We start from the raw sequence: 278266 nt of genomic DNA on the forward strand, positions 1-278266 counted from the left end.
AGTTCTTCTCAACATCTTCCTGTCTACTCCACTCCCTCCTACTATGCTTCTTAATTCCTGTACCATCTCCCTACCTTTGCCCACTTCCTGCTCCCTGCTGACCTCACCCCAAAATGTTCCCCATACCTATAATTCTTTTCCCACTCTCCTTACCTACTTAGTTTGCCTTTATTTCTGTTCCCTAGCTTCTGTTGTTGTCTGTTGTGGTACAGTTTTCATTTTAATGTTCATAGTTTTGATCCTCTTTCTCTTAAACTAGTCCCTTTAACATTTCATAGAACAGTGGTTTGGATCTGATGAACTCCTTCAGTTTTACTTTGTCCTGGAAGCACTTTCTCTGACCTTCTACTCTGAATGACAGTTTTGCTGGATAGAGTAATCATGGCTGTAGGCTTTTGCTTTTCATTCCTTTGAATATTTCTTGCCAGTCCCTTCTTGCCTGCAGAGTTTCTTTTGAGAAATCAGCTGATAGTCTTATTGGGACCCCTTTGTATGTAATTCTCTTCTTCTCTCTTGCTGCTTTTAAGATTCTCTCTTGATACTTAATTTTTGACATTTTGATGATAATGTGTCTTGGTGTGGTTCTCCCTGGGTCCAGTTTTTTGAAACTCTCTGTGCTTCCTGGACCTATAAGTCTATTTCCTTACCCAAGTTAGGGAAGTTCTGCTTCATTATTTTTTCACATAATTTTTCAATTTCTAGTTCTTCTTCTTCACCTTCTAGCAACCCTATGATTAAGATGTTGGCCTGCTTATAGCTGTCTGATAAGTTTCTGAGCCTCTCCTCATTTTCCTCCCTTAATGTTTCCTCTTTCTGCACTGATTGACTGTTTGTTCCTTCCCTATGTTCCGATTTGTTGATTTGATCCTTGGTTTTCTTGCCCTCATCACTAGTTTCATATGTATTTTTGTTCATTTCAGCAGGACTAGCCTTCATTCCTTCCCCGTCTTAAGATCTGCTGTTAGGTCTGTAAGCATTTTTATAACCAAAGCTCTGGACTGTGCCTCAGAAAGATTTCCTATCTGCTGCTTCCTTAGATTAGATATTTGCTGTCTGGTCAGCTGCGTCACTGGGAACTCTTTCATGATCTGTGCCATCCTGACAGTTTTGTGTTTACCTTTGCTTCTTGGGCAGGGCTGTCACACCTCCTGTGCTACAGGGGGCGGAGCCTTGTGCACTCATCACAACTGGGCAGCACGTCTCACCACACTGTGGCGTTTTCTGCGGGGGTGGGGGTCCAAGATGGATTCTTGCTGTTCACTCTCTGCTGAGAGACCGGGAGCCTCCTCCTCCATTCCATCCCCTCTGGGCCTCACAGTCCAAGGCAATGGAAGTCTGCCTTCCCTGGCTTAGGAATCGCAAGCTGACAGGTCCAGTCTGCAGCCAGGGGTGCTCCCCAGGCACTTCTTGCCTCCCCTTAAATACATGTGTCTGTGCTTACCACTGTCCTGCCACCATCGCTGCTGCTGCCACAGACAGCACAGCTTGACCTCTTCTCCCCAGCTTCACCCCGCCTACCTGTCTGGTCGAGCACCACTTCTTTATAACTTCATACGTTGGACTTCCATTTATTTTCTGGAACTTCCGGTTATTTCTGGTCTTGTGGTAGTTGTATTCCTTCTTAGTTGTGGAGGGAGATGGAGCGTGTCAGTCTAGGCCTACATCTTGGCCGAAAGTCTCCTGTGTTTGTTTTGAATGTTTTACTTTTAATGTAACCACATTAAAATCTTCAAAATTACAAAAGAGAAAAAAATTAACTTATAATTCTACTCTCTAGTACAACCACTATAAATATCTTTTTTTTAATGAATGTTTCATGATAAAATATGAAATTATTAATGCTTTCATACCAAAGCCTTAGAAACAGCCTACAAAGGGCAGTCAGGATCATAGTTACAGTAACCTATTTAATTGTTCCTCTTAATTTTGAAAAGTATTGCACTTTCATCATGAAATTAGAGAGAGATTCTGGAATAGAAAAATAAAGATTAAAAACAACATGTTTCCATGTCTAAAATTTCCAGTACCAAAAGTTTTAAATAGAAATTACCTGTAAAAGAAAGTAGGAACAACAAATTCAGAGACCCTTACTTATTACAAGACAACAAGTGGAATTTAAAACTAAGTTATCTCAGCTCTTGTCAGGTAGCTCAGTTGGTTAGAGCATAGACCTGGTACACCAAGGCCACAGGTTGGATCCCCATTCAGGGCACATACAAGAATGAACCAATGAAAAATAAGTAAGTGGAACAACAAATTGATGTTTCTTTCCCTCTCCCTTCTTCTCTCTCTAAAACCTATAAATAAAATTTTAAAATTAAAACTAAGTTATCTCACTAAATAAAAACCCCTATTACATTATTTTAAAAGAGTTTATAGTAGGTAAATAAACAAAAATAATTAATGTTCATGGGTGAGCTTGACCTTACCACCATTTTGGGTTCTAAAAGTCTATAAGCTTAGAACTTATACAACTTGAACTCAAATATAATTTTCCATTGTAAAAATTTTCTACTTTATTTTCTGTTTCCTTGCATATACATCATTTCCCACTTGAAAGTATAAATTTTTTGAAATCAAGACCCATATCAAAGTTCTTATATTTCCTCATGGGATCTAGCCCACTTGGTTATAGACAGCACACATCAACTACAAAATAAATGAATATATAAATTAATTAACAAGCAAGCTAGCAAAAAAACTGATCATTGATAATGAACTGTCTAGGCCAGTCCTACTTCATTCTACAATTAAATTCAATAAATATTTATTAATCTACTCAGAGCCAGGCACTTTAACCTTATAAAAGTACAAGACCTACAACATAATACCAAATAATATAATCAGAATTCACTATGGGTTTATTTTCTTAATGCATTTGGAGTTCCCACATCTTGGATCAGAAAAATACCTTTGTTAATTCTTTATTTGATATTGATATTATCATAAAAGAAAGCAACCCTTCAGAAAACACACACATCTCTCTCTCCCTCTCTCTCTCTCACACACACACACCAAAAACTAAGGCAAAAATATGTCAAACAAAGGGCACCTATTGGTTAATCATACGTAAATTCAAAACTGATTAGCTTACTGCTCAGAGTTCCATTTATTTGTCCATAACCTCACACTCAATAAATAAAAGATAGTTTCCAATCATATTTTAAAATAGGAGAAAAAGCTCTTTCAAGGAACTTAATGCCCTCTTTCACCTATTTAAAAAAAAAAAACAGTTTATAATATCACGTATTTGTCAACCAAGTCAACCAGGAGCTGTAACTAGACCACAATACCACGTGGTCAGCCATCTGAAATGCTGTTGACAAATCTCCCATTAGAACAGGTTACAATGTCATCATTAACAAATCATCAGTCAATCTGCTGGAAGTCATTTTCTATTTAATTTCCTCTCTGAAGGCATGAGGGTCACATAGCACCATTGTGTTAAACAGCTCTGAGAAATCTGAAAAATATTTAAGATGGAGAGTATGACATGGTGTATAATTTCCCACTTGCAGTTTTATACTATCAGACTACCACACGTGGTATTCTCATCAATAACATCAGAAGTTCCATAGACGTATCGTAAGTAGTATAAGGTTCTATGGTTGCAATTTGCTTACAGTCACATCAAAAAGAAACTTCATGGTAGCTGCCTAGTTCCAGGAGTCATTTATTCTTATTAGAAAACCAAAGCCAGCAATGACATGAGCAGAGCTGACAATTACTGCTTGGGAGAAACTCAGAACCAAGATGTCATTTGGCTGACTGATGGTTGATAGTTGTGTGGAAATTAGCTTAGACCTGGCTTATCCAAGGCATCTTTTGAGTTTTTTCCAGCTAAAGTCTAATTTTTAAGGTGATATTTAGAAAAGAAACTCTTTACTCTCTCTAAAAGTTGAGGGATGTTTAAACACATGGTTGGTTGGTTTGTGTGGAATGACAAGACTTTTTAAAAACCTTCATTTGGTGTTGTAAGGATTTGAAATATTTTTCTTGGGTCTCTAGTTCTATAATCTGTTTCCTGTGAAGCTTACCATGGCCCACTTTCTTATGAGAAAAACTCAATTTCATGGTCTAACAAAGCCCCAGAATCAAACTGAAGTCCAAAGTAAGCAGTCATCGTTAAAAAAATATTAATAGATCCTTAATCGTTTCAAAATTATCACTGATACAATTTGCTGACCACTTTTATAATAGCCATCAGTTCACTAGTTGTATTCCTGTAAATATTAACACAATTTTTCACAAAGTTTTTAAGAACTATAAAAGTGATTTTTATGTTAAAATAAATTAAGTACAAAACAAATATTTAGCATTGTCATATCCTATGTAGGACTTCAAGATGGCTTTTAGAGTAGCAGTGCTACTGTTTTTCCTCTTTATAGATTGCTCTTTGTCAATGTCCTTTGTTGGTTTCTCCTCAACTTCTTGGTCTCTAAGCACTTAATTCAAGTATTGCAGCACTCCATCTTCAGACTTCTCTATATACATTGATCACTTCAACTTTCAATCAAGGCTTTAAACACCATCAAAATGCTGAGGATGTCCAAGTTTATATCACTAGGTTTAAACTCCAAACACATATATTCAACCACTTACTCAATATCTCCATTTGCTCATCTAATATACATCTCACGATTTACATGTCCAAAATTAGGTGTCTAATACCCTAACCTCCTCACCTCCTACCCTTTTCCCCTCATAGTTTTCCCTATCTCAGTTAATAGCAACTTCTAGTTGTTCAGGTCAAAAACCTTGGGGTCATCTTTGATTCTCCTCTTCCTCACACTCTACATTCAATTCATAAGAAGATTTTGTTGGCTTTACCATCAAAATATAGGCAATGGAGTATTACTTAGCAATGAAAAAGGGCACACATGCACAGGAATTAGTTTCAAAATATTACCTTAAGCCAGAGAAGTTATACACAAAGAGTATATAAAGTATAATTCCATTTATGTGATGTTCAAGAACAGACCAACCTAATTTATAATGATTGAGATTAGAATAATAATTACTTCTGGGAAGTTGCTGAGGGTATTGACTGAAAGGGCACAATGGACTGTTAGAAGAATTAAAGTGTTCTATAGTCTGACTTGGGTGGTGGTCATAAGGATGCATATATATGTGAAAATCCACCAAAATATTTACTTAATGTTTATGAATTTTATTGTATGCAAATCATACCTCAAATAAGTATTCATATGTGTGTAATATGTATTGCTAGTGTCCTGGAAGAGTCAAAAGGTTAGAGTATTCATTCACAAAAAAATACTTCTTAAAATATTAAACACATGACTCATAGACCCTCCTCTCCCTGCTATCTCAATAAAGCCAAAAACAGGGATGAGGTTATCTAGAAATTCTGTCTATGAATTTGACTATTCTAGGTACCTTATGTAAGTGGAATCATAAAATGTTTTTTTTTTTGTGACTGACTTATTTCACTTAGTATAATGTTCTCAAGCTTCATCCATATTACAGCATATTCCAGAATCTCCTTCATTTTAGGATGAATAATATTATTGTATGTATACACCACATTTTGTTTCTCCATTCAGCCATCAATGGACGCTTGGGTTGCTTCTACCTTTTAACTATTGTGAATAATGCTGCTATGAACATGGGTATACAAATATCTGTTCCAGTCTCTGCCTTTATTTCTTTTAGATATATACCCAAAATGGAATTGCTGAATCATATGGTAATTTTATGTTTACTTTTTCTGAGGACCTCTCATAGGGCAGCTCTATCATTTTACATCTCCACCTACAATGCACAATTTCTCCATATTCATACCAACATTTAATATTAATTTGTTCTTTTTTCCATAATAGCCATCTTAATGTGTAGTATCTTGTTGTGTTTTTTTTTTTTTTAATCCTCACCCCAAGGATATGTTCATTGATTTTAGAGAAAAAGGCAGGTGAGGAGAGAGAGAGAGAGAGAGAGAGAGAGAGAGAGAGAGAGAGAGAGAGAAACGTTGACATGAGAAACTTCTATCTATTGCCTCCCACAGGTGCCCTGAATGAGATCAAACCCTCAACTAAGGTATATGCCCTAAACAGGATCAAACCTGCAACTTTTTGGTGTACACACAACGTTCCAACCAACTGAGCCACCTGGCCAGGGCATCTTGTTATGGTTTTGATTTATATTTCTCTAATGATTAGTAATGTTGAACAGCTTTTCATGTGCTTTATTGGCCATTTCTATATCTTGTTTGGAGAAATATTTACTCAGGTCTTTTCCCCCTTTTTAAATTGGGTCGTTGTGTTGTGTTGTTGTTGAGTTGCAGGAGTTCTTCAAATATTCTGGATTATCAGTCCCTTACCAGATATATGATTTGCAAATATTTTTTTCCATTCCATGAATTGTCTTTCACTCTTTCAATAGTGTCTTTTGATGCACAAAAGTTTTTAATTTTAGTAAAGTCCCCTGTGCCTTTGATATCATATCCAAGAACTCATTGCCAAATTCCATATTCATGAGGCTTTTGCACTGTTTTCTTCTAAGAATTTTATATTCTTAGCAATTACATTTATGTCTTTGATCCATTTCAAATTAACTTTTACATGTTGTTCAAGGTAAGGGTCCAACTTCATTCTTTTGTATGTGGTTATCCAGTTTTCCCAACACCATTTGCTAAAAAAAAAAAAAACTGTCCTTTTCCCATTGAATGGTCTTGGAACTCTACTTAAGAGACTTTAATACACTTACTTTATAATAAATTTTGCTATAAGTATTATATAATAAAATTGCAAGTTATTACATGGAGTAATACACTTATTCTTTCTTTTGAATGAATGTAAGCAGTATACCTCTGTGAAGAGAGCAGAAAAATCACTATACTTGCTGCTTCATGCACTTACTTCTGAAATTATTTGCCTCCAAAAGGTACATCATGCTTCATTATATATAACCTATATCTAATAGATTTAGAAAACTTTTGAAGAACATAATGAACTAGAACAAATACTTAAAGAAATATCCTTAAATATAATACAGAAGAAATAAAATGTACCAAGAATAGGGAGAATAGAGAATATTAAAAGTCAATAGTTCTGGATTCCTAGATTAGTTAGACTCTTAGTTCCTCAAGATCATCCCAAGAATTATACTAATTTTGTGTTTTCCTTCTGAAGTTTCCCTTGCTCCATCATTCACCCTCATACTTTATTCTTGTTTTCCCCAGAGGTCTCATTAGCCCTATCAATCAAAATTCAATACATTTTAATCACTAAGTTATCTAAAGGGAAGTAGAGAGCCTTGTAGTGCTCATAAAAATAAAGATATGGTGATGAGAGATCCAAGATGGCGGAGGAGTAAGTGGAAGCTACACTAACCTCCTCCCAGGACCAGTCTGGATTTACAACTTAATTTTGGAGAAATCATCTGGAATAACCAACGGAACACTAGCTGGAAAGAAGTCTTATAACCACGGAGAGACAGAAAAGGCCGCTACATCACAACGTGACCGGTAGGGAGTGTGGAGACGCGGAAGGGCTGGCTGGGCTCACACGGGTGGCTGCTGAAGGGACTGAGAAACAGCTCAGCAGCCGGGGATTCCCCCTGAGAAGGGCAGGGTCTAAACCCCCAGCTGGGCTTCCCAGCCTACAGCGACAGAGTGGAAAGTAAAATAGTATCAGCTGTGAAAAGCGAAAAGCCACAGGCTTTCTTGCTAGCCGGAGAGAAACAGCAGGAGAAAAAGAGCTCTTAAGTGGATCACATACGAAAATATTTTGGCCACCACTTACCCTGGGCTCAAGCAGAGGGAAGGCAGAGAGGACTGGAGACACTTGGGGAGAATTTGGCACGGTGGCTTTGAGGGGAGAACTGGAGGAGCAGCTGACTGGGTCCCAGTGCTGACTCATCCCCAGTACTGCGGGTAGACCATTCCCCTCCAAGTGGCGTCAGCCTGAGGGGAAGCAAAAGCCCTGCCTACAGGAATTAAGCTGCCACACCCACAGTTCTTAAGCCTGACAGCTAATCACAGATTGAATAGATTAACAATCAAAGAAGACAGACAACAGCAGTAGATCCCTGGAAGTCTCCAACAGGCTGCCTAGGGCCAGACTGGTACATGATCTGACGCCACCAGAGGCAGATCCAGGAAGTGCAGATCATTCCAAGAAGCACCAACAAACAATAGGAGTCAAAAAAATGGGGAGACAGAGAAACAACCTCCCATCAAAAGGAAAGGTAGAATCCCCAGAAAGAGTGCTAAATGAAATAGAGGGGAGCGAACTATCAGATATGGAATTCAAAACATGGATTATGGAGAAGCTGAATGAGCTCAGCGGAAACTTCAAAGAACTCCAGAAAAACTACAAGGAACTCACAGAAAATTACGTGAGCATGAAAAAGGACATAGAAGCTATCAATAAGAGCCAGGAGGAAATGAAAAATACGATCTCTGAATTGAAGAACACAGTAGAAGGAATTAAAAGCAGGCTAGAGGAAGCAGAAGATCGGATCAGCGAGCTGGAGGACAACCTACACAAAAACTCCCAGACAATGCAACAAAATGAAAAAAGACTGAACAAGACTGAAGAGGTTCTAAGACAGCTGCAGGACAACATGAAACGTAATAATATCCGTATCATAGGAATTCCAGAAGGAGAAGAAGAAGAGCAAGGGATAGAAAACCTCTTTGAAAAACTAATGACAGAAAACTTTCCTAACATGACGAGAGAAAGAGTCACGCAAGTCCAGGAAGCACAGAGGGTCCCAATGAAGATGAACCCCAACAGGCCCACCTCAAGACACATCATAATTAAAATGGCAACATTCAAAGACAAAGAGAGGATCCTAAAAGCAGCAAGAGAAAAACAACTAATAACATACAAGGGTACTCCAATAAGGCTATCATCAGATTTCTCAGCAGAAACACTACAAGCCAGAAGGGAATGGCAAAAAGTATTCCAAGCAATGAAAAACAAAGGCCTACAACCTAGAATACTATACCCAGCAAAGCTCTCATTCAAAATGGAGGGTGAAATAAGGAGCTTCCAAGACAAAAGAAGGCTAAAAGAATACATCTCCACCAAACCAGCAATGCAAGAGATGCTAAAAGGTCTGCTCTAAGAAGATAAAGAAACAGAGAGAGACAGAGAAGAACACGAGTACAAAGGGGAAAAATGACAATGAATAAGTACTTATCGGTAATAACCTTAAATGTAAATGGATTAAATGCTCCAATTAAAAGACATAGGGCAGCTGAATGGATTAGAAAGAATGACCCACATATATGCTGTTTACAAGAGACCCACCTTAGAACAAAAGATCTACACAGACTGAAAGTAAAGGGATGGAAAAATGTATTCCAAGCAAATGGACATGAAAAAAAAGCTGGGGTAGCAATACTTATATCAGACAAAACAGATTTCACAGCAAAGTCCATAAAAAGAGACAAAGAAGGGCATTTCATAATACTTAAGGGAAAAATCCATCAAGAAGATATAACCCTTATAAATATATATGCACCAAACTTAGGAGCACCCAAATATGTAAGGAAACTTTTGAAAGACTCCAAGAAAGATATAGACAACAACACACTCATAGTAGGGGACTTTAACACCCCATTGTCAACAATGGACAGATCTTCGAAGCAAAGAAACACCAAAGATATGGAGGCACTGAACAACACTCTAGATCAAATGGACTTAGTCGATATATATAGAAGTTTTCACCCCAAAGAAGCAAAATATACATACTTATCAAGTGCACATGGAACATTTTCAAAGATAGACCACATGGTAGGACACAAAACAAGCCTTAACAAATTCAAGAAAATTGAAATTATATCAAGCATCTTCTCAGATCACAATGGCTTAAAATTGGAAATCAACCTCAAGGAAAAAACTCAAAAACATTCAAACTCATGGAGAATGAATAACATGCTATTAAATAATGAATGGGTTAACAATGACATCAAGGAAGAAATCAAAAAGTTTCTGGAAACTAATGATAATGAACACACAACAACCCAAAACCTATGGGATACAGCGAAAGCAGTCCTAAGAGGAAAGTTCATAGCAATACAGGCCTACCTAAAAAAGCTAGAGGAATATCTAATAAAAAATTTAACCCTACAGCTACAAGATCTAGAGGAAGAACAACAAGCAAAGCCCAGATCAAGTAGAAGGAAGGAAATCATCAAGATCAGAGCAGAATTAAATGACATAGAGTCTAAACTAACAATTCAAAAGATCAACAAAAGTAGGAGCTGGTTCTTTGAAAAAATAAACAAAATTGACAAGCCTTTAAGCAGGCTCATCAAGAAAAAAAGAGAGAGGACCCAAATAAATAAAATCAGAAATGAAAGAGGAGAAATCACAACTGATACCACAGAAATACAAAGGATTATAAGAAATTATTATGAACAACTGTATGGCAAGAAATTTGACAACCTAGAGGAAATGGACAGATTCCTGGAAACCTATAGTCTTCCCAAACTGAATCAAGAAGAAGCAGAAAGTCTGAATAGACCAATAACAGCTAGTGAAATTGAAGCAGTAATCAAAAAACTCCCAGCACACAAAAGCCCTGGACCGGATGGCTTCACAAGTGAATTCTACAAAACATTTAGGAAAGAACTAACTCCTATCCTTCTCAGACTATTCCAAAAGATACAAGAAGAGGGAAGACTGCCAAACTCATTTTATGAAGCCAGTATAACCCTAATTCCAAAACCAGGTCAAGACACAACAAAGAAAGAAAACTACAGGCCAATATCGCTGATGAACATAGATGCTAAAATCCTCAACAAAATATTGGCAAACCGGATCCAGCAACACATTAGAAAGATCATACACCACGATCAAGTAGGATTCATCCCAGGGATGCAAGGATGGTTTAACATTCGTAAATCAATAAACGTAATACACCACATAAACAAAATGAAAGACAAAAACCACATGATAATATCAATAGATGCAGAAAAAGCATTTGATAAAGTACAACACCCATTTATGATAAAAACTCTCAGCAAAATGGGAATAGAGGGAGCATACCTCAACATAATAAAGGCCATATATGAGAAACCTGAAGCCAACATCATACTCAATGGGCAAAAACTGAGAGCATTCCCCCTGAGATCAGGAACAAGACAAGGATGTCCGCTCTCCCCACTCCTATTCAACATAGTCTTGGAAGTTCTAGCCACCGCAATCAGACAAGAAAGAGAAATAAAAGGCATCCAAATTGGAAAAGAGGAAGTAAAACTGTCATTATTTGCAGATGACATGATAGTGTACATAGAAAACCCTATAGACTCCACAAAAAAACTACTCGACCTAATAAGTGAATTCGGCAAAATAGCAGGATACAAAGTCAATATTAAGAAATCAAAGGCATTTTTATACACCAACAATAAAAACTCAGAGATAGAAACTGAAAGAAAAATTCAATTTACCATAGCAACAAGAAAAATAAAATACCTAGGAATAAACTTAACCAAGGAGGTAAAAGACCTGTACTCAGAAAACTACATAACATTGAAGAAAGAAATTAAAGAAGATACAAATAAATGGAAGCATATACCATGCTCATGGATGGGAAGAATCAACATCATTAAAATGTCCATACTACCCAAAGCAATTTATAGATTCAATGCAATCCCTATTAAAATACCAGCAACATATTTCACAGACCTAGAACAAATACTTCAAAAATTTATATGGAACCAAAAAAGAGCCCGAATAGCCACAACAATTTTGAGGAAGAAGAACACAGTAGGAGGAATCACAATACCTGATATCAAACTATACTACAAGGCCACGGTAATCAAAACAGTCTGATACTGGCATAAAAACAGACATATAGATCAATGGAACAGAATAGAGAGCCCAGAAATAAACCCAGGTTCATATGGTCAACTAATATTTGACAAAGGGGGAAAGAACATCAAATGGAATGAAAACAGTCTCTTCAACAAATGGTGTTGGGAGAACTGGACAGGGACATGCAAAAAAATGAAACTAGACCACCAACTTACACCATACACCAGAATAAACTCAAAATGGATCAAAGACTTAAATGTAAGCCGTGATACCATAAAAGTCCTAGAGGAAAAAATAGGCAGGAAAATTTCAGATATCCCACGTAGCAACATTTTCACTGATATATCTCCTAAGGCAAGGGAAATAAAGGAAAGAATAAACAAATGGGACTACATCAAACTAAAAAGTTTCTGCTCAGCTAAAGAAAACATCAGCAAGATGAAAAGGAAACCAACCATATGGGAAAATATATTCGCCAATGACATCTCAGACAAGGGATTGATCTCCAAAATATATAAAGAACTCATACGACTCAACACCAAGAAGACAGACAACCCAATTAAAAAATGGGCAAAGGACCTGAACAAACACTTCTCCAAAGAAGACATACAGAGGGCCCATAGACATATGAAAATATGCTCAACATCACTAGCCATCAGAGAGATGCAAATAAAAACCACAATGAGATACCACCTCACACCAGTCAGAATGGCCATAATCAACAAATCAACAAACAACTTGTGCTGGAGAGGATGCGGAGAAACGGGAACCCTGGTGCATTGCTGGTGGGAATGCAGACTGGTGCAGCCACTATGGAAAACAGTTTGGAATTTCCTCAAAAAACTAAAAATGGAACTGCCTTTTGAACCAGCAATTCCATTACTGGGATTATATCCGAAAAATCCTGAAACACCAATTCAAAAGAACCTATGCACTCCAATGTTCATAGCAGCACTATTTACAATAGCCAAGTGCTGGAAACAACCTAAATGCCCATCTGTAGATGAGTGGATCAAAAAACTGTGGTACATTTACACAATGGAGTTCTATGTAGCAGAAAGAAAGAAGGAACTTCTACCATTTGCAACAACATGGATGGAACTAGAGAGAATTATGCTTAGCGAAATAAGCCAGGCAACGAAAGAAAAATACGTTATGCTGTCACCTATTACAGGAAACTAATGAACAACACAAACAAATGAGCAAAATTGAACCAGAGGTATGTAAACAAGGAGTAGACTAACAGTAACAAGGGGGGAGGGGGGAGGGAGAAAAGGGGGTAAGAAGGGGAAGTGTAAAATCAAAGAACATGTATAAATGACCCACAGACATGGGCAACTGAGTGGGGACTGAATGTGGGGGAAGGGAGGGGCAGGATACAGGGAAGCAAGAGGGGAAAAAAAAAAAGAGAGAGAGACAACTGTAATGGAAAAACAAACAAAAAAATTTTTTTTAGTGGGGGAAAATGAAAATATGAAGAATGGAAATGCCAGTTCAGTGAATATTAGGACAAAGATTTTCCTTCACGTTGTATATTTTTCTCCCTATTTGATCTCTCCAGAGTTTGGCATTCTAAACAAGTAAGTAATGACTTAAGTTTCTTTGCATAGACCTAATAAGACCAGTTGTTAATAGAGGTTCCTTTTTCTGAACAAGCCTTTGACTGGAATGTCAAGCCTAAAGGAGACATGCTTGGGCTCATGTTGTTACCAAAAAGCCCTAAGGAACTGGGAATGACTTTCAAAGGTAATAAAAGCCCGCGAAATAAAAGGCCTGCTGCCATGGTTGGTTGTGCGGTCCACAGCAATCTCTCCAGGGAAGGAACGAAGGTTGTTTTCCTGAAAGATGGCTAGAAGGGACCTTAAGGCACAATGGAAAACCAGAAAGACTTGGAAAGGACAGGTGTGTACAGGCAAGGATGAATGCCAGGTATGTGGCCCAGCTTCTGTGCACTGAAGAGCAGACTGAGGGCCACCCTAAATGTTCCTTGGGTAAGTTCCAGCAAAACAGAACTAAAGATCATAAGTGATCATTTGCTGCTCTTGTTATGCTTATGCAAATGAACAGGATAAATTAAAAATGGACTTAATGTAGTCCCTTTAAAGACAAGGAGAGTAATCTTAGGGAGAAAAATCAGTATTCAAGGAAAATCACAATGATCAGTGGCAGACTGTAAAGTAGGGCAGCTAACCGTCTTAAAAGTTTCTTCTCATTTAAAAAATGGTTTCACTTGAAAATTAAACCATATCTGTGATATCACCAAAGAGATTCAAGTTGCAGGCAAGTAGAATGTCAAGTGCCTTGCAACTGTATGTCTTCCCAATAAGACAGTCTTACAGATTTAGAGACTTTTTTGTTGGTTATGTTACATAAATTAACATGTGTTTTCTGTTTTCAAAGGGCATAAGCCTATGACCGCATTACCTGAGTGATTGTCTGTACGCATAAGCCTCACTTAATCCTCTCTGCAGCGCTGCCTCCGGAGACTCAACAGTTTGGCTGAACTAAATGGCTGAGTTGGTGAAGAATGGGGTGGTCTGTGGGCTTCACTTTAAAACTGAATTCTCTTTTCTATCCTAATGGCTTGGACAGAAAGGGCCCAGAGGTCTGAGAGGGGGGAAACATAAACTATTTCCCTCAGCCCAAACTAAATAAAATGGGCAAAAGGGTTTTGGACAGGAGAGATGTGCCTAGCACACCTTCCTCCAAAGAAGCCCTTTTTTTTTTTTTTTTTTTTTTTTTCTCCTAATGTGGAACATTGAAAAATTAATCCCTGCCTTTTGCCACCTAGTAGTTATGGATTGAATGATGCTTTTTAACCCTTTTTGCCAAATCTGTTGCCCCCAGAACACAACAAGGATGCCAGCCTGCTAAACCAAGCACGCCGTTGTCCGGAGACAGCCAACTGACCTGGAGTCTGCATGATCCTTCCCCATGTGGGAAGGCCACCCTCCCCTCCACACCCCCACTCTTATTAGGGATTTCTGGACCCAAGGGTAGGTAGGACGACGACCATGTCCAGCTTGAAGCAGCTAGAGGAGCGTGAGACCTTCGCCCATTGTCCTTTACAAGATTACAAAGGGTCTTTATATCTGAGAGGGAGGGATAGTTATTTTTTACGAACCATGGGTATGGACTTGGGGGGGGATGCTGGGGGAGGGAGATACTGGGTGGAGGGGAGTAAAGGGGAAAAAATTGGAACTACTGTAACAGCATAATCAATAAAATATATTTAAAAAAAAAAAGATATGGTGATGAAGCTAAACCCCTATAATTGGTAATTTTTAATTTCCACTCAATAAATCTATGTGATTGGCCAAAAATACAGATAAAAGTAACAGTAGCAATAAAAATACTAATAGAAATAGAGGAAACTAACATTCATCAAATGCTTATAATGTCCTAAGAACTTGATATTAAATTTTCTTCAGTCCTCAGTACCTGAGACAGGTACTGTTATTATCCCATTTTAGAGTTGAGAAGACTGAGCTGTAGAGGGGATTTTATGCCTACCCACCTCACGGACTAAACGGAAGAGACAATCTTTCTGTCTAAAGCCTGTGCTCTTACCAACTACATCAATATTTTAAAAGCTTTAATCAGCCAGGGACAACTTTCACATGTTTTGAGATATTTATATACAATCTGTATTTCTGTATTATTAATTACTTATATTTTTATTTAAAGTCAACTCTCCTTTTAAAAAGGAGGACTTTCTTTATAAAGTACAAAAAAAGAAAAAAAATGTATTTATGCTACATAAATACCTTCCAAGACTGAGTATGAGACCTGCTCCCCTCTTTAAAAGGAGAGATTCAAGGGTGTCAGAAAGATGTTACAAGTGCAATTCATACCAAACTAAGACTTTCCATCATACTAATCAGAAGATACGAAAGAAAGTTCAAAAGCAGAATTTACCCACTCTCTGATTTAATGCTCTTTAAAGCCTGTAATCATGTCAGACAGGCTGAGGAATCATTTACTGTCTCTTCATTGTACCTGCCCCTCAGCTAGGGAAACAACACATGACTCTATTGGGCCTGGGTGTGCTATTATTACACCATAGCATGTTAACTCTCCTACCAAACAAGTAGTAAGGTGTCTGCAACAGAAAGCTTCTTCTAACCCTCATGTTTACTATAAAAAATAGTTAATAAGAAAGTCTGTTGGAAGGAAGAGACAAAAAGACTTGCAAAATCAATAAGAGATGGCAAAAAATTATAGAGGTAATAAAAGGTTCAAGCCCCTTTAAAAGCAAATGACATTAAAAATAAAGGTATAATAATGTTTTATTTAATGAAATAATTTAAAAGAAAAACATATAAAATGTACTGTAATAGGTTTCTATAGATTTCATAAATTATAAAAATATAAAATAATCTAGACTTTTCACAAATGTTCCAATTATTAACTTCACAGACACCATATCCTTAAGCACTCTAAATATAAAGCTATGACAAAAATATTAACAAAAGAAAGTAATCTATTTTCATTTTAGCTGGGACTTCTGGCCAAGATGGAAGTGTAGAGAGATACGCTGCATCTCCCTCCACAACTAAGAAGAAATACAACTACCTCAAAACTAGAAACAATCAGAAGTTTCAGAAAATCAAATTGCATGGAAGTCCAGCAAACAAAGATATAAAGAAGAAATACTCATCCACGCAGGTAAGAGGGGTGGAGCCAGGGTAGAGAGGACACAGTGTGGTGGGTGGCAGCAGCGGTGGCAGCGGCAGGCCAGTGGAAAGCACAGTTACATGTTTTAAAAGGTCAGGAGAGACACCTGGGGAGTATTCCCAGCTCTTCACCAGACCACGCAGCTCATGGTCCCAGCACCAGGGAAAATCGAGCCTCATTGCTTCTGACCGTGGAAACCAGTGGGGGTTGGGACGGAGGGAGAAACTGCCAGTCTCTCAGCAGAGTCCACTTGTTTAAAGTACCCCCACAGTCCTAGAACACCCGCAGACCCAACCATTCTGGAAACGACAGCCAGGCAAACAGCTAGAGAGATACCAGTCCCATACAGAAGTGGGAGAAGTGCCTGGAAAAAGGGCAAGTGAGTGCTGGGCAAGTGGCATTGTTCCTTATCAGACCCCTCCCCCACATACAGTGCCACAATATGGTGAAACAGATCCTTCTGTACTGATGAATCCCTAAGGCTCCGCCCCTTACAACATAACAGGAGAGACAGCTCTATCTAAGACATAGGCAAACACACATAGGAGACTTCCAGAAAAGATGGAAGCCTAGATTGACATGCTCCATCTCCCTCCACAACTAAGAAGGAATACATCTACCGCAAAACCAGAAATAACAAGAAGTTCCAGAAAATAAATGGAAGTCCAATATATGAAGTTATAAAGAAGTGGTACTCATCTGGGTGGGTAGGAGGGCAAAGCCAAGGCAGAGAGGTCAAGCTGTGTTGGTGGTGGCGGCAGCAGCAGCGACAGTGGTGGGATGGCAGTAAGCACAGACACCTGTATTTAAGGGGAGGTGAGAAGTGCCTGGGGAGCACCCTTGGCTGCAGACGAGACCAGTCAGCTTGTAATTCCAATGCTCGCAAGGCAGACTTCCATTGCCTTGGACTGTGAGGCCCAGAGGGGGTGGGAATGGAGGAGGAGGCTCTTGGTTTCCCAGTGGAGAGTGAACGGCAAGAATACATCTTGGACCTCCACCCCCACAGAAAATGCCACAGCATGGTGAAAAGGTCACCGGGTTGTGACGAGTGCATGGGGCTCCATCCCCTATAGTGTAGAAGGTGTGACAGCCCCGCACAGGAACCAAAGGTAAACACAAAACAGTCAGGATGGCACAAATCATGATAGAGATCCTGGTGACACAGCTGACCAGACAGCAAATATCTAATCCAACGAAGCAGCAGATAGGAAATCTTTCTGAGGCACAGTTCAGAGCTTTGGTTATATCAATGCTTATAGACCTTGCAGCAGATCTTAAACAAGACAGGGAAGAAATGAAGGCTAGTCCTGCTGAAATGAATGAAAGAACATACAAAACAAGTGGTAAGGAAAAGAAACCCAGGGATCAAATCAACATATCGGAACATAGGGAAGTTGACTATTTAGTCAACCAGTGCAGAAAGAGGAAACGAAAAGTGAGGAAAATGAGGAGAGGCTCAGAAACCTATGGGACAGCTATAAGCGGGCCAACATCCAAATCATAGGGTTGCCAGAAGGTGAAGAAGAAGAACTAGAAATTCAAAAATTATGTGAAAAAATAATGAAGCAGAACCTCCCTAACTTGGGGAAGGAAATAGACTTACAGGTCCACGAAGCACAGAGAGTTCCAAAAAAAATGGACCCAGGGAGAACCATACCAAGACACATTATCATCAAAATGTCAAAAATTAAGGATCAAGAGAGAATCTTAAAAGCAGCAAGAGAGAAGAAGAGAATTACATACAAAGGGGTCCCAATAAGACTATCAGCTGATTTCTCAAAAGAAACTCTGCAGGCAAGAAGGGACTGGCAAGAAATATTCAAAGGAATGAAAAGCAAAAACCTACAACCACGATTACTCCATCCAGTGAAGCTGTCATTCAGAATAGAAGGGCAGAGAAAGTGCTTCCAGGACAAAGTAAAACTGAAGAAGTTCATTAGATCCAAACCACTACTCTATGAAATGTTAAAGGGACTTGTTTAGGAGAAAGAGGATCAAAACTATGACCATTAAAATGAAACTGTATCACAACAGCCAACAACAGAAGCTAGAGAACCAAATAAAGGGAAACTAAGTAGGCAAGGAGAGTGGGAAAAGAATTATAGGTATGGGGAACGTTATGGGGAGAGGTCAGCAGGGAGGGGGAAGGGAGCAAGATGGTACAGTAATTAAGAAGTATAGTAGGAGGGAGTGAAGTAGACAGGAAGATGTTGAGAAGAACTATATGCATAACCAATGGACATGGACTGGGGGGGGGCAACTGGAGGGAATGGGGTCACTGGGTGGAGGGGAACAAAGGGAAAAGAAATGGGACAACTGTAATAGCATAATGAATAAAGTATATATATTTTAAAAAGTAATCTATTTTAAAAACTTAGTTTAGACCTGAGAATAATCTTCCTCCAGTCTGATCCACTTGCAAGGCTGAAATAAAGCATGATTGCTCCCCATCCTGCCCTCGGGCACCTCACATCTCCACCCACAAAGTGTACCAAACTCTACTGTCACTCTGCCTTTTTCTACCCAGTGAATACAAGTATATTCCTGAACCTATAAATGGAATCAAGTCTGTTATCCAGAAAACTCTGTAAATTTTGTCTATAATTTGTCTTATTGAACTTCAACTATGAATAGTAATCAATTTCAGCACCCATATGTGTTGGGGATTTTGTAAAAAAAAATATTTAAAGATCCATTTTTAGAAATGTTCCTAATATCAACATGGACAAACCTAGACTTGTAAAGGGGGGATGGGAGGACAAAAAGCAAACACTAGCCAATCCTAGAATTTTTCCTAATAAGTTTAATCATTACAATTACTCAATAGCAGGATCTGAAGAATGAATGAAAATAATTCAGTTTAACTAAATTTAGGATATAGGCAGTTACATGAAACAGATGAGCCAATGGGGAGTTGGGTACATTTAGCCAAATTAGAAAGTATATATAGTGCATTATCCACAGGATAGGAACCTTGAGTGAGAAGGGTAAGGTCCTCAGGGGCTAAGGAAGCCCATGCAGGGAGTGTCCCTGAGACAAAAGTAGAACCCCAACATAGCTACTAAGAGCTTTAGCCGTAGTCAGGAGACCTCCTTTCTAAGGCCATAGAACATGGTACTGCCTAGTGAAGTCGCTTTGTTCTGAAGGATGTAGTCTGAGAAGTGTCCTGTGTCCAGAAGCTCTCACTGCATGTACAAAACAGAAATTTTTCTCAGTTCACAAGATCTAAGATCAGTTTTCTTTTACCATAGTCTGATACTTGGGAGTCAACCTGGTGATTATTATTTTTCAACTTTCCACATGGTTTTTCCCCTTAATCTTTTTTATTGAGGTATAATTGACATATAACATTATATTAGTTTCAGGCATAGAATGTAATGATTTGATGTATGAACTGCAAAATAATCACCCCAATTAAGTCTAGTTAACATCCATTTTTCACTTAATTTTGATATCAGTAGACAAAGCAAACTGTGTAATTGAGAGCATCTGATTAAGCAACCAGAGGAAGCGACAGGACAACTAGAGAGTATGGTTTGGGGTCAGACAGCCTAAGAAAGTAAAACCTTGCATGTCACTTACTAGCTCTGTGACCGTGAACAAGTGAATTAACCTTTCTGCTTCTTGGCTGACACATCTATAAAGTAGAGATAATAACTTCATTACCTCATAGGATAATCATAACAATCCTATGGAGTAATAAATATTTAAGTATTATTAACTAAATCTGGAGCTACCTTAACTCAAAATCTTTTTCTTATGTTATAATACATTTTCCTCATTTTTAAAACCATTTTCAGGGTGCACCTTGCACTCTTAGTTGGTACAGTGGGGGGTATCTAATACTCAGTGTGCCTGAGTCCTAGTCCAGAACCTTTTAAATACATAATTCATTTCGTTTTTCTCAATTCGTTAAAATCGACACAAATTATACTCCAAAGGAGAGGGAGCAGAGGAACCAACTGCTTCTTCAACGTGTTTTCCAATTGTGACTACAATTAACCACTTTTAGAAGACAAGTAATGGATTAACATGAAATTACAATAAAAAGATATTGGAAGAACCAATGTGAAAGCAAAAAATCAGTCAGTTCCATACATGTTTGAAGCATCATTGATCAGATCCTGAGATACAGAAAAATAGACATGTGGAGGAATGGTTTTAACATGCTTACTCGCTAACCAACCAATGATACTACCCCTACTTACCTCCCTTCCTTCAGTCCAGTCCATTGGTTAGGATCACTAGTCCCTTTACTAGTTCTTTAGTTAGAACCTGGCTGTCACTCTGTCTTCCACCCAATTTACATCTTACTATCTTCTGGAGTCTAGGGAGTGAGATACAGAAAGATGATCTTTACATTTGCTCTTGTGAAGGTCATTGATGAATTCCATGTTGACAAGTCTGTGGTTAGTTCTAGGTCCTCAAGACGTCTTACAGGCATTCACCATGGTTGACCGACCATCCTCTTCTTAAAACAGCTTCTTACACTGGGCTTTCATGACTGCAATATCCTGGTTTTCCTTTTACCTTTCTGGTCTTCCCTGCCTATTCTTTTTCCTCCTCCTGATCTCTAAACACTGGAATGCCTCAGGACTCAGTTCTCAGACTGCTTCTCCTTGTTATACTCCTCTAGGGGATCTTGTCAAATATCACCTACATTAATTGATGTCCTTCTAGGAGTCACCACCTCAAGAATGTCCAACACAGGCATAAAATAGTCATGTTCAGAATCAGTTCTGTATAAGAGATATGATGCAAATGTCTTTTTAAACACAACATATGTTGAAGTGTGGAGTAATGAAAAATGTAATTTATTCACCACTCCTCTTTTGGAACTGTTTATTTAATGTTGTTATTTGATATAGAAAAGATAACTGGAAATTACTGAGCCCTTACTTGTACCAGATACCTGACATAGTTTCCTTTCATTTCATTTATTCTTACAGCAACTCAGTAAGCTAGGTATTATCACTGACATTTTGTAACTGGGAAAACAGGCTTAGAGATATCAAGAGGCCTGCCTTCCAAGCCTCCATATCTCCATATCTCCATATCTCCATATCTCTCTGTAAATATCAGTTAATCAAACAAAAAAAAAACCTAAGTATCATCCCTGAAATTTACACATGTCTTTATCTCAACTACACACACCTACCTGTCAAAATAACCATCATCTCTTACCTGGATACTGCAAAAGTCTCCTAACCATCTCCCTGTATCCACACTAACTCACTCCATACTCCAACCCAGCCAAAGTGATCTTCGTAAAATATATGGTAAAACAAATTGGCTTAAAAACCTCAATCACTCCTCACTGTACTTAAAATATAATCAAAATTATTTTGCCTTGCAGACAAATCCCTGGATGATCTGCTAAGAACTCTGACCTCAAGCTCTTCTCTCCTTTTTCTCTAACCATAAGGACCTATTTCTATTCCTGGAACACTCTGAACTGTTCCTACTTTAGGGCTCTTGTTCTGGAACTCTTCACTCAGATCTTCACATGGTAAATTCATTGTCATCCAGGTCTCCGCTGGAATGTCATCTCCTCAGATGGATCTTTTATCATGACAATGGAAAGCATCCCACTCACATCTCCTTATCCACTACCAAGTTTTATTTTACAACAGTATTAATTACTACTTGCTATTTTCTTTTTTCTTTTTCATTCATCATTGTTTTCACATCTTCCAATCTTCTTCCATTAAAACACAATCAGATACCCTGCTTGTTACATTTAACATTGTAACTCCAGAACCTAAAACAGTGTCTGAGACATTTTAAGTACTCAATAACTGTTAGTTGAGCACTGTCCAAACTTACTGTTACTTTCAGAGCAAAGATTAACATTCAGGTGTCCATCCACAAATTCTTTTTACTACATTCTGACTTTTACATGAGTTTATCTTGGATTACAATATTTTTTATAATTTACTACTTACTTTACATACACTGACCCCTATCTACCAAATCTTTTAAAATAAAATTAAAGATATATATATATATATATATATATATATATATATATATATCTTTCAAGGCTTGTCTTACTTACCCCATGATGCTTTTTTTCATCCTTAATCAAATCTAATCACTCCTTTATCAGTATTTGTATAACATCTTTATTACATTTCATTTTTGAAAATTATCTTACCTTGTTTTTCATTTGACTCTCCACCTAGACTCTGAGTTGTCTGAAGGTAGGGATCATGTCTAATTTTTTTCTCTTTTCTCTCAATGCCTATCAGACTGCCTTGAACATATAATTTTTTCAATAAATTCTTGTTGAATTAAGTTATTTTCTTTTCATACAAAGATTGTGTTGATTTCCAGAGATTTAGGGCAGTTATAATACAATAAAAATCACTCAAGGAGGCAGAACAATCTGTTTATTGACAATAATGATACCTCCAGGAAATATATTGGAATGACTAAAGTTCAAGGCAATATTCCACACAATCTAGAATGAATTCCATTAAGGAATAAATTACATCTCATTGACTCAGAACCTATAAATATTTTTCAAGTAATATCTACACAGAATGTTGAATTCCAAACAACTTTTGAAAACCACTAATCACTTACATTCTTCCCCAAATGTCACACAGTGTAAAACTGATGGATCTTTTGTGATCTGATGACATTTGTCTCCATTCCTGAAGGCATTATAATGGAAATGTGGTCTCCTATCATCCTGCTACAGTTGGTATAAATCCACTAGATACTTTTAAAAAATATTTTGGGAACACACAGTCATCCAAACCAATATCTGTCTGTCCCAGCAGGGGATAGTAAAAGACTTTACAAACACCAGATGGGATTTAGCAGCTTTAGTAAAACATAAAATGCTCCAAGAGTGCTAAGTCACTTCATGAACAACACAAAGCAAATATATTTGATTTCCATTACACATATTTTTCTTTCTTAAAAAGTTTTAAAATTTTCCAGTGAAAGTTTTATCACAGTCCTCTGATATTTAATCTCTCTTAAAATTAAGTTATAATTATTTACCCTGTGGATATCATGCATATTATTTGTGGACATATTAAAATTTTTCTAATTTACCACAATGACTAGAACATATGGAGTACTAATAAGCATTCCCCTGATTTCAACGTGTTAAATGCCTGCTTCACTGGGAGTCTGAACAGTCCAATGTGACCTTTTATTTTTATCATTTCTAACTTTTATTTTGTAAGTATGCAGGTGTTGATATTCTGATAAGTATTTTATAAAATAGTAATTGCTAATCATTTCATAAAATATGACCTAGAAACACATTATTGTCTAATTTTATTTTAAAACATTATTTTTTTGGACTCTTCAGGAAATATGATTGTGACCATAAAATACAGTAAATTTTCTATTCAAAGTGAGCAGAAACACCAAATAAACCGTCCCCCCCTAAAAAAATATCACTTATACAATTGGATTTAATATAACAGGCAGCCAGGTTGGGAGTATGAAGAGCCAGGCTGTCTACAAAGTTTCTTTAACTATTGTTTTACTTAGGTTAACGATGAAAATGGTTTGTTTTGCTTAACCGATTCTCAGCAAATTGTTGCAATCCTGAAGAAAGTAGTTGAAAGTCAACCCAAGATTTAATTTCAGCTGCATTTAATGTGTTAAGTATATAATCCACAAACAATAGGCAACTCAAGAATAAAAAGTAGTCATGTGTCCCACGCCAGGAGCCACAGCCCTGGGAGAGGAGACGTTCCTTTCCATCCTCGGAACCACCCCACCTACCTCAGATAAGAAAACAATTCAGAGAAATAAGAGGCTACAACAGAAATCAAAGCAGCAGGAGTCAAATACCTGTTAGCTCACTTGATGACAGTCTCTGTACCAAAAAGGTCAAGGTCATGAATTTGCTCAAATGTGTGTTCAAGAAAGTGTCTTGTTCACAGATAGTATCTTTAATCTCAGAGAGCAAATGTCAAAACAAGCAAATCTGATCCTGTCCCTCTCATACTAAAAACTCTTCAATGGCTCCCCTCTGACCTAAGGAGAAAGTTCAGGCTTCCTGAATGCCATCCAAAGCCCCTTTGGAGACCAGGCTTGCTTTCTTCTCCAGCATGTCTCTCAACATTCCCCCTCCCTGCCTCACCGTGAGCAATAGCACAATTCTCCAAAAACATGCTGATCCTTCATTCTGACACACCCTCCCCTTACTTTCTCGTGGCTTGTTCCATCCATACCCCAGGCCTCTATGAGAGGCAGTTCCCCCAGGAAGCCCTGCATCCCCAAAGTCCTGGGAGGGCAGGAAATCTCCTAGGAGCTGCCTCCATCCACATCCTCTTCATCTCACTGAATTCACACTGCAGGTTGTTCATCTCTGCTGATGGCCTGTATTGTGTAGACTTCACAAAAAACAAATGAGGCCTTTTTGCGCCTTCTTACCAAGAAACCAAGACTCAGAGATAACTTAAAGTCAATTAATTAGGTAGAAGAACTAAAACCCAGCACCTTCCCTTAATCATCACACCTTGTAGCCATCCAGGGTGGAAGCATTAATCCAAACATTATGGGATGTTATTACATTAAATGAGATCACACACAGCAAATATACAGCATAGGGCCTGTAATACATACTATATGTTCAATAAATATTAGCCATCATCATTATTATTAGCATTAGCATTAGCATTAGCATTAGCATTATTACTGTTTGGTCAGAGTTCTTCTCTTTCAAAGCAAAACTCCAGGAATCCTGCCAAATCCAGGATCCTTCCAAACAATGAGATCAATCGTAGGTAATAGTTTTCTCAAACTACTTCCCCTCCTTTCTTTCCTCAGAAATCTTTAAGGCCATCTCATGTTATGCTTCCAAAACAGTCAAAATGGGATTGCTCTCAAACACAATTCGTTTTCCGTCCACCCACCAGCATTATCCCTTGGTTACTGAGGGCTACATTCAAGCATCTAAAAAAGGATGTGTCTCACATCTTCAGTGTAGTTATTCTATCACTGTTTTAGCATGATATTCATCTTGATCCTTTTTGGCTTGACTTCGGTCCATTATATGTGAGGCCAGGGTAGAGTGAATTTTTACAAAACTCTTTATTTCTTTAGGGATGTGAAACTGAACCTTGTTCCAATGGCAGCAGCATTTATTTAAAGACAATCTGATTTTGTAGAAACTTAGAAGGAAAACAATGAAAACAGGAACTGTCTGCTATTAAATATGTTTCCTGTAACTCAAGCTCAGTAAATTGAGTCTCTTAGTTTTGCTGTTGTTGCTCCACCTCTGGGAGCCCTGTTTAATTCAAAAGGGTTTTGTGAGCACAGATCAATGGCAGGATTTTTGGTTTTACAGAGAAACAAAGCTTTCTGGGAGAAGGAATCAGCCAGTGCACAGCAAGGACAGTGTCTTAATTACAAATACATTTCAGAGCTCTGAAGAATTGCATTAGTTCATTGAATCTGAGATTCATTCCTCCACATTGAAAACTAAGTACACAAGTTAACGTATTTGGTTGTTGTTGTTTTTTTGTTTTTTTTTTTAAGGGCAATCCACACTTTGAAATGCCTCTTGCATTACACGTTCAAAGAGTTCTCATAAAAGAAATAAAATAAAATCTTTAGTTATCATCTTATTCGCAGTAGCAAATTAGAGTTGCATTTTAAAACTTTCCATTTCCTGAGAATAAATTTAACATATTAACTTGTAAGCTGTATAATTTTGTCAACCATTGTCACTCCAACTGATTCAATAAAAAGGAAAAAATAATAAATTTAACGTATTTAGTCATAAAAAAATTCCAACTTATAAATGGCTACACAACGTTTTCAATCAGCTTCCATAATGGAGATTCGGCTTCTTGATTTAGAATTCGCAGTTTCATTTAAAGTTATGGGTAAAAGAGTGAAGATCTACAACTTGGCCACATCTCTGGAGAACAACACTAGACAGTGACTCCCACCAGAACTCCTAGGAATAGGGACGGTAGGTTTCACATCATATATGCAGGGATGGGACTTTGGGGAGGCAGGAAGCAAGCAGAGAAGAATTAAGCAGGTAATAGCATGGTAACCAGAGAGAAGAGAGGAACAAAGGGGAAATCTGGAGGTATCATCCTCATCTGAGAACATCTATGTAAAAATTAAAAAGTGCCTTCATCCCATATATAATCTCAACATTGTATTGCACATTCTAGAGATAAAGTAGGAACTCCTCAGGCAATAAGGAATGAAGCTCAAAGCACTAGGAGACACTCCACCCCCTCCGTCTTCACTGTCTCTGAGAATCTGACAGAGCTCCAAGATCTGGGAGAAGATTTTGGACTATGCACAGATCCTAAGGCTTCTGGAAGCCTCCCCTGAGCGTTGCCTCCCATATCCATTCCAGAATGGGGAAAAGGCCATTGCCTTCACTGTTCTATTCCTCTAGCTTCCATGTACAGAACGCTCAAGGCTTTCATAAACACAGGCCTGGCATCATCACAGTGCAGCTCAAGAATCTTTACATACTTGGGAGCCTTGCGTTGTTTTCTCAGTATCATTTTCTTTTTGTCTCTGTAGCCAAGAACTTAAGAGTCATGCTATCCTTTCCTAAAATCCATGCGTATAATCTTTTTTTTATTTTTATTTTTTGAACTGGGAGGGGAAAAATGAATTACCCATTTTAATAGTTCAAGCACAGTGATTAACATGCACTTTTCTGAGTTTTCTGAAAATGAGAGTAAAAATATTTTACCTAAGAACAAAGAATTTCAGAATGCCTAAAGGGGGACTACACAAATAAATAATCCTTCATGCCTTGTGCAGCACTTATTAACATGGACTTCTACAGCCCTCAGTGCATCAGTGCGTAACTGCTCTGAAAGTTTATGCAAATTGTGGGCGTATCAACATAAGAACATTTTATGCAGACAGAGCCCATGGCTTTTATGAGATTTTAAATATGGTAAATGGCCTCCACAAAAGTTTTAGGAGAGTTTAATTAATAAGACGTTCAAAATATTTATTTTATTCTATTTTTCAGCCCTTTCATGGCACAAAATTTTTGCCAAGGTCAAGCACTTGACCTCTGAAGCTAGAGATATTGATCGAAGATTATGCATGTGTGGATCTCAGTACAATCTTTTCCTCTTCTTGATTTACAAAGGAGCCCTGTTTAATGAAGTACCCATCCTCTTCCAGGAGCTATCGCTATACCTACAGACCTATTTACAGTTCCACTGCCATGTGCTATTTACTGAGCACTCCATACATATGTACCTGACACTGTGTGAAGCACTTGTCTCATTTCATCTCCATAACAACCCCATTAGATTAGTACTATTAGTATTCCCATTTTATACATGAGGTAGAAAATTATGTCCTTGTCCAAAGTTATAAAATGAAAATGTGGTAGACCAAGGATCTAAACCCAGACACTCTGACTCCAGTCAGCAGCACTCCAAGTCCTTGTGATATACTTCTCTAGAAGGAATTTTACAGCAATGTCATTGAGGAAACTAACGAACAGGACAGCCCTTTGGTTTTTGTCATTTTGATCTAATATTATCTCATCACCTTTACATGGGTGTAAACTAGAGAGATTTCAGAGCAGTACTGGAGAAGGAGTGACAGATTGAAGAACGATTAAAAAGTAAATGGACACAATGTAAAAGTACTGAAGTAAAATTGAAGAATAAGTATAAGGACTCATTAAATTTAAGTTCTTTTTCTCTTAAGTACTACTTTTTAAGTCTATCCAAAAGAACATGTGTATAAGAATGTAAAATGGTACACTGACTTTGGAAAACAATTTGGCAATTCCTCAAAATGTTAAACATAGATATGACCCAGCAAATCCAATCTCAAGTATATACCCAAGATAACTGAAAACACATGTTCACATAAAAACTTATACACTAAGGTTTGTAGTGGGATTATTCATAATGCAAAAAAAAAAAAAAGAAAGAAAGAAAGAAAGAAAGAAAGAAAGAAAGAAAGAAAGAAAGAAAGAAACAACAACCCAGATAGCCATCAATTAATAAATAGAAAAACAAGATGTGGTGTGTCTATAAAAAATGGGATATTATTCACCAGTAAAAAGCCACGAAATATTGACACATGGGTGGAGCTCAAATTCAGGATGCTGTCACATCTGACCACATATTGTATGATCCCAATTATACAAAATTTCCAAAATAGGAAAATCTATACAGACAGGAAGGTTAGTGGGTTCCAGGGGCTGGGGCAAGGGAGAGTGAAGTGAGGAGTGAGGAATGATAACTAATGGATGGAAGGTTTCTTTTGTGGGATGCTGAAAATGTTCTAAAATTAGATTGTGATAATGGTTGTGCAACTCTATAACTATACTAAAAACTATTGAATTGTAAGTTTTAAACGGGTGAGCTTTATGGCATGTAAATTATATCTCAATATAGCTGTTAAAAGTCGTTTACTAAAAAGCGTGTGCTTCACACGCTTCCCACCTTTTACCACAGGGAATGGGTATAAATGGTCAACATGTTTATTTCATGCATCTTTTAGCAATACAACTCTCATCTGTCTTCTACTAAAAAGCATCATTCACCACCAGCAGAGGGAGCTCAAACGACAGCTTTACCCACTGGCTGCACTCAGTAAGGGCAGGAAAAAAAACACACACAAAAAGACTATCTTCAAAAAAAGAATATTTCTTTAGAGAAAATAAAGGATAATTGAGTTTTATCCTTACTTCTCGCTACCAAAAGGATTGGAAAGTTGACATAACTATTCATCTCTTTAAAACAAACCCACACTGATCTGCTCATACATCCTAGCTGCTCAGTTTTGTGACAACGACACACGCTCTGGGCCCCTCTCACTGCAGGCACCAGAATCTGTGTTCACTCCAGTTCTCCAACAGCAACCCTAGCTACATCCTCACAAGAAGGATCAACAACTACCAAAAGCATAACCAAGCCAACAGTAATGCTGCTTGTCCTTCTCTGGGATTATGTAGAGCCAATCTTAATATATTTTTTTTAAAAATCCATCAACCCACTGAGATGTTTCCCAGAGAAAACATGTCTAATTAAAAAAATGTATACGTGCTTCCTAAAATTGCAGGCCCCTGTTGCACCAGCTGTCAGAATTACAATGGTGCATCAAATGAGGGTAATCGATTTTACACAGATGAAGGAAGATATAATATTTCAAACTGAGTTTTGGAATTAACTAAATTTATGGGCATGTTTTAGTGAAAAGAGCATGGAATGTAATTTCAAAGGATGAGGGGCCAATCCTTACTCTATCATTTATAAGCTCTCTGACTTTGACCACTTTACTCAACTTCTCCAAACCTCTGGTTTCCCGTGTGTAAAATGTAGATGATAATAATGCCCACCTCGCGGAGAGGTTTTAAACATGACGTGATGTGTTCGATGCTCAATGGCTTCTCATATGGTTATTTTAAGAATGTACTTCCAAAAATTTAATCAAGCTCCTCAAAATAAACTTCTGTGAAAGAGACAGAAATCATTCTAGAAAATAACATTCTCTTTAATTACATTGTAACAAGATTGACCATGGTAATCTATGCAATGAGTTGAAATATTTTGGGTAATGGTCCACTACCAAAAAAAAGCAAAGAATTATTGAAGCAACTGGTTATAAAGTTTCGATATTGTAGAAGTGCTAGGTATTGGGGGGGGGGAAGACACATGACAGAGATGAAATGAACAAAATGAAATGATACTTAGTTTCTAAAGAAGAGAGACTATTAATTTCCAAAAGCACTAGCTCTACAGACCTTGGAAACAAAATAATTGTTCAGTTTAAGACTATTACCAAAATGCTTCCAACATCACTTACTCTCTACTTGACTTTAGAAAAGCCCCCAGAGGTTTGCAAACTTCAATTTCATCACTTATAAAATGAAGATAACAGCACCTAATTCATAATTTGTTGTGAAAGCCAGATAAGATCAAGCATATAAAACACTTGTGCCAGGTGCCCGGCACAAGCAGTTGCTGAATACGTGACAGTTGGGTTGTTGTTGCTGTTGCTCTTGTTTTGTCTCAATAGCTGAAAGCGTATTTTAAGTCTTTGCACAGAGAATGTTTTTGAGTGCTTTATCTCCAACATTTTCAAATAGATTAAATTATTTCTATGCTATTTCAAACAGATTGATTAAATTCATTCCAAGTATACTCTATTCCCATCACTGCATCAAAAGTGTTCTTGATGATATTAATAATGACCTGCATGAGGTTAAGCCCCATAGACTGTTCTTCCTCTACACCTTACGTCTACTTAGAAGCATATTTTATTGCTGATCACTCAGTCTTACTTGAAACATTTTCCTCCCATGGCTTCCAGAACAACACTCTCCTGATTTTCCTCCTGCCTCACTGGCCACTCCTTCCTAAACTTTGCTACAAATGTTTCCATGCCCCACCCTCTACAGCAGTGATTTTCAACAGGTGTGCCCCAAATAACTGTTAAAACATGCAATAGCTGACTATGTACTCAGAGGCACTAACCTCTTTTCCCTTAGATTGCCAAGTTTTTTAATGACAACCATCAACACAACAATAGCCATCCACTGTGAATGAATCAATTACACCTATTTTTTGTCAGATTGGCAAAAAAATGTGTTTTTTTGGTGTGCTGCAGAATGTTAATAATTAGTTTATGTGTGTCAAAATTAACACGTCCATTTCCAACCTTTTTCTCTTTTCCGCCAAACATTTTCTTCCCACAGTCTGTCCATCTCAATTAATGGCAGCTTCAATACTTTCAGCTGCTCAGGTCAGAAAACTTGAATTCTTCCTTGATTGCTCCCTCCTTCTCACAAACCCCACACCCAATCCATCAGCAAACTCTGTCAGCCTTATTTTCAGAACATATCCAGAATCCAACCCTAATCCAGCCACTTGTCATCCCTCCCATTACCACCCTAGCCAAGCCATTGTTTGGATTACAATGGCCTTACCTTTTCACTTAGCCCATAATTCATCTCTTCCCCACCTAGCAGGCGCAGTCATTCTTTTAACTGAACATTAGACCAAGTTGCTCCTCTGCTCAACACCTCCAGCGGCTGCCCGTCTCACTCAAAGTAAAATCTGAAGTCCTTGAGGTCCTCTTTCCCTCCTCGGAGCACACAAGCTGCCCTGGCCTCCTTGCTGTCCCTTGAACACAGCAGGACTGCTCCTGCACACCCAAGGGCCTTTGCACTGGCTATTTCTTCTGCCTGGAAAACTCCTTTCTGCAGGTGCCCACATGGCCCACTCTGCTGCCTCCTTCAGGTCTTCGCTCTGATGTCTCCTCTCAGTGAACCCTCCCCAGGACAGTCTACTCAAAACTGCATTCACCCTCCTTGCCCTCACACTCCTGACCTTCTCATTTCAGCTTTATTTTAGCTAATTACCACATGAGACTCTATGTATTTTAATTATCTTTGTTAATTGTCTGCTACTCTAGAATGTAAACTCTTTCGGGAATATAAAGGGAAAGAATTTTTGTCTGTTTTGTTTACCTGCTGTGTCTCCAGAACAGCATCTTGCCCCAGCAGGCACTCAATAACTATCTGTTGAGTAAGTGAAAAGGATGAAGGGATAGTTTTCCTAGGCCAAGAACAGATGTTAATTAACCTCCAAAATTAATTAAAGCCTTAAGGCTTTTGGCACTTAATAGATCAATTTTAAATTTTAAAAACTTGCTTATCAAACAAAATCTATTATAACACACATAATCGTTAGTCCACTAGCACCCAATACTCTCTCTGTGTGTATGTATGCACATATACATACATAAATATATATAACCAACTAGGCAAACACATTCCTTTTATAGTGCCTCACTAAGTTTAGTTTATACATCAAACTAAAATTTAAACGAAAGCAATATGTTGCTCTTTTCTTTCAAGGATTTCCATTCTTGCCTCTCTTTGGGGATATGTGTGACATGCATTATGCAAAGCAGCGCTTTTTTGGAATTATAGTTAATATATATAAGAATTTAAATTAGAAATCAGGGAACAGCTTCCACCCTTTCATAATTTTGCAATATAATGAAATAACTTTTAATAAGATGAAAACAATCTATTTCTTTATCCTAGAACATACAACCTTGGCGAAGTAGCCAATAGTGAAATAAATTACAGAAAATGCAAAATTTCATTTAAAAAATTTTTTAAATTTGTTTGTTTATTTATTTATTTATTTATTTTTAGAGAGAGGGGAAAGGAGAAAGAGAGGGAGAGAAACATCACTGTGTGGTTGCCTCTCACTCATGTCCCCAATTGGCAACCTAATGTGCAACCTAGTCATGTGCCCTGACTGGGAATCGAACCAGTGACATTTGGTTCGCAGGCTGATGCTCAATCCACTGAGCCACAGCAGCCAGTGGTTCATAAAAAATTTTATTAACCACATTTTTTTTATTTTAGTGTTTGGTTTTTGTTTCTACTATCCTCTGGTACTTTAAGAAATTTGATTTTTGTGAAAAGCCATCCTGTAGCTCTGGTCAGTAAGTTGGCATAAGAACTATATTCTAGCCAGAGACAGTAGCTAAGTATTATTATCACAATAAATGTTTTCTTTTACTATTATTAATTTACCACCTAATTAACTACCCTTTTTAATACTCATCTGCCATAGACTTTTGTTTGACATTTTTTTGTTTCTTTTGTCTTACCCACATTATGTAAAACAAACAAAAATTTTACATTTTTAATCGTTTTAGTGGGGAAAAATGTTGCCTATCTCAACAGTTTCTAAGGAAAACAAGTTAATTTTAGAAAGTATTTTATATATGTTTTCCATTTACAGCTCAGAATAAACTAAGTTGTTTATTTTTCTTTGCAAAAATGTCTCTCCTTTTACATTTTTCTCCATTTTGAAAGTGTATGATATTCACTCATTCTTTCTATGTAACTAATACACCTTTTCCTCTGAAAAGACTTGCCAGATTTTTGCCACATGTTCTGTCCTAGGCTATGAGCATGGGCTCTCTTTGCGAAGGTTGAAAAGCATTTGGAAATAAAATAAAAAGCAAGTTGTCAAATGTTTTCAATTTCATGGAAAAACACAACCTCTTCTGATGTTTCATCTATAGACAAATCCACAGTACAAACCAACATTAGAAGTCAACTCTAGCATGGATTAACAATTTGACTGTCCACAGTGACTTGGTGCTGGAGTGATCACTCAAGAGATTTTTTTCTAACAGTATAGAAAACATTGAATTTGCTCTTGAAATATTTCAACTTAATCATTATCTAAAAGAAGTTCCTCTACTTTGTATGTCCACCTAACCCCATGATGGAGATTGCACACACACCATTTACAACCCTTGTCAGCCTTGAAATTAAGGTGTTAAACCCTTACTTGTTAATACAATTCATTGCTCTATTTTCTTTTTCTGCTTGAATAATCCTGCAGTCAACAAGGCACCATCACAGTTATACAGCGTCAAGTGCAAAGGAAAGAGAGAGGGGAAGGGGGACTAAAGAAAAAAGACAAATGGAAAGTAAAACTGTAGTCCCATTAATTTGAAGAACAATAATTTTATTATTGTTTATATATGAAAAAAGAGAGTGCTAAACAAATTAATGGTATAAAAACCATTCTAAGAAATCTACCTTATTTTTGCATGCCATTTTTATTTTATTCTCTCATTGGTAAATCTTGCCCAAAAAATCATTCATGGCACTCAGATCAGTTTATAAAAAAAGAAGAAAAAAATATATGTAAATATATATGTAAAAATATTTATAAATACATATCCATGTGTGTGTGTGTGTGTGTCTGTCTGTCTGTGTGTGAGTGTTTAATCAGTGTCTGTCACTCCCACTAGACCAGAAGATCCAGGAGGTGAGGGATCATTTCCATTTTACACACCATCATATCCTCAGTGCTAAACACAGTGCCAGCCCAGAATAAGTTCTCAAATATTTATTCAACAAATAAGTAAATGTCTCTTTCATAGCATGCTCTGTGCCTAGCATATAGATTTACTAAAAGAGTGGTCAATGAATTTTTATTAAATTGCATTAAGAGGATAGTCTTGAGGGAAGTGGTTTTGGAATTACAAATTTATTCATTAAACCACTGAAATAATAATGGTAAGATCTTTTTAACTATTCTTTCAGGCATGTGCTTAATTTGACACAATTTTGTGAAACCCAATTACAGTTGTGGTTTTCTTTTTTGTTCATACTCTGAATTAGCAAACATATTTCTTTTCAGAAAAAAGTATGTGAGTCAGATTTTTCTTTCCCTCAAATAAAGTATTCCCCCAGCTATTCCAAATTATTAGAGGGTGTTCTTATATCAAATTTCTATTGATTGGTGATTAGTCTTGGTGCTGAAAAACTAAGAATATTTAAGTATATAATAGATACAGACTATTATTAACCACCCAGGCATTAGTTTCTTAATAACTATGTTTCTCCTGAATATTCTTCCTAGCTACATAACTAAACAAAACCTTGTTTCAAATCATGTAGATGCAGCCTTGATGTTCCAGTGGCACCTGCTTCATACAACAATGGTGTACCTTTCAACAAACATAAAATGCCTATAGTATTTGACACTGACTACCTACCCTCTAATGCCCTTCCCAACTGTTTTTTTTTGTTTGTTTGTTTGTTTGTTTGTTTGTTTCTGCTAACTCCAATCCCTGATTTCTCCTCTAAGTGTTGCTATTTCTCAGATTTGTCTCCTCTCTCTCTCTCTCTCCACCCCCCCCCCCTCTCTTTTGTCTGAAAAGCAGCATAAAGTAGAGCCTAACAGCATAAGTTTAGAGTCAGCTGGCTTGAGGTCAAATCCCAGATCTGACACTAGGTCTAACACTTTCTAGCTGTGTGATCTTGGACCTCACTTTCTTCACTTACAAAATGGGGATACTGTATCTATAAACTAGGGGTGTCAGTAGTACCTATTGCATAGGATTGTTGTAAGGATGAAATGATAATGCCTATAAAATGCTTAGAACAGTGCTTGATGAGTAGTTAGTGCTCAATAAATGCAAGATATTTATCTACAATCTTTCTCCAGAATTGTGTCAATTTCTACACTTATATTCGCCACCTCTCAATGTCAATATCAACCATGACCACCTCATCAACCAAATTTCCAGTCGTAAGGGTATCTATCACTGCCTCCTCTCTGAAGCACCTACCTGAAAACCCACCTGAGTCCTGGGCCGCTCACTCTCAGCACATTCAAATCTGGACTCTTCTGTCCCAAAACTGTTCATTTTCAGCACCACCTTCCTCCCCACCAGACAGATTAGAAACTATCTGTTGTATTCTAGCTCGCGTGCCCTGCACATCATAGTGCTCAGTAAGTATACCCTGAATCAGACCTTTCTGCCACCTTTTCCCTTCAATCAGCCCAGTTCTGCTGCCAGGGTGAGCTTCTTATGACTTCATTCCTTTTCTACTCATCCATCCACAAAGCTTCTGAACTTATTCCTTCTCCTAATCTTCATCTTTATACCTTTATCCCTCACCAGAGCATCCCAAAAGCCCAAAAGTCAACCAAGTTGAATTAATAGCAATTTCCCAACTAGCTTCTCCGCTCTTCTGCCGTCATCTCTTTGCTCATACTGTCCCCTGCTCTTAAATGCCTTTCTCTGGTGTCAAAATACTGTCAATTGTTTAAGACCCATCTCACATACAACCTGCTCCATAAAACCTTTTGTCATTCCACCAGCAAGACCTTTTCCCTCCTGCCTCGGAACTCCTACAGCCCTTTGAACTTCTCCTAAACAACTTCCCATATGCTACATTCTAGTATTGTCATTTATTTAAACTGTGAATCTTCCTTGCCAAATTGAGAGGCCACATAATGGTAAAACAGAATCAAATTTATTACATATTTAGGGAAGTTTTTCAAGTTCTCTAAACCTCAATTTCCTCATCTGTAGGATGAGGGATATAAACTATCATGAAGACATTAAACCTGGTGTTCACAAAGATGTTTAATGATAAGGGATACTGTTTTCTCATAAGTGGAAAATTATCACAATTTGGTAAAAATATGTACACCCTAAAAAGACTGAAAGGAAATAGATAAGATGTTAGTAGCTCTTATCGTCAAGTGGTATGCATGTTTTTTGTTTTGTTCTGTATTTGTTTATTTTCCAATGTTTCCACAACTAGCTTGTATTCTTCTGGTACCTGACTCATAAAACAAACATTTATAGACTGCCTCCAGAAACTATGTTGTGCACTGATGATACAAAATATATTGAGAAAAAATAGTTTATGAAAGGAAATGTTTTTTAAATCACTATGGTAATAATACATAAAGCTCAGTACCATCAAAAAAAAAGTGGGAAGAGACAGTTGTGTCTTCAAATTGCATCATATTTCAGTCATAACGTAACTGCAAAAGGATCAAGGAAAATAAAGAACCTTAGAAATCACTTTCCAAAAAGTATTTGCTATCATAATTGGTTAGGAAACTGGCTCAACTTCTGAGTTTGGGGTTTTGAGAGCCCTGCACCTTGGCCTAACTTTGGGAGAGAGCAACACAAAGAGGCCATCGCATCCAGCCCGTGATAAAAAATTTATGTCTGGCTCAAACCTAAGAATCCATATCAAAAAAGATCGACGCTCCAAAAATACATATTATAGTCAGCAACCTTCATGATTTTGGAAACCTCTCAGCTGCAAACACAACATGTCCAATGTTAAATTTACTATCAATTTTTTAAACCCTGTTCCCTTTTCAGGGCTTAAAATTAAGCATGGCCTTGAGGACCAGTAGATCACGTATTCAATGTCAGCTTTGCCAATAAGTGGAAAAGTGGGCTTTGGGAATGTTACTTACTTTTTCTGAGCTTTAATTTCTTTATTTATAAAAAGAATATACTTATATTGCCCTACAGGTTGATGATAGGACTAATTTTTTTAATATGTTTAAGTCACCCAGCACAGCACCTGGCACAAATAATGACTTAAAAATGGTAACAATTTTTTTGTAGTTAGATAATCACCATCTACCTAGTATGCGAAGCCAGAAGTAACATAGACATTATAGCCACTCTGTCCATAGGAGATACCACAGTAACCAAGTTCTGCCAATTTTGCCCCCAGGAATATCTCAGTAATCTAACATTCTCCCCCCAACCCCCCAGCCCACGTCTACTGCTGCTCACTGATCGTAGTCTTTTCCCCCTCTTACTCAGATCTGCATACTCAAATTAGTGGTAACTCCTGACTCCTGCTCTTACCACTCATCTCTGACTTCTCCACCCGGGCCCCATGCTGACACTCGAGTTCTCTCTCCTCAAGGATAAAAGGTGACAATGTCATTCCTCTGCATTAAGATGCCCTGGCCCCTGTTGCACCCAGGATCAAGCCCAAACTTAATAACATAGCATACACTACCACTTTCACAATCGCTCTGCCTTAGCGCTATCTCTCCAGCCCACACATGTTCACCCTAAGCTAGAGCCATACTAATCATTGTCTACAAATCATATTTTGTCCCCATCTAACTCCTAAAGATGTCCTTCCAGTCCTCTTCACTAAACTCCTTCTTAGTCTTCAAGAACTTGCTCCAAACATCAGTTTTTCTAGGAAGCCTTTCTCTGAAGCAATGAGTTGCTCTTTCCTTTTTATCCTCAGCATTTTTTTCGTCTCCGTGTTTTAAATACTGTATTTTTATTATTTGCTTCCCGTGTCTATCTTCTCAACTCAACAGTGAATTACTTGAAAGCAGGTGCCATATTATAACCTGACCTATACATGTAGCCTAGCAGGTAGAGTAGCATAGGTTAACCACTGTTTAGAGTTCCTAACTTTGTCTTGATTAACCTGTAAGTCCACTTAGATCACTCTAAAATTTATAAGGTTTGTGTAATACTATCTTGTACTTTGCTGAAAGTATCACAGAAAGACCAAGACCTGGTCAGATGTTTATCTCTCTCTACACAATCCTTGATGTTGATGACTGGGACTATTTTTCAGGAACAAGCCCAGGATGTTTTGCAGAACCAGGGCTGAACCCGCTGAAATCTCCTGAGGGCTGAAACTGCCTGAGACAAGCTGGAACAACCTGAAGGACCCTCCAGGGACTTCCTTGAGAACTTTCCCCATTATACTCTCATTATAATACTAGAATCTCCACCCAGGAGCAGAGATTTTCTGCCATTTTTGAACATGCGATGTATGTATAACCAGATTTTCTGACTACCCCTGACGAGCTGGAATGTCCCCACTTATACATGCAATGAGGGAGGTCTACCTCAATGTTTATGCATGATTTCCCCTGAAAAAAGATATTCAGTAGATTAGATGCTTCCCTCCAGGACACACTGGCTTACCATAAAGTTCCTTCTTGGAGTTGTCTTTTGGATGGCGACTACTGGGCATTAGGGCTGGGTCGGTAACAATATGTATTTATCACCACATTCCTAGTGCTTGGCTTCGATTGGATGTGCAGTAGATGCCTTGGAATAAATACATTCTAACTAAACCTGGGAACTGAGGCTTTTCTAAAACTGGAAACTGAGGCCTGCTAAATGTACCTCAGACTGCTTCACTAGCAAATGTTTCCAACCAAAGGGATCTCAAACTTTTATGACACATTCTACTTTCATGTGAAACCACAGTAAATGTTCAAAGTACCCATGTCATTAGCAAATGAAAAACAAAAGAAGCATTGCCTGTTCCAGTTCTCCTGTCTATATAGAGTCAAATAGACTTTTTAAGGAAAAAACTCTTTTAAAAATAATGGAATATCCCTTATTGTTACAAAAAAAAAAAAAAAAGAAGAAGAAGAAGAAAAAGACGAAGAAGGAAGAAGTGCTTACTGCAAAAACCCTGGAACAATTAGTTCTCCTAACATTTCTGTAAACTTAGTACAATTATCTCACCTTGCAAAGGAAAAAAGTAGGCCTTGGAGATGAAGTTGCTACAAGTTCCACAGCTTGTAAATGACAGAGCAGAGATTCGAACCCTGGTCTGTGAGAACCCAAAACCGTACTATACTGCTATGCCATGTTGCCCTTCTCATACGTGACCAGCCACCCCTATGCCATTGCACCCACTCGCAGCCACTCTGATGGGAATCTGGGGAGAAAATGGAAGTGGGAAAAACAGAGAGAATGTGAAAAAAGAAGAGTGAAGGCTGATAAGGAAATGAAGGGGATTGTCTCTTAGAAAATGTATTTAGATTATATTTTTTTGAAGGTGCAATGAGATTTCTTTCTGCCGAATACCAACCCAAAATCTATACAAAGCAAAATATCTATGAAACTTCAAATCAAAATGTTAGTTCTTGTTAAAGAAAAATTAAAACAAACAAGTTCCTTTTATTAATCCACAAACCTAACAACGCTCAACAAAAGGTTTCTGTAAATTTTAATTGCAGCAATCTGGACAATGTTTTATTATGACTCATTGACTTGAGCCACAATGTTTACACAATGTATTTTTCCCTGCTTTATGAGATTGTAATTGCAATGAAATGCTACTATGCATACCCAAGTAAAATGCACCAGACTTACCAAAATAAAGTATTTTGAGAAATAGTGTGCTCTGTTTTTTTTTTATAAATCTTGTATATCCAAGGAATAAAATCCATAAATTTGTTTTTCTAGGTGAGCTGTACCATTCCTTCTCCTTACTTTTACTATTTCTGCTCAATACCCCTGGCTTTTCTTTTCTGAAAAATGTTTTCAATTGTTATTTATTATCTAGTGTTGGATACAGCTAACTCCTAACACACAGACTGTTTTCTACTAGCCATTTCACAAATATGTGGCCAGAATAAGAGTCAGGAAGTTCTGCCCTGTACTCTGCAAAGGGGAACATGTCCAGTGATAGCCTCTCACACACCTGAGCCTGACCACTGCTTTTCTCCTCTCCCTGGGTTTGGCTCTTAATGGTACTTCCAATTTTTCCTCAACCAATGAGTACTAACAGTCCTTTTTTCTTTCTTTTTCTGCTGAATATTGTTCATAAGATAAATATTCCAAGGTCTGTTGATGTTTATCAATCATAATCCCTTTGCCAAAAACACAGTGTCACAGATGTTGCAGAATGAAAAACTTTGAAGAATTTTTAAAATAGAACATATTGAGAGTGCTATGTACCATATACAATACAAAACCCCTCATGGAGATGGCGTGAGCACCTTACAACCAAACACATTGATACTTCTGCATCAAATTGAATGAATATAGACATGAAGTGAGAGAAAGACTATACATAGAAACATATTCATTCGGGTCTGGTTGTACCACCAAATTTGTTTCAGAAAACCTTTCCTTTCTCAGAGCTCTTAGCATTTCTGAATTGCAGATGAGGGATCATGGGTCTGTATACACACTAGAGACAGGCCTGCAGGAAGCAGCTCTGCAAACAAGAACCTGTTATCCCCTCACCATTTTAGAGCAAGGCTCGTGCTCTATCTAAGCCTTGACACTTCAAATATGAGCATGTGGACATGGTAGATGATTAAAAATTATAAAAGTGTATTTCTAAAGGGACCAGAAAAAGACCCATCACAATGAGGAAATGGAAGAATTTGTCTGGATACTAAAGCGATATTTGGCAGAATTAAATAAAGCATATAAATAAGCAGAAAGATCATTTAATTTCACACTCTTTTTTCTCATTAAGTTTATTCCTAGTTTTAAAAGAAAACCTACCCATGGTTTACATGTGAGTGTGATTGGACACATGTTCTCAGGAAGCAAACTGCATACCAGTAGAACCATGTTCATTATCATACATGAAATAAGACAAGGGGATCAAAATGAACTGAAGAATTGATAATATTATATACCATTATCCTTTCTTTTAGCATGTTTTGAACATATGGATATACTTAAAGTTTTCCTTTATGTTGGATGATATCAAAGACAGAGCCAATTGATTCTATATAATAGGTTATTTCAAAGCAATGAATTAGCTGAACTAATGCTTTCTTGCAAAATAAATAATTCTGAAAGAAAATAGATCTCTACTCTTAAATCCTCCTCCCTTCTCAATTAATTCAATTTTGTTGGTGAAAGGAAGTTAAGAAATTCAGTATAAGTCTGATTATATCATGAATGTAAAATGAGCAGGGCAAATAATGGGCTCTATACTCTTTTAAACAAGTTAAATAAGTCCATAATAGCCCACCAGTTGTGTAAACACTATTTCACTACACTTGTAAAAGAAATATTGACTTACCTGTTAACTAAAATTATCCTGGCATGCTTTGACTAAGCTTATTAGTAATTCTTGTGGTGTACATGAATGTTTTTAGATTTGGACTTTTATCAAAGATTAAAGAATTAGGAAATCATCTGTTTAGCAACCCCAGAAAGTAGACACATACCAGACTGCCCTTTACCAGAATTGATTTTAGGAACTTGGAAACTGAGAGTCTAAGAAGTAAAAAGTGATTTAAATCCTGGCATGAGATATTCCATTACACAACAGCTCATTAACACTGAGATACCTTCCAAAATCATAAATAAGAATATCTCAGCCAGACAAAATCTAAATGAATCTACTTTAGCCTATTAACCTTATTATCACATGTAAGGAGTTTTTCTCTGACATGTCAGTATATATTCTTGTGAGTAATTGGTTGCTTAAAGAAACTAGAAATGTGTATAATTAAGGGAGAAAAACATTCAATATATTTATACTTGTCCCTATTGTTCATATTTTTAAAAATTGTCATTCTTTCCCTCAACTGGTTCCACTACAGTCCAAAAACACCACACTTTTCTTTACTCCAAAAAAGTATGTGAATTTCTCAATAAAATGATAGCAGACTTAAGACCCTATTCAGTTAAGTCTATATGTGACTAGAATTCCCAAGAAATTTGGAAAAGGGTAAAGAACTTAAAGTCACAGACTCGTGTTAGAGTATTAGTTCCATCACTGACTTGCTAGTCACCATTAGGAAAACCACTTGCATTTTTGTCCTTAAACTTGGGGGCAAGAATAATAGCTACCTCTTAATATTGTTACAAGGATCCAGTAAGAGAATGTGAATGTGTGAAGGCCTGAACCAATGTTGGTCATTATTATGCAATTTGAGAAAATGAGCTTTTTCTATTAAATGGCATCTGCCACGAAACAGAGAGATCACTACTTAGTGGCCTTACTAGAACTTTCGTGTGTGTGTGTGTGTGTGTGTGTGTGTGTGTAAGAAATCAAGTTGCTGTTTTCCTCTCTGTCAGCTATGATAAAGTGATTAACATACATGCATTCAAGTAATAAAATCACTATTAGTTGAACCATTCTTATTTTCAACCCTTATGATTTTCTATGTTAAGGTCCACAAGACCTTGAGCATTCATGGTTTGTCCAATTAGGTGGTAATAGAGTACAAATGGCTTTAGCTCCAGGTTTTTAAAAGATGACCTTAAGATTGTGTTTCACTCATTCATGTCCATTATCTGGTGAACTTTCTCCACATGGCAGAATGGCAAGCCTCCTAAGCTTCAAATTTCCTTGCCCTTAGAGCTCATGAAGCCAGAGAAGACCCTGTCATCCCAGGGTGCATGACAATCCCCCAAACAGATTTAGATTTCTCTACTTAGGTCATATAGGTACCTACCAAGAGGTAGGGAGGCGAGGCCACAGCAGTGATATAACCCTACCAGAATCACCTAAGGTTTCAGAGGTAGTTTCTCCAAGGAAAAATGTAGAGTGCTTTTTCCAAAAGGAGGGAAGAGAAATGCTGGGCATGCAAAAAAAAAAAGGTAACATGTTCATTTCACCTGGCTTCCCTCATTTAAGTGAATCGGAAATCCCTCTGCTCTACATGAATTTATTACCAAGCTTCAATTCCTGAAAAGAAAGGCACCAGCACAGGTTGAAAATCTACTCTGCTATAGTCCAAGTTTCAGACATTTTAAAATGTAGAACTACATAGGTGACTAATATCCTCCATTTACAAGGAAGGTAACTGAGACTTAGGTTCATTCTGTGCCTCTGATCACATAGCCTGAAACTGGCAGAACCTAGATTCAGAGCTAGTTCTGCACGATGTATTCCACAACCAAAGTCCTACACTCTTCTTAGCAACCTGAAGTCAAAGAAAGGATTGCCAAATATCCTTAGATAGTAGACACAATCATATTTGGATGTCTGTGTTGGTAAATCAATCAGTCAGTAAACATTTGTTAATTCCCCACTACCATGAGCTCATAGTGTGAGTCCTACAAGTAAAGACAACTAACTGGCCTAGTCCCTGCCTCCAAAATCACCAATAAAGTTGGCAAATGAAACAAATATGCCATCAAGAAAACTTTAGAGCTAAACTATGATATGTGGTACTTTTAACATAACCTTCAGTGAATTCAGAATAAGTGTGGAAGAAATGGCTGCAAGAAGCAAGAATAATGTGAGAGTAAGCAGAAGAATGGGAGTGGATGTAGTGTGCATAGCGACAAGCAAAGGAACAGCCTAACATTGGGCACTGCAATGATATCCAGAAACCAAGGTTAACTCACAGTTTTCAGCAGCTACTGTCAATTTTTCCAAAACCTCTGGGCCAGAGTTCCTTTATTTGCAAAATGAGGAGGATGGAGTCTATAAATCTTAGCTACTCTCTCCCTCCATCTAATCCAAAGAATCAAAAAGTTGCCTGCTAATTATGGGATTCACCCAAGAAAAGATCATCTTTGGAATACTAATTCAGGTCCAGGAAGCTATATATTTTTTACACACATGATCAGCCAGGTTTGAGGATCACTTCTTAAATGAAGGAGGGTAAATATACCTCACACAAAAAGAGCAGGGCAGAATCTTCCCAACTATAAAATCCAGAAGTTCATATGGGAAAGTCATCAGAACAGGCTAACTGGAAGAAGATTAAGAGAGACCTTGAAAGCCAAAAGGTTCTCTGCTTTCATGAAGCAAGGAGGCATTGTGCCCCAGAGTGAAAACTGTGTATTTTTGTGAGTTGATGTGGCAGGCTTGGGCCGTCACCTCTTTCAGCCACTCACTCAGGTCTGAAGACACTAAAGTGTTCTTCACTGAGGCCTTCTCTCCAAGAAAGCCCTGAGTCCCTTTCCTCCTTTCTCCTGCAGGTTCAATGTAGGATACTGAAGTGTGTAAAATCGTGCATTTTGCAGTGGCCCTGGGAGGTGATTCTCAAAGCCCAGTGCCTCTCTAGGTGGGACTGCACTTATTTAGTGAACCTTGAGACACAGGACGAAAGGGCCTCAAACAAAAAAGCAAACAGCCATCTGTCCGGCTGTCTGTCCCGCATCATTTTACTAGAGGTGACTTTCAGAGGAGCCTAAAATGCTGAAAACGCAATCACTTCGACTTCTCACCAATGAATTAGGAAGGCAGCATTGGAGAGCTTGCTGCTCACGAGCTGCATTTATGTAGCCAGTAACCCAGCACTTTGATGTTAGGGTAAAAGTGAGGCTGACAGTGAGGCTTGAGGTAAGGATGAAAACGACCACCCATCATCCGCCCGGGGACGTTTTTCTCCTTCTGGATTGGACTTTAGTCTTTTTTCTTTCTTTCCTTTAAAGCGCTTCGTGTATTTCATCCATTATTTCAAGTAGGCTTGGAGGAGGCTTGACGCATCCTTTGATCCCCGCGCACCCATCTGTGCCGCTGTGAGGCAGGTCTCTTTTGGCTCACGGATCTGGGTCGCCAGGACGCGGGCAGGAGTGAGGGTGAGGGTCCTCTGCGCCTCACACCCTGCTATGCGCGGAAATCCGCAGCCCGGAGGCAAAGCTGGAGGGCCGAGAACTCGCCTGCACCTCGCACCGCCGGCAGCCTCCCAGCCTCGGACTCCAGAAAGGAGGGAGGGGGCGGGAGGAGGGAAAGTGGGGCTGGGCGGAGGGTGCCTGGGAATCAGGACTGCGCTGACGTCACTGGGCGCGCAATTCGGGCTGGAGAGCTTTAAAAAAGGAGCGTGCGAGCGGAGATGCTGCTCCACACCGAGCAGGCCTCCTGCAGCAGCAACGCTCACCGCCCCTGCAGCGGCTGCAGCCAGGGGGGCCGCTCCCGAGGTCCGCGGAGATTCTCCTCGGCGCCCTGCGCGGGGGCAGGAACGCTGCGCCCCGCGCTGCAGACGCCCACTGAGCAGCTGAAGCCTGCGGAGTCGCGTCCGGCGCGGCACGGTCCACAGCACCCCGGACGCTGCCCTGTGACCACGTCCCGCTCGCGGCCCCCTGCTCGGGCACCATGGACACCTCCTCGGTCCGCGTGCTCCTGTCCTTGCCGGTCCTGCTGCAGCTGGCGGCTGGGGGCGGCTCGCCGAGACCCGGCACGCTGCTGCGGGGCTGCCCCCCGCGCTGTCAGTGCGAGCCAGACGGCAGGATGCTGCTCAGGGTCGACTGCTCGGACCTGGGGCTCTCGGAGCTGCCCTCCAACCTCAGCGTCTTCACCTCCTACCTGTAAGTGCGCCCCACTCCACTCTGCGATGGGGGTCGGGGGGGGGGGAGGCAGGCTAGTCCAAGACCAGGGTGGGGGCTCCACGCTCCCGCCTGCTCCGAAAGGGGGCGGGCGCGTTTGCCAAGGTCGTCTTGGCCTGCAGTGTTTGGGCCCCAGGGACGTGCACGTGTGTCAGCCGGTAGCAGGACCGCACTTTCCGGGCCGCAGACAAACAGCTTCAAGTGCAACCCCGGGAAAGCGCTGGTGCGCCTCGGCTTCTCGGCCCGGTTCTAGTCAGATCGTAGAGCGAATTCCTCCGGGCGTGGGCATTTGCCTGCAGTGTGGTGGGCATTTGTGCCCGTGAGCCTGAAACCCGCAGTCTGGCCTCCCGGCTGGTCCCTGCCCCAGGCTCCCCTCCCCTCCGTGTCCTGTCGCGTTCCAAGAAGAGATGGACTGTAAAAAGTTTTCCCCGAGAACTCCAACTTGCCCAGTTACAAAGGAACTTATTCTGCATCCCTTGCACCGTCGCATAATGTAACATTTTTTCTTCCTTTCATGCTTTTTTTAATGAAGTGATTAAAATGTGGCAACCACAAACCCTGATTAGAGCTGCCAGAATGTTATCTTTACCTTTGGCTGCCCGAGCCGCCCTTTGAAGTGCCGACCGCCACGGTGTAATCTTTAACCATCTCCTCCTCCTGCCGCGGAGGAAAAGGGAAGTGGGCTGAAGGCGGCGGGCCGGTCAACAGTGGCGCCGAAACCCTAGAGGAGACCTGAAGCTTTCCGTCGTCCTCCTTCGGAGATCCTCACGCGCTTTCTTCCCCCAGCACAACCTCAAAAGAAAGCCCCAGCCGTGGAGATGAGGCGGCGGTTCATTTCGTAATACAGTATTGTCTCTGGAAAACCTACCCCTGGAGGGTAACAGGTGGTTGGGTGGATAAGACAACTACTCTCCCTCCCCCTACGGAGAATCTGGGGCTTGGTTCCTTCGGGCAGAGAGACCAGGGTCCAGGCCACTCGGGAAAAGGGCACCGGTGACTTAAAGGTGACACGTTTAGGTTTTAGGTTGAGCCCACCCCAGGCTCACACAACCTCCGTTTCGGCTTCTCTAAAGTACCTTGGCAGGAGCTAGGTGGGATGTTTGTGAACTCGTTCTTTTCTCTGTTTAGTTTTTTCCGGAGGGAAGAAACATGAAAAGGCTTGCACAATGCCTTCCGCTAAATAGTGATTCTTTTCCTGGAGACAGACCGAGGAAGGAAAAAAAATGCAGTGTTGTTTTTTTTTTTTACTTGTTTAATATGCATTCAAAGAGGTGGACCATCCTGCTAAAATTTTGGTATTAGTAGGTGGCAATCCCCTCCTCATCTACCATAAAACTATTTTAACTGCTTTTCTTTACCTGAAAGCATTATAAAATTATGTTTCCCCACCAGGTTTCCCTTCAATCACACTCATTGACTGTGGCAGTGTTTTGTTCTGTTTTGGGTTGTTGTTTTTTTCACAATGATAGAAATCTATTCTCCTAAGTGATTGTTCTCTAAGAATTCACATTTCCTCCCCCTAAACAGCTGTTTGTACTACAGAGTGAAGTGCTCATCCTGAAATGTCTCTGCTTTAACTGAACTCAGTGTTTCAAGAGTCATGTGTCCTCCTGTGTAGTGAGTTTCTGAGAGCAGTGCGGCAATTGCACCTAAAAACCTGGCACTATTTTTCGCCATTACACTAAAGAAATGGACTCTTGTTACAAGAGAAGTGTGTGGTCCTCCCCAAGCACTTACCTGTTAGAATCATACGCTCATTTGAAAACATGTTTAAGAACACAGAAAATAAATTTATGAATAGCATCGGGATGCTTTTTTCCCCACATGAAAGAACGAACAATTGTTAGGCTTCTGTTACTAGAATTTGGCATGAAATGCTGTTTCAGATCATTTCCCACATACCGCAAATGCATTTAACTGCATCCTCCATGTGCTCAGGAAATCTTTCTGCCACTGTTCGCTATCTATCGTTATAGATAACTTCTTGGAGTTTAAACACCATTAGGAAATTGTCATCTTCTCATAATGTTTGATGACAGTCTGTACCCTGGCCTAAGGGGAAATTTTCTCCGTGCCCTATAAAATATTAAACTCAGGGTTTCTGTGAAAAGTGTCACAGTGAATGTTAAATACTTGCTTCTAATGATTAACATTTTGAGGAGTATGAGTGCAAAATGTAGAAATCAGTCCTGAAGTAAGTAACTAAGCTGATGTTCTTCCTAATAAGTGTTTTCAGAATTTGTTCTCCGTATAGAGCACAAAATGACAGGGCCCATGGGATGCCCTTCCTTCATGGGTTGAGGGGTTTGGGGTTTTTTGTTTTTTATTTTTACAACCATGGAAAATCTGTGCAGACATTAAGGGTAGATGGTGCCCTCTTTTGGTTACACCTAGAATTATCTAACCATGTCTGCCTTCACGTGTACACTCATAACCTAAAAGAAGAATTTTTATTTACTCATATTCAAATAAATAAGTATGTATCTTACTGGTTTTCTTATCTTAAGATATAGCTTCCCTTTGCTCTTGAAAGGGAACACTAAGTTACAGCCCCATGCTGCTGGGGCCCAGCGATCATTAAGCTCTGATGAGAAAGATGCTGTGTGTGAGGACTCATGGGTAAAAGACCAGACTGCTATCTTTTTTTGTTTGTAATAGGTTATCACCATTTATTTGAGTCAAAGTGTTATCTCTTAATCTTCCTTCCTTCCCCACGAAAGAACAAGCATTTCATTTTCTTCAAACAGATTGATGATGGCAAGTTCCAGCTGTACACATTTGGCAAATAGATTTTACCACAATCTGAGAGCTGGCTAGTCAGACTCCTAGGTAAAGAAAGTTTCCTAACTCTCTTCATAGAAGGCTAAAGCTATTTATGTGCAGTTTTATAGTCTTTCTTCCCCAGAAAAGCTAAATCGTAAGCCAACATTAATATTAACTCTCTTTTCTTTCTGAACTGCATTGCCCAGCTGATCTGTCATTGGGCTACAGAACATGGTGGAAACACTGGAAAATCTCCATCTTAATTCTCTCTCTGTCTCTCTCTCTGTCTCTCTGTCTCTCTCTCTGTCTCTCTCTCTCTCTCTCTCTCTCTGTCTCTGTCTCTCTGTCTCTCTCTCTCTCTCTCTTTTCCCTGTAGTTATGGGCTCTGATTTTATAAAAGAGTCTAATAAAGCTTACTCGGGAGAAAATAAAGAAAACACCAAGGTTGAAACAGAAAAGCAGACAATAATTGTTGACAATGTTTAATACATCTCAATTTACCAGTAACAATTTATCAGAAGTAGCTCTAGCTTCTAATCATATTATAGGTGAGTTATTTTAATGTACCAAATGTGAACATTTTGAAAATATATTCAAATAAAAGTTCTGGAAAATAAGCTACCCTCTGCCACTTTGATGTGTGATTCATCCAGTTAGTATGGCATCCAAATAGAAAACTAAATTCTGTTGAACATCCTAATATAGTAAATATATTTTTATTTATTGATCTAGAACAGCCATTTTACTTTTAAATGAAAGCAGAGTTTTTTCTTGCTGTTGCTTAACGACATGAATATTTCATCCACAAGCAAATTTATGCCACATGAACCAAAGAAACTGAAGAAAGATTTGTTTTTTAATTTAATGTATGTAGTTTGGTTACTTTTCCATATGTAACTTTGGAACAAAATTGCATTTTACACGTAATTAGTAAAACTGGTATTAATAAGAACCTATCAAAAACCTCACTTGGTTAAATTAAGTACAGCCCTGGTGTCATACATGTGTTTTAAGCATTTAAAATGCAGTTTCAATATTTAAAAACATTTTTTAAGTCATTGAAAAATGGTTTCACATAATTCTGCTTCCCTTCAAGGAAAGGAAAGTATTTCAAATAAAGGAAAATGTTTGTACTTTAGCAATGGTTACAAAACCTTAGCTGTTATAATAGTCTTAAAATTTATACCAATTCCAAAATTATAGTTTGCTCTACAACCTACTTTTAAAATTCATTTAAAATATATTGATGCCAATGACTTTTCTGTATTTTAATCAAATTCTTTCTTTTCTCCAGGATTCACAGTTTGTTTGTTTGTTTTCTTTTTACTGGTGTTTTTATTATGTGGGCAGTAATTGAAACTAATTGACAAAGTAGTCTGAGTGATTATTTTTAAGTAGTGGCTCTGATTCAAACATATAGCATAGATTCAAAATATTTTACTGAATATGTCTAACATATGCATTCAGAGTTTGTGTGATAAGAATAAATTTTTACATATAATTAAACATAATCTTCAATCTTTTTCCTTCTTACTCTTTACCTTCTTCAAACTAAAGGAATTCTGATCATCAACAGAAGGTAGCAATCACAAATAAGTTAGAAGATTATAATAAAAAAATAACCTTTGTAGTTAAATAAAGCTATTTTTTGATAATGGAACCATTCTCACTTGGATGTATTTAAAGTTCAGAAACACAGACTGGTCTATAATTTGTCACAGTTAACTTATTAATCTGTAGTATTTGATAGTTTATCATTTCTAAAACATAACTGTCAAAAACATAGGAATGATAACCAAGTAAATAACCCAGTAAAGCTATGATTTAAAATTAAAGACATTACAGAATATTTATGCTTTTATAACTGATACTTAATATGTACCTACCATGGTAAAGCAATTTTAAATTTCTTCTATTAAATTCATACATTTAAGTCATTTTAGCTCTAAGTTTAATTATGTTTCCAATTAATCCAAATCACATGCCATAAGATAGAAATGAAAAACAGCAGTGAACTCTCTATGAGCAATTTTGTGAAGGAATTTTTTGGTGGTGTTTGGTTATTTATATAAATTTAGAATAATACTAAATGGTACTTTTACTTGTAAAATCCCCACAAGTGGATGTTTCCAGTAAGCTGAATTTTTCATGAGAATGCAAATTTCTTTGAGATTCAACCTCCTCACTCTTGTTGTAATGTTTTCCTTTATGGAATCTCATCATAGAGGCATCAGACTGGCATCAGAGCCACCACTGATATACTACATACCAAAGAAAACAAGTTGATTATCTAGTTATGTTGTTATTTTTGTTGTATCTTAGTAAAATTTTATTTGTTAAATCTGCTTATGAATCCAAACCTGCTAGAACTCTTATTCCCAGATCTGTCAGCACCAATCCACATTTTTATTCAGTCATTGTAGATATTAACCACATGCTTAATTTCACCGGTGGACTTCATTGTCTATGGCAAAGGAGACATTTCACAGGCTATAAGGTAGAACTTTTCATAAAATTTTTCATAATTTAAAATTAATTTTGTTCTTCATAGGTTACATGGTAGGAAACAGGCCCATTCTTGAAATCCCTGGCATTTTCTCCTACTCTTTCCAGTTAATATTTTTTGTTCCATTGATTGAGCCCAATGGATATGCCTTATTGAAAGTGGCAGGTAGAACATTAGCCATTTGATTTCAAGAAGTCACCTAGTGATAATGCTAAAAGACTGTCAACAGTGTGTTAGCATTAGTAGGGGAACTGTTTAAAAGTTGCTTCATAAGCAGAAGTCCTTCCTCATTCCCTCATCTATTACCCCTGTTTTCAGTGCTTAAATCTGGGATTGGAGAAGCTGAAATTTACTTTAAGAGTATGCAAAGGAACCAGCCCATGTCCATGAAATCATCTTTCGTCAAGTCAGATGGAATAACACTCTAGGTGTGATGATGGGCTCTCTTTCCTTCAGGGTTTATCCTCCTCCCTAGGCTGTGAGCTCTTCCATGGTAGGAAATTTTCACTTTTATCCCATTGCCCACATCAGTGTCTGACACTTGAGATATTTAGTAAATATTTGTCATGCCAAGTTGAATAGAATTGGCTGAACTGGCTGTTGAAATCCCAGTGGCTAAAAGACATCAGAGAAAGATAGAGAACTGCTTATCTGTGAAGTAACAGAACATCACAGGCTACTGGGATCCCCCAATTATGACCCAGCCCCATTTGACATACAGTTATATTGTGTTCAGCTTAAATGATGCAACAAGTCGTTTGTTTCAACAAACACACAAGAATGTGCTAGGTAATTCTTTTGTTATTTTAATAACAATAACAATAAAAACAGCTGACATTTATATTGTTCTTCTTGAGTTCCAGGTATTATGCTAAGTACTTTACTCAATCATATACCCCACAACAACCTTATAACACAGGTACTATTTTCAGTCTTAACTTGGGGGCCTATAAAACTTATTCCAAGGCTATTTCCCTTGCTCAAAATATTTTGGACTTCTTTGAAGTTATCTTCAGGACAAGTTTACCAGAAACACAAGAAAACCAGCCTTCTAATTTATGGTTATGCCTCAAAGTAAATGTAATTGGTGCTGAAATATTTCAGCACATTTTTCTTTTCAGGAACACAATTTATGAAGCTCTGAGAAATGTGGTTTTTAAGTTTTCAATAAAATGAGAATTATAGGCCAAGCTTTTAAGTTCAGTAAATACCTTTTCACCTTTTCTTGTCTCCAAGTCAGAGATAAGTTGTGGTAGCTGCCTGGGTATTATAAAGAGTGATCGATTGACTGATAACCTCCAAGTCAAGAATAAAACTATTTTTTTTTCTATGATCGGATCTATGTATCAAGGAAAGTAGTTACATTCTTTGGAATTACTACTTTCAGAGAGACATGAACGTTCTTAGCAGTCCAATGTTATTTGAGTTTGTATTCACCTTTATAACTGATGAGATTAAATGAATTGATGTTATGAAGATCTTCTCCATACTGGCATATATTTGATTTGAAATGGAGAATTATCTCAAAGTTTATATATAGAATATAGTTTACATATTATATATGTGTATATATGCTAACCTTACATGCATGCCTTCCTTTCCAAAGTCTACACTAAGACAAACGCATAAGAATTTATATTATATGTGTGTGTGTGTGTGTGTGTGTGCGTGTGTATGTATGTATGTATATTGCATAGTTTAACAATTATGGCACTGATACAGATTTCTTTGTAATTTATTAAACAGAAATCTAGGTAAGTCAGAAAAGCTTTCCTTAACTATTCATTTAATCTTTTCAGTCCTTCAATTCATGTGCTGCTGTAAACCTAACATGTGCTGAACACTTATTATATTACAAAGTTACCGTGAAAAACAAATAGGTGGCCAGTTACTTACAAAGCATCTTCAGTATAAATAGCCCTGCACCAAGCACGTACTGATGTTTAGAAAATTTAGGAAATATTGAAATATAATCTCTAAAATTTCTTAAAATAGTGCTCTCAAATATTATTTTCTATTGACTAATCATTAATAATTTTGAATTGTCCAGCAATTCCTAATTTTCAAGTGTCTCATTTTCTAATGTATGCACATGACTTGCATATTCTGTCTTCCTGGCCTTCAGAACGAGTTTTGTTACATCTTCTAACATGGATTGTGGTGGGTAAGGAAGAGGAAATCGATCTCATGCACACTAAACACACACCAACACCTCAGTAAGAAACAATTTCTTTCGTGCCACGTCCTCAATGGAAATGATACATAACGTTGACATGGCTTGACAGTGGTGAGACAACCCTTTGGAGGAAAGAAACTGAGCTGGCTGTGTGAAGGCACCTTCTGTTCGGTTCAGAAGCTGAAATGCAGAAGACAATTGTCCTGGCAAAGGGAGCCCAGCCCCAGCTGAGAACGAGTGCACCGAGCTGACCTTCCTCAACAGCCTGCCAGCTGAGATTAAGGTTTCCTTTTTCCTCAAGTGGTCCCTTGTTAGCCCAGCCTCTTCCCCAGTGTCGCTCATCTTTCACAACTGGAAGCCAAATGTTTTAAACTGTTACTCAGTTTTATAGCCGAATTCCTTTACTTCCTCCTTCCACCTCCTTTTCTCTCTCCCTCACACACACACAGTGATGGCTAACCTATATACCTTCCTTCTCAAAGTCTACACTAGAAGAGAACCTAAACATTTTTATGTTTTACTAAAACACTAGTAAATATTTTTGTGCTTCTTATATTTTTGTGCTTCTTTTATTCTTGAAAACTTGATTAAGTACAACAGGAACTTCTACAAAAGATACCTGTTTGCAAAAATAACCTGCCTTTGGTCCGAAGGCACAAAAGTGTAGTTCTCAAGAAAATAGAAAACCACACATGATCTCAAGTGGAAAAAATATAAAGAATTTGCTGAATTTTTAACCTTTAGCACATAACAAAAGATATTATTTTTAACTTGGTTGGTTAATGTGGGCTGTGTTAGAACTTTCATTGTGTTATGTTTGGGTTTACCCAGTGTTATTTTAATGAGTTTATTGGTTCAACACAAAAAACACCACATGGCACTTGAAGATCTTAGGTTATAAATTTTCTTGTAAGGCACTTACTTGAAGGAACTCAGTTACATAATCAATTGGTCTTTTAAATTTATCAGCACAAAAATAAGCTTTTGCTTTTTATATGCATATACAGTGAGAATTATTTGATTATAAAAAAAACAAATAAAAATTCCCGTGGAAGAAGTTACATTCCTTAATCATTTATTTAATATATATATTGAGGCTTTTACAATAAACACTTATTTCACCATGAATCTATAGAATGAGCGTGAAGTCTTCTAGTAATTACTGAGGTAAGAAGTCTTCCTCTTTATTCTCTCTTCACCCTTCCTGTTCCAGTGGGACCCTTCCCAGACATGCCTGCATTTGGCAGCAGGTCTGCTCTTAACTGTTACAGTGTTAACTGCCCAACAGAGTAAAGCCCAGCCAAAAACAAAAAATGGCAAGAGAGGTGGTAAGGCTAACTGAGGGAATCTGCTACCCAAGGAACAGTGCAGGCAGAACTGAGAGACTGAGACTTCACTGGGCACCCTGTCCCCAGATGGTTCACTTCTCCTGTGTCTCTCTTAATCCTTTTCCATCCCTTGCTTCTAGAGAACATCAGAGGAGGACTAGAAGGACACATTTTTCTTATTTCAAGACACTTTCTCCCCAGGGCTTCAAACTACAAAATGAAGGGAGGTTAGAATAGTCTTTTGAGATTAAAGTATCAACTCCAAGTGCACCAAAATTGGGGTCTTTGACTTTAACTTGGGGAAGCCATGTTTCTATCCTTGTGGTGGAAGACTTGAACTCACCACAGTCACATTCTCTGGGACTCAGGGCAACAGAACACAGGAGGAAGTTCAAGATCTTTTTTTAGTGAGTTTTCAAGCTCGGGTAGCAAAAGGAAATCCTAGTTAAACCAGATTCTCCCAGGGTGTAAGCATATCTCATTTGAAGAGCTCAAAAATTTTAGCGACATGATTAACTGACAGCAAATATCCACCTTCCACCTTACAGCTGCCGGCCTTCCAGCTTAAGTTCCACTTCCTTGGGCTCTTATAATCATGAGAAGTGTTGGGTGGATATGAACTGATCCCAAATGACTGTTAACATAGGAATTTGAAGCTCCCTTTGCCTCAGCTGTAGAAACTCCTCAGAACATAGTTAATTGTATACTTGGAAGGAAATGCTAATTTTGGTAGATTTACATTAATTATAATAAAACCAATTCAGAGTTTGAACTAATAGCTAACTACAGTTAGAGTAAGTTCTATCATAAAGAACTCAAGGATAATCTTTTATCCACAAATTACCAGAATGACTAAGCTGTATACCTAAGGTCACATTACACAGTGCAAGACTGAAATTTAATCATGATTGCTAGAGCATTGCCCTATTTGCCCAAATAAACGGAATTAAAATCATTTAGATGTATTACAGAGGTTTTGAATGATTCAAACACAATGTCTACCCATGCATGGGGCTTAGAATGGAAAAGACTTTGGAAGTCACCTAATCCAACACCTTATTTCATAGATTATGAAAATCATGCTCATAAGACGTAAATGATGTCCTCAAAATCATGTAGCTGGCAAAAACGGAATTAGAACCCAAGTGTCCTAAAAACCCTAGTCTAGTGCTCCTTCCTCTCAACTTTTTGCTGCAATGCCAGATACTCAAATGAATTACTCTGTTACTTTTCTAGATGTTTCCCAGTTTTTTATTTGTGACCTTAATTTGCCTAAATTTAGGTCTCATAAATGTCTCTTGTATCTGTTCCCATTCTCCTCCAGCACTAAAACTGCATTTGTTCAGGCTCTCCTCACTCTTCTCCTGGATAACTGTGACAGTCTCCTGTCTTGGTTTGCACAGACCCCCCCACCCCCCAACACCAAGACACACACTCCCTGCCACCCACTAGTTTGTCCAAGATGCAACTCTGCTCATGTCTCTCTTATGGTCAATCCCTCAGTGGATTCCTATCTCTTTCATGATACGATTGAACTCAGTTTAACCCACAGAGCCAACTTCTCTTGCATCACCCCCAGCTGCAAACTCTGCTGCCAGTTCCCTCTGCCCAGCCCCCCATGCACTCCTCCAGCGACATCTAACTACCTCCTGCAGTTTCCATGTTTCATGCCTCCTGGTATTCACACGTGTGGGTCTCTGCTTGAAATGCCTTTATTCTTTTTCATTTTGTTGAGGTCTGTGTGTCTTTTCTGCTCTCAATTCAGACGTCACAGAACACTTTCTGTGACCCACCATGTTAGAAAACTGTCTTTGATGCTCCCGCATCATGCTGGCCTTACTCGTCACAGCATTCACCACACTCGGTCACTGTACCTGGTTTAGTCTTCTGTTTCTACTTCTGGACCATATATCCTTTGAAGTATCAATTTTCTTAAACCAAAGAAGAAAAGAGTGGCCCTTGAATTTGGATCAGAACACAGAATCCCTGTGTATTAATCATGTCTTTTGTTTTCTTTGTTGTTTGTTTGTTTTTGTATTTTATGATGCTTTTCTTTCTTGGGGCCTTGCTGACCTGGGAGAGACTGCCACTCCCAGCAATAGCTCATTCCTAGAGATAGCAGTGACTCCTCTGCAGGCACACCTTCCATATGCAAACCCACCAACCATGTCCATACCCCTATCCCCCTTCTTTATCAGGCTCTTGCAGGGCGCTACATTCTAGGTCAATATTCCCTGTTCTAGTCTCTCCAAGGCCAGGTATCACACAACTGGAGACAGCTCCTACACCCCACAGCCTGCTGAAATGATTCAGACTAGCCCATTCTAAGCCTGCTTACCCTGTCCATTTCTTCCCACGGAGACAGCAATAAAGGCTCTTGTCCCTTCTTTCTCCCACTCCTGCCTCCTGATAGACCCAGGTGTTTCCCCACATGGCCCTGCAAACTGATGCTCTCCCTGCTTTTGGGAACATAACAAACTACCTTTTCAATAACAGTTTCCTCTTGATCTACTGGCCATACCTACACTTTAAAACACTCTGTGCCCACACACCTGTGCCAAAACAGTTTCAAAAGGGGATATGGCCAAGGCATATTTGAGGGATAATCAGCACCATTTTCTCTCTCTAGAAGGCACATATATTTCCCTAAACTCTCCATAAGACTCGTACTTTGTCCACACCTAAGATATAAGGTGCCATTTTTCTGGCCACCAAATGTGTAACAGAGTAGATGAGCTGATATTATCTCCAGTATAATCTTATAATCTGGTGATAAAGAGGTTCTTCCCTCTAAATTTGGCAGTTTATAGACTCTCATGACACAAAAATTCAAATAGTGCTTTTAACACTTTCACCCCCACTTTCTCATTTGATCTTCAAAACAAACAGTAAAATAGTTCTTGCTATCCCCACTTTGGGGATAAGAATATCCCTTAACAAAATTCGCAGCCCTATCTTGAGTGACCTTGGGAAGTACTCTGTGCCTTGGTTTACTCATCTGTAAAATGGCAATAATGATAACATCTACCTCACTGGGTCGTCGTGAGGACTGGTAGGATAATGCACATAAAGCACTTTGCTCATGACCTCATTTGTGGAGCAAGCATTAAATGTTAAGTCCTATTGTGTTTTTTGGTGACGGTGTTACAGTTGCTTCAACACCAAACCCTCACTTCAAATACACAGTATTGGCTCTTATTGTTATTTCCCAAAATATTTAAATTACCCTGAAATTTTACAAGTGTAAACATAATTTTCATTAAGCAAGCTTTTTTAACATTAAAAACAAGTCAGAGAACTGCAGAGAGGTGCCTAGTTGACAAAAGGATAAAGGAAGCAAGTAGGGGCAGCTTCAAATGCATAGGGCATCACTCAGCCTCTGTCTAGGTACAAATATTCTAACTTTCATCTGTGATCCTTGGTATCAGATAGATAAAAGAGTCTGCGAATTGAATAAAGCTTTCAGTTTCATCTTGGTGTACAACACTGTGTAGACACCGCCCAGATCTCCAGGGTGGCTGACCACTGAGTGAACGCTGTGTTACAGATTGTGGGCTGGTGGCCCAATGTTAGCCATTCCTTAGACATGATTTAATTGAATGGCCCACAGTTTGTGGTCCTAGATTTCAATTGTTTTCATTCTCTCACTTTTCATCTCACCCATCCCCACGATTTTTCCTGTGTATATAGGAAAAATTCAGTTTGGTAACCTTCGAGGCTCTTAGAAGCTCCAGGCTCAGCAGCTGACTTGTTACACACAGCAGCAGGCAAGAGATGATGGATTTAGGGGACCGAGAAAAGATTGGCAATCCAACCTTTCCTCAGAGCCAAAGACACACTCAAGAAAAACCAAGTTTTTAATGTAAAAAAAAGTTCAGTTTTTTTTTTTTTTAATATTAAGTTTAAAAAAGTAATTCTACTCTAAGGAAAAAACTAATTTAAAGACTAGGCTTATATCTCTCTGAAAATACATTCAAAAGAGTTGAATTTTCATGAGGAATTTCTTTGTAGCTGTTTTTGATAAAGAAGCAGTTGATTCAACACAGTTACAGAAAGAATCTTAGCAGTCAGTGATGACAACAAGGCCAAAATTATTTCCTGGAAAATAATAGGTACCAGTGACTTGAATCTATGAGGGGAGGGAACTCAAAGTACATAGGGGAGTCAACATACTACTTGGGCTTGTATTTGAGCAAGGGCCCTCTGGAATTAGGCCCAGTGATCCTCAGCAGAGAGGAGAGATGGATAGGTGGTTGTTGGACTGGACAGTGTTTTAATCCTGCCAGATACACCCTGTGCCACCACTTCCATGGCCCCTCCACACCCCTCCGCAGCAGAGGCCAGCTGTACGCCTCTCACCAATGAAAGCAAGAGAGCAGGTCTGAAAAGGATGAGGGAAATCTCCCCTGTAGCAACACTTTTGTGTCTTACTATATAAATACATGTGAAAATATGATTCCAGAATTCTCAAGTGCCTACTGGATTACTAAAGTAGGAAGCTGATTTATTTTACAGCCCTAACACAAAAACTGAAGAATTTGCAGGGAGACATCTATTCTGTGTTATCCAGCAGCACAGACTGGAGAAGTGGAATCTATCAGCCCAACTTTATTAAATAGTTTAAATAATCACTAAATCAAGAAAGACCAGAAGACAACAAAAGTTGAATGATTTCAAATTAAGAGTCAGAAGGTCCTCTCTCAGGCAAAGCAGATTCTCCAAGTGGAGAGGAGCTAAGAGGACAGTGGCAGCCCAGAGGAGACTGTGGCAAATAAGAAAAGAATTAGGAAGAGTCCAGAGGAACTCAAAGGAGAGGTGAACCCCAGGACAGAGAGTGAGGCAAGAGGACATGCTGCTGATGTGGCACAGTCCCTGACTACTATCTACCCAGTGGGTAGAGTTCAGTCCTTCAGGTCTACACACACGCACGTGTGTGCGCAGGCACATTTCTGCATCTACACATGGAAGAAAAGGAAACTCATTTTGGAAACAACCTCAAAATCTCAAAATACAGCTCTGGCCAGGTAGCTCCATTGGTTAGAGTGTCGTTCCAGTATGCCAAGGTTTCCAGTTAGATCTCTGATCAGGGCATGTATAAGAATGATGCATCAAATTCATCGGTAGGTAGAAAAACAAATTGATGTGTGTCCCCCCACTATAAGTAATAAAAAAAAAAATTTCATCTCAAAATACATATATTTACCTACACTAACCATAGGATGATAAGGCAGCTGTCACACTCTTAGGAACTGGGAAGGAATTAACACTATGGTGCAGGAAAACAAAACAAAACATTCAGAGGAGAGGTGTGCTAGAAGTCTAGGTTCATGGTTCTCAAACTTGTCTGCACATCAGCTCCAACTAGAACCTAATGTTAGCCATCTAGAGGCCCCTATTACACACCAAACCAACTAAATCAGAATCTCCAGTGAAAGAAAGTAGGCATCTGATTTTTCTTTTTAATTGTTCAAAGCAAATTCAAATGTGCAGTCAAATTCTGAGAACCTCTAAGCAAGATCTAGTGACCCCACCAGTCCGCCATAGAATTCCTGTCAAAATGCATAACCTCCCCGCCTCAGTTTTTGCACCTGTAAAATGAGAGGTGGGCACATGCTCTGAGGCCTCCTCTAATTCTATCATTCTATGAATCTATCAGCTTGATGTTTGCAGGTATTATAATAGGGCAGATGTAGCAAAAAAAGCAGTTTATACACACCCAAACCGTTTTGTTCCACCAATTGGAAGCATTGTTTTCTGTCCCGCAGTAAGCATTACTTAAAATGACTATTTGTTTTACAGTTTAGAGGGCCTCTGCAGGTAGCCTCAGGATCCCATTCATTTCATTAGCGTTAAATCAACAAGCAGACCTTCTTTCCACCTCTCTTGAGCAGGATTAATGGATTTTGGCATGATTTGTGCATCTAGCAGCAAAACCTCGTGCTGAGAAAGCTAGTAGGCTTGACTAATTCCCAGCAGTGCTAACTTCATAAACTTAGTTTAAGCTTTTAACTTTGACTGAAGATTAAAGATAATGACCTCACGCTGTTATGTTTGAATGCATGATACTCGAGATGTATAAAAAACTATGAAAATGACACAGTATTTGATAAATTAACACTATATATACATGTCTGTGTGTGTGTGTATATCTGATTTTATACTTACGAAAACATTCCATTCTGTGTATCTAAAGAAGGATCTTCTAAAACACTGAGAGATTTATGTAATAAATAATCATTACACTAAATAGAGTATTGACAGCTGCATATGTAAAGTGTAAGCATGAGAACCTATGGTTGGAATGTCGTATGTATGCTAATAGAAGGCTCAGTTTTGTGTGAAGCTGTAATATGATGGACTATTGGATATAAATAATTTCCTAAGAAGCAAAATGATTCTATTCTATGAGACCAGTTATCACCTATAAAGAATCCTACATATAACTATACTTGTACTTTCTTCTTCCTGACAGTCTTAATACAAAATTCAGAGGAGTCTGCATGAAGAAGGGAAAGAAAAGGGAAAAATACAATATTTCCAGCCCATCTGACAAGACTACATAAAAGCTTTTGATCAAAGAGTCTTAAGTACACTTTACTGGTGTGACAAACAACATTTTTATCCCTTTATTAGATTTATTTTTCTTCTGAAAACTGCACTGACCGGGGTATGGTTCGTGAAAGAAAGCTGGCAGGGTTGTGTTCTTTGATTCCTAATTAACACCTTCAGTCTCAAAAGAGAACCAACAGAAATACCATAAAATGTTGCAGCTGCATTGTGATTCCGCTTGGTTGGTTTGTTAAAAGTCGGCTGGGCATTGGCAGCTGCAATAAAGGGAGCACTCAATGGATGTTTTGTATTGTGCCCACTGAAGTGAAAGAAGGCAACCATTTTATTTTTCAAATGGGCAGCTGCAGAGGGAGGTTTAAATGGAGCTAAATACAAGATTTACTGTTAATTTATAGTAAATATATAACAAAAATAAAACCTAACTCTTAAGTTTTTACAGTCACATTACAGAAATTTCAGCAAGAAATTACGAAGGACAATAATTTTGGAGCTCTTTAGCAGCTGACTCGGGGAATTTGGCAGCAACGAATAGCATTCATTATTAAAATCAAAATAGCCTTTTTGAAAGAGCTGAGTAAGCCAAAGCTTTATAAACTGACATTTCCACTTTGAAAGGTAAAGGTATATCTTGCCTGTCTGTGGTAATGGAGCACCGTCCTCCCACTTTATTCAAACCTTAAAATTTGTTCAGCTTGGAATTGAGTAAGATTCCATACACTGCTACCTCACTGTTTTTTAAAGAGCATGGAGTTGAATTTTGCCTCGGGTAAGGGAATAAAGGAGGCATTTAACTCTGGTCAGATAAATCTCACTCACATTCAAAAACGCAATTAAGGAAATATGTAAATCTAGATGTTTCATCAAATGCTAGCTACGGGGTTACTAGTTCTTTTCTAACACAATGACTGAACTAAAGAACTTTAGTGTCTGTGTAAGAACCATTGTCCGGGCTGCAGTCCCTGTTGGAAACAGAGTCTGGCCTGGCCGTGGGAAATACCTACATATTTGACACAGGCCAAGGGGATGGAAAAGAAAGTATGGCGATTTTACTGTTGCATTCTAATCAGCTATGATCTGCCTAATTTGCTTTGATCAGGAAGATAAACTAATTTTTCTATGGGCTGGATAAAAGTAATTAGCAAGCCAAAGCTTTCATGTTATTTCAAAAGAGCTAAAGTAAAGAGGATCAGAAATTGTAATGGTGGGAGTTAAATACATCTTTTCGGCTCATCTGAGAGCATTGTTAGTTCAAAATAGGATACTGACACAGAGGAGGAACTCGGGTTAAAGATAGTTTCATGGGCTGCATAGCCATTGTCAGTTCTGGGACCCACAATGCTATGGTACTAAACAGAATTACCACAGGGTGGTTTATAATTGGTGTCTGCGCCATGCAGCCCTGTTCTGTTGTGGGAATACCTTTGCTTTCATGTGAAAAGGTACGATTATCACCTAGCTTTAGAGTATCATTGGTTTTCCCAGAAGCTCTGCATTTAAGTTGTTATATTTTAGTTTTGGGGGTAGTTGGATGTGTGTACTTGAACCCTCAGCCACTGCTCCCCGAAAGCCCAAAGACACACAGTTTGGGATTCTACAATCCTGGATATACTAGAGTACGATCTGAGATCAAACTGAAAAAGCTAATCAGGAATCTAACTCCACAGACGCTTAAATTTCACAGCCTGGTTCACTGGTTTTTGTGCCAGTTACCAACTTCAATAATGCCGCGTCCTCCTGTCTTGTTTTTTTCTAAACACCCAAACACATGTAGTTATTAGATGAGAAGGACAGATTTCGGAATATGGGATTTTGTTTCTTCAAAAAAAAAAATCTATTCGGTATTAACTTTTTTTTTGTTGATATGACCTTTGCATTACTTCCTTTTTCAAGCTGTTGTACTAGATATAGTATCTGTAACCCTACTGTAAACTTAATTGCTTTTTTGGCTACTAATCTCCTTTGCTGGATTCTTAGATACCAAAGTGTGCATTTCACATCAGACTCAATGTGTCTTTAAAATAAGTGGATCTTTTAGCCCTGGCTGGCGTGGCTCAGTGGATTGAATGTTGGCCTGTGAACCAAAAGGTCGCCAGTTTGATTCCCAGTCAGGGCACATGCCTGGGTTGCAGGCCAGGTCTCTAGTTAGGGGTGTTCGAGAAGGAACCACTCAATGTTTCTCTCACACATCGATGTTTCTCTCCCTCTTTGTCTCCCTCCCTTCCCCTCTCTCTAAAATTAAATAAATAAAATCTTTGAAAAAAATAAGTGAATATTTAAAGGCTCTCTCTGTGAGGATGGTGCTCATTAAGCTTCAAGGTTATTTGGAAACTATTAGTGTAGACTAATTCCAAAAGAAACTAGAAAATATGAATTTAAGACCACTATCCTATCTTTTATAAAAATTATTTAAAATAATCTGATTTACCTTTTCTCATATCTTTCTCCTCTTTTGAGGAGGCTGCAGTCAATAAGCATTTTAACTCATGTAATTGTTTGAAAAGTTCTTAGTAATAGCAGCGTCCGAACTTGCAAATAAGTCTGTTTTCATTTTGTTGTTAACTGTCAAAGGTCTAGAAAAAATGGCAACTACTAGTACTAAGAATTCAATCTATGGATATGGAAGAGATCTCTCATAGTGTCAACTTCATGTTCCTGCATATTTATTCATTCAGATAATTAATGTTTATGGATTGCCTACTTTGTGCTAGATGCTGAGAATATAGCACTGCACAAGGTGGACAAAATCCCTGTCTTTGCAGGGAAGACAGATATTAAGCAAATGCTTATATAAATTTATATTATTAAGATTATAAAAGGGCTCTGAAGGAGAATGGGAGTACAGTAAAAGTGGAGCTGCCTGGTCTTGGTGGTCAGGGAAGACTTCCTTTAGGAAGTGACATTTAATCTAAAACTTGGAGGGGAGTTGTAGTTGACCAGAAAAAAGGAGAGGGAAAGAGGCTTCTACAGAGACTTTCCTGTTTAAGTCTGAGCAGTGGTTAGATTCTCCTCTGCATTCTGCCACTGTAACATACAGGGCGGTGCTGAGGAAGGTGGATCTTAACACAGTTATGCCTAGCGGGCAGGATCTCTGAGATCTGACCTATCCTTACTAAGAGCTTTCTTAAAGGTCTGTATGGCAAGGGGCTCTGCAGTTTCTGGTCTCAAAAGCATACCACCTGCTTTACTAGCTTATAGTTTTACTGGGCATACCAAATTCATTTTCAGTCCTTCTGAAACATAATTAGGAACTTATTTATTTGCATCTGTAAATAATAACCTGAAAAGAAGAGATGGTAATGGTGTTTCCCCTGGATTACATAGGGAGCCAAGAAGTAGAAGGCAAGATTTTCCATTTGTCCTCTCCTTTACAGTAGACTCTTCCCAAGTTGGTTCACAAGGAGAAGTTGGTCAGACATAAGGGTGCACATTGATTCATTCTTTTAATTATACTTCATTTTTACTTGGTACTTACTGTCAGCCAGGTTCTAGACTAAGCCCAAGGAACAAAGATGAATCAAGGAATGGCCTCTGCTGTCTGATGTTCACAATCTAGTTGAGGAAGAGAGATAAGTCAACCAAAGCAGTTTCATGACTAAGAGCCTCATTCTAGGGTCAGACACTTTGTTGGAATCTGGGTGTTGCCACTTGTTACCTTGGGCAAAGACTTTAACTCCTCTGTGACTTGAGTTTCCTCATCTGTAAAACAGAAGATTTCTTGTGGAGTTGTTCATGGGGGTTGTTACTGGAGAGCACTTAGAACAGTGCCTGGCAGGTAGGAAATACAAGGCAATGTTACCTATTTATTATTGATAGAGGTTGGTATAAAGTTGTAGGGAAGCATGGAGAAAGAAACTATTCACTCCACCTGGAGCTGAAAGTACTTCTCAGGGAGGGTCGTGTTTGCTCTTAGATGTTGGGGAAGATCTCCTCATGTCCTTCAGAGTGCAGAAGCCACAACGCAGCAGAGGCATGGGAATGTGAACATATGAGGCAGGAAATGGTCAGATTTGCTGAATGTGAGCTACCAACCAGAAGTGAGAGAGCTATGAAGAAAGAGAATTCAAAAAGCATCTGAATGACCACAAGAACTCATGAGAAGAGACTGAGAGTTTCATGTGGAGAAATTTGTTAAAGTGCAGCTCAAATCTGGACTGACACATGCCTAATAAAGTCTCAGGACTTTATTTGGGTTTTCCATTAAATGACAGTAGACCAAGGCTCTGAAGCCCAGGGTTTTCATCTTGCCTTGCAATTGATGAATTATATGACTCAAGAATAATCATTTACCCTTTCTGATCTGTTTTGTCATCTGCTAAATGAAAGAGTTCATCTACTGTCCATTTTGGAGTAAATATTACCCTGGATTAACTTTATATACAGCAAGGAATGCTTAGCATGCAAATTAATGCCTCCAGCCATGATTAATGTACAGGCATTACATATCCATAAACAAGTGGAAAAGGGGAAGTGGGATAAGAGTCTTTCCTCAGGAGTCAGCCAGCTCCAATTATCCCTGACACAGTGGCTTCCATTTCAACTTGCCTTAGACTTCACTTCCATTTCCAATAACAGAACAAGATTAATTTTCTTCTTTCTCCACATTCTTTTCTGTCCCCCAGAATAAGAATAAGTGAATGAATGGTTCCTGGATGGTACTGTCAACTCTGCTGTATCTTGAAACTCAATCCCACTCAGTTGTGAGAGCTTTCGGTGATCATTGACTCTGCTGAAAACAGAACTATGACAGGTCTTCCCAGGAATGACTTTGTATCCATTCTCATTGTCAGAGTCTCTCCCATTTGGGGTGATAATCTCCACTCTTGCACTTTTCTGGTCATAAGCACTGCAGCTGGAATCCACAGTTTAACTTTATTTAGACCTCCAGACTCCCAGTGACCTGTGAGTCCTCCCCACTCCCCCACCCCTTCCCTCATGTCTCAGAAGGGACACGTCCTGTCTATTTCCCATTTGGGATTGCCCTTTCATGTCCTGGGACCCATGGTTTATTCATTTAGCCACCTTTTACTCAGAGTGTGCTATGCAAGGTACCATGGGAAGATACAAAGATGAAGACAATATATAGTTCATTTTCTTCTAAAAGCTTGAAATCTAAAAGGTTGGTATCATTCCATACTGTATTAAATTTGGTAACTGGTATGTTACCCAATAAAGAGATTTCTAGTTAAAGATAGTTATAATCATAGCATCCTCTAGTTATCCCTCTTTAGTCCATTTATAATCATGTTCCCCACTACCTGGCACATATAACTAGTATATCAATGTCTTCTGTGAGTGGAATGAGGATTCCTCCCCACTGTTCTGCCATTTCTTTAAACTCTTTCTCTTCATTCTCCTCCCTTTCACTGCCAAAATTCCTGAAAGAGAAGGCTATATTTACTGCCACAATTTCATTACCACCCACTCACTCTTTCATTCCTTTTGAAATCAGCCTCCCACCCCCACCACTCAACTAAAATCGCTCTCTCTTAAACACCACCCATGACCTCCTACTGCCAAATCCAAATGGCCTGTTCTCAGCCCTATGTCATCCCAGACCCCTCTGCTGCCTGAGACTCTGCCAACCATCCCCTCCTCCCACCATAAGCAGAGTGAGTGCTCCTCAGCTCCGGCCTCCAAATACACCCGCTTTGGAATCTGCTAGACCTGGATTTGGCCACAGTCCAAAGCTCAGTTTCCTTATCTATGAAATGGGGCTAATAAAGCCTATTATCTATGTCTGGCACACACACGGTCAGCCTCCTAATAGCTCTCCTTACCTCACTCTCACCTCACACCTGAGCTGCTGCCAAATTAATCTTTCTAAACTTCCTAATGATCATGTCACTTTCCTGTTCAGAAAGCTTCAGTGACACCCAGGGGCTGGAGAGCTCCAAACCTATTGTCCTGTACACGATGTCTCCACAGCCAGCTCAAGTCATGCCCAGCTGTGCCCCAGCAATAGCAATCCTGCAGGGCTGAGAGTCTAGAGACAGCTTCCTCGAATCAGCTGGGCCTCTGGCTAGTTGTCATTTAAGATCTCTTTATCTCTAGCAAATTGAAGTAGTAGATTAATTTAAAGCTGAAGCTCCTCTTAGCTCTAAAATTCTATGATTTTACCTTTTGGACTTATTTTCCCATAGCTTCCCTTTACGTTTCTTATTCTTCAGGCAAATTGGACTGGACCTCATTTCCCTAACTTGCTCCTTGCTTTCCTGCTTCTGTACCTCTGCTCTTACCAGTCCCTCTTTCCTGTCTGCATGTGTAAGAGTCCTTCCTCAGGCTCTCTCAAGCGCCATCATTTCTTCCATGGCCAAGAGGAATTGTTTCACCCAATGGATGCCAATAGTCCTCTGGAATGGTACATTCACATTAGATAAGGCCTGTTAGGGCAACTGCAACTTTCTCATATTTCCCCCGTTGCACTTGCTTACCTGTAAACGTTGGCCAATTCTGTCTTCCAATTGCTAGCTTTGGCTTTGTGCCTCTTTCTTAAAGATCCACCGCATCTTAACATAGTCCGGTGCCTCATATCCAACATCTTCACCCAAGGCTTCAAAACCCTTCACCAGCCCTGGCTGGTAGCTCAGCTGGTTGTGGGTTCGATTCCTGGTCAGAGCACATACCTAGGTTATGGGTCTGATCCTTGGTCAGGATGTGTATAGGAGGTAACCAATGAATGTTTCTCTCACATTGCTCTCTCTCTCTGTCTCTCTGTCTCTCTGTCTCTCTGTCTCTCTGTCTCTCTGTCTCTCTCTCTCTCTCCTCTCTTTAAAGCAGCACTGGCCAACCTTTTGGCACCAGGGACCGTTTTCGTGGAAGATAGTTTTTCCACAGACACGGGCGGCAGGGGGGTGTTGGAGATGGTTTCAGGATGACTCAGGCGAGTTATATTCAAGCTCACCTCCTGCTATGTGGCCCAGTTCCTAACAGGCCTGTACCCATACTGCTCCGTGGCCCAGAGGTTGGGGACCCCTGCTTTAAAATCAATATGTATCCTTGGGTGACAGTGTTTTAGAAAAACCTTTCACCAAATGTCCCAGATAATTTTAGTTCTCTCATCTGTCATCCACTTTTCAGGGCAAACATAAGCTAATGTAGCTGAGCTCATACATAGGGGACAATGGGCTGTAAGAGCCTTGAATTTTTAATATTAATTATGTTGTGGACTAGGATAATGCATTTATAAGTTAACACAAAATCAGCAAAGAAGCAAACGTGTACTTTTAAAAACTTCAACTATTATATGTTATATTTTTTTTTATTTAAAATCTGGTTATAGTGTGATGGTTGTAGCACATTTAGCCACTTAACCATAGATTAGGTAAAATTCCATAAATATTTGAATGTATGTATACTCTAATTAAGTAGTTCATAACTGGAACAAAAATCAGAATCACTTGTGGAGATCTTTTTTTTTTAAGTCCCCATGCCTGAGTATCATCCCAAAGATTCTGATTTGGTAGATCTGGAAATGAACCTGGGCATCTGTGTTTGAACAGTGCCACGGGCTTTCAAGACCACTGGCTCACACAGCTCTAGAAATTGTGAAGTGCATAGCTGTACAGCTGTACAGCTCTGAGGAGTACCCTAGAGTAAATTCTGATTGTGTATGCTCTTTACCCAGACTTTAGCATCAAAAACACTGGGGTTAGGACCTTAGCTTTGTCACTTATTAGGTATGTGACTGAGCATCTGTAAAATGGGACAATGATAATACTCACTATAGAGGAAGATAAAATTAGATCGAGTCTACAAAATGCTCAGGACAGCACCTTACATGTACCAAGTAATCAATACATTTCAACTACGATGATGATAATGATGATTATTTAAGTCCCTCTCTTCAAATCTCTAATTGACCAAGTAGCTTGAAGACCAAATTTCATAGTACTAAAGGAAATAATTAACACAAGTTAGATCGCTCTCCTTTTAAAGATTAGTATCTCTTGTATTTCTTATTACTTTTTGTAGGTGATTATAATAAATTTTAGCACATGTGAATTATAATGATTTGTATATGTAATGTACACATATGTGTGTGTGTGTCTCTGTGTGTGTGTGATCTTCAGTACATCAAGTGATCATATAAAACTTCTTGACATTATCAGGCTTTTAAGCCAAGTGTTTGGAGGACTTATTGACATAGGTAATGGCAGTGTTTCAGAGGTAACTTGATATGTCAATCTTTGGCCAAGGTCATTTAGCAGCCCCTGCCAGAATATATTATTATATAGTGGACTTAAATGCTAGTTTAAAAAAGATTATTTAAATTATGTTGATTGTATCAAAATACATGATTTTTCTTTATAACACAATTATAATTAATTATTTGCATTATGATCAGTTTTGTGTCTGTTTCTGTGACAAGTATCTCAATGAAAGACTCTAAAAGAAAGGAACTAAGCCTGTATTGTTTACTGTATTGTTTACTTGAGCCTAGCACAGTGCCTGCCACATATTAAGTGTCAAGTAAATATTTGTTGAGTGAGAGGAAGAAAGAAAGACAGGAAAAGGGGAAAACCAGGAACTGTGCACAGAATAAACTTTGAACTACATGTGAAGTATAAAAAAGACAACCTCAATCCACCAAATTTTACAATCTGGTTAGGGGTGTGTGACATATTCAGAAATGCCATTCATACATTCAGTAATTATCATAGAGAGGGTGACTGTCCAGAGAGGTTAACATAAATAGAGGAGAGGTAACACTCAAGACTGACCCGGAAGATGGAGTGAAAGAGACATAAAAATGAGCAACCAAGTTAAGAAAAATCAGAATTATATCACAGAAGCTACAATTGTAGCCCTGGAAAATAGTCCTAAGTCCTTATTAGAGTAAGTTTCAACAGGCTAGATAGTATGAGAATATGTTGCTTAAATAATTACATTCAATATTATAATTACTTTGATTTATTCTAGTAGTGATACTTAATTTGAAATACTTTGAACATTAAAAATTGGCATGAGGTTTTTATGTTCAGAAAGTAGACTAGGAAAGAAAAGTTTTCCCGGGAAGAAGGCTCAGTGTTGGAGATTTGAATACAGTAGCCCCACCTTATCTGTGGAAGTTACAAGGGGGCACCCAAAAACAACCAGAATTATCTTCTGGAGAGCAGGATCCTTGTAGTACAGGCTTCCCCCACCAGGTGAGTGTTCTAGGAACCGATCTGTATCAGTGTACCAGCTGGCCTTGTTGTGAGAGCCTGCGTTCGGCTTCAGTGAACTTTTTTTGAAGACTCTTTCAACGTGTTTGCCCATTTCATGATGGCTGATATACAAGCGCACCTGCCCACACTGTGGAGTGTTCAGCAGTTTTTGACCAAAAATGGCATGATCTCCATGCCCCACCCTCCCTATTTACCAAATCTTGCCCTGAATACTTTTTTTGTTGTTTCCCCTGATGAAAAAAGTCCTCAAAGGAAAATGTTTTGTAGACGTGGAAGAGGTGAAACAAAAACAGCAGAAGCACTAAAAGGCATCAGAATCGACAAGTTCAAAAACTGTTCTGAGCAGTGGAAAAAAGTCTCGATAGGCACATTGCATCACATGGAGAGTACTTTGAAGGTGACTGAAATTTAAACATGTAAGAATAAATACAATTTTTTATAAATAAATACTTGGTTTTTGGGGTTCCTCCTCATATGTCCCAAGATCCCCAATGAATACCTGAAACCACGGTTAGTGCCAAACCCTATATATTGCTTTTTCCTATACATATGTACCTATGACAGAGTTGAATCTATAAAGTTGTCAATTTTATGGATAATTTGTTTTTACCATAGATGGTAGCAACCACAGCAAACAATTTTTCTTCCCTTAAGTCAAGAACTTTTACCTTTTCGGTGAAGGAAACACCTTTCAGGTTCTCTTTGGTCTCTCCAAATTGCCAGCATTATTACTTTTGGACTTCGACACCATTATTAAGTAAAATAAGGATTACTTGAATGCAAACACTATGAGACCATGACAGCGGATTGGACAACCTACATGACTACAGAGTGACTAAGGGTGGAGGGATTAAACAGAGTAGTGACACTGGACAAAGGGATGATTTGCATTCCCAGACTGCGAGATTTCATCACACACATCAGAATGGTGAACAAACTGAAAACTTATGAATTGTTTATTTTTGGAATTTTCCTTGTTGTATTTTTGAACCTCAGTTAACTGTGAGTAACTGAATACACAGATAAGGGGATACTTCTCTACAGAAAGTTTCTTGGGGCATGTCCTCAGGACCAAACGTGTAGGGAGAGAGGGGAGTAAAGGAGGCAGGACTGGGCAGAGGGAGTAAAGGAGGCAGGACTGGGCAGAGGGAGAAGTTGAACTGAGATGAGGTTACAACAAATCCTCAGCAAATCACATAGGGAACTCTGACATTGGGGTGGCCCTTCGGAAGTGTCCCTTCCCTCACACTGGCCAGTTATTGGATGTAGGTCTCCTCTTTTCAACCCTTTTTCCCTCAGAGTGTGACCTTGAGCAAGGAGGGTCACTTTAATTGCTTAGCACAGCAACTCAGCTGGAGTCCCATCCAGCTGTGTGGATGAGCAATTCAGTCCTAAAGTGGGACATGTGGGCAGCATACCATAATATCTCCTACAATGTAATCTGGGAGAGGGAGGAACAGGCAAAGCTGCCATGCTTCTTAGGAAACTAATCAGAGCTGACTTGCCAAAATGAGACAGTGCTACTCTGAGAATGAGCAACCATCAATAGGGTCCTGAAAATTATTTCAGACTTGAATCCTCCTCCTCTTCCACCTTCTTTCTCTTCTGTTCAATAGTCTCCTTTAACTTTCTAGCCAGTTCGTTTTCTATCTTAATCACATGTATATATGTTTGTGCATTTCTACTCTCCCCAGGAATGTTTATGCTCTTTGGCTTTTCTCCACCTGTCTTTTAAACAAAACTCTGTCTCCTAGGATTCCTCAGGGAGTTACAGAAAAGCCTCAGAATACTGCCATACTAGCTCAACTTCATCTCCCAACCAGCTGCATAAACTTCCTCTCTTCCTATATTTATATTCTCCTGGTCCATTGGGTAAGCCTCCCACCATGTAACACCTGGCAAAAGTATGTTTCTCAATCCTCTATTAGAAACTTACTTCAAAACTCACTTTTCAGGTAACATAAACTGATTAACTGGAAATGAGAAAACAAGCAGTCTCTGGTAATCCACAGCACAAAAGTTATCAATTGGCTACTTCCTAACCACTCAGAAAAATCTAAATAAAAATAAGGCAGTGAAACAACAGCAGCAAAGATGTTTTGTTGGTCTTTAACTATGAACTCTTGAAAGGCAGTAACTGCACCTGTTCTGTGCTCCTTCCCATTGCACAATGTCTAGCACACTGTTAGAACTCAATAGAATGAGATAATTTTTTATCCAGCCCTGCACCTGGGAAGACTGGCAGGCTGCCACTAACTAGATGGCTGGTATACTTGAGTGATTCCTGCACCTTCACGTAGAAGTAGAAAGTCATGAATTAAAGCATCTAGACAGACTGCTATGAGGATTATCCATTGAATAGAACAGCGTTTTGTTTGTATTTTTTTTTTTAACAAGGACAAAATATAGTGGTATAATCCTTCTTTATGAATCAAGAAGAGAATTGAAGGAGCAAAAAGAATTATGAAATTATGTTACTTCTGTATCATCAATGTTGAAAGAGCTTAACATTCCTTCATTTCATTTTAGCAATTATATTTTATTAAACAGAATTTAAAATTTCTTATTTGCTCTTACTAAGCTTGTAGTAATTAGGGACTTCTTGCTTGGTAAAATGTTACATGGTGTGAAAATGAAGGTATCATGCAGAGAAAAATCATCTCACATTGACACCTTTAAATTGAATGGGAAGATAATGAAATGCAAAGTAAATATAGCAAATTAAATAAAAATTATCCATTTATTTTGGAGATACAAGAAGATGTTCTGCATCTGATCCTTCATGATGGTATTCTTTTGCATCTGGGTTTCCTGCCTCCAAAAAACCAAAATGAATGCTACACATTATTAATATTTTCCTCTGTCTGCTCTGGCCTTTTATGAGTTGTATCTAAGGATGATCTGGCAAATTATAAGGAATAAAAATTGAAAGTCTTCTTGGGTATCTAGGTCTGATTGTCATTCTCAGATTTTCCAAATTAAGGAAACTGAGAAGATAGGAACATAACTATGGCTCTTCAGGGAGCTGTTATTTAGTGAAATTGGCAGCATGGTCTCCTTAAAAATAAGGAGAATGCAACTGATTTTAACATTGAAGTGAATCTTCAGTGTTAATGAGAGTTACCAAAATAGTTATTTGAGGCAACATCTGAATACTTGGAGTATGATGAAGACAGTAAGGAAAATAATGTAGACCAGATTTTGTTGCCTTTTTTTAAAAAACAAAAATAGCCACTATTTATAATATGCTACTTCACATACATTATCTTACTTATCCCTGATATCAAACCAGTGAGATTTGTTATTTCTATTCTATAAATAAAGAATATCAGGTAACTCAGTTGGTTAGAATGTTGTCCTGATATGCCAAGATTTCAGGTTTAATCCGTGGTCAGGGCACATGCAAGAATCAACCAATTAATGCATAAATATATAAAACAACAAATGGATGTATCTCACTCAAATCCATAAATAATTTTTTAATTGTATTTGAAAAAAAATATCAGAAAAGTTAAGGAATTGTCCAAGGTCACAAACCTAATAAATCATAGAGAGGAGATTTGGAAAAAAGTCTGTCTGCTTCCAAAGTCTATGCTTTCCCTAGGACTCCAGGAAGAATTTCCAAATGTGAAAGTTACTTGAATATCAGCTGTGATGACTATTATAAGTTGCTTTCAGAAGTGTGAAGATTTAATTAATAAGAAGTTACTTTAAGATATGGTGAAAGTAATTGTACATTTGCAAGAGGATTGTTCAATATTTCATTGGTTTGGAAGTACCCTTGCAGTGAATTTGGCCTGCAGAACTGGAAGCACAATAAATGCCAGGGGACTCAATACTGAAGACACTGGACAGTCCATTTGCTTTCATTTTTAACATCTGCATCAGGAATAGCTGGCTGTCATTTTAACTGTGTCTCTAATTACCATGATCTCACTTGGCAGTAATCAAAGTGGTTTTGTTTGTTTGTTTGCCAGTTAATAGTGCTGCTTCCTAAGGAGGGAGTGCATGTAACCTCAGTGATAATTAGTAACAACAAAAAATATCTTGGAATGATGGTAGAGGTCAAAGCTGATATTTTCTGTTGGACCTAAAGCACTAGCATAATTGAAGCCAATTTGGCAGGTTGCATGAAAATGACATGGACAGTAATTTTAGTTGCCATAATTCTGAATATTGTGCCTAGAAACTACTTGTTCTGTTCATGTCATTTCCACGAAAATGCTGTAAGAACTGGAAATGAACTTAGGTGAAATCCCTAAGTAGGTGTATTTGAGCCTCATGAAAATCCGAAGAATTTTATTATTTAAGTTTGTACAGGATCACTACTTCCAAAGATTTCTCAAGAGCCTTATCTAAAGTTGTATTAATTCTCACAGTATTTCTATGAAGTTGAGATAAATACTTTTTAAAGTATTTGACAGACCAAGGAACATTACATAATATTAATGTGAAATAAGCAGATTAATTTCATTATATATCATGAAAGTTAAAAATCACAATCACATACTTTTTAATGCTTCAGCCTTCATCTGTTTTGTTTCTATGTTTGAGTGGCAGAAGCTGTATTGTAAATAATGAACTGGTAAGGAAGATAGCACCCAAGACAGGTACATGTAATTTGAGCAGGACTACCTGTACACTTGGAAAAATAAAATAAAATCTCTCTTTTAAACAGTAATAATTGTAAGGTAGTCAGTGGAAGGCACAGGCACTTGATTATACTTGATTTAAAAAAATAACAAGTTGTGACAAATAGAAAGGCAAGACTTCAGTAATTTACTAAAGAATGTCTCTACTCAAAACTTTGTGGCAAAAAAAATGTCTTGTTTGGTCACAATTGCAGAGTTGAAATAACAGCCCATGAATACCTGGAGAAATGACTATGTACCCAAGGTGAATGCTAAAGCTTTCCCTCTTGAATGAGCCTTTTAATCAAGGCATTCTCTAGGCTCTGAAAAAATTCTTCAGTGGCCCCACCTAAAGATTAATGGGAAAAGCCGAAACTGAGTTGGCCTATTTGCAGAAACAATTTTAAAGATTTACTGAGGGTTGACAAACGCCATTTAAGCTTTCAAAGCCAGCCATATGCTTTTGAACCGGATTTAAAGGAAATCCTCCCACTAAAGAAGACAACTTTGAAGGATCTCGGTGGTAGCCTCTGGGTTTTAGGTATGTGGATGTGTTGTTGGGTTTTCTCTTTCGAGCCCCATCTCCTCCCCCCATATCTTTGCTGAATTTCTAAAACATGTGGCTCAGAAAAAGACTGTAAGCCTTCCTCTGATAGATTTCTATGTTCAGAAGGTACCTGTCTACTTTTGCTTGTCAGTGAGAATTAAACCAACTCTTGTGAGACAATTGTACATATAGAATATCTTTCTCAGTTACCTTTCTATTAATATAAGGGCTGTAAAAGTTTAGTGTAACATTGTTCAAATATACAATTATTGCTTTATGAAGGTGTTTGGATTTTTAGTTTTATGTTGATATGTAGATTATTTTAGACAACCACAGATACATTATAAATCAGATTTTAATGAATACATGTACGAGCATCATTTTCCTTCCACATTCATTTTTCTGTGCATCTTGCCAATGGTTTTTGGCCCAGGTAAATTTTATTCAGCCTGAAGAGTAACACATTTCCAAAGAGATTACCCTTCAAAACACTTCTTCACAGAGTAAAAATCCAAATGCAACTTAAAAATATTATCTAGTCACAATGGGGATTAGAATTGGCCCCACTTCATACTTTGTCATCCTTCCACTCACGTCAGTAAAAGCCTGGGATGGTTTCATAAACAAGAGGACTCCTCTTATCTTCCTGATCCCCTGAGAGCTGGATGAGTCACTCTGTGCTGGGAGTGGCCTGTCATGTCCGAGCTGCCCCCTTGCCATCCAGGGCTCCCGGGCAGACCCGGGGCTATCGCGGGGGTCAGGAGCTGCATGCTCTGGCCTTGCTTGCCCATTTCCCTGGGTCCCTGACAGTGATCTGACAGAAAGTGACACTAACACAAAGCCGCTGAGAGGGGCAGGAGAAGGGGGTGAGGTCAAAGCAGAGAAACTGAGAAAATCCAGTGAAGTGGATGCTGAGAGGATAAACGCATGAAGGCTTAGGGCTCGTTCATTCCTCTGCTCGCTTCGGTCAGCCGTACCCCTCCCCCAAGTCCAGGAAGAAATGCTGCCACTTCACTGCCTTGGTAACAATTAAAGGCCAGGAAGGAAGGGTTTAGACACGTGAACCTCAAATCCCTCTCCGCAGCAGCTGGAAGGCCAAATATAAGTCATTTCCCTGCTTTTTCATTGAAAAGTTAGAACCTAATGAAAACTCACCCATAGCCAGTGTAGCATTGCACGGCACACATACCTGCAAAGATGGCCCACTTCGGTTCCTCCTTTCTCACCCAGATTGTTGGCATGGCCCCCCTTCAGCTGACTGCCTTCCAGCTCATTATCCAGGTTGTCACTGGGGTGATCTTTCTCGAAATTTCCTTCTAGTAAAATACCATACATGTTTCTGCTAAAAAACCTCAGCAGTAGCTGAGTCACAGAATCTAAAACATCTCATCATATGGTGGCAAAGTTACTCCCTTTCAACTTTTCCAGCTTCATCAATGAAATGAGAAAGTCTCAACTTTGTCTTCAAAATCTCTCTTATATGTACCACAAAACTCCCTTTTTATCAAAGGGCAAACAAGCTTCACGCTCAGTTGGACCTGGCCAATCTAACTAGGAATCTAACTAGAATTTAATAACTAGAATTTAATAACATCTTTTTATTTATGACAGATGATAAACTGGTTTTCTACTTATACAGGTAATGAGAGAAAATTTCCATTTTGATTAAACTTAGCTCAGTAATTTGAATTAATTAGTATATAGTAGTCCCTCTCTATATCAGGGTTCACTTGTCGCAGCCTCCCTGTATCACTGGATTTTTAAAAATATTATATTTAATTATTTATAGCAGATTTTTTGCTATATCGCAGGATTTTGTGGTACTGTATACGTAGATTGTTAAAGTTACGTAGGTTTAAGAGTGCAGAATATGTTTAAGAACATAAGTAGTGTTTATAAAAATGTGAAAAAGGTTAATAAGGGAGTGGGAAAGGTTAATAAGGGACTGGGAATGGTTTATAAGTGTGTGGGAAGGGTTTATAAAGCCTTAAAATATATATAAATATTAAAATAAATGTAAGGTTTCTACTTCGTGGATTTTTACCTATCGCGGGGCGGTCTAGAACGTAATACCCGCGATAAGTGAGGGAATACTGTGTATCTAAAGGTAATCTACATATATACACACATATACATGTATATATGCCGATATATAAAAGAATATAAAATAATAGTTCAGTTACTGTCCTTATATGGTGAAATAAGAAGTGAATAGTTTGGGAAACATGGAACTTTGAAATAAAATCTAAACTCCTACATGGCCTATAAAACCCATTATAATGTTTCTTCCACTCCTATCTCCAGGCAGGTTCAACTCCCTCCACTCCTTAACATACACCTTGCATAGCCATGCATGCGTAGCACATGTTGGACTCCCCTGGAGAGCATGTGCTGTCCCTATTACCTATATTGTCTTCCTCAGTCTTCTCATCTATATCATTCTTATTTATCTCTCAAGTTTCAGCCCTAGGCCACCCTTCAGGGAAGCCCTTCTGAACCATAATTTTACCCACTCAGTCCCATTCTCCCCTTGGCTGAATTAAGGTCCCTCCACTGATGTCTCAAGCATCTTGACTACATCTTTATTAGAGTGCTTATCACTTCTGTACCTCTTCAATTGTTTATCTCTCTTCCTAGGCCATAAACCCCAGGAGGACAGGAATTTTGTTTAGGCTGTGACATACCTGTCTGGAATACAGTATTTGTTCAATAAATGTTTGATGAATTAACACATTCTTCTTACCGAGAAGGCAAACAAGCAGGATAGCTAATAACCAAAACCTTAAAAATAGCACAGTAAATGATATATAAATAATTCAGTCTACATTGATTGATAAGACCAAGGGCTCTACCAAAATATCAAAATAACCCAAATGTCTATTTGGGTAAATACAATGTGGTATATCCACACAATGGAATATTATTTGTCAATAAAAAGTGATGCAGTACTGATACATAATACAACACAAGTAAGCCTTGTATATGAAATGTCTACACGAGGCAAACCTAGAGACAGAAGTAGATTAATGGTTGCTTAGGGTTAAATGGGTGGGAAGGTATTGGCTAGTGACTGCTAATGGGCACAGGGTTTCTTTTGCAGGAGATAAAAATGTTCTAAAATTAAATTTTGGTGATAGTTGCACAACTCTGTGGGTGTACAAAAATTGTACACTTTAAATGGATGAATTGTATGTGAATTATATATCAATAGCTGTGTTATTTTTGTATACTTTAAATGGGTGAATAGTACACTTTAAATAGGTGAATTGTATGTAAATTATATATCCATAGCTGGTTTTTTTTTTTTTAAGAGTGAAATGCCCTGGCCAGGTGGCTCAGTTGGTTGCAGTGATTTCCAAAAAGATTGTGGGTTCAGTCCCCAGTCAGGGTACATACCTAGGTTGCAAGTTCGATCCCCAGTCAGAGCATGTACACGAAGCAACTGATTGATGTTTTTCTGACATCGATATTTCTCTTTCACTCCCATTATTGCTAAAACATTACAGAGTATATTCTGAATCATGAGGAAAAATGTTACCTATTTTAATGTACTTCTAATATTACCTGTCTTAGTTATTTCACAAATGGTGACATGCCTATACCATGTGTAATACTTTTGGTTAATAAGCCATCCTGTATATACTATGGAAAATCTATAATAAAATGCATGGATATACACACATTATGTTGCAATTTAACTCTCAGTACAACTCTATAGCTATTAGTATCCCCATTTTATAGACAAAAATGAGTACAGAGTGAGTAACTTGCCTTAGCGGTGGCAGAGTGGAAGGTTTCTGACCCCTCAGTCGGGGCCCTTGTGAGTACACCAGGCTCTCCTACGTGCAGTGTCCACATAAGAACTGTCTGAGTAGAGATGATGGGCCCCACATTGCTTTCCTATTTAAACACATCTCTCACGTCAAACTGTCACAACAAGCCCTCCTGTCTTGTCTGAGACTTTACAATAAGAAATATCCTTTTGAAATGGAAAAGAGGCAGAGCCTTTGTCTCAAGAATGCTGTTAAATAAATATAACCTAAGAAAGGATAGGCCTGGGGGGTCTGTACCACAAGGGTGTGATCCCTGTCTCTCAACACCAGCATTACAATACTATTAAGAATACTGGCTAAACGAGTGCTTATAACATCTGACTTCAATCATTGTAGTCAGTAGCAAAATATGTGTTACACATGGCATATGCATACCACAGCACAAGTTGATTGTATGAGGCACATCCTATGATCAAAAAGGACAATGCAAAACTAATCCTAAGTGGATAGCATAATTCACTTGGAACATCTGGGTATAAATGTCATGGTTTCAGGTTAAACTTTCTCTCCTACTAGAGTATTCAATGAATCCATAGGTTGGAGCTTCAGCCCACATATACTATATTATAAATAATTCATATGTGAGCATGATCAAAATATTTGAGCATTTAATTCTCACTAAATCTCTGCCTTCAAAGAGATTACAATCTAATCTGAAAGATTTTAACAATGTCCATATTGGATTTTTCATTTCTGGTACTTTTCATGGGTCTGGACCATAGAAAGTTCTCAATAAATGTTGGTTGAGTCAATACATGAGTGAATAAGTGTGTGATTTGAGGGAAAATTACATTACATGGTTATAAATTAACATTCAACTTTTTAAAAATGTTCATTATTAATTTGTTGAATGATGAAGAATGAATGGCCTTTAAATGAGTCAATATGACAAGCTGAATTTTCAGAAAGAGACTGAAAAATGAATAAGGTTTTTTTATTAATTTCCATTGCCTTATCTGTTTAATTCATTTTAAAATGTTTTTAAGATTTGGTTAAAAAAGAAGGGTAAATTTGGGCTGATAACCTAAGTCATCCTTAATTTTCAGAATATGGTTATTCAGTCAAACAGATTACTGGTGTTATCTGAAACTAATGAAATTATAAAACAGTTATATATAGATCTTCGGACCGTGAAGCGATGCACTCTGTGTCCATCTACACCCATTAAAGAGTCGGTGTCATATCCAGCAGATGAGCAACACTTCACTTTTGCTGGAGTCAGTCTTCTGGCCACCTCAACCTCTTAAAACAGAGCCAAGAAATGTAATGGGACTCTGAGTGTCAGATATTACTGTACAAAATCCCATATACCAAAGCCTATTTAAAGAGAAGCCTTTGACTCTCTTCCACACCCTCTTTCTTTTCTTTTCCATATAATCTTGAATGCACATTGAATATAAATTGCAGTTGTGTAAAAGCTTCACACCAAGAAGTCTTTTACTTTTCATTGATAACTGCCAAATTTATGAACTAAGGAGAGAGAATTCCCAAATTAGACCCCCCCCCCCCCAAATAGAACAAATCTATCTGCGTTCATCTGGTTTGCAGACAAGGAGTCCTACAGATGACATTCAGTAGTTTCAGAAGATGTCCTAGTGCATGTACTGGTGTTGTTACAATGGTATTTTTATATTGGTTTGGGGATTGCCTAAGAGAGAAGGGGTGAGCCGGGGGGAGGGGGACAAAGGGGGAAAAATTTGGACAACTGTAATAGCAAAAACAATAAAATATTTAAATTTTAAAAATCATTGAAACTTGAGAAAAATAAATGTCTCAGTGCAGGTACTGGTGTTTTCATAATGGCAGCCACAAATAACTAAGGAAAATTTAAATTATTTTTTTTAAGGCACTGAAGTAGAGAATAAAGGTATTTTTAAAGATTTCTGTATGAAATTTTAACATTGAAAAAATTGAGGCAATTTAAAGATAAGATTGAATTTAGATGGGAAATCTTTTCTAAAGTAAATCCAGTAAGTGGGGGAAAAATTGTTTTTGTAGTTAAGATATGTAAATGAGTGGTTTACTTCCAAAAATTTTTTAAACCATAGATTAGCAAAAATATTACAAAGCAACATGTGTTACTAGACCCTAGATTATGTCCTTGTTTATGCTCAGTTTTCACATGACAGTATGTGGAAAAATCAATTTACTTTAACCTTGTAAGGTTTATTTTAGATGATGCTAAAAACTATAAACAATGTGGCAACTGCCCATCTACAAGAATGAGGCTGATAAAAAGTGAATTATGTAATGGTTGAACTTGGAAAAGGAGGAAAAATACATCATAGCATAGCATTACTCTAAAGCTTTAATGTTGGCCAAGGGAGATTAAATTGCCTTTGGGGTGTGCAGATGCAGAAGATTCCGTTGGTGTGCTTTTCAAAGCAAAGACAGATGATATTAGGAAATAAAGCAGGAGGGCTTCTGCTTTAATCTGTCCACATTATTGTTTTGATCTATGACTAATTGGAATTGCAAGAGGGTACAAGAAGATTCTTATAGCCAGTCTGAGGCTAGCAGACATGTGGGTCTCCTAAGAATGCATCTAGGAAGATTGCTTGACCAAAAAGGAAAGAACGTGTGAAGAATTGTTCTAATTTAAGCCTATCAGTGTCTAATTCAAAATCAATATGGATGTGCACAAATGACAAAAAAAAAAAAAATGCTTTCTACCAAGAAAGAGAGAAAATGAACTAAAATATACCACACAATCACCAAAAGTAATCACTCCCTTTTTAATGTCTTTAAATAAAAGAAAAAGAACTAATACCCAAGATATTTGCTAAATCCAAAGATGATGTCATATCTCTGCTAAAAATCCTGCGGTGGCACTCAAAGCCTCCAGGAGAGTCTGAGCTTCTCAACATGACATAAGAGGCCTGCTTGGTCTGGTTCTTGGTCTGCTTTTCCGGCCTTGTGTTGGGTCATGTTGCAACACAAGCAATTCTCATTCAACTATGCCAACCTATTTGTAGTTTCTGGAGAAATGCTCTTCCCCCTTTCATCCCCTCCTTTGTCTTAGCCAACACATCTCTATAAGGCTTACTTTAAGTGGTAGATGCCTCCTAGGACACTGTGATAGTAGAAATATTGTGATTAACTATTTAATATAAGTAAAAAAGACATTCTTTGTAAGTTTGGTGGAGAAAGAGATTAATTCCCAACCAGCTAAGATCTGGGAGGGATTTTTATGGGAAGATTGGTCTTATACTGGATCTGATAGAACTAAGAAATGTTTGCCTTTTTTTTTTTCTTAGTTTGAAGGAAATTGAAGACTGTTATTCTGTACATCTCATTTATTTCTTTGTCATTTTAGTCCCACCTTGGGTCATTGAGAGTTAGCTTAGAGACACTAATAGAATAGAAAAATCATCAACATGTTCACAATTAAAACACAGGGTTCCTCTGCTTAGGAAAAGTGTTCTCTTTGAGCAGCAGGTTAGATGGGACTCACATATTAATGAGGGAATAACAGGACATTGTCACCAGCCAGATCAGTAGGTGGAGAGCAAAGTTACCCAAATCACCAGTTGGAACTCCCAACCACTCCCTCTGAACACCCACCATACTGTACTATTCTTCTTTTGACACTAGTAAAATACCTCCTTCAAGACACCCTCCCCAAGTAATGGAAAATGTGTTCACATCTTCCTGGACATGCAGTACTTAAAGACATGCTCTTTGGAGGCATACAGACTTATAAATAAGATTGCTCTGGGTAAATTACTTAACTTGCACCCAAGCTGTCTCTACTCTGGGATTCAAGCATGACTGAAGAAGGGTTTATTTACATGGAAGACCCAAAACCCTCCTAAGAACCATCTAAAGTGCCCAGCTACAAAACTGGGGCCAAGAACAGTGGCATTGCTAATGATGGCGGCATTGGTGATGGTGGCACCAACAGAGCATTGGATACTTTTTAGTCTCATGTGGAAAATGCCTGGGTTGAGTATCTGGAGCACTGTTGACTGATCATTGATAGCATCTTAGCACATCACCACAATTCAAGGCAACAGCAGGAAGAAGAGGTCAACAGCAGATACCACACTATGATCAAAAGAACTAGATCTCGGCATACAGATAAGTCACCCCAGCCATGGCTAAAACTTCCAGAATAATTTGGGAAGGAAATTTATTGGAGACTAAAATTCCTCAATGTGACAAGAAACAATGCCATGCAAACAAATCATAGCTATTTTTAATCAGGCTGGTATGGATTGGAAAAATAAAGCATTATACCTATAACAAGTAGATATTTGAATAATTGGTATTATAACTTTAGCTTAAGAAAAATATCAGACACACATAACAGATTAAATGTGTCTATCTCGAGTAGCAGGAAAGTAACTTAAATACCAGAAACCTACAAAGACAAAGAGAACATGAGAGAGAATTATAGTAGACAGAATGTGTTAATAAATTTGTGAAATGACTTAGCAGGGGGGAAAATACAATAAAGATTAAATCTTTTTTAAAAAGAAATGACTTAGCAGAGAAATGACATGGGGTAAGTCAAGAAGCAAGCCAATTCCTATGCAAAATCCTAGAAAGGGGTACTTTTGAAGGTCCAAGTACTGTTGAAAATAGGGAGAGTCACTGAAAGTCTTAATAATAAGAAAACTGCTAAGAGCTCTAAAAAAAAAAAAAAATAATAAGCAGTTAACCATGTCCATTCACTCACAAAGCCAGACAACTGTCTCCTCACCATCCAAACTCCCACCACAAATAATAACCATGGTAGAAGACAAGAAAGTTACAGTCTAAAGAAAATGATCCCTGGACTTCCGGCCAAGATGGAGGCATAGACAGGCACACTGTGTCTCCCTCCACAGCTAAGAAGGAATACAACTACCTCAAAACTAGAAACAACCAGAAGTTCCAGAGGATCAGACTGCATGGAAGTCCAACAAACAAAGATATAAAGAAGAAATACTCATCCAGACAGGTAGGAGGGGCGGAGCTGAGGTGGAGAGGACTCGGTGTGGTGGTGGTGGCAGCAGCAACAGCGGCGGCGGCAGTGGCGGCAGCAGCAGGCCAGTGGAAAGTGCAGTTACGTGTTTTAAAAAGTCAGAAGAGACACCTGGGGAGCGTTCCCAGCTCCTCACCAGACCACACAGATCACGGTTCCAGCACCGGGGAAAATCAAGCCTCATTGCTTCTGACTGTGCAAACCAGTGGGGTTGGGGTGGAGGCAGAAACTGCCAGTCTCTCAGCAGAGTCTGCTTGTTTAAAGGACCCCCACAGTCCTAGAACATCCACAGACCCACCCACTATGGGAACGAGCGCCAGGGCAACAGCTAGAGAGGCACCAGTCCCATACAAAGTGGGAGAAGTGCCTGGAAAAGGGGTGAGTGCTGAGCAAGCGGCATTGTTCCCTCTCAGACCCCTCCCCCGCATACAGTGCCACAATGTGGTGAAACAGGTTACCCTGTACTGATGAATCCCTAAGGCTCCGCCCCTTACAACCTAACAGGAGCAACAGCTCTACCTAAGACACAGAAGCAAACAAACACAGGGGCCTTTCAAGATGAGGAGACAGAGAATTATGGCCCAAAAGGGGGAACAGATCAAGGTTCCAGTGGGAGAACTAAGAGACAAGGAGATAGCCAACCTAAGAGACTCAGAATTCCAAACACTGTTGATAAAGATGCTCACCGGCTTGACAGATAATGCTTGAGTACGACAAATGCATAAGAGAAGAAGTGAAGGCTATGCTAAGTGAAACGAAGGAAAAATCCACACAAAACCAATGGTGAAGGGAAGAAAACCAGGGTTCAAACCAATGATTTGGAACATAAAGAAGAAAAAAACAGTCAACCAGTACAGAAAAAAAATGAGGAGAGGCTTAGGAACCTCAGGGACAACTTTAAACGTGCCAATATCCAAATCATGGGGGTGCCAGAAGGAGAAGAGGAAGAGGAAGAAATTGAAAACTTATGTGAAAAAATAATGAAGGAAAACTTCCCAAATTTTGCGAATGAAATAGACATAGAAGTCCAGGAAGCACAGAGAGTCCCGAGCGAGCTGGACCCAGAGGGGACCACACCAAGATACGTCATGACTAAAATGCCAAAGGTGAAAGATAAGGAGAGAATCCTAAAAGCAGCAAGAGAGAAACAGAAAGTTGCCTACAAAGGGGTGCCTATAAGACTATAAGCTGATTTCTCAAAAGACACTTTGCAGGCAAGATGGGACTGGCAAGCAATATTCAATGTGATGAAAAGCAAGGACCTACAACCAAGATTACTCTATCCAGCAAAGCTATCATTTGCAATGGAAGGGTAGATGAAGTGCTTCCCAGACAAGGTAAAGCTAAAGGAGTTCATCATCACCAAGCCATTATTATATGAAATGTCAAAGGGACTTACTTAAGAAAAAGATCAAAACTATGAACACTAGAATGACAATAAATTCACAACTATCAACAACTGAATCTAAAAAATAAAAACAAAATCCAACTAAACAAACTGTTACAGAACCCCTGGGCTGCTCCAATTGAAAACAAACCCACAGGCTCTTTAGTTAGGGGTCCAATTGCCTGCTGCCAGAATTACGACTCTTAATACTTCAGTTGAGTGAAAAGAAAATTGTTTATTTAACAGTTACACATATCCTTGCCTCCCCCCTACCAAATGTAGCCAGTTTTAGGAAGGTCAGAAACACCGTCTCCCTACTTCCCACACACAGTTCAGCTTTACCAGCGGCTGCCCATCATTCACTCTGATTGGGGAGGTCCTTTCTGTGCTGTGGCGCCCTTCAGCTCTCAATACAAAACCGCCAGGATTCTCAGCCTCCTTGCAAACTGTCTTCTTTCTGTAAACCGCGTGGGTCTCCTCTCCTCCTCCAGAACACCCCTGCGAACACCCGCCAGAGAGGGAGACAGTCCCAGAGCGCACCGCCCCTAAAGTGTTCGCAGCTGCCTATATATCCCTGACTGGGTCCTCTGACGCAGTGGGTGTTGCCAACAGTTCTGACCATTCACAGAACCCCACGTAGGCTCTGTGTGCGTTCCATACCGTTCCCTGGTTCAAGACTCCTCCCATCCACCTGAGGCCTTGGAAGCATCCAAGCAATTTTGCATAATGAAAGACAACAGCCATCAGCCTCAGGCGTGTGGAGGCATTCTGAAAGCTGCTTCCTTCCCCGATCCCCCAGCCGCAAACTCAGGGGATTTTTGGACTCCCCTGTTTCTGTAACAAAACCAGAATAGGAACAGAATCCTAGGTATGGGGATCACTTGGAGGGTTATCAGCTGTGAGGGGGAAGGGGGAGAAATGGGGAAATGGTCCAGGAATTAAGAAGCATAAATAGTTGGTACAAAATAGACAGGGGGAAGTTAAGAATAATATAGGAAAGGGAGAAGCCAAAGAACTTATATGCACGACCCATGGACATGAACTAAGTGGGGGGGGATTGCTGGAGGGAAGGGTGGTATTGGGCAGAGAGGAACAAATGGGTAAAAAACTGGAACTACTGTAACAACATAATCAATAAAATATAGTTTAAAAAATACATAAGTAAATAAATAAATAAGAAATAATAATGAAATTTTTTTTAAAAAAGGAAGTGGTCCCTGAGAGACTCTGGACCAGTGATTTTCAACCAATGTGCTGGAAGAATTTTTTTTTTAAGTATATTTTATTGATTATATGGTTACAATAGTTCCATGGAAGAATTTTTAAGACACACACTACCTGACTATTTATCAGGGACACTGACCTCTTTTCCCTTAGAATGTCGAGTAAAAAAAAAAATGACAACATTCAACCAACAATACCATACCCTCACTGCGAATAAATCAAAATTAAACCTATTTTTGTCAGATGGTCAAAAATATATATTTTGATGTGCCTTAGAATTTTAGTAATTAGTTTATGTGTGTCATGAGATGGAAAAGATTGAAAATTGCTGCTCTGGACTAAGGTGCAAATGGTTGCCTCTGGGAAGTAGGAGTCAGACATGGAAGGGGTGGGACACAGGCCTGGTGACTTTGTTTTGTTTTGTTTTTTTTAAGGTGGAATTCTTCATCTCGCACACAGGCCATGCTAATCTTCTCTGTATCGTTCCAGTTTTAGTCTATGTACTGCCAAAGAGAGAACTTGTTTTTGTTTTTGTATTTGTTTTTCATTATAAAGCCTATAAGCTTTATAATGACTATAATCATTTAAACTATATATATTATCTATTATATGTATATAAGTACAAATGTAAATATATGTTATATATGTATATATACATATATAATCACTTTGAGTTAAAATAAGTTCATTATAATTTTATAAAGTAAAATAAAAGAATAAAAAGTTTCTAGTCATGAAAACACATTTAAAACTACACATTATTGCATTAGTGGATAAATTCTTCCCTTATCACAGATAATTAATTCAACTAGCTTTCCTGAGAATTTTTTTTTTCCTAATAACAGCCTCCTTTCATGACAATAAACTGCCAAGAATGTAGTGAGTAGGACTGCCACATTATATAGCTACACAAGCTATGAATGCTCAACTCCAAGGCAGCTAGAATTGGGAATGTGACCACTAAAGTTTCCATGAGTGTTAGAGCTCTATAAGAGTCTATAAGAGTCTAGAGCTCTTACTGTTTAATTTGTAGTAAGATTTGTAAACTCACTTCCTCATGGCTGGTATAACTCTTTGCCTTACCCTTTCAGCTTCTTCATCAATATGCACTTGTCCAGTCCCCACACATGACTCAGTTCCTTAAATAAGATTCATTGTAAACATACAAGCATGGGCTTTCCCTTTTGGATGTTTCCCCCTTTTTTTCTCTTCTATCCTTCTCAGTTAATAATTATACATTTCATATAGTTTACACCGACATTTTGAATTTCTTATTCTATACATTGTCAGACTTGGTTTAAGACTCTAAATGCTATAATTTTTTGCATTTCCTTAAGCTTTGTAACTCATTAACCAATAACAATGAATGATTACTTCTCTGGTTGTTTTTAAAAGTTCATCAGTGACTTATTGGCTCTTGAGGCACTTATAATTGTATAAATGAATGTTTCCTAGCAGATGTTAAGGAAATGCAGACAATTGCCTTTATGACAGCAATAATTTGGAAGACAAATAGATAAGCCATGTTATTGGCACTAAAATTATGTTTTTCCCAGATCAATTTAGCATTTGCTCTTTTCACTGTTGAACATCTGAGTTTTTAAAATCTCTCTTTTAATTGTTGACTGCTCCCTCTACTGGAATTTTGGTTAAATTGAATGGAAAAAGTTTATCTGAAATTGAATAGTGTCTCTTTAAAGTTTATCTATGAGCCCCAGACTGAAATGAAGAGAAACATTAAGTTGGAAAATTGTATCCATGGCATAATTAAAAAGAGCTACTGCAACATGGAGAAACTTTGTGTCTCTCATCTTTCCAATGCAAGCCAGTGTTCATGGCATTATCTTAGTTTAAAGAAAAGGATGTTTAAATCAAACGCTTGGGTAATTGAACTCAACTCAAGGTCCATCTTGTAGCATTTTGTTCTTTTGGATAATTACATTTCTGGTTTTACTACTGTGTTTTGAGTTTAAAATGCTTAAAAGCATTGCAAAAATAACAAGAACTCATTAAGTACATTGTAGGCACTTCAAAGGACCTCCAAATATGCTTTATAAATATTGCATTCATATTCCCCATACCGTTGACTTAAGACCTGTAAAGATTCTCCCATTTAAAGAGAGAGAAAAAAAGTTGATTTAGGGAAAAGTTTACTTATCTAGCAGGCTCATATACTATTCAATAGCAACATAGAAATAGAGTCCCTGCCCTTCTATTTAATTTAAAATACAATCATGTTTCTACATCTTCCATATTCAAATAGAAACTAACTCAAAAATTAGTCAATGAGATTTTCGGTTACTTTTTATATTTTTTCTATCCATTAATATCTTTTTGATAGATTAGCATTTATAGTCTTTTTTTTTTAAGATTTTATTTATTTATTTTTAGACAGAGGGGAGGAGAGGGAGAAAGAGAAGGAGAGAAATATCCATGTGTGGTTGCATTTCTTGTGCCCCCAGCTGGGGACCTGGCCTGCAACCCAAGCATGTGCCCTGACTGGGAATCAAACCAGTGACACTTTGGTTCACAGGCCAGCACTCAGTCCACTAAGGCACACCAGCCAGGACTATAGTAATTTTTAAAGGTACATTTTAGCCAACTGTTTAAAGGAAACATAAAGAAGACACAGTACTCTTTAATCTGTTTTCTACACTATCATCTAAGACCCTCAAAAATATACTTAGTAAAAGTAATCCTCCTAGAAACAAGAAAGGAAGTGAATAATGGCAGAGGATGCAGCATTCATTCAGTGGGCGGTAACTCCACAAAAGCACGTATTGATGGTCAACCTTGTGCCAGATGCTGCACTGAAAGCTGGTGATCTTGCACACTCCTGCCCTCATGGCATTCAAGGAAGGAAGGTGGGACAGTAAATGAAGATGTGACCGCAAATTGTCCTAAGTAAAATGAATGGTGGTGGGAAGTTGGGGTAGGGAGTGTGGAGGGAACAGAGCAGGAGGGGGCAGGGAAAGGTGGGAAAGACTATTCTGCATTGGAAATTCAAGAGGACTTAGCTAGCAAAGTGATATTTAAGAATAAAGAGGAACCCTGACTGGGTTGCTCAGTTGACTGGAGTGTTGCCCTGTGCACCAAAAGGTTGCAGGTTCCACGCCCGGTCAGGGCACATACGTAGGTTGTGGGTTCAATCCCCAGTCGGGCGCCTATGGAAGGCAACCTATTGATATTTCACTCTCACATCAATGTTTCTCTTTCTCTCCCTTATCTCTCTAAAATCAATAAACATATCCTCGAGTGATAATTTAAAAGAAAAAAGAGAAGCCAGCCTTTGGAAGGGAGGGTAAGGTGCAGTGCAGTGCTGTGGGTGTGGGTAAATAGCACAGAAAAGGTCCAAGTAGGGAAAGCACTTGGGGCCTATGAAGAACTTCACAGCGGCAGGTATCACCTGTGAGCAAGGGGACAGTGTCTCTGGGTGAGGATGAAGGGTTAGGCAGGAGCCAGATCATTCTGGGCCTGCCAGTGATGCTAAGGCATTTGGATTTCATCTAGGAGCAAAGAGGAATCCATTGAAGGATCTCAAACAGTGCTGGGGAATTATCTAATTCTGTTTTGAAAAGCTACGTTTGGTTGCCATGTGGAGCACGGATGGAGGGGGCCAGGAGTGGAAGCAGGAAGTGGGAGAACACTTTGGAATGAGGAATGAGTGGGATCTAGGCAGGCAGATGTGACTAGGAGCAGATGATGACTGCTTCCTCTGGACGAGGCCTGGTGCCAGGCCCTTGACATGCAGCTTCACTAGTCTGCACAGCTCTAGCAAGGCCTGGGAGCAGGAAACCACAGCACAAGTCTCCTCCACATCCCTCCCCTTCAACTGCAAGTTCATTGGAAATATACTTCTTGTGTCAGTCTCAAAGGCAAAACTTTAGGACACATTGGGAGAATCAAAGGCAGTTTGGTGAGCCTGGAATACAGACTATTTGGAAAGATTTAGAGAGAGCTGAACCCAATCATGTGAATTAGGACTGGACCATGAGAGCTTCAGCCAACGACCCATGAGGCCCTTTCCAGTGTCAGACACTGCGCCATGGGCATGCACCTACATTCTCTCATTTAATCCTCATCGTGGCGCCATGAAATAGTGTTACAATACAACCTTAGGAAGTTCAGGCCACAAAAGCATAAAAGGGAAAAGTTCTAACAGCAACACAGTCACAGAACCATTGTTTGAGACCCCATCCCCTTTTCCAAATCTATAACCAACTTTTCTTTCCTCATTCTACAGCTAGATAACATCTAAGCTCCATTCTGCAGATGTTGGGCCACCAACAAAGGCCTTTTGAACCCATGGTATAGGGGTAGGATGATGGATCAGACTCACCATTTTTGATAATAACTCCGTGCCCTTACATGGGCTTCAGGATATTAGATGGAATTTGGATGGGAGGCAAAGATGTCAACCTGTTGGCATGAAAGGGTCCCATAGTCACACCATGTTAACTATAAGATATTTCAGCATCTTGCTTATTGCACAGGGCAGGGAAAACAATGCAAATTTCTGCCTGAGTGAAACAAAATAGGTCTAGTTCCTTTAATGAAACCTTTTGGAAGATTTTCTTTAAAATATTGCCTTGGACATCTTTTCTGGCTAATTATCGTGGAACCATTAAGTGCAGCTACAGGCCCAGAATTACTTAAGAGACCCAATGACCCAGTTCCAGAGGCACTCCCTGGGTTATAGAAGCACTATATCATAGAGCTTTTTGCTCTGCCTTTTATTTTGTATTTTTATTGTCCAATAATAAAGAAGTGAAATTATCTGCTAAAAGGTATTTATTGTGTGAAAGAGGAGTGTGGAGTGAAGGCCCTTTTTAATTCCTTCTCTTGAAGGAAAAAAAAAAAATCATTGGAAACTTTTTCTGTCATCACAAAAGGCAAAGTTAATAGTTTCCTGCATGTAATTTGTGGGCATTAGTTCAGTGATTCTCAACCAGGGGCGATTTGACCTTAGGGGACACTTATTTGGCAATGTCTGTGCATTGGTTTGCTAGAACCGCCATAACAAAGCACCACAGATTGGGTGGCTTGAACAACAGCCATTTATCACAGTTCTGGGAGCTAGCCTTCCAAGATAAAGATATCAGCATAGTTGGCTTTTTCTGAACCTTTCTCTTAGGTTTATAGAGGATTGTCTTCTTCCTGTCTTCACATGGTCTTCCCTCTGTCCTCGTCTATGTGCAAAAAATTCCTCTTCTTTTAAGAATGCCAGTCATATCAGAATAGGCTCCACTCTGATTAACTCATTTTAATTTAATTACCTCTTTAAAGATCTTGTCTCCAAATACAGTCACATTCTGAGTTATTATGGGTTAGGACTTCAACATACAATTTTGGGGAGGAGTGAGGGATACAGTTGAGCCCATAACAGTCAAGAAAGATTCTTGGTTGTCACAACTGGGTGGGTAGAGGGGCTACTGGCATCTAGTGAGGAAAGCCAAGGATTCTGCCCAACACCCTACAATCCACAGGATAACCACCACAACAAAGAATCATCCGACCCAGTGTATCAATAGGTTCAAGGTTGAGAACTCCTATTCTAGTTCCAAAGCCAGTTGTTTTGTTTTTAAGCATAAAGAGATGCAGAGTATGTTACTCAAGTGGATGGTAGTATTGTGAATTATAGCAGTCTTAGTTAAGACTCTGGAAATATCCATGTTCAGATTTCTCACACAGAGAAGAAAATGTTTCAGTAGGTTTTGAAACAACTTTTTAGAAATATAGTTTAAGTTATATTATGAAACTTCTGCATTTCTAAGAAAAATTGGGGAGCATTTGTGGGTGTGAAACAGCTTTGTAAACTATAAAGTTCTAGACAAAAACAAATAAATAAAATTAAACAAAAAAAGTAAGCACAATATAAAATATTAGTTCTCTTATCCTTTAGGGAAAAAAATAAGATAACTTGAGATGGACTGGGAAAAGGGAAAGAATGAAGGTAGAGAGGACCATTAAGAACTGATTGCAATTGCTTGATCTCACCTCTGAGCTAAGTGGGAAGCCCTGGGTTTCAACTGGAATTCTGGAATCCAGGGCTAGGGGAGAGATGGACCAGGGGTTGTACACCATGAAGCTAAGCAGGACCCAAAGGAGTGAGTCCAAATGTGAAATGGAAGTAGAGTAGATGGTCCAAAGAGGTGGTCTGAATGGGCTCACTCCAGCGGGGACTGCCCAAGAGGTAAGAGCAGCTCCTCCTTACATGCATGGATGGCACTTAGGAGTGAAAAGGTCAAATAAATATTAAGACCTAAAGTTAAGATATGGAAACAAAAACTGGAAATTAAAGCATGGATTTCAGTGTACAATGTAGCTGCAAAGGGGCTGATCCCATTAACTGTGGAGTCAGGCAGACATTTTTCAAACCCTGGCTCTGCCATTTCCTGCCAGTGTCGCCCTGGGAAAACTGGAGTTTTATGTGCCTCTGTTTCTTCATCTATAAAATGGATCGTTACCTGAAGATTTATTAGATTGTATGGGGGGGATGTCATATAAATGTTAGTTATTATTATTCCAGAAACATTTCAGGGATCTAATCAATAGGACTAATGACCATTTAGAGGAAAGTAAAGATGAATGATTGGATAATGTAAAAATAAATAAATAAATAACCCCTTGGTTTCTGGCTTGGGTGCTTGAAAGAATGGTAATGCATTAAACAAGATGAGGAAATACAAAGGGAAAACCTGGTTTGGGGAACAGAGAAAATAATAAGTTCAGTTTGAAATGTATTGCATTTTAGGCGGCTGGTCAATTAACCACATGGAGAAACCTTTTAAAAAGCTAATAGAAATGCAGATTTGTAGCACAGGTGCAAAGTCATGGCTAGAAATTGTTCATAGAACATAGAGGAAGGCAGAAGAGATAGACCCTTATGTTATTCCTAGATACTTAAATTTTATGATGATTTTTGGTGATTGGATAGTCCTCTGGAATGTATAAGGTGTTACACTATTTTGGGGGGGAACTGTTTCCAAACTGATTGAAAGCTTTCAAAATATCTATTACTGTTACACTAAATGATCAAAGACCTATATATTTTATGATATTACTATTATTGTTAATTGTTATTGCCGTTCTTATATCTGCATTCTCACATCGTTACCAGCCTTGTCGAGTCTGCCTCCCACTGGTAACTTGTTGCTATGAATTTCAAAACAAAACAACAAAAAACTCACCAAGACTGCCCAAATAAAAAACACTTCCTTTCTGATTGGGACCTTTTCCTCTGAGGAAAGTGTACAAACATTCATGACTAACTTTGTGGGCTTTTGATTCTGACTATCCAATTTGCTGTAGTTATTTTTTGGTTTTGGTTTTGTTTTGTTGTCTGCTTGCTTATTTTTCTATTTTGGGGTGTCTTGTAAACACGTGTGATTTTTAGGTCCGTGGTCTCCCCTTAAGTAACTACCTTATGTCTTCTTTTGTTATTGATATAATTTAAATAAAGCAGATGAATGCCCAGTCACATTAACTATTTCTACCTATGAAATGAGAGTGATAATGCAGTTTTTTTGTTTTTTGTTTTTTTTTAATGAGCCTTGCTTTGAGTCTCTGTCTTTACAAAGCTTCCATTAAAAAATTATTAACAGGGGATGGGTTGAGGGGCCTGGGAGACGTGACTCTGAGCAAGACTTAACCCATTCATATGTTGTAACGAGGAAAAAAAATTATTAACAAAGCAAAAGGACCAATAAAACATAAGCCAGCTGTCTCTAAACGATTTTTAAATTATCCTATAATTTTAAAAAGATTTTCAAGTTAACCATAAGCATCAATTAGCTACCATTTCTCTACTCTTGTTATGTCTGTACAGGTAAAGTTTCAATTTGTAAAACATTAAGAGATTCAATTATAATAATGATGATAGCAAAATATGTAGTGCTTATACTACGCCAAGTACTATTTTAAGTACTTTATTTCACACAACAACTCTACACAGATACTATTATTATCATCCTCATTTTATAGATTAGGTAACTGAGACACAGAAATGTAAATAACTGGCTGAAGGTTATTCAGCTCAGAAAGAGCAAAACCAGAACTCAGACTGAGGCTGAACAGCTCCAAAATACATGCTCTTAACTATTTATTACATTATCAGCTATTTCAAAGAATACCTTTGAAACCTCAGGAAGAATAATAATATGAGAATAAGAATGAGAGGATTATTAGCCTGTCCCTTATATATCAATATATAGTTCCACTTGTTACAAGTAAACTTTACTTTTAATATGAAGGTCATCAAATAATACAAAATATTCTGCTTTACACTTTGTAATAAAGGGTATCCTGATGGCCAAAGATCATTTGAAAAGATACTCAACTGTCTTAGACACAAGGGAAATGCAAATTAAAACCATAATGAGATACCACTGTAATTTAGCTAAAAGTGACTAAAATGTAAAAGAAAAATAGTACCTGTTTTGGTTATAACAAATGGAAACAAGTGGATGTCAAACCATTGTAATTCTCTTATTGTACTGTGGGAGTATGAATCAATCTAACCACTGTAGAAAACTATTTGGTAGGATCTAATAGTAAAGTTTAACATATATGCAATAAGACCCAGCAATTCCACTCCAAGATATATATCCAACAGATAAGCACATATATAATACGTGCAACAAAAGACATACTTAAGAATGTTTATAACAACACTATTTATAATAGCCACAAAGTGAAAAGAACCCAAATATTCAACCCAACAGTCAAGTGGATAAATAAATTATAGTGTAATAATAAAATGAGATACTATATTGCTTTGAGAAGACATAAACTATTGCTACATATGGACTACTCATGGATAAATCTCATAAACATAAAGAGCTAGAAAAAAAAAAAAAACTAAGTGAAAAAATCCAATCTGAAAAAGCCACACACGGTGTGATTCCAAATATATGACATTCTGGAAAAGGCAAAACTACGGAGACAATAAAAAGTTCAGTGAGGAGGGAGGGATGAACATACAGAACATACAGGATTTTTCAGGTAGTGAAAATACGCCGAATGATGCTATAATAGTGGATACATGTCATTTGCCCAAATCCATAGAATGCATAACACCAAGAGTAAATTCTAATTAAACTACAGACTTTGGGTGATTATAATACGTTAATGAGTCCATCAGTTGTAACAAATGTACCATCTGGTGGGCCAGGTTAATAATGGGGGAAGCTATGCATGTGTAGGAAAGGGAGTATATGGGAAATCTTATAATGTCCTGTCAATTTTCCTGTGAACCTAAAACTTCTCTAAAAATAAAATCTTAAAAAAAAAATATGCCTTGCATGATTCCATTTATGGTAAGATCAAAGCCAAGCAAAACCTAACATAATGTATTAGAAGTGAGCAGACTGCTTCCCTCTGGAGGGAGTAGAGAGTAGAAGGGAACATGAGGGAGCTTCTGAGGTGACGGCCATGTTATATTTCGTGAGTACCAGGGTGTGTTCACACTGAAAATTCGTTAGGCTGGACAGTTAAGATTCATCCATTTTGCCATATATTTTACACTTCAGTAAAAAATAATATTCAAAGGTACATTGCTTTGGAGTTAAAAATAATAACATGAGAAAAGCACCTGGAAATAACATTATTCATATTATCACAAAATGCTACTCAAGCCTGCACCTTTCCTTTTGAAGTTCACGGCTTATCTTCAGAAACATATTTGAAAAGTGATCAATTAAAAAATGCTGGAATGGCTCCAGTCTGGATCCATTGTTAACAAAGGTGTCTGGCAGAAAGCTAAATGCTACTGGATCTCCCAAGACAAGCGTTAAGTGATTGTACTTAGAAGAAATAAGAATTTCACTGTGCTGCTAAAGAAGAAAATATTTGTCTTCAACTGTGACAGAGATTAAAGAACTATTTTTGTTGTTTTCTTAGTTTGTTTAATAGTCACAGTATAAGAAACAGCCTCTTTGTTCACTGATTCATATACCAAGTCTTAAAGACAGTAGGGCTGCACTTTAAAATGGTGGACCAAGTACCTACTGCAGTCATCCCTCCCACAGCAAATCCATAGAAATGGCAGAAGATATTTTAGCAGGAGAAGGAGGAGAAAAGGAAACATAGAAGGAAAGAAGGGGCAAGAAGAGGAGGAAGCAAAAGGAGGAGGAGGAGGAAGAGGAAGGAGAGAAGGACGAGAGGGGAAAGCAGTAGCAGCAGCATAGACATGCTTGAACATGGGGGTAGGAGGGGAGCTTTCAAGGACTGATGTCTTTGAGGAATCCCTAGGACAGAAAGCAAATAGGATCAATTAAAAAGAGAAACTACAACTCAAATGGTGACCAAAAATCATTGTGGAAGGTGGACACAACACAGAGTGGGGCTTGTTTCCAAAACTCTTTTACACTGGAAGGGGTTATATATTGCACACAGAGGAGCAGTGTAGTTAGGTGATGAGAAATATGATTTTTTAAAAAATGGCTACAATCATTTGCTCACTCCCAGCAAGGATGCAGTAAAAGAGGATTCAATTCAACGTTCACTGAGTAAGTATCTTCTACATGGCAAGACTTAGGTAAATACTAGAAATACTGACATTAACAGAAAACAAAAACAAAAAACTGGCTATTGGTCATGAGTACAGCCTACTGTGGGAGACTGACACATAAACATATCATTTCAATATGATGTTAAATGTGTGCAGTGTTACAGGAGGACAAAGCGAATCACTTACACTAACCTTAAAGGTCAGAGAAAGTTTCCTGGAAGAGGTGACACCTTAGGTCAGAGCTTGAAGGATGAATTAGAATTGATATGCCAGGGTGCAGAAGGGTTGGTGTGCTACACAATGGAGCGCATATGTAATACTAACAAATGTGGATTTCATGGAAAGATTTTAAGTAGGATGGTGATTTGAAAATTTTTGACATTTTCTATAGATTGTTCTCATTGCCATTTGGAAGGTGGCCTACTGGGATAAGACTGGTAGCAGCCAGTCACAGAATTTGGAGGCAATTTCAGGTGACTGGGTCAGAGGTGGGGAGGACCTGCACCAGGACAGAGTTGGGAGACAGAGAAGGGGAGAGGCAGAAATTATGAAAAAAGGAAGGAAGTCTTGACAGTATCCAAGATTTGGGCTTCTTTGACTGGGAGATGGTTATAGCATTAACTAGAAACTAGCTCTTCAAAAAAACAAAAAAAAACAAGTTTGGAACAGAAAAGAATTATTTCCATTTTTGGCATGGGGCATTCCTGTAAGATTACTAAGTGGACACCTCCAGAAGGAAATTAGTTGTATGGTTCTGAAACTTAGAAGAGAGATTAATACTAGGAATATGGATTTAGAAGATTATAGGCATTTAAGTGACACTTAAACCTATGAGAGCAAGTAAGAGACTCCAAGAATAAAGGGTAGAGATTGAAGAGCAGTAGGCCAAGGGCACAACTCCAAAGAACACTGACATGTAAGGGGTAGATACAAGAAAATTCCACAAAGGAGTCTATAAAGCAGAAGGGTTGGAAAAATATGAAAAGAATCCTGAGAGAATGATGACTTGGAAACAATGGAGTGTAGAGTTTCCAGAAAGAGCGCATCTAATGCAGGAGAGAAGCCCAGTAAGGCATGCATTCATTAGATTTGACAGTATGGAGGTCTCTGTTTCTTTGGCAAGAGCAATTTTATTGGAGCGTAGGGATGGAAGCTTGTGTGTTGTGGTTGGAAAGGGAATGGGAAGTGGAGACACAATTGTAAACCAGAAACGACCCCAAAGGGAATGAGAAAGATTGGGTAACAGGTAAAGGAAGACATGGCATTGAAAGATCCTGTTTTCCTTTTGTTTTAATCATGGAAAAAGACTTAACTATGTTTATGCATTGAAATGGAAGATGAAGAGCTTTTAAAAATATAGGAAATCAAAGGAATTATTCATGGAGTAACATGCTATAGCATCCTAGAGGGGATGGGACCCAGGAGCAAGTCTGAGCAAGGAGAAAAGTAGGGGTAGAGTAAGCAGGCCATAAAACAGAACAAGAATTTGGCCTATTACATGTTTGCTGGTCTAAAGAATTCCATTTATTTTCATGAAGTAAGAGGGAAGGAGTCCCATAATGGGAGTGGTTGTTGATTAAGAGGTTTGAGGCAAGTGGTAAAAGTTGGCAACAGTCCCTGCGTGAGTCAAGTGAGCAATAACAAGTAACAGGATCATGCAATGGTATTGAGAACCCACAAAGACCATGCATTTATAGTCACTAATCTACACACTTGTGAGTTTTTATTTTCTAGTATCACTCAATACCTTGGGATAGTAGCAGAGAAGAATTGGGGTGTTTTTCCAGAGCTGGGCCTTTGCCAGGAGAGTGAACCAGAAGATGGGGACTAGGGAGCTGAGGGTGTTGGTGAGATAATGATCCAGGTGATCATTGCATCATCTAAGCTAGACTCTTAGGCTAAAACAAGGCTCTGATACTAGAAGTATCAAAGGACTAGGAGTTGAAGCAGAGAACAACTAAACTGGAAAGATAAGAGGTTGTGTCAGAAACACAAGGGTATGTTAAGCTAGATCTTAAATATGGGGAGGAAAGCAGGGGAGCACAGGAGTAGTCATCTGGAAATAGAGAGACAAATGCATTCTACAGAAAGAGAATCACAGGTGTAAAGACAGACAGATGCAAAGGGGAACAGCAAGAATTTCAGTGTAACTGGAGCACACAATGCATAGAGAAAAGTGGCATCAAATCAAGGTGGGAACAAATATTAGGCCAGATCGTGAAAAGCCTAAGAAGTTTGGGCATTAGTTCCTCTAAGAGGCCTGGAGCCAGCAGAAGTTCTTAGACAGGGGAGTCCCATATGGCTACAGCTAAGCAGGGGCTCCTCCATGGGGGCTGAACTCCAGGCTGAACTCTGCTTGCCAAGGCACTCACCCCACTGTGCAGCCACTTCAGTGGGAGAGAGAGATTTCCTGTAACTTACACATGCCTCCAGAGGAGCCCTTTTCCAAATCATCTGCCTACAGAGGAGATGATGTCTTTCCTATTGGCTAACAGTGGCCCTTAGCAGAGTGACAATCAGATGGACTTTTCAGGGCCACCTCTGACCGTGGTGTAGCAGATAACCTAGAATAAGGAGACACAAGAAGCAGTTTTAAGTATAACAAGGACCGAGAGGCCAGATCCAGAAGCAAGCCCAGTAGTAGAATGAACACTGGGCATCTTATAGACATAGGGACAGGGAAAAGTAGATGACTTGGATTCATTCTCCACTGTGTTCCTAGGCCTGCCCACAATTAATGCTCAGTTAATATTTGTCAAATGAAGAAAAAATAATAGCACTGCAAGCAACAAAATCATTTTCAAGAGGAAGATACTATCTGCTTGAATGGAGCCCTTTAGTCATAGGAAACAGAACCTTCAATCATCTTAAGTCTCCTAAATTTTGAGTGAGTTGTAGAGCTCAGAGCACTCACCTAGAATTTTACAGTTGCTCCCATGCAGTAGTTCCCAGCCTTGGTTGAACTTTCAAATTACCTGAGAAGTCTTTAAAAACCCCAGGGCCCATACTGGACAAATTAACTCAGAAACTCTGGGGGTGGTACCCCAGCATTAATATCTTTTAAAGCTCCTGAGGTGATTCCAATATCTAGTCAACATCTCACATAGAACGTTGCAACCCCTGTTCTATATTACTCAAAGTGGTCATTAATGAATGGATAAAAGTAGAGTAAGACAGGGCAGAATAGTTTAACATGTTTTCCCATCTTGGCATAATGAATCATCCATTTTTTTTCTGAGATCTTTTTACCTAGTGACCAGTTCTTCAAAATTAATTCCAATATCTTGGCAAAAAAATGAGAAAATTAAAGAAATCCATTCCATTGCCTCACTGATCTTAGGAAACTGTATCGTGGGCAAAATGTGGTGCAAAATAGAGCCACTTTTTAAAATAATAGTTTAAGAAGTAAATAAGGTTGGAAATGATTTTAAAACCCCTTCATTTGCTGCTAAGGTTATATCACTGTACCCCAATAACATCTGCACTCTTCCTGTTGCTCTACCATAGAAAGTGCTCCCGGCGGAACCCTGAGAGGGGATGCTTATATGTAATCTTCACTTCCAGGTACCTGAAATCCAGTAATAAATATTAAAATAATGTAGAGTGCTTATGAATCCCTTTAATATGTCAATTTCCTCGTTCTAGTTAGAGCTTTCTGTGCATAGACAAGATTGATGTCCCAAACTGATTTGCACATCACACAGAAACAGAGGAGAGCAGTCAGTGCTCCCGTGCCAGCTGTCTCGATGTTGAGACCGGTTTGATCTAGGTTACCAATAAACATGCTCCAAAAGCAAACCACCTTGATCCTTTTTAGGAAATAGTGGGGTATCAATTAAAAAATAAATGAATATCCCTGAGAAACATTAAGTCCTTGCAGAAATTACGTAGATACGGTGAGGAATCCAGACTCTGCATTGATTAATTTAATCCATGTCTGTTCAGTGAACTAAACTTTGTTACTTCAGAGAAATATCTGCACAAAAAAATTGAAAATACTAGGGGGGAGGAGATAGGGGAGAAGGGAAATAAGTGAGGGAAGGATCTAGTCAAAGAACGTGTATAAATGACTCATGGACATGGACAACGGGGTGGGATATGACTGTGGGAGCGGGGTGGGCTGGATGGGGGAGAGCAATGGGGGAAAAATGGGACAACTGTAATTGAAAAACAATAATAAAAAAACTGAAACTACTAATCAGTTATTTGGCTCTCTTATCTAGACAGTGCCAGAAAAATCCAGATTTTTTTAAAAATGTGAACAATAGAAATTTTTTTTAGTCTGTATTTTTGCATTGTTTAGTTTTAGCTTGAGAATAGTCTTTAACTCAACTATATTATGGTTCACCAACATTAAAATTAATAATTCTGCTTTTTTACCACATTCTTAAACATTTAACAAATATTTTTATCTTCCTTGTACATACTAGTGGTTTTTTGTTTTTTGTTTTAAATAAGAGTTTATTTGAGCCAAACCTGAGGACAGTTGCCAGTAAGCAATATCTAAAATGCTCCCACTAGTGGCTTTTTAAAGACAAAAAGTGAATGGTTCCTCAATTCTTAGCCTCACTGATTAAAAGTTAATATTTGTTTAAGGAACTAAGCTATCAATACTGAAATCAGTGGGTTAGGTGCAATGGATGTGGCCACTTCAATAACAGGAAGGGAAAAGCTTATGGGTGAAATGGGTGACGGTAGTAAGAAGAAACAAACTTCCAGTTATAAGATAAATAAATCCTAGGAATGTAATGTACAGCATGGTTACTCTAGTTAAAAATGCTGTGTTGTGTATTTGAAACTCACTATGGAGTTAATATTAAAAGTTCTCACCCTGGCTGATGTGGCTCAGTGGATTGAGTGCCGGCCTATAAACCAAAGAGTTGCTGGTTCGATTCCCAGTCAGGGTACATGCCTGGGTTACAAGCCAGGTCCTTAGTTGGAGGCATGTGAGAGGCAACCACGTATTGATGTTTCTGTCCCTTTTTTTTTCCCTCCCTTCCCCTCTCTCTAAAAATAAATGAATAACTCTAAAAAAAAGTTCTCATAAAAAAAAATTTTTGTGACGATGTGTTCTGATGTATGCTAAACTTTTGTGGTAATTATTTCAGAATATATACATGTATCAAATTATGTTATATACCTAATACAATGTTATATGACAATTAAATCAATAAAAAAAGAATAAATATGAAGCTCATTGTGTTATCTCAAGATAAAGTTTAAGTATGTAAACCTGGTCTGAGATTATAAAGGCATTAGTTCTGAATCTTCAGTTTTGAGTAACGAGTCTTTTTTTAAGTCAACCTTGAGCTGACCGTTACATAAAGTCTTAGCTGGTCTTGATTAGAATCTGTATAGCAGTCAGGCCTTGGGGAATTGAGATACAGATGGCATATACCAGTGATGCTGTAGAATTATGTGGGACACAGTAAACAAAAAAACAAACAAAAAAAACCCCAACAAAAAAAAACAAAAGTCAAAACAAAATAAAATCTAATTACATAAAGTTTCGCTTAAGACAAAAATTGATTGAGTTCTGCCTAAAGTGGCTTGTTGTTTCCTCTGCCAGGAACTACTGTGCAGGCCCAGCAGGAAGTGTGCTAGGGAGCAGGATCACATTACACCCTTGTTTTATGGTTCATTTCACGTATTTAATGCAATCCGAGAACCTGCAAAAGGAACATGTTAGAAGGAGGGAATCGGCTTTTTGTCTTGTTTTGTTTTGTTTTTTTAAGTTTCTTTGAGTCAAGACATTTGTTTTTACAAGGTGCTCGTGGTACCAGAGAAACAGGACTTCCAGGGTTGCATAGTGAAGACATTTCTTTTTGTCACAAAATTTAAAGCAAGACACAAAGTTGAGTTATGTTTAGCACTGAGTTATGGCCTATTCACATAGTTTTAACATGAAGAATTACAACCATGCCAATGAATGGTCTAAATCATTTTGAATCTATATAATCTCCTCCTAGCTCTCTAACTTCATAGAGAGTCCATGGTGGCAGGGGGCGGGGGGGGTGGGTAGGATGGGAATATGTTTAAGATGCAAAATAGCGATTCATTTGTCAGGTGAAAGAATGACTTCATTTGGCTCTACTGCTTGAAAATGTGTGAACTGAACAGCTGGCTTTCCTTGTGAGGGCATCCGCCACTCCTCACACACTGTCTCTTTTCCTCTCCAGAGACCTCAGTATGAACAACATCAGTCAGCTGCCCCCGAGTCCTCTGCACAGTCTCCGCTTCCTGGAGGAGCTGTAAGTATCACTGTAGTCATGATGCATCCAGTCAACGCTGGACACATTCTTGTGTTTGTCTCTCATACTTACTGTGGGAACCAGATAAAACAAGGCAGAAAAGCTGTCAGCACCAACAATTTTGGCACATGAGGAAGCACTTAGTTGGGAGGGGGAAATAAATGAATTGCTTATGATTCTGGAAATCAACTTATAAAAGAGTTTACCATGAGGCTACAGCCTTCTAAGGTGAGACTGGGCCAAACAAATTAAAATTTTAAAACAAAGGCTGTTTAAAAGAGCTGGATGGCTCTTTGGAAATAGTTAAGCAGCAGGATATTAAAAGTTTGAATACTAGTTCATGTTTATTAAAATAGTAAGTAAAGCTATAATCAAAACCAAAAACTACTGCTTGGTTCAGCTTGTGACAAGGAGTCCAGAATTCATAGCACCAAAGCTTTTTGTCCTGATCACTTTTAATTACTATTTTCCTACTTTTAAATTTAGCTTCCCTCGAGGCTTGAACAGAAAAACATGAATCCACAGAGAACTGAAAACTGGGCCCTCCCAAACTCACTGTGAAAAAAAAATTTAATTAAAAGGGAGGAAGCTAAATTGGCTAATGATACACAGAAAAATCTTGATTAAGTCTAGTAATCAGTTTCCAGAAGATGAAAAAGAACTGTCTAAACCAGAAATCTGCATTTAAAAATTCATTTGATCTTCTTACCCTTTTGAGTAATGGGTACTAAGGAAGTGATGTGCCGTGGTTGTCTTCATGAAGAAAGTTTGGCACCGTCGGTTGAGTAAATCCTCTGACTTTTGATTAAAGGAATTGTTTAGGCAATGACCTCTTTTCAAAATACTTTTTTTTAATAAACCCTAAAGTCAGGTCCAATTTGGGAGTAATTTAAATTGTTGATGCACCACATGATCCACCATGGGAGGTGGAAAGAACGTTTCATCGCAACCAAATTACACTACATCAATCTTTTCTTTCCCAAAAGGACAGTATTCTCAAATTTCCCCCCTTTAGTTTATCTATATTTCGATGGCATTATATTTTTAGCAAAAGCTATTGTTTTAATACTTAAATCAGTTGATTATGCCCAGATTGTTATGGAGGAGTTTGTTGGGGAGACTTAGATTTACTAGACTGTATAGCAAGTTTTAATCACTCAATGAATGAATTTTCACACTGGGTTGTCCAGGAGCCTTTTTTTTTTCCTTGTCTTTTCTCTCCGTCCATTCTTGTGACTACAATTTAACATTCATTAAGGCTGGGATCATGTCTGTCTTCATCACAGCTGGTATGTAATATGTAATAAATAATAACTTCTTGACGAATGAAAGAATGAACCAATAAGAAAGCAAAACATGTGAAAGGAGCTTCTTATACAAGTTAGCAGCCTTAGAATAAAGTAACAGACTTAGTTGGCATATGCCAATATTTTTAAAGATTAATTTTAGTAAATTTCAAACATCAGGGTTATTTTTTATTATTTATATGCTTCTCATCCTCCCACCCCCACGACAATTATCCCCATATTTTTAAAGCATGCATTTTCTATCCTTTTCTCTTTAATTTCTTTATGTAATAGCTAAAGGACACCTCAACTTTATACCATCAACTGAATCAATAAATAATTCACTTCCCTAAGGACTTTATTTAATAGAGTTCTTCCTTTAGTAACTCAACTTATTTAAAATAACTCTTCTTTCTTCATGAGGTATATGTTAATTCAGTTCCAAGGCCAGTTTTTCAAAAGATAATTGAGAAAAATCAGGGAACAAAAAGGGAGGGAACTACCATTTGAAAATGCTGTTTTTCTGAATTGTCTTTTTTTTATGTCTGGAAACTCCATCAACTATCTTGACAATGGAATCAGAATTTCAGAAATAGAGGACACCTTTTAAAGACTGTTCATTCCATTTTCTCATTCTGTTCTTGAATTCCCTCTGCTGGGTTGGCCAACTTGCTGAATTTAAAAATGAGACCACTTTCCCGTACATAATTCTATGTTGCATCTAACTGATGTTCTGAAGACCTCGTTATTTATTTAGTGGCAAAAATATTTATAGTATTTATAGAACCTAGAAAAATGATCAACTCTGCTTGGTTTATTTTTTTCCCAAAGCTAAATTTATGGGTTGCCTTTATTATGTTGCTAATTGTTTCTATTATACTTAGCCATGTTTAAGTCTATGTTCTCTTAGAGAATAGAAATTCTTCAAAATAATATAATTCTAATGACAATGATAGCTTACACTATGCAAAATGTTTTACCCATATTATCCAACTGAATCCTCTTAACAACCCCATAAAATTAGATATTATTTCCAGTTCACAGATTTATATTTTTTAAGAAAAAACTAAAATGTAGGGAAATTAGGAACCTACCCAAGTAAATGGAATCAGAACATGTCAGAGCTAAGATTCAAACTCACTTGCAAAGCCAGATTCAGAAAGTAGAAAGAAGGCTTCATCTGTGCTTTTCTTTTCCTCAACAGTACCTAGTAAAGTGGTTTGTACAGTGGAACACTTTAAAGCCTTTAAACTGAGTTTTGTAAAGATAGTGTGTATATGTGTGTCTGTGTATGTGTGTATGTGGAGGAACGAAAAACAGGGAGTGAGACAGAAAACAACAAAGAGCCATCTACCTAGCCGGTAAAGATTGGATATCCAGGTTATTCATTCACTAGTATCATATATTGCCCAAGGAAAGTATCATCAGGATTTTCAGGTGTAGAATTTCACCAATGTAGCATTGCTCAAAAAGTACAAAATCTTAATTAATGTTTTTACATGTTACATGCAAATAATTAAGCAGCATGGTTTATATAGTATTCCAGTTGAACTAACAAATAACCAACCGTACAGCTAGATAGACATTTAGATACTTGTCATTTTGTGTATGTGTTTATCTTATATTATGACAGTTAAGACATTGTTCTGAAAGTATTCTTTCATTCAACTGATTCAGCTCATCTCTATGCCTTATCTCTTTATCCATTAAGTACAAAACTACTACTGACACTGGCAATAAAATTAATAAAACTCCCACCTCAAAACTCAATTTTTTAAATTCATTGTTAATAAACCCAAGTTACCAGTCTTTTCCTTCACACTAATTACCCAATACATGTTGGGACAAAAGTAAGTTTACAGTTGTTTGTATGAGAAATAATACAATAATTAGTAAATAATAATACAGGAATGAACTATGTTTTGCGTAATCACAGCTATAAACCTCCTTTTGCCCTGCCCTGCATATCATTTTCCTAGTTAATTCATTTAACTATGTTTTAAACCCTGTAGACAGCCATGATTCATTCCTTATCCATCACTGGAGCTTATCACCGGTGCCCTTGTTTAAAACCCTCTAAGAATCTATAAAGCCCTCAAGGTATTACCTGACTTAATGTTTTTAAAAAATACATTGTAACCCTGGAGAAAGTGACTATCTGGAACAAATATCTAAGGAGAAGAATAAAAGCCATCATAGTTAATGGTCTCTTTCTCCCTGACCTGACATTCTAACACTTACTTACTGCCTGTGACACATGTTTTGGCACATCCAGGTTTCATTTGTTATTTATTTTTTTTTATAAATCTACAAGGTGACCAGACATACACAGGCCAAATGTCCTGCTGGTGCAACGTGATAGCACAGGAGGAGAGCTTTTTTCTTTCCGGGGGTGGGGCAGGGGGTAGGATGAGGGAGCCATATCTGATCTGAGTGTGGTGAGGCTGCACTGTGTAGAGGCAGAAGCCCAGGACTCCTGTCCTGTCCTGACTCTGCCACTTACTAGCTAATCATCCACTTGACCTCCCTGAGCCTCAGGAGATAATGGTGAAAGCTGTCCTGCCTGTGTTTTGAGATGTTTCTGAAGATCAGATGAAGTGGTGATGAAAACACTTTGGTAAACTAATTTATATATTGAGTTGTATTAGTAAAATAAAAATACTTTCAAGAAGCTTGTAACTTCCTTTCTTTCCTATTTCATAATCTTAATTTTGCAGTAATCCCAGGGATCCAGGGCTTGTGAAGGAAAAGCTATTTCCAACTAGTAGCTTTAATAGATATAAACAACCAATGCAGATAGTCCTTTACCAAATTTTAATATCCTGACCAATAATTGCATTTCTCTCCACCAGTATCTCCACCAGTTTTAGTTATTGAGTTCTACTAGGGACATCATGTGAATGTTTGCTATTTGGACACATCAAATGTCCTACACTTGGTCCATTAGAGTATGGTTCAGATGATAGGAGCTAACTTTGCCTAATGCTGCCATCTCCCAGTTCCATTAAACTTATGCTAGTAGTGTGATTAAGCCAGAGGGAGATGGATCATTACCATTTTAAACAGTCTAAGTTCTTTATTTCCAAGTAGTATTTACACTGTTCCCATATTCTAAAGCTATTGGAATCAAGTACCCCATTTAAGAAGGGAACATGAGAAACCCTAGGGAGGTCTGTTTCTAAGTTACTATTGTTCTCTGGCCCTGTTGTCTCATATTATAGTTGGCCTTGAAGAATCTTTATATAAATAGTAGGTATCTTTTATTGCATATGAAATGTATAATGAGAGATAGCACCAAACTTCCTGAAAGCACAATCCATACTTGTGACTTCAACTTCCTCATTATGTTGCTGAAAATGGTGAGAGCCGTCCTGCCTGTCTTTTGAGATTTTTTTTCTTCCTGAAGATCAAATGAAATGATGATGAAAGAACTTTGGTAAACCGTAATTTACATATTGGGTTGTGTTAGTAAAATGAAAACACCTTCATGTCCAGGAATAATCTTCCTGCCCGTCGGCTGTCACATGCTTAATTTCTTGTCTTTATAGTTCTGACAATTGATTATAAATGCTGCTTCTTTGAAACTTTTTTTTTTTCTCTAGCGTTATTTCATGAAAGTTATTTTGCTTCCCTTCCAAATGCCTATCCACACAGGAGGCAGGCATTTAGAAATTTGTCCCTGTTCATGTGTATGTGCATGAATATGAGTGTATTTATGTATATATGTGTGTGTATATATATATATTTATAATACATATACATTTTTGTTATGATAATTAGGGTACTGTTCTGCCTCTCTTTCTTTTTCCCTTTCGCATTCTATTCCAACTCCTATAAAATGTAGATATTCCGCAAATTTCCACATTTAGTGTTACTGTACCCTTTCTCAGTACTTTTCAAATTAGTTCATTCAACATGTATTTTTTGAGTCACTGGGAACACAAGGGTGAATAGGACTTGCGATGGTTCATTTATTCATTCATTCAAGGAATGCCCACCCTGGGGGGGTTTACAGTCTAGTGGGGGAGATAGATAATAAGCAAAGAAACATGCACATATGGTGTTTGATTGTGACAATAGTGATGAAGAACACAAACATGGCTAGGTAGAGAATAATTGGCAAGGATGACAGGAGAGAAAGTCTCTCTAAGAAGGTGACATCTAAACTGAGATGAGGAGGATGAGGAGTTGGTGGTCCTAAGAGCTGGGGTAGAGTGGTTCTGTCAGGGAAGAAATGTGAGCAGAGTCCCTGAAATTGGAAAGAAAGTGACATGTTTGTGGATCTGAAAGAAGATCAGTGGCTTGAGCAGAGTGAGAGGGAAGGGCAGTGACATGGGATGGGGTTGGAGAAGAGGCCCTGATCAAGCAAAATGATTCAGATAATGTATAGAATTAAACTAAGTTGTGTACAACTTATTGAAAAAATAGGATTTGTGATTTTTAAAAACCTCTCTGATTTCTGTATGCAAAATGTATTGGGGAATTATTGTGGAAGCAAAGAGACACATTAGGAGGCTGTAGATCAGTTAAGAGATAACTGCAGTTGTCTGGGCAGGAAACCCCAAATTTGAACTATTTCTGCTATATAGATGACCCCCAAACCAATATTTCTAGTTTAGATCTCTTCTCTTTCACTGCTAAGACGGACAAGTGATTCTCAAAGAATGGTCACCACCTGTTAGCTTGTTACAAATGCAAATTCTATGCCCTGCCCCAACCTAATGAATCAGAATCTCAGGATTGGGCCCAGGAAACGCTCTCAAAAAGATCTTCAGGTGATGTTGATGCATGATAAAGTTTTAGGACCACTATTTTAGAACAGTGATTCTCAAATTCTAACCAGCTCTGAGAACTACCTGGAGTGCTTGTGAAACCACACCTTACTGGGCCCCACCAGAGTTTTTAAGCAGCTTGGGGTGGGAGGGGAGGCTGTCAAGAATTTGCATTTATAGCAAATGCTCATGGGATGCCTGTACTGCTGGTCTAGGGAACACACTTGGAGAATCATCAGCTACCTAAGTGACACCTCTACCTACTCCACAATACTTTAAAACTTAACAGCAAGGGACCAAATTCATTGGCGCCTCCCCCTCAAAAGCTTTCCGCCCTGCCTTTCCTGTTTGTCATCAGCATTCTGATTACCCAGTGATTACTGTGTCTGTCTTCTTGGTCTTCCTCCTGCTATATCAGCCAATTCCCAAGTCCTCAAGCTCATCATTGTCTTTCCATTACTCTATTTTTATCACCATCTAGTTAAGGTCCTCATTGTCTCTTCCGGATAACTGTTAAAATCCATTAACTAATCACCTCTCCCAATTCTTGCAACAATTGAGTAAATCATTATCTCTGGGGATGGAAACCATAAACGTCTCTAGGTTAATTTATCAACATTAGACTGTGAGAACTACATATTTCCAAGTTTCCCACCTTGAATATGTGTTAGAATCACCTGGAGCATTTTAAGAATTACTAATTACCAGGGCTTATTCCCAGAGATTCTGATTTAATGGGTCTCAGTGGGAACCCAGACATCATTCTTTAAAGTCTATGGAGTGGTGGGGCTGAGACCCACTGGGATATATGGAAGCATCACAGTAGAGGAAGACAGTCAGGGACTCGTCAATTGATTGAAATGCAGAATGTCAGCACGGAAAAGGAGCTCTGAAGGTGAGAGATGACTCTGAGTAAGGTTTTGTGTTCAGGTGCCAGGAGACTGATGAGGCAGTCAATAGAAATAGGATTTTCAAGGGAACAACTGGTATTTTGAAGGCAAGAGGTTCCAGGAGGACAACCAACTGCAAATTTCAATAACACAGTGAGAATGGGGGTCTGGAGCATGATGAGCCTGTTCTAGAGATAATGATGGAATCGTTAAGAAAGAGGGGATTGTGGATGGTGCTGCGGTAGATGAGGACCTCAAGAGAGGGTATAACTCTATGTTTCCCAGTGTGTTTCTCTTCCCCTATTAAAATCACCTGGACTGCTTATTTAAAATGCAGTTTCCTGATTCTTTCCTCCAAGAGAGTGATTCACTAAATTGGAGTTGAGGCCAGAAGTTCTGACTTTTGTATGGCTCCTAAGGCAATGGCAATACACACTAAAGTTTGAGCACCACTAGACAAAGAAAAAAGGTGTGAGCACAGAGACTTGAGGGTCATCTATATATGGAGGGTGAGAATTTAAGAGGGCTAGCAATTAGAAAACCTCGATCTAGTCAAGATGGCAGCATAGGCAGGCATGGCTCACCTCTTCACACAACCACATCAAAATTACAACTAAAATATAGAACAGCCATTAGCCAGAACTGTCAGAAATTGAGTTGAATGGACATCAAACAACTAGGGAATTAAAGAAACCATATCCATTGAGATGGGTAGGGAGCTGCAGATGCGGAATGGGCTGGTCTCTCACCCACGTGTGGTAGATAAAAATTCCAGAGGGATATCTCAGGAGCTAGGAGTCCCAGCTCTATTCCAGACCCAGCCCAGGATTCCAGTGCCAGGAAGATAAGTTCCCACAACTTCTGGGTGCAAAAACAAGTGGGGATTGAATCAATAGAAGAGACAGCTGAAGCCTCAAGCAGTCCATCTTAAAGAACTCACACAAGGACTCACCTACTCAGACTCACTCCCTCTGAGCTCCAGCAGCTTGAAAGGCATCAGTGGTATACAGACAGAAACTGAAGTGTCTGGTATCAAGATGAGCAGAGGCCATTGTCTCTTTTCTAAACCCTCAGCCCACAGAGCTGGAAAGCTGATGCCATATCTGAGACTCCATCAGCCTAGCTAACTTAACGCTGTTTGACCTGTCTTGGAGATCCCCAGAGATTCTGCCCCACCCAATTTACGGGCCCACCCAAGCTGCTTTTTCATATGAATGGCTTGTCTTGGCTCATGCTTCACAACTTCCAAAACCCTATCAAACAAGCAACAGCTGGCCTCAGTGGGCTCCAGGCACTAACAGCAGTCAGCTTAGATTCATAGCTTGGCTTCTCCTTGAAATCTCCAGCCCAGCACAAGTAGCAACCTTCTCAGATTGCTATATAGCTCAGGCAGGATGCCCCAGGCAAAACACAGGTCCTCAATCTGCACCACCCAGGATACCCCAGGGCCAGTAGACCCAGTGGACAGCTACAGACCACTTTGAAGTACCACCACCTTGCCCATACACAGCTGATCCTCCGTGGAGGGCACAGGTTGGTGATCAGTGGTCACAGCCAGTGCTTGCAGCTGACTGGCCTGGTTAAATCCCTCCCATTGACCTGCCAACAACAACCAATGCTCAACTACAAGAGGAGGGTGTACTCAGCCCACACGAAGGGAAGGGCGCACCTCAAGTACCCAGCTTGGGTAATAGGGGAGGCTGTGCCGCTGGACCCTACAGGACACCTACTACATTAGGCCATGCTACCACAACACAGAGTCAAACCAGCACTATCCACTACACAGAAACAAACACAGGGAAGTTGCAAAATTGAGGAGGCAAAGAAGTATGGCCCAGATGAAAGAACAGAACAAAACCCCAGAAAAAGAACTAAATGAAATGGAGATAGCCAACCTATCAGATGCAGAGTTCAAAACACTGGTGGTCAGGATGCTCACAGAAATGATTGAGTACGGCCACAAAATAAAGAAGTGAGGGTTATACAAAGTGAAATAAAGAAAATACACAGGGAACCAATAGTGATGGGAAGGAAGCTGGGATTCAAATCAGTGATTTGGAACAAAAGGGAGAAATAAACATTCATACAAAACAGAAAGAAGAAACAAGAATTGAAAAAAATGAGGAGAGGAGTAGGAACCTCTGGGACAACTTTAAATGTACCAACTTCTAAATCATAGGGGTGCCAGAACGAGAAGAAGAGGAGCAAGAAATTGAAAATTTATTTGAAAAGTAATAAAAGAAAACTTCCCTGATTTGGTGAAGGAAATAGACATACGAGTCCAGGAAGCACAGAGAGACCTAAACAAGACAGACCCATAGAGAACCACACCAAGACACATCGTAATTAAAATGCCGAAAACGTCACTGGTTCAATGTCTGGGTTGCGGGTTCCATCCCAGGTTGGGTGTTTATGGGAGGCAACTAATTGATATTTCTCTCCCTGCCTTTCTTCCTCCCCTCCCCTCCTTCTAAACATAAAAATAAATAAAATCTTTAAAAAGAAAAAAAAAAGAAAAGAATCATGGATAGTAAATGATTCAGTCATTTGTGTCCTTGTGTTATTCCTGTTTTAGACCAATGTAAGCTCCAAACCAACCTACTTTTAACCAAAGTTATGCTTAAAAACCCAAATTTTAGAAACAAAATGCTATATTGAACTAAATTCTTATGTGTAAACTTTTCTTCGTAAGCATGAGCAAATAACTTGACCTCTCTTAGGCTTACTTTCCCATCTATAAGAAAGGAATAATCATATCACTTGTTTAATATGGTTACAATAATTAAATATTACAGTGTATATAAAGTATTTAACATTGTACATGGGACTTATGACTTGTTTAATAAAAGGTAGGTCCTATTTGTAGGCTAAAAGCATTGTGCATGCCATATTGAAAGTGCTCAAAGAAACTGATGAATTTAAATTTGATAAGTAAGGAAGAAGGAGTATTCTTCATCTGTTTTCTGATCTGGTCATTTAACAATCTGGGAGCCATCCTGGAATAGCTACACCAGACCTGAAGCAACTGTAGCTCTATGGCCAACTGTCTTTGGAAACAAGAGCAAATGATCAATCAATAAATACTGATTCGGCTTCTTGCTCTGGGCAGGAAGTTAAGATTCTTGATATTAGAAGGCTATAATTGAATTGGGTAGACTACATACAAAAGACTATAAAATTAACTTTTATAGATAGCATTGTATGCAATACATCCTACAGGAAAGTTGACTGTGGACTAAGGTAATTAAAGAAGACTTAAAAAGGAAGTTGAGGGTCCAGGGGGAAAAAAAAAAAAAGGAAGCTGAAAATTGAACTTAGTCTGTGGTTAAAAATACTATTGGGCCATATGCCCACGAAAGGGGCCCCCTATTGTCCTCAACAGTTCTTTTATTTAGTCCAGTGGTCTTAGCCCTTGAATCTTGATATCTGACATTTTTTAACCTATCTAATGACAACAAAACAGACAACTCAAGAATACACTTTTAAAAAAGAAAGATTTTTTTCCACCTCTTGGTCGTAGTGTCAGTGGCCCGCGCAGAACCTTCAGGACCAGTCCCGGCAGGCAGCCCTCTCTCCCAGGGCGGGGCAGGTGGTGGGGCGAGCGTGCTTGCGCCCTGGGCAGCCTTTTCCAAGTTCACGTGTCCAGTCTTTCCTTGCTACCTCAGTGCAAGAGCATGGTAAGACAGGCGTTTAGAAAGTTTCTTTCCTTCTTTGACCAAGTATTAGTTGAAAAGGATGTTGCGGAAACTGTAATCAAAGGAGGCATTATGCTTCCAGAAAAATCTCCAGGAAAAGTATTGCAAGCAACTGCAATAGCTATTGGCTTGGGCTCCAAAGGAAAGAGTGGAGAGATTCAACCAGTTAAGAATAGAAGTTGAAAATAAAGTTCTTCCAGAATATGGAGGCATCCAAGTAGTTCTAGATGGCAAGGATTATTCTTACTTAGACTAACTAGATGGTGTCATTCTTGGAAAGTATGTAGACTGAAATATGTCAATATGAAATGGCATCCCCGTGAAGCTGCCCATTCCAGTGAAGTTCAGAAATCTTTCATGTAAATAATTTCCATGTCTCTTTTATAGTAAACTAATGATATTTTTTTAAAAGATTTTTGGCTGGATTTCCCCAGTTAAATATGCTTAACTCATTGGGGCTGGGGAGGGAAGATACCACAGTTTTGAAAATTGCAACTTTTTTAGGCAAATTAGGAAAGCCACTTGTTCTTCAATGGGAAGAAAAACAGTTGGTAGAGTGTCGTAATCTTTGTATCCAAGGTTGCTGAGTTCATTACAAAAATGAACTTCAGAGGGTTAAACTTTAGTATCGAGCCTTTCTAACTAGCATGGGAATCTTATCAAAGAAACCCTACCACACATGGGCGTGGTTGATTACAACAATGGTGCATTACTTACAGTAGAGGCAAGATGAGTAGATTACAGCTGACTTTGTGTTTCATCCTTCCTGTGCCTAACTCTTTGATGACCCAGACACTTGGCTTCTGTATGGATAAACCCAAAGCCAAACCTGTGAATGTGGTGCCGCCGCCCCCCCCCCCCCCCGCCCTCCAAAAAGCAAGAGCACTTAATCAATTAAATAGAATCATGAATAGTCTATCTTAATTGACTATTTGGTTGGTTTTTTTTTAATTATTATTATTGTTTTTTGAAAGTCCCTAATTACAATATTACTATGGGATATTTTTTATGGTTTTGGCTAACTTTATTTTAGGAGAACCTTCTTTTCAAATAGGAATATTTTGACACCAGAAGAGAATAAGAAACAGTAGAAATTTTATGTTTAGGTGGTAGTTTACAGTTATTAGGGGAATTATAACACAGAAGAGTGAAAGAAAATTCAGAAATAGTAATGGAGTCACTGAAATTAATATTGGAAAATCACAGAGAAGGAAAATAGTACCAGAAAGCTGGAAATAAGCAAGGGTCATCCTGATGTTAGCCCTCACCAAATTTCTAGAACATATTAATTTAGCATATCTAGAATTTGCATCCTCTCTGTCTCATGTGCTTTGTAAAAGTTAGAAAATAAAGCAGTAATTTCTAGGAGCCAGCATGAATTTGCTAGGTAATCTGAAATGTCTTCTTTTACATCATAAGGATATTATATTTAAGTTCATTCTGCTGATTATTTAAGTATCACTGTTGTTACATAGTTTCCATGCTCTACAAGAAAAGAGTAGATTACATTTAAATGCAATTGGAAAACAAGAGTATTTTTTGTTTTACATAAAACCTTTCTGAGCTTTGGTATCTTTATCAACAAAGAGTGGATAATAATAATCTCTGATCATAAAGTATGGCAAAGTGCTTTTAAAATGTTAGTGACATGCAATAAAGAAATATTACAATGAACAAGGAGGAAAAAGCAGGGTGGATGAGAGAAAAGAATAAGGGTAAGCAGGAAATACATATGTAACATAAAAACAGTTTTAGGTCAGAAAAAAAGGCCTCTTTTTTTTTTTTAATAAGTGAAGTGAGATTCAAGAAAGTAAAATTACTTGTGTTAAGTTTCATAGCAACTTCATGGTGAGAAGAAAGAAAACCAAAAAGGGGAAAGAAAAAAAAAACACAGCTAAGAGAAGTCAAGAGAGTTCTTTTAAGAACTGACACAGGAGAGCTGGTAGAATTGACCTGGCCCTCTCGCTTAGCTCTGAAAATGTTCTTCTGCTTTTGGACCTTGGCCAAGGCTACCCATGTTGGACCAATGTTCCTTGCACAGTAATTTTTCCAAGGATGCCAATCAGAAAGCAGAGTCAAACACTCCCTTTTGCTATAAGTGCTCACCCCATTTCACCCACACATACCTTTCTCTCTCCGGGCCAATGTTCAAGAGGAGGAATCCGGGCCCACATCTGATTCCTTTGCTCTTGTCCCCTCACTTTACAAAATGAAGCTACAAAAAATAAATAAATAAATAACACCTTAGATTACTTTAGAGATCCAAATTACTGTAGAGATTCAAAAGACATATATTCTCAAAAGTATTTGTTAGTTGTTACAGCACTAAAGCATCTAATTATTTGATTTATTTGGAAAGGAATGTATCTAATAATTTTTTTTCTTTGTAACGGCAGTTATGTTAGTAAAACCAGTAATGGTGGCACAATATGGCTCCTATAGATGGAGCAGGATCTTTTTTACATGATATAAAAAGTTTTTCTTATAAAGTTGTATCTTATTGTAGAAATGAAAATGATGAAAGAGATATCCCCATAAAATAATTTTAGAAACAGAGAGAAGAAGAAAATTAAAAAAACCTCTCAGCCAAATAGTGTGTAGGTCTCTAGGGTCAGAACACATTTGCCCAGAGATTTTTTAGTTCAAATTGTCACAAGAAAGATTTGTGGGCAGTCCTCACTATTTGTGTACTCATTTGAAAGTCTTTTCTTCCTATAGTTTAAAAATTATTAAAACCATCCAACATGGCAAAGAAATAAGAAGGGAGGAGGCAATCATTTCCTTAAATTGTTGTTTTTGTCCATAAGATAGATCTTCCATCAACCTAGCAAATAGCCAATAGTACATCATAAATTCCTTTGCTTTAAGACAAACTCCCCTGATAATACAGGTCAGCAGTTTCCCGAATTAGTTGTGAACACAGACACAGAGGCTCTCAAAGTCCTTGCCCAGAAAAGAAAAACAATTTGTGTGATGTGAGTTATGTTTCAGGAAATGTAACAGAAAGGTATTTACCCTAACAGTAATTTAAACTAATGAAGTAAATAAATAAATAAAATTTACTCCCTCCTTTTCATTTCCAAAGTCAATGTCTCAGAACCCATCAAGCTCCTTGATACTGTAACAACAATAAGAATGAAGTCCCCAATTCAAGGTGATATTCTAGAATTCAAAAATACACTGTTGAAGTCAAGGCTGTCCACAGGATAGTTCGAGACATTTTGGCTGTCCCTAAACAGTTGCTAGTCACGTCAGTCCGATCAGTTAAGCCAGCTGTGATCATCAAACAAGTCTGAGTCTTTCTTAATTCAATAAGCAGCTCTTTTATGTCACAGTCATACACAATTCATTACTTTAGTATTGTGTATAGAACTTGGGATAACTAATTGAATGCATGTGAGTTATAAGTAATGTAACCATAAGTATAAAATGTTAGTCTTTTTTGGCAGCCTACATTTCCCCTTGAGCCCAGTGGTTTGTGGGGTTGGAATTTTCCTTCTTCTGCACCAAATCCCCTACTCCTTGCCGCCTCCGCCATGGCTGCACTGCACCAGCATCTCGCGTTTTAAGTCTAGTTGTTAATGTGCTTCCACTCTTGCCTCTATTCTCCCCTCTACAAAAGCTCCCATCTTAGTAAACTGTGTGATTGTCTAACCCCTATGCTGAGCACCCGAAACTAACACAGAATATTGACTGTAAACTGTAATTGAACTTTTTCTTTTTTTAATAAAGAAGAAAAAAGGCCCCATCAGAAGGACCCCTTTAAAACACAGATCTGCTCGCATCACTCCCCTTCTCCAAGTCTTCTTCCAGCCCCCAAGCCCCGCGTGGACGGGGCACCTCCCCAACTCCACCTCCTGTCGTTCTCCGCCTCGGTCACTCCACTCCAGCCACGCTGGCCTCCTCGCAGTTTCTGGACCCCACCAGGCACACCCCCACCTCCGGGCTTTTGAGATGCTGTTCCCTTCCCATAGATGCCTGCTTGGCTCAAGCCTCAGCAGAGGTTTTACCCACCATCTTCTCTGTAATAATAGCCCTTCGCCCTGCCACCACCGCCCGTTGCTCCCTATCCCCTTGCCTCGCTTTTGTATAAAAAACTGTGTGTAAACTAGTAAATGATTTCTGTAAAAGAGGTAATTTATTATGTATCTTCTTAGGCACTTTTTTTGCCAGCTTTTTGATTAGAAATTTACAGAAATTTTTCACAAGCTATAACAAAACAAGGTTTTTTAGAGTTGTGTTTGGCATTTGTGGTTTGAACATAATTGTATTGTGTTTTTTTAACGACTAAATGAATTCCACATGAAGAGAACTATGCTCACTTTCTCTCCTCTCCCTTAAAACCCACAGACGTCTTGCTGGAAATGCTTTGACATACATTCCCGAGGGAGCATTTGCTGGTCTTTACAGTCTAAAAGTTCTGTAAGTAAACTGGGTGTTATTTGTTATATTTCTGACGTTAGTGGCGAGTGGATGCTAATTAACTTGTAAAGGCTGAGCTCCTCTAATAAGTTATTTGGAGACATGGGATAATTCATCTGAATTCAAGTCTACCTTCATTGGTACCCTAAGAGCAATATTATACCTTACTGGATTTGTGTGAAAAAAAATCATCTCTTCTTTTCTTACTTTAATATCTAAAATTGATTACTGTAAATAACCAACTCATCAACTGAAACTTTTAAAATAATATTTCCATTGTGTGTGTGTGTGTGTGTGTTATGGAGTTGGGGAGAGTTTTCTGAATCATTTTGATCACCAAGTGACTAAATCACCATGTTAACACAATGAGATCATATCTTCAAGCCATTTGCAAAGTTTGTTTCCTTTAGAATAAGGGTTAGCTAAAAAAAATATCAAGTTTATGTTACAACTGTGAAAAATGTGAAAAAGCCTAGTGATTGTAGATACACTGAGTAATTGTTTGAGAAACGTTAATTCGTTGAGACCTATAAACATGGATTTTCTTATTATTTAATGTCCAACTTCCCAATCTGTTTATCAGAAAACCCATAATTATTGATAACCTCTTTCATCTAGTACCCACTGCTTAATTTTCTTTCTGTTTATTCTGTGTAAGAAAAAAAGAGGCATCTAGGTAGAGAAAGTAAGTAACACCAGTTGAAAGTCATAACAGGAAAATTTTATTTCAGAGAAAATATCCCAATTTTAATTCTTCTCTTTGAGATAAAAGTTATAAACTCTAAAAATGCATTTGATATATTTTGCTTAATGGAAATTACATTTTATTTGCCTCAGGCATACACAGACTAAGTTTAATATTTGTTCAATGTTAAATTTGTTAAAGGTCAAATTCAACATCAGAACCATTTTTGGTCTGCTTAGGTCCTCTCAGCCTTGAATTATTTTTGCTATTAGGCAGAAATATTTTTAAATTTGTCATATTTCCATATCCTAATGTTAATTCATCATGTGGTAGAATTCTGAGTTCTAGCAACATGAATACAGCAAAATACTTGGAACCATTCAAAATGCATCACATAAATCAAGTTTGGATAAGACAGATAAGGTGATATGTCTCCTGTGTCAAACTATGTACTGCTAAGAATTTGGATACTTTAAATTAATTATACTGGAACTGATTATTTTAATTCACTTAACAAAATGTAAATCAGACGTACTGAGCTAGACTGTATGTGTGTCTGTGTGTCTGTGTCTGCATGTAAAATGTATCTCCAGTCATCATAATTATATGTGAATTGTGAATATATAATGTGAAAATATATAAATTATATAATATGAATCGTAGGCAGCCGTCCATCTCGAGAGACGATGGTGTAGCTTCTTAAGAGTCTATCTGCACCGCCGAGAATGACTGTGCAGTCCAACTCAGGAGTGACACGGTATCTGTCTCCTCCCGTGTTGAATCGACATCTTGTGATGACGCTGGAGTGTCCTCTCCAGTGAAGCTGAAGCTACAGAGCCTGGGCAGGGTGATATGGAGGGTCTGCTGTTGCCCATGCAGCAGACTCCCCCTCTCTTCGCAGCTGAAGGGTCCAAGGGAAAGACGGAGTCAATACAGCTTGGCTTCAGGTGCGCCGCAGGAGTTGCCGGTGTTGACTACAACGTCAAACCGCCTTAGGGACTCCGGCTCCGGATTTTCTGTCGGGGTTTACTCCCTTAGCCTTTCCCCTGAAGAGGTATGCCGCAAGGCAGCGGAGGTTTTTTGGAGTCAGAGTTTTCCTTCTCTGATGTGCCCTGACTGGAAGATCGAACCAGCGACACTTAGCTCGCAGGCCGACGCTCAATCCACTGAGCCAAACCAGCCAGGGACATAATAATATGAATATCTATTAATTAAATACACACTAGGTATGATAATTATATATAATTATTTTATATTTTTGAATTCTCACATTTGAATTGCTCAGTTTAAAATGATTTTTTGATAACATTTTAATGTTCTAATGATATATTTCTAATTTTATCATACTACACTAACCGTCCAAGAAATTGGAGGTATTGTCTGTGGTGGTCACTTGTCTACCCCCAGTTCCTAGAACAGTGCCTGAATCATAGTACACTAAAAAATACTTGTTGAATAGATGATCCAGACTGATGATACAAAGATAACAAGGGGTTTCTAGACTTGTCAGCTTTTCTTCATTTTGTATGATGTAGACTTATTGCTACATGTTTATTAATGGATTATCTGTGGCATTCTAAACAAAAATGTGAGCTTCTACTTATCGGCAGGTTTTGTGTGCCCAGAATACTTCTGTGCACACTTTGCTGCTTCCTGTGGTGTATTTTGCCTGAACACTTAAGAGAGCTTTGAATTAATCTGAATTAAAAAGGAAAATCATAGGTTAACTCTCAAGCTTGTCATTTTTATGTATTCTAAACCTTTTCCACCAGAAAAGAAAAACTGAAATGTAGCATTTAGTTAGACACTCTCATTTAGCCTCTCCTAACGAACCAATGTCTCCTGTCTTCCATACAGTCAGGGCTTCAGCAAACACTGGTGAGTGTGATACATAAAGTGTCATTGAACAAATTACTGCTGGAAATACACGATCACTAAGTGTGGTCCATGCCCTCAAGAGCTTGTAATTTAGTGGCAGATCATGGGATCAAGGTAGTGGGACCAAGGCAGACAAACACATCCCCTCTGATTCTTCTAGAAAGTGTGTCTAGAATTGTGTGTAAAGCACACAATTGTGTGTGAAGCTACAGAGGTTGGGAAGAATTTAGTCCAGTTTGATGGTTAAGATTCTGCTTCCTAGGAGGGATGTTTTCCCAAAGAGATGATCTAGGACCTGAATCTTGAAGCACAACTAGGAATTAGCCAGACAAAGAAGGTGGCTCACTGAGGAGACAATATTGACAGAGACACAGTGGCAAGAAGTACCTGGAGTTAAGAGGCAACTCCAAGCAGGTTGGTGCTTAAGCATTTAGGAGAAGGTGGAGAGCATCTAGAAAAGAGCCCAGAGAATTAGAAAGAGTTCTGGTCACAGGGATCCCATATATCCAGTCAAAAAAAAAAAAAGAGCATGGGCATTATTAGGCACAGTGAGGAGTGAAGAAAAAGTTGTAAGTGACGGAATGGCATGTTCAGACTTTTCAGTTTAGCTAAATCACTGTCAAGGTGAGGAGGATTCAAGAGGTATAAGACCCCTGCCAAGAATCATGTGCACTCTTCCCTTTACTTTGCTGACTTAAAGATAAATATCTAAGGAGCAAATTCAGTTGTCAAACATTTTGAAAGTTTTTCAGTGTTAGAGCTATGGTTCTCAACGATGGTGGTGGTTCTTGCAGTAGAGTTTTGGAAATTTGTGAGCGCATCTTTGGTTTTCCATTTGACAAACATTTGGTAAACTGTCCTGTGATGTACAGCACAGCCCAGCATATAGAATTCTGTCTCCCACATCGTACTTGACTTCTGACTGTCCTTCCACACCAAATGTAAATCAGTAGTACTTTCATACCCAATAATACTGAAAGGTTTTCCAAGGAGTTCTGCATAAGATTACTAATTTGTATGGAAAAAAATGAATGGAATAAATATATGCTCTCAAAATGATTGAATAATTAATTCAGCTTTTGCATCCTGTCTATTCTAGGTATTATATGATTTCTAACCACATATTTAGTTGAAAATGCTGTAAGTGCAGTAGAAAAATACCCCAAACACCACAAAAACAATTAGACATATATAACTATGGAGATGTTAAACCTCTTCTTAAAAATAAGTATCATTAAATAAGCAGGGAAACATGAAACACAGAGCTCTCACTGAATTTTATTAACAAAGGCTACTTTATAAATGTTCTGTATTATGGCCTTTAAATGTTTTTGGAGCAAAATCTATATTCTGACAATTGTATAATGATTTACTTATTTGGGGGTGGCCTGTTAGTTTTTTTAAAAAATATTACTCTTCCACTATCCAACTTCTGTGAGGGCAGCATTGTCACTATTTCTTTTTCCATTTTAGCCTCAATATCCCATTGCCTCTGGTGAGCTACATTCTCCAGGGCCTCTTGAAGGACCAGAGATCAATGCTCTCTTCAGCATATGATGGAATTTTGAGATAGGATAGATGTTTTATGTGATACTTCAACCCTGTCTTGTCCTGAAAAATAGAGAATTATTTTGACACTACTCTTATCTATAGAAAACACTTATTTGTGAGAAGATACATGTTCATTTGTAAGAAAGTCATATTTCCTCATTTCTCTACTACAACATCTATAATTTGTCTTGGCATTTTATATTTATTTTAATAAGGGTTTTTTTTCCTTTTTCTTATAATATATGTGTTGTCTACAATACATCTTAACTCTAGTTCTTACCCTGGTATCCATCTAGACCTCTATTCTCATTGCCCTGTTTTTTTACAGAGTAGCTTCTGGTTATGTTATTTCTCTCACACCCAACCCTTATTCATTAAAAGTAGAGGCAAACATTTGACTCATGCAGAAAAATGCTCCTAAGGTAGTCACATCTAAGCACAATGTATAAAGTGATAAATATATCAATTATAAATTACTCATTTCTTCTTTATAATATAGTTGGAGCAGTATACTATGTTGAATTTTTTCTTTGAATTGATGTATATAGATTATATTTTTATGAATTTTATCTGGTATAATAGATGAGGCATTACAAAATATTTATTATTAAAGGGAAAATTGGGTCTAAAAGGGTTGAGAACTACAGTGCTAAAAGTAAAATGCTGAACAAGACAGGCCTGTCCTTACCCTCATGGAAACTCAAATGTTTAATAAAGTCCAAAAGTCATGGGGAGAAAGAAATAACTGATTATATTGTAACATAGTGAGAAAAATAATATAAAATTAATATTTGTCTGGGACCCTGACCAGTATAAGGAGGGTAAGGAGAGCATATGGCAAAAGAAGGGAAAGATAATAGTAATACAACCCATTGAGATGGACAAGGCAGATAGCAACAGCTGTCCTTGGCTAGATGTATTTTAATATGAGCTCTAGAAGGTCACTAATGTTTAAGTTTATTATCCCTGTAAATATTGACCTTCCTAAGACATAAGTGACTGGCTCTGTATTCCAAAATACCCAGCCCAGTGGGATTCTGAACCATGCTATCTTCAACAAAGGTTCATGTTTTATGTAGGCCATTTGGTCAAGGAATGGCTCGTTTCCTACCACCCTCTGCCAGAGCCAAAGCCTCATAGAGGTGAGGGGTAAAAATAACTGTAGAAAGGTCACAATTGGCCAAAATTTTCTCATTCGCATATAGACCCAGAATAGAACCTTGATAGTTACTTGATACTTAAACAGGACAATCAGGCAGAGGGAATACAAGAATCAAGCCGTCAGTCGTCACAAAGCTCCCGTTCAGCATGTTATCTCATCTCTTTCTGCTTCATTCACTGCCCTTATTCTTACTTAGTCCTGTTGGCAAAAAAGATAACAAAAAAATTGTACTGTTAGAGTTGCAAGGGGATGTTGTATAGAGTAGTGAATATTTCAAAGCTCCTCGGGGAAATAAATAAGAAACTATAAAGTCATCCTTTGTCTCTAGAGAAAATGTTTCATTTTGTTTTCCTTCCCATATGTGAATGAAAAAAAATGAACTTATAAGTGGCTAAACCCATATTCAGATGATGTACATTCTGCTTATATTCAATGTATTGAATAAAAGAGTATTTGCAAAAGGCATCAGCAGACATGTCAGGAATGCTTTCTGTTTTAATTGCACTCCATGGTGCTATAAACTTTTTAATTGTTTTGTCTCCCACTGGAATATCTTAAACAAAAATACAATTTTCTAATTAACTCACTAGAGACTTATAAGGATGTAATGGCGATAACTTGCTCTTGTTTTGTCATTTGAAAGTCATTAAACAAAAGTTCTTTAGGGAAAGATCAGGACTTAAATTGTTCTGTTTTAAAATTACATTTCTCGTGTTTTACTGGTAGAAGTAGTTGAAAAATTAAATTGTTGGGAGATAAGTCAAGAGTAGCTTTAAAACTTATCATTAATAAAACTTAAGTTCCATTTTCTGGGGCCAGGTATATAAAGCTACTGAGAAATTCTGAAACTATTCAATGAAGAAAAACCATCTAAATATCTACTATCCTCTACTCCAGTTTTACAATATTTAGGAAGACCACATATTAATATTTTCACTGTTTGGTTAGCAAAGCATAGAACAATTCAATAAACACTTTTTACCACTAATATACTACCTACAAAGTTTAAACATTGATTAAGTTCATCATCTGTATCTTACCATCACTTAAATTCATCACTCAATAATAAATGATATAGAAAACATTTCTATGAAGTTAAAATTGTATAATATATTAAACTGTTCAGAAAAGTGTAAAATAACAAAAATGTAAACTTGTGATGTTCAGGTAAATTATGCGACACATAATAGAATTTAAGCTACAATTTTTCTAACTTCCCAACTGGTCAGTGAAATGTAAGGTCCCCTTAAAACCTGACTTTGTAAGGAATTAATATATTTTGAGACTCTTTATTTATGAAGTGATAGTTGAATTCAAGTTTAATATAATGAAGTTATTTGAGTAAAACTACTGGAATGCAAGTGACACAATTACATTCCTTAGAAAACAGAGTCTCAGACATGATGAGAAAAGCATAAATTGTATGACCTCCAAATATTTTTCACATCTTATTTGTAAATTAGCTCAAATTTGCATATATGAAAGTGTAATAAACACCTTCACATTTTAATCCTCAAACGCCTTATTAATCAGATATTATTTCATTACCGTTAAATAGATAAAAGATCAAGGTCAGGAAGCTTAAATGATTTGCTTCCCAGGACTTATTTTTGGGACTTATCTCCAAGCTCAACGCATCCTCAAGTTCATGTGAAAATATTCCATGAGAAGTACTTAGCATAGCATACGGTGGTTCTCCGTGTGTGCTGCCTTGCCCAGCAGCACCGGCATCACCTGGGAGTTCGTCAGAAATGCAGAATCTCTGGCTCCTACCCAGACCTACTGAACAGAAAACTTGGGGGTGGGGCCAAGCAAATCATGGCTTAAACCTTTCAGTGGACTCTGAGGTACCCTATCGTTTGAGAACCACTGGCATAGATTTTGTTGTTGCTATTATTGTTGCTGTTGATTTTATTTTCTCGATTAAAATCTTACATTCAGTACAATTCCACTCTATCATGAGTTTTGAGAAGGGGTTCATCAACTCACACACAAAGGGCCAAACTATTGAATGCTTACTACATGGCAGGTAGTGTTCTATTTACTTTCACTCATTGGATGTTCACAGCAAGCCCAGAGCGGAGCTGCTGAGGGTGTAATTGCTGGTCACTGAGACGTGGAGAGATCGGGTGATTTGCCTCAGGCCACACTGCCAGTGGCAGCAAAAAGTTATTCAAGTTCAAGAACCCATGCCTTACCTTAATCATTCCAAGTACCATACAACTGAGAATTTGTACATTCAGCAACTATTCCTCAAGAGTTAGAGATACAGTACATGGAGCTGAAGCCCAGCTAGTCATCTACTGAAAAGAAACTTTGATTGTAGAGATGAGGGAGCCAGGCAAATTGTTTCTGAAATCCAAACGTAAGTTTGTGACCTAATAGGCAGAAAATTTTCTTTAAAATGTCTACCTTCCTAAAATAGTCTTTTACCTCTGGCTTACTTGGACCATGAAATACTCAGGGGGGTGAGGGTGGCTGCAACATTACTGTGTTATTTTTCGAATAAGGTAGCAAAATATAAAGAATCTAATGAGAATTTTTTCCATGCTACTTCCCCACTAACAATGATATATTTTTATTGCACTGCTGCCAGGTGTTTCTATTCTGTAGTCCTCATGTTCTGAAAAGAACTGTTGAACTTAGGTGAACAAAAGTGGAAATGCTTCACAAAAAGAATATAATTTATATCAAATGACCATGAACAAAAAGGGAGAAGATCTTTAGTAGCCTCCTACTGTTATCCTTATTTCCATTTTGTCTAATCTATATAGTCACGAGAGTGATTCTTTAGAAACATAAATAAGATCACATTATTTCCCACTTAAACCCTTTAACAAGAGTTTCTCATTACACTTAAAATAAAGCTTTATATGGACTGCAAGCCTTCCATGAGATGGCCTCAGGTCCTGTCGCCCAATCTGTTACTCTCACTCATTCCCCTCCAGTTATACTTAGTCATTTGCTGCTCCTTTTAACAAGTCAGGCAAGCTCCAACCTCAGGACGTTTGCACTTGCTCTTCCCACTTTCTCAGTAGCTCCTACCAGATATTCTGGTCTCTACTCAAATATCAGCTCCTAAGAGAGACCTTCCATGACCACAATTAAGATAAAATTCTCACTCTTTGTTACTACCTATCCCAAATCCATGCTTTGTTTTTTATTCATAGTACTTATCACTTTTTTGATGTTATATACTCATTCATTAATTTAATTATCTGTCACTCCACACAGGAATTTAAGCTCTCCAAGGGCCAAGGGTTTCTCTGATGCTCTGCTCTTTCCCTGACACTTAGAACAGTGTCTGACTGCTATGGCCAGCTGTTGAGAATTATTGTTAACTTTCTTTAATATTTCTCTTTATTTGTTTTAATATTCAGCATGCTGCAGAATAATCATCTAAGGCAGGTACCCACGGAAGCTCTACAGAATTTGCGAAGTCTTCAGTCCCTGTAAGTATAGTCGAAATTGCAAAATGTTCTCAGGATCAATTTGGGAAGGAGCATTGAAATGTCCAAGTGACCATGTTAGTAAATTCCTTGATTGAGAGCCCTACCTAAGTTGTGAAAGGGAGTTTCCATTAGAGCCGTAGTTCTTTGTATCTTCATTAAACAGCACATGTGGGAGGGACTAGTGTTGATGTTCGGGGTTTCAGGGCAGAGACTTAATCATAACACCTCTAGTCTAAAGCCTCTCATATACGCTGGTATCTCAGGACAAAAGATGCACTTCCAGGATCTTGTTCTACATTCCCCTGTAATTTGAAGTTCCTGGATTCAAATCAGGAATTATTACTTTCTCCTTTTATCTAGAAAAAAGAGTGTCACAATCTAGACATCTTTTCATCTTCAATTTATTCTGTTTTTAGATAATTTGAGCTGCCTTGTAGTGAAATTTGCTGAGTCAAATAAAGGCTTAATATTTTAAGTTCTGTAAGTTCTCAAATCAATAAGCTAAGATCTAAAAGTGTATCATCTTAAAGCCTTACTGCACAGGTCTGCAAGCCAAGCGCTTCCCATTACCACACACAGACATACAAACAATCCCAGAGGTACACACACACCCCTCAGCTTCACACATCATACAAAGATGCACAGACCCACACCACACAGCCACAGACACACAGACACACCCAGCGGTGATATTGGTGTTCTCTACTCTGAACCCACAACTTTTTTATCACGAGTTTCTTCCCTCCACTGATTAAAAAACCCCTGAAGAAATAAAAATTAGTTATTGGATGTTTCAGAGCTTGGATTGTAAGAAATTATTTACAGTGGTTATTTGGCAAGACTATGCCACGAGTATTTGGTCAGTAAACCTTTATCTCATCAGCATGTGTAAGTGTTTACAATATATTGCATGATTTCCAGTACATGCGTGTGTAATACGTGCTTTCCTCTTACAAGGGAGGGCCTCATCTGTCAAACAAAATACTGGCTTCTGGTCTAGAATGATGGGGGAGATAAGTGCATAAGAAAGCAAATAAACATTGCAGTCTGTAGTTGAAAATCACTGTAAAAAAGCCTACCAGTTAATAATTACACAGAGTTTGCTTAATGCCTTTTATGGAGGTAGCCGGAGAGGAGGAGGAACGTGAGATTTGGAGATGATACTTTCTTCCTTTGATCTTTTTTTTTTTCCTTCACATGAAAGCAAATCTGTGCCTGAGACCATTTGAAGCTTTTCACTCCAGTCAAACAAAGTGATTTCCTAGGTTTTCACCATTCTATAGATAAACAATCCCACAAGGGCCCCTTTGTGGCATGGGACAGGTCTGTTGCATTTTCAGGAGCTCCTTAATGACGTAACAGTATCACTCCTCCTTTGTTGACGAGACTTTTCCTGGAGGAAAGAAGCAGTCAGAGAAGCAATGCTCTCCAGTTGGGTTGTCTGTGTAAGGGCACTGGGTCTAGTGGCTGCATAGAAAGTGAGATAATAGCGGTGGCCAATAGGAACTTTAAACAGCTGTGAGGCAGGCAGGAGATAGAAGGATAAGAGTTTGTAACCAAAAGCCACTATCAGCTGAAAGAAGAGCACAACCAGAACACACACAGAAGTGAACTCTGTGAGAAAAAGAAAACCATGACTCTTTTGTTCACTCGAACTGGGTGGGGCCTCTCTGATAAAGGTGTTCAGATTTAGTTTCTTAACGTCTAGATATTTGCTGTTCACCAGGTGTCTCTTGCATTTGGTTTCTGGTTCACAAAAACAATTACCTTTGAAACTTTATAAGTATGTGTTCCCTGTAAAAAACCCAAGGGTTAACTTTCTAGTATGATGCTTATCGCAGCCAAATGAGGCATCTAGAGAGACACTCGGCCCCCGGTGCCGGCTGGATTGTATCAGCTGGTTATGTCTTGTTTGCCTGGGGTCCCTTCACCCCACGCGCAAACAGACCCGTGCGAGGTGCTGAATGTTGGCGGTGTGAGCTGCCATTTGCCACTTTTCCTCACTTATATTTTTGTGTGTGTGCTACTTTGATACAAGAATGAAGATTTGACAAAAAAAAAAATAATAATAATAATAGACTTAACCACCAACCACACAGACACCAAATGGTATCAGTCAAAGGACTCCCCTAACCAGTTTGTAGGTCTGGACAATAATGAGTCTCTTTTAAATGGCACTATTGTCTCAGATGCAAGCTGTTTAATAGTATTTCTCCTGCTTTTAAGCCTTAGTTTTGAGTCTAATGGCCATTCCAAACATGCATTCCTTATCCTTTTCCCATGCCATACTGAAGCCTTCATGCTACTTGCGTGTCAATAGGAGTACCCAACAAAGACGGTGAGACCCATCTCATCCTCCGCACCTGGGAGACCTCCATTCGGTTCCCCAGCTCTTCCTGGACTGCTGCAGCCCTTACTCCTTCACCCTTCATCTTCGCCTCTCTCTTGAATTCACTCTATTTTTATTGGTGTTATTCTTTTCCTTGTAATATACACGCACTCTTTAAGCAACACTGCACCTTGCACAGGGGAGTGAGTGCCTCACCCCTTCGCACCTGCCTGGTTTTGTAGCTTCTAATGGGTGAATCATCTGGAGGGTCCTGAAGCCTAGGCAGCACCTCAGAACAATGAAATCTGAATATTAGTGTTTTCTAACTGGTTTAATTATATAGTTAAGAGCTTCTTAAATGGAGATCAGAAAAACTAACATCCTGAAACATTCTTTCTTTCAGATGATATCTAGATAGTCTCCTGAACTCTTTTTAAACATAAAATAATAACAAAATCCATACTTTGCATTCCAGTATGAACTAATAACATACTTAGAATATGAAATAAGTTAAGGTTACTTTGTTTGTATGTAATTGAAACCGTTCATATCTGCCCTGTAATTCTACTGGCAACCTGGGGCAGGTGAAGTCAGGAGGCCACATGCTGCATTGCCCTGTTATGCAGATGTGGTGCAGCAGCACCAGCACCTCCTAAGATGTGCAGAACCTCCGGCCTCTTCTCTGTCATAATTAGAAACTTTATTTTAACAAAATTGTTACGTGATTTGTATAGCCAATGCATTTGAGAAATCAACATTTTTACTGTTCTGTGATACTAACAAAGTGCCTACAAGCCAAAATGATTGAGAACTACTGAAATAGATCATTGGTATACTTTGCTCCACTCATACAAACTTGGCTTCATTGAGTAAAGTTTAAGAAACTTGATATATTGAAATTGGTAACACTGCTGTGAGGAGGAAACAGATCGTACTCATGTTTCAAGAGATGTAATTTTCCATTTATTCCACATAAGCAAAAGATATTTTTGCTTCATAATGAAAACAGATAAGTACATTTGTGTTCTTTTAACTCTCTCCTGATGCTTACAAATTGCTCAGCTAAAGAAGAAGAGGTCAAGCCTGTGTGCTAGAGCCTAGTAGCCCAGAGCCGGCCCCTATACAATATGCACATTTGGCTTCTGACATGGACATGACTGCCCAGACACCAATTGGATTTTGTAATGTAATCAAACATAACTTAATTTCCTTTCTGTTTTTTTGGAAGGGAATAGGAAATGTAATCAGAATTCACAGTGAGTTGTGTTTCACCAAGAAACTTTTGGCATTATAGACATTTCAGGACTAGGATCAGATTACAGTGATTTGATGGGAACTCAAAACTTAACCCTCCCTTACCCTCACACCTTGTATTAATAGTTAAGAAGTCAATCTATTTTAAAAAATTTGTTTTATTTGCTGATAGTCATTAATGATGTTCAAGCATGTCATTAGTGAAGTTCAAGATGATCAAAGAAAATGACGTATCCAGTTCACCAGAGTATATTTAATACATGTTGGTTTGTATTCGAACTCCACACTACCAAAGCTAATTGTGGAGTATGCATAATCACAGAAATAATAGTTTGGTAAATAGAAAATGAAAGAATAAGACATATCTTTAGTACTGTCTCTATTCTCCAATTAGCTAATATGCACCTTCAGAGTATCAGACTATATTTTAAAATCTATGAAGAATGCATAATTCCTGCCTGGAACATGATCTGCCCATGGATCTTATCATGATACCAGTTTCAGGGCTACAGACCCTACCTTTGGACCCTGTGAAGTGTCAGTAACTTCATCCAGACTCTTTATAGTAGAGCATTGCTGATAATAGTCCAAAAAGAAAGTAAGCAGGAGGAATGGGTGAGGAGGAAGCGGTGGAACTCACAGTGCTGAACGGAAAGTAAAGCAAGCCTAGAACCAGCAGCAGTTTTCTCCTGTTCATATCCAGAAGTCTGTTGGGTTTCCAGCCCAGAATAAAGAATGGGAAGGAAGTAACAGAAGACAAAGAGGTGTGAGCAGACAAAAAGAAAACAAGGTGAGGTTGCCAAGAGGATAAGATTAAAGGATCAAAGGGGTTTAGAAACAAAAAAGGGAAAGGTTTTAAGATTAGTGACATTATTTCTTCCACTAAAATACCCTCCGGAAAAAGAAATTACAAACCTACTTAATAAAAATACACCATAGTTTTGGTTTGTTTTATTTTATCACAAAAGTGCCAGCACATTTTGTGGGATGGAGGTGGACTTAGAAAGGGGTCGAGGTCTTTGTCTATTACACTAAGTTCACTTCAAGGAGCCAAGTACAAACCAGCTCCCAATGAACTGTTACAAGAAGTTTTGCCTTGTCCCCTGACATCATTTAAACATTAGAAGAAAATTATTTTCAGAGACAAAGCCCTTTCTGCACAATGTTTCCAAGAAAAGAGCTCCAATTAGAGTGTCGTCCTCTGAATCATATATGAAAATAATATGAATGCTTCATGTAAGACCTCATGCATGAAAGCTGCCTACATCAAGTTATCTGCCAGTGCTATGATAAATCACATACATGACAGTCATAGCAGATAGACAAAGACCTAAAAGAGAACATGAATGTTGTGGAATGAGAAGTAAAATAAGCTTTTTTTAGCCTCATGAGGTGAAATGAAGGTTAACTTTGGAAAGCAGATTAAACTCTTTGGAGAAGCTAAGGGGTGGCAGCCATGTATGGGAAGGTAAATTGTGACTGGGGAAGGATTCTCCTCTTTTCAGGATAGAAGGGGTCTGTGATGAATTGTGAAAAGGCACAGCAGGAAGCCATAGAGTATGGGGACACTGCAAGGACAAAATCAGAATGTGGAACTGATGAAACCCCATGATTTGAAAGTAACAGTCATCGAGCACTTTTGTCTGCATCATCCCACTTCACCCTCGCAGCGACCTTAGTGACAAGAAAGCAAAAAGCTCAGAGGGGTTAATTAACCTTCTCAAGAGCTTATGGCTTGTAATGGAGTCAGTTTAATGAATGTGGAATAAGTATTCTAGTTTTTCTGGCTCCAGGATCTGCCCGGCTTCCCACCTGCCTCAGGGAACCCTTTGCAGAGAACTGGCACACAGCAGAGTGCAGAAATGCCAGGGAAAGGAGGGAGCTTCACAGAAACACAAGCTCCTCAGACATGTGCTTGTGAAGGTTTACAAGAAGAAAGAAAAGTTGTCATGCTGCTGGGCACAAACAAATGTATTGAAGGAGAAAAGGCAACAACATTTTTTATAATGTGGCCCCACCGTTTCTTTTTCATGTTTCCTTATGCTTTTGGTCATCCGATCCCTCATTACCTGTGAGGTTGAACTTGATTCCACTTTGCTGATGAAGAAACTATAGGTGAGAAATGGTATCTTATCTCTCTTGCAAAGGTAAAAGTTGATTAGACAAAGACAAGAGGGACACACATTCCAGACAGAGGGAACTACACATGTAAAATCTTGTACTGGGGGCAGGGGGTTGGAGGTGACGGGGGCGGGGAAAGTTGGTACATCAAGAAACATAAGGAAGGTCAGTGTGGCTGAAGGAGGAAGAGTGAGGTGGAAAGAGGTGAGAAAAAGAGCCTAGTGAGGCAGGTGGGGTCCACTTGCTTTGAAATAGATTAAGGACATGTCAAGACGGTTAGTCTTTATTGTAAAAGCAATGGGAATCCATGGGAGGATTTTCAGCAGGATAGGGCACGGTCAGATCTGGATTACTGAAATTGTCTGGGAGAGAAAGGAAAACTTGGTCAGGGCCAGGGCAGTGAAGATGTAGAAAGGGAGACAGATTCAAGAAATATGTAGATCAAATTAATAGTATTTGGTGATGAATTAGCTATGAAGAATGAAGGAAGAAGAGGTATCAAGGATGACTCCCGAGTGTCTGGTTTATGTAACCGTATGATTAATGAAGCCCATTGCTGAGACAAACATGGGTGGAGGACTCCATTTGGGGAGGGTGGGGGTGGAAGATTATGAGTTTGGTTTTAAACACATGTGTTTGAAAAGGACAGCTAAGTAGAGATTACACACAGCTTGAAATCCAGATCTGCATCTCAAAAAAAAGTGAAATTTAGGTTAAATCCTGCTACCGTGCATTTCCCTTCATCTAACACTTTATTGTAATGGTTTGATTATCTGACTGCCCTGTTGAAAACATGCTCCAGAAAGGTTGAGACCATGTCTGCCTGGTTTACTGCTAGATCTCCAGCACCAGGTATAACACCTCACCAAAGAAAGCAGTCAAGAAATACTTGCTGAATTGAAGCCTTAATCTTTAAGCAATGTTCTAAACCACTGCTCAGGGTCAGCTAATCTACCCTAGTTTGACTGAAGCCTGTATTCACTGATATCTGGGTTTCAAACTCTTGTCTGTCTCTCTATCTTGACTTTTCCTACTTGCCTGCCCTTCCTGAGCTGAGAGCTGGACCCTAGTGGTTTCTTCATGGAGTTTGGGATTGATCTATCTATAAATATTAACTTTCCCATTGTCTAAGCTGAGGACTCTGTACTTCAAAAGTATGGTTCAGGGAAGAACCAGAATATTAAGTCTTAGAGGGTTGATGCAATTTGCATAGGAGGTAGGTGATGCTCATGAACACAAGGCCCAGAAATACTCTGGGAAGGACCTAACTGGGACAGAGAACTAAGAGAGAACTTTGATTAGGTAAGGTGAATAGAGAGAAATGAAATCAGAATGGGAAGATTGGGTGAAAAGAATGGTAATGTGGAAGAACTAAGGACTCCTAACAGGGGAGTGACCTAAATTGGGGAGATTAATCTAGCAGCAACCTACAGGATTAATTGAGGCGATAAGAGATCAAAGGCAAAAGGACCAACTCAGAGGCTGTTGCTGTAATACAGGTGTGAAAAGATAAGAGACTGAACTAGACAATGGAAATGGAGTCTCAAAGATGAAGGTAAATGGAGAGAATTTGATGAATGATTGGCTGGAAGGCAATAGAAGATTCAAAAATGACTGCCAGGTTTCAAACCCTGGTGGTACCTGGGAGACTAATGGTAGTATTTGTTTTCCATGGAGAAAAGTGAAACTGAAGAAGTTAATGCTCAGGTAACATCAGCTATAGATTCTCTCTATTATAAAATCCACAGCAGTAGTGGTGACCTCTGAGAAACTGAGAAACTTAATGTAAATTGACTTCAAAATATATTTCTCACTGAAGTCTTGCACTCCCAGTGATGCCAGAGAGGCAGAGGTTCAGCTCAGTTGGACTTCATCTGGCTGCTGGTCCAGCCCGATGACTACTCTCAAAATTACTACACTTCATTGAACCTGCTGACTTTATCTCTCCCCAAGCTGGAGAAATGGGAAAAAATATTTTTTACCTTCTCAGAGATAAGTCTAGAGCAATACTTTTTCATCTTGGTTTATATTAAGTTTACCGACAAATAAGATGAAGGACACTAGAAAAACAAAAGCAGAGATTCCCATATAAGTAACCGTGATGTTTATATATATTCATATGTTTAATATCTTTCTAGGATATGGCTGGGAAATTTCATTAAAATTTCACATTGTGGCCACTCCATACATATTATTTTAAAAAGCAATACTAACAACAAAAATGATTTATTATAATGAAGAGTTTATATGTATCAATATGAATTCAATCTGTAGGAGTTCATATAGATAAACTTCTATCCTGATAGTATTAGTTTACTGATTTTCAGATAAATTTAACTCCAATGATCAGTTGGTTCCAGTGCAATAAAATTTCATCATAGGAAAGACTTAAGGTATCTCCTCAAATTGCATTTTTTAAATATTTTTTTTAATTTTTCAATTACAATTGACATATATTATTATGTTAGTTTCAAGTGACACTCCAATGATTTAACATTACATAACTTACTAAGTGATCATCCCAATAAATCCCACACCTATCTGACACCATATATAGTTATTAGAATATTATTGACTATATTCCTTATCCTGTACTTTACATCCCCATGACTATTCTGTAACAACCAATTTGTACTTCACCTTTTTCACCCATCCCCCCACACCACCCTCCCATCCGGCAATCATCAAAATGTTCTCTGTGTCTGTGAGCCTGTTTCTATTCTAATTGGTCTTTTATTTTGCTTTTTTAGATTTAATTGTTGATAGATATGTATTTATTGCCATTATATTGTTCACATTTTTTATCTTATTTTGATCTTTTTTTCTTCTTCTTCTTCTTCTTAAAGAATACTCTTTAACATTTCATGTAATACTGGTTTGGTGGTGATGAACTCCTTTAACTTTTTCTTATCTGGGAAGCTCTATCTGACCTTCAATCTTAATGATAGCTCAGCTGGGTAGATTAATCTTAGTTGTAGATCTTTGCTTTTTATCACTTTGAATATTTCTAGCCACTCCTTTCTGGTCTGCAACATTGAGAAATCAGCTGACAGTGTTATGGGATCTCCCTTGTAGGTAACTAGCTACTCTTCTCTTGCTTTTAAGATTCTCTGTCTTTAACCTTTGGCATTTTAATTGTGATGTGTCTTGGTGTGGGCCTCTTTGGGTTCATATTCTTTGGGACTCTTTGTGCTTCTTGGACTTGTATGTCTATTTCCTTCACCAAGTTAGTGAAGTTTTCTGTCATTTTTTTTTTAATAGGCTTTCAATTTCTTTCTCTCTCTTTTCTCCTTCTGGCATCCCCATGATGTGAATGTTGGTACATTTGAGGTTGTCCCAGAGGCACCTTACATTATCCTCATTTTTTAATTTTTTTCTACTTTCTGTTTGTGATTGGGTATTTTGTTGCTTCCTTATATTCCAAATCAGTGGTTTGATTCTTGGTGTTATCTACTCTGCTGTTGATTTTCTGTAAATTATTCTTCATTTCAGTAAGTGTATTCTTCATTTTTGATTGGTCCTTTTATATGATGTTGAAGTTCTCACTAAGTTCATTGAGCATCCTTATAACCAGTGTTTTTATTCTGCTTCTAGTAGATTGCTTGTTTTCATTTTGTTTCATTCTTTTTTGTTTAGTTTTGTGTTCTGTTCATTATTTGGGACATGTTTCTTTGGCTCCTCATTTTGACAACCTTCCTGTATTTGTTTCTATGTATTAGGTAAAGCTGCTATATCTCCTGGCTTGATAGAGTAGCCTTATGTAGTAGGTGTTCTGCAGGATTCAGTGGCACATCATCCCCAATCACTCAATCTGGGTACTGGACATGCACCCCCACTCCATACAGGCTGTGTACACCGTCCTCTTGTAGTCGAGCCTTGATTGCTGTTGGTTCATCAATGGGAGGGATTTACCCTCAAACTGATCAGCTGCAAGGACAGGCTGTCATGGACCACCATGAAGGATCAGCTGTACAGGGGCCCACCACATTGAGCAGGACTTAATTCAGCAGGGTTCAGGTGCTCACTGAGTCTGCCCTTAAGTGTGTCACTTGTGGAGGTGGTTGAGTGGTGATGCTTCGACGTGCTCTGAAGATGTGCACCATGAGCTGGCTCTGGGGCCTTATTGGAGGTACAGGCCCCTGGTATTAGCCACAGTGTGATCCGTGGATGGCTGCTACTTGTGCTGGGTTTAAAGGTGCTCCAGAGAGGCCAAGCTGAGAACAAGACTGGTGGCTGCTAGTGCTGGGCCTGGGGCCCCTTAGCGAGAGGTATGGGGCTCACTGAAGCCAGATGCTGCTCTTTGAGAGATTTTAGGAAAATATGAAACGTCAGCCAAGACAGGCCATTCATATGGAAAAGCCACTGAAAACAGCATGGGTGGGCCTGGAAGTTGGGTGGTGCAGGCCCTCAGGGAATCACCAGGGTGGGGCAAACAGTGTGAGCCAGGTTGATGAAGACTCAGATATGGTACCCACCTGTAGGCTCTGTGAATAGAGGGCTCCTCAAAGAAGCAATGGCCTCTGCCAGCACTTCATCTGGAAGAAAGCTGTCCCCTAGCTCTCACCCTCATACCAGAGTCCTCCTATGTCCCTGGTTCCTTTTAAGCTGCTACCTAAGCCCTGGAGCCCAGAGAGAGTGAGTCCAAGTAAGTCTGTGCATGGGGTCTTTAAGAGGAGTTGCCTGGGACTTTAAAAGGAACTGCATAGGACTCCAGGAGCCCTCCATCTCACTCAGCCACAATCTCTACTGGATTTTACAGCCAGATGTTATGGGGACTTCTCCTCCTGGCATTGAAACCCTAGGCTGGGGGTCCTGTTCTGGGGCTGGGACCCTAACTTCTCGTGGGGACTTCTACAGCCCAGATATCCTTCCCAATTTTTATCCATCACACATGAATGTGGGATCAGCCCATTCTGTGTCTCAGCCCCTCCTATCAGTCTCAATGTGGCTTCTTCTTCTTCTTCTTTTTTATTTAAAGAGTTCATGTGTTTATTTTTTTTAGAGGGAAGGAGAAGGAGAGGGAGAGAAACATAGATGTATGAGAGAAACATCGATCAGTTGCCTCTCGCACACCCCCGACTAGGGACCTGGCCTGTAACCCAGGCATGTAATCTGACCAGGAATCAAACTGGTGACCTTTCAATTCCCAGGCTGGCACTCAACCCACTGAGCCACACCAGCCAGAGCAAATGTGGCTTCTTCTTTAATTCCCTAGTTATAGGACTCCCACTCAGCCATATTTCAGGCGGTTCTGAATGATGGTTGCTCTGAAATTTAGTTATAACTTTGATGTGATTATGGGAGGTTGTGAGTCCCGCATTTATCAATGCCACCATTTGACCATAAGTGTCAAATTATATAATACACAAGCTTGAAACAACATGATTTCATGTCACAGCAAAAGTAAGATCATAATTAAAAATTGTTTTATTTTTAAAGGTATTATAAATAAACTAAATCACTGCCGTCTTTTGACTATTCATGAATTATTCAAAGTGGTCTCACAAACTGTACAAATGTATGTACAAGAGAGCTGGTCATTTCGTTAAAACTTAGGAAGGAAAAGTCTCATCCAGATATAAAATAGCAATGTCAGTCATGAAGATACCATGAGTCAAAATTGAAAAGAACCGTCATTTATTGAAAGAACCCTCCTAAGCTATTATACCTGCAGCTGCAACATTCTTCACACCTTGGCTTTTTTTTTCTTGAGTCATCTATGTTAATAATTGACATATTACACTCACCTCAGATATGAAATTAGCCAAGATCAATGGCTTATCTTTTGACTAACGCTTTCTTCCTTGTAGTTAATGACTCATCAAAGACATTTTCAAACAAAGATAGAAGTTTGTGTGATACATTGGCAAGGTATCATATAAAAGATATATGTAAAGGACTATTTTTCTGGAACAATAACAAGGATGAGGTCATAGATTCTCTAATCCCTACAATAATGCCATTTAGAAATCAAAAATTCCTTTCAGGGGTGTGGAGCAGATTGGCAAAATACATTTTTTAATTTATTGATTTTAGAGAGAGAGGAAGGAGAGAGAGAGAGAAACATCATTTTGTTGTTCCGCTTATTTATGCATTCACTGGTTGCTCCTTGTATGTGCTCTGAGTGGAGATCAAACCCACAATCTAAGCATATCGGAATAATGCTCTGTCCAACTGAGCTACCTGGCCAAGGCAAAATGTTTCTTTAAAAAAAATTTGTACAATTAACCTTTTATACAGGAAAACATTATGGAAAAAATTTACAGAAGGTAAGGAAATGATTACTTTTTTTTTGCTATTGCCTGACATAAAAGATTGACTTTTTTTCTTTGCCGATTATCCCTCCTAGCCCTTCATCATATAGTATGCATTGATATTAAAGAACTACATTCACAGATAACATGCAATTCTGTTTTATTTTTAGTTTGTATAATACTGGGTGACATTTGTCCCTGCTCTTCCATGGGCTTCATCCACCCAGTTGCCCAGGATGGAACATTGAGTCACCATAGCTTCCTTGTCTCCCCCTCTGGCCACACCTGGCAAGTCCCACGAGCTGTCAGGCTCACTCACATAGCATCCTTCATATCAGACTTTCCCCTTCGTTTCCATACTTGTTTCAGGCACTCATCTTTTCCCACCTGATGGCTGCCACTGCGTGGTCACTCCCCCCCCCCCCAGTTCCTCCTGTGCACGGCTCTCAGAGACATCTCCTACAGCCATTTCCATGTTAAAGTGTTTTATTTTGCAGCATCTATCTGCATGCAGGTTTTGTGTTGCCTTATCACATTATTGATGGATACTTAAATGCCAAGATCATTGGTTGGAAATTTCCCTGAGAATGTGACATCTATCTCATGTCACCACTTCTCCTTTGCCTTCAGAAAGAAGAGGGTATGTTCAGTAATGTACATATACACACATAATGAGAACACTGAAGGCTGAAAAATAAGGGTGACTTCTCTTAAGTCTAATTGCAGACATCTCTTAGTTATTTCTGTTATGAGAGATGAAAAAAGTAGTCTATGTTTCTCAGAATTGAAATCGCTGACTAACTTTTGACTAAACTTTTGACTAAAACAAATTTGAGTTTACCTTTTTTTTTCTGAATTGTTTTGATGGTGAAAATACAAACTCCTAACCAGCTTCAATTAATAATAATTTAAGATCATTAAGGTGCATTATACTTTACAAAGCTCCATTGTATTATTTTTTTTTAATAAGCAACCCTGTAATATAGAGAGGTGTTGTCTCCATTTTACAGATGTGAAAGCTGAGTCTATTGACTCAGCCATGGTTACAAAGATACTATACTGACCTGGACTCAAGATTTCTCATCCCAAATCTCTGCACTAATTCACATATTCTGAGCTGCCTACACAGACACACATGCACACGCACACACACACACACACACACATACATTGTGACTTACATGAAATAGAAATAACAAAGCAATACTTTGAAAATGGAGCTATATGATGTGTTATTTTTGTTATTCTTGATAATGTTATAGAACCACCTTTTTATGTGTTTTCATGTTCTGTCTAGTGTTGTTTTTCTTAAACCTCATGGCTTAAATATTGCATTTTCCAAACATATGAATAGAAAATGTCCAGCTGCCCAAAAAGACCAGATTTATACAATATGAGCTCTTTGTTTACTCACAGAATAGGCACAAGTTGTGCCCTGCCAGCTGCTTTGTCCACAGTCTTAACCTTGTTCTGTAAGAACCACCTGTATGACTGGCTGGATAAATAATTCCGTACTCTGGTTTAGCCTGGGGATCTTCTCTTAAGATTAAATCAGATATTGCCTCTGAATGTGAACAATATACCACTCTCTGAATTAGGTTTGAACCACTGAGGCTAGGTGGGCATGGATTTCAAAACACTGCATTTAGAAGGAGCAGCATTCACTGGGAGCTTCTTCTTTGAAGAAACTGTTCAGGCAGAGAAACGTTTTAGTGCTGCACTCAGGTTACCTGAGTATTAGGTCTGGGAGTATTAGTACTCGGAATGTTAGGATTATGAAGAATTGCCTTGTCTTACTCATTTCATTCAAGGCAGGAAATTGCTCTAAGATTACAGTATAGAGACCAGATTACATCCTTTTTCTGGGGAGAAAAAAAGTGATTCTTAAAAGATATCTATCCAGAGAAATGGACTTATTTATACTGGAAACTGATCCCAGGGTCACTTCAAGATCCAGCAGAAACTTTGGTAGTACCTTAACTGTCAAAGAAAACAAGCCTATGACTCAATGCTGAGAAAATCTTTTCTTTCTTTCTTTTTAGTTACTTTTTTTTTTTTTTAATGACTAGAGACAGAGAAGAAGCGAGGTAGAGAGAGAGAAACATCAATTTGTTGTTCCACTTATTTATACATTCATTGGTTGATTCTTACATGTGCCCTGACCGGGTATGGAACCCACAGCCTTGGCATATCTGGACAACATTCTAAGCAACTGAGCTACCTGATCAGGGCGAGAAAGCCTTGGCTATAAATGTACCCCAAGGTTTGCACTCAACTTTAAGGGTAGTCATTTTCAGGACTCTTAAAAGCCACTAGGCATTTCAGTGTTTAAGCAACTGGTAATAGTCAGACACTATGTCAACTAAAACACAGAAGCTCATATTATTTAAAGTCTTCATCCATTAATCAGTACAATGATTAAGGATAGTTTACATAGGTGCTTTACTTCTGGTTGAACAACAACAATCACTTCTTCATCCCCTGATGAAATTACACCTTATTTGAACATGGGCTGAGCATGTTGTTGTAGAGAAAGAGGAAGAGATGGAGTTGAGTTTTCCTAAACATTTGCAGCTTCATTTGTTAACAGAACCTTGAGCTATTAGAAAGCTGTGATTCTGCTGCCTACCGTAATAGTTGTTCTGTGGGAAATTAATTGTGAGTAGGCTGTTACACTGAACTATTAAAATGCGTCCTGAGTGACCTTATCTCCATTACTGTACTACCAAATCTGGCTCACGGTCTTGCAGATATCACTTGTTCCTAATCATTCAGAAGTAGGAGCCAGAGGATGGACGAGTGAAGCAACACTGGTGACCAAAAGTGAGGAGGCCACTTTCCATAGCTCCCTCCCACAGAGAATTCTCTCTAATTTCTAAATTGTTTAAATTTGATGCACAGGGGACTATATCCTGATCCTGGTGTGCTTCTTACATCTGTTTAGTCTTAAATGCTTCCTAAAATATTTTTTTCAAACTCCACTCATGATTTTCTAATCCTTCTTAATACATGGACTGCTTAAAATGCAACTCTTCTGTTTTTTTTAATCTTAGCTTTGAAAAATGCAAACAAACATGTGAGCCTTAAGAACAGATTGGGGAAAAAATGAGTGAGGGCTGTTGGAAGCGTAGCTGAGTGAAGGTGGTTCCATTGTTCATGCACGTACAGAAAATCTTAATGACTTATCTGTCTGGTCACTTCAATAAGAACAGTTACGGCATTGTAATTACAGCCACCGTTTGTGTTGGATTCAGGGGATATCGACGTATGGCACTCCCTCTGCTGGCGCTGAAGTTGCAACAGCTCATTAACCAAACCTATATTTAGAAGTCTTTCCCTTTCAAAAAGAGGGGAGAGAGGAAGCAAGAGCTGGGAATGCTGTTAATTTTATGATTCATTTAAAATGTCAGGAAAAACAAACATCTGCTTAATGCCATGGTTAGGATGAGCAAGAAAGCCAGCAGTTTTTTGAGATTTCCAGCCCTGTACTAAGGGAAGGGAGGGGGTCCCCGTTTCCTCTCTCTAGTAGCCTATAAAAATTACTCTGTCCCTTTCAAATACTGAAAGAATCTTTTCCCAGAGTTTAATGAACAAACAACTGGATGAATATGTTCAGTTTGTTCAAAGCAGTCCAGGGAACACAACGCCATGTATTTGACTGGGCTTGGAGGGAGGGGAAAGAGTGTCTTTTCTTGGTGTCAGAAGGGAAACTAAATGATCCTCAGCTGAATCTTTATACCTCAGGGAAGCTCACCTCCATGCATGCAAGCATGCTACCCACAAGCCCGGAAGAGAATCACAGCACAGCTTACTCGTGTTAATCAGCACGTGGAGAGTTTTCTTGTGAGGCCCATCTTGCCTGGGCTTTGCCCTCTTTTCCATTCTTGCCTGCTTGCTTCCCCAGGCGGCTGGATGCCAACCACATCAGCTACGTGCCCCCCAGCTGCTTCAGCGGCCTGCATTCCCTACGGCACCTGTGGCTGGATGACAACGCTCTGACGGAAATCCCTGTGCAGGCTTTCCGAAGTTTGTCGGCACTGCAGGCCATGACCTTGGCCCTGAATAAAATACACCACATACCAGATTATGCCTTTGGAAACCTCTCCAGCTTGGTAGTTCTGTAAGTTCTATTGATTCTTTTCTCTCTCCCCTTTTCACAGTTTCTAAATTCACAGTAAGACTTTGGCCTTAACGTCCCGGTCCTTCAAACCTCTAATAGGGATATTTTAAGGGTGAAAGCCCACTGAACCCCTCCCCAAAATGATTCATAAGTGTTCTAATTGTATAACAGAATGAAACAACATTTATAGAACACCTGCTAAGTGCCATTCAAAGATAATAAAATGTAACCTCTGTCCATTGTATATTGCACGAGTGATCACCACATTATACAATTAGTAAAGTTAGTTAAAATGCCTTATTTTTGATAATAATTTATAACTCAGTCAAATTGAAATATCCCTCTTATTATTTAATAAGTCCTCCTTGAACCCCTGCCAAGGAAAGAGAAGCAAGAATAAACCCAACAGTGAATTATGAATGTATATGGCTCCCCCTGACATAGGTCTAGGTTTCATTATTTTGGTAAATCAAGATGATTCCCAAGTAATAGTTTGAAAAATAATCAGTCTTCTTTAACAGCGTCGCAATATGCCCAGGTGTCAATCAGTGCTGATACAGGAAACTAGCAGTTGCTTGCAAGGCTACAAGGCCAGTTCCTGTAGGAACTGTGACCAAGGCCTCTTCTGCACTATTTCTGCCTCCGCTCCATGCGTGCCCGCACGCCCACTGCTGCCTTCAGTCATGCCACTTTACTTCACTCCATGGCTGTCTCTTGTACTGTACTACATACTACTTTGGGAGCCAGCCAGCATCTTATCCATATTTTTAGGTTCCCCTCAACCCTTTTCCCCTTGTGTTGCATATGTAAGATCCTCAATAAATATTTCACAGGATCTCACATGAACCCAAAGTATATTTATTAGAATTAACAAATTTTTGGTGATAGTAACAAATTTCTAAATTGCATTTCACATACAAAATGTCAGGACTAGAGACCCCATGTTGCCTGCCCCGTGATCTGCCACCTGAGTCAGGCCTTGCAAAACAGGCTGTGGCCAGTGGTCGCTGTGTTCTCGGGAGCTGTGGCCTGCAGTCGTGCAGGACCTGAGCCACCACTTGTGCTGAAACAAAGGGGGTCTGCATCACCAGCCAAGCACCCAATCATAAGGTTCCCTATTCACAGAGGCAACTAAGGCATAGCCACCGGCATCCTGCGGAGGACCAGTTACCCCCCCATCACCCCTTCCCCTCTCCCTTAATCATTTCCCAGAAACAAGGACCGTAAGTCTCCTGACAGCCATCCCTACTCAGAGGACATTGTTCTTTCTCAAACACTTATACCCTGGACTCTGTAGCCACCAGCAGGGTGACCCATCCCCCTGGGGGTCTGGTCCAAGCCCTTAAAAATCCCTCTATCCCTTCCCTTCATGCTGCAGTCTGTTTGGACTCAGCTGCCTGCTTAAACAACCCTCAATAAAGGCTTTGAACTTGTCCACCTGATTCCTCCCTTCTTCCAGGCACAAACCTAACACAAAGATAATGCTATAGACACACCAGAAGCTGGATAGTTGCTTTAATTTTTCTTCCCCTAGAGCAGAAATTTTTCAACCCTTTTTATCCTATGGCACATATAAACTAATTACTAAAATTGTACAGCACATCAAAAAAATAAATTTTTTCTCGATCTGACAAAAAAAGTAGGTGTCATTTTGATTCATTCACACCAACAGCTATTACTATGTTGGCTGTTGTCATTTTTTTATTTGAGAATCTAAGGGAAGAGATGTCAGTGCCCCTGACAAAATAGCTATATAGTGCATGTTTTAAAAATTCCTGGGGAATTTTCAGTTCTTGAAAATTTCAAATTTCAAATTTCAGTTCTTGAAAATTGCTGCACTAGAGGAAATAGGTTTACAGAGATCCAGCTATTTCTTTCACTCTGTATTCCTTAAGCTTATTTCCAAAAGTCTCATTGGGACTTCGTACGGTTTCAGTTATACACACAGTGCTATCATTGGCTTTGGCCTAACTGACTAATCATTGAGCCAAAGGTGATAATTACACACTAATACTGTATCAAGATAACTAAAAATCTGATCACCATTCTCTGCAGTCAAAATTGCTGTTTCCTGTTAACCTGTGGCCGCACCCTGAGAATGTAGCCATTATAAGCCATCAGCTTCAATAGAATACATGCTTAGTGCACCTAGGACCTTTCCCCCTTCCTCCACTTCTCAATGACCGTCAGTATCTCTGCTTATCATCCTACATCCCAAAGCCATGCTAAATAGCTCATGTGGGAAGATATGTAGAACAACCACACTGAACAACCTGAAATCACTGTTATCAATCATATAGCTCATATGATACACTCTCTGATATTTCAAGCCCAAAAGGTAAAACTGGGACTGCCTATTAAATCCTGTGGTATAAAATCATCTATGGTGAGAGTGAATGGAGCATAGAGCCTTTCTTTACAAAAAAAAAAAAAAAAAAGTTAAAGCATTTCTTACATATAATTAGAGCATTCTTTAGTATAAGTTTCTTAGGATTTAAGCAATCAAAATGTGCCTACATTTCCATGTGCAGTGAGCCTTCCTGACTGTGTCTGTAATGTTGTCCTACAGGCATCTCCATAACAATAGAATCCACTCTCTGGGAAAGAAATGCTTTGATGGGCTCCACAGCCTAGAGACTTTGTGAGTTGACCCTTTATTTGTTTCCCTTTTTCAGTGTTTTCCTGAGTATTCTGAAGGAATCAAAATAGACTTAAAGTCAAACTTGCTGTTTTGTTTGGTTAATTGCCTGAGTTTTAAACATATATTCACACGCAAACGCACACCTCACGAAGTTAAACAATAAAACGGATTTTATTTTAATCTAACAAGAATGGTAAATTAGTTAGAATCATGATAAGCTAAAAGAGATGCTTTCCATTGAGCTGTGACTATTTGCTTAGGAATGTGTCTTCTCTATCAAGGATCAGTTCTATATTGTCACTCAGGCTCACTCCCCACTGAATGGGAGGATATAAACCAGGCTCCAATCTGAGATGAACAGGTGTCTCATTAAGAAACAGCAAGGGTTCATGCTAAAAGTAAATCTACAGACCAAAAAGTAGTGGAAGTTCCATGTATTGAGTATATCTATAGTGAAATATTGCACTCAGAATTTGACATATTTGTTTCCTATCCCATCTTAGGTCTAGTGCTATTAATCATTTTACCAAAATTACATAGCTGATCAATAGCATAACTGGGATTTGCTTCCTTCTGTAATTTGGCTCTGAAATCCATGTTTACTACTATATTCTGCTGCCAAATAGGTCAAATATTTAGTTTTGAGTTATTGCCTATAATAAAGATAGAGCCCAGCCAGCCAACTGTAGCCTAGAGTGTATCCCAGAGCCACTTGGAGAAGGGCTTCTTCAGGGGCCACACCGGCTGAGCCTGTTCCCAGGTGAGGAGCTGCTCTGCATTTCCCTGTTTGGTGGGAGAGGTGTGATTGGGGTGGGATGACAGGCAGTAAGGGTTCTGCATGTGCTAGGGGAGGGGGAGGGGGACTCCAGCTGTGCCCCAACCCAAACCCCCATGTTTTTAACACTCAAGTGCAAAAAAGCACACAAGGCCACTGAATTGACACTGCTGGTTATGATCAGGACTGTGGCCATGGGGCCCATTATTCATTTACGTGCAGATCTTAGTGACTTGTACATGATCAGTTTATCTTCTAACCAGGTTTGGGTCCCCCGATTTCCTTCTAGACCATCTATTGCTGGTGGTCTCCTTGAGACCAGTCAGCACTAGCAGCTCTCCTCCCAGGGTTACTTAAGTCACTCTGTGTTTCCTCTTAGAAGAGAGGAATCATCCTCATAAGGAGATGCCAAAGATGAACTTGTCCAGGCAGGACTCTGATGTTAACTCAATGGCACAGGCAAGCAGTTTCCATCAGCTGCTAGGAAAAAATGAGAACTTCTCTCTATCTACATAGGGCCGGGCTGGGGATCTCAGTAATGGAAAGCACCTCCCAGTCCTTTGAACTCAACAAGAACAAAAACAAGATGGACTTTGATGGGTATTTCCATAAATAGTCTTTCTTTTTCTTTCTCCCGTGTTTGAGGTGAGCACCCAGGATTGCATATAAATACTGTAGAATAAAGCATTTCAGGAGACACTTCTATGAGTCTTATTGCCCCCCACCCCCCTCACCTTGCCCAGGGCTACAGAGGATCAGTAAATTGGTTACTTCCAACCTCTTCCTTTCCCTCACTCGAAATCCAAGGAATTTACAAAGGCCCAATCCTTTTTTAATCAAAACAGAGCATCTGGAGAGATTTACAAACAGGAAGGAAATTTATGTCCACAGAAGACACGAGTTTCCTGCCTGCGTATAGCTTAAGGATAGTCTGTGTCAGGCAAGTGGGAATCTTAATTCATGTTTAACTCGGTTAAATTATCTCTTAAAATTAAATAGCAAATCTTCTCCACAGAGGAAGATCTAACCGCATCTAATTGCCTGACCAAAAGACTTTCTGAGTCATCTGGGAAATCTGCCATTCCCAGGGTCCGGGAGGCACTTATTTTTTCATATGAAGACGTAGCTATAAGGTGGAGCAAATCCATAAAGCTCTTGTGAGTAATGGAACTGAAAAGCCATTTGTCTCATAACAAATAGAGAAATTAATGATTTGAGATTGTTTGACTCTGTCTTTGGTCATGAAAGATAATACAGAGTTGTGTCCCACAGACCAAGGAAAATGTCACACATCTGATCCAAATCGTTATTTGTGTCCCTGAGAAAATTCTAGACGTAATGTCCTTCCTGAGAGTTCTCTGCATGTATAAACCTCTCCAGAAGTAAGTTGTCATCCAGGGACAAAGCAGCTCTCCAAGACGTCCTCTAGGTGAGACTGTAAAAAGTAGGGGGTAAAAAAGATGAAGGAGGGAAGAAGAAAGGGCATGTGATTCAGGAGCCCAGAGTAATCAGTACACATACAACCTGGTGGCCCAGGGAGCTAGGTTCAGATGCAGAGCCACATTAGCAAGCTGCCAACACCTGGCTAAGTAAGTGTCTCTCCTACTTGGATATTAGCACAGCTATATGTCTCCTTCCTTTTTTGAAAATTGAGCCTTGACTCTTTGAAATTTCTCATGACCAATCTAATGACCATTTTGATGCAGATACTTGTGGAATGATGGTGGTCAGCAAGCCAAGCAAATCTCTCCATAAAGAGAAGGAATGAGAATTTTCATCAGTGATACTGGTCCACTGGAATAACATATTAACTTTCCTTGTAAATGTAGTATATATGAATCTATAAATGAAAAACTGAAAATACTATTTACTTATTTTCAGAGATTTAAATTATAATAACCTTGATGAATTTCCCACTGCAATCAGGACACTCTTCAACCTTAAAGAACTGTAAGTATTTAGGACAAATTTAATGGGAAATTTCTATTATTTGTGAATTTATTTTAAAATATGTTTCATCATTGTACATGATGTGACTTACTAGAAAAAATTTTAATTCATATAAATGACAGTTAAGTACACTTGAAATATACTTTAATGGATTCTGCTACCAGCAAACATCAGACAATCTTTTTTAGTTTATCATGGATTTCTCTAAAATATGTATATTTAAAAAAATACACATATTTCTCTAAGCCATACTCCTTTCCTAACACATATTCCCCCAACATTTATATGCTTTATAGATGTGTACAGAACTATAATGGAATTCAGTTATTTGCTGAGCATTTTGAAAACATTTCTAGATTGCATAAGTCACTACAGACTAGAATAAAATGTATGTGCCTAATGTAGTGCTAACATGATTTCCCATTCTTTAAATACTTCATGAAACTTTTTTAATTAAAAAAATTCCACAATTTTACTAAAGTAAAGCTAACTTTCATCTGTTAGGTTGCATATATTTTATTTTATATTCTATAATTAGTTTTTCATAATACCTAAAAATAACCTATGTAAACAATGTTCTAACGCTTGAAAAGGAAAATAAGCATAGAGCCTATTTTCCTGGCAGAGAGGAATAAGATACACAGCCAAAGGAGGTAGATAGCAGGGCTTGCTTATTAAAAAATAATAATAATAAAAATTTTAGGTCTGCCTCAGGAAAACCCACTTGTGACCTAACTGGGAAGTAAGTCATCATCATTGCTGTGGCTGGGAGGACCAAAGACTGCACCCACCTCCTCCACAGGCCCACATGAGACCCAAAGACCTTAATTTTGCCCCTCTGCCATTCAGACAGCATTAGCATCCACAGATGAGAATCAATTTGTTATTACAGATTAACTGAGCACCTTCCTTCAGTTTAGGAAATTTTGTCCTCATGAGGAGATTACTTAAATCTCTGTTTCACTGAAGCTCATCGATTTTCTCCTCTTTTAGCTTCAAATGGGGTTAGGAGGAATGATCGTAATCCCTCTCCAAAAACAGTTCCCTCTGTCTCAGTTGTTATACAGTGGTGCTGTAGCACATATTAACAGATGGATTTTCTTTATATAACATTAGATTATAAGTTTCCATAAAGCACCCTTATTATTTTCAGATTCTTTATTTCTCTTTCAAGATGACAGCTTGTGATTTCTTTTTCTCCTAGAGAGTCAGTGAGGGCACATAAGCTTCAAAATGCACAGATGAGTGGAACTTTATCCTGTAGTTACTAAAGGTGGCAGTTGTGGCCACAGGTGAAGGGGCAAGGACTATTAAATATTTTTACCCTGCACATTATTTTTTATAACTTGTTGTTTCTTCTCTTTCTAGAGGATTTCATAGCAACAATATCAAGTCGATACCTGAGAAAGCGTTTGTAGGCAACCCTTCTCTTATTACAATGTAAGTGGCCTTAGTTCCTTTCGATTTCTCCACGTGTTGCTCTTTTAAATATAATACAATTAATGTTCGGTATTTGCCCGAGTTTTATCTCAGTCCGTGTAAGACTCTATACAGAGAAGTCTATAGAGAGATGCTTTGTCAGGTTTTAGCTGAATGCTGAACTTATATAAAAGATACTTTTTTTCTAGATCCTTCAATGTACGTTGCATATGCTTCGTATCTTCAGATGCCTTGTTTCACTTCATAATAGTCTCGTGAAATGCTTTGCTTCTCTCTATTTTCTAAGGAATAAAACTGTTGTTTAAAGTATCAGTATCAAGGTCAGCTAGTCATTCAGAACATGAATTCAAATGTACTAGAAATATAAATAATTATACAAAAATAGGAGCCCTTTACCACAGTAGACTCCAGCCTTAATTGATAGTGGGGAATGGGAATACTGTGTGATGCTGTCTCTGTGTCCATTCGTTGTTAAGCCCAGGCATTGAATCACATGTATGCAATTGCAAGCTATGTTGTAATTCTAGAAATACACATATGTTATAGAAAAATCTGTATGACAATTTTTGTACTACAAAAGTACAAAAAATAGATTTACAACTATCGTCGTCGTCATCGGCAGCCGTCCGTCTCGAGAGACGATGGTGTAGCTTCTTAAGAGTCTATCTGCACCGCCGAGAATGGTTGTGCAGTCCGACTCGGGAGTGACACGGTATCTGTCTCCTCCCGTGTTGAATCGACATCTTGCGATGACGCTGCAGTGTCCTCTCCAGTGAAGCTGAAGCTACAGAGCCTGGGCAGGGTGATATGGAGGGTCTGCTGTTGCCCATGCAGCAGACCCCCCCTCTCTTCGCAGCTGAAGGGTCCAAGGGAAAGACGGAGTCAATACAGCTTGGCTTCAGGTGCGCCGCAGGAGTTGCCGGTGTTGACTACAACGTCAAACCGCCTTAGGGACTCCGGCTCCGGATTTTCTGTCGGGGTTTACTCCCTTAGCCTTTCCCCTGAAGAGGTATGCCGCAAGGCAGCGGAGGTTTTTTGGAGTCAGAGTTTTCCTTCTCTGATTTACAACTATAACGTATAATTAATTCTATGTTTCACATTTAACACAGACATAAGAGTGATCTTATGTAGATACATAGGAAGATGAAAATATGTTAGTATTAGGCTGGCTTTTAGTTTAAAGATAGCGGGCAGATTTGGAACATAGGACTGGTCTGATGTCATGGGTGAGGGGTCTTGAATACAGAGGGAGTAAGGACAACTGCTGAGAATGACTCTAGGGGCATTTCTTGGCAGACATCCATCCCGTGCCAACTTAATTAAGAGACTTTCTGGAACTGTGAAGCATTTGTCACAAATGAGCTGGAGTCCGTCTCAATTAGCCCTGACAACTGAAAAAAAAAAAAAAAAAAAAAACCATTCATCATTCCTGAAATGTTCTGACAGTGTGTTGGAAAACTAAGGGTTTTAAAGTTTATTGCCAATAAACATTAGTCCTCATTAGAGAGTATTTACATAGTAAGAGGTTGGCAAATTGCATTGGCTTTGCTTCTTTTTCCTAACAGCCACAAGACCAGTTTTTTAGTCACTCTTTTGATATGCTAATACTGCTTGAGGAGGACTAGCAGCTCCCCAATTTATTAGTGTTTCTCTCAAGTATTTGATGTTAACTAAATCCCCCTGAAATTCTCCTCTCCTTGCGTCTGCCTGTTTCCATCTCTTCGTTGCCAACCTCATCCACGCCCCGCCCCCATTCCCACTGTCTGTGAAGGCAAAGGCCTCCCGTGTCCATCAGCTACCCAGGACTCATTTCTACCTGTCTAGTCCCAGCTGCCCATCAGACTCTCTGCTAGCCTTTACCTCTAGATTTTTATCAGTCTAAGGCTCATCTCCCTACCATCTCTCTTGAAACATAGCATCCATATTGTCACTCTCTTGCTGTGAAACAAACAGAGATTCAGGATTGTTTATTTATATTAAATGCAAACTTCATACCCTGGCATTCACAGCCTTCCATGTGGCCCTAGCCAACCCTCTTGATCAGTTTCCCAAAGCTCTACTAAGTCACCCTATACCCTAACCCAGACCAACTAAGCTAAATTCATAGAATGACTGTCTTTCCTTATTTCCTTTGCTCTTATGATTCTATCTCCTCACTATGTTTATTGAAATTTTATTTTCCAGGGTCCATTTCAAATGACATTTCCATGAAGTCTTTCCTGACCTCATGAAAGAACTCCCTTCTGAGATCTCTTATAGCTCCTTATTTGTATTTGTGATACTTCTGCGTTATCTATACAAGCATGTGTATCATATCTGTCCATTGGGTACATACATATGAACATATAAGGTATAGTGTAGATAAAGGATAATGAGGAAAATTTCTTTTTTAATCCTAAAACCTATATTCCAGCTCTAGCTCTTTCTCTTACAGATTATTTAATCCAAGGGAAAAAACAAGGTCAGAGGGTAGCAGTACAGAAGGGGACTTAGGTTTGTTAGGTGACAACTATATTCCAGGCACTGTGCCAGATGCTATGCGTGCATTAGCTCTTTCAGTGCATACACAAACCCTACAACTAAGTATTATTTTCTCAGTTTAACTAATTAGGAAACTGAAGGTCTGGGAGGTATGAACTTGCCAAAGTATCTGAGCCTCAGTTTATTCCTACAAAATTAAGGAAAATAGTATTTAAGTATCTACACTACATATCATATTAGGTTATTGGGTGGATCATTTGAAAATGCTTCATCAACTAGAAAGTGATATAATCTAATTTATTTGTTTTATCCCAACTGATTCCAAGCTTCTTTAGGGAAGAGACATTTTATCGTTCTTCTTCAAACCCCCAGCGTGTAAGCATAACGCCAAGCATATAGTAGCTGCCTGAAAACAGCCTCCTTAATGGATCAGTCTCTCAATTCCTGCAGTACCTACCCTCATACTTTGAGCATAGTAGACACTAATAAATATTTATCGAATTTCATTGAACTAGAAGGATGTCACAGTGCAGGACTATTTCTGGGGCCCATTGACCAGGCAGTGCAAGTACCATTACATTGAAAACATCTGTAAAAATATATATTTTTAAGCTCAAATAATATCTCACCTTTAAGAGCAATAACTAATTCCAAAAATATCTGATGTTATTTTTTTTTTAAAACCCAGAATAGCTCATTTCCTCTGAAATAATTTGAGGAGTCCCATTTGTGTATTATAAAATTTAACCAGAGGATATAATCTTCGTGTAGGTATATAGAACTTCCCCTTTCTTTAATTAATGATATGCTTGCCAACACCTTGAATTACCCTTATGCCATTCAATTGATAGCCCACAGATGTTGGAGGCAGAGGAAGATTTTTAAGTGATAACTACAGTCAGTTCACTTGCTTTTTTGGGTTTCTTACCAAAAGTCTCACAATATGAGTGAAAACACTTGAGGTTTGCCTGAAACCATGCCATGCAATCAAGAATGTTATGTAATATAGTATAATCAAAATTACATAAATACATTTAATGTATATGTTGAAATTTGAACAGGTATTCATTTGCCATTCCAGTTTTATACTAAGACATAGGTTTTTGGATTTTTTTCAGACACTTCTATGACAACCCCATCCAGCTTGTTGGAAGATCCGCCTTTCAACATTTACCTGAACTAAGAACGCTGTAAGTTTTTCTCTTACATATCACTTTCCCTTGTAAAGTTGCTGTAAAAGCCAAATGAATGTTACAAGTTAAAGTGCTTTGAAAATGGGAATAAAAATTACCCCTTTCTAGAATCTTCTCCCAATAATACTCATGTACCCCTCCTTCTAGGACTTTGAATGGTGCCTCACAAATAACTGAATTTCCTGATTTAACTGGAACTGCGAGCCTGGAAAGTCTGTAAGTACTTGAGAAGGCTCTTGACTTTGACCAGAACAGGCATGGCTTGAAAGCCCGACCAGCCTGAATGTCAGCGAATCAAAATATGTCACTTTATGATGCCTGAATAAAATTATGTCTGGTTTGTGTTTCGACAGGACTCTAACTGGTGCACAGATCTCTTCTCTTCCTCAAACTGTGTGTGATCAGTTACCTAATCTCCAAATGCTGTACGTATCAGTAAAGCAATAGTGTTGTATAAACAGGCAGCTTCCGTTTAGGGGTGAACTGGCAGACATTATTTCAATAATCCTTTAACTCAAGGAACTAGTATAAATGACCCATGGACATGGACAAGAGGGTGGGACTGACTGTGGGAGAAGGGGTGGGTGGCGTGAGGGGAAGCAATGGGGGGAAAAGTGGGACAACTGTAACAGAAAAACAATAATAAAAAATTAAAAAATAAAAGGGGAGAAAATTCTTTTCTTGCAGATCTTCAGGAGGTCAGGCCTCTCTTGCCCCTTCGGGCCAGGGAAGTGGCTTTGATATGACCCTGGTAATGATGGCCGTGCAGCCTTTGTTTCCAGACCCCAAACACTCTCCCATTAAACTTCCAACTGGCACACATTTCCTTTCAGAAAGTGAATATGAACAAGCCCAGATAGCTTCATTTCCCCTTCTAAAGGCATTGCAGAGCAGGGAAAAAAAGAATAACAAAACAGATTAAAAACCCACTATGGATGCCAAAATAAAAAATTGAGCTATCAGATTCACACAAACCTTGATAAAGGCAACCAAACATTCTTCAGGTATACTTGTGGGTGCCATGTTCTAATGTTTCATCTCATGGTTAAACTGTTTGCATATGTTATTTCTGTTGGCTTAGAGCTTTTCTTCTCTGCCTTTATCATGTTTTATGAAAAGTAGTTCAGAGGACCTTGAAGAGCTCTGCTTTGACCTTCCATTTTCAGCCCCCTCCCTCAACTCCCACTCTACTGTATTATCATCCTCACAAGCTTGGTTGGGACTTAATGAAAGGGCCCTTCATCTTTGGCCTTGGCCCTGTTCTTACATGGTAGACATCTGCAACAGTTGAATGCCTGCAACTCCACCACAGGCTCTACCTACTAGCAGAACTACAAGCAGCACTCCCAATGTTAAACAGATGAATGGGAATGCCTGCCATGGTGATTCTGCCTTCCCCTATTCCCAGCCTGCTATGTCACTTCAGGCCACATTGCTCAGTGATATGGGGTTGCAATAACACCACATGATAGCTATGGAGTCGGGCATTAATGTTTGAAGGAAAGGTACAGAACTAGTCTCCTCTTCACTCCACATTTTCCTGGGAGATGTAGATACAGATGAGAAAACTGAGAATTAGGGAAGTTAAGTGCATTTGCCAAAGTCACACTGCAAGAAAGTAGCAGAATCCAAATTTAAATACAGGCAGTTTGACTGATGAAAGTGTAAGTACAGCAGGTGGTGGAAATCCTGAGGTCACCTAGAATTCTGCCCACCACACCCAGAATAGATATAATTATCCTCATTTCTTGAGGAAACTGGCTCAATAACATGACTAGGCGCTCACATCCTACAATTAATAAGTAGGGATCCAGTACTTAAATTGCATCTGTCTCCACTATGTCACACAGTAAATAGTAAACCACCCAGGTCTAAAACTGCATAAATGGAGGCTGACTGACAATTTGGTTATGAACAAAGGCCCTGGGGTTTGTTTTTCTGATTCAAGTCCAGTCTCTGTATATACCAGCACAGTGTCTTGAGCACTTTATTTATTCCTTCTTGGTTCTGTTTCCCAGTCTATAAAATGGAGGTGTAATTACTTCCTTAAGAGGACCATCATGAGGATTAAATGAGTTACTACAAGTCAAATACTTGTATCAGCACCAGGAACGTGGTAAACTGAAGAAGTGTTGACTCCTGTCATCTTGTTTCTCACGTCCTGTACACCACTATTCTTTCCTCAAGTTGAAATTAGAAAGGCCTAAAAAAACACAAATACATTAATGCAGTATCTTGCTATTTTCAAAGCATTTCAACAAACAATATTGATTTGTTCTTCACAACAGCTCTGCAAGATCAGCAAAGATGGTATCTTCTCATTGAACATGAAAAATGAGAAAGATGTCAATGCTTTGGCCAGTGTATCAACCAAGTAGAATTAGTTGAAGTTGAAAATAGAACTCAGGGTCCTGACCTCTACTACAATCTACTTTAGGTCCTGACAGTAGAGCTCCTCTCTTAGGCTGAGTCATGCACTGAGTACTGGTTACATGAGGAAATTTTGCTGTACGAGTGGCTTTGCCCCCAGGTTGCTTCACCTCCATGGGAATTACCTGGCTGTGTGTTGCTGTCCCCACTTATTAGCTAGCTGGTGACCTTAGGCAAGTCATTTCACATTGTATGGCGATAATCATAGTGTCTCCCTCATAAAGTGCCACAAGGATTCAATGAAACAATTCAGGTAAAGCTGTAAGTGTGGGATCTGTGTATGAGAAGTGCTTGATCAGTGTTAACCATGAAAATCATAGATAGAAGTTAGGTAGGAGGTGCTACTATGTGTTTATGTAGAAGACGGTTTTTCATACCCTCTACTAAGAGGTATACAGGAAGGAGTTGTCTCCTTGAAGTCTGTGGAGATGAGTAAACCAAATATTATCGGCTTTGATAATATGTGTGTCTGTTTTATTTTACTTACTTTTCAAAATTACATATCATATTGTTAATCAGGTGTATTTGTGTACAAGTGGGAGGGGTGGTTTTGTTATTTTGTTTATTGATTTAGCGAGGTCTTTGAAAAATCTAGTATAAACTACAAATTTGTGTTCACAAACAGCTTTGTCTGAACTATTTATGTGGAGTAAATGAATCTTGTTTCTGTATAAATTCCATTTATTCAATAAATGTAGGATGAAGTGATCAATTAAAGAATAAAATAACTTTAAAGCCTCTTAGAAAACAGTATTGATTTTTTTTTGGTTGCATAGTGGTAAATCTTGTTTTAAGGATTAAAATCAGGCATGAGAAGGTGTTAGCTGATTAGATGATAACTTCTGTAACATGAGACAAGATTTATAAATAAATTGTATGTGTGTGTATATTACTTTATCTACCAGCTTTCTTTTTTTAAGCTTTCTGCAAATTACCATGACTTGTTTTAGATTAGTTATATTACACTCTAAATATATCCAGATGTTTTTGTTATTCTGTAATTTGTTGAGTTTTGGCTGAAGATTTTTTAGATTCCCAACCTCCCCCTCATAGTGATTGATTTCAAAGTTAGTGCAATGTTTTGAGTTGTTGTTGAGATTTTATTTCAGTTGATTAGAAAAGAACCAACAATGATTCTTTTAGCTGTAGAAATATAACAGCTCATAGAAACAGAGGCACAATTATTTAATTTGATTTGTACTCATTTCAGTAAGATAATAGCTAGAACATTGAGATCATCACTAACAAAATATAAATTCATTAAGTAAATTATTTAAATAAATTAAAGAAGTATAATAGTTACACTTTAGTAAACATTTGAATCTACTGCTTAATCCAATAATACTGGTGACTACCTGCTCCATGTCAAGGTTGGAGAAATGTTCAATGTTGGCCTTTGGGAAATAGATCCTCTTAGATGGGAAAGGGGAGCAAAGCATGTTTCCTTACAATTGATATGTAACAGATTTTCCCTTTTGTACCTTCTGTTTTTCAGAGATCTATCTTACAACCTGCTGGAAAATATACCCAGTTTTTCAGTCTGCCAAAAGCTTCAGAAAATGTACGTCTATGGAGTCTCTAAGTCACCTAGCAAAAATAAGAGTCCAAACCCACATTTCTGGGGATGACTAGAGAGACATTTGATATGTTCCGTCCTTACACACACAAAGTGTAACTATATAGGATGGCTCTAAAGTTGAGAAAACAGATAATATTATTTCATCATGCATTGTATGATGAGTAAACCAATATTAGGTATTGCTCTTTTTTTTATCATGAACTTGGTATAATAATGAAGTAGGTTTGTTTGAGCTTTGGAATTTTGTTAAACTTACATACCCAGTAAGTGGGGGTGTTTTTAGTGTGGGGGACTTGATTTTGTTGGTATATTTGTTTCACAATAGTCATCTTTAGAGGAGGTGCTATATTTGCCATATTTGAGGTGCCATTGGTGCTTCTTCCACATGAAACATTTTAGAATTCCTCTCTCAAAATTATCTCCTCATAAAAACATCAGCCTTATTTCTGTATAGTCATACTTTGGCTTTGATCAAAACAATATTAATCATCCATCCTTTCCCACTTAATATGTTTTCTGAATGCCTTTGGGCAATTAAGGGGAAAAAATAATTCGTCTTTGAAAGGTAAAGATTTGAAACTCCTGCAGAACCTCAAATACAGGAAAGGCTCAGAAGGCAGAGCTAGGAGATACATCTTTAACGTGTTTGAATGAAGATGGCATTTGGAATATAGTTTTATATTCACTCAAAGAAACTAGCTGCTTTAAAAGGGAAACAATACTTAAGTGAGTAAATTGTAATGTTCTTTTTTAATAAAGCAAAAAAATTTTAAAGATCACTTGATAGTCTCGTTTCATGTGTTTCTTTGATTGAGGGCAGGTAATCACTGTGTAAAAGTTCTTTGAAGTCTAATCTTTGAAACCAGTGACTTTGAAACCAATCTTTGGAACTCTGTCATTTCAGAGATCTGCGCCATAATGAAATCTACGAAATTCAGGCTGACACTTTCCAGCGCTTGCTTGGCCTCCGATCTCTGTGAGTATTGCCTCCCGGCACCTTCCCACCACAGAGCACCTTCTTTCTTTCTTGAGTCTTCCCCTAGTATTTTCTTTTCACTGTATATTGTTGGGCCTTTGTGAATGAATTTACTATGAAAAGGCAAATATTTTGCTCGTGATCCTTTCCAGAAATAAATTCAGAAGTCGTAAATTTGCAGTCTGCTCTCTGTCAGTCAGCAAACCTGAAAGTTTGACACAGAGGAAGGCAGCTTTGCTGCTGAATCGCTGACAAAATGTGTTACTGTTCATGACCTGGATTGCCAGGGATTGTTTTGCCTACAAAAATGAAATGACCACAAAATTCTTCCTGCCATTTTTTCTTTGGTGGTTAAACAGTTTTTCTTTTTTTTAATCATATTTTATTTTTCAATTACAGTTGACATACATTATTATATTAGTTGCAGGTGTATAGATATTCTATAACTTACTAAGTGATCATCCTTATAAATCTCATACCCATATGACACCACGTATAGTTATTAGAATATTATTGACTACAATTCCCTATGCTGTACTTTACATCCCCATGACTATTCTGTAGCAATGAATTTGTACTTATTAATCCCCTCACCTTTTTCATCCACGCCTCCACCTCCTCCCATCTGGCAACCATCAAAATGTTCTCTGTATCTATGAACCTGTTTCTGTTCTGCTTGCTCTTTTGTTTTTTAGATTCAATTGTTGATAGATCTGCATTTATTGTCTTTTTATTGTTCTTATTTTTTTATCTTTTTTTTCTTCTCCTTTAGCTTTTTCTTGTCTGGGAAGCTCTTTATATGTCCTTCAGTTCTAAATTATAGCTTTGCTGGGTAGGGTAATCTTGGTTGTAGGTCCTTGCTTTTCATCACTCGGAATATTTCTTGCCAATCCCTTCTGGCCTGCAATGTTGAGAAATCAGCTGACAGTCCTATGGGAGTTCCCTTGTAAGTAACTAACTACTTTTCTCTTGCTGCTTTTAAGATTCTCTCTTTGTCTTTAAATTTTGGCAGCTTAATTATGATGTGTTTTGGTGTGGACTTCTTTGAGTTCAACTTGTTTGGGACTCTGAGTTTCCTGGACTTGTATGTCTATTTTCTTCACCAAGTTAGGGATGTTTTCTGCCATCATTTTTCCAAATAGGATTTCAATTTTGTGCTCTCTCTTCTTCTTCCTGCACCCCTATGATGCAAACGTTGGCACGCTTGAAGTTGTCCCAGAGACTTATTACACTATCTTCGTATTTTTAGATAACATTTTCTTTTTGCTATTCTGGATGGGTGTTTTGTTGCTTCCTTATATTCCAAATTACTGATTTCATTCTTGGCATCATCTACTCAACTGTGGAGTCCCTGTAAATTATCCTTCATTTTAGTTAGTGTAGCCTTCATTTATGGTTCTTTTTTACGGTTTCTATGTCCTTTTCCATGTTGTTGAAGTTCTCACAAGTTCCCTAAAGTTCTCACTAAGTACCTTAAGCATCCTTATAACCATTGTTTTGAACTCTGTGTCTGGTAGTTTGCTTGCCTCCATTTCATTTAGTTGTTTTTCTGGAGATTTCTCCTGCTCTTTCATTTTGGACCTGTTTCTTTGTCTCTGCACTTTGGCTGCTTCCCTGTATTTGTTTCTATGTATTAGATAGAGCTGCTGTATCTCCCAGACTTGGGAGAGTGGCTTTGTGTAGTAAGTGTCCTGTAGGATCCAGTGGTGCAGTCTCCCAAGTCATCCAAGCGGGTGCTCCAGGTATGCCCCATGTGGACCGTGTACACTGTCCTGATGTAATTGAACCCTGATTGCTGTCAGCATCACTTGGAGGGATTGATCCCTAGACCCACTGGTTGCAAGGACCAGCTGCAACTATAGTGGAGAAGCTTCTGTGCAAGTCCTACTCAGCAGGACTTGCTTCAGTGGGGCTTTGGTGCCCAATGAGTCCACCCCTTGAATGTGTCACTTGCAGAGGTGGTAGGGTTGTAATCCATCATGGTCTGAAGCTGTCCACAGATGCACTGGCTCTGGGGCCTCCCAGAAGGTGCAAGGTCAGCCACCACCTAAGTTCTGCCTGGGGCTATCCAGCAAGACCTACAGAGCAATCTGCAGGTGGCTACTACTTGTGCAGGGCATGAAGTGCCTTGGCCAGGCCAATTTGTGAACCAAAACTGGCTGCCATAGTGCTGACCCTGGAGCCATTTAACAAGAGATGCAGGATACAAAGTGGCCAGATGCTGCTTGTTTGAGAGATTTTAGCTAAGTCCTGAAGCATGAGCCAAGAGAGGCCATTTGTATGGAAAAGCTACTGGAAACAGTTTGGTTGGACCCACAAATTGAGTTGGGCAGGGTCTCAGAGAATCACCGGGGTGGGGAAAACAGTAATAGCTAGGTTGATGGAGACCTAGATATGGCACCTGTCTGCTGGCTCTGTGGGGGAAGTGGGGGTCTCAGAAAAGGAACAATGGCCTCTGCCAGAACTTTTCTCTAACAGAAAGCTGCCCCCCACAGTCCTCACCCTGATGCCAGACAATTCAGTTCCTCCCCATATGTCCCTGGTTCCTTTCAAACTGCTGCCCCAGCACTAGAGCTCAGAAGGAGTAAGTCTGAGTAAGTCCATGCATGGGCCTTTTAAGAGGAAGTGCTCAGGACTCCAACAACCTTCCTTCTCACTTAACCACAATTCCTGCTGGTTTTCACAGCCAGAAATTACAGAGACTTCCCTTTCTGGCTCTGGAGCCCTGAGCTGGGGTACCTGGTGTGGGGCTGGGGACCCCTCACTCTTCAGGCAGGATGTCCATAGCCAAAATATTCCTCCCAATTTTAAACCACCACATGTGGGTGTGAAACCAGCCTTTTCCATGTCTCCACCCCTCCTTCCAGTCTTGATGTGGTTTCTTCTTTAGTTCCGTAGCTGTAGGACTTCCATTCAGCTAGATTTCAGGTGGTTCTGAGTGATGGTTGTTCTGTAGTTGAGTTGTAATTCTGATGTGGTTGTGGAAGGGTTCAAGTACCACATTTACCTACACTGCCATCTTTACTGGAAGCCTAAACAGTTTTTCAAAGTGTGTCTCAAATTATTTAAAAATCACCTGGGGATGATTGTAAAAAAATGCAGATTCCAGATTCTCAACTGCCTCATGAGTTAGAATCTCTGGAGTGGGACCTGAAAATCTGCATTTTAACAAGTACACTAAGGTTTGAGCACAACTGTCTTCAAAAATGTTTTTGTTGCCCTGACTAGTGTGACTCAGTGGGTTGAGCATCATTGGGCAAACCAATAGGTCACCAGTTCGATTCCTGGTTAGGGCACATGCCTGGGTTATAGGCATGCAAGAGGCAACTGATTGATGTTTCTCTCCCACATCAATGTTTCTCTCCCTCTCTTTCTCCCTCCCTTCTCTTCTCTCTAAAAATAAATAAAGAAATCTTTTTTTAAATGCTTCTGTTGCTCAGACAACTAAGATTTATAAATATTTAATTATATTTTATGATCGAAAACTCCCTATATTAGCCATAAGTGAAAAAAATACTTGGTAACAGATTTTCTTTTTTGGTGACAGTTAAAATTTTTCCATCCTGAAACTGGATTTCACTGTAATTTTGATGAATGTTGATAATACGCAATGTTTAAACTATGGTATATTGTTAAAACCTTTTATTTCCTAAAGTTTTTCTTGATACTTAAAAGACTATACCTTCATAAAATCACATTCCTCAAAACATTTTATAGTAACCTTTAAGAATCTCTGAAAAATTTAAAAACCATTTTGTTTTTAATCTAATTGTGTTGCTTTTTCCTTACCTTTGGTCTAAATCAGCTTGTGAAGTTCTTTTACTTCTTTAAACACAAATGTAATACAAATATACATTCCTTACTTTTATTTCCTACCAAATTCACCAGGTTGGACTTCTAGCTGTTTTCAAAAGTCAGTTTTTTTAAGGCTGATATAGATGATAATACCGTATTGCATTATTGAAATTTGCTGAGAGTAGAATCAATTGCTATTACCAAAAATATATTTTTATGAATAAATTATATATATATATATATATATATATATATATATATATATATATATATATAAGAAATAAAAGACTGACCTCTAAAAATACCAAAAGAATGTGGCACAGACTCTGGAGGCCAAAAGTCTGCATCCCCCAAATTCCTGCCCCTTAGACCTCATATCCAGTTTCTCACCAGACTCTGCCAGCTCCATGTCAACCACTCTTCTGCACAAACTGATGGAATCATTCACTTGGATTGCCCTATAACCCTCCTAAACAGTCTTTCCACAATCAGTCTCTACCCATTCATCTCATTCTCCAAAGAGATTCTTTCTTGAGTATAAATGGAATCGTTATTTTCTGCTTCAAAAAACTTTGTTGTTCTCCTATTGTCTTCAAGATCAAGACCAAATTTCTCATCACTGCCTTTTAAAACCTAATCCCAACCTTCTGGAACAGTCTCATCCCTCACCCATGCATTCCTAGTCCCCTGACACATGGTCTTATGGCCCAGTGGATTCTCCCCACCCTTAACTTGCTCTCATCCATCCAGTAAGAACGTGAATCTCTGACACACTTTGCATGTTCTCTGCTGCAGGACTCAACACTCTGCACTGTCATCAGGTAGACCATTCCCTACTTGAAAATAACAAGAACTTTTTTATTTTCTTATCCCCGGGTTCTAGTGCAATGGCTCTCTCATTATTTAAGAATTTCAAACATGTTCTAAGCAAAAGATCAGGACTCCAATTTTTATCATTCCAGCTCAATGCTCAAAATCTGTGCTCAGTTTCTCAGTCATCTCTTTTGCGATTGACTGTTGCCCAATGACTTCTGCAAAAAGAGGTGATTGGCTCCAATGATCCGTAACACCCTTGAGTACAAGGCACTGAGTTGTGCTTAGACATAGTTCCTACATATTTCTAGTTTAGTCTCTCTTTTCTTCTTAATCTTATTCTAATCTCTGACTGTAAATTGTAAACATCTGTCTAGAATTGTTTAAATGACCTTATTTGGGTCCCAATCAGCTCAGCAACAGATTGTCATGTTTAAGAACTTAGTATCATTGATATAAGGTAAAAATTAACAAACTAGACTAAAAAGCTATACTCAAGTGTTTCAATTTCACCAACATTTATACTGTTTACTCTTTTATACATTAAGGGTATATAGAATATTTTCTATGTGCAAGGAGACACAACACTACACCTAGGAATGCTAAAACAAGTAAGATGAAGATATAGTGGCCAATGAGATTACAAGACTGCTGTGTAAAGACAGTGTCCTGCATACACTAGATCTTCAGTAAGTGTCTAGACACTGTAGTTCCTGCCTTCAAAAACACTCGCTAATGGGTAGATAAATGCCATAGTTTGATTATAGGCATTACATGCTACTCCTTATAAATGTTGTAGAGTGAACACCTCACAGGCAAACCCCTCTAAAGAGTCCCTTTACACAAAGCTGAGACTTTAGGTGAGATATATTAAAGGAAAATAATTACTAGAATAATATGTTATAAATGTGATTAAAACATTAAATGTACTGAAAGTAGGGAGATTTCGTAGAAGATGAATTTGAAGCATAAAGTTCCAGAGGCTCCCCCTAAATGTCCTGGAGCCTGCCACTCCCTCTCTGCCTCCATAAAAGGATAGAATTTGACCCAACATATTAGCCCACCCTTTGTGCCTCTGCAGGAATTCTTTTTTCCACAGATTTCAAAGTGTTTTTATAAATGTAAATTAACAAGTCTCATCATCACTTCTCTCCATAAAAATGGTTCATGTAAGTAACACAGAAATTTACCTAAAATACCTACTCAAGGTCATGTGAGAGGCCCTTTGTGTGTAATCTGGAGATGGATATTTGAAGTGTAAAAATATCATGCAGCCTCCTTGTAGATTCAAATTCATTGTATGCTTTGGCAAGTACCACCGGAGAAATAAATAATCTTTCATCTTTACAGCAAGGTTCCTACCAGTGGGCCTTTCCCCAGCCTCATCAAGCACCCACATACCTGGAAACCCTCCCCTTTTCTATCTTATCTGCCCCAAAAGCTGAGTAAAGACAGAACATGACTGCTTTTTAAGATTTTTTTTTTCTTTGTTTAGAAATTTTTATTACAAATTCAATCTTTTTTTTTAAATATGCTTTATCGCTTATGCTGTTACAGTGGTCCCAATTTCTTTTCCCTTTGTTCCCCTCCACCCAATGACCCCCTTCCCTCCAGTTGTCGCCCCCAGTTAGTCCATGCCCATTGGTTGTGCATATAGTTCTTCTCAACATCTTCCTGTCTACTCCACTCCCTCCTACTATGCTTCTTAATTCCTGTACCATCTCCCTCCCTTTCCCCCCTTCCCCTTCCCACTGACCTCTCCCCATAATGTTCCCCATACCTATAATTCTTTTCACACTCTCATTGCCTACTTACTTTGCCTTTGTTTCGACTCCTTAGCTTCTGTTGTTGGTTGTTGTGATACAGTTTTCATTTTAATGTTCATAGTTTTGATCCTCTTTCTCCTAAACAAGTCCCTTTAATATTTCATATAACAGTGGTTTGGATCTGATGAACTCCTTTAGTTTTACTTTGTCCTGGAAGCACTTTCTCTGCCCTTCTATTCTGAATGACAGCTTCACTGGATAGAGTAATCATGGTTGTAGGTTTTTGCTTTTCATTCCTTTGAATATTTCTTGCCAGTCCCTTCTTGCCTGCAGAGTTTCTTTTGAGAAATCAGCTGATGGTCTTATTGGGACCCCTTTGTAAGTAATTCTCTTCTTCTCTTCTGCTTCTTTTAAGATTCTCTCTCGATCCTTAATTTTTGATATTTTGATTATAATGTGTCTTGATGTGGTTCTCCCTGGGTCCAGTTTTTTTGGAACTCTCTGTGCTTCCTACCTGTAAGTCTATTTCCTTCCCCAAGTTAGGGAAGTTCTGCTTCATTATCTTTTCACATAATTTTTTCATTTCTAGGTGTTCTTCTTCACCTTCTGGCAACCCTATGATTTGGACATTGGCCCGCTTATAGCTGTCCCATAGGTTTCTGAGCCACTCCTCATTTTCCTCACTTTTCATTTCCTCTTTCTGCACTGTTTGACTATTTGTTCCTTCCTTATGTTCCGATTTGTTGATTTGATCCCTGGTTTTCTTGCCCTCACCACTAGTTTCATATGTGTTTTTGTTCATTTCAGCAGGACTAGCCTTTATTCCTTCCCTGTCTTGTTTAAGATCTGCTGTCAGATCTGTAAGCATTCTTATAACCAAAGCTCTGAACTGAGCCTCAGAAAGATTTTCTATCTGCTGATCCGTTAGATCAGATATTTGCTGTCTGGTCAGCTGCGTTATTGGGATCTCTTATCATGATCTGTGCCATCCTGACTGTTTTGTGTTTACCTTTGCTTCCTCGGCAGGGTTGTCACACCTCCTACACTATAGGGGGCAGAGCCCCGTGCACTCATCACTACTGGGCGACCCTTCTCACCGCACTGTGGCACTTTGTGTGGGGACGAGGGTCCAAGATGGATTCTTGCTGTTTACTCCCTGCTGAAAGACCAGGAGCTTCTTCCTCCATCCTTGCCCCCTCCATCCTTGCCCCCTCCTTGCAATGGGGGTCTGCCTTCCCCAGCTTTGGAATCACAAGCTGACAGGTCTGGTTAGCAATTGGGGGTGCTCCCCAGGTGTTTCTCACCTCTTTTTAAATACGGGTGTCTGTACTTGCCGCCATCGCTCCAGCTGCCATTGCCAGCACAGCTTGACCTCTCCTCCCTGGCTTCGCATCTGGACGAGCACCACTTCTTTATAACTTCATACGTTGGACTTCCATGTAGTTTTTTTTCTGGAACTTCTGCTTATTTCTGATTTTGCAGTAGTTGTATTCCTTCTTAGTTGTAGAAGGAGATGGAGTGTGTCAGTCTAGGCCTCCATCTTGGCTGGAAGTTCCAAGATTTTTTTTTTTTTTATGAATCACCTTGATTAACTAGTTGGCCATATCTTCTTTTGTTTTCCCAAACTCTTCTGTTAATCTAGTCAACAGATGTTTATTAAACACTTATTTTGTTGCCACTCACTGTGCTAAAAACTGTGAACACTACAGTCATGTTCCTCCCTTTATGGGAAAGACAAACAGTAAACAAGAATCAGATACGTGGTCAGTGCTATGAAGATGATGAACATGTCGAGCTCAGTGAGGCAGGTAGGAATGAACTGATCAGGGAAGCCCTCCCTAAGCAGGTGACATTTAAACTGGAGCATAAGAATAAGTCAGACTTTTCTTTTTCTTATTTTATGTTTTTGTATCTTACAGATTTTTATGTATTGATAAAGTCAATAGCAATCTTTAATATCCCACACAAAAAGCTCTTTGGGTATCCTTTTTTTTTCCAGAGTAAAGGGGTCTTGAGACCAAAAAGTGAAAAAATCATTGCAGTTTATCCCCAGTCATGATGGTCCATTTCTTGCTCTGACCTCATAAGGTGCCGTTGTGATAGAATTACAAACCACTCCTATATAAGGCCCTTGCTGGGCTGAGGTTCGTCTATTATAGTCCAGGAAGCTGATTTTTGGTGACCTGTTAGACCTAGACTAGTTGACTTGTGCTCTTCTTCCCCACCCCCTTTTTTTTTCTTTTCTTTTTTTTTAATTCTTTCTCATTTTTCTTACTGTTCTCTTCTGTCATTTTTTTTCTTTTCCATCTCACTCTTTATTTTTTTTCTGCATGGATCTATAGATTACTTCAGGTACTATGGATATTTTAATGATGTTATTTCTTTCTATCCATGAGCACAGTATATGTTTCCATTTATTTCTGTCTTCTTCAGTTTATTTCTTTAGTATCTTATAATTTTCTCAGTACAGGTCTTTTACCTCCTTGTTTAAATTTAGTCCTAGGTATTTTTTATGCAGTTGTAAATGGGATTGTTTTCTTAGTTTCCCTTTCTGTTAGTTCATTATTGGCATATAAAAATGCAACCAATTTCTGCATATTTATTTTGTATCCTGCTGCTTTACTGAATTTATATATCAGTTCTAGTAAATTTTTGGTGGAATCTTTAGGGTTCTCTGTATACAAATCATGTCATCTGAAAATAATAACAGTTTTACTTCTTCCTTTCCAATGTGAATACCTTTTATTTCTTCTTCTTGTCTAATTGCTGTGGCATTGGACTTCCAGTACTATGTTGAAGAAGAGTGAAGAAAGTGGACATCCCTTGCCCTGGCTGGTGTGGCTCAGTACATTGAGCACTGGCCTGTGAACCAAAAGGTCACTGGTTTGATTCCCAGTTGGGGCACATGCCTGGGTTGCAAACTAGGTCCCCAGGTGGGGGCATGCGAGAGGCAACCACACATTGATGTTTGTCTCCTTCTCTTTCTCCTCCCTTCTCCTTTCTCTATAAATGAATAAATAAAATCTAAATTTTTTTAAAAGGAAAGAAAGTAGACATTCCTGTCTGGCTCCTGATCTCTTTTAGTTTTTCCTCCATTGAGTGTGATGTTAGCTGTGCATTTATCATATATGGTCTTACTATATTGAGGTATTTTCCTTCTAGTCCCACTTTGCTGTGAGTTTCTATTATAAATGGGTGCTGGATTTTATCAAATGCTTTTTCTGCATCTAATGATATGAGGATATAATTTTTATCCTTCATTTTGTTTATGTGGTATATCACACTAACTGATTTGTAGATATTGTACCAACTTTGAATCCCAGAAATAAATCTCACTTTAGTATATGAACTTTTTCATGTATTCCTGGATTCAATTTGCTAATATTTTCTTGGAGATATTTGCATCTATGTTCATCAGGGATATTGGCCTATATTCTTTCTTTGTAGTGTCTTTATCTGGTTTTGGAATTAGTATAATGCTGGCATCATAAAATGAGTTTAGGAGCCTTCTCTCCTCTTTAATTTTTTTGAAATAGTTTGAGAAGAACAGGTGTTAGTTTCTTTCAGAATGTTTGGTAAAATTCTTCTGTAAGGCCACCTGATTTGTTGGGAGTTCTTTTTATTACTGCTTCAATTTCATTAGTTGTAATCAATCTGTTCAAATTTTCTGTTTCTTCTTGATTCAGTTTAGAAAAATTGTATATTTCTAGGAATTTATACATTTCTTCCAGGTTGTATAATTTATCATATAGCTGTTCATATTTTCTTACAATCCTTTATATTTCTGTGGTGTTAGTTTATGTCTCTTCTTTTATTTCTGATTTTTTTTAATTTGGATCTTTTCTCTTTTGTCTTGGTAAATTTAGTTAAAAGTTTGTCAATTTTGTTTATCTTTTCAAAGACCAGCTCTTGATTTCATTGTTGTATTTTTTTTTTTCAGACTCTACTTTTATTTCTGCTCTGGGCTTTATTATTTCATGTTTTGTACTCACTTTGGGCTTTGTTTGCTGTTGTTTTTTTCTAGTTCCTTGAAGTGTAAAGTTAGATTGTTTATTGAGATTTTTCTTATTTCTTGAGGTAGACCTGTAATGCTATGAATTTCCCTCTTAGGCTGCTTTTCTGTGTCCATAGATTTGGGGTTGTTGTGTTTTCATTTCTCTCAGGGTATTTTTTTATTTCTTTTTTGATCTCATTGTTAATCCATTCATTGTTTAGTAACATGCTATTTGGCCTCCATGTTGTGTGTGTTTTCTGTTTTTCCCTTGTAATTTCTAGTTTCACATCATTGTGGTCAGTGAAGATTCTTGATATGATTTCAATTTTAAATTTATTGAGATTTGTTTTGTGTCCTATCATGTGTTCTATCCTGGAAAATGTTTCACGTGCACTTGAAAACAATGTATATTCTGTTGCTTTGAAATGAAATGCTGTGGAAATATCAATTAAATCCATCTGGTGTAATGTGTCATTAAGGCTACTGTTTCCTTGTTGATATTCAGTCTGGAAGATCTATCTACTCATGTCAGTAGGTGTTAAAATACCCCACTATGACTGTATTACTGTCAACCTCTCCCTCTACGTTCATCAAGATTTGCTCTATATATTTAGGTGCTCCTATGTTGGGTGCATAAATGTTTACAAGGGTTATATCTCGTTGTTGGATTGATCCCTTTATCATTAAATAATGTCTTTTTTTGTCTATTTTAGTCTTTGTTTTAAAGTTTAGCTTGTCTGATATAAGTATTGGTATCCCAACTTTTCTTTCCTTCCCAATACATAAAATATCTTTTTACCATCTCTATGCTTTCAGTTTGTTTGTGTCTTTCATTCTGAGATGAGTCTCTTGTAGACAGCATATATATGGCTCTTGTTTTCTTATCCATTCAGCTACTCTATGTCTTATGATTGGGATATTTACGCCATTTACACTTAAAGTGACTATTGATAGGTATGTGTTCATTATCATTTTATTCTTTATAATTATGTTTATCTCTTTTCTTTCATTCATCTTAAAGTCTCTAAAATTTCTTATAATGCTGCTTTAGAAGTAATGAATTCCTTTAGCTTTTTCTTGAGAGAAGCTCTTTATTTCTCCTTCAGTTTTAAATGATAGTCTTCTGTGTAGACTAGTCTTGGTGGGAAGATTTCAGTCATTATTTCTCCAATAGGTTCTCAATCCCTTGCTCTCTCTCTTTTCCTTCTGGTACCTCTATGATGTGTATGTTACTACACTTGATGTCATCCCATAGGTCCTTTAAACTATCCTTATTTTTATAAATTATTTTTCCTTTTATCTGCTATGATTGGGTATTTTCTGCTACCCTGTCTTCCAAAGTTCTGATTTGAAAAAAGTACCTAGGAATAAATTTAACAAGGAGGTAAAAGACCTGCACTCAGAAAACTATAGGACACTGAAGACAGAAATTGATACAGATACAAATAAATGGAAGCATATACCCTGTTCATGGATTTGAATATTTAACATCATTAAAATACCTATACTGCCCAAAGCTATCTATAAAGCCAACACAATTCCTATTAGAATACCAATGGCATATTTCACAGAGCTAGAACAAATATCACAAAAATTTATATGGGCCCAAAAAAAGACCCCAAATAGCCTCAGCAATCTTGAGAAAGAAGAACAAAGCTGGAGGGATCACACTACCTGATATCAAACTGTACTACAAGGCCACTGTCATCAAAACAGACTGGTACTGGCATAAGAACAGACACATAAATCAATGGAACAGAATAGAGAGCCCATAAATAAATCAATGTCTTTATGATCAATTAATATTTGACAAAGGAGGCTAGAGCATACAATGGAGTAAAAACAGTCTCTTCAATAAATGGTGTTTGGAGAACTGGACTAATACATACAAAAAAGTGAAACTAGACCACCAACTTACACCATACACCAGAATAAACTAAAAATGGATAAAATACTTAAATATAAGTCATGATACCATAAAAATCCTAGCAGAAAACATAGACAGTAAAATTTTAGATATCTCACTTAGCAATATTTTTGCCAATATATTTCCTAGGGCAAGGGAAACAAAGGAAAAAATAAGCAAATGGGACTACACTAAGTTAAAAATCTTCTGCACAGCTAAAGAAACCAGTATCAAAATGAAAAGGGAACCAAGTGTATGGGACAACATATTTGCCAACAATACATCAAACAAATGTTTAATCTCCAAAATATATAAAGAATTCATACGACTCAACACCAGGAAGACAAAAAACCCAATTTAAAAAATGGGCAAAGGACCTGAATAGACACTTATCCAAAGAGAACACACAGATGGCCAATAGACATAGGAAAAGAGGCCCAATATCACTAGCCATCAGAGAGATGCATATTAAAACCACAATGAGCAACTTCTGGCCAAGATGGAGGCATAGGTAGACATGGTGCATCTCCGTTCACAACTAAGAAGGAATACGTATCCCTCAAAACTGGAGACAACCAGAATTCCAGAAAATTGAGCTGCATGGAAATCCAACAAACAAAGATATAAAGAAGAAATACTCATCCAGACAGTTAGAAGGGAGAGAGGACAGAATGTGGTGGTGGTGGCAGTGATAGCAGCTGTGGCCAGCTGGCAGAAAGCACACACATTTTAAAAAGTAGGGATGGACACCTGGGGAACACTCCCAGCACCAGACCAGACAACTCATGGTTCCAGCTCCAGGGAAAATAAAGCCTCATTGCTTATGACTATGAAAATCAGTGGGGGCTGTGGCTGAGGAAGAAACTGTCAGTCTCTCAGCAGAGTCCACTTGTGTAGAGGGCCACATAGTCACAGAACATCTGTAAACCCACCCACTGTTGGAACTATGGCCAGGGCAACAGCTAGAGATGTGCCAGTCCCATACGGGAATTGGTAGAAGTGCCTAGAAAAAGGGGCGAGTGATGAGCAAGCAGCATTGTTCCCTCTCAGACCCCTCCTCCCCCACAGTACCACGACGTCTCGCCCCATACTGATGAATACTTAAGTCTCCGCTCCTTATAACGTAACACATGTAACAGCTCTACTTAAGGCACAGAGGCAAACACAGGAGCCCGTCAAGTTGAGGATACAGAGAAATATTGCCCAAAAGAGGGAACAGATCAACGTTCCAGTGGGAGAACTAAGCGACGAGGAGATAGCCAACCTAACAGATGAGGAGATAGCAACCTAACAGACACATAGTTTAAAACACTGGTGATAAAGATACTCACAGACTTGATAGATATACTTGAGTATGACAAACGTATAAGGGAAGAAGTGAAGGCTATGCTAAGTGAAACAAAGAAAAATCCACATGAAACCAATGGTGAAGGGAAGGAAACTGGGGTTCAGATTAATGACTTGAAACATAAGGAAGATAAACAGTCAACAAGTATAGAATGAGAAAACAAGAATTGAAAAAAATGAGGAGAGGCTTAGGGACCTCTGGGACAACTTTAAACATTCCAACATCCAAATCATAAAGGTGCCAGAAGGAGACGAAGAAGAGCAAAAAATTGAAAACTTACGTGAAAAAATAATGAAGGAAAACTTCCCAAATTTGGTGAAGGAAATAGACATGCAAGTCCAGGAAGTACAGAGAGTTCCAAACAAGCTAAACCCAAAGAGCACCTCACCTAGACACATCATAATTAAAATGCCAAAAGTTAAAGATAAAGAAAGAATCATAAAAGCAGCAAGAGAAAAGAAATTCCTGTAAGATTATTAGCTGATTTCTCAAAAGAAACTTTGCAGGTAAGAAGGCTTAGCAAGGAGTATTCAAAGTGATGAAAAGCAAGGACCTGCAACCAAGATTACTCTATCCAGCAAAGCTATCATTTAGAATGCAAGACCTGATAAAGTGCGTCCCAGATAAAGTAAAGCTAAAGTTCATCATCACCAAACCCTTATTATATGAAATGTTAAAGGGACTTATTTAAGAAAAAGAGGATCAAAACTATGAACATTAAAATGACAGTGAATTCAAAACTATCAACAACTGAATCTAAAAAATAAAAACAACTAAGCAAACAATCAGAACAGGAACAGAATCATAGGTATGGGGATCATTTGGAGGGTTATCAGCTAGGAGGGGGAAGGGGCAGAAAAGGGAAAATGGTGCAGGGATTAAGAAGCATAATTGGTTGGCACAAAATAGATAGGGGGAAGTTAAGAATAACTTCCAAAGAAGTTATATGCACGACCCATGGACATGAACTAAGGGGGGTGGGATTGCTGGAGGGAAGGGGGCAAAGGTGGAGGAGAGCAAAGGGAAAAGAAATTGCGACAACTGTAACAGCATAATCAATAAAATACACTTTAAAAATAAAAATAAAAAATAAGTATAAGTGCAACACTGTACGATAGGAAGGGTTACACCAGTGAAGTACTCAAATACATGGCACTGAGTGTCTCAACGGGCATCTGTCTGAGGAACTAAGACCTAGGAAAAGCGGAATGGCCTTATTCCACTGCAAGTAGACATACTAAATCTGCAGTAATGTAGACACTCCCAGCAGATTAGAGCTACCCATCTCTCTTTAAGCCTGCTAAACATTTCATTGATAAAATACAGCCACTTAAGAATGTTTCAGATTTATATATAGGCCAATTTGGTGAGCCATAAAAGAGAAGCACCATCTGTATTCAGTCTACCTGGTTAGAATTTACTGAGTGTATAAAATATTAGAAAAAAACATTTTATCAATAATGAAAAATCATGCTCAGCATAACAAAAACTCACTAACAAAAACATTGGGGAATGGGGTAAGGAAGCAAGCTGAAGATTAGAGTCAAACCAAAATATGGATGGGTTGTTGCTGCAAGATTAAGATGGTCTTTGGTATTAGAAGTAAAGAAAATTAGTGCAAGGTAGTTCATGGACAGTCAGTAAAAACAAAACTGTCCCGTATGTCATCTAATTTTGGATTTTCTATTATTTATTACCTTTTGGATATTTATAACAAGAGAAAGTCATTGGAGAGACAGGGAATCATTAGGATGTAATTATTAGTTTTAAAGACAGTCCTTAATGAAAAGCAGAAATTTTTGAAAATAAAAAACACAAATCATATTTGTTTAAATTTTAAAAAAAAAAAACACAATGCGTTATCACCTCACACCTGCCAAAATGGCCATCATTAATAAAACAAGCATCAAGTGGTGACGAGGATGTGGAGAAAAGGGGGCCCTACTGCATCGTTGATGGGAATGCACACTAGAGCAGCCACTGTGGAAAAAAGTATGGAGTTTCCTCAAAAAATTAAATATGGAACTGCACACTTGCATTCATAGCAGCACTATTTACAATAACCAAGATTTGGAAACAGCCTAAGTGCCCATCTGTAGATGGGTGGATAAAAAAACTGTGTTCCATTTACACAATGGAATACTACACAGCAGTAAGAAGGAATTCCTGCCTTTTGCAACAGCATGGATGGAACTGGAGACTATTATGCTAAGTGAAATAAATCAGTTGGTGAAAGACAAATATCATATGATCTCACTTATAAGAGGAATATAATGAACAAAATAAACTAATGAGCAAAATAGAACTAGAGGCATGAAATCATGGAACAGACCGACAGCTGTAAGAGGGGGAGGGGAGGTGGGGACTGATTGAGAGAATTTGAAAGGATTAGTCAAAGAACGTATGAGAAGGACATGTGGACATGAACAACTCTGTGGGGATTAACTGTGAAAGTAGGGGCTAGGCTGAGTGGGGGCTGGCAAAGGGGAAAAAATGGGACAACTGTAACAGCATAAACAATAAAGCATTTAAAAAACTGCTGATTTGATTCTCTACTTCATCTCATACTGGTGATTCCTTCTATTGTGTTCATTTGAGATACTGCATTTCTTCATTTCTTACTAATTTTGTTTTTTGGTTTCTATGTCTTTTTGTTTGAGTTCTCACTGAGTTCACTAATTTTTCCCCTAAGTTCCTTGAGCATCCTTATAACCATTGGTTTGAACTCTGTATCTGGTGGACTGCTTGCTTCCATTTCATTTATTTCCTTTTCTGGGGACTTCTCCTGTTCTTTCACAAGGGGCATGTTTCTTCATCTTCCCATTTTGACTGCCTCTTATGTATTAGTTTCTCTGAATTAGGCAGATCTTCTATGGCTTCATCTTGATATGGTAGCCCTATGTAGTATGTGTGTTATGGAACCCAGTGGTGTAGTCTTCCTGATTACCTGTGCTAGGTGTTCCAGGAGTGTCCTTTGTGTGGGTTAAGGGAGCCCTCATATTGTATTTGTCTAGATTGCTATGGGCCCATTCGTTGGTTGGGTTGACCCTCAGTGTGGCTGATGAGGAAGATTGTCCTTGACTACAGTGAATGAACTGGTGTGCAGGGGCTGACTCCACAAAGTGGAATTCACTCCAGCAAGTTCAGGTGCCTGCCTAAATCTACCTGTGGAGCTAAACAGGTCAAACTCTGATGTGGTCTGAAGCCCACCACCAGTTGTATTTGTTCTGGGGCCTCTTGGGAGGGATTCCAGTGTAGTTCAATGTTAGGTACTGCCTGTGACAGGCCCTGGGCTACCTTTTTGGAATTACAAAGTGATCCACAGTTTGTGGCTGTCCATCCTGTGTGCGGGTGTAAATGGGAGGAGCCAAGGTGCACACTAAGACCAGCTTCCATCATCTCCAAGCCCAGGGGCATGTTAGCAAAAGGCCCATAAAACCCTGAGATCTACTTCCACCTGTTAGGCTCAGTCACTGAAGGAGACTCTGGCAGTATGTGAGTTGTGTGAAGTAGGTTCTCAGTGAGTCACCAGAAAGAAGCAAGTTGTATTCACCAGGTTAATAAAGATTCCAACTCAGCACCAGTGCTTGGACGGAGACCACGCACCAAAAAGTCGGTACACCAAGGCCAGCACCACCCGCCAGGGGCCTGCAGACCTTCATAGTGGAGAGAAGTCTCAGGGAGTCATCAGGGTGAGGTCAGCAAAGTTCACCCGGTTAAAACAGACTAGTATTTGGGTGTGTGGAGGAAGGGCTCTGCACAGAAATGGTGGTGCCAGGGTGCAAGGGGAAAGTGGCCCTTTCCCTAGAGCCACCCCTGATCTCCCCAGACCTTCTCCTGAGCCTCCCAAGAAAGTCTGCACTGTAGATCCCGGGTGGCAGCATCCAGCTGACTCCACCACAGGGCTAGAGCTTTGCAGTGGGGGGCTAGTGGATCTCCCGTAAGAGCTGGGGGGCTGCACTGGTTTGGAGTGAGGAGGGAAAATGGTCCTCGCCCTAGAGTCACAAAACTTCGTCTTTTCCTGTCCATCTCTGACACACCCTGAATCTATCCAGACCACCTTCAGGGCTCTCCAAGAAAGTGCACTGTGAGCACAGTCTGGCAGCAGTCTGGAGAGCTTGGCTCTCCTGGGCCACAGGGCGTTGGGAGGTGGGCTTAGTGCATTCACTTAGGCTGGTGCTGCATGGAGAGGCATGCTCAACCCAGGAAAGATGGCGTCTGTGTGTGGTACATGTGAGGGACTCAGCTAAAGGGACTTCGGCAGCTGTCCTCTTAGCCTTCTCTCTGAAGCCACACCACCCTCTGAGCTGCTTTTCATTTGCCGGTGCCCATGGTGAGTGGTTGCAGATATTTGCACTGGCCCTTTAAGAGGGCCCCTTGGTTTCTGGTAGATTCCCATCTGTTCCTGGCAGACAGAGTCCCCACTGATTTTCATAGCCACGTGTTATGCGGGCTTTTCTTTCCAGCTCTGGTGCTCAGGGCTGGGGAGCCTGGCATGGGGTTGAGATCCTTCATTCTTAACAGGGGACCTGTGTAGTTGAGATATTCCTCCAGAATCTCAGCCACTGCCCATGGGAGGCGGGCCAGCCCTTTTCACTTCTCTGCCCTTCCTACCAGTCTCTATGTGGCTTCTTCTGTAAATCCTTGGTTATAAGACTTCTGTTCAGCTAGTCGTCAGTTGGTTATTCAGATAGATTGTTCTATAATTTAGTTGTAATTTCAGTTTGGTCCTGGGAGTGGGTGCCACCTCGAATCTCTGATCACTTTTAATTTATTCTAATGTCTACACTTTTGTTACCCTTTTTAGTTAATGATCCTTTTGTAAAATGTAGAAATTTTATTCCTGTGAAATTATATACGTGTGTGTGTGTGTGTGTGTGTGTGTGTGTGTGTGTGTGGAGGGGAGGGGTACAGAAATTTTATTTCTCTATAACTTGTAGATTTTCTTTGTTATAAAGGATTTTATTCCCACATATGCTAGCCCCCCTTTTATTCATGTGCCAGTTAAGAATTTAAATGTCAGCCCTGGCCAGCGTGGTTCAGTTGTTTGGGTGTTGTCCTGCAAAGCAAAAGGTTGCTGGTTCAACTCCAGTCAGGGCACATGCTTGGGCTTGCAGGCCCTCATGCAAGATGCAGCCAATCAATATCTCTCTCCCTCACTTCCTCCCTCCCTTCACCTCTCTAAAAATAAATAAAATCTTTTTTTTTTTTAAGAATATAAAAAATAATTTAATCGTCTGTCTCCTTTACTGGGAGTTTTTGTTTGTTTGTTTGCTTGCTTGTTTTTTTAAGCTTCTCTGTTTCTCCTAAGGCCTGCAATGTAGACAAATAGACAAATTCTTATTGAATTTCATTACATATCCCGGGACATTATAATTTAAAATGTACTTGCTCGTCAGAAGAAGAATCTCAGAAGTTCCTATCTCTTCCCACTCCCCTACCCCCACTCATCTTAGAAACGCCCTAATAAAATTTTACAACCATCTTAAAGTCAACTTTTTAGCAAGAAGAAGGTAAAAATGAAAATAAGTCACCTGAATAATTTGCCTTGATTGATTTAAACAAGGTTGTTCTTAAGTTCTCGCTTTAATTTTAGTTAATTGTTCATTTCTTGAATTACAATTAAATGTTGTTAGCAGAATGAATGTATATAGTAAAACTTCACACAGCCATTTTTTAAATATATATAACTATCTCACTTTTTCTTTTAAATAGGAATTTAGCTTGGAACAAAATTGTCATTATTCACCCCAATGCATTTTCTACTTTGCCATCTCTAAGAAAGCTGTGAGTATTTTATTACTTGTTTGTGGCAGGACTTTTAATAATCAGGGACCCTCTAAGCCCACAGTGCAGATTGCCCAGCCCTCAGTGTTCTCCACATAGAGCTGTATCAGGCCGGAGGGGAGCCCCTCCCCCTCCAAGGATGTGTGGGACATGATGTGGATAACTGAAGGTGGGGTGACAGCTGGTTCTGGTTACTGAGGTAAAATTTTCCATTTTTGCTGAGCGATCAGATGGAATGGAATAAGATGTCAATTTTTTTCTAAAGGGCTTTTATTTTATAGTTGACCATCTTGACTAATAGAAAATCTTTCTGTCCCCTTTTTTCCCCTCCCTTTCTACCTCTTGCTCTTTCCTCTCTCCATCTCCCTTGTCTAATAGAGAAAGAAGAAACTGGTCAAACGGAAGTTAAGAGGAGAAGGAGGGGAATAAACCCCCAACAACATTTCCCCCTTCACTCCTAACTTAATCCAGTCATCATCACTTTTCAAATTAGATGTAGCACCTGCCACTTCATTTTAGATATCCTCCACCCCTAGCAAAATTAAGCTGAATATAGAAATTCCTGTTTGGATGGGATCAAAACATTTCCCCCCTGCAATTCTGATTATAACCAGAAAAGGTATAGAAACTAAAAACAAAATGGTTAATTTTACCATTACAAGTGAGGACCCTGCTTAGAAATTTTTATGGAACAGCTTAATAATCTTAAGGTTGCTCTTTCTTAACGTGAAGGCTCTATGCTAACACAGACTAAAAGCCTATTGTTGTTTGATGTTTTGCAGGGACCTATCATCCAACCGCCTGTCTTCTTTTCCTGTAACCGGGTTACATGGTTTAACTCACTTAAAATTAACAGGAAATCATGCCTTACAGAGCTTGATATCATCTGAAAACTTTCCAGAACTCAAGTGAGTTTATCATTAAAACTAATAAGATACATTTGTGGTCATGTGAAATAACAGAGGTGTTATAGTGGTTTTCAAAATTTATGAGGTCATGGGACTCATTTGAATTACATTTCATGCCCTCAAGTCCCCTAACCCGAGGCACTGTCAGGACAAGCACTGAAGTGGGAGAACCAGTCTCCCTGACCACACTTCCTGTCCTCAAAGATGCCTCCTGGAATCACTGAGTTCATGGAAAGAGTTTGAAAACCATTGATGCATGGGATATAAACTAGGACATGTAATTAAATAACATTATAACATTATTATACTCATGTTTACATTTTTAAATTCATAGCTTGTGCATATATTCTAATAAAATACACTAAATTAATATTTGCTTGAGGATATAATGCTCTTTAAAAACTGTTATGCTTATTCTCGATAAAGAAGGCCCTTAAAAGATTATATATACATGTATTCTTTTTCACCAAAGTACTCTTTATGTACTTCTAAAAACCATAACCCCAAAAGAGAGTTTGGAAAGTGGAAGAGGGAAAAATATCTTAAAATGCCCTTAAAAACTTTTTATGTTATTTCCTTCCAGACTTTGTTTCTAATGTATTTTTAATTGTTAGACTCATAGTATGTATAGGAACTTTTATGTTTTCATCACTTAACATTTTGTCATACCATAATAAGCACTTTTTCATGATGCTACAATTTTCCTAGCAGTCATTTTTCAACCATTTTATTATGGAAATTTTCAAACATAAAAGTAAAGAAAATAATATACCTGTCACTCAACTCAGCAGTTTTTAACATTTCACAGCAATAATTTATAATAATTCCATTGTTATTATAAATAGCACTGTGATAAACATCTTTATGCTCACAATTAATATTTTAGATTATTTATTAAGATTAAAATCTGAAAGGAGAATTATTGAGTGAAAAAAGATGAACACTATATTTAATGATTTACATCTTTAAGTGTATTTTTTTTGTTTGGTGTTGTTCATTTAAAGGGTTGTAGAAATGCCTTATGCTTACCAGTGCTGTGCATTTGGAGTGTGCGAGAATGTCTATAAAATTTCTAATCAATGGCATAAAGGTGACAACAGCAGTACAGATGATCTTCATAAGAAAGATGCTGGAATGTTTCAAGTTCAAGGTAAAACCAACTGTCCTGATGATGAAATTGTGTCTGGAAGGGTCTTGAAAAGTCATCAAACAGATCATCTGAACTCCAGAAACTTCCCTATGTAATCACCCCAGCAAGCTGGGAATCCATCCCACTTTTTAAAAACTCCCAGGGAGACAGAAAGCTCTCTGTACATTCAGTCTAAAACTCATCTTTTCCGTAAGTGAATTTTTAATTCTTATATTTATTAGATCTCCCTTAACATAGATTGTATAAATATGGGGTAATCGGTATTTCCAGAAACTTTTAAAAGGGCCTTTTCTCTGTGGATACTTTCCTCAAACATGCTTCTGAGCTCTTTTCTCCAGAAGATAGAATCTGTTTTCATTCCTATGTGGAGGATATAGGCATTTTAGATGCCTCCATGTATCGGCAGAAGGGCTTAAGAATTCAACTTCTTATCTAATTAATTCCAAAACATTCTCCCCTCCTGTCCCCCACGGGGGTATCTGTCAGGAAGGTGAAATGAGGTAATGTCTGTAAAGCACTTGACTTTCCCTGAAGTAAGACCTTACTTAGATAGACAACAATGTACCTCAAACCACACCTGTGGTCATGAGAAGGTGCTCTGGGCAGCCTCGATTTTCCTTTTCCTGCCAACTTTGCATGTTTGCACAGAGTCTAAACAGACTGGCTTTTCTTCCTTTGGGATTTAGTGATCCCGTGATTCCCAAGCAAGTATGATTCAGTTTCTCTGCACGTAACCTTCACATTCCTTCCTACACACATATCAGTTTAAGAAGCTGATATTTTGGCCCTTGACTTTCTTGTTTTAGGCCGTAGCATGTGTCTTGCACTTGTTCTTGCTTTAGTATTTTTACTTTTGAAAAATGGAGTAAAATAATTATAGAGTGCCTACTGTGTGTCAAGCACTGGTCTAGGCCCTAGAGGTATGCAATGAACAAGGGATACAAGGTGTTTCGTGGTGTTTATTTTCAAGGACAGTGATTCTCAACCTTGGGCCACATATTGGAATCACATGGAAGTCTTTAAAAAAATACTCTACACAAGCCAGTAAATAGATCAGCATCGTTGGAAAGCCCCACAAGATTCCTGTTTCATGTATACATAAACCAAGCACCATCAGAGAACACAGCCCAGGACACTTGCACTGTAGCTATCTAAGTGTTAGAAAAGTGGATAAAAAAGTTCTTGCACTGGAGAGGCCCACAGCCTTTCTCTAATTTAGGGCAGTATGATGGCTTGGATGTTAGGACCAGGAGTCCAGGGTTATTTTCCTTTACCCGCAGTTTTTCATACAGTTTTACTCTATCATATAGTGGCCTGAGAAGAACATCCAAAAGCAACAGTAGAGTAGACTTGCAAGAAAGCCAGAGCCCAGGAAAGAGCAGGGTGTCTTACTTTTCATTCCCTTTGTGACACTTCATGTTTAAGAGCAATCCAGGACCCTCCTCCCTGGTATTCGGTCTCCTGAGAAGAGAGACAGAACTAATCATTCCAGGACTTCTCATTCCTGCAGATGAGCGCGATCTTGAAGATCTCCTGCTGGACTTTGAGGAAGACCTGAAAGCCCTTCACTCGGTGCAATGCTCACCTTCCCCAGGTGAGAAAGGTGCTGGAGCTGTCTCAGCAGCAATCTCCGTCTCTGACTCTGAGGCATCAATGACATTTAGCTGCACTTCAGAGCAAAATCTGGGCCACCTTGCAGCTCCTCAATATCCTTCCCCATGGGGACCTTTAAAATACAAACATTCATTCCTTGGAGTTGGTCTCCATTCATAAATAAGAATTTTGTGGGGGACCTTGATTCAGGAAAGTATAGTTAGAAGCATGTGCAATTTTTAAAATGATACTAGCAATTTGACCTGAACTACTATGCAACATTCTTGCTTCCTATAATCACTGATTTTTTTAAAGTGTTTTCTTCCCTAAATAACTGTTTGATTAAAGCAAATAATAGTTTCTACTATTATTTATAAAGTAAAAAATATCTGTATATATGGACTTCATAAATTGTCCCTTTGCCAGAAACAGGATGGACCAGTTGAAAAAATGAAGGATAGCTGGGAAGGTTAATATTTTATTTTCAACAATTATAATAGAATGTCCCTTGCTTTCAAATAGCAAATGCCATTCTGAACCTAAGACAAGATCTTCAAGAAACATGCCTTCATACTATCCATGCTTCCTCTTCTAATAGTATGAAGTATTTGCCTAGGTTCTCCTTCTCTGCTTACAGAATCTTCTTGAAGCATTCTGAAAAAGAAAAAGAAAAATAATAATAATGAAAAGCCCAGGAGACCTGGTTGTTTGCCTGGCTCCAACACTGCTGTCTTTGGGGGACCTTAATCAAGTGATTTAAATTCCCCATCTCCCTGTCTCTGTGTATAGCTTGAAAACATGAGCACCTGGTGTGCTAACCTCATAGTGCCGCAGAGGCAGTGATGACAGTGGTTGAAGAACGTGGAGCGTGCCCCAAGAAAACTGTGTTGCTGTGGCTGTTACTGGCCACTATCTTTCAGTGTCCCAATAAGAGAAACAAAGAGGTAATCTGGCAAAAGTCATAAGCCATAATGTGATACCCAGTCTTTTTCTTCCTTGAACGTCTAGGCCCCTTCAAACTCTGCGAATACCTGTTCGGTAGCTGGCTGATCAGAATTGGAGTGTGGACCATTGCAGTTTTGGCCCTTACTTGCAATGCCTTGGTGGCCTCAACAGTGTTCCGAGCCCCTCTGTACATTTCCCCCATCAAACTGCTAATTGGGTTAATAGCAGCGGCGAACATGCTCACGGGGGTCTCCAGTGCTGTGCTGGCTGGCGTGGATGCGTTCACTTTCGGCAGCTTTGCCCGGCACGGTGCGTGGTGGGAGCAAGGGGTAGGTTGCCAAGCCGTCGGGTTTTTGTCCATTTTCGCTTCGGAATCATCAGTTTTCCTGCTGACTCTGGCAGCCCTGGAGCGGGCGTTCTCGGTGAAATGCTCAGCAAAATTTGAAACGAAAACTGCTTTTTCCGGTCTGAAAGCAGTCATTTTGCTCTGCGCCGCGCTGGCCCTGACTATCGCGACGGTGCCCCTGCTGGGCGGGAGCGAGTACAGCGCCTCCCCGCTCTGCCTGCCGCTGCCCTTCGGGGAGCCCAGCACCACCGGCTACATGGTCACTCTCGTCCTGCTCAACTCCCTTTGCTTCCTCGTGATGACCATTGCCTACACCAAGCTCTACTGCAACCTGGAAAAGGGGGACCTGGAGAACATTTGGGACTGCTCTATGGTGAAGCACATTGCTCTCCTGCTCTTCACCAACTGTATTCTTTACTGCCCCGTGGCTTTCTTGTCCTTTTCTTCTTTACTGAACCTCACATTCATCAGTCCGGAAGTCATTAAGTTTATCCTCCTGGTGATTGGCCCACTTCCTGCATGTGTCAATCCCCTTCTCTACATCCTCTTCAATCCCCATTTTAAGGAGGATCTGGGGAGCCTGGGAAAGCAAGCCCACTTCTGGACAAGATCGAAACACCCAAGCCTGATGTCTATTAACTCGGATGATGTGGAGAAACAGTCCTGTGACTCAACCCAAGCCTTGGTGACATTCACCAGTGCCAGCATAGCCTATGACCTGCCTTCCAATTCCGGGTCACCATCAGCTTATCCAATGACCGAGAGCTGTCATCTTTCGTCCGTGGCATTTGTCCCATGTCTCTAATGCATATGTGAGAGAAAAAGTTTCCAAAAATTGAAAACCCCAAAATGTGAGATTGAATATATCAGCAGTAACTAAATTAAAGAGCTGAGTTGAAACTTGATTTTTTTTTTAAATCTCTCACTGTGAAAAAACTGGAAACTTACTGAGATTGAAGAGTGAAAAATAAGTTTAAATGCTGCTTATATAATTCATTCAACAAAGAGTTAGATCAGACACACCATTTCGGTAAGCCCAGATTTATTTTTAAAGCAGATTTAAATGTTCATGGAAAAAGATTCTCCATGATTTCAACTGAATTCTTTTAAAACTCGCCAATCTGATGGGGGGTGGGGGGGGTGGATCCTTGCTCACAAAAGGGGTTTTAAACCCCAAACCCCTTAAAAGATGGTTGGAGGTATTAGGACAATAAGGGTTATAAATGGCCTACAGTACCAGGTGAAGGTTGTAACTGATAGGATTTCATTTTAATGACCATGTGGAGAAGTTTCAGCCCTCCTCTGCTCCTCTTCAGAAAGAATTCTTCCATGTCACTGATCCCCTTGCGAGTGGCTAATATATGACATTATTAATTGAGGCACATTCGCATCACTTTTAGAAATGCCAGATTTTATTTATCAGCACTAGATGGTTCCATCTTCAGTAGAATAAAACTGCTTACAAATATTTTGAAAGGAAAATGAACTTAAATTCTTAAATTGCCATGAAGGGAGCCCTCTACAGGTGAGGCTTGCATGTCGAACTCATCTTTAACTCCCTGGTGCCCAAAACTCAGAAGGAAAGTCCATTGCTGGCAATGGACAGACCTCGTAAAAGATGGTAAGCAACTTGGGATTTTTTTTCTTTCTCCTGGGTGAGTGCACAGTTTTTGCAGGAGGTTTTATCAGTTGATTCAAACTGATGTACATCTTAAGGTAATGATCAAATGCAGACATGACATGAATTAAATCCACTGACATAACTCCTCACACATGTATATCCAGTAGCTCTAGCAACTATGTCTGAAATCGCTTTGGACTCAACAGAGACTTGGTAACATATCCTGTTTATTTAGCTTGGTTTTAGCTGTGTTGTCTTTGATCAACCCATTTGATGTCAGGAACATGACTTCTCTGCTTATTCCATATTTAACACATGTGTTAGGTATTTTAAGAGGCAAAATTATTAAATACTAAAGGTCAAAGGATTAATTTGTAACTTTATTATACTATGTTAGCATCAATACACCCAAACCAAAAGACTGTTAGGTAGATTTATTTTTATATAAGCATGTTTATTTTGATCAGATGTTTTAACTTGGAATTAAAATACATTTATGAGATGTTTTATAAGATGTGTAAATATAGAACTGTATTTATTATTACAGTAAAGATTCAGTAACACAAGGGACCATGATAATAAACCATGTACAGTGGCATAGTCTCTCATATATATTGTTTCCCTGCCCATTTTCTTTAAATTCATTAACTGTATATAATATATACAAATGTATAGTACTTGTAAATAGATTCCAAACTTGCTTTTCTTTTGGGTACAAAATAAAGAAATTTGTATTAAAATCTGTGACTATAAAACAAAATATTGTCAAATATTTTATTAAGCCCATAGGCAAATATATGGTCTCCTAAATGTTTTTGTTTTTTGATGTGTGAGTACATTTGCTCTCTTAAGTATTTACACTTCAATACATTAGATATTTTGGACTTAACCTTGAGAAGTAAACCTTTCACAAGAAAAAAACAAAATATCTTCACCAAAGCCTGGACTGTTTTAACTGTGATTGATAAGCCATTTTGTCATGACAAATGACTCGGTGAATTTATTGTCCCCAGTGATAGTTTGGATTTCATAGCCATAACAAATCAATCTTAAAATTATTCAATATGAATATGAATTTTCTATAATTTTCCCCTTTAAAGAAAACATATTGCTTTTTTCTGACTTTTCAATGAGCTAACAGCAGCTCCACCACGGCTCACTTATTTCCTATCATGTTTCCAGGGAGCCAAAGCAGCCCCACCTTGACTCTCTCCTGTTGCTTCTTGTACCCTAAGTCCTTCCTTTGTTTCACTGTCCCCAGCTTTAATAAACTATCTAAGGTATCAACAAAAAAAAGAAGAAGAAAAGAAAACATATTGCTACAGATGATGTATTATAGAATTGTACAGTTGAAACCTATATAATTTTATTAACCAATGTCACCCAAATAAATTCAATAAAAAATATTAAAAATATATTACATGACCATGTCAAAGTCAAAACATAAGGACATATAATTCCCAGGGCACAAAGAAACACACTGTTCTCCTTCAGTTTCTATTCCCTAAAATGTAAGATAGGAAATGATTTTTCTAAACATCTTGGGCCAGACCATCCCAGCTTCAATGGTGATTTCTGATCTCCCCTTACATGTTATAAAATGGAGCCATCAAGTAATGGTTGGAGGCCCAGCATTATATTAAGATCAATCCATATTTACTGAGGACCCTCAGGCTACCTAGCACTGAATTTCCCACCCATCCATCACATACAACCACATGGTTCAACCTAAACAGGCATCCAATGGAGTCCTACTGTGCAACCCACACTTGATTTGTCTTCAGCTGAAACAAGGACTATAACACAATCTCTCTCCTCTTAAGTCAGCAGATACAAAAGTTGCCTCCAGAGTAATGGATTTCAGGTTTTCCTCTCAACATGCTTCCTTTTGGGTGCCCAAAGTTAGGAAATGTCCTTGAAGCCCACCCCTTTCTCTCCCACTCAAGACAAGACAAGTCAGTGATGTAATTATTTTTGAAATTTTTTATATGCTTTTTTGATATGCTGTTACAGTGGTCCCAATTTCTTCTCCCTTTGTTCCCCTCCACCCAGTGATCCCCTTGCCTCCAGTTGTCCCCCCTCCTTAGTCCATGCCCATTGGTTGTGCATATAGTTCTTAACATCTTCCTGTCTACTCCACTCCTTCCTACTATGCTTCTTAATTCCTGTACCATCTCCCTCCTTTTCCCCCTTTCCCCTCCCCACTGACCTCCCCCCATAATATTCCCCATACCTATAATTCTTTTCACGCTCTCGTTGCCTACTTAGTTTGCCTTTGTTTTAATTCCCTAGCTTCTGTTGTTGGTTGTTGTGGTACAGTTTTCATTTTAATGTTCATAGTTTTGATCCTCTTTCTCCTAAACAAGTCCCTTTAATATTTCATATAACAGTGGTTTGGATGTGATGAACTCCTTCAGTTTTACTTTGTCCTGGAAGCACTTTCTCTGCTCTTCTATTCTGAATGACAGCTTCACTGGATAGAGTAATCGTGGCTGTAGGTTTTTGCTTTTCATTCCTTTGAATATTTCTTGCCAGTCCCTTCTTGCCTGCAGAGTTTCTTTTGAGAAATCAGCTGATAGTCTTATTGGGACCCTTTTGTAAGTAATTCTCTTCTTCTCTCTTGCTTCTTTTAAGATCCTCTCTCAATCCTTAATTTTTGATATTTTGATTATAATGTGTCTTGGTGTGGTTCTCCCTAGGTCCAGTTTTTTTGGACCTGTAAGTCTATTTCCTTCCCCAAGTTAGGGAAGTTCTGCTTCATTATTTTTTCATATAATTTTTCCATTTCTAGTTCTTCTTCTTCACCTTCTGGCAGCCCTATGATTTGGATGTTGGCCCACTTATAGCTGTCCCATAGGTTTCTGAGCCTCTCCTCATGTTCCTCACTTTTTGTTTCCACTTTCTGCACTGGTTGACTGTTCCTTCCCTATGTTCTGATTTGTTGATTTGATCCCTGGTTTCCTTTCCCTCACCACTAGTTTCATATGTGTTTTTGTTCATTTCAGCAGGACTATCCTTCATTCCTTTCCCATCTTGTTTAAGATCTGCTGTCAGATCTGTAAGCATTTTTATAACCAAAGCTCTGAACTGAGCCTCAGAAAGATTTCCTATCTGCTGCTTCATTAGATTAGATATTTGCTGGCTGGTCAGCTGCATTATTGGGATCTCTATCATGATCTGTGCCATCCTGACAGTTTTGTGTTTACCTTTGCTTCCTGAGCAGGGCTATCACACCTATGCTATAAGGGGCAGAGCCTCATGCACTTGTCACAACCAGGCAACCCTTCTGACCACACTGTGGCATTTTCTGTGGGGATGGGGGTCCAAGATGGATTCCTGCCATTCACTCTCTGCTGAGAGACTAGGAACCTCCTCCTCTGTTCTCACCCCCTCTGGACCTCACAGTCCAAGGCAATGGGGATCTGCCTTCCCTGGTGTTGGAATTGCAAGCTGACAGGTCTGGTCAGCAGCCAGGGGTACACCCCAGGTGCTTTTCACCTCCCCTTAAATATGGGTGTCTGTGCTTACCGCTGTCCTGCTGCTATCACCGCTGCTGCCGCTGCCAGCACAGCATGACCTATCTGCCCCTCCTACCCATCCAGATAAGCACCACTTCTTTATAACTTCATATATTGGACTTCCATGTAGCTTTATTTTCTGGAACTTCTCGTTATTTCTGGTTTTGCAGTAGTTGTAGTCCTTCTTAGTTGTGGAGGAAGACAGAGCATGTCAGCCTAGGCCTCCATCTTGGCCAGAAGTCCGATGTAATTTTTTTAAAGGAAAAAAACCAAGTCCACTCAAATTTATTTCTTTAAAAATCCCCAAACTCTATTGCTTTAATAGCAAAATCTAGTCATAATATACCTCACACAAAACACTATTCTATTAAGTGCCTACTAAATGCTCTACACTATAATAGAGTAAATCAAAATGACTGGAATTTTATCTACAAATGAATCTATAGTGAGAAGGAGAAAAGACATATAACAAACATTTGACAGACTAAAGAACAGCAGAAACAAAAGACAAAAGAACATAAACTGGTGGGCTAGCCTAGAGGAAGTGCTTAACAATTTTTTATGCTTTCAAAAGTGAATTCATTCAGTCAATGCATATTGTGTGCCTACTATGTACAATGTACTATGCACACAGAATAACAAGACAAGGACTGGAATGTGCATTCCAGTGGATAAGAGACAATAAGCAAATATTAATATAAACAAGAAAACATCAGAAAGAAACACGAGAAAAAGAAATGAAGAGCATGACCATGACTGGCATGTTACTTTAGATACAGAGGTCAACAAAGGTCTCTCTAAGATCTTATTCAAAAAGAAAAGCTACCTTTGCTTTCACATTCAACCAGTTACATCAATAAAAGTAATCATTTTTAGTCACCTACCTACAATGAAGTGTTTTGAATGACATTTTAATACAAAAATATATTAAGTGGCTATTACTACAAATATTTTTCTCACAAGTGTTACTGGAGAAAACCATTCTCATATGAAATAGAAAACATCTTTTCATTTTGTTTTGGCCAAGAATAGAAAAACACATTAATAAAAGATTCATTTAGAACCAGAAAAGTTCTAACATCTGAAAAAATTACAATGTCTTGCTTTTTTGTTAATCTTATTATTAATGTAGCACGGGGCCATATTAGCTTAGACGGGGCTCACTGTGATCATTCTAGCTCCGTTCATGCTCCTCAGAATTTGGAAATTTTATTTTACAGTTCAACTATGTAAGTAAAAGAGACTGTCTCCCTCCAAGCCACTAAACAGCAACAACTTTCTCACTTAGGCAACAGAGGCCCTAAAGTACTGTCAGGTTATAGTAGCGTTTCCTTGTAAGTGAAGTGGTCAGGGGCTCACTCCCATTTCCATACCCTTTTTGTGAACATTTCTGAAGATGTTGAAGTCAGATTCTGTACTGACTCACTCATCTCAAACACAAGTTCTAGCATGTCTGACCCCTGTACCTAGTTAGGTAAGGTAACAAAGCTTTAGCCTGTCTGCATTCAGAAACTGGTGGAAAATAGATGTGATGAGCTGGGAAGCATCGTGGACTATGAGTTTTCCAGCTCTAGTCACATTAGGACATAACTTCCCATTCTGGTTACTACATTTTAAATGGAACATCAAAAACATGTTACTCCATGAAGACAGTGAAGCTAATGATATAGGATAGGGAAATAATAACTCACTAAAAAATATTGAAAAAACTGAAACTTTTCATTTGAAGACAAATTCTAAAGGGAAACATTTGAAATATTTGAATAATTGAAATTTACTAAGTGTTTTCCTAAATTTTGTTGATTTTAGAGAGAGAGATTTGTTGTTCCACTTATTCATGCAGTCAGTGGTTGCTTCATATATGTGCTGTGACCGGAGACGGAACCTGCAACACGGGCATATCGGAATGACAGTCTAACCAGATGAGCTGCCCTGCCACAGCATTTCTGATTTTAGAACCTGAGAAGACCAGGAGAGTGTGAACAGAGTCCCCCACTACCACAAATTATGCAGTGGAGGTTCCCGCATTTGGGGAAATCTCAGGGGTCATCACATCCTGAGTGCAATGGATAAACCTCACTCTGGGAAAACCACTTTCATGATCATGGTATCTCCCCTGCCAGGCAGGTATCTAAGTGCTTTCTTAAGGACCAGCTCATAGCAAGCCACATTGTAAAGTGGTTAAGCCCAAGGGTTTGCTGTCAGACAAGCCTGCATGAAATCCTAGGTTTAATACCACCTTACTACCTACTACTTACTCAGCCTCAACTTTCTCTTCAGTAAGAATATCACCAGTCTTATAGGATTGGGAGTATTAACAACTCAGTGTGTGTAAAGATCTGATCACAGCACCTGAAAAACTGAATATTTTATAAGTGGTTATTGTCTTTTTCCCCTTTCTCAATAGGAGCAAAGCAGGACTGGACATTTTACAGACGATGAAATTGAGAGTCAAAGTGATAAGTGGCCCCTGAGGTCAAAGATGAGGAGCTAAGGATTAGAACTTGGGTTTTATTTCATAGAACTTGAAAGGCAGTCATGGCGTAAGCTGAATGATTCTCTCAGCGAACTGGTACCAGTTGGTGAATGATTCAGGGAGAGAGCTGAGATTAATTTTGAGCAATATTCATTCATTAGATGTCTTGGATACCAAAGAAAGTCATTATAGTGAGTGAGAAGCTAGATCAACTAATGACTAACTTCTCAATTCTCAATGTTTTAAATGAATTATTTTAGTCTTCTTAGAAGGTGTGATATTGTGATTGATAATAAGGAATATATTTTATTTTAGTCCCCATTCGTGGCACAGAGCTTCTACAATTTCCCACCCTGGCCATTGCAGCTCAGTTAGTTAGAGCACAATCCCATGGACGAAAAGATCACAGGTTTGATCCCTGGTCAGGGCACGTACTCAGGTTGCAGGTTTGATCCCTGGTTGAAGTGAGGACAAGAAGGCAGTCAGTCACTGTTTCTCTATCACTCTATCACATCACTGTTTCTCTCTCAGTTTCTCTCTCTCTGTTTCTCTCTCACTCTCCCCTCTTCCTCTCTCCCTCTAAAAGCAATGAAAAATATCCTAGGGTGAGGATAAAAATAATAAATGAATGAATGAATAAACAAACAATCAAACAAACAAACAAACAAATAAATAAATAAATAAAACCTTTTGAATTTCCCAAGTGATGAGAGCCAGAAAGGTGTCTCTTGTTATGTTAATGAGATGGGTTTTGGGAAGTCCCTAAACACCTAACGTTTGCCAGAGAAACCAATCCTGTGATTAGAGGGGTGAAACTTTCAGTCTCACCTCCTCCCCTACCAATCCCATCCTACCCCTAACGTCCAAGAAAGGGAGAGGAGCTGGATATTGAGTTTAATCACCAACAGCCAATAATTTAATTATCTGTGCCTATGTAATGAAGCCTCCATAAAAAAACTAAAGGACAGAATTCCAAGAGCTTCCTGGTTGGTGAACATGTGGAGATGGGGGCAGTGGTGCATCTGGAGAGGGCATGGAAGCTCCCTGCCCTTTCCCCATCCAACCCTTGCCCTACGCATCTATTCCATTTGGTTGTTTCTGAGTTATATCCTTTTATTATAAACCAGTAATCTAGTAAGTAGAGTGCTTCTCTGAGTTCTGTGAGCCACTCTACGCAATTAATTGAACCCAAGGAGGGGGTCTTGGAATACTCTATGTATAGCCAATTTGTCAGATACACAGGTAATGACCTGGAACTTGCAACTGGCATCTGAGGAGGTGGTAGGGGGACCCACGCATAGGAATTAGTATAAGAATGGCAGAAGACATTTTAGAGACTTGGTAAATTGTTGGGGAAGGCAGTAAGATCTCAAATGAACATTCTGAGACCTAGAGCATATAGCTGTTTTTCATGAGTGATGGACATTCAGTCAGAAAGTCTGTTCAGTGATGATGAAGGATAAAAACTTAGGCCTCAGATCCCCTTCTTAGACACTTCAGCTCTTGATTGTCTCTGATTCTTCCCTGAAGTTACTGATGAAACAATAACAACTCTCCAAGGTTATTGTGTTACCTGTGGTGTTGGCTGCGAAACTGGACCTTGGTTCTTGAGTTCGACAAAGAAAGAATTCAGAACCAAGAACTCAAATTATAAGAGAAAGTTTATTTAGAAAGTTACAGAGGTGGTAGAAGTGAGCCAGGTGGGCTGCATAGGCTCAGGAAACAAGTTACAGAAGCAAAAGAAGAGCCCTTGGAGCTTAAGGGAGGGAAAGACAAAGGTAATGCACCTGGGGGGAAGACGGGGGCGGGGGCAGGGGGAGGACAAGTTCGGGCGGGAAAGGAAAAGTGCTGGCATGCTCCTCCCAAGAAGGAAGGCACGTGCAGAGTCTTTCATCTTGAGGGTTGTAAAGCCTGAACATTTAGGGGAGGTCTTAGGGGAGGGTCTCAATAAAAGTCATTAGCTTTATGCTGATGCACCAAAATGAGATTTATTCCCCTGACCTCATCTGTCCTTGGGTGTGGTTGGCACGAATGGCACTAACTGGATTTCTGCTTATCTATCTCCCTGAGTAGGGTGATTTAAGCTATTCTCCCCCTAGTTTGGGAGAAGCGTAATCTATTTACTCTTTAAATTTTTTTTTTAATTTATTGATCTTAGATAAAAAGGGAGAGGAAGAGAGGGTGAGAAATATTGATTTGTTGTTGCACTTAATTTATGCATTGATTCGTTGATTCTTGTGTGTGCCCTGACCTGGGATCAAACCCACAACCTTGATGTATCAGGATGACACTGTAACCAATTGGGTCCCTGGCCAGGGCCATAAACAATTTACAATTAAGTGTCCTTGGTTAGGGAAGACAGGATTTTCAATTTACTAGATGGCTGTAAATTGCTTGGCCATTTATCTGTCTCAGTTTCTCTATTCCACTTGTCCTGGCTTACTAGTCTGTCTCAATAGCAAGTTTGAAGTCTGTTCTTTCTATCTCTCCCCAGGTAGTGAGAGGAGCAGGTAAAGCCAAGGAAGACAAAGAGTCACAGCACAAAGTCACAGAATATATCAGTCCAACTTGGATAGATAGCCAAGTTGGCACTCCGTTTGTCAATTTTTCTGTTTAGCTGTTTCAAGTCCTTATACATCTGTCTTTCACCCCACTTTCTGTTTTTCTTCTTCCTTCCCCCTATTTTCAATCCTAGGCTATACATATTAGAACACAGAGATGACATATTCAGTAGCTGTGTTTAGTTAGGTTTCTTTGATCATAAGGAATGAAGGAGAGTGAAGAATAATTGGAAAAACACACATGGCAATAAGAAAAACAAGTCTTGAGAGAACAGTGGAAGTGACCTCACTCAGGACCTCAGCACGGTGTTGGAGAACTGGGAGGCTTCGACCTAGCTCTAGGAATGGAGCATTCTTGAGATCCCATCAATTTATGGATCTCTTACCACTAGAGTGACCCAGTTCTTTTTTTTTTTTTTCTTTTGCTTCAACCACTGCTATTGCTACCAAATCTCCATTCTGTAACTTTTCTCTAACTCATAGCTCTTTTATTTATAACTCGGTATTACTCATGACTTCTGCCCACTGTCCCCAGCTCCCCAAGGTTTCACTTTAGGACCCTCACTTACTACTACTATTGCCTCGCCCTTTTCTGTAGCTTCTACTCCAACTCTAGGAGGAAAATATATTGATTGATCATTGTCCATGTGGGGCAGAGCTTTGGGGGCTAGGCCAACTGAGGTCACTGCCCAGACAATGGATAGACTGTCTCTTGGTCACCTGATCTCTTCTGATTCAATTACTGATGGTAGTGAAAGAAGGCAATCAGGGTCACATGATCAAAACTCTGACCATCTGTGCTTAAGCAACCAGCCAGGGTCACCTACCTCTGCAGGTAACCATGGCAAGGATCTTTTAGAAGGAGTCTGGGTGCTCTTGACTGGCCTGCTCTGTATATGCTACTAATTTTTATTTTCCTTACTAAGGGAGACAAACTAGAGTTATTTCTCCAGCCCTGGCATGCCTCATATTTGCAATTGCTTCCCAGCCACAACCCCTAGTAAATTCTTGGCTCAAGCCAAATCAATCAGATCATCTATCCAAAGGATTTGGAATTAGGACCCCAAGACAGTCTAAGTCAGATGATAATGGGATGGGAGCTTTAATTGAAAGATCACATAATATTTTGTCTAGCACTCAACACCTTGAGAAGCCAAAATTACATGTACATTTAAATTTTGGGAAGTAGAAACAGCCACTCTGCAGAGAAAAACAAAAGATATAACAAACAGAAAGAAGAGGTGCCAAGCTGTCCAATGAAAGATCGACTTTGTAGGGGTGGGCGGGACAGGGGAGAGCAATGGAGGGAAAATGGGACAAATGTAATAGAATGACAATTTTTAAAAAAGAAAGATGGACTTTCTTGAAATTTCCATTTCCTGGATGGTCTGGTTGTGCTTATCGTCTTTTTCTTAGAGATGTCCATGATGCTGCTTATTGTATGCTCTCAACTATCAATCCCCTTTTTTAACTCGAGCTGGTGTAAAGGGCTTTTTCTTGAGATTATTGTCACTCACGATAATCGCAGTGGTCTCTTCTTGACCAGGTGTGTGTTGCCATGAAATAACAGCAGGGAGGAACAGAACCAAATGTAACCTCTTGAGGGCACTGATAGAGGGAAGAAGACTGGTTTCTTACCAATTCTATGAAGACGTGTTGTTCATCCTCCCCACAGGAAAGGTCAGTGAGAGGATGGAATGCTTCCAGTGTTACTATAAGAGAGTTCCCCATAAAGAACACACCAGGAGGTGGGAGGAACGTGCCTCCTCCTCATACTCTTCACGATGTTTCCTTCTTTAACTCAATCCTTTAGGCTGAACCAGCAGGGCTGTGAGCAATCGAAATGGCTGTCCCCTCAGGGGAGGATAGCAGCTAAGTATTTAGGCAGTTTTATTCCTACCTTCACAAAGTCTCCCACCCTCACCTCCCATGCAGCAATCACAATTCCTTGAAGATACCTTCCTGGGACCACTGGGGACAGATTCTTATCTCCAGGAGGTTCTGTGATGCCATCTTTCCCAAAAGACCTGGTCTTTTCTCAGCTTTCAAATGTCGCAGACTTGCTTAATACCAGTGGAGTATGTATAAAAACATACATTCATCTGTGGACACAGCCTCCATTAACCTCAGTAATCTGCCAAGATCAAAATAGTGCATCGCTGAAGGCTCAAACCTCATATTAGACTTTAAGGGTTCCAATAACCGACACCCTTTCTCTGGGCCTGAGCGCTAAAGAACTGAGAAAAAAAGTAAGGCAGATATGATCAACCGGTCACATTTTCTGATAATAAACTTAATATTGCAGACTGTGGCCTAAATATCTCAGCAAGTAAGCTTTCCAGAGTTAGCCATCTTCTCTTCCAAGACACAGGCAGCGGAGCACGAGACCTTCATCCATTGTCCTTTATAAGATTATAAAGGGTCTTAAGGAAAGGGGGGGGAGTTGTTATTTTTTATTGTAATAAAAAATTAATTAATTTTTTTAAAAGAATAATATAGGAAAGGGTGAAGGCAGAGAACTTACATGCACGACCCATGGGCATGGACTGGGAGGGGTAAGATTACTGGGAAAGGAGGGTGCTGGGAAGAGGGGAGCAAAGGGGAAAAAATTGGAACTATTGTAACAATATAATCAATAAAATATACTTAAAAAAAAAAAAGACACAGGCAGCATTGGATGGCTGTAAGGGACAAAGAAGCCAGCGACTCTCAAGCCAGTAGGAGATCATTAGATGAATCATGGGAAAGGGGTGAGGAAATGACATTCCACAGCTCCTCACACACATCTCTGGGATCAAAAGGAGGAAGACTGTTGTCACCAAACAGAGAAATGGGAAGATGTAGCTAGATAACTTTGCAAATAAGTTGGAGATAGACCTATAACTAGATTACCCTTAATCACACCCTTAGTTAAGTAGTTAATAGTGTTAGATTGTAAACCCGAATTAACCAGTAATGGAGAAACGGGGGAGGAGAGGAGAAGGGGAGCTAATCGCGTTAGTATAAAACCAGTTTACTTTGTCTACTTTGGTGCACGTCTTCGGCTGGCTGTGCCCAGATCTGCAGACCTGTGAATAAACAAAACACCTCGCTTTGCAGCTGAAGTCCTGTGTCCCAGTGTTTTATTGTGAATGTTTCTCACATGGCCACAGCCTTCCCTCACAGAGGCCAGGCTCTCTGTAGTTACTCTGTGGAATAGCAGAATTGATGATTCCTAGTTCCAAATTTTTAAAAAAGAGAATCCCAAGCAGGCCAGATGCCTCTCCCAAACGTGCCAGTGAGATCTATCATTCCACTCTGGGTAGTGTGGTTCTGTTGGTTGGAGTGTTGTCTTGTAACCAAAAGGTTGTGGGTTCAATTCCCAGTCAGGACACATGCCTAAAGCCCCAGTCCGGGCCATAGGAGAGGTGACCAATGCTTCTCTCTCACATCTGTGTTTCTCTCTCTCTCTCCCTTCCTCTCTCTAAAAGCAACGGGGAAAATAATGTCCTTAGGTTGAAGATTCTTTTTAAAAGATAAGACCTATCATTCCTACTGCCCTGGGGGAAATCACTGAGTGGGCTGAGAGGCCAAGATAGTGACAGTAATGGAGCTTCCCTCTATTGAAAAGAAAGTATTAAGAACAAGGAATAGTTTTTAAATTGCTAATAGCTATTAACTTATCATTCAATATATTTTAAGTACAGTAGTTCCATGTATGGAAAACCCAGCTCACTGTAATAGTTAACCTTTTATTGGAGATTTTATTAGTCCAGGTAGTATCAGGTGCTTCTATGGACAATACCTCATTTAATTAGGAGGCAAGCCTATGGAGCGGGGCCTGTCATTCCCATTTTGCAGATGAGAAGGCTGTAGCACAAAATTTTGATCAAAGCTTTGAGCATGTACCTCGCAAATAGTGAAGCTGGGTCTCAGAGGCATTTCTATGAGCAACTACACTAGTGACGCTCAGGCTTCACTCCAGACCTACTAAATTAAAACTGGAGATGGAGCCCACCAATGTGTGCTTGAACAAGTCTGGGGAAAGGAGAAATTGAGCTACCACCCCTAGGGCAAGGGTGAACAGGAGACCAAAGCAAAAGAAAGGGAGCAATCCTGAGTGCAGGCAAGAGAAAATGTATTCCATGTTAAAGAAAAATGAGTGAAAATGTTGGCTAAAGCATTGACTAGGAAAAATATTTATAGAACTCTGTAGACATCTCCATTCTCTGTTTACATTTGTCTACAAAGAGTTTGTGTAGCACACATGTTGATTAATTCAATTGTTTAGTAAACATGCGTTGAGTGGTTATTTTGAGGAGGAATATAAAATAATGGTTGAACATTCAGATTTGGAGGCCAGATGTCCTAGGTTCAAATCCCAGCTTTAACCCTTAACAGTTGTGTGACCTTGGGCAGTTTGTTCACATCCCTTCCTCAGAGTGCTCATCTACAAAACGGTGTTAATAAAATTCCCACAGTATACTGCATCCATCAACAACGTTCACTTTCCAATTAACTAAAAATCGAGAGTAAAATGGGGTATAGAGATAATTAGAAGCTTTCATTTTCATTGAAGGAACTTGCAGCTCATGTGTGTCTCAAATTTTAAATCTCATTCCACAGTAAAAAAAGATCTTGCTTGACCACTGAGAGGTTTATTGGAAGCAACAATAAGGAAGTGATCCACAAAAAAGAAAACTACCTTGTACTTTTTACCCAAGTCTTTTGACTTAACAAGCAGAACTGGCCCTCTGGGTTATGGAGTCTTCGATCTAAAGTAGACCAAATGTTATTATTTCTGATTAAAATAACTATTTTCCAATAGGATAAGAATTCTTGATACGTTGTTTTAGAATTAGAAAAAGATTGAGTACCTGATTTTACCTGCTATGATCACTAAAATACTGTTTTTCATCTGCATACTTTTGTAATGAGGAATAAAGTTTAAATATTTTTCACATATCACTGAAGGTATCTATTTCAGCCAAAATTCAGTGGAGATAGACAACAGTATCTCTTCTGCAATTTTTAAAAATTATTTTAATAGTTTATGGACAATAGGATGTAGAGTGCATTGGGTTGGTTACATGCCTGGTTCATTGTGAGCCACTGCATTAAGATGTGCAGGGCTGATTAAGGAGATGGCATCACCTGAAGCAGGATGCAATCTCTTTTCAAAGGGAAATGGTACCAGAGTGATGGGAGGTTCTTTCACTACCTGAAGGCCTGTTGATAAGATTTTCATGGTTCACCATTACAGTTTTTTGGGGGAGATTAGAACAAGCTAGGTTCAAGCCACTAAGCTCATCCTATATTGTGTATTCTATTTGACGGTGGTCTGGCAGAGATGTTTTGCAGTTCCTAAATATGCATTGCCCTTCATTCTTGAATTTTTGCTGTCCACATTGCCGCCCAGAATAAAGACATTTCCCAGCCTCCTTTGCAGTAGGCAAGTGTCTCTATTCTGAACAATGGCACAAAAGCAGCAGTGGTAATGTTTAATTTGTTAGAAGTACTTTTAAGGGAGGAGGTTTGTTCTCTTTGTTTTTCCTTCCTGCTAAATGGAATGTAAACAAAAGGGTTGGGACTGACAAAGCCATCTTGTATCATCAGGACCACCCAGAGAGCTGTTGTGCAATTTATAAAGCCCACTGTCCCCATAAAACCTGGGGTCCAGGTAAAACCTTTGCATGAACTTTTAAAAGCGCTCTCCCACCTTCCTCCAGGCCAATTCAACCAGTGCCCTAGGATGCCTGATATGCATATCATGGGCTTAATTTCATTCCCTACTACTTTGGCGGGGCCCTAGCAGCACTGTTGAGGTCATACAGGACAGAGCAACAAGACAGATGTTTCCTAGGTCTCATGTCACCATGGAGTTCCATACCTATCAACACTGGTCCATCTACTTGGATTTTTACTTGAGAGAAAATTCTGTCTTGTTGAAGCCACTGCTATTTTTATTTTTGTCAGCCCTAACAGAAGGCTCATTTGCAACATACTGGAAGCCCTTAATTTTAATCTTGGCTTTTTTGACTCTTAACTCTCTCCCCGCCCACTAGATCACATTGCTTTTATTAGTACTTCATTTATCAGTCAAATAAATACTGCCAATTATCCTCTGCTCTACTTTCTGTGATTTTTCTTTCCCGCACTAGGACCAGAGCTTCCACCGGGTTGGGCCTCATTACCGTAAAATCTTCATATTGATCCCATTTGACTTGAAGTTAAGACCATCTGCTAATGGGTACTTTTACCTGTTATTTTGGACAGTAACACCAAGAATGACCCACTGAATTTTGATTGCAGTGCTCTCTGTTGTGTTTCTTAATTGAGACAGTAACTAACTCATGCTTGAGCATTGACAGGGTCCTATGCTCGAAATGATGGAAATGAGATTATGTCCAGAAAAAGCAAACATTTTGTAGCACCTCTTTGCCCTCAAAATTTTGGAAAACGATCCAAAATATTACTTAATTTTTTAAATTTTTATATGATGTCTCAACACCCATGAGGTAAGTGCACATATTTCCATATTTTGTAGATGTAGGAACAGACAAGGACCAATGAAATGACATGTCATTATTACACAGCTAGTTAGTGGAGCTAAATCTAATATCCAGATCTTTTAGATCATGTGCTTTTTTCATTATTCACGTTGGTTCACACTCCTTTTATTCCCCAAAACTATTTCTTTGTAGCTCCCTTTCAAACCAGCATGAAGTGTCAACCCTAGTCACAGGCAGTCTTGTTTTTTGACTGTATGATGTGCCAAGTTGAGTGTTCATTTTGGTCTTGGCAGCAGATGCCCTAATTATCTCCATTATTGCAAACAGCTCCCAGTCCTCTACTGCTCTTCCTAATTGGTCCACTGCCCCTAGGCTGTTGGCCATTCTTCTCTTCCATAAGGCTTAGATCACTAGGTAAAGAATGTTTGCAAGATTTAATTTGTTTGATCGGCCAAATAACATTGTAAACCCACCTTTGATTTTGACTGAGTTGACCATCTTGAATCTTACAAATTACCAAGGACAAATGCAGTATATTCTTTCAGGACAGCTGTGCAGTTTTTGTCTTTATTTAGGCTTTTTTTTTTTTTTTAATTCATAAGAGGTTGGCCCTTGAAGAGTCACATTCACTTCTTGGGGGGTGGCTTCCAAAATGTATTAGTCTTGCACAGAAGTATTCATTGTTCTATGCTACTTGTGATACTACTTACATATTCTTACATTCTGTTCACTATCTTCTATGCAATAAGTTGTATTTTTACATTGGAGGAAAAAAATCCAGACCCACCAGCACTCACCGGTCTCCCTGAAGACCAATCAAACCGGACTCTGATACTGTGAATCTTCTTTCTTGATGAAACCAGGAAGCACATATTCCTTTTTAAGTTCATGCAAATTTTTTTGCTCCCCAACTGAATTTTGTCATTACTGAGTTCCATGTTAAAAATATTCTAGTATTGAGCTAAAAATAGCCATGACTCTTAAAGAGTCATGGAATATAACTTTTTGTAGCCTTGACTGGGACTGAAACTGGGCTCTGCAAAAGTTGTAGTACTAGTAAATGTTGAAAATGACATTTTATTCATGCACTACCCAAGTTGGGAAGGCAAAAGAAAACCAGTAAGAGCAATCAGACTGCTACTAATGCCAATCAGACTCTCCAATTAAGGCTGTTTCAACTGGGCCCAATGTTTCTGACTCCCACTCAGTCCTGCTCACGCAGACTTCCAAGCACATGGCCCAAGTGGTCTCTCTTCTGGACAGATGTGGCTGCTATGGAATTTTGAGTGTTTTACCTGCTATCATGTCTAACAACCAGTTGTGAATGAATCAGCATGAAGCCAAGGAAGCTTCGAGGTGTTTTGTTCTGTGTGTGTGTGTTTTTTTTTAATGTACAGGTTTCTAAACATATGCAAACCTGTCTACAATATTCAGGTGTAAGTGGCAAATAGTTTTTTAAATTATTATTAACCTCAATTTTTCCTCCTATTTTATGTCTTAGGCAATAATTCACTATCACCCAGTAAGACGTTCCAACCTCTAACCCTAATTTGGAGCCCCTGTGGAGACGCTTTCTTGGCACATACTCTTCTGTTCCATTAGATTAAGGGACCTCTCTATTCATCTTTGTACTGAGTGTCTAGCAGAGCTCAAATTGATTCTGGAATGAAAAAATACCCGACTTCCCATTGTGAGAACTCCGAAAACATGTTGTGGGGTCCCTCTTGTGAAGGCCACTAAGTGAAGAGTGGAGACAAGTCCTACATCCATTTTAGTACCTATGAAAGACAGATATAGCTTTCTATTATCTACCTCAAAGATGTCAGGGAGGAAAAACACTGAAGAACTTCACATTTATTGCAGATGTCTCAATCAAGTAGTGCTCAAGAAGCACTGCATAGCTATTACTGAGGAAACAATGTGACTGGCGATGGAAGACTGGAGTAATGGCAGAGTGGGGCAGCATGTCCCTAGGTGGCTCTTCACTGGCCCCCAAAATAGTAAACACACAACTGAGGAAAACCTCTAGAGTGAGGAAACTTTTTGATGGTGTACGGAATAGAGCCCTCAAATAAGAAATAAACGCTTTTTTTCAACTCAGCTTTACCAACCACACTAATAAGTAACACATCTTGAAAAAATGAAGATATAGATTATAAAACTGTAAAATAATGGACAAAAAAGAAACTATCAAAAATGTTCCTTAGGAGCCTGCTTTTTCTGCATAATCTTCAAATCTGAAAGGTTATTAAAATTGTTATTTCCCCTATTCTTCCCTCACACTAATGTTAATACACAGATATGAAAGCAGACTTAAGGAAATTATGACTTATCTGCAAACATGAGACAGCTTTAAGCAAGAATATTGGCCCTGCTTTGTATTATAGCCACATGTTCCTACTTTTTGAACAACCTTGAAAAATAAATATTTGAACTACAATCTTCAATAAAGTCCCTCTACATTTGTTGTCAGTCTTAATCACCTTTTGCTTGTCTGCTTAGTGCTTTTAGCTCTTAGATGTTGCACCTGGAGATTCTAGCTTGCTTTATGATGTAGGTTTATATGGCCTTTAATTGAAAGCAAACCGCCTTAGATAATGCAGTGACAACAATGTTACAAGGTCCACTTTCCGTTAAAAAGCAAATAGAAATATTAGGCTGTTCTCTAAAATGAAGAAAAACACTAAAAATACACCACAATCCTCCTTTATCAGAGATACAAGCCCACAGTCTAAAATGCCTCATTTGTGCCTTTTCTCCCCCCTGACCGGAGTGGGGAGTGCGAAGGGCTATAGTTCTCAATGATTAATTTTTCCTCACTATATGATTTTTCTCTGCTCAAAGAAAGACTTTAATCATACAATATGTTAAAATATTATATTCATACTACTATAGTAACTATCAATTTTAACCCCAAGTTTTACTTAATATTGTTATTATTACTTGGTGAAAGGATTTCATTAAAAAACAAGTACAACTGAATATGGAAGGATGACAGAAACATACACCTCATTCCTAAGCAGTGTTTGCTCCTTTTCTGTATCGGTTAAATTAAGTTTGTAAAATGACAGGAAGAAAAGGCAACATAAAAGGTATCTTTAAGGCAACGCAATTTCTATGTAAGATAGTTTCATGTTTTTAAATAGCAATATGACAACTGATCAAAAAAGCAGCAGCTGGTTAACATATGCTAGGGGCTCTGTCTGCATGACTGTGTACAACATGTGAATGGCTATCTCTACAGTTACAGTGTACAGCTTGAGTGGTTGAACTAGAGTTGCATGTACCAATGAAATATTTTTTTTAAAAAGGGGAGAAAATTACTGTTGATGGGAATGTTAATGAAACAAATGAAAGGTTTTGGAATATACAAAAAATAAATTAAAAAAAAACTTAGCACTGTCTCCAAAAACTGAGACATTTCAGTTAACATCAAAACTGTTACACTAAGGGGAAAGAGACTAGAAATACTTTTCCAAGCATCTAACAATGATTGTCAAATAGAGCAGGAAAAGCATTCAAGGTTAAATAGTTAAATGTATACAATGGAGGAATACCATCTCTACATCTCTACCCAAATGTCTTTGATTTTAGAGAAAAACCAATTAGCCTCTTTTTGGTTTAATAAAAGACACTGGACAAATGAGATCCATTCTTAAAACAACTAAACAGCTCTTACTAGCCAAATATCCCCTGTATAGTAGGCACAGAGAAGGGCCTCAAACATGGTTTTATTTTGACAAGCATCATACAAATGTACAGAGGTACAAATGTGCCTAGTACTTCATGGAGCTGCTGCTCTGCAGTTGATTGCACTGTAGCAGCAGGACTGTATTAATTACACTGTGTGTGTCATTAACAATTTTTCTAACTGGGGGCAAACAACCCAATATAGACTAAAAATAAAACAAAAAGGTCTCCTTTATAATTTGGTCATATTAATATTCAACATAATTCTGACATATGTATGTCACTAAGCAAATCATTTAAACTAGACTTGGGAGATACTATCTAAACACTGGGGTCTTAAGAACAAGAAATTTAATGGTAGTGTGAACCTATCTGTTCATTGTGCTCAAAACAGAACAGAACCATTTTCTCGTATATTAAAAAGTCACTGGAATGTTTTTTTCAATGGAAAAGCAGGTTCAAAATAAGAAAGTATTGATACAGTTGTAGTGAATATGCCTAGCTCCTACTTCAGCCCTTTCCCACCAGGGTGTAAAAAGTGAATAAAGACAGCAACATATTTTAAAAAGTTAACTTATATTAAAAAAATATTTTGTTTATAAACAATTTTAATACTACAAAGTAGTACTTCAATACAAAGTAGTTCAAATATTAACTGTTCTTTAAACTGTTAAACTTTATTATAAATTAAAATTTCTTTACAAAAAAATTGCACATAATATTGACCACTCTTAGGTTCTGATGCACTGGCATTTGCAATAGTTTCTTTAATCTTCAAGTTAAACAGTCTCGGCAAGGAGTCCAGAACGTAGAAAGGGCAATAAACAACCCCCTCTTAGAGCACTCAAGTGCAACTAGCAGACTTGTGGCCATGGATGGCAGTTACACTTTCCTTAAGATGGACTGCTTAAGTTTAAATCCTGAAATGAAGAATCTCAAAAGGTTTAAAGAGGAAGAACTAAAAGGGACTGCCTGCTTTTTACTGTAAACTCAGCCCTGAAAATTAAATCCTAAACAAGACTCTCTCAGGCATCAGAGTGTCAAGTGAATCAGGACTAGCAAAACATAAAGGGAGAAAAAAAATAAAAACAAAACAAAGCAAAATTAAATATATGTCAGTCACTTTGAGGAACTATACTTACGTACATGATGTTATGAGAATCTGGCAGAGCCTAGAGGCAGATCAAACAGGAAGTTCATTTATCCAGCCGAAGAGGGTCATGTTCTTTGCTTCCGATTTTGAGGATAAGATATTGTAGGGGACTTGATATGATCAGTAATGCTTGTCTGTATTACACAGACCTTAGCCAGGGATCAGCCTAATCTTGAAGGATCATTCAAATAATTTTGGCAATTATTATAAGGACTTAGAACTGACTGTGCACCCAGTGTTCAGTGATTCTTGCTTTCTGTTTTGTTAACTGTTTAAATTTAAGAGCTCATTTAGGCTGACTCCAATCTCTTGGCACTTGGAAACTAGTTTTCTCAGGTTATCAGTTTTACCTCCTTCTGAAGCTTCAAACAAGAGTTGCTGTAAAAGACAGGGAAGCATAGAAGTAAGACTTAGCTAGATTCTGAGCATTACCACATCAATGGATATGGCACATGCAGAAAATTATAGGAAAACTTCAAGATAAAATAAAAGGTAAAAAGCATTACATCTTTCCACAGTGATGCACAAAGAGGTAACTTCTGTAAGGCTCTCTGATATAAACGGTGGACCTATAAAGATAGATATACACACAATTCCATCAGGAAACGTGATGAAAAACACCTTCATAATACTATTTGAATAACACTTCAAAATGTGTATAACACTCTAGACAAAATGGTTACATTGGGTTTGGGAGTTTCCAAACATTTAGAGAATTCTTGGAATGTTAACTTCTACGTTTTATTCCTCTTAAATTGGAAAGTCAACAAAAGGGGGCAGAATAGCTTTTAAAAAGTGACCCATCTGATAGGCAATCATGGCTTACCTCTCTTTGTCCCTTTAAAACAATCTCAGCAGCAATGGCTCTAAGAAAAAAAAAAAAAAAAAGAATATAGAAAAGGGGAAAGAAATTACATATCTTTGAACAAAATGATATCCTACCACTGGCAGAATACTGACTGTGGGAATCTGAGTACAAAACTTCCTGAAAGTAACAGGCTAAACTTCCAAGGAGGGTAACCTATAGTGAAAAGAAAAATTCAACAATTTTTATCAACTTTACAAGAATAAAGCAGACCAGTGTTTTGAACATAAATAACGTTCAAGAAAAATACTCATATAAAATTACTCATAAAAATACCTGGCACTATCACCTTGAAAAGAAAGAGAACATCACACTACAAGTGAGGGAAACCCCTGAATTTCAAAAGGGGTGGTCTTAAAATGTATGCAATAGATTTGTTTGTTTGATAACAGTATTGCTATTTGCATGTTCTCCTTGAAGAAAAATTACAACTCTATCCATTTTGCTTTTAAAAGCAATTGTTGATGAACACTCCCTCACTCTGAATATAAAACTTCAGCGAGTGTCAAAAAAAAAAAAAAAAAAAAAAAAAAAAACTGAATTAAAGATCTGTCCAGGAAAAAACAAACAAACAAAAACAACAGATGGCATTTAAAATTTACCTGTCTGGAGCAAAACTTACAAATAAAAGCAATAGCTATAAAAATATGTACATGATTGTTGCATTACATTTTCCAGGTGGCCAGGCATGTTGGGATATTATATGTAAACATCTTGGCTTGAAGTTTCAGAATCTGAACATTGCTTTCTTCCCATTCATGATGAAGTAGCCTGCGAAGTATATTCAGGAAAATGAACAAGTGCAGGGAACTCCAAATGTGCTCTATGAACAGAATGTTTATGAGGTTACAATTTCCAGTTAATTTAATTCCATCAAGGCTATTCAAGTATTTGTAGAATGCCTCTTACAAAAATTACCCTGAAACAGGAACATGCAAACTAACAAGACTCATTCCATCTTCAACAAACTAAAATAAGGCCCATGTAGTCCTACAGAATACTAAAGCATTCTCTCCAAATTACACTCGCTGTGCCCTCTCCCCAAAATTTTCTAAAATAATGACCTGATACATTAATGCAATTTCCCGGTATTTTTCTCTCTTCATTAAACAAGTATACTTAACTGTGAATGTTTCTTGAGATAAAATGTAAGTACACTAATTATTAAATCCTCAATACTGAAAAGAAGGACATGGGAATAAGTATCAAAACACAGAAGTGAAGCTTTACCAGAAAAAGCCTAGTGTAACAGAAACTAGTCAAAAAAATCACATTTTCTATTTCACATGTTTTATCAAGGTAACATTCAATAATACAAATTTCTGTAATTAGTTTCTGTATAGTAGCATGCTTTCTAAGAATTTTTATTCTAAAACTCTATGGCTATTTTTATCAAAACCTCAGGCTTTTATTTAAATGTTTTCCAATCTCTTATATCATCTTTCCACATACAAGCTATGTGGAATGTAAATACTTTGAAACACAAAGGGAAATTTGATAAATATTTTAGGTACCTATGACCAATCTTGACAAAACAAACTTAGAAACATAAGACACAACTGATGCACTGAGAAAGACTGAACAATTAAGAATCCAAAGCATTAGCATGTAGGGTAACTTTTGAATTAAAAAGCAAAATTATTGAGGATAACAATGGGTTTTCTCTATCAGAGAAGAGAAAGTACAAAGAAATGCTCAAAAATCTCCTAAATGAATATGTGAAATCCCTAGATAAACGTTTCTCAATTGTGATCTGACAGCTCAAGGTCAGGAATCTCCATTGGATTCCTGGTACATGCTAATATTTGAGATCAACTGACCTATCTGGAAATAAGTCATAGTAACCAAAATATTTACATATATAGAGGGCTACGATCTCTGTAACATTTTTAAAATCTCGTAAATAATGTCCCTTTGCCATGTAAAACACACTTAGTGCTTATAATACTCAATACGTGTGCTAAAAACAGATGGTATGTGCCTAGGAAACACAGATGAACTTTACTGAATTATATGCTCTCTTGTAGCCTGTGCAGTTTTCTGAAGTAACCAGATTTTTATACTGACTTTTACATGAGTAGCTATCTATTGCTTAACAACTCTAAAACTGAAGTCGTATATATCAATGAAGAAGTAGTTGAAAGAAAAGACTGTTCTTACCAAGCTTAAGAATAATTTTATATGCAAAGCCTACACTATTGGGCTGACAACCAAAATAATTTTATTTTTTCTTACCTCAGTGCAAGTCCGGAATTAGTTGGCATAATTGTGCAAAACCGTTCCAAGGTTTTAGAATGCTGGGTCTTTGGAACACAACTCAAATAAAAGTAAATAACCTGAAAATATTGAGGAGAGAGGAAAAATAAATGCAACAAGATGTGAAATCCAATTACCTATGTGTTTCAATGACAAAACCAAAATGGTCTTTAAGACATGAATGTATAAATTATAATAATGCATGAGGCTATGAGTTACAGTTCCTACCATTAATTTTATTAGTAATTTTCCAATATGAATTAGGAAATATGGTCTAGTGATGACAGCCATGGACTGAGAACTCTGACAAGAAGTCAGAAGTCCAAGTTTTCATTCCTGAGTCTACCTTTACTTGCTGTATAGCTGGGCAAGTCATAGGGCTAATAATACCTGCCACATCTTGCTCATGGAATGCCAATGTGTAAATGACTTAATGTCCATAAAGTAGTTTGAGATCCTGGGATAAAGAATCGCATAGAAGTACAAAGCATAATAATTGGTCATCTTGATCAGCAGTAAAACCACCCTACCAAAAATAATTAAACACATATATTTTAGTTTATATTGAGCTTTTAGTCTACGTTAGCCTACAATGCACTGAATGGAAGGGGTCTCTGAAAGTTTTTTTGAAAAAAACCTTTCATTGCTTATAAGATAAACTTATAAATATATCATTAGTCAGAATCTATTGTTAAAATTCAAAATAGCTTCTAATTTCAGCTTTTTTATGCCCTATGAATAGCTATATTTCCTTGACAAAACTTAACAGAGAGCAGCTACACTGTGTAAGTCCATTCTTATTTTTTGTGAAGTTACAGAATTTCTCATTCAGTAAAATTTCCAACTATTCCAGCAAAACATTAAAGAAATAACTATCATTACTTCTTTTATTAACAGTTTTTTAAAGATTGATTTTATTTATTTACTTTTAGAGAGAAGTAAAGGGAGGGAGAAAGAGAAGGAGAAAAACAGCAATGTGCGAGATACATCGCTCAGTTGCCTCTTGCACAACTCCAACCGGGGACCCAGCCCGCAACTTAGGCATATGTCCTGACCTGGAATTAAACAGGCAAACTTTCGGTTTGCAGGCCGGGACTCAATCCACTGAGCCACACGAGCCTGGGCCAATTACTTCTTTTGATCATTCTTCTTTAACGTGTATTAAACCTTAACATCTCTTCAATTTTGGTTAATTGTTAAATTTTCTTAAATATACCATTAACTAATATGTACATTTTATCTTAACTGAACCTTACAGGGATCTTCCTAGGATTGAAAAGAGGTAAGTAGTAAACATGATCAAGAATAACAGCATCATAGAATTGTACACTTGAAACCTATATAATCTCATGAACCAATGTCACCCAATAAATTTAATTAAGAACAGATAATAATAGTAAATGGCTAGAAAAGCGATCCTAGGAAAAGTTCTCTTGATATAAAACAGAAGTTTTGCTGTCATTTAAATGTGCAAACACCTAAAGAAAAAAAGTTCTGAGTTCTTACCCTATTATGAAATTCATAGTTGGACCAGTAATCAGCACTGCTAAAAGGAATGGGATATCGGGCAGGAACTGTAACCAAACATCTATTCACTAAATCAGTAAACAATCTGAATTCTTGGGCTTTGTTTCTGGATCCAGCAGCTCTATTATTGGCAAAGACAAGATAACTGCCAAAAGAAAAATATTTTCATTTAGAATTAGGCCAGTAATTCTCTCACTAAGAAAGCCAATCACCCCTGTACCCACCATATCCCCGTATTCCAAATACCATTCTTATTAAGAGGAACTAAACTTACTCCATCCAAATCTTCTGCACTATATCAGATCTCATGGCCACCCCTAATGCTGCCTCATATGCCTCCACTGTCTCTTTAATACTTGATTGAAGAGGATGACAAAGGCTGTTTAAAAAATGAAGGAAAACATTGTATGTCTACAGCTCAATTCTATTAAGTAAAGGAACGACAAAGTATATTTTAAACATTACAGATATTATTACAATGGAATCCTTCTTTTGATCTTTCTTCTTTAATAATGTATAAACCTTAGCATCCCTTCAATTTTGCTTCAATGAGTTTAACATAAGGTTGATTTTAACAGTGTAATACAGTATATAATAAATAACAAATGCAAGCCTAGTATGCTCAACATTTCTCTCTACAGCAGATGTCTCACCAGTAAATCAGCCACAAATAAGGAACTTGGTGGTTAAACATCTCATCATCAAAATTCCCTTTACATAAACGGGCTGGAATGTCAAGTGGTCCTGGGATATTTAAGAGATATCTGAAAGAAAAAAAAAAATCTTTGAAATTATGCCCATACACGCATGAACTACTAATCTTTAAAAAAAAACCCTCATTTTCAACTTAAATTTCCTTGGTATATTTTTCTAAGGTAATGAGACTTTAATTTTACATGTATACCATACTGCTTTCGTCACATCTCTTGCATCACATATTTATTATTTCCTAAAATAAATTTTTTAGTCTATCCCCAAAATTAAACAAACCACAATAATTATCTAATTAAACCTAATTAAAAACAGAAAATAACAAATGAGACTACCAAACATAAAATTTTCCCACAAAATCTGTGCTTTCTTGTAAAAGTTTTTAAAAGTTACAGAACTTAAATTATTTAAAAACAATCTCTCCCATACAAACATACACATACCATTACAGGTTTAATTTTAGACATGATATCATATATTCTGTAACATATTGGCCCATAAAGCACATGTCAAAAATGTCCAAGATCAAATAAGATTGGGAAATACTGAAAACTACAGTCCCCTCCTGAAAAGCCACAATACATATTAATATAGTAAAGGCTCTAAAAAATCAATTAGTAAAGAAATCTATTTGATTTTAACTAATTCAAGTCCCCCACCCCCAAATATATGTGAATTTGTGTGTATTATACCGACATCCTCAGGAACCATGTTTTTAAAGGAAATACAGTATTCCCTCACTTATCGCAGGTATTACATTCTAGACCCCACCACCACCGCGATAGGTGAAAATCCGTGAAGTAGGAACCTTACATTTAATTAGTATTTATATATTTTAAGGCTTTATAAATCCTTCTCACACTTATAAACCGTTCCCAGTACCTTAACCTTTTCCACACTTTTATAAACACTACTTATGTTCTTAAAACATATTCTACATTCTTAAACCTACGTAACTTTAACAACATATGTATAGAGTACCACAAAATCCCACGATATAGCGAAAAATCTGTGATAAATAATTAAATATAATATTTTTAAAAATCCCACGATACAGTGAGGCCACGATAAGTGAACCGCGATAGAGAGGGACTGCTGTACATTGACCTCAACAATGACACACAAGTATAACTATTTACATTGGATTTAAAATTATTTCAAGGAGCTAAATTATAATGGATTAGAGAGGCTGCATTGTGGGTCTAGGGGTGGAGCGGGGGGAGAAGGACTATAAGAAAGGAAAAATGGGACATCTGAAAGTTAGGTTATCACCTCAACTTGACCATAACTAGCTATATTACCATGAGTTAATCACTTAACTTCTAAGGGTATTAGTTTTTTTCAACTGAAAACTGAGGTAAGCGATAACTTCGAATCTAATCTTATCTCTAGGCTAACTTCAGTAAATGAAATTCATAGCTATCCACTATTTTCAAATTGATTTGAAATACATGAAAATTGCCCCACCTAGTTTTTTGCCTTTATAATAAATGTTACATAGAAAAGAAAACGATAAAATCAAACTCTGGGTAAATACTAGAGTTCTAAGTATTTTACTTTAGAATTTCTACTCATGAAATAAAAAAATAAGATTTTGAACCTATTAACAGAGCTGACTTCTATTAATAAGCAGTGTCTATATTTATTTTTAAAATTATTACCCGTAAGTATTACAATGCCTAAAACTGTCTCACTGACTGCTGTTCTCCTAATATTAGGATCAAAAAAGATTTCCTAAATTAACAGAAATGCGCACTCTGGGTAAATAAGAATTTCTGTACTACCTAAAAATAATATAAGCCCAGGATATATCTTTTCTTGTAACTCTTAGTGAATTATAAATTATGACTTCTCCCACAAAAAAATTTAATGAAGATGACTTAGTAAACAATGAGAAGATAATTTGGAGACAACCTACTTTTTAAATTTTTATTGACACTGTTATTTATTCTGCTTTGTAAGATGACATTAAGACGATATGAAGATCACTGATTACTTACTATAGCAAAAACTGGTTAGTAACATCTTTTAAGCTAAATCAATTATCTCCATGCATAAGGGGAGACCAGACCTAGCAAGTGTGTAATAAGTTTGGTTTAGTTTTGGATTTATCCTGTTCTGGATTTTAAGAAGTTCAAGCAATCTAAAAAAAAATTTTTTAAAAGAGAAGTTTAAGCAATCTAATTTAAACAGGAACAAAGTCCACACGGGAAAGTTGAACAATATCTAAATCCCTTATAGAACAGTTTAATTCCCTTAGTTTGCATTTTAAATTATTCTTTTGTAATTTATTCTAAGATTATTAATCTATTGGGTTGACCAAAAAGTTCATTTGTATAGTAGCATTTAGTTGTCTTTATCATCATCTGAAACGTTTTTGTTAGATAGTTTTGTGACAGCTGTCATACCAGCATGCATTAAAAAAAAAAACACGCAACTGAGATCTTAGGTCAAGATGGAGATGTAAACACAGCTCGCCTCCTTGAACAACCACACCAAAATTACAACTAAACTACAGACCAATAATCACTCAGAACCCTCAGAAACTGAGCTGAATGGAAATCCAACAACTATGAAACTAAAAAAACCACATTGATCCATGTGGAGACATGGAACAGGCAGGTCCCACACCCATGTGTGGTGGATAAAAATTCAGGAGGAATTTCTCTGGAGCAAGGGGTCCCAGCCCCACAACTTACCCCCCAGCCCAGGGTACAAGTGCCAGGAAGATAAGCCTCCATAACTTCCGGCTATAAAAACAAGCAGGATTGGCCCTGGCTGGTGTGGTTCAGTGGATTGAGCATCAGCCTGTGAACCAAAAGTTCACTAGTTTGAGTCCCAGTCAGGCCACATGCCGAGGTTGTGGGCCAGGTCCCCAGATGGGGGTGTGTGAGAGGAAACTGATCAATGTTTCTCTCACACACTGATGTTTCTTTCCCTCTCTCTAAAAATAAATAAATAAAATCTTAAAAAAATAAAACACAGCAGGATTGGAGTTGGTGAAGAAACTACTGGACTCTCTCGCAGTTCCTCTTAAATGGCCTGTGACGAACTTATGCAAACACTCTCCCTCTGAGCTCCAGCACCATTGGGATAGCAACTTCAAATGCACCAGTAACATACAGGGAGGAACTCAAGTGTCTGTCATCAGGGTGAGAGCCAGGGAAAAGCTCTTTCCCAGACAGAAAGGCATGCAGAGGCCATTGTGCCTTTACTGAACCCCCCTCCCACAGGCAGGAGCCATATCTGAGACTCCATCAACCTGACTTAAACTGTTTGCCCCACCCTCGAGTTTAACTGAGGCTATGCCCCACCCAACTTAAACGCCTGCCCCCAGTCCCGTACTGCAATCTAAGTGGCCCCAGGCACCAGCAGCAGCCAGCTTTGGATCACAATTTGGCTCCACCTGAGAATCTCCAAGTCCAACATAAGTACCAGACAGCTACAGATTGCTTTGTAGCCAGGCACTGTGGCCCTGGGCAGAACACAGGTGATTGCTGACCCTGACCTACACCACTTGAGAAAGTCCAGAGCCTGTGCACCCAGTGGAGAGCTACAGACCATACTGGAGCACCACCACCCTGTCCCTGCACAGCTGATCGTCCACGGATGACAGAATATGGTGGTCAGTGGTCACAGCCAGTCCTTGCAGCCCCTCCCATGGACCTGTCTACAGCAATCAGGGCTCAACTACAAGAGGAGGGTGTATGCAGCCCACAGGAGGACGCATCTTGAGTACCCAGTTGCGTGATAGGGAAGACTGTCCTACTGGACCCTACAGGACACCTACTACATTCGGCCACATTACCAAGACAGGGAGTCATAGCAGCTCTACCTAATACACAGAAACTAACATAGGAAGACTCCCAAAATAAGGAAACCAAGAAATATGTTGAAATGAAAAAACAGATCAAAACTACAGAAAAGGAACTAAGCAAAATGGAGATAACAATCTATCTGATGCAGAATTCAAAAAAAACACTGGTTACAAGGATGCTCAAGAAACTCAGTGAGTACTGCAACAGCATAAAAAAGATCCAGGCAGAAATGAAGGATATGCTAATGGAAATGAACAATTTACAGGGAATCAACAGTACAGTACATGAAGCCAAAAATCAAAATAATGATATGAAACACCAGGAAAAAAAAAAAAAAAAAAAAAAAAACCAAGAAGAACAAGAAGGAGGAAAAAGAATCCAAAAAAAATGAGGAGAGTTCAAGGAACCTTTGGGACAGCTTCAAGCGAACCAACATTCGCATAATAGGGTGCCAGAAAGGGAAGAGAAAGAGCAAGAAATAGGAAACTATTTGAAAAAATCATGAAAGAAAACTTTCCTGATTTGCTGACGGAAATAGACGTGCAAGTCCAGAAAGCACAGAGAGTCCCAAACAAGATGGACCCATACATGTCCACACTAAGACACATCATAATTAAAATGCCAAAGGTTAAAGATAAAGAGAAAAGCTTAACAGCAGCAAGAGAAAAGTAGTTAGTTACCTACAGGGGAGTTCCTATAAGACTGTTAGCTCTAGAGAAACTTTGCAGGATACAAGAGATTGGCAAGAAATATTCAAAGTCATGAAAAGCAAGGGCCTACAGCTGAGGTTGCTCTACCCAGCAAAGCTATCATTTATAATCCAAGGGCAGATAAAGAGTTTCCCAGACGGAAAAAAAATAAAGGAGTTCATCATCAACAAACCATTATTATATGAAATGTTAAAGGGACTTATTTAAGGAAAAGAAGATGATCAAAACTATGAACAATAAAATGGCAAAAATATATAAATCTATCAACAATTGAATCTAAAAAACAAATTAAGCAAACAAAAACAACAGAGACAGAATCATGGATATATAGACAGCATTTTGATGGTTATCAGATGGGAGGAGTGTTTGGGGGATTGGGTAAAGAGGCAAGGGGATTAAGAAGTATGAACTGGTAGTCACAGTATGGCCACGGGGATGTAAAATACAGTATAGGAAATGGAGTAGCTAAAGAACTTATACACATGACCCAAGAATATGAATAAATGTGGGAGGATTGCCTGAGGAGAGCAGGGAGTGCTGGGTAGGTGGGGCAACAGGGGAAACTTGGGACAACTGTAACAGCACAATCAATAAAGTATTTTTTTAAAAAACACACCTGAAACACAAAAAAAGATTTGTGCAGCATATGGAGAAGGTGCTGCAACTGATTAATTTCAAACAGTCAAAATTAGACCTTGTGGGAGATAGCTGACATACTCAAAATATACAAATCAGTATTTATTGGTGAAAATAAAAAATGTGTCTTTTATCTATTGGCCAAGCTAACAGATATAGCACAGGAGAAAGAATTTCAGGAAGAGTACTGAAATCTCTCCTGTTCCTAAACTGACTACCATAACAAGATAGATATAAAAGATTCAAGTCTAGGAAAGAATAGTGGCCCAAAACTTTTTTGCCAGATCTCCAGTAAAAGTGCCATGCACACAAAATACTCTACAGTGAATGGACCAGCCACTTAACAAAATGTGAGTTGTTTTAGAAATATGTTTTTATACAATATGTGTATACTGGGTGTGGACGGAGGGAGCCCCTAAGGAAAGAAAAATATTTGCAAGCATTACATTTGCATATATAAATAAACAAGATTTTATCTTCATTTATCAGTGTTTTCCCCAAGAAATTTTTTTAGGAGATATTCATCTTAGGCCTTCCTTCTATCATTCCTAACATAAAGTTCCAGAATATGACATGATAAAATAGTCTCCTCTGGATGCTACCCAGGATCAACAAACTACACCTGTTTTTGTAAATAAGGTTTTACGGGAATATAGTCATACACATTCATTTATACACTGTCTATGGCTTTTCTGCTACAATAGCATAGTTGACCAATAGTAACAAACCATATATGGCTTACAAGCCTAAAATATTTACTATCTGGCTCTTAAGAAAAAAGTTTTCTGATGACTAGAAAGAGGTAAGGAAGAAGGGGATTTTTAAAAGAATCATTCTTCATGATTTGCTATGACCTCTACTGCTGTTAGAAAAAAAAACTCACAGTAAAACAAAAGCAGCAAATACAGAGCTCTACTGAGTTACTGAGAAAAGAATCCTATAAAATTTCTTACTCAATAACATTTCAGGTTAGAGCAGTTCTCTTTAGAATATAAAAAAAAAAAAGCTTAAGGCAAATTATTTACATCTACTTTAGATCACCAAATAAATTAAAACTCATTCCCCCCACCAAAAAAACAAAAACACTTATTGTCTCAGGTAGTTCATTGCTATAAAATTACGCACCAAAATTAATAACAACAGATTAAAAACAATTAAAACCATGGTGTTAATATAAGCCTTCATTAGTGTCTTTAATCCAAAGAATATAAAGCATTTTACATCTTTCCATTTCTATTAAATTCTATTGCCTTCATAACAGTCTGAAAGGGCGTTCAAGTTATTTTTTTTAAATCAGTTTAGAAGTCAATCCACAAAAAAGTTTTAAAATCTTTCCACTGAACTACACTACACTATCTCTCATTCCTCCGCAAACCAAGAGTTCTGCAAACTTACCGCAACAGGTCCAAGTTACTATACTTCTCAAACCCAGGTTTAAAGAAGGATGCAATAAATTTCCGCAAAAATGGAAGAAGATTATCCCCTTGATTCTATTTTTAAAAGAGGAAGAACATACATTAGGTTTACAATGTTTAATTAAAATATTTCAAGGGAGGAAAAACCCCTAAAAAGATTTCACTGATTAGGTTTCTTAAGTTAGGTAGGGGGTAGAGATAACTTCTATATTCTGATTTCCAAATTAAATTCAACTAACCATTAAACAGGTTGATACCCCATACACCACAATCTCAAGTCGCAGTCACCAATTACCTGTTAAATTTCTTATATGTTTGGCACTGTGCTAGGTACTGGGACTCTTAAATCTGAGTAAGATATGATCCTGGCCCTGAAGGAGTTCTTTACATAGTACATAAAGCAGCTATAAACAAAATTAAAAAGCAATTTAATAAGTGTAATGGTAGAACTATGTATAGGGTATTATACAGCAGAGAAAAAACGAATATCTAACATAGTTTGCAAAGGGCAAAAGAACTAGGAAAAGCTTCCTGGAGAGTCTGATGCCTGAAACATCTTAAGAAATTGTGAAACATGAACATATTTAAACATTTAAGTCACTTCATTTTTTACCTGCAAGATGAAGAATTTGCACGTATGATAAAAAACCTCTGCATTCTGAGGATTTTTTTCAAATGCAGTAAGCCACACCGCCCTGGCTTTGTCATGCTGACTTGTTTGCAAATATAAAGCAACAAGGGCTTCCAACAACTGGCAGTTCATGGGACAAGATTCCAATAAACATTTACAAAGTTCTATTGCAGCCTCATACCTTAACAAAACAAAAACAAAAACAAAAAACAAAACAAAACAAAAAACATGTCTATACACATTTTTTAAATCAACTTTTAATACAAGGTTAACTGCTTGTCAATTAAGTTTTACCTTTCTAGCAGCTGGTGCAGAGCAATCATGTTTGTGTAAAGTGGAACACACACTTCTAGTCTTTCCTCAACAGTAAAGCTCTCATCTGTGCAAGCTTTCACCGCATCTATCCAAAAATATCACAATAACATGAATCAAACATAAAATGAATGATTTGACTGTTCTTTAAACTCTAAAAGGTCAACAGGAGAAGATGGCCCAACCCTTTGCTTGACCATCACCTTGAACCGAACTCCAGGCTGTCACTCTTACTCTCACTTTCCTGGTAAAAATAAAACTACCCAATATAACAAGTGTCCATACATTTATCCTAAACTCCTTAACACTGATCTAAAAAAAAAGAAAAAAGAAAAAGAAAAATCAAAGAACGAATTACCTTTTCATCTTTCTCTGATCCACTTCAAAAAAGGCCTTGACTGCTGTCACAGAGCCACTTAAATGTCTCCCCTAAACTAGATAGTTTCCTTACTCCTTCAAAATACATGTCTCCCTTGTAAAGAATTCTTTATTTGATCAGGCAAGCGAGTTCTTAGAGAATGGTACCATGCTTTACTTTGCACAACTGTCTCTATTTCCTCCTTGAGTAATGATAGTATGACTCCCAGATTTGCAGATGTTTAAAAGTGAATGTCATTCTGAAACTGCACATTTGAAGTTCACTTACAGGATCATGACTAAACAAACCTAAAAGCCTATCTCTACATTCATTTTAGTCAATTAGCATTTGATAATGTTCTTCCTCTTTTTTTCAATTTCTTCTTGTCTTTGTTTCTAAGAGACTGTTTATATTTCCTCTTGGTCTCATTCACTTACTCTTCTCCCTCTTATCCCTTACTACTATACTTTTAAATCTCCATTTCCGCAGAGGAAACATCTCACAACTTCAACTATTGAATAGTTTACTGTGAGAGCATATTAAAAACTGTAAAGCACTTTGTAATACAGTAACTTCTATGTTAATTAACTTTCAAATCCATTTCTATATCCGTAATTGTCCACTTAAGGTCCCTTTCCTTATTTCCTTCTGCCAACAGGCATTTCCAACTGGATGACCAATTACCACTCACAAATACCACTCCTACTACCAAAATCAGTCTTCCCAATTTACTCAGGACCCTGAATTCATGACTATTTCTTCTCTTCTTCCCTGACATTTACTCTGCTCTTACATCTCTATGTGCTAACTTTATATGCCTCTAATAAATACTCTCTCTCTCAGGCTATGGTTGGTTTTCCTATCTGTGATATCATTTCTCTTCAGCACACTTTTTCTTAAAGAACCTCGATTGCAGTCAAGTCTACCACACTTATTCTTGAAAACTTGGCATTATTTCCACTTACTAAAGTTAATTTCTACTATTTTCCAGTACAAAACTCTCGCTTTAATAAGGACTCTTCCTTCTAATCTCCCTTCAAATCCAATGTACTAATTCCTAACTACTTGTTGTTTTTTGTTTCCTTAGCTCCTTCTTTTCCTTCCTTTCTTCACTGGTTTATTCAATAAACATTTACTAAGCATTTAGTACACAGTCAGACATTATGAGCCTTAGAAAATAGAGGTCAGACAAGGGTCCTATCTTTGAAGAGGCACACTATGTCACATAGATGAGCTAAAAAATCCAGCTCCAAGTACTAATTCTTCTATGAAGACTTTCTTAATCATGCCATCCTACAATAAGCTTCTCCCTTTGGGTTTATGGCCTGTAACATATAATTTTATCAATCACAGATCTTAATCTCTTCTATAAGCATAGAATTTAAGACTACATACTAATATACAGTTATCTGGCTTCATTTGTTCATAATTATGTCAAATGTGTAGATTTTATCTTCTGAGTAGGCTACATACTTCTTAGTAAGAAGAAATAGTCTATACCTTATGTGTTCCACAGCAGATACATTATTTAGTATATAATAACAATCAGATTCATTAATTGATAAATTCAAATATTAATGATTTGAAAAAAGATATAATCTTTAACTTTCACCTTGATGGATTGCTTCCAGAGAATTACCTGATGCTGTGATTCTATCAACTCATTAAACCTATATAACCTATCAAGCTGATATCCTTTGCCTTAATCAGAAAAACTAATTACATGGTATATTAGTTCCTAGCATTTATAGATGTCAATGCACAACTTTTCTGATTCAATTTTTAATTTTCTAAACATTTATATAATAAAGAATGGAACTACAATTTGCAATATGTAAATCTGTTTTACTTAATTATAAAGAACTGTAATAAATAATTTATAAATATTTATACTTACCTTCAAAAACTGCTACCAACATATCAGGATTAGTCTTTACATCCTGAACTGTCTGCCACGGGATTATAAATGGTTCTGTGTTAACAATTCTTGAAGGATTGGCATTAGATGGATCATAAAGTTTTGAAGGGAGACTGTTGAATTCAATAAGATGTATGTAGGCCAGCCATGCCAAACATCGATCACTTGTTTTAAGATACTCAGCTACTATTCCATCATTAGCTGATTTCAATGCATTCTAGGTAAATAAAAAATATAATCTGAAAAATGTTTTTTAAAATCATCACTCGAATTCCTAAGATTGACATGTAAAGTCAACAAAGAATAAAACAGTTGTTATTTCTTTGGAGTGGTTCTTAAACATCTAAGTTAAAACTTTGAGTCATCAATTTTTTTTAATCAAAACTTTTTAGAGATATCAATACCAAATTAGCAATTTTTACTAGGCTTATAGAAGGCTCATGACATACTTAATGAAAAAGATTAAATTTATTGAACATTTTAAATGTCTTGTAATTCAAAATCTGATAAAGAAAAAAACAGTAAAAAAGAACTCCATACCCATAGAAAAGTTTCACTATGAACCAAAATTTTTTTTTCTTATTGTTTGAATATTGAAGTTTATTCTGGTGGGTAATGCACATATATTATTTTCATTTAAACCTCATAAACACTCTAAAGAAGGTGCTATCTCCACTAAGCAAATGAGGAAACAATCATAAACTTACCCAACTTCACACAACTTATAGTAAGTGGCAAAACAAGGAATTCAAATCTAAAGCCTGTGTATTCATCATTGAACAATGCTACCTGTAATGTTTTAGACCTTTTAAAAATTCTCTACAAAGTATAATTAAATGCTACATTAACTAGTTACCTGTAAAAGTGCAAGTGCACTTTGGGATCTTCCAGTAAATATGTGCAGCTGAACTCTAAACAAAAGAGCCTCTAAAAGCTGAAAGGACAGAATATCTGATGCTTCCCGCTTGGCTGCTCCCATGAGAAACTCCACCATTCTCTCACATACGTAATCCTTTTCTTCAAAGGTGCTTTCTAGGTGAAGAAACTGCACAAAGGGATTTCACACTATTAATCCTGCTTCATGAGAATAAATTGTAAAACTACAGGTTTTTCATATTTCATTAAGCAACTGTCCCACAGTAAATCTTCAATGTCTGCAAAAAGGTCTTCCAGTATTATAACCTAGATTTCCCCTTCTAACCACAGTTGTAAAGTGAAATAAACACTACAGCAATACTGACAATACTCTCAGAATTATCACTGAAAAAATTCCATCTTTCCTTTCCTTGAATCAATAGGTAAATGACAGCAAAACCATGATGTATCTCCAAAAACCCACATTTATGGTCATATACAATTTAATTTGTATTGCTTAGCTGTATGATTGTATAAGAATTTTGAAAATAATATTCATATTAGACCTATGTGGCACAATAAATAAGACTTAATCGAGAAATTTAAAAGGGCTCTGGCCTGTAAGGCTCAGTTGGTTAGAGTATCATCCCGTTACTGAGAAGTTGTGGGTTTGTTTCTGGGTGAGGGCACATGCCTGTGCAGCAGGTCCTATCCCTGGTCCAGGCACATACAATCCCCCACTAGAGTCAACCAATTGATGCTTCCCTCTCGCACTGATGTTTTTCTCTCTCCCTTCCCCTCTCTCTAAAAGCAATAAAAAAATGTCCTCAGGTAAGGATTAAAAAAAGAAAGAAAGAAAGGAAAAAAGAAAGAAAGAAATCAAAAAGGCCCTTTAAAGACCAAAACTTTAAGGAAAAACATTACACCCTAACAATCTTGTAGTGATCAACAGAATTAACTCTGGCACAAGGCTCCAGGTCAAAAATCACACATATCCCACAGTCCACACCTATTCAGTACTTGTGTTAGGCAAGTAAGAATCAGAGTGGCAAGTCCATTCATTAAGGGATACCATGTTACCCAAATCTATTTGTCTTAATTACAGTTAGCAAGAAACTGACAGATCTGACAGTAATAGATTTATCTGAAAGTTTATCTGAATCTAACAGCTTCTGACTTCAGCTAGTAAAAGTTCAGATATAAATGAATATTTATTTTAGAAGTTGATTAATTACAATTTTAAGTTTAAACCTGGATAGGAAACATCCCATTTTCTCAGACTGAGAAGAACCTATTTTTTCACCAGATCTTTTTCTTTTGGCAAGGTTCAATATTAGTATGAATTACAGATTATTTCCATAAGTAATGAAGACTGATAATATATAATTTCTTAGCATTCGTGTAAATGTTATGCATGCATAAAAAGCTTATTTGTTTTCAGAGAGGGGAAGGGAAAGAGAAAGGGAGAGAAATATCAGTGTGTGGTTGCTTCTTGCGTGCCCCCACCTGGGGACCTGGCCCGCAACCCAGGCATGTGCCCTGACTGGGAATCGAAGCCATGACCTTTCGGTTCACAGGCTGGCACTCAATCCACTGAACCACACCAGTCAGGGCCATGTATAAGAAATTTAAAAGACAATTTTTTTCAGATGATTTGCACAAAATTCACTTTTCCAAAATTAAAACTGTTTAAGAATAACTAAGTATAAAATGTTTTAAAATGTTTATATTTTTTCTTTACCAACAAAGTTAGTAAAAAGCACCTCTTCACTATTTTCTTCCTGTTTAGTCTAAATTCATCTTCCAGAGAAGCGATTTTGAGGTTACTGGACTCTGAAAGTAAAGGTATTATATCTATATGCAAATAAAGCATATGATCTGTTAAGCTACATATCAATATTTAAGATGATCCAAAGAGTTATGAACACACACACACATGCACACATGGGACTATGTTATCTTTTCTACTCACAGTCCAAAAACTTTGATAATCGGGAGCATATTCAACAGCTGTTTCACACATTTCCTGCACCTCCTCCTTGGTTCCTCTCTTAGAAAATAATCTGAGGTAATGGCACCAAATTTCTGGATTGTCTTTGTTGTTTTCCAAAGCCCGAGCCAGAACATTTAAAGCAGAATCTAAGGACTCTGAACATAGCCTACATGTTTAAAAAAAAAGCAGGAACATTTTTTTAATGTTTGAAAATACTTTTAAATTAGGCTAGTCTACTTGAGTCATTTTTAAAATTGCGTTTTCTATTAAAACCCACCAGAGGCTAGAGTCACCTACAACAAAGAGGAAGATGAGGATTTTAAGTCGATCTGTTCAAAAAAGGTCCTGATTTCCCAAAGACCCAACAATTCCTTTTTAAGTGCATGCTCAGTTGGTATTTACCAGATAAAACCACTGTTATAAAATCACTAAATTATCAACTTCAAATGTGCTTTATGTCCATACTTCGCAATACCTTTTATGATTTACATTGGTCTGGGAATGCGAAAAGTTAAACAATTTCTCCTCAAGGCCAGCTACTGCCAGTACAAAATATCAAAGCTTTCAATATAATAGTTCTTTTCAACGTCAAGGGCTTGCTATCTCTTGGAGAAGATAATTGTCTCTCATGATCCTATTCATAAAATAATGTACAGTTCTTTGGCCTTCACTCAGTAAATGAGTCAGAAAAGAAAACACTGTAACTTATCCCATTAACACGAAAATGACACACAGGGTAAGTTAAATAAGCACCATATTCAGGTATGTAAGGTATTAACACTATGCAGTGTTGCCTTGTTTTTAAAAAAAGCCTTTATACCAAGTTTTAAGATAAAACAATCAGAGTAGCCTGTAAAAACAAAAACTGACTTATTATAATTTAAGAATTATAATAATAAAAGATTATTCCTGGTAACAAAAGATTACTTTCAGTAAAACCTATGAAAAAAGTAGGAGTTAGAAAATGCATTTATGCAAGAGGAGCTGTCATTTGTGAGAAAAATTACTATTTGCCTTACCTGCAAACACATAACACTACATGCAGAAAAAAAGGCAATTCACCAAAATTTAGAGGATCTTAGATAAACTTTAAATCTCCAAATGAAAATTAACAAAAAAAAATTTAACCTGTTCCACTACTTGAGTTTTCAATAAACCCAATAATTAATCCCTACAACACTCAGAATTGACTGTTTTTACTAGACCTACTTTGAAATAAGAGCCTACTAGAGTTAAAAACTATGGCTAATTTATTACCTATCCACTGAGCCATGCACACAACTCAAGATCTAATCTTAAACATTTTCTAATAGCCTTTAAACAATAAAGTGCTTTTGGCTCTGTCAAAAAACAAAGGCTCCATTGATACTAGGAAGGAAACACAACTTCCACAGAAAAATAAACCTCAAACACAAAAATATAAATGTGCAACAGTTTACACAAAAATTAGAAGCGGACCTACCCTTCGTTTTGATTCAAGTACTTGTATGCAAGCTTGAGCCAAAGTTGTACATGAGAAGGATTTTCAAGCACACTTGCTTCTAAATTAGCAATGTCATCAGTCTCATTTGTAAAGTATCTGACATCATCTGGAGTCACAACTGTATCCAAAGCTGGAACTTTTATTCGATTCCCTGGCTGAAAGGCTATAAAAAGGTATCATTAGCTTCCTTTTTCCTCTTACCCACAGACACAAGAAAAAACAACTGTCCTCATCTTTAAAATAATCTAAAAACCTAAAGATTCTAACTACATGCAGTAGCTCATAGCTTTAAGGTAAAGCGATCATACGATTTATTGTCCAAACCAGAACACTTCTAAGAGAGAAAGGGGGTGTTATTAAAAATTACACCAGGACTCTGCTGGGCCAAACAGAAGTATGGTCACCCTACTTTGAGGTAAGTGTCATCATCTGATAGTTCACATTCATTAAACTATAAGAGAAATTTACAATTTATGAAGATGGTTTATTCTGCTACATCTAAGTTAAAGAAAAAGTGTTACATTAATGTAAAGAAGCACAAGAGGGCATACACCTATCAGGTATTAGCTAATCCAAAAATAGTAAACAATTAAATTTTGCAAATTTGATATCATAATGTAAGACAATAAGGTATTCATTTATTCACTCATTTTATAAGACTACTTACTACAATCAGAAAACACGGGCTCAAAGATGATATAAAACAGAACTTCTGTCCTCAAAAAAGACACAGGCCAGTGAGTAGTTTGATGTTGTCACAATTACTAAAGAGTAATCCTTACAGTTACTGGACCATGAACACAAAAGGTCCTGCAATGTAAGGGGCAGTCCTGCACAATGAAGAACCGCCTTAAATGCCAAATGGCATAATGTTTAAAAAATAATTAGGCTAATAGACACACCAAAAGATTGGTAAAGTGGAACATCGTGATTTAATAATTCTGGATCTTAAATTACTTCTTACCATACTTAATTGGTCCTGTAGACTGTTCCTCATCACTACTGAAACTACTGTCTGAAATAGGTTTCCTCCAAAACTTCGGCTTCCACTTTCTTTTATCTTTGTAGGTTGTAAAGGGAGGTGCTAAAGTAGACAGAAGAAGACTGTTAGTTGATATACACCTACTTTTTTACAGTTTGAAGGCTACCCAAATAATACTCAAAAAGAACTAAATTTATTCTGTTGTATTAGAATTGACATGTATATATTATATTGAGACCATAATGCCAAAAGAGTTCCTGTCATAAAGAAACTATAATATTCTTTTGTGTGAGAGACATATATATATATACTTACTATGCCCTTTACTTTCATTGATATTGCTAACAAGAAGAACAGCCATCTGGTCCATTGACATTCGATCTTTGTTTACTCCAAAAAGTTTCTCAACATATTTTTCTGAAATTAAGAGTAATATTATCTTCATAAAAAGTATAAAAAACATAGATTCCAGAGAGGAGGCTAATTAAAGATTATGAATAGTTTAAGAATTAAAGAGAAGTATATGGTAATAATTAAAAACACTATGGCCTTCTAGAAGGCAAGGCCTTTATTATCTTAACTATTATGGCAAATCTGTATCATGCACCCAATTTGGGATGAAAAACCTATTTCCTAAAACTAACTAAACAAGTGAAAATTAAAAGCCCTAAATTGGTAATCAATAGATTCAATGACTTTACAATCACTCTGGGTTGTGATAACACTAAATTTAATGAACATCAATTCCCTTACTTCTGAAAGACTTGTAGTTTAAGGCTTACTATCTGGCACTAACTCTGAGGAAAAGCTTAACAATATTTACTCAGAGTACCTGAAAATAACCTATGCTTTCTATAATGTCAAAGTGTATAAAGTTCTTTTTATTTCATTGTAGAATCTAAAACTACAAACATCTCCTTTATTTAAAAAAATAATAAAAAATAAAGAGGTCTACTTAAAAATCATTACTAAAACTTCTATACAAATGTTTATATATTCTTCTAAATAAACTGAACTGTTTAGATGAGCTCTGTCCAAAGAACTTTCTGTAGTGATAGAAATATCTTATATCTGCGCTGTTCTATTGATAAGCACTTCCTCTGTTGTTGAGGTATTGAGCTCAATAGTGGCTACTAAGCACTTGAAATGTGGCTAGTGTGACTGGAGTACATTTTAATTTTAATTAGTTTAAATATGAATTGGAACATATGGCTAGTGACTACTGCACTGGACAGAGCAGATCTACATAAAAATGTCACAGGTGAATGTAATGAATTATAGCAATTAAAAGATGTCAAGAACAACTGAATATTAAATTTTTTAATTCCCTAAATTCAAATTTTCACTTGGGGAACAACAAGAGATCTTTAAAAACCTGCTGCAGCTGCAATTTCTTCATCAGTGCTTGTCTCTGAACAGCCAATCAAAGACAGATTATATGATAGAATGTCCTGGAATAGCTGTTTTCGGCTATGCGTATAGTCTTGTGTATGCTGCCTAAAATAAAATGACAACACACACAAAAAATAATAATCATGTACATTTCAAAGCTAAATTCCAAGACTGTCTTTTAAATTAAAATGTTCACAAGTTAAAACTACTCACCACTGACAATCATCATCATTGCATGTTCCTGTTAAATCAAAACGGCAGAAACACTGATCCGGTTCAATCATATTACTATATGATACTGAGCTTAGGGGAAGTTTTTCCTTGGTTCGATAGTATGGACTGAATCTAAGAAGAACGGAAGTGGACATATTATGCTCCATAAACATACCCCAGAAAATTAACAAAATTTTCCTTCCCAATTAAAATTTCTATACTTTGAGATTATTTTATCTACTGATTAATAGCAAAATTAACTCCAGAAAACAACCCAAATATCAAGTGATAAGGAGGGACAGATTATTTTTACACCCAGAACATAAATGACCTCAAATAGAAAAACAAAAAACAACAAAACAAAACCTGTATTTTAAAAGTTTTTCATATAATAAAATGCTATATAATACTGGTATTTCTTGCACACATTCCCAGCCAACAATAAAACTAGGGAAAAATTTATACTAACTGATAGGTGCTTCACCATTTTATAACTGAGTCATACCCATTTAATAATCTCATAACTTCCTCCCACAAAATTAATCCACCTGTGAATACCTAAATCAATTTTATGAGAGCTTACACAGGGTAACAATAAAATTAAAAATATAAAAAACACTCTTAGGATTTTCTTTTTTCTTCTTCTAAAATCTCTAACAGGTAGTAATCCAGAATTCACAATTCCGCCAGTAGCCAGAAATTAAATTTGACAAGAATTAATAAACCCAAGTATGACCTTCCTTACTTCCTAATATGATTTCTGTATGACAACAAGACACTCAATTTTTATTTTCCCTCAAAGAACAAGTTCATTTTTCAGTGACCATGATTCAGTATTTTTTAATCATCATCAAACAGTCAGTTATAATATCAAAAATAGGAGCAATCCTGAAACTAAAGCTCATTGAATCTTTCTTTCATACCTGTAGGACTTAAAAACTAGAAGAGGGCTGTGGTAGGGACTAAAAGGACATGGCTTCACTTCTGTTGTTTTACTTTGTGCAGTCATAAAATCTACATCCACAGAAATCTCCTGAAAAGAAAACAATAATTTCATAAGGAAAATAGGGCTAGGGTGAATTCTACATTTTATAAAGAATATGAAATGTTCAGTTACCTGACCACACAAAACCTTTCCCGTAATGCCTGTGGTAGTTTTTAAAATCAGCTGTTTTAAGCTGTCAGCTTTTGAATATAGTGTTTGCAGTTCACCAATTTTTAACCCTAGGAAAAGTTCTGGTTTTTCGACTGTGTTCTTAGGTTTATTTACACATTCTTTGTTAGGTGTATCAGTGTGCTTAAGGTTAGGTTTAGTAAAAGAATTGGATTCTATGAAGGATCTTCTTCGTTCTCTGTTTGAACCAGACAAAATCTCATCATCGACATCATTTTCCTCAGTGTCCAGACTTAATTTATCTTGAGTCAGATCATGAAGTGAGGGTTGAGGTAAAGAAAATTCAGGTTCCTCTTCCACAACTGGAGTGATATTTTGTTGTTCCTTTGCTTTAAGGGCCCGAGCTTCTTTCAGTTTCTGAATTTTCAGGGCATATTCATATTCTAGCTTTTGTAAGCGTCTTTTTTCCATAGCAATTAGTTCTGCTGAATGCTTTCTTGGACTTGATACTGGAGAATTGTCCAGTCTCATTATTTTATTTGGCTGGGGGAAATAATGATATAAATATTTTATATTGCTATGACTTTATAAACAATTTTTGGTAAAGTAAATGTGCTACCCCTGTGATACAATGCCAACATTATAAAACTAAATCATGAGAATAAACAGAGTTTTACAAGTATGCAACAGCTTTAATAGTTAATCTATGATCTACAAAAAAAAAGTCAGTACAGAATAAATAAATAAGGTTCCAAAAACATGGATGTCATTTAAAAACAAAGCTTTAATCTTTGAATATGCAAAAAAACTTGAATTATCTCTTATACTTCTTACCTTTAAAAATAATCATAAAAACCTTGTTTGCCAAATATATGTGTGTATATATATTTCTACAACTTACTCCAAGGCGATCTTGTTCCAGTTTACGTTTTCCTATTTCTTTACTTGCCACTGCCTTTGCCCGAGCAAGCTCTTCTCCATATTTTAGAGTCAAAGCTTTTTTAACTGTAACACGCTGTTGTACTTTGTGAATCTGAAAATACAGAATAATTCTGAAAATGTAAATGTAAACCTTCCTTAGAAGAGGAAATAGCTTCTCTTTGGCACAGCTGCTAATTTAGGGTATTCAACTAAAAATAAAAATATTCCAATATTATGTCTCAAGAGAAGACATTATTTTATTAAAAATTTGACCCATAAAAAATATGTAATAAACATAAGACTACAATATTTTTATTTAAAAAAAGAATATTACTTGTTCCTGAAGCTTCTTCAAAAACATTTTGTTGACACTGAGAATTTTCTCTGTTGCTTGGAGCTGTTCTGTAAGTTTTGCAATCTTTGTTTCAGCATTTCGAACAGATTCTTTCTTCTTAGCTTCTTGCTGTACTAGATTCTTTAAAACGGATTCATCTTTCATCAAGAGAATCCTAATGGAAAAGTAAGAATTCTCATTAATGTTTTTCTAAACTAGTAGACTAACACTGTCAGAATAAAAAGTTTACAAAGCAGTAAATCATTGTTAAAAATATAATTACGATATACAAGTTATGAATACTTTCATAGTCATCCATCACACAGGTATTCAAATAGACACTGTTACACTTTATAAAAGTAACTGTGATCCTGATTTTTTAAAAAATCTTTTAAATCTAAGTAATGTGAATTACAGGTAAAAAGTTGTTAATAGTAAATGTTTAATGTTGGCCAAATCTGACCCCATATGACTTCTGAAAAATGAGGATTTACGGCAGAACACTGCTATGTTTAGCTTCATTTATAATGCTAATAAACATCTAATAAATATAATCAAGCATATTTAATTAACTTACAAGTCTTTAACTCAACTAATGCAAAGCAAGGAGAAAAGGAATTCTAATTTTTAAATAATATACAGATTCAAAGTTTGGAACTGACAAGTAAAACAGGGCAAAAGACAAATTTATGGATCTAAACTTTCATCTTTTCAACTACTAAATACAGTGGTACCTTGGTACTCATCGTTAATTTGTTTCGGAACTTGTGACAAGTGCCAAAAACAACAGTACAAATGGATGAAGCACTTTCTCTTGCACGGTGACGTCATGACTCATACAAGTTCTGGCAAGTGTGACAAGTCCTGAGCAAATGCTGAGTGCTGAAAATTTTTTTCTCATCAAAATGCGATGAGTATAGGGTTTGATAAGTTCTGAAGCTGACGATAGGTACTGAGGTATGACTGTATTATGGTTAAAAAAAAAAAAAAAATGAAGCAACCTTCCCAAAAAGATATCATTTTCAACAGTCACAACAACTGACATCTAGAATGAATCATAAGCTCTGGCTGAGTTAGCTCAGTTGGTTAAAGTGTCGTCCCGATGCACCAGGATTGCAGGTTCAATCCCTGGTGATGGCACATGTAGGAATCAACCACTGAATGCATAAATAAGTAGAACAACAAACTGATGTTTCTCTCTCTCTAAAAATTAATCAATCAATCAATCAATCAAAGCTTCCCTAGAATGAACCATAAAGAGAGAGATTATGTGATAGAAAGGTTAGGGAGTAGAAAGACAGTTTTTGAAACCTTTTCATTTGTAAAGTTATTAAAGAAACAGAATCTAAATAAATTTAACTTAATCTCTTACTTTTAAAACAAACAATACCACTTCTCATTGATAATTTTAGAAATTTATGGTCATTACAATTATTTCAACTACAAAGCACATTTTTCGGGTGTAATTATCAGGCTGTGTCTCAACATTATCGCGTCTCATAGTTCAGTTAGAAGCATGTTTTCTTAGCAGTGTACAAAATAATGGCATATGCTAGAAGTAATAAAATATGGCAGTACAGACAAGTATAACTCAAAACTGAAGACATATTTGTAAAGATTGTTTTAAAGGCATTTTATTTTGTTCAGAATATTCAATCTCCAATGTCTTGTTCATAAATCAAGAACACAACATACTGTTATATACTTAATCTAAAAACTTACATAGTCTCCTTGAGATAATCTGTGTTACTTTGTAAAAACACTCCAATTAATTCTTTTTCATGAATTAAAAAAATAAAAATAGCAAGATGGCAGCAATGTTAAGAAATGAGGCTGTAAATTTCTATCTTTTTTCCTTAATTCAGATAAACTTTTGAAGCCTGTTTTAAAAACCATTAAATTGTTTATATATTATTGTTAATGATTTTTTAAAGAATTAATTCATCACTGTAATCATTTTTTTACTATCAAGATTTAAATTTTAAGAATTGATAAGTTACAAACATGGGACAGGGAAAAAAGTGTTACCATCTTTGCACAGCACCTCCCCCTCTTATTTGTAAACCTAAAAGGAGACTAGCAGAACAAAGGAACAATGTTATCTAAAACCATTTTGCTCTTCATCAATTAATTAATGGTATAAAGAGTGTTTGGAATGGAAAAATATACATGCATAAAATGATATAATTACTTCTATCAAATATATGCTAGTGGCTCTCATCACAAGAAAAAAATTTTATAACTGTGTGGGGATGGATGTTAATTAGGCTTATTGTGGTAACCATTTTACAGTACCTACAAATATCCAATCATTACGCTGTACACTCAAAACTATATTACATGTCAATTATACCCCAATAAAATAAATAACCCCAAAATATACCAATGATTTCAAGTAAATTCTATCATTCAACATATTCATTTTGTGAGGTTTTACACATATTCTCAAAATTCTGAAACCACACTTGAACACTTTAAAGTAACACCATATTTGACCATTTGTTGTATTAAACAGACTACGTAATGACTTTCCAACAGCCAAGTCCACCTTTAACAATAAAAGTATTCCTTCAAAGAAGGTATTTCAAAAATCATGCCAAAAGTTTTAAAGAAAATTCTGAAAAAGAAGTTTCATAAATGTTTTTAAGCAATGAGTAAACCATGTATAAATCTGAAGGGAAAAACACCTTTAAAGTCTTGGTAATTTAAAACTTAGTACTATTACTTAATATAAATATATAATTCACCAAATGATAACCTTATAAAGTTCTACCAAGTATAAAATAATGTGTAATCATTCCATGTATTTAGTATTTAGTATTGACATATACCACAAAGACAGCCATCTAACGTATGAGCTTTAGATACATGCAGCATTTAATCAGGTAATGAGGCTTACCTATGTTTTTTAAGTTTTGCTTCTGCATCTGAAACCTGCTTAGTAACCATTGCTATTCTGCCAATCCCATCAATTTCCACATCCGAGTTTGCTGGGGATGATGAACTTGTCTTCAGGTGATCTGACTTAATCAAACGCTGTTTTTCCCGACTAAAATAATAAAGATGGATGAATTATGCCAAAGAATAAACTGAAATTATTTTCTTTGAAGATGTATTCTATTTCATAACATAAAGTAAAAATATTAATCATATTGACTAATAATAATGATGATGACCAATATGCATGATCCAAGTTGGCTTTCAAAGCAGACAGTGTAGCCAATAGTGTAGCCCTGACCTGTGTGGCTCAGCTGGTTGGGCATAGTTCCGCAAAGCAAAAGATTGCCGGTACAATTCCCAGTCAGGCATGTGCCTGGGCTGCAGATTCAGTTCCCTAGTCCAGCGATGTTTAAGAGGCAACTGATCATTTTTCTCTCATTCTGTTTCTCTCTCCCTTCCCCTCTAGTTAAAAATAAATAAAATTTTTGAGGGGGAATAAGCTGCTAGTGCAGCTCTCCTTTATATTATAGCTTTTCTCTTTTTCTAAGCTGTTTTCATCTCAGTGCATCAGTGTATTCAAGTCTATAGATGATCATGTGACTCCCTCTCCTGTGTGAGTTATAAAGACATTAATTCTGCAACTTGAATAAAATCAGCACTATACATTTCCCAATGCCAATAAACTGTAGATGAACTTAGTTAAGTACTGGAAACATCACATACCTTTAAAGCTAATTATATAAAATGCCACTTACTTAGCAATCTCTTCCTTTAACAACCGATATTCAATCTTCTTTTCTTCAGGCAAAGCTTCAGGTGTTCGCATGGGATCATTTTCTTTCTCAGATTTTGGAGGTACCTTCAGTTTTGAAGCTTGCTAGAAAACATTTGAAGTCAACCAGATCAATAGCTTCCCCTTATTCCATATTAAGATGTTATTTTACATTGCAACCTATTATGCACTTATAGATTTAGAAACAACTACCTTCATTGTTTTCTATTTTTTTTATATTAAATTTATTGGGATAACACTGGTTAGTAACACACAATTTCCAGATATACAGCATCATAATCTGACCTGTGTACACTCTAGTATGTGCTCACCACCCACAGTCTAGTTTCCTTCCACTACCATATATATTTGACTCCCTTTATCCACTTTATCCTCCCCCAACTGCTTGTTAACCAGAAAATTAATTACATAATCTACTAAGTGGTCAGGACCTACAATTTGAAAATAATTGAACTAAATCATATCTGAACAACTGTGACAGTAGGAACAGGGATAAAAGTTATACTTAGATCATACATTTTAATAAAAACTGTTTTCTGGTAATATAACACAATTTCAAAACAGTAAATTTCCTTAGGACAAAAAACAATCATCTACTATTTGAAAACTGGACTAGTCAATTGGAAACAAAAATAAAGGGGATTAATAGCTAAATATATATCAATTTATACATACTTCATTATATAAAGTCCTAATAATACAAATACTTAAAATATATCCACAATTTAATATATTAAAAATCAATACTTCTAAGAGGTTTAATTTTCAGGAAAAATAAACCTTAATGATTGTCAATAAATTATCTTTCTTTTTATCTTTCATTATCACACTCACCTCAGCAGTTCGTCTTGCTTCTTTAATCATGGACTCCAATCCACCAAAAACACTATTTGTTGACTTGGAAACCTCCCCATCAGATTCACTGTCATCTGAATCATTCAGTGTTACAACCACTGATTTATGCTTTGGAAGCTGCAAAGGCAATATATTTGTTACTCTTAATAGCAAAAGTATCTCTATTCTTTTCTTGGCTCTACCACAATTAGCTGCATGGCCTTGAACAAGTCACTTAACCTCTTTAAATTTCAACCCATAAAAATAATGGACTCCAAGTACACAGTCTATAGTTCGTTCGTTATATTGCGTAACTGACTTTGTCCCACTCTAGCAATAGTACTGGTAATATGCCAAAAACATGCAATAGTGTATATTCTCAGTTTTTAAAGACACTACTATGATCACCTTCTACATTGTTTTATTTTATCAAACTTTCTGTGAAGAACCATAATGTTATCTTAAGTGAGCTCTTAAAACCAAGGTAAAAATTAATGATTCTAAAAACTTTTTTAAAAACTTGTTTTTTGCAGTTATATATAGAGGATAAGTGGGCAAAGTTGGTTTACCTAATGGAGGCAAGATTTCAACTTGGCTTTGCCCCATTTATATGTTTTACTTTGAAGCCATTAGAAAACAAGGCAGAAAAATATTGTCATTTCAATCTCCTTAATAAAGAACATCATAAATAAATTCTTATAGTACAGTACAGTCATCAATTGTAAAAATATGAGCAAAGTATAAACAAAGACAAGGAAGATGAAAATATACTTTGCTAAAATAAACTCTACAATAGACAGAAAATCTGAGTGGACCAATTTATATAGAAAAAACCTGAGGAAATGACAGAGAAAGCATAATCTATTCTGATGAATATAATGCTTCCCCCAAAACATAAACTCTACCATTTTCAAGTGAATAAACCTATTTCACTATTAATAAAAAATAAATTTGTATTTACATACGTATGTATACATGCATATAGATGAACAATGAGGTGGGAAACAAGACTGTGAAATTGTATACAAATTTCTCACAAACTGTTTGAATAAAAATAGGATTAAATATTTCATTTGTTTTACCGAGATGACAGTTCGCGGAAGACGAGGTCCTCTGTGAAACTTTGGATTCTGTATCCTAGGCTGAGATACTGTATTAATACTGACTATTGAAAGATTGCTTCTTGGCACAGGCTGTGAATTGTTCAGAGCTGGAGGTGAAGGTGGGTCACTATTACTGGATGTTTCCTAAATAGGGAGGAGACAAATGGGAAACACTTAAAACGGAAGAAAGAAAGAAATTTCTGTCATCTTTAAAAATCCTGAGCAAATTAGTACCAGACTTATCTCTACTTTATAAAAGCCCCTAAAATTCCAAATAAACAGAGCAGGCCAACCTACAATTTAAGCTCATGAGCACCACCTAGCGGTTCAAGTATCTAAATTACCTCTGGCTTAAAAGCTCTTTTATTTGCTAGAGATTTAAGGAGTTCTTCACGAAGCAGCATTTCTTCCTCCTCTTCCTCATCTGCAAAAGGTGGTTTTGGTGGCTGTTCTGGATCTTCAGGTGGAAGAGGTGGTAAAGGTGGTACAGGAGGTAGAGGTTCAAGAGAAACACACAAGCCTTCCACATAAGGCTGGCTCAAATGTGGCAAAGACTAGTTATTTTTAAAAAAGAAAAAATAATTACAATGCAAATTTTACCAATTTCAAATGTTTATCTGTGGAGCATCATTAAATTAGTAAAAGGTAAGCTTCAGGTTACTATTTTAGCTGTATGCTTAAGTATATTATAACTCAAAAACTATCCCAAAATTCAACATTCAGCCCTGAAAAGAATAATTTTTATAAAAATAAAATCAATAATATTTGAAACATTTATGAACCTCAAGATAATTAGACCAACTTCTCCATTTCCATTCTTATCTTTATTTAAAATCTAAAAAATCAAATTTTATAAGGTCTATTCCTCCAGATGAGTACCTGAAAACAAATAAAGATGTTGAAAAGCGAAGGACATGATACTTAAGTAAAAACAGAAAATTAGGAACCAGGAATTCTGGAAAATGGATAGTCCAGAGTAATTTAAGAAATAAGCATCAGGAAGACTTACATTAGCCTTTTAAATCCTGTGAAATGGCTCATTAGAGAGTATCTTATAAAGAAAACTAACTTAACCCAATTCTTGGGTTTAAATATATTTTTGCTTCGAGGACTTTCCAATGTTACTCTTGACATTTAAAACAGTTCAAGGAAGAAAGAAAACTGTTTTCTCTCTCTGCTCTAACATTCCCCTTGTCTTAAACTTCCTAGGAGGACACCAGATGTCTACCTAGGAACTGTGAAATGGCAGGATTCCCTCTAACCTATTGACAAAGGTCCAGTTTGGTCTCTAGGATCTCTCAATCCAGAAATAACTTTGACTTTGTGATTTCACCACAACCTTTTTATTTCCTTTTCTTAAATCTACCAAATGAATAGCTTGCCAGTAAATAACTATCTGCGTAGTCCATAGATTTCATGGCTATTAATTTTGGTAAACAATTCTGTTTTTTTTTAAAGCTCTCTTTAAACCTAACCATTCATCAATCACATGTCAGTTTTTCAAAACACATTAGAAATGACACAAAGCAACAAAATTTTGTTAGAAACAATATCAATTCTCACTTACAGTAACCTGAGGTGGTGGAGGCAAAGAAATAGATGGTGCTGAAGAGAAATAACCCAATGAACATTCAGTGAAGAATGGTGGTTGCACTGGTGAAGGAGCTGAAAACAATTTTATTAAAGAGTTTAATAACTGAAATACTTTAACATAAGTAAATTAAATTTATGGTATGTTTGGGGAAATACAAATGTATCTCGGTAGAGTGCAAATTAGACTATTAATCTCTAATAAAATCTTTAACCTCCAAGAGAGCACCTCCACCTATTTAAAATTATCTTTATGTCATCACAAAGTCAGCCATCAACTTAAGCTGACATTAGTCTTTCAAAATTCTTTAGTCTGTTCTAATTTTCACCTAATGATGAAAACAGAACAGAGCAGGAAAGGCTTGAAACATATCTTTTATGTACTTTTTAAGGATTAAAACAAAAAATTCCCCTGAAACTGCCAAAGTGCCCGAACTAAAGAAAAATAGTGCTGTGGTGACTCCATTTTTCACTTCAAGTGAAACAAAGAAAGAAATGGACTATTTAAGTTGTGTGTAGAAAGCAAACAGGACTAGAAATGAAAAAATTATCTCCTGCGTTTAATCAATATAACAAAGAATACACCTTTCACATTTTAATAATTCTGAAATAGTTAATGATGGCATGTCTTCTTCTTTAGTAGCAGATAAAAATAAATGTGCATATTACCTTCAGTGACTTCAAAATATGGCAAATTCAGACTACTCTTGCTACCCAATAATTATATAACCTTAGGGAAAAACTGATGTTTCTTTTTTGTCCCAGTTGTCTCACAAGTCAATATGAATTTTACCCACATGACTTGCATGGGGTTGACCTTTGGCCCAAATGATACCATTTGAAAAGACACTGGCATTTTGAACATTTTACTTCTCAAAAATACAAATATCTGTAATGAATGTAAAAATTAAAATCTGACAAGGAGTACAGAAAATAACCTCTGTATAATATTTTTACAAAATTCTTTTAAAAGTACAGCTCATAATGTTATTTTATGGAAACACAGAGTATTAATAATATTGTCAGTACTTGGGATCTACTATGAATCATCTCTAAAAACTTAGAATTAATAGAAGATTGACTTCCAGTCAAGATGGAGGCATAGGTAGACATGCTTCACCTCCTCATGCAACCAGAGAAAGAATTACAACCAGATCTAATTGAGGTACAGCCCTGACCAGTTCTAACCAGTCTTCTTTGAGGTGCCACTAGTATAGCCTTCCATCTCCAAATTTCTATAAAGTATCACCCCTGGAAGGAGGAAGAAGGAAGTCTAAAAGGAAGAAAGATCCTTTTGCCTAAAATCCAAAAGATACTTAAGAGGTCAAAGGTTTGTTCATTTTTTTAAAAGCACTGTTCTCATCTGCTTTTAAAATCTTAACTTTTTAGATCAAATAGTTATAGTCTTTCTATTTAAATGCTACCTAGAAAAACACTTGGAAATAAAGGTTAGTATTACAATTTGAGATTTGCTCTCAAAGTAGTTACAACACCAAATAATGCCTATGGTTGAACAACCCACTAAGAAATCTCACGTTCATTACACATTTCTTTCAAGGTTTGGAGTAGCTTCATGACTATTTTCTATTTAGTAATTATGAATATGCAAATGTTTTAAATTTTAGCTCATACCTGGAGAATTGGTTTCACTATCTGTATCCATAGCAACTTCTTCATAGTTATCATACTGATAAATGCCTCCTCCACCATCAGTAGGTTGCTTATCTAAGGATCGTCTCAGGTCAGGATCTGAAGACTAATTACACAGGATGTTTAGTTTCATAGTATTTTCTTAGGCTAAAAATTATGAGACAATTAGTAGTCATTTTCTGAAAAGCAATATCAAAACTCATGGTGATCCAGTTAGAGCTGCTTTATCACATTTGATTTGGAAAATTCAATGTATATGACAGGTGGTTGATAACTGTCAGGCAAAAAATGGAAACTAGCAAGGACTATCTATATAAATGAAATCCTCCATAGTTAGCTGAGCTACTGAATAATTACTTATTTCTCTATAAAATGACATCAAAATCTTGAATACTTATGGCCTCTCTTTGTATTAAAAACTAGGTGAATAAATTCAAGTGTTATATCATCAAAACTAAATTATTTTTAAAAATCCAGAAACATTTTAGTTATCAGTAAATTATTAATAGCTGAAAACCAGAAACTCTTGGTCGATGTGTTTACATATTTTCATTTTGTATTTCTTACAATGTTTCACTCACAGATGATTTATAACAAACTAAAAACTAGCCAAACCTATACAGATGGATATGAGTAATGTGCAAATACAATACTTTTCTCTAAATGAAGATTCTATCAAAGTGCTATTTAGAAGTTCAAAGTATGAATATTAATAAATTCCTTGCTTAAGAAAATGAAACTCCTGAATCCCTAGAACTAAAGAGCTCTTAATATCCCCCTATCATTCATTAGTACTGTACATTCACAAATAGTCTCGAAGCTCAGAATTCTGAAAATTATCACTGATAATAGCACTAGATTAATTAATATTGAATTTCTAATATGCTTGCTGACACTATAAAAGACAAGGAGTCATTCAGTCATTATCAATGATTTATACATACTAAAGGCTCACAAATGCTTGATAACTAAATAGTCACTAAGGTTATTACTATATAATTTACCTTTTTAAAAACAGTCTATACCAATTAATCATGACATTTCTAACTCTACATTACTAAATAATGAAAAATTAATAAGATTCTGCCCCTTATGTTGTAACAGCCATTTTTAAAGTAAGTGCTCACTACCAATTTAGTGATCCTACTTTCTTCTAACTAGAAAATGATGAAAAGCTAAATGTAGGATTTGCTAACCATGAATTTAGTCTTTTATTTCTATTTTTAATATTTATAACTATAAAACTCATTCTCAATTATGACTACTTTTCCCTCTCCCAAGTTATTTATATAACAAGCTGTATCAAACACAAGAACTTTGTTTCTTAGTTGACTAAAGTTATGAAAAAAGATGTTAATAACACAAATTTTGGTAATGTTTTACATTTCGATTTTATATTTTTACACTCCTTAGTTTCTTTTTTTAATGTTTTTATTATTGACACCCTTACTTTACTTCTTGACCGCCTCTTTCCACCAACCAATTTCATGAATCGGTTGTACTGCTCTTCCTGATTTGAGAGATCTCGAATTTTTCTGATTTCTTCCTCTCTTTTCCTTCTCTCTTCTTCTTCTGATTGTTTCCGCAAGTCCTCTTCTTTCTGTCTTTCCTGTTCTTTTTGTTGTTGGAGTTTCTTCCATGCCTTTGTTTGCTGTTTCCGCAATGCTTGCTTAGCTTTAAATGATAAATATAGAAACATCAGTATCTATTAGGGTTAGAATTTTCTAAAGAATAAAAGAAAACGAGAGCTTTAAAAATTACTTTCATTAAGTCATATATATAGTTGTCCATCAGTTGTTAACATAGGATTGTCCTCCATTCAAGGCCTTACAATACTCCACACTCATACTTTTCGGAAATAAAATCTAGACATGTTATTATACTGATAACAGAAATCAATTTTAAAAATTTAACAAATAATCACCTGTAGTGCTAAGTTTTTTGGTCGAATGTGTTTTTGTACTGGTTTTAACTTTTTGCTGTACAGTTTTTGTCTTAGTCAACTTTTCTTTGCTTTCTTTCATCACCTGCTGTTCTTTTTGTTGCCATTTTTTACTGGCTGACTGAAGAGCCAAAAGACGAAGTTGTAATTCAGATAGTTCCTCTTCATCTTCACCAAGTTTCTTTAAAAAAAGAAATAGCTGCATTGTAAATTATTTGACCTTAAACATTTCACCAAGTCAAATCTTGTATATGATCAAAATTTAGTTAATTTTATGACAAATATTAATAAAATAAGGAAACTCTATTACTTACCATAGCCCTAGACCGTGATTTAGTCCTTATAATACTAACAATATCAATCTTTGTATACGTATGTGTGAAGGGTTGGAAGGGAGAAGTACAACTGATGAAACAGGATGACACACACAAAAAGGAAAAGTTAAAGGTTAGAGATTAGCATTTAACTTGGCTTCTCAAACAAGAAAGAGTAAAAATATGAAGCCAGAGAACTCAAGAAGAAAAACCAATCCAGGAGAGATAAATAATGAAGAATGAAATAGTTATAATGTGATTTACTAACCTTACAAGTAATACGGAGAACTGGTATACTGAAAGTTAAGATTCAAATTTGCAAACTTTTTATTTTTTTAATCCTCACCTGAGGATAAGTTTATTGATTTTTTTAGAGAGGAAGTGAAAGAGAGAGAAACATTGATGTGAGAAACATCCATCGGTTGGTTGCCTCTTGTACATTCCCTAACTGGGGATCAAACCTGCAGCCTAGGTATGTGCCCTGACCAAAAACCAAACCCGCAACATTTTTGGTGTATGGGACAACGCTCCAACCAACTGAGCCACCTGGCCAGGGCAAATCTGTAAACTTTTGTAAATATATACTTTATAATTTTATAGCACTGAAAAGAAAAAATATGTGAAGATTTGCTTATATTTGAATATTACATGTTTTAAACCTACAGATATTTATCTGAACATTTAAAATATTTTTAACATCCAAAACTTTTCTTTAGGGAAGCTAAAACAGGAAAACAGATTCAGAGCAAATATTTGAGAAGTTAATTTCTAATTAAAATAACTTAATTTTTTCACTCTACCTTTTTTGAGATAATTTTACAAATTAACTTCTCAATATTTTAGCTAAATATAATGGCAATCTAAACAGAGGTTCTTAATTAGCTTTACATGGAGTACATGGATTTTCAGAGGAAAGAAGGTAAGGAAGGGGTCTGGCCCTTCGGCCTCCCCACTCCTTGACAGTAAGTACAAAATTGTATACTTTTCCTTTATGTGTATGTATGGTGGAAGAAGGGGAAATCTAACGTCTAAGACTCAAAAAGGTTAAAGCCCATTATCAAATAACATTTTTTCTTATAGGTGAATTGTAATTACATTTTTTCTAAAATCTAATTAAATTATTTAATTCTTAAACATAAAGAAAACAGTGGATCATATACCCATTGGTTTCACCCTCATACGAACTAGTATAAGCACCTAACTGAACTACCACTACTTACTTCAGTTTATCCAAACCACGGTATAGTTACCCTCTCCACTGTTGAAAAATATATGTTACAGATTAGTTTTAAAATTACCATAATTCTTTTAGATTTCTAAGTCACTTAAACATACCAGATTCTACTGCTTGGTACTGATGTTCTAGAGCCATACTGTCCAATACGGTAGCAATGAGCCACATGTGGCTACTTAAATTTATATAACCAAACTTGAATACAAAATTTAGTTCCTCAGCCACACCAATTATTTCAAGTGCTTAATAGCCACATGTGGTTAATAACTACCACACTGAAGAGTACAGATATAGAACATTTCCATTTTTGTAGAAAATTCTATTAGATTTTCGACAGTGCTGACCTAGAGAGTTTGACTAAGCTATCATCACTTTTCCACAGAGACTTAATAGTCTTTGATTACTTTTTTGCAACTACTCCTTTTGAAATAAAAGAAACAAACCACTGATTCTATTACACAACTATATACTATTTAAAGCAGCTACCTGGTCAGGAAGAAGAGCACTGAACCTCATTCAACTCCTTGCTCTGACATCTAAGTCCTATGTTAGTTATGGCAAGTCATTTAACCTACCCATGTAAATCTTATCTCACCTATAAAACAGATTATGTCAACTCACTTTATGAAGTTATTGTGAAGATATTAAAAAACATACACATATATGCATGTATGTGCATGTGCATATCTGTCACATTATTATCCTTAAATTCAAGACCATCTCTGTCCCTAAAGCTCGTAGGCTTTTTACATCATTACCATTTACTCAGAAAAACTAGTGAAATATTAATCAATTACATCTATTTCAGATCTCTAATTCAACAAAGAAAAAGGCTTGGGTTATTAAGTGCCTATTAAATGCCAAACACAGTGTTTGATGCCTCTGTATTTTATGCTGCGGAACCTCACAACAACCTACAGAACAGATGACATTAAATTCATTTTGTAAAGAAAGGGAGAGGCAAGCAAAGACTAAATAAACAGCTTATACAAGATCAGTCGGTTAAGAGGAGCTGGAATTGGGTACCAGGTCAAGATTTTTCTAACTCCAACGCTTTCCCACACAGCATAACCTCCCCAGTCCAAATTGAAAAAAAAAAAAAAAATTCTGGATGAAAATTAAAAGTTTCAAAAAACAAACAAGATCTTCTAAGGATATAAATAACACTTCAATTAGTCACAGTTTAATTGAACCCAGTGGAAATACAGGGTGTCCCAAAAAAATGTACACACACTTTAAATAATTATAAAGTCGGTGCTTATTAAAATACATTTCACTTTCAAAATGTAATAGAATCTACAGACATTATTTACTTGTTTTGTCAATGTCTGTTTTCAAACTGACGTCCGTTCTATGAAGCAATGGAATGGCAAACATCACGAAACAGCAAGATGCTCCCCCTCCCAAGACTACCATCATGATGTTAGATCCTACCTTGATGAGATCTTACCAATCAGTTGGATTGGACGAAGGGGTTTTGTAGAATACCCTGCGCATTCACCAGACCTCACATTACTAGACTTTGGTTTTTATGGGGATACTTAAAAGACAAAGTCCACGCTATGAAACTTGCAACGGTCGCTGAATTGAGAGCAGTCATTGAATGAGAACGCACACAAATACCAAAGGAAATGTTTCATGATGTTTGCAATTCCACTACTTCACGTTGTCAGCAGTGCCTGCACCAGAACGGACGTCAGTTTGAAAACAGGCATTGACAAAACAATTAAATAATGTCTGTAGATTCTATTACATTTTGAAAGTGAAATGTATTTTAATAAACACCAACTTTATAATTATTTAAAGTGTGTATACACTTTTTGGGGACACCCTGTATATTCTAAAATGGCTCTCCAGAGTTTCTATCCTTAAGGCTCATGTCCAAATAAAGATATAGCAATGATGAAAGAAAATTAGTGGAAAACAAGACAGAATTTCCCTTTCAAAAAATAAGAGCAGAACAGCACAACAGTCTTACAGAGCTATCGCATTCCACAAAGCAGTATCTTACCTTTTCAGATAGAATATCTGAAGCACTAAGTCTTCGTGTTAAATTTTGTTCTTTATCTTCTAATCCTTTAAAATAAAACAGCATACTTTGAATAGTCTAACAGATAGCTACACTCAACTTAAAATGCTATATAATTTCTTGTGTTAATTACTTTAACGGGTCTCATTTTCTCAATCTCTCAAACAAAAGAATGCTGTTAAGGGAAAATGACAACCGGACCAAACTTCTCATATCAGCCTCATTTCTAAAAGTTACGAAGCAAGTGATTCAAAATATTAAATAATAAAATAAAACCCAATTTTGATAAAATGACTTCTAAACTAAAAAATATTTCAAATAAGAGCAAATTCATAGATAAGAAGCAAAGCTTCATTACTGAATAGATAATACACAATGATAAAATAGAATGATGATTACTAAATCAGACCTCTAAATGAAATAACTTCAACCTGTAGAGTCTGTATTGGATTTATACAATAAAGAAATGGTCATCTATTTTTCTAGAAAAGCATCAGTAAAAGTAGGTTAAGTAGCAACAAAATTAAATCCATCCACACAATTTTTCCAGAATTCTAGACTTGGGCTCAGGTTTCTGATGAAGTTATTTGCAAAAATCTTACTTATATATTATCTATGACTGCTCGACAAATCACACAATAAAATTACAGTATATTTACGACAGCGTTGAGATATATTTTCATAGCTAAAACAGATGAAGTTAAAAACTTCAGTTTTGTTCCCTCCATAATCCCAACTGTCAGTGTTCCAAACATCCTGACTTGATTGCTTATGGCCAATTGTTAAAAAGAAGAGGCAATTTATTCAATAGAGAAATTACTACACAAGTAACCTAAACAAAATAAACAGAAGGCAACTATCAAATTTTGCATCAAGTCAGTTATGCTCTAAGACTTATTTTGGAAATGTGAATGTGTTGTAACATGATTGATATATTAGAAAATAGTTTGAGCATAACACAAATTTCATGTTTGCTTAAGTGCAATTTGTCCCCAAGAAACACCAAGTTTGCAGAAAACTACCCTAGGGTTATCCAAACCTTGTAAAAATACATACACCCTATACACTTTGAGCATCTGCCAACTACTTCAGTTCGCTGTGTATATGACCAACGATACTCATCTACATCTGGTGTTACAGCTTACTGTTCAGTTTGATAACCTTCCTTCTTGCACTTTATAATAATTCATAAGCTGAAAATCTTCTACTCCCACAAGCACACTTTAGGTCTTTTTCAAGATAAAGTGGCATTTATTGTAGTATTTCAAGCCTTTTTATTTTTTTACCAATTTAACTTGCAAAGCTACACTATCATTTTTATTAGGTTCCTATCTTTTTTCATGTGTCAGCGACAAGGTTTTGAATTGTTGTCTAACTCCATTTTGTCCATAAACCCTGTGGTTTTTATTGTGCAATTCTGCAGTATAGGGATTTTTAGGAATGCATATGTCACATTATACAGTAAAACTTATCATACTTCAAAGAACACTAGTATACTAATAATTATTAGACCAAAATAAACAAAAAATAAAGACATTAACAGACTTCTAATAATAAACATAGAAAGCTCTAATTTTTCTCCTATATGAGAAGCCTATTAGTTGATGAGGCTCCATCTTGTCTATAACAGGTGGCAGCCCCTCCCTTTAAGGTAACATAGAGACAAGTATCTATTAAGCTAGCAAGGTAACCTATAAGCACAGCGCTACCTTAAAAACAAGCACAAACCATAAATTTCAGACTATAAACCTAAGTTCACACAAAGATTATGAAAGCAGGTTATTGTTTAAAACCAAACATATAGTGTCATGTATCTCTACAATAAAATTATTTCAGTTCTTAATACTTCCAAAATGAAAACTGGTCTTGTGGGGTCACGTAATATTTTTAAAATTATTACATGGTATCCTAAACTGAGCTAAAGACAGTTATCAGGATATAGATGGTAGTTAATAACCATAATTATTGAAAACACCCTAGAAAAATGGAACACTGAGGACAACAGTTAAGTTACAAAGGAAAAATAATTTAAAAAAAGAAAAGAAAATCAGAAAAATTTAAGAAATTCCAGATGTGTATGGCATCACAGAAACCCCCAAATTTCAAGATTAATGGGGGGAAAAAAATCACTGAATATAGATCTGCCTCCTCCCTATAGAAAATTCTCAACACTGTCGTAAGTGATCCTTTAAGAATATAAAACAAATTACTTAAGTCGTTTGCTCAAAAACCCTGTAATAGCTCCCATTTCAGTCAGAATAAAACCCAAAGTTCTTACAAGGCTCTACATGATCTATCCCTATCATCTTCGACCTCTTCTCTCCCACTATTCACCCCCTTCACTTTCATCTTTAGTGGCACAGGCCTCCATTATTCCCCAAATACACCAGGCCCCCTTTTGCCTTAGAGTCATCATTCTAGTTCAGCGATTTTCAACTAGTGTGCTGAAGGAATTTTTACAACATGCAATACCTATTTGGTCAAGGACACTGACCTCTTTTCCCTAAAAATTGTCAAATTTAAAAAAATCACAACAGCCAACACAACAATAGCCATTCAGGCCCTGGATGGGTAAGCTCAGTTGGTTAGAGCATCATCCCAATACGCCGAAGTCATGAATTCGATCCTCATTCAGGGTACATACAACAATCAACCAATGAATGCATAAATAAGTGGAACAGCAAATAAATGTATTTTTTCCTCTCTCTTCCCCTAGCAAATCAATTAAAAAATAAAATAAAATAAAGCCCTAAATTGTAGTTTTTATTTTTGTCAGATCAGCAAAAAATTAATTTTTTGGCATGCCACAGAATTTTAGTAATTAGTTTACATGTGCTGAGATGAAAAGGGTTGAAATTCACTGTTCTAGTTCAGGGATTCTCAAACTTTAGCAGGTATTAGAATCAACAAAGAGGGCTTATTATTCATTGATTGCTGGGCCCCATTTCCAGAGTTTCTAATTCAGTAGATAGTGGGTAAGGCCTGAATCTGCATTTCTATCAAATTTCCAGGTAATGCTGGTAAAAGGACCAGTTAGAAAACTATTGCTCTAGGGTGGGTGAAGGTGGAGGGTATATGTGGCATAAATGGTCATAGAAAAAATATAATTAAAAAAAGAAAATCATTGCTTTAGCTATTTTTTCTATTTGCCTAGAAACCTCTTCCCCCAGATATTCATTTGGTTGTTTCCTCGACATCTTCAAAGCCTCTGTTTAAATCTCACCTTTAAATTCAAGCCTCCTTATCACCCATTAATACTGCAAACTCTACCCACTATCCCCAACCTACTCACCCTGCTAATTTCTCTTTCTTTGTTATTTACTGTCTCTCCTTCTAAAATCCAAGCCCATGAAGGCATAAATAATTGTCTACTTTGTTCACTGATGTATTTCCAAGTAAGTGCCTGAAGTGTTCTATTGACTTCTTTTTTAAGATTTTATTTTTTATTTAACTTTAGAGAGAGGGGAAGGGAGGAAAAAAGAGAGGTGGGGAGAAACATCAATGTGCGGTTGCCTCTCGCATGCCCCCAACTGGGGACCTGGCCTGCAACCCAGGCATATGCTGACTGGGAATCAAACAGCTAACCCTTTGGTTCCCATGCTGGCGCTCAATCCACTGAGTCACACCAGCCAGGGCTCTATTGAATTTTGAATGAATGAAAGAATGAAATGAAAAAAATGAATACAACTGAAAATAAATTCTGCAATTAGATCCAGTTAACCTTGCCACAAGTAGTTTCAGTCTCCTAGTAGGGGTAGAAAAGCAGACAGCGTTAAGAAAACATGAGAGGTAAACTGAAAAGAGTCAGCACAGACACCATTTCCAAAAGTCTGGTTGAAAAGACAAGGGAGAGTGTAGAATAGGGAGGAAGGAATGTTTAAAGTTTGGGATACAACACTAAAATATGTTGTTGTTTTTAAGATTTTATTTATTTTTTGGAGAGAAGGGAAGGGAAGGAGAAAGAGAGGGAGTGGAACATTGATTGCTTGCCTCTTACACATGCCCACCTGGAGACTGAGCCCGCAACCCAGGCAGGTGCAACCTTTCAGTTCGTGGGCCAGTGCTCAATCTACTGAGCCATACCAGCCAGGGCCTAATACACATTTATAATAAACTAATTGAGAGAAAGTGGTTAAAAATGAATCAAAATAAACAAATGGAGGAAGGTCCCAGAGATGGTGGGAGTAGTTAGCACCAGCAATATAGGTTAAAACAAAGTGTCCATAAAGAAGAAGGTCACCACTTCCTCTGAGCTGAGGAACTGAAGTACAAATCAGTATAGATAGAAGTTAACAGGAAGTGAGAAGCTGGAAGTGAAATAGGAGGCAAGCTCACAGGCTGCCAACAGAGATAAAGGCTGAGTAAAAGCATGATAAATGACGATGAAAATTAGAAGAGTTGTTGAGAGAAGAGGGGGAAAAAGCTGACCAATAATTTAAAGGTCCAAATGCAAAGCTGACAGTCTTGTTGAAGCTTGGAGGAGAAGATGCATAAGTAGAAACACTGCAACTTATTGATTCAGATAAATTTTATTCTTTTTGGTTTTCCCCCAATACCTCTTCACACTGATGCCAGTTATTTTTCTAAATCAGACATCTTATCACATCATTTTCCTGTTTAAAAATATCTCACAGCCCACCTGATATTTTTTAAAAATTGAACTTCTGCCCTGGCTGGTGTGGCTCAGTGGATTGAGTGCCACCAGGGAGTGACCGTTTCAGTTCCCGGTCAGGGCACATGCCTGGGTTGCAGGCCAGGTCCCAGCTGGGGGCATACAAGAGGGAACCAGTCGATGTATCTCTCACACATCAATGTTTTCTCTCCCTTTCTTTCGTCCTCCCTTTTCATCTCTCAAAACCTACATAAATAAAATGTTTAAAAAAAAATAAAATTAAAATATCTAAATTTTTTAGCAAGATATTCAAGGCCATACGTAATTCAATCTCACCTATCTTTTCTAAATTCATATCCAACCACTCCCAGAAACATACCATATAGCCCGCACTGCAACCATAATCCCAATATCCTTTAAAAGATCTGTGACTTCATCTGCTCATTTGGTTCATCTGAATTCCCAAATGGAAAAAGACATATTTTTTAAGACACATATCAAACATTTCCATCACTATGAAAACTTCATAAATTCAAGTGGGGATTTTTGATCCTTCCTCTGTGATACTGCAGGCTTTCATACATAAATCTTTATTATACTCTATGATATTTATGTGTGTCTTTTCTATCCCACGGGATTATACTTTTTGAAGTTGTCTGTCTGGTATTATGGTATTTCACTGAAGAGAAAAAAAAAAGTCCTGGATAATGTGTAACCATAATCAGTCATCACTCAGGTTTGCAACCAAATTTATACCATATGGCCTTGAAAACCACAAATATAAAGTGGTCCAAAAGCAAAAGTCTACTCAGGTGCTGGGCAGCAGCAAAGGCAAATCACCTCTGGGGTATTCACTTTTGTGCCAGGCAAAAAATTCCCACCAAAAAATTTCAAAGAAAAAAACCACCTCATTAAAAAAAAAAAAAAAAAAAAAAAATCAAGAAAGTGTTCAAGAAAAGAAGGTACTAAAAACAGGAACCAGCACAGATGACAAACATCAGAAATAAGACCAACAAAGACCTCAAATATAGAAAATTAGCAGGCAAAGGAGAGAAACAAAACAAATCTATGGTTAATATGTTTAAATAAATAGATACATTTGAAAAAATAACCTGAGAGAAGAAAACTAAAAATAATCACCCAAGTAATTTAAAAACAAAATAAAAATAAAATACTAAAATAAAACCTGTGACTAAAATTTAAAACTCAATAGGTGGGCTTTAAGGCTGATCGGACACAGATAAAGAGAAAGTCAAGAGAACTGAAAGATATAGCAAATGAAATTTCCCAGAATGCAGAATGGTTATAGAGATGGAAACTTAAGAGAAATTAAGAGAAATGAAAGATAAAGTGAGATGACAACATAATATACATCCACACAGTGTTTCAGAAAAGAGAATGGGACAGTATTTTAATACATGACAATTTTTCAGAATCAATAAAAACAAAAAGAACAATGTATCTTGAACTGGATAAATAAAAAACTACAATCAACATATCATAATTAAACTACAGAATATCAAAGACAAAAACAGGACCTTTAAAGCAACCAGAGAAAAAGGACAGATTGCCTTCAAACTAGAAATTAAGATAGATGATTTATCAAAATCAACTACGGTATCCAAAAAAATATCTTCAATATGTTCAGAATATAATTAACCAATCTAGAATTCTAAACCTATGAAAATTATCTTTAACAGAGGACAAACAAAAATAAGTTTTTCCATCCAGCAAACACACATTAAAGGAAATTCTTTTTAATGCATTTTAAGCAGAAGTAACACTAGACATAGAAGAAAGAGGGAGCCAAGAAAGTGTTAAATAGATGGGCAAAGCTAGATAAAAACTGCTCCTTGTATAACAGGGAGAGGGTAAAGACCTTGATTAATTTTAAACATTGATAAGAATTCGTGTTACACCTCCTAGAAACTAATATGAGAACAGAAACTTTGTAACTGACTTCCAAACTAGTAAAAGAAAAAGACTATGTTAAAAAATAATCAAGAGTCAAGAAAAGAAAAAGGGACAAAAGGAAATAAATTCAAATATCAGTAATCATGAAAAAATGTGAATGAACTATATGTTCTAGTTAAAAGACAAAGTCAGGCTAAATTACAAATGAAATCTAGATATACAATGACATCTGAGACATGGGGATATAGAAAGACCAAAAGAATGAAAATAATATACAAGGTATACATATATACTAATCAAGAGAAAGATGGTGTGACTATTATATAGACAAAATATCTTTTTAGGCAAAAACATTACTAGAGATAAAAAGTCACTACAGAATAATGACTCAATTCCCCAGCCTTCAAGTACTTAAAGTAAAAACTGAAAACCACTATCATAATGGCAGATTTTAACAAACTTCTCAGTAATTGATAGATCAAGGAGAACAAAAAATGAAGATATGAACATAAAAAGCTGGATCTAACATGTTTCTTTCAAACACGTACAGACAGTTCTAAAAATCAATCACATGCTAAAGAATAAAGCAAGTCTATACAAATATTTCAAAAGATTGGTATTATATAGAACTAATTTTATGATAATGTAATTGACTTAGGAATGAGTAACAAAAACAACAGCTAGAAAACCTGCATGTTTGGAAGTTAAGAAACACACTTCCAAACAGCCTACAGGTCACAGAAAAAGAAAAACTGAAAGATACTTAGAACTGAATTTTATAATTTGTTTATTTATTTATTTATTTTTAGAAAGAGGAGAAAGGAGAGAGGGAGAGAAACATCACTGTGTGATTGCCTCTCACGTGCCCCGAAGTGGGGACCTGACGTGCAACCTAGTCATGTGCCCTGACTGGGAATCAAACCAGCAACATTTGCCTTGAAGGCCGACGCACAATCCACTGAGCCACAGCAGCCAGGGCTTTAGAACTGAATTTTAAAACTTTACACATCACAACCAAAGATGCAGAAAAAGTAGAAAGTTCATAGCCCAAAATGATGTTAATAGTAACGAGGCTTAAAACTAATGAGTTTTAAAAGCTATGGACTTATTTCTGGGGAAATCTAAAAAGGAGAAAGGGTTCAATTTATAAATGCTACAGATGATTTTAAAAAGGTAAGATACACTTAAGAAAAATTTTTATAGACTTCCGGCCAAGATGAAGGCCTAGGTAGACATGCTGCATCTCCCTCTAAAACTAAGAAGGAATACAACTACGTCAAAGCTAGAGACAAGCAGAAGTTCCAGAAAACTGAGCTGCATGGAAGTCCAACAAAGATATAAAGAGGAAATTCTAATCCAGGAGGGGAGGAGAGGATGTACTGTGGTGGCAGCAGTGGCTGTGGCTGGCAGGTGGAAAGCGCAGTCACACATTTTAAAAAGTAGGGAGGGACACCTGGGGAGCACTTCCAGCACCAGACCAGACCATGCAGCTCATGGTCCCAGTGCCGAGAAAAATAAAGCCTCATTGCTTCTGACTGTGCAAACAAGTAGAGGTTTGGGCAGAAGAAAGTGCCGCTCTCTCAGCAGAGTCCGCTTGTTTAAAGGGCCCCCAAAGTCCTAGAACATCCGCAGACCCACCCACTCTGGGAACCACGGCCAGAACAACAGCTAGAGGCACCAGTCTCATACGGGAAGTGGAAAAGTTCCTGGAAAAGAGGTGAGTGCTGAGCAAGCAGCATTGTTCCCCCTCAGACCCCTCCCCTACATACAGCATCGCGACATGGTGAAACAGGTCACCCCATACTGACCAATACCTAAGGCTCTGCCCCTTACAATGTAACAGGTGCAACAGCTCTACCTAAGACACAGGAGCCTGACAAGTCGAAGAGACAGAGAAGTATGACCAAAAGAGGGAACAGGTCAAAGTTGCGGTGAGAGAACTAAGCGACAAGGAGATAGCCAACCTATCATACGCAGTGTTCAAAACAGTGGTGATAAAGATGCTCACAGACTTGACAGAAATGCTTAAGTACAGCAAATGCAAAACGGGGGAAGTGAAGGCTAAGCTAAGTGAAATGAAGGATAATGGGGTTCAAATTAATGAGTTGGAACTTACATAAGGAAGAAATAAACAGTCAACCAGTAAAATGAAGAAACATGAATTGAAAATAACAAGGAGAGGCTCAGGAACCTCTGGGACAACTTTAAATGTGCCAACACCCGAATTAGAGGGGTACCAGAAGGAGAAGAAGAGGAGCAAGAAATTGAAAGCTTTATGTGAAAAAACAATGAAGGAAAACTTCCTTAATTTGGTGAAGAAAATAGACATACAAGTCCAGGAAGCATAGAAAGTCCCAAACAAGCTAGACCCAAAGAGGACACATCATAATTAAAATGCCAAAGGTTAAAGATAAAGACAAAAACTTAAAAGCAGCAAGAGAAAAGCAGAGTTACCTACAAAGGGGTTCCTAAGAGACTATCAGCTGATTTCTGAAAAGAAACTTTGCAGGCAAGAACGGATTGGCAAGAAGTATTCTATGTGATGAAGAGCAAGGACCTGCAACCAAGATTACTCTATCCAGCAAAGCTATCATTTAGAATGGAAGGGCAGATAAAGTGCTTCCCAAACAAGGTAAAGCTAAAGGAGTTCATCATCACCAAGCCATTATTTTATGAAATGTTAAAGGGACTTATTTAAGAAAAAGAGGATCAAACTCTGAACAGTAAAATGACAACAAACTCACAATTATCAATAACAGAACCAAAAAAAAAAAACCTAAGCAAACAGAACAGGAACAGAATCATAGGTATGGGGATCAGTCGGAGGGTTAGCAGCTGGAAGGGGGAAGGGGGAGAAATAGGGGAATGGTACAGGGATTAAGAAGCATAATTGGTTGGTACAAAATAGACAGGGGGAAGTGAAGAATAAAATAGGAAAGGGTGAAGCAGAAGAACTTACATGCATGTCCCATGAACATGAACTAAGGGGGTGGAATTGCTAGAGGGAAAGGGGGTACTGGCAGAGGGCAGAAAAGGGAAAAGAAATTGAGACAACCGTAACAGCATAATCAATAAAATATACTTAAAAGAAGAGTAATTTTTATAAACTTAACAACTTACAGGAAATGAAGACATTACTAGAAAAAACAGTTTACTAAACTGCCTTAACCAAAACTTGAAAGCATGAACAGCCAGTAGTTCAAAACATTCTCAGAAAAAAACTTAATCCAGGCCCAGATACTTTAACTAGCATAATTTACTAAGTATACCAGGAATGATTCCAATCTTCAACTATTCTAGAAAATAAAAAGGAAACCACTTCTCGACTCATTTTGAGCATCACAACGGTACCCTAAAACTTGGCAAGCAAAAGAAGTGTAAAAAATTTCAGGCCTTGAACCCAGATAAAATTCTAAACAAAGCATTAGCAAATCTCTGTTTATGAAGGTTTTAAATTTCCCCAAACTGCAAAAACTCAAATGTCCCACAACTAGGATTTAGATAAACTGTAGTACAGTCATACAACAGAACACTCAGCAATAAAAAATAAACTACTGATACTACTGATACATATAACCACATGAATGAATCTCTAATACACTATTCTGAGTGAAAGAAGCTAGAATCAAAAGGCAATGTACTATGATTCCATTTATATGACATTCTTGAAAGGGCAAAACTATAAGGGTAGTGAAGATATCAGTAGTCACCAAGTGGGCTAAGGCAGCAGTCTGGTCCCCAGCCTTTTTGCTACTAGGAACCAGTTTTTTGGGGTGGGAGGGGTGGTGTTCAGGAGAGCTTTGCTTGTGGCATGTTCCTGACAGGCAACAGTCCCAGGATTGGGAACTCCTGAGCTAAGGGTTTGTGAAGGGAGGGACTTACTACAAAGTGGCATGGAGGAATCGATGGGAGTTAAAAAACTATTCCATATCTTAACTGGTGGCTAGAAATGGTTACTCAACTGCCTGCATTTGTCAAAACTCAAAAAACAACATATTTTAAAAAGGATAATTTTTACTGTATATAAATTACACCTTTATAAAAAGAAAAAATTAACAAACCAAATCCATGATGTATAAAAATAATATATCATGAACTGGCTGGATTTATTCCAAATACACAAGGGTACACTACCAAATATAGTAATATAATCCACTACAGTAATAAATTAAAGGAAAAAAATTAGATGCATGCTCTTCTCAATAATAAAGAAAAAAGATTCGATAAACTTAACATCCATTTCATGCTGAAAATTTCAAAACAAGCAATAGGGGAAAGAAAAAGAAAATCTTCTTGTACCCAACAAGGGATACCTATAAAACCTAAGAAACACCATTTTTAATGGTAAATGTCAAAATCATTCCCTTTAAGTTAGGTAACAAAGGTGCCACTATTACATACACTAAAAATTTGTATAATACAACTGTAATAGAACAATAAAAAGAAAGGGAAAAAAAATAGAATGGAGTTCTAAATGGTAATACTATAAAAGACTTGGATCAAGTAATAGAACTATCAAGGATACTGATGGAAGAGGAAAAAAAACTGTATTATAAGTTTTGACTAGCATGTAAGGCCAAAAAATAAATAAAATAAACAATTAGAATGGAATGAAACAATCTCAATATGACTATACAGAAAGTGTAAAAAGAATTCGCAGATAAATTAGAATCATTTCAATGAAGCACCAAAATAGACAGTTAACCCTTTAGAGAAAAAAGAATCTTATTACTTTAATTAAAGTGTTTAATTCCATTACCTTGACTGGATTCAGTAGTGTCAGATTTCAGGGAAAGTTTTGTTCCATCTTTAACTTTTTTCAACCGATTCTTATCTCCTGGTAAAGTCAATTTTTGCCTGAGTGGTTTTAATTCAAATGCCTGAAAAGTTTTGACCTGTGTTTTCTCCTCAGGAGCTATTTCTTTACTTGAGTCCTTTATAATACTGACATTATCAGTGCTTGTTTGGTCCTCAGAGTTCAATGTTTTAGGATCTTCCTGTACATTCTCTTCTTTGCTACTCAAAGCTAGTTTTTCATCCTTACTGATGCACTCTAGTTCCAATTGTATTTGTTTATACTTCAGAAGTAAATCTTCAAAAGTTTCTTCCCCCCAGTTTTCACTTTTTGATGAATAACTCTGTTTTCTTGATGGTGATCTTCCAAAACTTTTGGCTGAACAGCATATTAAGGAAACCAGTTTCCAAAAATTTTCCAGTTAATTTAACAAAAACACATTAAGTTAGAGATGAATCGTTTCCCTTTTCAAGAAACATGAAGTGACATTATAAATTACTAAATTCCATTCAATATATGTGCTGCTAATGCCCACTTGCATTCTGTGCCCATATTTCAAATTTAACCAATATCCATATATAGTCCACTTACAAAATCACTACTGTCAGTTATTACCCGTAGAATCCACAGATATTCCACCTGGTTAGGTTATAATTCTTCTTTCTGTTGATCAGGAAAGCCCATAATGAACATCATGACGTTAAAAGATTCCTTTCTGAAGGAAGAGGGGAGAAACTGAATTGTTTGTCACAGATGTGGATAATTTACACTTCAAATAATCAGGAGGAAAGTTTCTTCTTTTAATTAGTTTCTTCTCATGTCTCAAATTTTTAAAAATGGAGATAAAAAAATGAACACTGACAATTATTAAGACGGATTTATGAATAAGAAACATTTGCTTAACAACATAATGCTTAACAATCTTAGATCTCATCAAGTACAATACCATCCAATATAAACATAACTAAGACAGTGAAGGCAGTTATATAAAAAAATAAAACACTTAAATAGTATTCAAAATGTATCTTCTAAACTAATTTTCCCCTCAAGATAAGGATATCTAAACCAATTACTTTTGTTATTTTCTTCTCTAACATAATGATAAACACAGTATAAATTCTTTCTTGGAAATGGCTACAGACTTCCAAACTACAATTTTTACTCAAAATAATTCATACATATGAGAATTGTTACACCTCATTTTTCCAGGCTACAAATTAACAAAAGACAAGTACTTTATTTGGGTTTAATACAGATCATCTGAATTGGCTAGAATATAGCGTTACAGTTCCCAAATGTTTCTCTTCTGTTTAATAACTTGCAGAACAAGCAACTTACAAAGATTTTCAACTTCCCTAATGACCAATTCAAAAATGGGAATCACCGCCTGATATTTTAGAAACTAAACAAGCATTACAACTGAAAATCTTAATAGTTATAGTTCTAGCAAAACTGTTTTGGTAAATCTTTGGTTTTTGATCTCTCCTCTTCAGAGCCAAGTTTCTTCTTGAAAGAACACTAGTTTCTCATTGTCTTACTCGCTCTTCAACCAAATGGAATCTGACTTCTGCTCGCTGAATTTATTTACCATTTTCAAACATTTTTTTACCTGACATCTCTGTAGCATTGGACACTACAAACCATCTCTCTCTTGGCTTCCACAACTCCACTCTCCCCTTGTTTCCCTACATTTTCTTTCCCCTTTAAGTCTTCATAACTGCTTTCTCTCCAACTCCTGCAATAATGATGCTCTCTAGTGTGTTCTATTTAGCTTTCTTTTTTTAAAATTTGAGTTTTCCTTCACACTCCCATGATTTTACATACTATGAGAAGCTTGGTCTGGTAACAGACATTTGGAGTTCTCCCACAAGTCATCTCCTATAGTGCTGCTAGACTAATCTAGAATACAAATCTGGTTACATCTCTTCCCTTTTTTGTATCTCACCAAAAACAGAGTCCAAAATCCTTATAATGGCATAATCATAATGCCTTAATGATTTGACCTATACTTCCTTTCCAATCTCACCTTTTCCCTGTTTATCACAACTTATGCAGTTTTGTGTCTAGGTTTTTCTATTCTTCAACTGACCCCAATTCAAACGTCACCTCTTATACGAAGGCAGAGAATTATTTGCTCCCCCACCCCACTATTATGTATTCTTTGTTCATAAATTCTGATTCTGTAATTTCCATCTCACTTTTCAATGCAGCTATCTAAAGAAGCCAGTAATTTTTTAAAATAACATAACCTTGGAAACATCTGTAAAGAGAAAAGATTCAATACACTTAACAAGAAATAAAATAACTACAGGACAAAAATGAGGAAAAGTAATTAAGTTATGACTGACTAATCATCAAGGCTAAGTGAAAGCTACTTCTGTCTATACAGGATAACTAGAAACAAACACTTAAAGGATTTAATTTTAAGGTGGTCAGAATGCAATTTCTAACTGAAACCTGGTTTAAAAAAATAACTTGCTGTCAACCTTCACAACTGCAGGTGAAAGCAGAATGACTTTCCACTGATGAAAGACAGTGAACTAATATTTCAGCTCTCATCAGATTTTAAAGTTTAAAACAGTAGTGATCCAAAGGAGACATATGCTAAGACTGACTGACAAGTGTCTATCACTAAGAAAAATTAAAAATGAATGAGAATGCCCTGATCAGGTAGCTCAGCTGGTTAAGAGTATTGTCTCAATGTGCCAAGTTATAGGTTCGATTCTCATTCTCTCCTCCCTCTGAAAGCAATAAAAAAAAAGCTGTTACAAAAAAAGTTTTAAGAAACAAATGAGAAAGAAAATAAGTACTGCAATAGGGTTTGGTTTATTCTATTTCTTTTAAACTACATCTAGCATATCTAAATCATTACAGAAAAAGAAGTTAAGAAAAGAAAAGAAAAGAAAAAAGAAAACTACTAACCACCTGTTTTCAGGCTTTTTCATTTCAGGTTTATGAAATGAGCCACAAACCTTTATTCTTTCTTAATGCAATATTTGTATAAATAAAAGTACCATTATTATAATCAACAATGGAAATAGTAATTAAACTGAGTACAATCTTTGTCTTAAAAAATTTGTATTAATATAATTTTGTATTACAAATTTTGTTTGTTCATTTATACAGAAGAAACTGGAAACTGTTTTCCTCTACAAATTCTTATAAAGAATACCACCTCTATGAGGGATTAATGATACTTCACAAGAAAAGCAATGGGCAGAGGATCAAAACAAGCAGTCTTTTCTTAAATGCAGCATCTGTGAAAAGAAAAATAGCAATACAGCTCATTTCTGTTAAGTTACTACAGAAATCAGACTGGACATCTTCCTATACTTTTTCTTCATAACATCATATGTCTGTTAACTAATAAAAACATATGAACTTAATAATTAATAAAGGTACATGGCAGAGGCCAAATTGGTACTGAATGAATGGACAGAAGGAAAGCAAAGGAAGGCGGTAGGCAAACCCACTCATCAACCACTTCTCTAATATAGAATATTTAAGAAACTTTGAGCTCCCACAATACTTTACATACCTCAATTTGAACGTTTTACATTAAACTAATTATTTATTTGCTTGTCTTTCCAACACAAATTACAAGTTTCAACTTTTCTATTCTTAAAAAATATACATGTGCTTAAAATACCTTTCAGTTTTTCGATTCAGAATTGACAATAAACAAATCCTTGGTTAATAAATATCTTAGGCTGGACTTTTCTAACTTTATTGAAAAAACATCCTCTGTCATTTAAAAGTAAAATACCTACATGATTTTCTCTGAAACAATCCTGGAATGCTCCTAGCCCAGGATTGATTACAGAAATGAGTTTTTACAAGGCAACAACACCAAAAGCTGCTACTTCTTACCTAAACCTACATTTCTCGTCCCTTTCATAACCTGACATCTGAAAAAGACCATATGGCTCTTAAGTATTCTATAAAAATAATGCTGAGTGTCTTCCAAACAAATGTTATTAAATGTAAGCTTCATATATATTAAAAAGTCATTATACCATGGAAATTACAGGTAGTAATAAAAGTGCTTAGTAAACTACTTTTACACAGTTATCATGGAGTAAGTCAAAACCCAGTTCTACCAACCTGTCTCAAAATAGCAAAACTTTAGCCTTGGCGGGTGTGGCTCAGTGGACTGAGTGCTGGCCTGCAAACCAAAAGGTCACTGGTTCAATTCCCAGTAAGGGTACATACCTGGGTTACAGGCCAAGGTCCCCAGTTGGGGATGTATGAGACGCAACTGATCTACATTTCTCACACCAATGTTTCTCTCCCTCCCGTCCCTCTCTAAAAATAAAAAATAAAATCTTAATTAAAAAAAAAAAAAAAAAAAGCAAAACTTCAAATGATTCATTCCTAGGTATAAATCCTAGGTAAATTCAAGAATGTTAAAGATAACAAAGAATAAGGTTAAAGGGAACAAAACTGACTTTTTTTTTTTTTTTTTGCTATTTTCCTTCTCAATCTCACAATCTCCACCCTCCCATACACTTGCATGGCTTCCAATGTTAAAATTAAAATGTTAAGTTTATCCTTTCTCTTTGACCCACATATGTCAGCACTGTTATGAAATGTCCAAAAAGTTAAAGTAAGATAGAGAAGTTAAGGAGGTAGTTTTCTAATAAGATATATTAATTTAAAACCTCTAAATTAACCGAGTTGGTGAAGATAATACACGGTCTTTTCCCCCCACTTTAAAAGGCACCGACATGTAAAAATAAAGGATAAAAACAAAATCACAAATAAAAATGGTCATATTGTGACTAATGAAACTTTGTACTTTACAATGTCAAAGTGTAATATGATAAAAGAACAAATTGTTTATGGCTACATATGTTTTCTCCCTCGTAACAGTCCAAGTTAACCTCACATACAAAGTTTCTGTACCAACAAAAACAAATGCTAAAGAAACTTGGGCTTCTACTGTACTATCACGAATCTGATTTTAAACTTACAGATTCACTAGCGTGGCCCCAAACCACAGTACGGTAATGTCAAAAAGCAACGTACCCAATAAAGCAATTTTTAAAAACACTGCAGCGTGACACATGGGAACTATCAGAGAACAACTTACATTGAGCATACTGACACACAGTAACAAATAAGCGGCTCTGGTGGTTCAGAAAAGTTACTCATCTCACAGACTTACGAATGCCGATAAAGGGAACTTTAGTGACACACCCAGGCCGACCGCCACGTTAAGGATACAACTCTTCCGAGGTGGAGAAGGCTCACGCCAGCTCTGACTGCTGTTGAAGCCGGATCCCGCTCCTCCTCCCAGAGGCGGTCTGCCCCCCGGCTTGCCTCCTCGTTCACCCCCTCCACGCCCCCGACTCCAGCGACTCCCACCCCGGTATGGCCTGCCTCGAAAGCGGAAACGGTCCAAGGCGAGGTGGCTCCGTTCCCAGAAGGACGGCCGGGGGTTGCTTTCGGACAGTGAACTCGAAGGCATCCGCACGGAGGGCTGGTGAGATCGGAACGGCTCTTTGGGTCGGTAGCTGCTGTGTCCCCTGAGGTGGCCTCGCTCCGACGCATGCCGCGAGCGCGAGAAATTCCTCAGCTGCTGCTGAGAAGAGGACGACGACGACGACGAGCCACCGCCTCCGCCGGATCCAGTGCCCCGGGCCGGGTGAGGAGGCCTTCGCCGCGGATATGGTAACAGCCCGCAGCCGCTGCTGCTGCTGCTGCTCCGGCTCCGTATTTGGCTGTTATCGTCATCGCTGATCTCCCCATCTTCTAGCTCTCCTTCTTCCTTGGGCGAGAAGCCACTGGAGGCCGGGGCCGGAGTATCTGCCGTCGCCATCCCGGGAGCAGCGCCTTCCTCACAACCTTAGCCCTCCGTCCGGGGAACCGCCCGACAACTGCCTTCCTCCTCGGTTCCTTTCTTTCCTAACGGACCCGGTAGGTGCGGCCTTGCCCTATTGGGACACCTAGCGGGCTCTGCTCCCCAACTTCCCGGCACCCCAGCTCTTCCTCGCCGGACCGTCGCAACCCAGTTTCCTACCCTAGCGCCCCCTTGCTCCTCCGCAAACGAGGATCTTCCGCCTCGCGAGAAAGAGACTCTGTAAGTAGCTCTGCTTGTGACGTCACTTCCTTCGACACGCAGGAAAGAAGACTCTCAATTACCGCGATGGCTACTAAGGCAACGCGGTCCTCAGTGGGACTTGTAGTTTTTCTTTCCTCTCTTCGGGTTTGTCCTTGAAGCCTACAGCTCACGCCCACTTCAGACGAGGTTTTGGAATAGCTGGGTGCGTGGAGGGGTGGGTTGTCCTGTTCTGGATCTTGGCCTCGAGACAGTGGCATAGTAATGGGGGGAGGGAGGCAGAGTGGGGAATACTTCTTGTTTTTTTAATTGCTCCGAGGACAGCTGCTAAAGAGACGCAGTAGTCCCACTCCCTTTTGGGGACCAGAAAGGGGTAGGGATTGACCCGCCATGTTGGTGAAGGCAAAGGAAGGCTAGTGGAGCTCTAGAACTAACGGCTCTGCTGGCTTGGGTCCGCCATATTAATAAAGAGTAAGGGAAGGTTGACACCTGTCCTCCGACACAAACACACACACACACACACACACACCCCTTCTTTCCACCCCGCTCCCACGACTCGGCTTGGTGGGCCTTTCCCCTGCCTCACTCGCCCAGTCTGCCCGAAGGAAGTGTAGCCGACAGCGCCTCAAAACAGGCTTACGACGCCGCCGAATGTGGGGGAAAGTGAAATGCCGACGAATTGCGCCGCGGCGGGCTGTGCTACTACCTACAACAAGCATATTAACATCAGCTTCCACAGGTAACCTGGGCAGGGAGTGGGGGATGAGACCGAAACGGGAGCTGCTGGATTGAATATTGCTTGTGTAGAAGGAACAGAAGAATTCTGCTATTTCTAGTAACTTCACTGCCGACGTGGTAGCAGCGAAACATTCTATTTTCCCTTTGTGTGTTTCTCAAATCTGTCCAGTTTTTCTCTCCCTTCGGGGGAGATTTACTCACTTTATGAAAGAAGTTCAAGTTCTGTACGGTGATTATTCATTGGAAAAGTGACAGGAGGATATCTTAATTTTCTACCCTTTTACTCCTATGTATTAGACCGGTCTTGACACTAATGATGCCATAAGAAATCTTCCTGTTCAAGTCGGCAATCACCTTAAAAGACTACTGTGTTTCCGTAAAATCGGGCAATTCTTACTAGCTAAATTGACGGTGAACTCTGCGGAGAAATTTACTCATCATTGATAATAATCATAGAATTAAGCAATGTTAGTGAAAGTGCAAAAGATAAGCTTTCTGTTCTTACTAGAAAGTAAGAAGAGCGGCAGGGTTTTTTTGTTTGTTTGTTTACTCCCTTTGCTGCAAGAGCAATAGAAATTATTTAGTTCTCTCAAATCAGAACTCTGGAAAGCACTTTGAACACTACATGAAATACAGTTTATACCTTCTATGCAAGTGCTTGCCATGTGGCTGAAAAAAAGAAGCATTAAAAAAGTTAAGTGCAAACAGTTTTGATTTTATATACCTCATAACTTAATACAGTCCTATAATGTAGAAAAGTATATCCTTCACCTTTTCCCTACTTCATGATAACTAAATGTATCCCCTTATTAAAAGTTGCCATTAAAAAAAAAATCTTTGTGATGTTTCTGTTTTTCAACTACTTCATGCGAAGGTAGTGGTTTATTCATTCATCCATCAAATGTGTACCGAGTTCTTATTTGCCTGACATCCTGCTAGGGATCCAGAAAATTCTTATATTCCTGGAGTTTTGAGTGTAATGAGAAAGAAAGACAAACATAATTACAGTTAAGTGCCACAGAAAAGACATTCAGAGAGACCTCACTCGGCCTTGTAAAGTCAAAGAACACTTCTCAAAGAATGTAAAATTTTACATGAGACCAAATGGTGACATAGATTTGGTCCTGTTAGCTCCTTTAAGGATTTTCTATTTTATCCAGTTAGTACTTGAGGAGCCAGGGAAGGTTTTAAAAGAATGTCATGATTAAATGTGCATATTTTAAAAGTCCTCTGGCTGAGGTGTGGAGAATAGTGTTATTGAAAGTGCTGGTTAAGCATTATCAAGAGATGAATCGGATGAGAAAAAAGCATAGTAAAGAATGTTCATTTACCTACTGTTTCTTTCACAGGGAAATTCTGCAACAGTGTCAATTGAAGTATACAATGTTATTTGCTGGCACAGCCAGCACTGGAGTAGAAGAGGTGAAAGCTGATTGAAGAAAAATAGAAGCCTATACTAAAACAAGGGCGAGTCCAACCAATGGCCTAGTCTAGAGCAGTACTGACAGTAGGAATCGAAAGAAGTGGACAGATCTGAGAAATATTTGAGGAGAAACTACTGTATTTGATAATTAGGTTTGGAAGATGAGGGAAAGGGAAGAGTCAAGACACCAATAATATTGAATGGTTAATAGATGCACAGTGGTTCAATAGTATGTATATTTTCCTTTCCATATTTGACCATTTGCCACCAATGAAATTAACATTTTCATGTGCAATGCAAAAATATAGGTTATAATAGAAGTACATTTCTATTTTATAAATACAAACTATTAACTAACTCCTCTCCTATGACATTGATAGACTTTTTTTATTCCCACAAACAACTTATGTTGCTTAAACTTAACTATCTCTATTTTTCTTATCTCTTACTCAGCCCACTCCAGATTAGTTCTCGCCAATAATCTTCTGGAACTGCTCCTGCTAACATGAGTTGTCACTCCTGTGTTCATTTTTCATGGCATGTGATCATTTTTTCAAAATACTCTTACTTTTGAATTGACACTAATTTTGTGGTTTTCACTTTTGTGGCCTATCTCCTCTACCAGCCCTCTCTTCTACACCTGACCTAAGTATTCCCTCTCTTATTAAAAAGATTTAAAATTTTCTCTGGTCTCAGGTAACATTTACTTGTTGATGCCTCCCAAATCAATTATCTCCAGTTCAAATCTCTTAATGAGTTGCAGACCTATAGACTAAGTGTCTCAGTATTTCCCTGGTCTCTCTTCAGTTCCTCAGATTCACATCAAAACTGTACTAATGAACTTGCCCTTCCCCCAAACCTACTGCATTTCCCATTTGCCCTTTCTCAGTAAATGGAAACATCTACCCAGAAACTGGGAGGTCATCCTTCCTTTTCTTCTCACCATTACCTCTTGATTGGATTGTTATTACAACAGCCTCTTAACTGGTTCACTGCTTCCATTCATGTATTCTTAACCTCTCTTCTGTAATCAATGATCTGTTGCTAAATGTTTAAAATAAAATCTCCAGAAAAGGGGAAAAGGCCTGATTTGTAATTTTTGCCCGAATTCTATGATATCTCTTACCCTGGCTGGTTTCAAGCTACCAACATGACATCACTGATCATAAAGTTGAGAGGAAATGTGTAGTACCACACTATTCTATATAGCGTTTATATTATACAACTATAACAGACATAAATATTTTTAAGAATATAAATAATACTAAAATAGGAAGTAATGGGTTTTATTATTTATTACCTTTGTTTTTAATTTATTGCAAATTTATATAATTTAATTTTTAATAATGGTTGTGTTTAACAGCCAATTAAAACATTTTCTGTTAACAATGTGCTCTCTAAATGAGGCCTTTTAATGGCTTACCAGTTCCATTTTGAGAAAAGTTCAAAATTATTCTTTAACTTAGAAGGCTCTCTGGCATCATTTCATGTCATAACACTCTTCACTATCCCCATCTTAATTCCCTACCTAATTCCTACTGTCAAAGCCTCCTGACTAGATTGGCTCTCTTGAGTTTTATGGTTCCATTTTACCTTGTACTTAACCTTTTATAACATGCAAGACACCTGTAATTACTTTTAGAATAACAAATAGCATTTAATTAGTATTTACCACATACTGCAGCACTGGGCTAAGTATTTAATCTCATCGTCTCATTTAATCCCTAGAACCACACTAGATAGCATTATATTCGATTCGGCAGCCGTCCGTCTCGAGAGACGATGGTGTAGCTTCTTAAGAGTCTTATCTGCACCGCCGAGAATGGTTGTGCAGTCCGACTCGGGAGTGACACGGTATCTGTCTCCTCCCGTGTTGAATCGACATCTTGCGATGACGCTGGAGTGTCCTCTCCAGTGAAGCTGAAGCTACAGAGCCTGGGCAGGGTGATATGGAGGGTCTGCTGTTGCCCATGCAGCAGACCCCCCCCTCTCTTCGCAGCTGAAGGGTCCAAGGGAAAGACGGAGTCAATACAGCTTGGTTTCAGGTGCGCCGCAGGAGTTGCCGGTGTTGACTACAACGTCAAACCGCCTTAGGGACTCCGGCTCCGGATTTTCTGTCGGGGTTTACTCCCTTAGCCTTTCCCCTGAAGAGGTATGCCGCAAGGCAGCGGAGGTTTTTTGGAGTCAGTTTTCCTTCTCTGATGTGCCCTGACTGGAAGATCGAACCAGCGACACTTAGCTCGCAGGCCGACGCTCAATCCACTGAGCCAAACCAGCCAGGGGAGTATTTAAATATAGATGACTAAATATCATTTAGTAATGCTAAACTAACCCCATTAGTTAATTTATTCATTGATTCACTCAGAAAAGGTCATTGAATATTTAACAGGATAAAGTAGTGAAAAAAGTTCCTGACAAGGAGAAATTTAAGATCTAGTGGTGGAGATAGAAAGGCAAGCAATTAGACTTCAGTGATTTTAGTTCCAAATCACATAGGGACATCTAACCTCATCTTCTGATCATGAAAAACTTCTTTAGGAAGATGGGATTCCTAAATTAAGTCTTAAAGAAGGAAATAAAATTTGGTCAAGTTAAGGTTCAATTTGAGGCACTGGTTTCAAAATTAAGGAACTAGTTTTAAAAGCTAAGAAAAGGTTAAATATCTTCATATTTATGAAGAATCTTATACAAAGGATAGTCCAATGATAGTACTTATTTTGAGTCTATTAAAGCCTCAACAAGAAGAAATTCATAAAAGAAAGTTAGGGTTTATAAACTAAAGCTTGATTTTTTTTTTTTAACTTAGAGCACAGAAAATCAGAGGTTTCAAATGAAATAGAAAAAACATATATGGAAACATGAACTGTAGAGTGTCAACAAATGTTAATATCTGCAGCTCAGGGTATGTTTGGGCTTAAGGGGATAGGGACAAGAGACTGGAGGATATTTACCAGTAAATCTGTGCTTTCTTTCTTTGTGCTCCTCACTGCTGGTAATTTTAGCAAACTTCAGATATCTGATACAGCCAAAGTAGAACTTCAGTTGGGGGCTCCTGAGCCACATGATCTATCATGAATGGTTCTTTTTAACCCTACCCAGTTCATAATTAATACTTAAAGGTAAGGTAGTCAAACTAAAGAAGAGTTGAACTCAAAGTTGTTACATGTGAATATTGATTCTTATGTTTCCAAGTCAGTCAACACATAAACCACTACATTTTTTAGACAGTTCCTTATATATATCTCTCTCTTCCTTAACGGGTACATATTAGTATATTTTATATTTGAAATAAATATGAAAGGAAAAACATTCCTGCTGGGCTTGTCAGCAGCATTTTACTTTTTTTAGTAATTATTACTTCTACTGTACTACATAGCTTAAGAGTTTGTTTTTTTAAATATGTTGTTTACATGGAAGTAATACAGTGAGTTATTAATTTATATATTGCCTCATTTTAATTAAGCAAACTTTTGCTGAGTCCTTACTGTTTGCAAGTCACTATACTATTAAAGATAAATAGATGAATACATACAGATTCCTGTCCTCAGTAAACTTATAATCTATTTTTATTTCAGTGGAAATTTATTAAAATGGAAAAGTTACAAAACCATGTGATAAGTGTCATAATGAAGGAACACAGAGGAAGGAATACCAGAATCTATTTAGGCTTTCCTTGATAAAATTTAATCTGTAGATAATTTGATTTGTCTTAACCATATATCTCAGCAGCAGATCTATGCATTGTGAGGTTATCCTGCTTATAAGGTTCTACATAAGCTTTTTAAAAGTTGATCTTAGAGAAAGAGAAACATCAATTTATTGTTCCACTTATTTATGCATCATTGGTTGATTCTTGTATGTGCCCTCACCAGTGATCGAACCCACAACCTTGGCATATCGGGACAACGCTCTAACCAACTGACCTACCCAGCCAGAGCCTAAATTAGTTCAGTCTTGTGCATTTTACTGCCTATGTTAAGGACTAGAGTAGAAAGATCTTTTCAAAGCCCTGAAAAATAAACCACTCGTCAGTTTTTTATTAATATTTTTACAACTTATAAAAATTAGCATGAATTGGTTTCTATTCCAGTGATCTGGATATTGGTAATTAAATTTTTTTGTGTGTAAATTGAAGACACTTTAAATCATCACCACTTAAAATTTGTTTTAACCATTTAGGTGCAAACAGAGGTGTCATAGTTGGAATTTGAGTTGCCTATTTTTTTTTTTAAGGTTTCCTTTGGATCCTAAAAGAAGAAAAGAATGGGTTCGCCTAACCAGACGCAAAAATTTTGTGCCAGGAAAACACACTTTTCTTTGTTCAAAGCACTTTGAAGCCTCCTGTTTTGACCTAACAGGACAAACTCGACGACTTAAAATGGATGCTGTTCCAACCATTTTTGATTTTTGTACCCATATAAAGTCTATGGTAGGTAATGTTGCTTTGTTAGTTGTTTTTTTACCCCATTTTTATAACCTGTTCCAGTTGGTTTATAAAATGAAACAATTCAGAATATATTGAAATTCATATATGATGATATGCTTCAAAAAAGTTGCAAAATTCCCTCTTGTGTAGTAAAGGTGCAGGCTTGAACTAGAGCTCAGGTCTCCTGACTCTAATATTCTTTCTCTGGTCCAAATTGTTTTCCTAAACTAGAATTTTACATTACTACTAATTATTATCACTAATAATAATAACTGAACCATTGTTAAAACTGAGACATGAATAATGAAACATCTAGAACCACTCTGCTCTGATTTTAAGATGACATACAAAACATGTGCTAAGTTCTTTAAGAGCACTACACCCAAAGAATACCAGAGCTATACTAAAGAAGGTAAGTTCAGAGAGAGGTATAACAGAAAACTTCATAGACCTCAGGCATTTTGGCTGAGCTTCATCTTGGATTTAGGAAATTAGGAGAGGGTTCTTAACGTAGCAGAAAACAAAAGCTGATGTGTTGAGCTGTGAGTGGAAAATAATCAAATGTTACCAAGTGATATATCAAAGGAAGAAAAGAAGGTACAGAATGAATGCATCAAAACAGTACTTTATGTGGTTAAGGTAGAGCTGATCAGAGAAGAAAAAACTAACTGAGAAAGACGGGATCACCAAAAAGTAAAAAGAGGTAGAATGAACAAAAATAGAGTTTAACTTTGAAAAGAAGGACAGGTAACTTTTCCTCTGAGAGAGGGAAAACTGCTGCCTTTCTTGAGGTATTTGTGACAGAGAATGCTGTAAATGTACATGAATTAATGTCTGAACGGGAGAGGAAATTATAGTAAACTAGTTATCACAGATATTAGAAAAGCTCCAGAAAGGTAAAAAACTGTCTTTTTCACTTCTGAATCCTCAGCAACTCAAATAGTGCCCAGTACATAGTACACACACACAAATATTTATTGAATTTGAAGTATTCCTTTTAACATTTTGATCACTTATTCATTCAACAAGCATTTACTAAACTTTACATTAAGTCAAAGTCTAAGTCAGATGCTAAGGATATAAAGATCAAAAAATAGTCCCTATCAATTCCCCTAGGCAGAGGAAGTACAAATTACTAGGTTTTGTGAGGACAGGAACCATATTTGTTTGTCTAATTTGTTCACCATTGTGCCCCTAAGAATTAATTAACAAATTCCTGTGTGTTCCATAAATGTTTGTGAAATGAACAAAAGACACCAAGTTATGAGGTTATGATACAATCTGGGAACTACAGGTAGTATAGTATTGCAAGAGTGTAAACCAAGATCATGAGTGGCAGAATGGAGTGAAATCCTAAATGGTATAATATGCCATGTAAAGATTTCTTTTTCTTTAGATAATGAGGAGGCAAAACAGAATTTAGCCAGTATAGAAACATCAAATTTCACAGCAAAATTATTCTAGTGGCAGAACACAGACTAGTGAGGATCAAAATGAGGTAGGAATCGGTAAAGAAGATTTTAACATTCAAACTAGATATATTATAGGCCTGACATGGGCAGTAAGTAGCATTAAGAATGCTAAAGAGAAGATGATTCATGATAGAGATATTTAGAATGTAGAATTGATAGGACTAGATGACTAATTGAATGAAATTGATAAAGAAAAAAATGGTTCTCAAGTTTCTGATTTGGCCAAAAATTTGTAACTGAATAATTAATAAGTAAATCTATTGAGGAACTTGATACTTGGAAATATATTTTTATTAAGTAGGAACCCCAGGTCTGAAATAGTAATCAACTGAGAGAAGAGTATGTACCTTAAAAAGAGATTAAATCAGTATCACAGATAAGCCAAATGTCTAAATACATTATATTGGCCTTAGTGAGAAAATTGCAAAGGATATTTAAAGTCTCCATAGAATCATTCAGTCATTTGGAAGAGACCTTGGAAGTCCATTGTCTGTTTCCAAACCAATGTTTTTATCTTTCTGTAGAGGGAAGACAAAAAGAAATAGATGGCTAGAGTTAATTCAACCAGTTAAGAAACTTGAATTTGTGGTTACATAGATGTTTTCTATCTTTTAAAATCAGGTTTTATTTTTTTAAGTTTAAGTTATATTTTACTGTTTATGCTACTACAGTTGTCTCTGTTTTTCCCCCCTTAATCCCCTCCACCCAGCCCCCACCCAGCTCCCTCAGGGAATATCCACACCATTGTCCATGTCCGTGGGCCACGGTATATGTTCTTTAGCTAATCCTTTCACTTTTTAAAAAAGCAGTTTATATACTGTTATACAAGCCTGGACAAAATTTATTTACTTGTGTGTTCCATAACTTATGTTCAACTCTCTAATTTTATTTGGCCCAGAAACTCAAGTCACGGAATCTTTTGAAGAAGAACAACAGTTGTATTCCAAGTGGACCATCTAATTTAAAATCAAACATTAGTAGTCAGCAAGTGCTACTTGAACACAGTTATGCCTTTAGGAATCCTATGGAGGCAAAAAAGAGGATAATTAAACTGGAAAAAGAAATAGCAAACTTAAGAAGGAAAATGAAAACTTGCCTACAAAAAGAACGCAGAGCAACTCGAAGATGGATCAAAGCCACATGTTTGGTGAAGAATCTAGAAGCAAATAATATATTACCTAAGGGCACGTCTGAACACATTTTGCCAACTGCCTTAAGCAGTCTTCCTTTGGAGGATTTCAAGATTCTTGAACAAGAACAAGATAAAAGTTAACAATTCTCTAAATCTAAAAGAGATCAAGAGTATTTTCAGTTAAGATTAGCCTGCATAGATCTTGATGCCCATCCTTTATCTTATTCAAAGGTAAAGATATTTAAGGAAGTTATGCCAAAATTGGGTACTTAATAAAGTTTTACTTGAAGTAACATTATTACTGTATAACTTATGAAGACTTGATTACAAAAAAAAGAAAAACTTTATGAAACTTATTTGAAAAAGCATGGAAGTGCCTTACATGAGAATTACATACTTAAAAATTTTGCTAGGAAATTTTTCAAGGTGTGTTGTGTTTTTGTCTTTTTAAACAACTTTTAAAGAACAGTCTATGACAAGTAATGTTTTTAACTTGTATTAGGAAAAAATGTTTCTGTGTACCAAAGTTGGGATATTACATTCTATGTAAAACACTAAGTAGGAGTTAACCAACATTAAATATGACTTTAAAACTGCTGGGGTTTGCATTAATTAAATTATTATTGGCACTGTGATTTGGAAACTTTATAGAAAAAGCCTGAGGTACAGGACAAGTTCTTTTATTTCAACTTTCTGTATCTTTTTAACAGTGAAAGTGAACTAATCATGACCTCCCTTATAAGAGTATTATCTTTTAAAATGGATTGTAATATATTTTGAAAATATTTTTGAATGTGAAGTACCCTTGAGTCATCCAAGGTAGTAAGACCTCAAGTACCTCTAACGAGTAAAAACTGGTAGCTAATTATATTCACCTTCTAAGAAAATATGTTGTGAAATAATGTAGGGGTCGGGATCTAGTTTTTAATTAAAAAGATAACTGTATACTACTATTTTACTCATAATAAAAACCGTACATTATTTATTTCAAAATTGATGCATTAATAAACAAGTGTGTTACCAAATTTCATGTTAGGAAACTCCCTCTGCTTTCAATGTATGTTGATACTAAAACTTTCAAGCATTTTCCCCCATAAACTTAGAACAGAATTTAATAATACAACAGTACTTACCATGTTATATCTTTACAACTTATAACTTAAAATGGAATCAATTTATCTTCCACATCAGTTTGCGTTTTATCTCCTTTCTTAGTGAGAGCCAAATAGAACAACTGTACTGCATGAGGGAACTAAAATGTAGTTCTCTACAAAAATATGTGTGTCTGTGAATAAAGCTATGCAAGTGCTAATTATTTTTACAAAACAGAGTCAGAACTATTCTTATAGCTGCCACTTGAACAAATAAAGAGTTTGCTTTACTTCACCAGATAAATGTTTAACAAGAACACTTTCTTTCCAATAGCTTTGATCAAATCATGGGCAAATTTATTAATGTATAATGTTATTCAGTCCTGATTCAAGCTTTCTGACCCCACCATATAAAAATAACATACACCTAATCATAAGTTACTGTAAATCTTTCTTATAAGGTAAATACTACTTGATAAAAACTTTTTTTTCCCCCAACTGTTTAGATTGCTCTTTTGCTTGGATCCTAGCAATTGTCTTTTTACATTAATAGCACCCTCTTTTAATAAGGAATGCCTCCCAAGCAAATAGATTTCACAAAGACAAAGGTAGGAAAAGTCTGCTTTAGCCATCATAAGGCACTTACGACAAATATTTATGAAAATCATTTTGTGTGTACAGGGTGGGGCAAAAATAGGTTTACAGTGTGAGTGCATGAAACAATTTATTCTTGTATTATTATTTATTGTATTTTCCATAAAAACAACTGTAAAATCTACTTTTGCCCCATCATATACTGTAAACCTTGTTAGTCATTTTATCTTTATCTTAAATATTAGATGTAGTTCTTTGAAATTGTCATTACATTTTTTTTCTATTATAGTTTCAGATGTCTTTTTACTAATACATAGCCTTAATCATTAGCAAACACTTACTGACCATATCTACTTTATACCAGTAAGTTAGGCAAATAAACATGTAAACATAAACTATGTTATCCAAATACAGACTCTCACATGGTTCATCACTCCTCCCCAATACAAAATAAAACACTAATGTGGACTGATTCCCATCTACAGTAATATCTTGGTATCTTAATATAACATTTTAAAACCACAAAAATACAACGTTATGAAAAATAACCACCTTTGGCAAAGTTACTTAATCTTCATTAGTAGTTGAGACCACTGAATAAACCACCACTCAGTAATTGTTAAGTAAAAGTATTTTTTTCCCTACATCATTTTCATGTTATTGTGCTGATAACATGCTCCAAACTCTTCCTTGCATCAGATTCTTTCCTTAACAAACATCTGTCTACCTTAAAACTAGTCTCATTCATCAGAAAAAGGAATCTTAAAATTCTGTCTTTAGTTTATTGATAAACTTCATGTCACTTTGACCATGCACTGTACAACTAATCAAAATAATAATAGCTCTTGGTCCTCTACTGGATACAACACATATTCTCTACGCATTCATTCTATGTCTACTGGGCACTAAGTTCTACAAAGAACTGGCCAAAAGCTAGTTACTTGACATCAAGATGAATCTGACTCAATTTTCTACTTTTCAGTTACTCAAAGTCTCCTGAGAAAAAAATATTTTTCATAAAATATAAATGCTATAAAAGACATGTGAAGTGCTTTGATAAATGGGTTTGAATTGGAATTTAATGAGAACATAAACTTCAGACCTTTTTATAATGAAATACTTTTCTTTTGAAATAAACATATTTCTTATTACAACCAAAGGAAGTAAAAAGACACTGATGTTAACCTGAATTACATTTTAATGAGTTGGGAGACATTTTTCCCTTTAAAATGAACACTGAACAAATTTGTTGTTAATGGTAACTTTATTAACAGGAACACATAACTAAATAAAATACTACATCAAAGCCAAGTATTGGAGTTTGACACTTTAATATTTTTACAAAATAACAAACCCTACTAACTCAGATCTTTAAAAATATTTTAGCTCAGAGTCTTAACAAAGCACTATGGCACCCATTAGTTCTCAAACTTGTTCTTTACAAGTATTCTGTGTGGTAGGTGGTATCTCCAATTTACAGCTGAAGAAATCCGGGTTGATGCAACTTATTTATTCATTCAGACATTTACTGTGTGCAAACCAGCACAAGGGATAGAATGCTAGTTTCGGGAGTTCTAGATCACACATTGGTCTTCAGCCTCCATATCTATTCTGCCCACCACATTATAACCCTCTGTTAAATACATAAATCATGTTATTAAAAAAGGATGAGTCATGTGTCCCAAAAAACTAAAATAAAAAATTATATATATATATATATATATATATATATATATATACTAAAGATAGTCTATAAAGTCATCATTAATCTTTTCTAGGTAGACTTTATAATGTTGGTATTTTATCTCATTTCTCAATGTTAGAATACGGGTAAATTTTAATTTTAGTATAATATGCAGAAAATGGTTCAACTTTATGCCAGAATATGGGGTTATTTAGAAAGCCGGAAACTTTCTAAAAGTAATGGTTTTATAATGTATATTAAAAAGCTACATACTGTATTCACAAAAAAATGTATTCTGAGTATGTTGATATTAAAAACTTTTTTCCAACGACATTACTATCATGCCTATGATTTCCAGCAAGTGTACATGAACATTTCTGTGAAGTTCTTCCCCTAAACTAACCCCCTGTGATACTTCTGGAGAAGTTCTCCCTAAACTGAAGCAAGGTGTTAATAAAATAAAGATGTGTAAAGCCTGAAAGAGAAATTATCAATACCATTTTTGTTGCTCAGCTTCTTTTTAAACATCCGTTATAGTTTATTTGCACTGTTTTAAATAATGGTTATACAATCTAAACCAGCTATATGAAGGGCTATAAAAATTCTGTCTACCTTGACAATAATTTGAGGCTAACAAAGATTTATTCGTAGATATGATTATCAAATCATTAATTTAAAAAGTGATTTTTCTTAATTTATTTCTGATTATTAAAATATTATTTAATACTTTAATTCAAAGCATACTATCTTAACATTCAGTAAGAGCCACTGAGCAAACCAGAGTGAACCAGACAGACAGGGTCCTGTCCTTAAGGCTACTAGGAAAAAAATACTCCTGTTTATTCCTGCCTTCACAGTTCCATACCCTCTTCCTAATGCCCTTTTAAAATGAGTTGACTAATTCAACTTACCAGCTTCAACTTACTGTCTAGATTTTTAAAATTTGTGCTAAAAAACTTTCTAAAAATCTTTGTGTTTAATGTCAAGAAAGTAGATATGTGCCTAGGTCTCAGATTAATTTTCTGTAATTATTTAGATAATATTTCAAACTTATCTCTCCATTCTCTTGAACTTCATATTTTCATGCTCTACTTAACCATCAAACCTTTACGGATTGCCTTTTCCTTAGCTTGGAAACAAACTCATCTTTCAGGTCTTAGCTCTTTGTACCTCTTCAACACAACAATTTTTAACCTTTTTCAGCTCATGGCACACCTAAACTACTAAAATTCTGTGGCACACCAAAACATAAATTTTTGACCAATCTGACCAAAAAAAAAAAACAGGTATAATTTTGATTCATTCACACCAGATGGCTGTTGGGTTGGCTGTTGTCAATTTTTTTAATTTGATAACCTAAGGGAAAAAAAGTCAGTGCCCCTCACTAAATAGTCAGGAATTGCATATTTTAAGTTTTTTTGCAGCACACTGGTTGAAAATCACTGCTTTAACATACAAAAGTGACATAATTCTTTTACTCCTTGAGTCCTGTTTTATGCGTAAGTTGGATAAAGTCATCATATTACTGTAATGTAATTGTCTACATACCTATTTTCATCTTCTATGTTCCTTCAAGGAAGTGTACCTAGGTATTTTGTTTTTTATTTTGGGGTCCAACATGAATACGAGGTCTGTCCAGAAGGTATCCAGACATGTCATATGAAAAATAGAGACATTTAATGAAGAAGGTACAAGAAACATTGTATGTAGGACAATGACTCTTCAGTCCCCTTCAAAGGCATCTCGGAACCTCACACAGTTCTCCTAATCGCTATCAGCTGCCCTGTCATATTTTCCTGAATCTGATTGATAATCTGAAATCTCTTCCCTTTCAAAGGTGATTTCAGTTTTGGGAAAAGCCAGAAGTCACAGGGCACCAAATCTGGGTTGTAGCGGGGATGAGTCACCTGGGTGATTTGATGTTTTGCAAAAAAACTTCATAAGATGTGATGCGTGAGTGGGTGCATTGTCATGATGAAGCTGCCAAACACCACTTGCCCATAGCTGCAGCCCTTCTGAAATTGAATAGTTTCTGCAGAGGAATGTTAAGGCTTAATGCAAAATTTGATGCAGATTTGTTACTCTACTTGCTCATTTTTTGTTGTTTTATTACAGTTGTTCCAATTTTCCTCTGTACTCAGTCATTTTGAATTCGATGGCCATGCAGTACACATGCTCACTCTATGGAATCTATTGCCCCCACTGACTAGTACAGTGAAGTCATCATTATTCACGCATGTGCATTCCACTCCACTCTCCTTGGCTGCCAGGTTACATCAATGTCACAAAAACCATTCTCCTTATATTAACAATGGCTGGATTTTTCCAGGCAGACCTTATATATTAGGCATTCAAATACTATATTTCTGAAAATCTAAACCACTCCTTTGGCTTAGATTCAACGGGACTGTACATGGAATGCACTTTCCTGGCAATAATAAGTACTTTTTGCCATTGGGATGATTTTTATAATTGGTGTCAAATACCAAATATCCCAGAAAAATCCAAACTTGTTCATGTCAAAGAATAAACATAGGTATTTGTGACATTTAAAAGTTATTAACACAACAATGAACTTTCAGTCTGTTACTCTGATTACTATAGAAACTCTCAAACTCATGTTTTTTTGAGGGGAGCATGCTCAATTTGTTAGAGCATCATCCTGATACACTAAGGCTGTAGGTTTGATCCCCCATCAGAACACATAAAAGCAACAACCAATGAATACATAAATAAGTGGAAAATTAATTGATGTCTCTTTCCCTCTCTCTCTAAATCAATAAATAAAGATTTAAAAAGACTTAAACAAAGATGTTCAAGTTTCTTAACCTTTCAGAGCCTTTAATAATGCATTCTCACAGTCCTATGAGTGTAAAAATCTCTCAGCCTTAAATCTGATAGAAGTATTGGGTGGGGAACAGGGTTAGAGGGTAGCATTCGTACAAATATCTCCAGGAACACAATGGTTTAAGAAATGCTTAACCACAAATTCTCTTGCTAGAAAATGGCTTTTAAAGGAAATAGAAAAAGACTTTGTTGAAATTTTTAGGACTGTTCAAGTGTATAAAAATTAACAGATTGTAAAATCATGTTTGTTTGTTTTTTTAAAAAAGAACAGTACAGTAGTCCCTCTCTATATCATGGTTCCCTTATCGCGGCCTCACTGTGTCATGGGATTTTTTAAAATATTAGATTTAATTATTCATCGCGGATTTTTCACTATATCGCGGGATTTTGCGGTACTGTATATGTTGTTAAAGTTACGTAGGCTTAAGAGTATAGAATATGTTTAAGAACATAAGTAGTGTTTATAAAAGTGTGGAAAAGGTTAATAAGGGAGTGGGAAAAGTTAATAAGGGACTGGGAACAGTTTATAAGTGTGTGGGAAGGGTTTATAAAGCCTTAAAATATATATAAATACTAAAATAAATGTAAGGTTCCTACTTCGCGGATTTTCACCTATTGCAGGGGGGTCTAGAATGTAATACCCGCAATGTGAGGGAATACTGTATATCTTAACTACATCAATTCCTCCAAGTTGTTTCAGTCTTAAGCTAAAATAACTTGTTTATGGAGAACGCTAGCAATAATTGCACATTGAGAAAAATGGAAGTGAAATACTCATTTGAAGGGTCAGTCACTGACACTATTATTATTTAATATGCAATTATAGCCAGACAGTTATGAGAAAGAGAAAGTTATCCTTGACATCCAGAAGCTAGCCTGACAGTGTTGTTAGGAGAGGCTTATCACAGCTAGCCCATGATTTTCTGTTGGACATAAAAACCTCGGAACACCAACATCAGACAATATTACCCTGTGATAGTGATAAATTTGGGGGGGGGGGGAGCAATATTGGTTTATAATTTTGTTTAAGAAACAAAAACAAGGCCAATATACTAAACCATTAATAAAACTGTTTGGTATCACTCATATTGGCCAGTTAGCTTTCTGAAGTAATCCAATTATTTGTGTGAACAGACTAAAAGAAAGAGTGGGCACAGAATGAATTTCTACATGAAGACCATATTGTGCATGTAGTCTAGCAAGAGAAGGCCACTACCATTTAGTACTACTTCACAGATTGGTTCTTAATCAACTAGTTAATTAGATTTCTCATCAAAGGAAAGGGCATTAAGTTGTCGGCATTATTTTTTACATTTAAAATAGTTTGAGTTTTTAGAGGTACTCTTAGTGAGTTAAAAACTTGAGTTCTATGTCTGAAACTGACTCGCCTCCTTTTCTTACAATTGTCAGGAATTAACGGAAAAAGTTAATAAATATAATGTAATTATTGTTAACCTAAGCAAACAAAATTTATTTAAAATAAAATGTGAAGTGAGCCACAAGAGTCGGATTGTTACTGGTAACAACGTTCTGCTTGCTTTCCAAATGAATTGACTGAACGCACATACCTCAAATGAGAGATGGGGGAATAGGGTTCCACACTGAAAGTGATGTCATGACAATAATGTGAACTCAATAGCAGAAGCTATGTCCAGCTTTATCTTTACATTACAGGCACTAAACGTTGTTTTAAATCACTTTTCTCCATCATAAAATTCCGTTTTTACAACACAATATATGCGGCTCCCACC

The 278266-nt window shown here is 37.5% G+C and overlaps 3 protein-coding genes, 2 non-coding genes and 1 pseudogene across 5 annotated transcripts; 3 read left to right on the forward strand and 3 right to left on the reverse strand.

Moving 5' to 3' along the window:
* Positions 1–45279: 45279 nt before the first annotated feature.
* LGR5 (leucine rich repeat containing G protein-coupled receptor 5) lies at positions 45280–185452 on the forward strand. The gene is made up of 18 exons (XM_090273622.1): positions 45280–45776; positions 103585–103656; positions 118650–118721; positions 127378–127449; positions 143312–143527; positions 146097–146168; positions 148825–148893; positions 150262–150333; positions 153933–154004; positions 154155–154223; positions 154361–154432; positions 157933–157998; positions 158921–158992; positions 178330–178401; positions 179184–179309; positions 180314–180459; positions 181970–182053; positions 183061–185452. The coding sequence occupies exons 1-18, from the start codon at positions 45565–45567 to the stop codon at positions 184146–184148; spliced, it is 2724 nt and encodes a 907-aa protein (XP_090129748.1). The 5' UTR covers positions 45280–45564; the 3' UTR covers positions 184149–185452.
* On the reverse strand, positions 87309–87414 carry LOC150012167 (U6 spliceosomal RNA). Its single transcript, XR_016510938.1, has one exon. It is a non-coding gene; the product is annotated as a U6 spliceosomal RNA (small nuclear RNA).
* On the forward strand, positions 114279–114591 carry LOC150012168 (10 kDa heat shock protein, mitochondrial pseudogene; annotated as a pseudogene).
* A 4999-nt stretch (positions 185453–190451) lies between the features above and the next one.
* Positions 190452–190613, reverse strand: LOC150012169 (U1 spliceosomal RNA). The gene has a single exon (XR_016511067.1). It is a non-coding gene; the product is annotated as a U1 spliceosomal RNA (small nuclear RNA).
* A 14166-nt stretch (positions 190614–204779) lies between these two features.
* Positions 204780–261116, reverse strand: ZFC3H1 (zinc finger C3H1-type containing). Its single transcript, XM_090273625.1, has 35 exons — positions 260274–261116; positions 255012–255425; positions 243709–243773; positions 240132–240330; positions 239658–239881; positions 238190–238313; positions 236535–236632; positions 235312–235521; positions 234947–235111; positions 233865–234002; positions 232993–233114; positions 232197–232346; positions 229298–229472; positions 228944–229075; positions 228046–228585; positions 227852–227961; positions 226929–227060; positions 226699–226820; positions 225639–225740; positions 225306–225425; positions 224321–224504; positions 222838–223024; positions 220867–221055; positions 219990–220227; positions 217717–217822; positions 217405–217603; positions 216772–216866; positions 210155–210265; positions 209776–209880; positions 209481–209646; positions 207954–208054; positions 206388–206489; positions 205680–205719; positions 205360–205422; positions 204780–205231 (listed from the first exon to the last, which is right to left on the reverse strand). Exons 1-35 carry the CDS (start codon positions 260866–260868, stop codon positions 205118–205120), a joined length of 5937 nt encoding a protein of 1978 aa, XP_090129751.1. The 5' UTR covers positions 260869–261116; the 3' UTR covers positions 204780–205117.
* A 232-nt stretch (positions 261117–261348) lies between these two features.
* Positions 261349–273697, forward strand: THAP2 (THAP domain containing 2). Its single transcript, XM_090273624.1, has 3 exons — positions 261349–261847; positions 267503–267698; positions 270066–273697. The coding sequence occupies exons 1-3, from the start codon at positions 261777–261779 to the stop codon at positions 270438–270440; spliced, it is 642 nt and encodes a 213-aa protein (XP_090129750.1). The 5' UTR covers positions 261349–261776; the 3' UTR covers positions 270441–273697.
* Positions 273698–278266: the final 4569 nt, after the last annotated feature.

The sequence above is a fragment of the Furipterus horrens genome, unplaced genomic scaffold (assembly GCF_987537825.1).
Source record: "Furipterus horrens unplaced genomic scaffold, mFurHor1.1.pri manual_scaffold_4, whole genome shotgun sequence".
Taxonomy (NCBI): Eukaryota; Metazoa; Chordata; class Mammalia; order Chiroptera; family Furipteridae; genus Furipterus; species Furipterus horrens.

What these genes read in the sequence shown, in the direction of transcription:
- LGR5 (XM_090273622.1), top strand. Translation starts at nt 45,565, where the DNA reads ATGGACACCTCCTCGGTCCGCGTGCTCCTGTCCTTGCCGGTCCTGCTG. An exon ending in ACTGCGAGCCTGGAAAGTCT is followed by an intron (nt 154,224 to 154,360) that starts GTAAGTACTTGA and finishes GTGTTTCGACAG; the next exon opens with GACTCTAACTGGTGCACAGA. An exon ending in TTGCCATCTCTAAGAAAGCT is followed by an intron (nt 178,402 to 179,183) that starts GTGAGTATTTTA and finishes GATGTTTTGCAG; the next exon opens with GGACCTATCATCCAACCGCC.
- ZFC3H1 (XM_090273625.1), bottom strand. Translation starts at nt 260,868, where the DNA reads ATGGCGACGGCAGATACTCCGGCCCCGGCCTCCAGTGGCTTCTCGCCC. An exon ending in GCAAATTCTTCATCTTGCAG is followed by an intron (nt 216,867 to 217,404) that starts GTAAAAAATGAA and finishes TTTTAAAAATAG; the next exon opens with AATCAAGGGGATAATCTTCT. An exon ending in TATTTGTGGCTGATTTACTG is followed by an intron (nt 209,881 to 210,154) that starts GTGAGACATCTG and finishes TTTTTTAAACAG; the next exon opens with CCTTTGTCATCCTCTTCAAT.
- THAP2 (XM_090273624.1), top strand. Translation starts at nt 261,777, where the DNA reads ATGCCGACGAATTGCGCCGCGGCGGGCTGTGCTACTACCTACAACAAG. An exon ending in ATTAACATCAGCTTCCACAG is followed by an intron (nt 261,848 to 267,502) that starts GTAACCTGGGCA and finishes TTTTTTTTTAAG; the next exon opens with GTTTCCTTTGGATCCTAAAA. An exon ending in GTACCCATATAAAGTCTATG is followed by an intron (nt 267,699 to 270,065) that starts GTAGGTAATGTT and finishes TATTTGGCCCAG; the next exon opens with AAACTCAAGTCACGGAATCT.